This window comes from Papilio machaon, chromosome 2 (genome assembly GCF_912999745.1).
Source record: "Papilio machaon chromosome 2, ilPapMach1.1, whole genome shotgun sequence".
Classification (NCBI taxonomy): Eukaryota; Metazoa; Arthropoda; class Insecta; order Lepidoptera; family Papilionidae; genus Papilio; species Papilio machaon.
The window spans coordinates 5,648,449-5,936,806 of record NC_059987.1 but is presented as its reverse complement, the minus strand read 5'-3'; the positions used below and the strand labels follow the sequence as shown (position 1 = coordinate 5,936,806).

The following is a 288,358-nucleotide window of genomic DNA, read 5'->3' as shown; positions in this document are numbered from 1 at the left end:
TTGCATAACTTAATTACGATGTGCTGAAGTTAATATAATCTTCTTAAGACGCAAATTCATAACTTTCTTCGCGCTCTTCAACTTTTGGGTTACCTTTTAGTAAGTATAAATTTCTATTTAGAATATCTACTACTTAGTCATATTACTTGTCAATATCAATATTTTACTTGAAATGTCAATATTTTACATAAATTGAAAAGTATGGCAGAACAGTTAAAACCAAATTATTATTTTTTTCTACATAGTGTGGTACGCGAAAAAATTAAAATACAAGCCGCCAATAACATAAAAACGACTAATTATAAAATGGGATTTGTGATCAAAGAGAAATAAAAGTCCCGCGCAAGACATCTAAAATACATTAAAGTAAATCACTAAAACTATAAAGTATTCTTTTAATTATTGTGTTAGTTTACGAGTGGTCCCATACAATTTGAGCGGGACCACGACGACTCTTTTGAAGCGCGCCATTCGGAGTAAGCACCTATTTGCCCGCCGTGGACATAACGACTCCCTTGCCGATAATAAACTCTATGAGACTACACTTTAAGTGAGAACGTGATTATTTTCACAGATATATTCGATGTTTTTGTTCTATTATAGATATCTCGTTATATTTTTTGTTGATTCATCATTTAAATAATACAATTTGATCGGAACATTTTCGTCTATTGGATTGGCAATTTCAATAAAAATTTGTTGTCTACAGTTAAGTATTGTTTATTGCGAAAGACATGATGATGAAAAAAGTGATGATACGGAGTAACATGTTTTGCTATATTTAAACCTAATTTATTTTTCAATAGTTACTATGAACTCGACTTTCATTTTATTGGCTTTAGAGCCGAAATTAGCATCTAATGGAAATATGACTCACATACATAATAAATAATACTGAATTACCTGAGGTCTGTGCGAAAGGAAATAATTTATTTGTTTGGATGTTGTCCAAAAGACTGCTGATCTGAATACATGAACATAAATATCTTTCTTTATCTTAAAGAAAACATTAGAATTTTACTTTAAATCAGCCCCTACTTAGCTCAATGACATGACAAACCAAAGAAATATAATTCGTTTCTAAATGACACTAGATTTTTTATAAAACTAAGCTTTAACAATATCTGCTGTTATCGTATTAAATAAATATTCTTTGTAAAATAGTAACACAATAGTCTATTTAGATCAAAGCTGGACGCGAGTCTCTATGAAGTGTACAATCGGACAATCGCTAAGACGTCTTTGACCATTGTGTAGGACTTATGTAGAATATCTTTGAACATGTTTTTCTTTATTAAACATGCACATTTTCACAATAACAAAGTTATTTCATTTTTTCAATAAAGAACATGTATAAATTACTTATCAATCGACTGGCAGAAAACAATGTGGACAGGCGGCATTGGCAATATCTCGTGTCGAACGCCAAGATCCACTTTGGGTTTCTGCGCCAGCACAATAAGTAAGTATAAACTACTTATTCTTGAAAAAATACTTTTGCTTTAGTGACTGGAGATATTATAGTAATAGTAATAGTTAGTAAGGCATCACAATAATACTAGAATTTATCATTTTCGAAAGAAATAATTGATGTGTAATATTTATCACGTTGCTAAAGGTATTATAATTATAACTTATTGGTTTAACGACCGCAGAGAGTCGAGCATCAATCAATTTACCACAACAACAGCAATCATGTTCATTAATTTTATTCGTATTACAATTTGTTGTGACTATGTGATTCAGTGGGACGTAAATTAGTACTCATATGTAGGGGATTGTTATAACCGTCTCTTCGTACAGTCGCACAGCCGCGCTGCTACTAATGAAATCGTAAATCAACGCCGCTCAACATACATCGACAGATTTTAAACGTGACAAAATTACTCTTTTCCAGCGAATTTCGCACTTACTAATTAACGCAGCTTACGCGGCTGGCGTTAATCTGTTTAAAATAACAAACTATTGTTTTACAATATAACCAGCATTTCTGTGGCTTTATTTTTTTTATGGTAGACTACAGTTAGTCGCGACTTCGTCAGCACGGAATCAAAATAAAAACTATGTCACCCAGGGATATTGTAACTTCGCAACAGTGAAAGAATTTTTTAAATCGGTTCAGTAGTTTCGAAGCTTATTCAATGCAATTAAACAAACGAACAATCAAATCCTCTTTATAATAATAGTATAGATCACTAATCAGATAAACACCAGACCATTATATGTTTGCCTACTCCAGTATCGCTACAGAAATTGGTTTACTGCTAACACCAAGTGTAGCAGATTGATGCAATCTTCTTTCAAAAATTCTGAGACCTTGATCGCATCAGTCCTTAAAGGAATTTCGATTTACATAAATCATGTGCTCTTCAAGTAAAATCTAAAAGTTGTAAAATTAGTTCATTCCTCTGAACTTAAAAACTAATAATCGTATTTGTATAATTATTTTTTTTCGTTTATTGTATTAAAACGCTTTTATGCTGAGAATAGGGTAGTGAGTGAAACCGTAGGGTTGGTTTTTCAATTAATACAGACGTACGTGTACCTACCAAGTACGTAAAAACCAATAGTTGGTAAGAGTGCGTATAGTTGAAAAACGATTAGTGCATATCGAAAAAAAAACCTTTTAAAATGAATAATACTTAACAGCGTCTGTGCAAGTCGTCGATTTTAGGAAGGGGATTATTTTATATGGGATGTCGGTATCCACGCCCAGCTCCATACCGGCTCTCGATACTACATCAAAAACGGAGCACTCAAACTAATTGCATTTGCCATTGACGCGGCTATATTCGTGGATGAAGTACTCAGAATGTGCAGGTACAATCATACAAATTACGCTGGTTAGATTACTCAACATTAATAGAATATTAACGTACGTCATAATGTAATATAATCCTAAATCTTTAATATTTAAATAAATTCTTAATAATATTTTACCATTATTAATTACTAATGGATTATCAACGAAGCTATACTCACTGGTTTTAGCAGACATCTACATAATAAAGCTTTAAATGTAAAATTTTCTTCAGAGAAGTTAACATTTTAAATTATCAATATAATAATGATACCGAAAATAAACTAAATGAGCAATTAATGTAATAAACTCAAGTGAAGACTTCCTCAAAAGTTAACCCCCGATGTATGTTCAAAGTTTCACGTTTCACTTTAGCAATGAACGCTACAGAATTGGTATCAAGTAATTGTTATAGATAGATTAGAACGTTTCGATTTTAAGATGAAGATGATAAGAAAATGAGAAATATCTTTTAATAGTACTATTAAATAAAACAAAACTGAACTTAGAATTAAATACCGTGTTGTTATATAACTATGTATATGTCTTCACACTCCTATATTATGTTAGCAGCAAAATAGTTGATTAAGACTTTAGTATTCAGTGGCGTATAAAAACAAAGAGTTCGTGCGACGGCGACGGGGAGGGTCGGGTATTCTATTATGTATTAATGTTAGCGACGCCGTTCTGCCGCTAGTTTTGGCAAAGATGCAATTTCATTTGAATATTGTGCAAGTCGACTGTTATCCAGTGTTATCGTCACAGCAATAGCACTTTAAATACAAAGTGTTCATAAAAGTAACACGACTCTTAACTACATTACTCCGCATACCATTAATTGATATTAGAATCAAAATAGTTGGGGTATGAGAAAGGACAAGAAAAATTTCTCTCCGTTTTCACGTAGTTCTTTGATATTTATTTGTAAGAAAAATTAATTTAATACAACTGTAGAATGTAAAATAAAGATTTCAAGGAAGATCCACGGGTTTCTAAAATACAGAGAAGTAGAGGTGCTACAGAAAACATCTACCATTTGCTATTTCTTTTTCTTATCTGTTCAAAAGTTACTTAAACAAAAGAGAGACTCTTTCTTACAATATGATGAAGAATAGTTTACTTTTGGATACATGTTAGTCAATTCTTACCCAGCAGTAGTGACTTAATTTAATTATTTTTATCACTTTAAAAGTGTAATTACGAAGATATGAAAAACTGTTATCAAGGTGTCGCAGCAAGCATCGTATATTTGAAGAAACAATTAAAAGGACATTTCACGGAGCAGTTCCCGCTGGAGATGGAGTATATGTGTCTCATTCGGCACGTAAGTGCGCCTCCGCAGCGCTCGTCACAACCTTCATACGATTTATACTCTCGTATTACAAGTCATTCGACACGTTACCCCTTTACACCGTAGATATATGAAAATGACGAAAAGCCATCATTATTTTTCATTAAAACGATAAAAAAATCTTATTCGTATTATAAAAAGAAATAAAATTTCTTCTTCCTTACTAATATTATAAAGGAAAAATATAGATGGATGTTTGTTACCATTTAACTCCAAAAATACTAAGCACATTTGGTTGAAATTAGGAACAGAGATACATTATAATCTGGAATAGGGCTTTAGCTCACACAGACTTTTGTATCTCCACGCAGATAAAGTCGTAATACTTTATTATAAATTAAACAAAACAGCATTTGATGTCAAAAGTCTTAGTTTAACGTTGTAGGTACCCACATTGATTGAATAGACAAAAGTTCCAAAGGATCGGCAACAGACGGACAGAACTCGGAACTTAAAGGTCGAAACTCTAACTGCCAAATATTGTGGAATACAGGTAACATGTTAATTTAATTAATGTTTTCATACATGTTTAAGTAATCCTCCTTATATTTTATTTTCTGTATCTTATTTAAACAACTTGCCGGCCCGTAATTAGTTTTCTCAACGTTAACATAAAATCAAAAGTTAAAAAAAACATTTAGTTTAATAATATTTGGTATCCATGCGCCATCTAAATTAACGTAGCTTCGGTGTATCTGTACTCGTGTCTAATTGTTTCTTGCAAGGCGGCTATATTAAGCAGTGAGATGCCTCCAACTTTATGACTGCTTGAATGAATTAAATTGTCGAACCGGTTCGTTTTCGGTCTCCAAATTACTGAAACGTAAATGTGATAGGAGACAGGCACCAACACAGTGAATAATATAAACAATATTTTTACAGCTTGTAGGATGGTAGGAATATTTAATTTGAATAAAGAACTTCATAGAAATAATTTTATTCAATAATTATCAAAAAGCTATAACGTAACACAATGTCTTGATGACAATGACCTACGTAACGCATCTCGCGGTTCTTAATTTCGACATATTCTGAGAGAAAATCAGATCAATGCTTTACTCGTGACTATACTCACTAACATAGAAGAAGTACATAAATAAAATAAATATAAAATAGTATGATTTAAGTAGAACTTTAAATAAAAAAGATTTTAGAAATGTTGTATTTAAAATTTCTAACGTTATATTCCTGGCTCGGCTTATTTAATTTCTTCATAGAGTTCTACGTTTCAACGAAGTGGAATTAATAAAAACAAGGCGAGGGAAGTTCATAAAGAAAAATGTCACTGCAATGCAAAGTAATGCTTTCTTGTAGTAAAGGAGCGGCACGACTGGAACGCAAATTCATAAAAGAACTATTTAGAGCTTTGACTATAAAGGAACGGACCAGGCATAGAGCCACCGTTGTACTAAATATATTCTTCCACTTCGCGGCGGTAAGTTAAAGATGACGATACTCAACAAAATTACACACATAACTACAAGCACATAAGCAAGAAAATGTGGAACCTTTCCTTTTTTATTCGATAGTGGGAAATGTTCGGATGACGAATCCTGTCATTAAAAGTCAAAGATTTAAAGCAACGGCTGGGCATGAACTTGACTACGTTTTGCTCGAGCTCAATACAGACGCAGGCGAAACGTTATTTTATACTTCTTATGATAGAATTAGGTAAGCAAGCAGTCTGTATCAATTAAAATATCAATATTGGCGATAAATATATTAGTAACAATTTTAATGAAATTCGTAGTGATAGTAAAGTACATATTAGATAAGTGTATAACGTTTAAAATAAACTTGTAATTTATGAAAACGAGAGCTAACGGTTTCAGTAATTTCTGGCTACCTCTCTGAGATATGGAGGTGTGTATTATTAAATTGTCGAATTTAGGAAATCACGTAAACACAAATGTTTCCTCGTTGTTCATTACTTTAATATGAAGTTATGAAACACGTGCAAAAGATAACAAATATCCTATGCAGGGATATTCAATGTACGTGGTAAATGTATGTTCAAGTCAAATGCTTTAATCAAGGCCCACCTCAAATCTTATCAAACCAATTTTAATTCTATATCGCATAGGAAAGCTTTGCACAACGTTTTACTTATCTTCATATTTAATTTATTAACCGAGGCTAAATTACAACAACTGGTTCGTAAAAAGGAACGTAAAATTAAAAAAAAAACTTTGCGCTTCTACATCATACATTTACTTTATTAAAAATGTTGCTTGAATATCGAAGCTATTGTATCAACATTTGATTCGATATCCAAGCAACCGTAACCTGGGTACTCAAGTTAGTTTCAGTGTCACTATTTGCACAAATGGATAGTTTTATTTAATGGGTGTGCGGTGTTCGTTGTGTATAAGAAGACAGCAGTGTGCGAGCGCCGCGCGTGCCCTATCAGTCATCTAGCAGCGCAAACACGCCGTTTACCTCGGCCCGTTTTATTGGGGGCCCGTGCCCGTCGCGCTAACGCCTGAATCACTAACTCGATATGCTAATAAAATGGACCCTGTATTCTTTTTTATAGCTTCTATAAAGATATAAATAGTTACAGACGATATAAATGCGTCAATAATAATTGACAATCAATCACGACCTTTAACAAAATGGTAGGCGAATATAAAGTATTTCAATTTAGCGAAATCTTGACACCTGAGCCGGTTTTTCTACATGAATGGAAACATTTCCGTTAGATTTAGGCGATGTCGTTCCTTTTTGTCTTACTACAAATATTTAATAGTTTTTTATCATTCGCAAGATTCTGTAACATTTAAATTATTAGAATGTAAAACTAAAATAACGCAGTCAATAAGCCATTTATTAGTATAGCCGGGGTTCATAATAGAGATCCACACTTAGTTACACAAAGGACACTATCTGTCTACTTCTATCATCTCACCATCGCTCCGCGGGTCACATAATTTTTTAACGTATCGCTCCCCAGAGCGTACATATTTTTCTTTGTTCTTTACTCCTTATGAAATAAGGGTTGTCTTTACTTCTGCCTTGCCTACTTTTAATAAAAAATATCAAATTTAAATATTAAGAATTTTATATTGAAAAATTTTAAATTGAAATAATATATAAAATCTATAAAAATCAAAGCAGACAAAACTAATGTCACCAGAAAACTAATCAGCCTCAGGTATGTACAAAATTTACTTATTCAATTTATATTTTGATCTGATTTTCCGTTTATCAATATTAAAAAAAAAAAAACTATTTTTATTTTTTTAGATTCAATGAAGTTTTAATCTCTCAGTTACATTAAGAAATATTATACCATCTTGTATCTGGAACACAACGATGCCATAACGATAATATTAAGTGATTTTAGAAATTACAGGATGACATGCAACCCTGAGTCGCGGTCGCCCGATTGTGATCAAGAGTGGCTCCGTGGAAATGAGAACGGGCGGCCTGGGACCGCGCACAGATAAAAAGTTTCACTTTTTCCGACAACTCTCAGCGGCAACATTCGCCGACGGCAATAACGAAGCTGCGGTCACCCTTATTACGTTATTGTTCGCATAGTTGTTTTTGACGTAACTGCTTCAATTAAAATGCAAAAGCTATAATTTTGAATTCTAATTGCCCTTCTGGAAGATAAGCCGGGATGTTAAAAATTCATTAGCCAATTTAATCGAAATAAAAATGAAATGCTCGAAACATTTTACTGTTTGAAATTGGGAGAAAAATAAAACTCGACCGAGCATTTTGACCAATAAGCGACTCCCGACTATGGAAGAATGCACTGCAAACATTGCAGAAGCAATAAATTTATCTTACAGTGACAAATAGTGGTTCTTTGCGTGCTTGTTTGAAGGCTTTATTTACGAGAGCGGGCAATATCTGGAGACAGCAGCGGCGGGTATACTAATATCGGTGTGTGTACGTCCGATAGCCGTTCGATAGAATAATATGACGTGTGCGCGGCCGTCCCGGTGGCACGTAGGCAATAAGCTGCCGGCAGCGAGCCAACGCCGCTCGGTGGAATAAGATTGCGCGCGGACGCTCCTCGGGCGACCATCTTCCCTCCACGGCCGCACGCAACACATACTCTATTTTGTGGCTTCCCTAAAAAAAACAATTGGCCAAGCAAGATTTTATCATTACTCTCCTTAATTGGATCCAAACTGTTTAGGTAATACGCTAATGAAAATTTTTATTTTCATTCAAAACTACATAGATAGTAGCTAAATATTTTTTTACTGATCATCACCAAGTTGCTTGTATTTTTTTAATCTCCCGGGATATATCAACAGACAAAAACTCTAAAGGCGGAAAAATTAGACATCTGTTTGCTGCATGTTTCATGTTATTTCCTCGAAATAATCCAATCTCCCTCGTTGTCCTAACAGGTTCCCTTTAATTTTGAATTCGACTCTAAATCTTCTAGTAAATCAATATCGTTCATTGTAGTTGTGGTTTTAGTGACTTAGTTTTAAAATTCCGTGTAGATGGTGAAATAGTTGATGCTAGGTGGTCATATCATAATATCATCTTTTTGTTGCAAGTGATATTTCATTTAAAACCTAATAAACAAAATTAAATGACTTTACACTTATTTGCATAACTGTACACATCGATAGAACAGATTTACAAGAGCACTGCAAGTAACCCGCAAATAACAACTGCAGTGTACTTTTTCCAAGAGTTGAAGCGAGAAATTCAATAGTCCGCGAACCGAGCGTTGCCGCTACACGTCCGACACCACCTAATAAGCTTAGACGAGAGAGTAAAGTAAAATTCTTTCCATTGTCATTCTGCTAACGTAGATGTGGTAATGAGCTAAGTTCACCGTAACCTCGCCGCACTTACATACCAATGAAACATTATGACAATTTTTAGATAAAATAAATTGAATATTTGTTTTACTTTCTTATAATTATTTTCTAGGAATTTATCTCCGTGGTTAGTTAAAGCGTTCGATATGACCATGATAATTTTTATAAATGTTACAACGATTTTTTATGAATTACAATGTTATCTTACAATCTTAAGTAAATGATCGATATTATAACCTTATCTTCTTATAGAGGTAATTTACTTTGGTTCTAACAACGCTAGAAAATTTAAATTTGCTTCTGTAATACTTTACTTTTTCATTTAAAATTTTGAATCCGTTGCGTTTTGAATGCGTTGTTAATGCAATAAAAAGAAGAATTAATTTGAATCAAATAAATATTATTAATTAACTGAAGATAAAGCTTTTAAGTATTTTTTCTGTTTTTTTTTTTACCTTATTAGAAAAGTTAATTGGAAAGTTTCCATAGCCACAAACAGTGATATACAAAATCTAATTTTATTTTTATGCAGTATTTTATTTTCTATAAAACTACTTTAAGAATGTTTAAATTTATGTACGTGTTATAAAGGCTGTAGATTATTATACACGCTGTGTAAACTTCACTAACACTTAGTGTGCCTTTACACAGTTCCAGTTAAAGTTGTTGCGAAACAAACAATGATACGACGGAGACGAGATACCTCGACTGCAATACAACGAACTTTGTGGAACCCCCTGTATCATATTATACTTGTACTGTTCGATTATACAACATGAGGTTACACAGTAATTAATGTTACAATATTTATTTATTTGATGTAACCTTTTTTTGTTTCTATTTTTCAATATCAAATATTTTCCAGTAATGTATAAAGATGGTAGTTAAACCTGGCATAAGCTGAAGTAATGCTGCTAAGTAATCAAAATAATATTGTAATGTTAAAACTTGTTTTTGGCGACTTTGGATGGAACATTCTGTCAAAACTTTTTTTAAATCCGTCGATTTATGTAAGATAGACACATCGGGGACAAACATATAAAAATTAATATTTATTCATACCTCATAATTAACATTGCAAAATTTAAAAAAAAAAACTCGACAATACTGATTCTCATCAAATATACAGTTCCTAAACAAGACACGGCCCAATTCGATGTAAGATCGCAATGAGAGCGTTAGTGCGGTAATACGCGATTGCGGTAGCGGGCGCGGTTTTCTTTTGACGCTGCCCCTAGACTTTGTAAATGGAATTTGCAAGTAATTTTCCCGTGTCCGTGTGATCACCCCCTCCCGCCCCCGTCACCCCTGAACCCCCGCGCTCTCTTGTCTCCGCGTGTCGCTTCCATTACAAATTGTGTTGGTATAAAAATATTCCCAGATCTCAATAGAGCTGTCCTGTATGTTATTTTACTTTCAAAGTGTGCCATAACCATTTATAAAATAATATTGTTTTCTGGAAATCCAGTCCAGATGAGTAATCTTCAAGTCATATTTGAATTTTATAATTTTTTTTAAAATTTGGTAAATTGACATTCGGTGACATTTCAAATAAATAATAATAAGCTCAGTCTCATTTTAGTGTCAGTTTTCTCCGACGTTACACATACCGAGAGATACAATAATAAAGAATTCTTAACAAAAAGAACGCAAATATTTTATACGTATTGATTTGCATTAATTAATAAATTCAAATGTTGTAAATTAAGATTAAAATTTATAAATATTTACTTTTTTACGTTGTGCAGCTCTGTAAACTTCCGTTCAGAAGAAGAAGTGGGCGTGTAATAGGAAATGTTCCGCATATTGACTCCGGCGACGCGACGTTCCCGAGATCGCTAAACAATGACACACAGCGCCGCCGACTTTTACACTGAACTACGCCGCAATCTTATTTTGATTTAGGGCCGCTGAACGCATAAACTGACTCAGTTAATCCCTTACAAAGAAGCAAGTGACATTTTTATCTGTTAGATAAATCTGCAGAATGACATTAATTCAGAAGCGGTATTTCTAATTTCAACGATTTGGATAAATCTTATACAAGTGAAATAAATTACAGTAGTACGAGGTCAAACAAAACATAATTTTATTTAATCTCAATAATCACTGCGAAACTTGCAAAATTGCAATTAAGAAATAATAACAACTTTGTTAAAATTATTCTGAAATAACTAAGTTCATATTGAATTTACACATATTTTAATGCGAACTGCTGAAGTTTCGTAAGATCAACTTTGATGAGTCCGTCAAAGCGAAAAGATAATTCCTAAATCGCTGCTAAAGTTAAAATTAGTAACTCCTCTTGACGTTTATAAAGAAATACCTCGCGGCAAAGTTCGAGTTTTCAACCCTTTGAAATTTGAAAAGCTGATCTATACGATTTAGACAGAGTTTCTATTTACTGTTTTACTTTATTGTAATTTCTTTATAACTACAGTCAAAATCTGTTATAACGACATCGAAGGGACTACTCATATTGAGTCGTAAAAACCGATAGTTGTAACAACCGGTGACAGGTATTAATAGGAAAGATATGTAATAACATTCAGCCAGGACCTTTGATTTTGGTCAATTTAACCGGTATGTCGTTCTAAACGATGTCGCTATAAACGGTTTTGACTGTATTTACTGTTTCTGATAAATTTGCTATTAAGCTTACCTAATAAGTGATAAACTAAAATCGGAGTAGTTATTAATGTTAATAAAGCAATGACCTCAAATATAACATTAATATTATAACACCTTACAAAACACTATTATTGAAAGCAGACGTGCTAGGGACAATGTCATAAGGCACTTCTTACACAGGGCGATTTAAATTCGAAAACCGCGGATTTTAGTCGCTAAGCTACAATAGGCATGCGTCCCTGTGTATGAAGCTCTATGATATAGTACAGAATTTGCTGCGATTTTGAACAGGACGGAGAAAGTCTATTCAGTTGACATTTTGTAAATACGCGTCAGCCATGTAGTTGGTGTCTTTACTGACCGAATATACAACTCGCGTCGACGATTTATCGTTGTGTGTACGGCGCGATACAAAGATACAATATTAGTTGCAACGATTTACGTTGCTTTATCTACGAAGGACCTAATAGAAACATAACAGACATTAAAAACAGGCAACATTATTTTACGCATGCATACAGGTTTTCCCACCTATTATTAAAAGGTTGTTACCCAACGCTTTAACTTGTGTGTTTTAACTTTGTGTTAAAACAAAATACAACTTTTTACAACACAAAAAATCAGATCAGTACGAGAAACACTTACGCTTATTTTATCAGTAAATCGAGTCACCGTTACCTTTCCCCATTCTCTAATACATATTCTATTCTGCATTTAAACTGCTTTCGCAAAGGATTTTCTAGGGTAAAAGTTTAAATAAGTTTAGGGCGAAGTTCCCAGATCCTTTTTACGATTTCTAAAGGGCAAAAAGAGTAAATGTTTATTCAAAGGTTTTATAGATCGTGTACTATAAAAAGGGGCGAAAACAAATTTACTTTTCATATCGACATTCGCCATATCCCTGTAAGTGAATATGTAAAGTTTTTAATATTTTATAATCATATCTAATATACCTATACTTTCTACGATCGTATTGAAAAATATCTTATTCACAATTTAAACGACCTGAATCCAATAAAAATAATATACAAATTTTAATGTATCACTAAATGAGTGTAATTTCCATTAAAGAACACATTAGAAGCTTTTGGATATAGTTTACTATATTCTCTAAAATAATCCTTATTTAATTAATTTCTTATTCATTTTTTAACGTTACAAATATGCTTCGAGGTCTGAAAATATCAGTAAGCGATCAATAATAAATACGAACAAAATAAGAAATTATTAAAACATTTCCAGATATTAGGTACTGAAAGTTACTTCAAATGAAATTACAAGTATAAAAGTTGAAAACGTGATAACTGTTGTAGAAAATTTAATACTCCCAAATACGTTACAAGTTTCTTGATAGAAATTACGACGGCGTAATATAATCTCCGCGAACTTTGCTAATTTTATTTTTCCTTTGAATTAATTTAAAAATTCCACCGAGATCTGAGCAGTTATCGAACTCCGGACGTCAGAAACTTTGGATGCTACGCTAATATTCCCCTAGTTACTTTCAAGAAATTCCAATATCTTTTGTGCATTACGTTTGTTTCACTTCAATACAATCTAACTTATACATAAGAAAAATGTTTTCGATTATATGTTTATCCAACGCGGTATGACCTGAGCCGTACACATAATCTCAGTCTTACTAATATTATACAATAAATGCGAATGTTTTGAAGGATGGATAGATGTTTGTTTGACGGTATCTCCAGAACGGCTGCATGAATCTCGCTAAGTTTGGCTGCATTTTTGCCTGAAAATAGCCTGGAAGAACACATAAGTTCTGATTAAGTTTTTTTTTTTAATACCGTGTGGACGGGGTCGCGGGTAACAGCTAGTGACAATAAAGACCGAAACCGCTTCCTTCGGACCCGACGTATATAAAATAACTGGAGATCCAACATACAGCTATCATCCGGCCGTATTCTAACAGATAAATTCTTCAATTCAATTGTGAGTCAGCATCATGAAACTCGTATAGTCTTACTTTACACAGCAATAATTCGAAACAATATCGTAAACGTAGTGTCGTTGAGAATCAATGCCATAAAGTGTACATCGGTAGCAAATCGGTGAACATGTACGAGTGGCATGGCGTTGCCGAGTGCACGAGGGCTTTAGGACAAGCGACGTGCGACAAAGTTTTTATTTCCCTCGGGACACACCGATCGTAGCGTCGCCCAGGTGCTCCCCGCACCAATGTAAACCTATATTATTTGTTTGAACGAAACTTTCTGGTCTCACGTGAGATAAGTAAATTATGTTTGTGCCCCGAACGCCTTGTATTCAATGTATTTGCAACAGCAATAACTTCGAACAGGAACAGAAATTATAATTGTTACTGTTTTATGACTTAAACTAGCTGTCGGCCGCGACTTCGTCCGCGTCGCATAAAAAAAACTTAATAAGTAGCCTATGTGTTCTTCCAGACTACGTTCCATATGTGTTCCAAATTTCATCAAGATCCGTTCAGTAGTTCCGGAGATACCTTCAAACAAACATTCATCCATCTATCCATCCATCTAAACATTCGCATTTATAATATTAGTAAGATAAGAAGTAAGATATATGACAAACATGAGGAAATACAATGTAATATGTTGATACTATAACGTACGTAAGTAACCCTTTAAAAATTAGACGATGTAAAATAAAGGCACGTTCAAACAAAATGAAATACTTGTGTAAACTAGACCACGCCTTATTAAGAAAATCCACAAGTTTGCGATTCCAAGAGAATTTAGCTCGCATAAAAATGAACGAGAAGCATTGCAATATTATTCCTACAATAGAACCGTCGAGTGTTTTATGGTTATTCCTTTAAGTGGGTAATGAAATAATGCGGTGGCGGAATAATTTCCCTATCTATTATAACTTCTATTATCTTTAAACATCTCTCAGGTTTTCTGCACGTTTTACTTTTGTGAACTTTCGGGAACTGGTCGTAGCTGATGCTAACGTTTGTTTAGATAGAATAACGCCAAGTATTGCTTTTTTTTCATGTTATTATTCTTTTTTCCATTTGATAGGATTCCAGAAACGAGAAGAAATACGATAAGAAACGACAGAAGTTAGTCGTATTTACACATTCGTCTTATTGAATCGATTACCACAGCATAAATTAAGGACATTCCCCCAAGCGAGCTGATGAATCTAATTTTTGTGTCAGGCGTACGATGGCGTGTTTCTTATGAAAATTATGCGCCCGTTCGAACGCCGCCGGAGGACTTGAGAACTTGTAATAAACTGTCCTGTCGTGACTCGCACTCCGATCAGCCCCGAGCTAACGTTAAACATTGCGTTGAAGGTCATCCTTGAAATTTTATGTGGTTATTTCAATTTATTAAACCGAATTTACTGCATATCACCATTGGATAAAGATATTAAATATAAAATAAATTTTTACCTTGAAGTGGTCAATGTTAAGATGACATTGAAAAGCTTCTACTTATTAGAAAACAATTAACTTACCGATCTCAAACTTTCATAGCTATTACGTTTTCACTACCTGAATCTACAAGTTTTCGAACAACTGCTACTTGCAGCATTTTTATACTACATAAAAAATTGGATAGTAAACAATTTTCAACATACGTTTTTGGTATAAAACACGTGAAGACTAGATTCCTATTTAGGTTGAGTTATGCGGGGGATTGCGTTTGGCTGAAAGTACGCACACCAAAAACTGTCAACCGAAAAACAGACGCGGTAAAGCTAACGCCGACACCGGCACAAATTTAAAGTTAGATTGTTTCGCCGAACGACGCACTGGTGTAAAAGATTATCTGTTATACAGGACTTTTAAAAAATTAAGCGCCTAAATAAATTTACTAGACATTAATAACCTTATAAAAAAGTGGTTAACAAATATCAAAAACTCTTGTACTGCTACATCAATGACTTTTTATTCCAAAGTTGTTTTGATTCTACTACTACATAGTTTGAATTTCAAGATATATCTCCATAGTGCCATCTAGAGCCCAACGTTTATTTAACCTTGTGCCTACATAAGGAGAACTTGTTTGAACATTCTTAAAAATGATCTGACTTAAGAAAACATTATAAACAATGGAGATTGTTTACGGACAGTACATTTCCACAAGTTCTTAATCTCCAGATGGTATTAGTAACCTCAGCAACTAGGAAACGTTTGTAAATGTTTTTATTGCAGGGTAACAAAAGGGCAATGTCTCCTTCCTTACCAGTAATTGGATGTTCGGTTTTCATTACTTAAGCTTATGGAAGACAACAACGTTACCTACAATCGTATTTTATTTTTGCAAGAAGTGTACTTTGCTAAACTGTAGGGTAAAACAAAGAAGTACCATCCTGTATATTTACCATTTAATTGTCTTCCTTTTACACTAGTCAGAAATATAAAAAAAAATTGTTCCATCTTGAAGGTGATTATTTTTCTTAATCTCTTTAGGTGATAGTTGATAATTATCTGTTTTGTTATCAACTGCATTTATTTAGAATCAAGCGGGTGAAGTGAATGTTGCGCGGCTAACGTGGGAAGAGTACATTTATTATGTCGAGTCACGGTGCTCATTTGGGTATTAGAGATAAAATTAAAATTTACGCTTTGCCCAAAGCAATTTGTATCCGCTCGCTTTACTTCGCGCGGAAAACAGGCTTTGGTTTATCTGCGTGTTACGTTCATTTTCATAAGTGGCTTACATTTAACAAAATGTACGCAACCCTTTATTGTTTTACCGCACTCGATAGTTTAATGGTATTTTATTCTATCTAGTGACACATTTTTTGATCACGAAGATAATTTATGAATAAATACATGCGCCTTCGTACAAACTGAATATTTCAAAGCCTTGAAAAATTGATAAGTTATTACACGCATGGTGTCACTTACTTTTATATTTTCCTTCCGCTACTCAACTATCTTGTCAAATAGCAAGAATGTTAAAAAATAATTGACTCAAAAAAATAATAAAGAGAATCAGCGTCCGCATGACAAAAATTATTTTTCAGCGGTTATTATTCACAAGAAACGAACTGGAATGAGAAATGGCGAGATAATTTGTCAATGAGGATTCATTGTTGTTTGGTTTAGTGTAACCCGCTAGTGAGGCTGATAAATGTCCTTTCAGAGTGCGCCGTCAGTCAAATCGCGGTTGCCTGCCCGCAAGATATATTGTGGACCCAAGACTCGTCCTTGCGGAACGCCTCGCACCCATCACCCCCTCTGCCCCTTTCATTTACATTAACAATTTTAATGATGATTTCATTCAAATTCTCCTTCCTTACCTGCATCTAAACGGCAAATAATTAAACCTTTGTTCCATGTAAATTCTCAGTAAGTATAAATTAAGAATAATCTGATTACTAATTTTGCACGGATCAAGGATACTCTAGTAATTTCTTTGCGATATAGCACATAAACATCACTTTCCTTCTCTCTTTTTATGTCCTTACTTCTTCAATTACTATCTTAAAGCTTTAAAAATAGGGTTTCTATTAAATGTATGTAACAAAACTTTAAAATTCATATTCATTACATTTAAACTACTACATAAAGCTTTAGCTATTTCGTTTCGTTATGAAACTATTCATTTATTTTGACGTGGGTTACATTTAATTTGTGAATGCTAACAGTTTTGGTAGCGTGTTCGACTTAGGGCGACCGCAACAGGCATCACCGCTGAACAAGAACAAACAAAGTAATTAAACACATCAAACGTTTTGAAATTGAAGCCACGACTCAAAGCGCAACGCACTCATTACTATTCCTAGACGTTCGGGAAAACACTAAGGCGTTTACAATATGTTACAATGCAATGAAATTCGAAAATGTAATATTAAATTGGAATTATTCCCGTCCGCGTGGAATTAAAAAAAAAACGTAATAAGTAGCCTATGTGTTCTTCCAGATTATTTTCTATATCTGTGCCACATTTCATCAAGATCTGTTGAGCCGTTCCGTAGACACCTTCAAACAAGCATCCATCCATTCATCCATCTAAACATTCGCATTTATAATTTTAGTAAGATGATTTAAACGTCTTCTATTTCAGGCTATATACGTTAATTTCTAGGACATTTCACCGAATAAAATATGACATGTTTAACACAACACGATGGACGATGAATTAAAAAACAAATGAATTTAAAATGCGAAAGTTAACGTTTGTAGTAGTTTACACAGTTTTTCTTCTAAATTGCAGGCCTCTGAAGTGTCGGGAAGTAATTACAAGTAACGAGCAGCGCGGCACGGCGCGGGAAGCAGGCATTGCCTCGCGTACGTATATATTTTATCGGATTACATGCACGTTATCATCGCTAGCCGTGCACCACGCCCCCTGTCCCGTCCCGGCCGCTTGTCGATGGGTAATTAACTCGCATCATGAAGCCAAATTACTTCCTCACAATATCCTCTATGACAGACATTCAATGGCTGATTCATATTACAATTATTATTTAATATCATTCAAGAAGCGAGCTTACCATTTCCTTAAAGACCAGCAACGCATCTGCAGTTCCTCTGATGTTGCGGATGTCCATGGGTGTCGTTAATAACCTCGGTATTCCCGCAGCTCGTTTTCCACTTTCTCTTAAAAAAAATAATATAATATACTTCAAAGGTTACTTGCAACATGATTAAATGCTAAGGCATATCTTACAATTTACGTTGTTCGGTAATTCTGTTGCCGAAGTAAAACATAAATATAACAAAATACTTCGTGGCAAAAAGAAAAACACTTTTTCTGATTTTGAGAATATGAAAAAAATTTATGAGTCAAAAAATATTGCACATAATGATGTGCTGAGCTGCTAAATGTTTCAGTTCGTTGAATTTAATAATATATTTGAGCGTTGTGAATTTTCACGAGACGTTAGGTCTCTTCTGCGGACATGCGAACAATTAATTACGAGGGTTATTAATGTGAGGCATTAGTTGGGCGCGGGCCGTGTCAGCGGTCTCTCGGACGCCTAACCCTATCCGCAAACTCATCTTAGCATATTTAAATTCCGTGTTTAAGTATCGCCTAAGTGCTACTCTGCGGGTGTACATCCAACTAGATTTTGGGATTTATACGGTCGGTCGGACACAAATGCATCCCCTTGAAATAATGTTATTACCCTATATTCTACACTTATTATATAATTTTGGTACGACCGCAGCGTTTAAATCTATCTTTTTTTAAGTATTTTTTTAAACTAAGTCCCCCTGCACTATTTCGACCTTTTGGCCTGGAACTTTTTGAGATCGATTTTTAAAACCTCTAGACCGAGGAAGTATCTTTTTCCTAAGATGACTAAGATAAAGGAATTAGTTAAGATTGCATGAAAATTGATTAGGCAAACATATACCTTGAATATATACTAAGAATATATATTCTTGTACAAGCAATTTCAAAATGAAATTGTCGAAACACATTAAGTATTTCTTGATGTTTGAACAAAGGCCGTACATAAGAGAGCGATTTGTTCAATTTGATCGCTATGGAGCTACATACTCGATCGCCAATCGACCTCTAAGGTATAATTAGCCCGTACTCGTATTAGCTTATAACATATTGTACATACTATGTGTGCCGTATACGACAGGTTCGGGTCCCTCGGCACAACCTGACTTAGACTACGTCTTGCAAGGGTTGGCGTAATATTGTAAGTATATGAAGTGGCACTTACCAACTCGATGCCCCGTTCACTGCCTGCAGGTGCCTGGTCACTCTGTCGGTGTCAGTCGAGTCAAATAAGTCACTGTCATACAATCTAAAGGCGCCAGCAATGCTGCACTCCTGATGCACCCGATGCACCGCTTCCCGTAAGCGCCCTATAGACGCGTCGTTATCGGACCGAACGCGGAACCGTGAACTTAGCGACTCTGTACGCTAAATAATAGACACGTCCGATGTGTTCTTTTACTAACTCCCGTCCACTTCCGATGTTGACACGATGAACTCTGCCAACTCACTCCTTCCCCGCACAAACCCCCACAGGCCCCGCGCCCGTCAGTAGCTGAGAGAGATTTCTAACTACCCGCTTGTGCGGGAGAATGAAAACAAGTCGACCTACCTACATAAAACCTGTATAGGCGAACCGCGAAATTCAAATATGACGAACTACAGTGCATCTGTACCAAACACTATGATTGTTTTTTTAATTTCTACGAAAACTTGGCTTCAGAAATCAAAAATTAATATATGCGAGTACATATCAAATATAATTCCAAAACGAATAAAAGTTATTTTATAATTTTAATGGTAGTAGTTAAATAAACATATTATGACATGTAAATATTCATGTATTTCGTATTGTTAGGAATACATCTGTTACAAAAGCAAACATTTATTTTGCAACTTTGGGCGTCGAGTTCGGTTAGCCACTGGCCCCAGGCAAGGCTTTATAGAGCCTTAATGGGTAGACAATTCAGAAATTGCTTCAATCATTTTTTATACGTTTATATAAACAATTTAAGACAATTTAGCTCCAACGCAACTTTATTGACAATAACAAATGACAAATGTTTGACTCACTCTTGCGTGAAATGAAAGTAATGGAAAACACGTATATTTGGTATTACAAAATTGTTTACTTGCTTGATGTAAGCCGATTCCGCATAAAGTGGGTGCCGCTGGGCAATTGGTGAATGGGTGTTGGTTAATTCAAGTTGGTGACCTTACCTAGGAAAAAGTCCTATTTAATAAGGGTAAAATATAAACATTTGATAAATGCGTAAATTATACCAAATGTAACCTTTTATAACATTTCAAATTTTTGTAATAAAATTTGCGAAGAAAAATAAGGGCGACCCGCAATTTTAAACAAAGGGCTACTGTTTGTAAAACACGAAAAGGGTAATTCTGTCCACCCGATATGGATGCCCGCCTGTTAAAGTGCCCTCGAGCGGGTTCGTAAAATATACGCCACTTCAATATATACGGGTAAAGGCAGACCGTTTATGTTCACTTAGAAAAAAGTTGGCTTAATTCAGCACGTCGTTAGACCTCCTCCGGCACCCGCTGCCCCGCGATTATGACCCTGTGATTCATCTGATCTCAACACTTAAAAGGTTAAGGACCCTTGAGAAGCAATTTGATTTTATGTGAAAGTTTATTGCAGCATTTAATGTAAAACATCACATCGATCTGTGCAAAGAAAATATGATTCGATGCTACGAAGTAATACAAACCTGCAGTTAATGCGGTAATTTAGGGTACGCTCGATCCCCTTGGCGTGGACGTGTATACACTAAAGACAGAGTAACATATTTTTGTCAAATAATATTATACATATATACGTGATTTTTATATAATAAAAGGCAAAACCACACACATAGTGTTAACAATGAGTGGGTAGAATTCAAAACACGTCATCGATTTCCTATCAGGGCAACAATCTGGACAACAGGGAAGTGTTACTCGGGGGACTCGGGTGCCGCTAGTCGGGAGCTACACAAAAAGGGCACTCTCGTACCTGCATTGAAAACATACTAACACTATGAATACACCGCGGCTATATCGCTTGTAGCCCTTTTTGCAGGTATAGTTTGCAGAATAATGTACATAATAACTTGAACTTTACGAATAAACGTGTATTTGTGTGTTATTTTATGGTCTCTAATAATTGAATTCATTAATAAAATTGATTATAAAAAGTTTTAATTATGTATTTCAAACTCCTCCGTTGAGTATTCGTATTATGTAGCTCAAGAAACAAATAAATAAGCCCCAAGGTTTTTAAAAAATGTAGTTTATTTTTAAAGGTCATCAGAATCTTACATTTTCAGAAATAATCAATATAAACTACGAGATTCTTTAGAAAATGACCATTTTGAAGGCATCTGTTAATTCGATAATCACTGACATTTGGAAAACAATAATACTTATTCAATCCATGACTATTAATTAGAATTATTCTTTATTTATACACAGACTTGTATTTACGTTCATCATTTCACTGGCCCAAAGTCCTGGTATGTTAAATTGTAATAGTTATAAAACAAAAAGTATTTATATGCGCGACTTTTTCCAGACATTCGGTTATCGAGGCGGAAAGTAAAAAGCTCCAGTACAAAGAGCGGCTCACATCCGGTGCGAACTAATGTTGCGCGCGTGAGGCAAGTGCTCGCCACCGAAGTGCCAGCCACTTGTACACAATTGTACACTACCGATATCAGAACATCTTTGAAAGAACAATAAACGCCTTCAGTTTAAACAGCGGTTGTATGATTTTGCGACATTCAATAGTGGTTACCACTACGTCCTACTACGGGGACATAGGACATTAATTTAAGTCATTATTGGTTATCATAAGTTCAATTTAGTTCTGTTCAAAACAGAATGGTCAATACAATTTACCTGTGCATATAAAATTTTAGCATGTTATTCTAAACTTTTCAATCTAAATTCATACATTTAAACAAAAGAAAAACAAATAATCCTAATTAAATAGCCATATGTTCCCAAAACTCAACCTCATAAGTGCTCACGAATTCATTTTGGCGGAATTTCGAAACAACGCTACACCGAGATCCCATTGGTATTTCAACAAAGCCTGCAAGTTGTCGAGGTATTCGAAATTGTTTACAAAATTCAATCCTGAAGCTTCGAGCCAGATTAAATCTAATTTCAACTTGAAGGTAAGTCTGAAATAAGTCTTCATAAAACCGGAACCCTTTGATTTTAACCCTTGCCGAAGTTGGACCTGCTGATTGCTCGAAAGTTACTTTTGCTCGCTTCGTTTCGTCCTTTTTTTCTGCTCATAGAAAAAACAAATCGGAAACAAGCGAATAAGTAATGACTTAAAAGTTATTTCCGCAATCAAAACGTCGAGGAAATACTAATAAATAAAGTGAATAATTAATCTTTTTAATTACAATACCTACTTATTAAAAATAAACATCTTAGATAAATGTAAACTAGTACCATCTGTTATAAAAATCTTCTTTATTACGTTGTTACACACTATTTGCAATAAATTACATAAACTCAATCAATTTCGTTGTTACTTCTTGCGTTTCACATCTCGCACTCTACTTCGCGCCTAAATCTCTCGTTGTTGCTTTTTTAATATCTTTTTTATTTGATTGGGTGAAGGTGTTCTCGGTGGCCAGTTATTACATTAAACATACTAAATACTTATTTTTTTATAAATTATGTTGGTATATATATAAATGAACTATTATTATAAATAAATAATCTAATGAAATAATCTTCTAACTATTGCGCATATTTTATTAGCGCCATCTGTTGGTCATTATTGACTGACTAATCTCGTAAAAAACTTATTTGTATTTGTACCTACTGTTATCATACTTGGATAAAACATTGTATTAAATCGGTTAAATACTAAAGTATGTAACTTATGAAGTTTTTTCAATACGTAGATAAAAAAAGAATAGAATGCTAGCAAAGATGAAATCACGATCCTATTTTTCAATTGAACGTTGCAAGGCAGTAAGCAGAACGTTTACAGTTAGCATAGATAAACTGGAGCCACACTGCGGGTGGTAAGCAACAAGCGGAAGCGGGAGCGATCCAGAGCGGGCCACCCGCGGCGTGGCCACTTCAGCCCGACACATCACTTACCTCTAGACTCTAGACGCTGACAAAGTGAGTTGGTAATATGTTAAAAGAAAAAGTACTTCTGAGCATCACCACTTAAACTTACATATAAGCATCTGACAATAATTTTAAATAAATTTTATTATAAATCTGTCATCTTACCATAATTTAAACTTAAATATATGTAAGTCGCTGTAGATAAATTCAAGGGTGGCATAATTAAAAACAGCAATGGAATTTATATTAACTTACCTACAAATGTGTGTATAATTTCGTTCAATACATTTCATTATATTTGTTAATTAACTTGTTTTTATGCTTCCTTCAAATGATATCAATACAGTGAATAGAAAATAATACTTAGTACATAGATCTACTATAAAATGTCATAGATAAAAGGATCAGTTAATAGTCAAAGAACATGCATCATAAGTATACAGGCGCTCAAGCTCAATACGTCAATGTTTAAGTATTCACTACAGAACGGCTATAAAAAGGGGAGAATGGCAGGAGGCTCGGTAGGTTTTTAGTGATTGCGGTACGTTCTTTACGTCTGGAGGTTTTTGAAAATCGCTTTCGGTTTAATGTCACCGCAAACCGAGACCGCGATCACACAATGAAATAGTCTTGTACACTAAATTCTCCATGTCTTTTTGCATGTATTGATACATTGAGTATGTTTTTTAGTTTATATAATGTAAAAGTTAGTAAATAAAACTCAACTAAAAAAGAATTATTTTTTGCTTGATAAGATATTTATCTAACAAACGAAGTATCGTTGATTAATATAAAATAATCTGTCAGGGAGAACATTTTTGATTTTGTTAATGAGTTGCGATTATTCGCACGTTATTTTATTAGCTGCTCACTCTGGACCGTGTCCGTGCGGATGGAGGATAGATGGAGCAATCAGTCGAACCCTGTCCGGGTCGTTGCTGACGCGGATTTCACAGCAGGCACCCTTGCACGGAAATTTATGGGTAACACGCTGTAAATCCACACGGCCTGTTTACGCATTACATATAACTGCCCGATAAGCCACGCCACTATGGGTTGATTTATACATACTATTCTGCTCCGAGATTTAAAACCAAAGAAGTCTGTGGATGTCATAAAAGATGACTAGTTTATTTATGGAGTCCCTTTTTATATACCACAAATTTGATATTTGATGTTGTAGGTATTCTCGGGGTACAAATAAGAAGGCATAAGTTGGAATCACAATGTTTGGTATAAAGTAATAAAAAAAAGTAATTCGTTATCGCAATTAAAAATATTAATAACATTTATTTTCAAAACTGTTTTTTGGATGTCAATAAATTATTTTTCATTTTTCATTTATTTACAAAAAAAAACAAATTGAAATCCGGATCATTTATGTAATTAGCAATCTAAAACAATCGAAACGATCGGTTGATTTCAATAAACTAGACGTACATGTCCCCAGAGGCTCAATGTGTTAGAGTAAAATACGGTTTGTACGCAAGCGAGGCAAATGAAATGAGAATTATTGTGGGACGTGAAGGTGAAGGGGGTGACGATTGCCCCACCTGTCCCCGCCCCGCTGATTTAAAGCCGCGGCTGCTAATAAAATAAGCTGCCTAATAAGAGTTCGTGATAGCGCCCGCCCGAGCTTTTCACGACCCGCTATTTTGGCCGTTTGAAACAATTAATTTAATTTTTAAACTTTAATAACAAACATTTTTTGCAGCTCTTTCCCGAGTAATGTACTATATTTTAAGAGATTATTTATACTTGTAGTGAAGTACTAAAAATAAATAAGATTTTTTGTTGACCTATAAATACCCGTTCGGCATAAAAGTCAGAAAGATGACATAATGTTGTCTGAAACATGTTGACTTTTAGAGCTCAGCAAAATGTTGTCTTTTCGATAACTTTTTGTCGATGTCATTTTAAAGCAATCTCAATGATAACTAAATGATGACTTTTCGAGGACATATTTTTTTAGCCGACTTCAAAAAGAAGGAGGTTATCAATTCGACTGAATTTTTTTTTTTTATGTGTGTTACCGCGAATCTCCGCCCCTGGTGGTCCGATTTTGATAAAAATTATTTTAATCGAAAGGAAGTGCTTGCAGGTGGGTCCCATTTTTTTGTTTTTTTTTTTAAATAACTAGAAGACTAGTAGATTTTGAATAAGCTTCAAAATTTGTTGCGAAAATTAGGGACATTTTTGCTTTCAGCGTTTACGTAGGATAAACTATAAGACCTACATCAAAATGACGTATGGCGAATTGTAGCTCTTTAAATGTGCTAAATAAAAGTCCGCGATAGCATATATCTATCTTTTATAGTTTTCTCACAATAACCATTTTTTTCTTTACGAAACATTAATTAAATTCTTGCCCTATTTCCGACGCTATTATTCAAGTTCAGTATTAACCCTTATGTAAATAAATATGTTCATTACCAAGAGAATTTAATGTAGATTATATTTGCCCTTGAAATTATATCATTCTGTCTAATAGTTTAGGAGATATCGTAAGAATAAAATTACGCGGAAACGAAAAATGCTACATCGCGTTACAATGAATAGCACAAATTTGCTTTCTGGGCTTATTGTTAATAAAACTTTTAAAAAACAACAGCGGCCATTTTGTTCTATACGGACCTCTCACTCATCCATTAAAGAGTGATTGTTGACAAGCGTGAATTGCATCGTAATTCGTTCGGCATTGCTAAGTGTTTTTATTCAATTATTACAACATAAACGTAATATTTTTGACTTAACATACTGGTTGAAAATATAATTAATAGTATTTGTGATTCTTATTATTCAGTTAGTTATCAAGAATTTAATTGCCGAACAAATGAACTTGTAAGTATGAATATAGGTTATAAACACATTTTTTCATATTTTATAACTAATTAAATTATTTAAAATTGTTGTAAGACGATGCTCGTCGCTATTTTAATTAAATGCAGTTTAAATATTTTACTTTTTAAAATATTTCTAACTTTAAACATTTGTATACAATTTTGTTCATTTAATTCATACATAATAAAAAAAAACTTATCAGCATCGTCTTTGTAAAAGTGTCTGATAAAATTTAGAATGCCCTAAAATTTAATGAATATTTTCAATTTCTGATTTGATATTTTTTTTAGGATTCAACACAAGATGTATTTCGTAGTTTTTTGGGATAAAACGTCTGCAATCGTACCTGCATCATGGGTAGATTCAGAATCTCGAACTTTCAAGTGGCCGAAAACAAAAAATCCTACCTTACTAATTATTCGAGCTGATAACCCTAAAGATAATTGGATCACTTATAATTATGTTCAACTCTGTGGTCCATTTGGTAAAATTATTTATACTATACAGTAAAATATGTAGTTCGTTGATCGGGAATAATTGGTTATAATCTCTTCATGTATTTCTGTACTTTAACTTTCAAATATGGATATGCAAATATTTGCAGTATCTCACCCTTATATCAATAGTGAGATAATAATTAATTAAACTATCATTATTTTTTTATAACAGGCATATGACGAAGCGCGTGAATTCGAATTAGATGCCCTAAATCTGTCTACAAATGATGATGAAGGTTTTGCTGCTATTAAAACAAATAAAAAATTAGAAATTGTAGATAAAGGAAAAAGAAACTGCAATAAACATTTACGCTCTTGTGATACAGAAGATGAATCGACGCCTATACAAAAAAGTAAGGATCATTAGTTTGAATTTAATTGTAAAATTTAAAATTGCATGAAAATTGAAAAGAAAAATGAATAGTATTTGTTTTACCTTTACCTAAAATTTTTTATATAATAATTCTAATATTAATTTTATTTATTTTATAGAAACTAAAAGTAGAAAGAAGATAATATCATCGTCAAGTTCTTCTGATAATGAGGGTATGTAACAAATAAAGTTGTTCAATTATATATAACTAGCTTTTACCCGCGACTCCGTCCGCGCGTAATAAAAAATAGAAAGCGGGGTAAAAACTATCCTATGTCCGTTTCCTGGTTCTACGCTACCTTCCCACCAATTTTCAGTCAAATTGATTCAGCCGTTCTTGAGTTATAAATAGTGTAACTAACACGACTTTCTTTTATATATATAGATTATTTTGTTCCTTATTAATAAAACACTTTATTTACAGATAGCGGAATAAATAATATACCAATGCCACCTGCCACGTACGTGAGCCAAAAGGATCAGCAACCACCACCAACATTTAAAACTCCTATATCATTACTTGAGCCGTAAAAGTATTTGTAATTTTAATAATAAGATTATTTATATTGGTATGTAATATCGTTACTATTCATTGTGTTATCAAATAAACAATAATTAAACCTATTTTCCATGTCAATTTTAATTTTACACTAGCCTCTTAATTTTAACATAAAAACGTTAACTTTATGATCTCTAGAAAATGTTATCTTTCTGATATCTTTTTAATGATCTCTAAAAGATGGCGCTAGATGGCTCATAAGAGAGCTTTATGTTAACTTTATGTTAACTTTATGTTGACTTTTTGGTTATCATTTCTGATATCAGATCTTGAATAATGTTAACATTAAGAGAACTTTATGCTATCTTCTTGCCGAACGGGTAGGTATTGACTTGTTATATTATTTGTTTTTAAGACTAAAGAGTAGAAATAAAGTATTATACTTACACTCGAAGTACATAGGTAATTATTTGGAATAGTATCCAAAGCATAAAATTGTTCGAGAACATTTACTACAAATGAAAAGTTGTTAAGTCGTGACCCTTTGTAGTTCAGTTATCGAAGTTGTCAGAGCGTTTGTTCCACGACAAAGTAATTGTCGGCCGAGATGTCTGGGGATATCCTTTACGACGTAGTCCGACGCGTTGAATCCTTGTTGTGTAACACTATTGCGGAACAGATGTCTCTAAGCAAACTCTGGGTCTTACTCGAACGATCGTGCACTTTCGAACTTAACTTGCAATGCAAGAGTAAGGCCACAGGAATTAGTCACTCTATGTCATTCATGTGAAGAAGATATAAAATGCAAAAACTGCCCTTTTTGCATCATTTCGGTAAATGAGTCTTTTTTTTTTAATATAATGTATTAATCGACTTTTAAAACTTACGGGAAAATGCAGTCGACTTCGTCTGCAGAAGAAAAGGAGCCTATAATATGCCCGCGTTCATCAGCTAGCTTTCCATCGAAATCGGCCCAGCTGTTTCGGAGATTACCCGGAAAAAGGCGAATTTGCGGACAGACAGACAGACTAAAATTTACAAAAATTATCAGCAACGCAAATACGAAACATGATTTTTTTCAATGTTACATATAGGCACTCCAATTTAATTTATATGTTTTGATTTTGTTATTAAAAAACATACAGCCAAAATTATTCTTCGTATCGATAATATGTCGAGTGATTAAACCCATCACTAGGTCTGCGGCTGGGATGAGGCACATGTCGACAGTTTTCACCCCATTTGAGGTGCGTTTTTATGGAATACACTCAACCGCTCGACCCTTCCGCTCCGACAACAAACATGAGATCAGCTCAAGCGAGCTCAATTGCTCACATCCCTTGTATTCAATTCATCGTCTTACGGATTCATTCATATTTTTTTATCAATCCAGTCATTCATTAATTATACATCATTTCTAAAATCCAAACTCTCCAGCTGTATTTATAACTCAAAATGAAAGAAAATCGCACATTGTATCTAACAAAAATGCCGTTAGCCTGCGTTATTTATACGATGCTTTTGAAACGGTGCCTTTTAACGGCACTTTTAAGTGCTACCCATGGCGGTCCAGCTCGTTGATCACTGACAAATTGCTGCAAGCCACAACCTGATAGCTAATACAAGCTAACATAGGGAGAGAGCTAAAAGTACCATCCAAGTCTAAAGTTGAAAGTTTAAGCAAAAATTTTAGTCGAAATTAGGCTATTGTAATCTGATTCAAACAAGTATGAAACAGACATTTGGCTTCCCCGAATAAATCTCATCTACCGAAGGCCTGAAGATTAATCCCATCTCCTGATGGAAAAAATATGGTTGGAATGGGACTAAAGAGGTATTACCGCTTCAATTGCCTTTTAACGCTTTCATTACTTGAAGTCTTTGACCAATTAAACTTGTCACATATTGCTCTGTCATTGTCAAACTACAGAAGCTTACAGACTAAGCAAATATTGGACAATGTTATTGAAATATTTACATTCTACAGTTTACTTATACTTTGTACAGTTTACTTGACACAACATATCTTATTAACTTAAACATTCAATAGACACGTAGTAAAACTACTAGCACTTCTTTCATATTTCGCTGGAAATGAGTAACATATTACGTGCGGGTGGGCCCCCCGGTCGCAGGCACTTCGGCCGCTTCCACTCGCATCCGACAAACTCGTTAAAAGTTGGCGGAACAACGGAAGGATCGTTACTCGAAGACACTCGCAGCGCCGGACGTTAAGTAGAGAACTATATAACGCGACAATCATATGAAACATTTTGTCTCGGCACAAACTTCGAATATAAAATCTTTCAGAGTTGTTTTTATGCTAATTGGAATATACAAACTGGTAGGTACTTATTTACACTTCTAGTTTCAGGTCTCGTGCCGTCAAATTTATAACGTTAATAAAATGATTATACACTTATCATGTCTAAATTTAAAAAGCTACAAAAATAATATATTTCCTGCTAAGCCACAGTATTCCGTTAAGAGGATTCCCAAAGCTGTAAATTGCGTGCGCGAAATATTTACGAGACAGGAGTACGCAACACTACAATGCCTGTATGCATTGGAATAGCGCGTTCGTTGCAAAAACGCTAAAACATACACCCAAACTAAATTGGACGTGTATTTTTTATGATATAAATGCTAACAAGCCAGTACAGCACAGCTGAATAACGAAATAATAGTAATTCTACCAGCAAAAAATACGATATTGGTGTGCCATGAGTATACGTGCTATATCTATATCTATATGTATACAAATAGAAGAATGTTACTCGTAACTAGTAACAAGGTTGCGCCTCATCAGAACATGCTTCTCTATTCATAACACTTATTTAATATTTACATGAATTGTTTATATGATTTTTTATTTTTTTGCTTAGAAATCTCGAGTAAAAGTAAACATTAAACTAAAAAATTCCCATTGCCATTATTATATGCCGTTTACGAATTTTATAATTGGTTACGTGTTTTAATTTGAAAATAGTAGGTATCACATACTATAAAATTTCAGTAAGTAAAAACGAACGGCTTAAAAAATAGCAACGAAACTTTCTATGTTTCCAGTTCTCACGGCGGGAGACCGAGCCATGGAAAAACAGGAAACAAAAATGGTTCGGCTAACCGCCGAGCGTTAATAAATTCTTCGAATTTGCGAGGAGAGGGCAGGCTATGGAAGCGCCCGCGCCCGACCCACGTTCGAATGACCCATCGCATCACCGCATCGAACGAACGCTATGATGCACCCATACTAAATATTACAATAATGTTATATGGTGTTGTCCATATTGAAATTAATATTATAAATATAGTCTGTGATAGTCGCAAATTAAACTGATTTCAAAAATATTTGACGCAAAAATGTGCGTTGCAATTACTTTACTAGTTTTTTTTTTCTTTTTTAATATCGTCATGTAAGCTATAGTGACCGCAATGATGTGACTATTCCAAAATGTTTTCGGTACGATTCTTTGTATTTTCTCTCTCTAATGTATGTTACATTACTATCTCTAATGTAGTTACATTTAAAGTTTCTGAAAGTCGTAAAAAATTAAGCCTAAACAAAAAATCAGTATTGAACCAGAAACTCTTTTCTTTCGCTTCTATAAAAATAATATTAAGACAGACATCATTCTTATGTAAGGAAGTAATTTTAAAAAAAAAAAGTTAATTTGAAATTGAGTTAAGTCGAACAATCTCCATTTTAAATCTTTTTACTTTGCAATTAGAAACTTAAATGAGACCTGTCAATTTTGTACTTTCTCAGGCGTTAAAAGATTCACAGATTAACGCAGAAAATTGTCGCACTCATTTATCATCCGATTCTCGATTACGAGACTGCTTTAAAACAGTCATACCAAAAAAACTGCTAACCTTTAAAATATAAAATCTATGTCATACGTTTAAGATAAGGAGCACGCAATCGCGATCTTGGAACTGGTAAAATGGAAAAGGTATTTAAAAAAATAAAAAATCGTGATAAAACAGAATTTATTATTTAAAATATCAATCACAGGTCTAAGAACTATACAAAAATACATTATAGGCTTAAGGCAGTAAAATACACTTCGTTGTCGTTCATGTTGTAAACGTGGTCACCACAATATGGTTCATTTCTGTCATTTAATACAATATTTAACTAGAATCGAATAAATTATATATATCTTGATCTTTTTGATTAGTTAATATAAGAATTTAAGGTTAAATAGAATTTAAAAACCGTCAAAATGTCAATCAACTATTTCATATTGCTATTTAAAGTTACAATATTTAATAAAACCTTTAAGGTTCTCGTAAAATAATTAGTACATAAAGATAAATGATTGTTAGAGTTACTTTATGTAACAAAATTATTATCATTCTTTAAAATTATTTGAACCATTATTGTAAAGTTATTGAACGTACCACGTGATTACATTTCGACTACGTTACAAAATAATATTATTTGAATTATACATAAATAATTAAAAATTACACATCAATCATTAAAACCTTTCAGTTTAATGTCATAACAATACTGCTAAATACATCTAAAAATCTTCAAAATCAAACAGGTACTAAATCAAACCCACATACAAAAACTCAGTCAGTCAGAAAAATATAAAGCTAATTACAAAACAATAACCAATTAAAAAAAACTACACGTCCACATGTCACAAATCACAAGTCATGAATTACAAATATACAAAATCTAATGCACTTAGCTACTTGAAACTTCCGCCAATGTATAAATAGATTCACTCCGCAGCTGTGGTAATGTCGATACTTTGCCTAATTCCGCTGATGAATATATTTTGAACACAGATTTAAACTTATTTTTCTCCACATCGACAACAATTTGTGCTAATTTCTTAATTATTGGATTGATATGTTCGAAAGAGTAGCCAGAATAATATGACAATGTGGGTGTCCATACATCTTTGAGGCTTTTGCTTGATAGAAGATGAAGAGAGAGACAAATGGCCGCCGCAGCGACCTCCGACGGACGGTAGTGAGCAGTTGTATACTCAACAAGGCCCAAGTCAACCAAATATTTAGCTAGGTGGTGATTTTTCGATGTCCCGTGAGCTGCTTTTACAAACCTAGAAAAGATAAAACGGATTTTAAATGTAATTTATAACACTAGGTCTAATCTTAAAGGAACAAAAATTTATATAAATATATAAAGTATTATGCAATAATTTAATACTTTATTAGTAAAATCTAAAGATTAAAATAAATAACATGGATATTAATATTTGTAATTATTTCCAGTGGCCAGGATTAAGATTTTACGAATTTATTTAGTTTATTAAACCGCCATCTAGTAAAAACAATTTGAAAACTCAAAAGAAAAAGCTTTATTTTTATTATATATAACTCAAGTAGAGCTTTGCTTTTACAAAACCATACAGTATGTTACAAACAAAAAAAAAACTAATTAAAATGAATACCTTCTTAAGAAACTGAGTGGTATGGGGCGAGCGAGGCAGTATCCTATTTTCACAATGATGTCTCTCTCACACTGGAACAACTCTTCCTTGGTATAAGCACAGTCCGTCACATAAATGAAATCGTTAACATTGGGTGCATAAATATCTTCGTATTTGCTTGCAATGAACAGAGCAGTCACACCAACCAACTGCAATTTATTCTTCGGAATATTTGGGACAATCTGTAAAAATAAAAATATACAAAATCTATTTACAAAAAAATAAAACAATTGATGGCTTCTGTTATTTAATATTGAAGTTATCTACGGAATCACATTATCGTTCCCTTCCTCACTTAAGCAATGGGAAGGGTATAAAAAAAGGAAGAGTTATGGGAAGAGAATATAAGTCAAAGATATATTGTTTGTATTTACCTAAATAATTAAAGTATAGCAACAGAACAGTCAAACAGTAAAATAAATTAATGCCAAAAAAAAAAAAAAGTTCACACCTGTAAATATCTGTCAACAACTCCAACTGTTATTTGAAATGTCTCCAATGACAATGAGAACTGATGTTGTACTTCTGCCAACCATTCAAGGAGTGTTGCCCTCATTTTACCAGTTATATGAGTCTGGAATATTTAAAATTGATTTGTTAAAAATTTCTAAGAAAATTCATAAGACATAAGGTTATACACTACACTAGTGATTGTCAAATCCCCCCCCCATCCCCTTTGAAAATCAATTATATGTATTTCAGAGCCCCCTAATTTTTATTCAGCCCTAAAGCTTAAAAACCACAATTCCTTTACTTTAATTAATTTCAATGCACCCCATTTTTAGGCCCCTTATCGCCCCCTCCTAGGTTTCAAACGCCCCCAAGGGGGCGTTATCGCCCACTTTGGGAAACACTGCACTACACCATTACATCAATTTAATTTCAAGAGAATGGTGTCTTCAATATGAATTACTAGCTGTCGCCCCTGAATCCGTCCGTGCGCAATTAAAAAAAAAAAACTTAATCAGTAGCCTGTATTCTTCCAGACAATGTTCTTTAATAATATTAGAATAGGTAATTATGAAGAAAATCATAAGATGGAATTCCTCAGGCCATAAGGTAACCCCACAGGGAAATGTTGATTTTAGAAAAAACTTTACCTGATTTTGTAAGTGATCCTTTTCAATGGGATATTTTTCTTCTAATTCTGTCAAATATCTATAAATATCTTTAATGTAAATTGACATAAGCAAGGGACTATTACGGTCCCTGGCATCAATGTCTTCAATATCATTTGGTAGAGGTAATGGCTTTACAAAATAACCCGCATCAGCATTGTCTTTCTTCTGTCTCTCCGAACTTGCTTCAGACAATTTTAGTTTTCCTAGTGAATCCGTTGGGTCTTTTAGAATTGGTTTGATAGCCTTAGTAGTCTTTACTTCCTTCACAGCGTGCAGACCATTTATTTTCTCATTCTTCTTTGCTTGACTTTCTTTAGCTTCCTTTGTCTTTTGTGCTTCTTTTATCAGTAGCTAGAAAACAATTAAAGTTATGTTTCCTCCATACTAATATTATTAGATTTTATTGTTCTTGTTTAGTTCTATAGCAAACTTATTATAAATATTTTCAACTATTAAATGAGAAGTGAATACATCAAAAAATACTAAATTTATCTAATTTAAAAAACATATACCTTAGTCCGAGCAGCTGCCTTTGCAGCAAGACTAGCTGTACTCTCCTCACGCCTTAAAGCTGGTTTTGAAGGCAATACAGGCTTAGTAGCTAGTCCAGAATCTACTTTCGATTGTACATGATTGTAATTGCTGAAAAAAAAACCGTTAGTACTTTACATGCAATCAGGTACGATCAATTGGGTCAGTTCTTATTTTAAAATATAAGTGAGGGTAGTGGGTATTAAAAAAAATAAGTTTTTACAATATCTAATTGAAAATGTTTAAATTTTTTATCCAGCTGTAGGATAAAGTAAAATAACAAATATTCTTTAAGGTATTTAAAGGTAAGCCAGTGTTGAAGAAAATATGATATTAATATTAAGTACCTTCGAAGAGCAGCACGATTTGGTTTCTTGTCAATCTCGGATACGGTAACAGTGATTTTTCCTTTATTGACATCGCGTTGAACTTGCAAATTACCATTTATTTCGCCGAGAACCCCACGAACAGTTAAGCCATCACGTTTTGTAGGGAACGCTGCGTGGGTTTTAGTTTTCCCATAAATATTTTCTTGGTCATGTAACTGCACCTAAATAGATGATTAATTAAATGCACAATATAAAAACCGTAACTGTAATAATAACAATTAAAAAAATAACTCATTACCGTTCGGAGTTTTCGAGTTTGAACCTCCATTATAGTGATTTGTGGATCTTGCAGCTGTACGAACCGAAATATTTAATGTATTTCGGCCGCCTCTAAAGACTAAACTTTTGCGCAATTATATCAACTTTCCAGAAGATAACGCACTAGGAAAAAAGCTGATATACGAACGACCACCAAACTCAACAACTTAAAACTCCACTCGAAAGTAACGGATAAAATCAAATTCAGAACGACGTAATGTCTGCTAATGCCTGTGATTGGTTCAGATTATTTTAACGGAAGCAACCTATTGTATCGGAAAGTTACTACTATGTTTCTATTTTTTTTATGTTAATTTCACACAATCTAATATATAAATTTAGTAATTTAAATAATATTTCGATTTTTGTTTTTAATTAGTTCTAGTGTACTTTTTTCTTTTTTTCCAAAAATTTTATTAAGTAATGAAATGATTGGTTCTGCCATAGACAATTATATTTTTTGCACAGCTGACTGATTAAGCATAAATATATGTACTTCAGACTTCGGAGATCTATGAAAAAAATCAATAAATGGCTTTGTATGTTGATAATACCTATTTTAGTCTGTATAACTTAAAAGGATGTAGGGATAGCTTAAATTTTAAAATGTACTTTAAAATTTCGAGATAAAATGTAACTGTAATTTTCCTATTCATTTGGCGATATGGAGTAGCAACACTGTCCCGTTTACCAACATCAATTTTAAAATTAGAAATCTATTTTGACATTTGGAGCCGTTACATGTTTAAGTTTTGTTTGATTTTGTCGTGTTACATTCTCTTTGCGTTTTGACTCCTAGAAATAAAGCTAAAATATTCTTTTGCTTATATTATTATACAAATCTTTACTATGTTTTAGTTCAATGACTTTATATTAGTGCTTTATTTGCAAGAGATTTGTTTCATTATATTTTAACATACAGTGATAATGGGAAGTAACACCAGTAAATCTATCAGCGAGACAGCTGTTCATGAACAAAAAAACGATTTGGACATCGACACTAATCCTGATCCTCGATCGCCGACTCCTGAAATAACTCGGACGCCATTACAGGTATTTATTTTAAATCATGGCTCTGTTTGCAAAACTTGTAATAAAAAAATATTCACAAAGTTTAAATCCTAACGAACAATTTTGATTAAATTTTTACAAATGAGAATATCATAGTCTAGAAATTATTAGGTCTTCAGTGTGTAAAAGTTGTTGAAGACTTCCATTTTTATAAAAGATTAACCAAGGTAGATGGAAATAAAAATAATATTTAGCTGGCGCGCTTTTAGTAATCTCGCGCCGTGACAATTTATTTCATACTGATTTCCAAAAACTTGTGTCTCATTCATTATTTATGCAAAAATATAAGACAGAAAGCAGAGTTGCTAGTTTTTTAATTTATTTTTTTGTTTTGGTTTCAGAACAAGAATAATTCTAAACATAACATAACAAAAAATGTAGACTTAAGAAAGACTTTTGAAAATGGACAAGTAGATGAGAAACTTATTCACAATAATCCCATTCTAACAGCAGTCATCAAAAATCATTTGCAGTCTTATGACCCTCGGTCTCCAACACAAGATTTTGAACGAACTCCAATAGTTTTACCTACAATTGATGAAAATGGAATTAAGAAGAAAACATCAAGACTTCAAAATAACAACAGCTATGCAAGTCCATGTTTGAAAAAAGATCCCAATGATGATTTTGAGACATCAGATAGTACAATAAACTTAAGTCCAGATTTAGTAGTAGCCAAAAATTTATGTGATGGCTTCTATGATCTTTCTCTTAATGAAACGCTTGATGAAAATGAAGAACCTTTGGGATCATCTACCACATCTAATAAGTGCATTGAGGATAAATTAAGTCCTGATAGAACTGATCAGCCCAAAGTATTATTAGAAACAAATTTTGACTATGTAGATTTGAAAAATGATGATATTGAAGATAGTAAGTTATCCTACACTAATGGAGAAATAGAAGAATTCAAGATATTAAAAAATGATCCTAGATCACCATCTGTTGATATCAAGAGAACTCCGATAGTTGTGACAATGACTGAAGGCAATGATAGCCAAGATAATGTTGAAGAGATGTCTGATGACACTCTCATTAAGGTTTTACAAAGTACAAGTGAACAGACACATGTGGGTGCTAACAATGTGGATGGTGTACTGATTTATGAAGATGAATCTGCTGTTATTACTACTCCTAAGAAAACGAGGCCTATTCATAGCTTAGGTTCTCGGACCCCTTTATCTTGTATGAAGAACACTACAGATGCATCTCACACACGGTCAAAATCAGCTAACAATTTGGAAAAAAAGAAAGAATTAACAAAAACTGCATCACATTTGAAATATGTTTCTCACATTCCAAGGCTTAAGTCCTTGTCCAAACAAATTACATCAGGAAGTTTGGTATCATTGAAAAATACTTCTAAAAGTTCATCCGTCAGTGGTGACTGTGAAAATACACCACCACATTCTCATAGAGACAGATGGGATAAGGACAATAGTATTGTACTTTAGTCTCCATCATTATGGCTAATAGGTTTTCATGGTCTCTATTTTCTGTGTTTCCTATTTCTCAAAGGAACGGTTTCTGTAATTTTATCCACTAATCGTAGCTTACTACTAGGATATTTAGTACTTGCCTTTTTAAATTAAAGATTCATGTCTTAAAAATTCAGATAGAATTCTGTATGATCATATATCATTAAAACATTCCATCTATGCAATGGATTGATTTTGAACTACAATTATTTTAAATCTGACCAATTTATAATTGTAAAAAAAGAACTGAAAACATATTATCTCTAATCTAATTTAAGGTTTCAGGGTTTCAGTCATAAATAAAGGCACAGAATAATTTAATAAATTTAATTAACACTAGTAACAATTTATGATTGCAAAATAATAGAATTGCAATTTAAATACAAGACATAGAATGCAATTGTTAAATGAAAAAATAACATTGGAATGATCAGATTTTTATAAGAGATTTTTTTCTTTAAATATAATTATGACAAAAATTTTGTTGTAGCATTACAATACAATAAAAAATATTACGATTTTAATAAAAAAATATGGTCTTTCTTTTCTAAAATAACCTTCAAATTCCTCAAATAGATAAGATGCTATGAATACAAATCTCAAGAATAATTTTAGCAAGACTTACATTTTAACATCAAAAGCATTGTTATTTTCCTAAACAAATTAAGCAAACATCTATAATTTTAATGAGCAAGAAATATTTTCTTATTGAATTTTAAGGAAACTGAAAAATAAGAATTTGTAATTGTTGGGTTTATCTCCATTCATAAGCAAATTTCAAATCAAATTAGCTATTCTTTATTCAATTACAATTCCTGTATTTCACAGCTCCAATAACAGGAAAGCTTTTCAGTACCTATTTTAGTATATTTGTTTTTTAGTGTTTTATGTTTAGATTATTTTATTTTAAACCTCTATTTGCAATCTATCATTTATTGATCATATCTGATGTGTAAAATTACCTATTACACAATAAATATTTCAAAACACTTTTGAGTGCAAAAATCTGAAACAATAAAACAGCGTCAATGTACCATATACATGATTATAATTTCTCTAACCAAGAAATCTTGGATCTTTTTTATTATGCAATATTCGAAGTATTAAAATTCGTATAAAAGTGGTTATCATAAAAATATTTAGTGATTTGGCACACGCAGTATTTTACATTAATCTATAATGAATTTAAGAACAAAATAAATAAATATATTGCAGTAGATTATTGTTAAATTATTTATAAATCCCATAAGGCCTTTTGATTTAAATGGAGTGGCAGAGCTAATGTTTTCGGATTTATTAGACTTAAATTAAATATTTAGATTTCCCTCCATATAACCTTTGAACACTTACTGTCACTGTTTAATATTGAAATACATTTTAATGTGACTTTGCAACGATAAAGTAGTTATGAATAGTGAAAATCGTTATTAGCTTCTGTCATGTGTATTGAAATTGTGAATAATAATAAAACTGTCTCATTTTTCAGATTGGTGAAGAGAAGAGAAAGAATGTAAATCAATCGCATAATTGCTAAACATTAATAAAAACTTGTCTACATACTAGTTGATTTTTTTAGTATTCGAGTTGGGAGATAAAGTTTATTCAAAAACTAAATCGAGGATTACGCATTTGATAAAATAATGAATATATTAAGCTGTTCAGTGTTTACAGTAATACAGGGAATAAAATAACTATTGCACATATTATTCAATTATCTTTTAAAAAACTTCAGGTACGCATTACTTTATTAGTAAACATTGACATGCAGAACAAAATAATACATGCATCTATTTACACTGGATGTTTACATGATCAACTCTAACAGCTAAGAACTTTTTATTTATGTATTCCAGTTCAATTATTGAAAAAATTTATAATTTAATTTTAGTAGAAAAACTTAAAAAATCGTAATATGTTGTTTGGTAGAAAAGAAAAATAACTTCCTGTATGGAATGTTTCAAAGCTGTCAGTGATATACATGTAAAAATTTACCTAATATACAGATATTTTCTTCAAGCTAAGCCACACAGTAAATTCAAGAAGAAAGTGTGTTTTTAGTTTTAACATACACATTTAAAATTATATTACCTACAACTGAAGTATTTATAATCTTTCGCTTAAATTTTGTACACTTATTGTAATAATGTCACAATATTTTTTTATTGACTTGCAAATAGCTTTCAAAATATCTCATAAATTTTATTACAGTAACTATATGAGAATAAATGCATTTAATGGGTTAACTTGACCAATATATCACGGACTATAAGTTGAAACAATTTAATGTTAAATCCGTACATTATAATCATTGGCTTATTTCTTCTTAAATAAGTATCAACGCCGTTAAATTAAAATGAATTTAAACTGTTACATTATTACAATATATATTGATATGACAGTATCAATAATATATAATTTTGTTATATTGTAGTACCCTGCAGAAATTGTTAATGAACATAGACATTTATAAATCTTTTCTCAAGGTCTGCAACATCAAAACTATGAAGCCGGATGAATAAAGCATCAACAACTTTCTAACACATATACACATACATAAAATCTACATCGTTGATGTGACTGGTAGAGGTAGGTTGTCATTTTCCATAAATTGATCCATTTCAATTTTCATTTGAGTTATTAGGTTCTGTAATAAATGTTTAGTTGTGTTAACTTTGTCACACAATTGAAATAAAACATATTATTCACAACAATTTAGCAATAATTATTTATACAAATATGTTATTTGTATAATTTGTATAACATGCTATAGGTATTACAACAAAAGGGTTTATCAAGAGTTAGTAGTTATGAATAAACCAAACGAAATATTAATTATAAATTAATCATGTTAATAATGGGAGGAAATTTTCAATGGCAAGCTAAGGCTTTTTTTTAAATTAAAAGATTCTTATACATTTTCTGTATCTTAGTGATTTGCGAGTTGTGTGTATCATCTGTGTATTAAAAAAATCATCTTTTGGACAGAACAAAAGTGAAACTAAATAAAATTAATAAAAATTAAATAAATCATGATTTTTTTTTCATATTTTAAATAATTCATATCTCTGATCATCCCATTAGGTTCTTATAATTTGCAGCCAAATGAATTGTCCAACTAACATTGGATTAATTTAAGTTTTTAGCATGAGGGCTTTCAAATCATTTGACAAATTGATAAACCAATTTCTTTGTTTTTTTATCTCCTTGTTCCTCTGGGTTTTGTAGTTTATGAAACATTGTATCATTAAAATTGTTATTTATTAATAACTTGATTATTAAATGTTACATTAATTAATCGTAATAAATATTACATTTATTATTAATTATTAACTTGATATAAATTATGAACTAATTTATAAATTACAATTTTCTGTATTTATATATACAATTTACCTTCCACTTTTTCCGGAACATTCTTTGAAATAAATTCACAAAGATCCGAATAGGCTTTATCCAAGTTATCATTGAGAATAATGATGTGGAAGTTTCCAGGCTGTTCTCCTGAAATAATAATAAACAAGCGATTTTAGATAACAGATATGTAAAGAAGGACTAAATATTATAGCTGATCTATTTGTAAGTTTAGTTAAATTAAAGAATCAAATATTTTTCTAAGGTGCTCAAAATTTTGTGAAATTCTATGTTAACAATGTTTATTTAGGTATAGATATGATAAGTGTTACATATTTGTGCTTTGATTACAGTTCAAAAAAATTAGTGTCATAAGGTCAGTGATAAAAGACACAAATATACTGGTTACATAATTTTAAATATCTACAATCACTGGCATGCCCAAATAGCCAAAGCATAAAAATCTCCGAAATACAGATACTAAAATATAATCAATATAGATCCCAAGTAATTAGTTTTGATTGATTGAACTTTGGTAGTAATCACTTTGTGCAGACCCTTAAAAATGCCCGTAAAGAAGTAAAGATAAAATAATTGCTACTGCAATTTTTTGCAGAATTCTTCATAAACAATAGACACCCATTAAAGATAAGTAGCACATCTGTGAAAATTAATAATTTAAAATTTACCAAATTCAATTTCACGTTTCGCTGTCTCCAATCTCTTCTTCAATGCATCTTCTTGTTCTGTATTCCGTGCACGCAGTCGCCTCTCAAGTTCTTCTATAGAGGGTGGCATTACAAACACCAAAAGTGGATCCAGGTCAGTTTTCTTCACTTGTTTTACCCCTTCCATTTCAATGTCTAGTACGCAAATCCTACCAGTACGCCGAACATGTTCCACTGCTTGTTTACTGAAATATTCATGAGTATAGACATTAATAATTTAATTTAAAACATCAACTGTAACGTCGTGGAATAAAGTGCATAGAAGAACTGCAGATCAATGAAAAACCTTTAATGAGCCTAATAAGCTTTGCTAAGTGTACAGATATCTATGCACAATAAAGTATTAGGGTTTATTTTATACCTCTGCCTTGAATTTAATTTATTTAGAAATATTATGTTTTTTTATGTAATGTTTGTATCATAAAATTGAAACAAAGACTAAAAGCATAACACAAAAGATGGAACCATTTTTGTAAACAGCATGTTTACAACAGTAAATCTTTTGGCAAAGTACCAAAAATGTAAAGCCATTGAGCACATGGCAAAATCGCTTTTCACTTACCTAGTTCCATACATATTTCCACTAAAGGTTGCTGTCTCTAGGAATTCACCCTTTTCAATAGCAGCAAGCATGTCATCCTTATTGGTAAAATGATAATGAATTCCATCTTTTTCTCCCGGACGTGGAGCTCTTGTTGTATGTGACACACTAAACCCAAATTTATCCGGGAATTCTTTAAGTAGACGTTTTAAGAGGGTGCTTTTTCCTGACCCTGATGGGCCGCAAAGCACCAATGGTCGAGGTCCTTTTTGAACCATCTTCGAAAAAACTAAAAAATAATTAAATTAAAAAGCCGCATACAGGTTAAAGTTATCTTTCTATTTATTTTTTTACATACATTTAGCGAAAAACGTGGTAACGTTTAAATATTCCAACTTTACACGATAGCTTGTGTTTACAGGATACGCCCGTTTTTTATACTCTTGTATTGATTTTATTTCGCAAACGCGAAGGAAATTGAACACACTACTACTTCGCAAAACGAAATGGGAGGAAACTCGGGACGGGAAGTAGCAAAAAGTGACAACTGACACTGACATCTTCTTGACAAACAAGGTGACAATGAAGACAATGAATGAGAGGAACGAGATACAGATAACGAAAAATTTCACTCAGTATAAGAAATCAGCTGTCATTAGTAAGACCGTGTTTCTACTGTAAATGCGGTAAATGCAAACGCTTAGTATACTCGCTCTTACAACTCTAGACCCCAGATCGCCACTACAATGATACTTGTATCAATAGTTATTGTCATCCTGTGAGACTACAATATGTACAAAAACAAGTAAGTGGCACTACGGTCGAAACCGACGTTCATACTTACAATTTTTGGTATATCAGATTGAAATCTAAGGTTATATTATGCACATATTAGGCGACCGTAGATATCGTATAGAGGTCAGTGCAAGCGACCCAATATTTTGGTTACGACACTGATCATAAAATTCAGTATGCACTGCGAACCATCTGTGGTATTATATGAGGGGTGAACATGAGTGATCCCTACACTGCGGAATGTTCCCAATAATAACAAAGTCAAACTCTGATTTTTTAAGATTTGGCGAAGCAAAGAATTGTGAATATTTGATAAACACAGAGTATTTTTCATTAAATAAATCAACTGTACAACGCGTATATTTTTATTTATTTTCTAAATTCTAGTAACATACTTATACCATTAGGATAATTAATTTTATAATTTTTATTAGGCTTTTTGTTAGGCTTAGACAATTTAGGAGCAAGCAATCTAATTATTTTTACAAAGTTTACTCCCGTGGGCTTCTGAGACCAATCTCTAGATAAAACATGTCGTCACCACTGTCATTATCTTTGACGAAATAGAGATTTAATATGCTTTAAACAAGAATTTTGGTCTCAAAAACCCACAATTAATATACTGCGTATATTATACTTATTACAACAAAAAACAATCAATATCTTAGTATATTATGTCAGTTCATCTAAAAAAGTAAACATTTATTCTTATAAGCATTAGGACTTAGTACTATGAAAGAGACTGATATTTGTATAATTTTTACGCAGATGTCTAGGAAACGGCTTTTGTAAATTTGTATATATGTGCAGTTTGCTTTACAATTTTTCTAGATCGGCAATTGTCTTATTGTAGTAATCACGCTAATTCTCACCAAAAAAATCTTGTAGTTTACGTGCGCCATCTATGTAGTTAGTTATAGATTTCATTTGCATTTGCGTTGTTGCAGATATAATTAAATTATTGTGATATTTAATGTTTTGTTATATAGCGAATTTTTTTCGAAAAACAAAAAATTTAAAAAACCTCAACGTACAATGAACAATGATTTAGTCTTTTACCCATAATAAGACAAAAGTATTCTTTTATTTCCTTATTCGTTTTCAAACTAGTACTTCATCGTAACAGTGACTATCTTGCCCTGAATTCATCTTTGCATTTTGCAATAATACCGATGTTGGATTTCAGTAAAATCAAACAACGGTTATAAAATTGATGAAACCCCATTGCATTATTATTTATCTTTGCGTGCTATTATTTGAATCGCACTCGAGAGCTCGAGTCCAATTTCCTCGGCGACAGAAGGCCACGATTCGTAGGTTCGACTGCCAGCCGCGATCGCAGCGAACGCGACATCTCGATCCCTCAGCTAAACCCTCGTGCGATTTCCCTGCCTGGTGCCCTGTGCAGCTGATGCGACCATGTTCGGGCGGCGTAGGAGTTATACACCAGTTACGAACTGTGAAATAAATTACATTTTCTTATTATAAAAAAAGCAGTGTAAGAGTTACCAACTTCTTCCAATCTTATTTGATGTTACGTGAAGAGTGGTAAGCAGTAACCCTATTTTTTATTACAGTTATAACTGGAACTAAGTAATTTTTGAGCTTTTTCATATTTCACGAATAAATGTCTTTCTTATGTTACCTCTGCATGTAGGAAGTGCGTCATCCCACTGTAAATCATCGCCGCATATGAGGGACGTTGCACCAATTAATTCCATTTTATCGTCACGGCATCTGAAGTTGCAGGGTTGGTTGATTCCATTGCAATTTGTGATTAACGATTCTGGAGTTTTGCATGTTTGAACTACCACGCGGACTTTAAATTTGCACATTTGTAGTTTCTGAATATAAAATTAAAAAAAAATGTTAAATCAAAGAACCAATTTAAATTACCTGACTTTGGATAGCTGCAAGTCAACAAATGGTAACAGGCTTTTAACAAGTTAAAAACTAAATCCATTATCTACTAGTACCTCATTTCTGTTCACGATTCGTCCGACTACGGAATATGAGCCTTCCTCGAGTAATGTACCAAACTTAGGACCGAAGTAATGCTGGAATCGTATGTTTTTAGGTGCCCTACGCCCTGAACATGACAACAAGCGCGGTGCTTGCAGTATGACGCGATCGAAACCCGCTTTAGCAACTACCGTTCTGTCTCGAGGACACTTTATGCAGTGCTTATATTCTGGAACAAAGAAATATTTTTTTCTTACAATCATTTAAAAGCATAGCATCATTAAAACATTATAAGATGTTTAAATTTGGTTATGTTCTTTTTCTAATACATTACTCGATGATCTAAGAAATAGAAAAACATGTTCATAATTATCTCTCTTGCCTTAGCCCACTCACGTGAGGTCGGCGTACAAGATTTTATCAACCTTAATGTTTTGGCTTAATTTTTACGGCCGCCTTCCTTTTGCCAACCCTATTTTGAAAAAAAACATGTATCATTTTTCGTTCCACTAGGCTAATATGGTTAGAATAATATTATAAGCTATATTATACGGATAGGAATTAACCTGCGTAATCTATTCGGTTGTCATGCCTGCTTCTCAAGCGTCGAACTGGCAATGGCCGCACCACATGAGGTTCATTCATTCTCACAACTTCTCTTCCGGGATAAATATTTGTAACTTCAGGGTTTATGTTTTTGCCCAGAACTTCTTTAAGATACTGATCAGACTGATAGTAGAGGCGGGGGTCTTCTCTGGGCTTGTAGACTTTGACCGGCGCTTGCGCATCGGTGTATGGCGGGGCGGGATACCAAAACTGCATCGGTGTGCGCGGTTCGCCGACCCCGCTGCTATAATCATCATAATCATTGTCTCTGTAGATATGATTGGACTTCAACAACGAAGAACGGTTGTAATCTTCCAAGACCGAGGTACGGGATGCCTGTTTCACGCCAATTAGACTGCAAAACATAGAACTTTTTTAGTCTACCAGTTAGGGAGAAATTAGATACCATTTAGTAATGTTTTTGTTAGACATATATTTTCTTTGGCGAAGTATCTATCATATTCAAGTGCAAATGCCTATTTTCTCCAGCCTTCATTTTAGGGAGGCAAATACTGATTGGAAGTAAAATTATGATTTTCCAAGTAATATTTAGAAGCCAAACTACAAATCTGATATGAAAATAACTTAAGTTTATAAAAGCCGAGGACATATAAACGGAAGCGCTTCAATCGTCAATATTTTTTTTTTAGATTATTCGCGAACATCCTCAATATATTCGAGTGAAGTATCGGTTGTTTTATCAATGTAAACATTTGCGGGAGCAGCTGTTAGTGTTTAAGACAAGAAAGCCCATAAATTACCTATACTCAGACTTTGAAATATGCAAATACTATAGGCATAGGAATGACGCAGGATGCTATTTCGGTGGAGTTGTTTGCTATTGTGAACAATATATTTCAATAAATACTTATCGCTCGATAACTCTTCAATGTAATATTTGATGTAGAAACATCGAGAATTTTAGCTAGCGCTATGAGTTATTTTCTAATAGTAATATTCGTGGAATTCTCTTCCTTCAAGAGGCTAGCGTAAAATGTGAAGATATGGGCTTAATATGACCGACACGGGCAATAATCTATAGTAGATGTAATAGTTTCTTTTGGTTTATGATTACTCAGTGACAAACAATTTGGATATACAGAATGCTCTAATGTACATAATAATTGTTAGGTGGCGATAAGATCACGAATCAAGCTATGCGTCACCCACTAACCTGTTGTGATTTGTTTGTAGTGCACCGAGTCTTCCTGTAACAATAAATATGATAGGTTATTGATATTTATTTTATAAACATTATACCGTAATTAACATTGTAATTATTATTGTTTTCATAGTTAATTTCTTAGTGTGTTTATAATCCTAGCAGGAGCATAACCGTCCACTGCCGACATATTGCTACAAGAACATTTTATCATCACTCTCATTAAAATAAGCCAATGTATTTTATACGGATGTTTCGACAGTGGATCATTTTAGTTACATATTAAGGCATCAATCATCATAACTTATTGATTGACAATCGCGTCCATTCAATATCATTTTCAAGCAAAAGTTTCCTTTTTCAGCATTAGAATTTGCTCACACAAAGAATAAAGGAATTGCAGGTATATTTCTGGGTGTTGATTCAGGCAATTGCTTATAAATGGCAGGAAAATTCCTGAGCAAACATTGGTACAAATCGAAGTTCCAGTCCCAGCCTAATGCGTTTATTGTTATTACATCGTAAATTTTCAGTTAGCTAGAAATTAGAGCGAATTTGGCTAAACATGGATATATACTTACTGATGACAAATTATTTGTTATGATTTTGTACCCATATTATACAGGTATTAAATGAAAACAAGAAGAAATCAATTTTTACAAATAAAAAAAAAATTAAAGATGACTTTCGATAAATTTTCATTTTACAATTCAGCGTTGTTTTAAATATACCACAATAATACGTGCCGATTGGTTGGCATTTGTCCAAAATATATTTGCAAAAAAACACCAAACCGATAGCTCGTTTGATTTCCTGAAAGAAGCTCCAACCATTAAAAACTTTCAAGACCTCGTTTTAAAATACTTTTCTTATATAAAGAAGACGCTTTCCTTATTTACTATCTGCCTAAGGCCCTTCGAACACAAGGCTACGTTAATCGTGGAAATTAATATTGTATAGTTGCCACGCGAAAATCGCCTAACCGACAACGTTGAATCGTCGACGCAAGTTGTATATTCAGGCAGTTTGTACAAGTATAGCTACTTAATTTCAACTGTTTAGGTTTGCTCTGTAATCTTCAAAATTGCAGCGACTTTTCTCGCGACGCTCTTGACAAACAGGTTGCGATCGCCTGTCTTTGGCGATGAGACAGAGAAATGTCGGCGAAGCGCGCTTTGTACTAACCTCTATGACATTGTATTGCATAAGTCACTTAGCGACTAAAATCGCCAGATTTCGAAGTTTTACGTTGCCTTGTCTATGAAGGGCCTTAGTGCTCGACTTGAGTCGCGTCGTAATACACGTAATCTCAAGGCAACGTAAATCATCGATACTAATTATATGTGTGGCAGTGTCGCGAGAATCGCGTTGCGCGCGTTCCATACACACCTTGAATCGTCGACGCGAATCGTCTATTTCATGTTGTCTTACAAACAGATACTTGGTAATACATTTTTTCTATTTGAACGCTTTTTTAACGCGCGTAGAAAAGCGCCTGTACAAATGGGGGCACAATTATTTGGATATTTTAAAGATTTATTACATCTTAACGTAGGTTCCCACTGCCGAAAAACTTATACTAAGAATAGGAAATGAAGTTAACACTATCTGTTTCGGCAACGGACACTCACGATTAAAACGCATTTGTGGTGTAATTTTGCTAGTTAATATTATTAGGCGCTGGCCAATGAACATCGTTCAAGAATTGAAAGCAATCGAAGAACAATCTGGAATTGAATTATTTAATGCTTGTACAAAACCCTCAGCTTATTAGATGTAGCAGTTTGTGATGTGAGCATCATGCATATTTACATCGAGTCATAATTTATGATGTGTTATTCAAATCAAACGTGCCGATTTCAAATGTACCAGCTCACAAAGGATTTGCGCGACGCATTAAATGACGTCACTCAATGGGATGCAGAAATGATATCACTGCTTTTAAATAACAGTGATCTTGACTCTTATTACATAGTGCTATTCTTTACAATTTAAGTGCCAACGTCTTTCTAATTTATTTCATAATAACAAGCCTATAACGCATTTGATCTACATACAAATGTGCAAAACGCATACTTATATCACCTCGTGTTATATAGGTACATAGTCAATAAATAGATAACATATATTAATTTAGTAGATCCTAGTAATAAGCAATTTGTTATACTTTTAAGAAATTATATGTAAAAACACCTGGAAAAGGCAAAAATGTTCAAATAAATAAATTACCTACCACTTGATTAAGGTAAAAAGAGTTATGGAATAACGAAGCGTTTAACTACTGAACCAATATGTGGTAGTTTAACAAAATTAAAATAAAAGGTGTTGATTGTCCCGTTTCATTCAATACATATATATTACATACATACACCTACATATAATAACAATATAACTCACGCCGTGACCCAGAGGAGGAGGCAGAGTATTCACCACTCGCCTCTTCTGTATACTGTACATATGCATGCTAGCCGATTGCTTCCTGGTTCTTTTATAGCATATCACCACGGTGAGTTCTGAATGAAGCTTACAATGTAATAATCAAAAATTCAAATTCTGGCGGTACTATCAATTCTATTGCTATGATATTATTTTGCTGGCTGTACGGTTATAGTTCATACACAGATAGTATGCGACAATTGACGGAATATTGGTATTAATTAAAAAAAAAACGATAGATCATGAAGTTATTTGAGCAATTTTACCGATTAGATGATATACTATCGATATTCAGGCGCATTAGCCAAAGGTAAATCAAATAACATTTCTATTTAAGATTGTTAAAAATACAATAACACTTTAAATTAAAGCAAAACTCGAATCATCTAATTTATCAATTAAAAAATACATAACTGAACATATCTCCATCGAAACTCTTCTGAAGAAAAAGACGTTATTAGTTTTATTTTAGTTTAAGAAGAAACAATAATAAATAACATTTGAATAAAAAAACTCACCGAATAAAATCACAAATGTGCAGACAGAGATAATGGACATCTTGCGACAAACATTAGCGTTCGAAAATCGGCCTACGACTGCCGACTGGATTGTTTGAGCAAAACAAATCGACACGGTACCAAGGCACTCTATTCACGATATACAAAAGGGCGTCTAATCTAGTGGCCGAAAGCGTGTGGCCGCATGAATCGAACTGCTGAGAAAAAGCGCGCAAATCCACTCGCGGCAACAGAAGTTTGCGAGCGTAGGCGGAGTGTACACTTGCCAGATCAGACTGTTGATGTACACAACACTAATTACATAACGAGCTTGCACTGTTCAGGTGATTTGAAGGTTAACCATAGCTTTCCTTGATTGGCAATCAAAACAAATAAAAGATTAATTTTGTAATAAATGCATTAAGATCAGTATATTTACTAACACGCTAGTTTTGCTGCACTAAGATAGCTATTCCACCTACTCTATGTAGATGGAAGACTCAAAATCAAAGATAATTCTATTATTTCCTTGACTGTAGGTACGTCAACGAAAGAATTCAGCTTTCTCAATTTTTACAAGCACGTCAATCTATTGAAAACAAAAAATACACTTACACATTTATTGACAAATCAAAAAACAAACCAGAACATTGTACAATTGTTGACATCACTGTTTCAAACGGGAACAAAACGTTATACATGGTTTAATTTTTATGCTTCTAGTGGTTTAGACAAGTTTATTGCAGGTGTATGTGCAGCAGGGATGGTAGGGCGGATTGGGGCAAGTGAAGGCCTGGCACGGAGGAACTCGAGGGCAGCACTCGCCGGGGTACCACACGGTGCGTGCGTATCTACCACTAGGCCTTGTACAAGCCCCGTGGTTGAAACAATGTGCCTTGCAAGGGAAATCATAACAGCATGGTCTGAAAAAAATTAAGCAATAATAATTGTTATAAACGTATCTTACTTCTTTCTATCTTACTAATATTATAAATGTGAATGTTTAGATGGATAGATGGCTGGATGTTTGTTACAAGATATCTCCGGAACGGCTAAACGAATCTCGATGAAACTTAGCACAGACGTAGAACATAGTCTGGAAAAAAACATTGGCTAATTATTAAGTTATTTTTTTTAATTCCGCGTGGACGGCAGCTAATATATGTAATTAAGTTCTCTCCTTAAAATGTACAGTACAAATTTCATAAGAATATGCGTTATAAATTTTACCATCGGATGTTGAGATTTCAGATAAATGGGACGTCTCTATATTTTGTTGCTAGAATAGCTCGCGTTTGTTCAACGTGAGTTGAAACTTAAGTTTATTTTTCGTGCACCAACGGGTTGCAATTTGAGAATATACCAAAACACATTTGGTTAACTATATTTTTAAATCTTAATAAGAATAAAATGAGAGAATAAGAAAGAAAAATAAGAAAATGGTTATTATACTAAGATAGTATATTAGGTTATTTATTTAAACTTTATTAGATTTAATGTGATACATCGTTCACATTTTATTTCTGTTACGGAATGTGGGTGTTAGTCAGTTCTCTAGAAAACGACTCTGCAAATATTGCCTATAAAATTCAAACGGGCAGATACAGACGTTAAAAAAATCGATAGATAAAATTTAACTTTAAACCTATTAACCGAATGAGAGTAAATCAAGTGAATTTTTCTATACATCAAACGCTAAAAAATCGGTTTATTATTATAATAAAAGGTATTTTATTGAGCCATTTAGAATATAATATCGTAATTTTGTATTGACCTATCTAGTTGATTATTTCTACACCAAAACATTAATTCTTTGATCCTTAATGTTTTTTTTTTATTATAGTGATCATGACCTGATTTTTAGGATACTAGTCCTCGTAGTCAAGCAGCTTTTACACATTTTGGCTTTTCGGTTTGATGCCTGGGTTAACCAATATCACATGTCTTTCGTAATTTACATGTTATATATTGAAAAAATAAAAATACAAATTGGTTCTAGTTTAGTATTTATACGTTTAATAAGGATGTTTTATAGTGTGCGCGGAATTAAAAAAAAATTGTTAGTAGTCAATGTGGTCAAATGTAATCGAGATTCGTTGAACCGTTCTGGAGATACCTTCTAACAAACATCCATCCATCCATCTAAACTTTCGGATTTATAATATTAGTAAGATTCTTATATAATAGAAACAAGGAGTACACTGTGCAACCGGTCAATTATTTTACTAAGAGTCCCAAGAGGCTCTAGGTTTTGTTAAAAAAATGGTCTTATAAAACAAATTTTGACAGTTTACCTGTCACGTGGAGCGTTACTCGGCCCCGAGCAATAAGGGGCTACCTCACGCTGATAGGGCTGTGGGCGAGGTTGGCCGCATCGGGGCCTCTTGTAGTAGATCCCGGGCGATCCCTGCACACACCCGTACCTGGGGCAGGGTCGGAAGCTTTCGTATCCCCTGGGTAGTACTGACATACCAGTGATGTAAGATTGTCACCTGTGCAAATTATTGTATTTTAATCTTAAAGTAACGTAGGAACGAAATCATAATTGACTTTTTTTAAGCACATGATTAAACAATAAAATTAAATCTACAAAAAATAGGAAACACATTTGCAAAGAAAATTTATTATTTATTTATTTTCATTTTTAAATATATTTCCTTTGAGTGTACTAATCTACGTTTATTTCAAATAAAATAGTGTTTGGAAACAGTGGCATTGCCTAGAGATAACTGCGAGATGACATTTTTATAACATTCATGTGTGCAGAACTGGACTATTAATAATGCGTATTCGCTTATAACAGACACACTTTGTGAAGAAAGAGAAATCGACAGATATGGATAGTAAATTCATATTTTTATGAAATGAAATGTACATGATACATGGTTATTTTGTACTCAAAATTTTACAATGTATAGAAAAGAGAGAATATTAAATTATTTGTCGCAATCATGTTTAGGTTGACAGTGGAACATCTGTTGCACATATGGACCGAAGGCCTAAATTTAGTCCAATCTCCCTTCCCATCCTTTTCTTATAACGGAAGGATGGGAAGAAGTGGATTTGTCACAGAAAGAGCATATTTCCCTTTCCTATGCTTCCCCCCTCCTTCGTCGATTAAAAGTAGGTAATGCATCGGCAATTTTAGATGTTTATGGACAGCGGTCGATTAGCTATTTCGGCGAATTTAGGTGGCCGATTGCTCGTTTGCCACCGTGTGATAAAAAAAAGACTATTTTGGATCTTGCAAATTACAAAATCGTTTGCATTCCAATCAAAAACATTTAAGAATCTTGAACTAAACTTTTATACATAACCACTGGTTCTATCTCAGTTGTCAAATATTACACACGCAAACATATACAAGACTCATATGTCTTTATAACATGTTATATTTTATCCAAATAATATTATTTCTATGACCTATTAATAACCTTAATTAATAATTAAGTATAAATCATTTAAGGCTTCAATATTATTATGGTTTTTATTTATTGTAAAGAAGCTGTGATTTTTTTCTGATAGGTACTAATAAATAAATATTTAATTTTTCTATTATATTAATTTAACTTAGTAATAATTTTTTTTTTAATATAAAACAATAATGTAAAATGTTTTTCTATAATGACTTCTATCGGCCATTTGTTTAATTACATTGAAACTAATTATTTTGATATGTGGTTTGGTTGATTATCTAATGTTGTCAATATCCTCTCTATAACTAAATAAAATATTTAAATTTCTTTGCTTGTATTACGTTATATAAATAATATACTTACAAGAAATACTTTTATTTTCTACAGTTTTGCAATTTTTATGAATTTTATTTTTATTTGAAGTGTTTTTAATTTATTTTATTATTTTAATTTGTACACATAACTCAAACAAAATTTTGATAATGTCAGAATTTTTCCAGCTGACAAATTAAGAAAAGAAAAAAGCAAATTTAAAGAATCTTTTTTGGCCACTATTAAAAATATTAACAAAAAGACTTCATAATGATTTGAGTTGTGTTAAATGTTAAAATATTAGTAGATTTTTGTTACTTTACAAATATTTCCTGTAATCATTCCGGTAATATTGTGTTAGGATATGGTTCACGTTAAAAGTCGAATGGATGATATTCGAACCCACAACTGTCCAACAACAGTCTGTCCTAAACATTGGCGAAATTATCCATGTAGTTGAATTTTATTAAAGTAACGGAGGTGAATACAAAGATACGCTTAATTTGTAATACCTTCCTTAATGGTCCACAACATCATACTTAGTGTGCGGAGAACTGCTTTAGTTTAATTGAACATTAAAAGTGTCAATAAACACCAAACTGAGACAACCTTCACAGCCATTTATTTTAATTCGTTTCCCTTGTGTTTTAAAATGAATCATAAATTGATTTCATTACGTTTACGACACGTAAATTTATAGGTTAAGATGCAATCATTGGCACGCTGATAAATTGTCACATGCAACGTCGTCAATACATCAATGTTGTATCCAAGGTTCTGCGGGGCTGTTCATTTGTTAAGGCAACTAACTGAACTACGCTGTAAGATTTATTGTTGTCAAATTAATTCATTCGTTGCTTAAATTATTGAATAAATTTAATGAAAAGTGAATTCGATTGTTAAACCATTGATTCTTTATTGAACCATTTAAATTTAGTCATCTTCCCCTTCCCAATCTTTTCTTATAAAGGATGGAAATGGGATGGGATTTTTTGTTTTTAATGGGTTAATTTAGTAAGGAGAAATATTCTTTTTCTTCACCTCCGTTGAATGGTAGGCCTCCAGGTAGGCAAAGCATCTACAATTGCGGATGTCTATGGGATTGTCGTGGTCGCTTACTATATGAAAAAAATAAAGATTGCAAGATTCGATCGAATCTCAGACCACGTGTGTAAATTAAGGTGGAAAATAAAAATTCAACAAGTGATTGGCAAACACTATTTATTGAAACATTGATGGCATTACAAGTAACAAGTTAATTATGGGACTACAAAAGCGGAATGTAGAAGCGGGGTAATTCTACCAAACCGGCATGCAAGGGCCACAGCAGCCATTGCAGACAGGTACGCCGGGGTAGCTACAGCGCTTGGGCGAGCAGATGGCCGGCTCAGTGCAGCAGTAGCAAGGGCATGGCTTGTAGCGGTTGGGCCGGCAGCACGGAATCGCAATCGAATCACACAGCCTGGAAGGTGGCCTCACACAAGTACTCGGCTGGAAAGAGTAAAAACGATATTATATATGTCATAGAAATATTTTAAACCAATACATAGCTTCGTCGCTTGCTACTGAAATAATTTAATTAAATTAACGAGTAAATACCATTCTCAAAATCTGATTTGAACTTCGAAAAGACGTAAATAGTATATTAAGTATTAGCAATAGCAGTCGGTACACAAGCTGTGAATTACCTTATCACAGGGTGGACAGGGCTGTAGACAAGGTAGGATGGGCGTAGGCGGACAGGGCTCGGGGCATGGTCGCACGGGCGCGGGGCAGGGCGAGCAACCGCCGCCGGGACAGGTCGAGCACGCGCTCAAGTTGTTGCAGGACGCCACGCACGGCTTCGTCGTGTACGGGTAGCACGCGCCGCACGGCCGTCCAGTACAGACGCATGGGTCGTGGCTGTAAAATGGTGCACTCATTATTATTAAATTTTACAATTTTTTTTAAGAAATATATTTTTACTACAAATTTATCATCAAAATGTCAAAAAGTGATATATCTTCTTATTTTTTTCGCTGAATTTGTTTCTTACTAGCCATGTATACTAAAAGAAAATGACATAAAATCTTCTTTGATAAAACCGAAAAATTAAAAATTATTTCCGTTATGTCATCTGATATTTGTTAAATAATTAAAATTTTAAAAATACATATTTTTGATATAATTTAAAGAAAATTTACAAGTAAAAATTGCAAAATAAGGAAGAAAATCTAGAATCTACAATAACATTTTGATAATTTCACTTGTTGCATTCTTATAAATAAGTAATGTGCTCATCATGTTGTTTCTGTCCGACGTGCCCCGCCATCATCCCCTGTGGCACGGGATGCTGCCGCTACTCGTGCCCGCCGCCACCGCCGTGCTGCCAGGCGGTGTGCCCGCCGCCCGCCTGCTGCACGCCCTGCCCGCCATGCCGCTGTCGCCCGGTGTACCGACCCTGCCCCGCACCCGTACTCCCCGACATTGTGGCACCCATTGTGCCGGAGTTGCCGCTGTGCAAGCCTCGCAGGGTACCGTCCTGCGAGCCGCCTCCGTACCCGCCACCGAGACCGGTCTGTTGCCCGCCGGTGCTGCCCTGCTGCCCTCCGCCGGAACCCTGTGACCCACCACCAGTAAATTTACTTTTATTGCGTAAATAAGTAAAAAAAAGAAACATAAAATATACAATTATGTATTTTTCAGGTACGTCCTTGTCCGGAGCCCACGCCTTGTTACCAGCCGGTGTTACCTTGTTTCAATCCGCAATGTCCGTCGCCTATAATTCCAAAGCAACGACCGATTTGCCCCCGAGCCCCGCCCTGCCCGTACCCGTGCTTGCCCGTGTCTCGTAGCTGCTGCCCCACTTGTGAACTGGACCCGGTGAACCGAAGGCGACCGCTTATCGTACATGACAGCGTGTTTCAGTGCCGTCCCTCCGGTCTTCCCGCAGAGTGCTATACACGACGAAACCCCAATGTCCGATACTCGGTGGCGAATTACGTCAAACAGGTTTGTATCATCGCCGAGACTGACAAAATGATTTTATTTTCAAATACTAATTTATTTCTTGTATATAATTTAGAAATTTTTTAAAATTATTTTTTTAATTTCCAGGGCGAGCAGGCAGGCTGTGCTTATTCAGTGCCTGTGCCATTGAGGTAATGTCGCCTGATATAGTTTTCGAGTTGTGTGCTGTTTCCTGTGTCGTGCAATGATACTGTTGAATAAAATGACTATTCGTCTTTTTAATTGTTTGATGCTTTTTTATGTTTATTATAATTAAGTAAATCATCCTAAATACAAATGTCTACCGGGATTCTAGAACATTAAATTACTAGAGACTACGTATCATTTGTACTACTTGACAGTTTAGTTCTACAGACAGAAGAGAAATACTACAACTATTCATAATGGTTTTATATAAATTATTTGAAATTACGCTTACCTATTCATAATGTACATGTCTCACAGGTAAGCAGGAGAATAAAACTCAAAATGTTAAATAAGTTCTATATTATCACTGAAATGTATTGGAGTTACAATTTTTGTGGCAAAGCATTCTTTCTTCATTTCCTCTTACTGTTACATGATCTGCGTGTGGCAACTGTAGATGTTGATGCATGGGTTCAGGGTATAGCATCTTTGCGCAGGAGGAACTGTACTCTGACACACATAAGGGCCCTGAGGCCCACAGGTATTTGCGATTGGCAGACACGCCGCTGGTACGTTAGTTATTCCGCAACTTCCCATTTTATCCAGTTTGCTACTAACAATTTAGAAATGAGTAAACTAGTAAAGATACTGTTCAAAACAAATGATACAAGTACGCTCGTGTACTTATATTATATTAAGGACGTGAAGCCTACTTGAATACTATTATTTAATTTTGTTTTATGAATCTAGATTGCTGAAAGTCTAGATTTATAAAACAACAGATGAAATAATCTCGTGTGAAACAAAATATAAGCGATGCCCTTGGCATCAACTGAGTAAGTTGCTTCAAGTAGCTTTTTCCTGTTTGAGTTCTTGGTTTTTTTTTTGCTAACTGTTAAGGTTAGTTTTTATAAATGTAAACTTATTGCTTCTAATTGTGTCAATAAAAGTACCTACTTGTAAGAAAAAAGTTATTCACATTTGTATCGGCGTGATGGCGTTTTGGTCAGTGGAATATTTCTCCTATAAGATTAATAATGCAGCCACAGCCGACGCCTATAAATATCTGATTTATCGGTTTTTACAGAGCTTCAAATATACAGAGAAATGATATCAGCATCATATAATTTCAGGAAACATGCCTATTTTTGATTTAAAATAACTTGCACAAATTTTATTTCGAGTACTTTCTTTTTACCAAATACATTCTTAAGATTGTGCCAGTATAGTAAGACAGTAGTTCTGGCATGCCTGGCATGGACTGTTTGGAACTTTATTTACGTTATACCATTTGTATGACAGTGCTGATTTCAGCGTTACTGTACTGGAATGACGTAAACCAGCATTTTGGGTTAGGTTTATGTTAGTTAAATAATTAAAGACAACATAAGTTTAAAATATTTAATGATTACAAGCCACAAAAACATCACATAAAACTGCACAAGTGAATTTTCACAGATCACAAACAGACAAAAAATTAGTACTCGCTGCTCAGTGATGGCCCACTTCAATGACGGCCTTGTCGAAGGCTGCCACAGGCCGCGGTGGCTGTCCCACTGCTAGCACTGCATCTGTTGATAGTAATGAAATGTTTAAATAATTGTATTGATTGAAATTACAGCGGTAGAGGAGGAGACTGGGACAAAGGCGAGTGTCCTGCTTTGTGCTTTAACTTCTTTCCCATCGCGTTTCATTTCTTTCCTTATTCTTCTTGTAGAGAATGCAACGTTTGCATAGTATTCATTCACTCTTATTGTTACGTCAACTTTGCTCAATGCTTGAACTACATGTAGAGTATCTAAAGTAGAATAACTTGATCCGCGGTTCACTGAATATGTGCTACTTGACTGTAAACTGTCACGAGGGAGCCAGTCGATCCACAGCAGGGCGCTGCGCAAGGTCGGCAACAGCCGCCGTGGCAACCGCCACACCCGCCCCTGAAATTACAATTTATCTTCTATAAAAATTCACGGACCGATTCCGTCCGTCACTTCGTCTCGCAAGAAGCAGTGATGAAGAGACTGGATCACTAGTTGAAGAAGTACTTGGGGAAGAAGACAAATACAATAAAAGCATTCGACAACAATCCCGCCTAAACTATTATTTTGCTAGTACAATCGTATCAATGGTTTTATTTATCAATAGTACCTGCATTAAAGTTGAGAACATAAGATAACCAACCTATCTAATAAAATTAGTAGAATCACTTACTGTATTGCAGACATAATTGTTTGTAATTGACCGATAACGTTCATCCGATCGCACATTTTTGTTTGTTTTTGATTTTTAATTTAATGACCAGCAATTGATTGGGAACGAACTTGTAAATTTATATTTCCAAAATAATTAATTTTTATGATTGATGCTTATATTCACACAAGTGTCAAAAGTTTTTTCTATTAAATTTGACAACTACAGTACGTCTAAAGACTTTATAGAAAAAAGTTTGATATCAAGACTGGTTATGAGTTTCCAAGTGAGGTATAGTTTTTTTCAAATATCTTGCGGCCCAAGTTCACGGCGCGTTAATAATCGGCGCGTTGTGCATTGTCCTAACCCGCATCCCACCGCACCAAAAATTGTGTTCTGCACAGCGACTCGCACGAAGTTATGAGTCGGTAAGATATCTCAAAACCAATATAGTAGAATTTGTATAGCAATAGTACTTACTGTACTTGTGTTTATACATATGCCGGCGAACATGCAGGATAATGCGGCTTAACCTGAAAATAATAAGAATGATCAACTCTCCTCAATCTCAAGTAGAACATGAAGCAGAAGATTTCTTATCCAAGGAATGATATGCACAAGAACAGAGCACAATAAATATTCTTGCTGGAAATCTAAAGAACAGTAATACCAAATAACTAAGACAAGTAACTGAAACGACATCTAATTTACTGTAGTATTTTTAGTATACATACCGGCCGATCGTAATTAATGAGTTGGTACCGCACTTTTTTGTCTTGATTATTAAGTACCATGCCTGGCCAACTGGTGGGTCTATAGTCGAAGGTGCTGTCGTTTACAATCAGTGGACGTCGCAATGTAACTGGATCTATGCCGCATGGTAGACAAGGAGGGCCCTTCAAATGAGAGGGATATTTAGATGTCAGAAAGACTTAACTTAAAACTGAACGGTCCTAGGATGAATGGCCGAAAAGTTCGCTTGAATGGTAGACGCGAATAACCTGAATCCATTCCATAAAAATGGCAAGCGACTGATGTTTGTGGTGGTTAAATATTAACGATTACTACCATTACTACCAGCAAGTATTACTACATTTATTAGATAAACAATATTTGTTACCTTAACGGGAATGCAAGGTATATATTGTGGCGGTTCCTTATAACGTGGCAAATCTAATACCGGACTACACATGGTGAAAATGGTGAAAAGTTTGTAATTTTAAAACTATGATGATTATTTTTGAAGATTTTCAATGAATAAATTTTCTTATTTTTACAATTTTCTCATTTGAAATCTGCCAAACTAATGATTTGTCTTTTTATTATTCGCTCATATTTATGCCGTCTATTTACAGAAATATAACATTACTGTATTCCATTTTTAAAGTTACGACGTTGTTATTGAAATGAACTTGTTGTGATTGTAAGGGTTCTCTACAACAGAGTACCAGTAGTAACACTAGTAGTAACAAGGTTAACTTGCTTCCTCATAACATATCGATGTTTATTTTGCTCAGTAGGCAAAAGAGGAGGGATCCAAGAGTGCGTCACTTGTGGAAGCCCCTCGTGTCTGATTCTGACTGGACGGCAGATGAGCTATGAACTTTACGTAAAATTATGTTTCATAGAATTTAGGTTATCGTAAACTTTCTGCACTTATTTATTCTATAAAACCAAAGTGGCTAGCTCACTGACCTCTATAAAAATCTCTTTATATAGATCAGTCGGCTAAATCGCTGAAAGCTCATTCGCACGGACGCTATTTTATCGTCGCGTGAAAGCTTGGCGTTGGCGACTCTCGAGCGACAAACGCCTCAAACTCTTGTTCCGATCGCTCGAACTGCAGTACTATGCGATAAAAATGCGTCGCGTTATAAAAGTGCTGACGTATGAACAGATACATAGAAATGCATTGGTTCTATATTCCATTTGAATTCTTTTTAACACGCGATAAAAAAGCACCCGTGCGAATGAGGGTTCAGTATTTTACAAGTACAACCCAACAAGTGGTTGGGGTGTGAATGAAATCCAAGCCTCTAAACTTGGCGGTTCATTTTAGAAGACCGGATTTTTTTCGTTCGCCTCGGTTGTACATTTTTTATCAATCCTCGGGTTAGGTTAAGCCAGACCAATTATCAACGATACACTTACGTGACGCGAGAAAATGAAACCTAATGCTGGTATGGTAATAAGGAATGGTTTATTGGTAGACTCCAATCGGGTAACAGACACCGACCATTAAAAAAAAGAAATAAAAAGAAATTTATTGATCCACAAAATTTTACATTTTCTTAGGAATCTGCCTCCTGTGGTAGGTGGGGACCTGTGTTACAGGAGGTAAAAATCAATATCATACTAATTTTGACATAAAAGACAATGACATTACGAAGAAGCTTGTCACAAATATTTGTGCTAGGCCCACTGGTTATGTACTGGTGACCAATTTTAACTACGCTACAGTCTGTACATTTCTGCATAGTCCCCAGTCCCCCGGATTTTCTGATAACCGTATTTATACATACAGAAGACTTTCAGCAAATTCTTGTTATTCTACATCACGCACAAGCTTGGTCATGGTTATTGATACAAACATTCTAAGGGAATTTCCGGAGGGTGAAGATGTGAGCTGCTGGGACACGGCAGCTCTGGAGGGGATTGAGGCAAGAGCGACACCGAGCTTGATTCGATCAATGGTTAAGTTTAACCCTTAATCAGGCCCCATGTGCACTGACATTAAAACATTTTTAAATAAGGCGTGTTCTTAATTTTTGCCTGTACAATATATACCTAAGATCTGTTTCTTAATAAAATTAAGACAAAAAAGTGGTCGTATTATATATTATGCCTGTTAAGGAGCTCTCTGTCGTTTTATAATTTGTTTCCATTATCCCTATTTTTAATTAGGTATTGCGGCAATAAATAACCTGTTTTGCAAAAACTGTGGCGGTCACATTTTTTTAACTAGTAACTAGAATTACCAGAAGAATGTTTTTTTTTAAAAAAACGTAGTGTTATTGTTATAAAAACCTAATAATTTACAATTATATTTTTATTTCAAAATCATCTCTTGTATAATGGAACAGTGTCCATCATACTACCGCCGGACGACACGTAGAGGGCATATAATGACCACTTTCTTTTAATAATGATTATTCCCAAAATGAATTGTTTAGTAAAAAATGTTTAGCTTCATAAGTGATATAAATATTTGTAAGCAAATGAAGGTTGAAAAAAGATGATCACTATAAAACTCCAATTACCTAGGTTGTCGATAAATCGTACTATGCCTGATTAAGGGTTTAATGTGTTGAAGGGATGAAAATTAAGCAACAATTTAAACACATATATTTTATTTTTCATTTTTTCTTAATATTTTAGGACATGTTATAAATTAACAAAGTTTCATCACCACAATAGGCGGCCCCGACGTCGGGTCGTTGCCGCCTGCCGCTCCACTTTTACCCTGAGCGTCATTAGCACAACCTGTTGGGAAAACGCCAATTTAAAAAGTTGTGCCGAATGAATTAAATGTTACTTATTAAATATATGAGCCCTTATTTCTACAATCGTTTAATATGTTAGAAGTTCTTATAAGAATTCAGTAATGTTGATGATACGTACGACAACAACTCTTAGCGCCGCCACCAGTTTCCATTGGCGCGATACTCTTTAGTTCACAAACAATAAATCTCTTGCCCGTAGGGGCAGCCCCGTCCTCCGCCTTGCCAGAGACGGCCGCCAAGTGCTTGGCGAGAGGCGCTGGGTCAGCCAAGCCACGCGCGCGGGCCAACTGGCTGGGCGCACACAGCGGGTCCGGTAGCACCATACACGCCGGCTCGCCGCCGCACCCCGTGCGCCGGCAGTCGTGCTGCAGCCCATTGCGTTTAATGCAGTGGCAACTATAGTACATAATGCCTCCTCTCAATTCTCGACTTTTTATTCTCTTTAATTGGTTTTCTTTCTCAGTTTTTCCCTCGCCGCCCTCCTCGATTTCCGCACCGTTATTGGCCTTCTTTTTCTGAAAACAATACCATGCATATAGAACGTGTAAGCGAGACCGCCGCGTGCGCCGTTGTTGCAAAGCATCATTACCCGTTATCGGCCGGTAGCGGGCGAGCGACTACCACTGCGACAGGAGGTCGAAGTCGCTGAAGCGCGTTACGTAGGTCTTGCCGGGCGGGGGGCGGCGCACGCAGGGCGGGCAGCAGGGTGGGCAGGGTCGTGGGCAGCACGGTCCGTCGCGGCACAAATAGCGGATGGTGCCCTGCTGGAAATACTGCTGGTCCTGCAGTCCATTGCGTTTGAACGCAGACCTCGGCAGGCACTGCAGCTGCGTATACATCATGGCTTTAGTAAGGCGCCAATAGGAGCAACATCTGACATGATCTAAAGATAATACGATGTATAGTTTACCACTATTCGGTTTCAAAAATCGCAGGCGTTTATAAGTAAATATTTTTACAAACGAGTGTTGTACTTTTTCTTTTCCACGTAAAAGACAACCTCAATAAAATTACATTTATCAAAATTAGCCAGGTTGACTTCGCAAAAATGAAAGGACCAACAGAGTAACAAGACAATCGCTGGATACCGAAAATAGGATTCGCATTCGAATTTTTATAAGCTTTTTTAAAACTTTTTATTTTATTTTTAGAACCTAACAAGACATCGCAACGTCCTAAACATCCGTGCTATAGTACAAAGTGGAAATGCCTAAATCCATTACGTTCCTATGAAGGGATATAACTGGTTACGAAAAGAAACGATTTAACCTTAGAAAATACATTTTGCCACCGTACTAGAAGCAGTAGTTACCTACGTATCATGAGCAAAAACGGCCAAGAAAGCGCAACGAAGCCCTTAACAATAGACCAAGTACAAAAATTATGCTGACAAAAGGAACATTACAACAAAAATGTTACAACTCATGTTTTTTACATTATACATAGCATTTCTCGGTTGTGCAAGGAAATACAAAAATTTACTTACTGGTGGACCACAGTCCTCGTATTTGTAGCATACCATAGGACCACAAGGAGAACACCTGAAAGAAAAAAATATATAATGCATAACTAATTGTGCTGAACTAATTTTCTACGCTAGTAAAACTGATATCTTACATTTTTCACTTTTATTGTGCGTAGGCGATTAAAACGACGAGTTTTTTTGTATTTTAGTAAAAAAGATTTTTATATTTTACTTTAAAATTTTGAAAATATTTGATACACTTTAAATTTTTATTTTATAAAAAATACATGTGTTCAAGTTGAAGAAATCATTTCTATTGGCAAGAAGTGTTCTTTTGTTTGTACTATTCTTTTTTCTATTTCTCGTTCTTTCATGCCTGTATCTTGAAAAATTGAAAACAATTTAAACTGCCAGTAATTATTACCAATAGGACAGAAATACACTAAGCGTTTAATTTTATAAATTTTCATCAACAGATATACATTTAAAGGTTTTTTGAGCCCGTAAGATTTATTTTTAGATATTAATATACATTGAAAATTTCAATGCATGGTATTTGTTTTTTTAATGAGCTCTCATTTTGCAAATACAGCTTAGGGCTTCGGCATGTGGATTAGCTATATGTTTAGCACAGGCCATGGTAGCGGGTCCACAAATTGGAGTTGGTAGAATCTGACAATAGGGCGAGGTTTGACATCCACTTCTACGACAGTCGTATTGTAGTCCATTTCTTCGTAAGCAAAAACAATCCGTATATAATATTCCTCCCCGCAATTCTCGACTTTGGCAACTTTTTAAAGGTTTACAAGACGGCATGGTTGATTTTTTTTTCTGTAACAAAATCTAATTTAAATGTATTATCTTCATGATAACTAATTAACAAAAAGAAAATTTTTTATTCACATGAACACTGGAATTTTGTAATGTTTTTAGTAGAAACTACGAATTTTTATTTATGTTGTCATTCCAATAATATACTTCAGTAATTTTAATTATCAAAATAAATCCGGATATAGACCATCTGGATTTATTTTGATAGTTAAAAATTCTATTTATAAAATCACAGAACCCTTTAGATTTTTAGTCAATTTTATGACAGTAACAAAAAAAACTGGAACTATAAAAAAAATTAGAAATTGACTTTGTGACATTGGAACGCATGTCCTAGTTATTTAGTATAAAAAGTCAGGACACAACGGCTATGGCTAGTTTTTCTTGGCTGTATAAAATTCATTTGTAGGACTAACAGCGAGTCTAGAATGTCATGTTAACACATTATGCCTTACCTCTCATTTATGTTAGACTAAGTTGCATTTTTTTTTATTTCCGCGCGGACGAAGTCGCGGGAAAAAGCTAGCTTATAATCTTAAATGTCTGTGTGAACTAGACTTAATATCAGCGATTATTACCCGCTAGCGTTTTTTTACCCGCGTGCCTTTAAACGCTCTAATTATAAAATTCTGGCAGCTATCACTATTCTGAAAAAAGTAAATTTCTTTTGTATTAAGAATACTTTTTATCTTCTCCAATGGTATATAAAGGGAATATTTTGTCAGAGTCATCAGTGCACAATCAAATCCTCTGCGGAAAACGTATATATAAAAAGACAAAAAAATAATTTTCATCAGCAGTTCTTATCCGTCTTCTCAGACGTTTATACTATTTTATTATCTGGTTTATTTATATCCTTTGCTACTCTCAAAATGTAAGTTGATTTATTTTTACCTGTTTTTGTTAGTTATATATATTTTTGTTCTCATATAACCAACCGGTCTTGGCTAATCTGTGTAACTAATAATTGTGTCTATTGTCAGGTGTTGCGGACCTTGCGGTGGATGCTGCGGCGGCTGCGGCTGCGGGCCATGCTGCCCTTGTATCACCATCTACACCTGTTGTACGAAGATCTGCTAACCCGCCGCGGCGAGGGGACGTCGCAAGGCGCTCCACGTCCGCTCGGCTTCGTTATGTACTCAATATACAGTGCCGTTACGTGAAATAAATGTATTAAGAGTAAATTTCTTTTATTCCCCATTGCTACTCAATACCACTTACACAAGTTAAGCACTGCCAAATGCAGACCTCTAGTATGCTCTCATACACAACACGTATCAATAATTGTGTTTGGAAATAAATTTTATTATTATCATTGCACGAACATAAAACATTAGGGTCGCCGGACATGGGCTACCAACCACAACAAAATGCCTGTCCTATTTCCTGCTTTCTGTATACAATATTGTCTGATCTCTGGAAAAACTGAACAAGTTTTGATCGCATTTTGGTATCGAACCGATGAAGTTTACAATACGAAATTATTCCTACAATTCGATACTTTATATGCATCGGTTGTCAAACTAATCATTCTTAAATAGACAGACGATAAATCCTGATATTTTGTGCTTACTTGGTTTTCGCCATTTTGACGCTGACCTTTGCGGTTGGTAGCGGTGATGATTTGATTCGGCTCTGGACAATGTAACATTCGGCTTACGCTATTGCTAGTAGAAACCACAAAATTTCTCAATCTATACGAAAAATACGTGACATGCACGCGACATATCGTAAGTTGTCACTTGCATACATTTTTGACTTCGATTAGCAACTTCGTTTATCGGATGGGGTGCATCCCAGTAGTATAACTAGTTCTATAGAACTGTTGAGACTTCATATTAGTTTAGTATCCCATCAGTACTATATAGTTATAGTAAGTACTAATGGGACAAAAAGATATGTCGATATTTGAATTCAACATCTTGTTAATAAGTCACATAAGTCCTACTTTTTATAAATATACTTTTTATAAATATCCACTTAAAATTGAATGTTATTGTCAATTTGTTTATAGATCTATCATATATCAACTTAGTTTTACTTGATTTCAGTAATCACAAGGACATTTTTGTTAAACAAATATATAATTAAAGTCATGAGCATAAATTATACTACCTTCGTTTATAGAATGATACTTTGTCTAGCTCACAAGCGCCTTTGAATTACTTATTTAATTAATTATGTAATTTAATTTAACTTTACTTTATTTAATTTATCTTTCTTTTAATTTAATTTAATTTTCTAATGTTATTTTCGATCCTTTAGTCAAATTATTTATATAGTTTTGTGGGACTTTGTTCTAATCCCAAAATTAACAATAGGTATTGATAAATAAATAATAAGTCGGAACGAAGGAAAAGCTGTCATGTCCCAGCAATGCCCTATCCAATCCTATCAATTCTATCCTATATATATCAATGGATCAGTGAGTCACTGAATATAATTTGACACTTCTGAAAATTAAAAACATAATGAACATCTGACACTATTAATGACAAAAATATATTGTCGTGAACAAAAAACATGAAAATTTTTAAGATCTGAAAAATCTATTGCACAAAACAAGACCAAAGAAAACATGAGGCTTCTAATGCAACGACAAAATAATATTTCTTAAAATGTCGCTCTTTAAATTAAATGGATTAGTACAACAGTTAGAAAGAAAAACCGCCAAAATGTTATATAGCAGCTCATCTAAGACAGGCGATACCGGTTCAGATGGATGCGATGCAACTAAGGAAAGTGACAAAGACATCAAGGACGGTAGTTCGTCTCGTGATGCCTTAACCTATGCACTTAACACGTTTTACAATGTGAGTCTTCTCTTCTTCTTGACATACCTCTCCGACCTACGGAAGATAGTGGTGATAGACAGCGTAGTAATATATAGTTTAGTTGTGTTGATAATTATTATTTATTAATTTATTTTAGAGTCGAAAATACGGCCATGATTTGCCGGCCAACAACGTGTCGCTGAATTTCGAGCCACTACACGGCATACCTACTGGCGTCTTCAGGGAGACTTGCGGAGAGGTACAAGAAACATATTGTTCACAAAAAGTATTTTTTGAAGTTTTGATAACGATGCGTATAAGTGCATATCGTTTCTCAATATAAAACAAATATAGAAAATCCCATCTATCGCCGTAAAAGTATAATGTAATCAATGCCAAACAGGACAGTTACAATTTTTCTTTAGTCTAATTTGTTGATGTTTGCAGACACTAGGCGCCGGCACCGGTTTCGGAGGCTCGTGTTACCAGAATCCTGAATACTTTTCTTATCATCACATGTCTTACTACGACTTTCATATAGCTTTAAGGGCATTTCGGAAAGTTAGTCCTCAAACGGGACGAAAAAAATAACATTATAAGTATTTATTGAACAGATCATACTACTTATTGTACCTACCACTAAAAAATGAAATTATAATGAATTTAATTTGTTTCAAGTTTTAAGTTTAAATAAAAACTTGCAACACCAAACATCAGAGCCCAATTTATTTTTATATTGATGATCTAGCATTATTATAACATTATTTCACGTAGGCACATTTTTATTGTTAGAATGAGGTCTTTGGAAAAACTTGAGGTATTTAATATAGAAAAAGATATAGAAAATAAGTGGTAGAAAATTATATCTATGTAGGTACCTATCTATCAAGACCTAGTTGGAAAATCCATAGTACTTAAACGAATGAATATTTCTTCACTATGCGCCTAGAATGAATAATTAGCAAATAACTATTTTAGGATGATTTGCAGTGTTAAGAATAAAAAAGTGTTTGATAAAGAACCGATATATATATAACGGTTTACGGACAAATGGTAGAATAGAAATTCACACGATTTATGTGTTGACGTCAAAAGCATTCTAGAAATATAAATCTCCCCATATGCAGGACCTGTGTTAAGGGCTTTAGAAATAATAAGAATTTCTATTAAAAGCTAAACCACAAGGATAAATATGACAATTAAAAAAATACGAGCACTACTACAAAATCGGTGTAATTTGGTTGGCTTGGAAACTGCTTTGTCAGCTCCAACAAGCTCTTCCATCTAATTTTACCACAAAGAATTTCCTTATTTTTACGTCAGACTTATACTTCATACTTGTTTTCTTCTTTAACCAGATCTCTCTAAAAATTTTAATGCTTCACAAAAAGCGAAACGAATTACGGTTAATCGTATGTCCTGTAGTGGGCAGATAAAGGCTGATGATGATGATGATGATGGTGATGATTATGTAAAGTAGAGTTTCGACTAAAACTATCGACATATTACTAGTACCATGTACAACTCTGTACAAGAATATGGTCAATTGCTTGTGGCCTTATATCTGACTATCAATTGCAGTCAATCATGTTTGAGACAGCGGTGGTCGGGTCGACGTTTGGTTTCCATGCAGTCGTTGAGCTTTATGTATTTTAAGTGTCCGTTTGTAATATTGGTAAATACTGGAACAAATAAAAGTCCTTGATCAGTCTGATTATGAAAGAAATATGGTATCGTAGATAATATTAATAAAATAGCTGAAATTATTCAAAGATAAAGCAATAAAAATTATGACGGCACTACCTTTTTAAAAGCAATATTTGAGTCGTAAATATAATCAAATTAAACTATGCAAATATTTTTATGAACAAAGCATCTAACTATTGCTCTTCGTAAAACACTCATTAAACCTATATAATTAATCAAGTTTGAAAAACACCGCCGTTGTAGACTATTGTTGTCGAAAACTGTGACGTGGTAATTATTACATTTTTTTAAGATAATCAGAGGTTTCCAAACTGTAAGTTCGTTGCTTTATTATTCTTGGCTAGTAGGAACTTAAACTAGGTTCAACATTTTCACAGTAAAAAGCAGGTCTTATGATGACAGATTAAGAAAATTGCAATTAAAATTGGTAGCAGATAAGATAGAAACAAAACTGGAATTGGTGATGCCTTCTTCAGCTCGACCTCAAGTTTTAACTTCTAGAATTTTTTGTCTCTTGCTATTATATACTAAAAATTTAACATGGGTTTGAGAATCACTACTACAGACTAGATATATTTACAAAAGAACAAGATAATGGTATCACGCAGTCGTTTCCATTTTCCCACAGCCTTTCGACGGATTACATACACACTAGTACCGTCAGCCGTCAGCCCACTGATACGTTTTAGATTACGGTAAGAATTATTACCTCGCATGCGAAATTTTAATGTTTAGCCCAAAATATTTGGTTAATCTATTCTAAGTATCTCTCATTGTCATATTTTTTTGGAAATTATTGACTCAGTTGCTTTTTATAAAGAATAAACATTTTTGTATTTCAAGTATCGATGCTTACAAAATGTTAAGTTTGATTAATCTATGTAATCTAACTTATCATAAATACAAATGTTTAGATGGATGGATGTTAGAAAGTATTTCCAGAACGGCTTAACGGATCTGAATGAAATTTGTCACAGATACAGAACATCGTCTGAAAAAACATATAGGCTACCTCCAATGCTGGAAATGTGTACGGTTCTCGTGGGATATGTTTGATTCGCATATTTACTCGATAAATCCGACACGGTCCAACACATCTTATTGATATTTGGCAGACATATAGAACATGTGAAAGTATCTCACGTGTTCACTCTTTTTTTTTATTCTGCGCAAACAAAGTTCTAGACAAAAACTAGTTTAGGATAATACTATATTTAAAATACTGCGGGAACTGAATGAAGGTTTTACGTCTTAGTGTTTTACCTTCACGGAGGTTTTATACTTTTAATCATTCATTATATTTCTAGAAATACATATTATTTAATAATAAAAAAGTTTTTATAACTTATATTGGTACATTCACCTTGCAAAGTTTCCTTTTTTGAAAAAAAAAGTTTCCATAAGTAGAATTAAAGACAAAATTTCAAAATGAATATTATTTACATGTATGTAATAAAAAATCAGTACATGTTTTAGAATGAATATTTCGATCATATATTTCAGTTTTTTTTTTTTAAATAATTTATTGAATAACTGAACGATCATCAAATGTGGTTGATATAAAGTGTTATGGATAAAACCTATTAGATAAAATAGTAGTTTATTTTTTTATCGCACTACCAGTAAATTTCGCCAAGTAAGTTGCGATTTAAAAATCCTGGAATTAGACAAAAGTATAATTGTAAATTAGAAGAATGTGTCTTTGATATTTACGCTACATTTGTGCGTAGGTGAGAGGCGACCGAGTCTTCTCTTAAAAAGCTTGTTGTGTTCCGAGGTATTGTTACAATCACAGTGAAAATGGTTCACACTTTACGAGGAGCGACGTGCATGACAAATGACAGTGATTTGCTTTGTGTTCCGCACGGACTGGACGCGGACAACTCTCTATCGTCCAATCACACGTTTATTATTGTATGTTGACTGTTCGTTCTCACTGTAGATACTTGTATAAAAACATATTCTCATCCCTGTCACTCACTATGAAAATATTGCACAATGATAACATGTTCTAATACAAGTGTTGGAATTTCACGGTAACTCTCCATTGTTCCTGTTCCCTTCCTTTCGATCAACAATGTATTGTTCTTTTAATAATTGCTTACTTTATGCAAGGAATTTTTGATATTATATTAATAGTGGAATCTGAAATAAAGCTGTTGACAAAATAATTGAATCTCAAAGCATTCATAACAACTTGAACAGGGATAGACAAGGAAACGTAAAAGGGCAATGCACTAGAGTCACTAGACGGAACGCAACAGAACAAAATTGGCTGGTAATTTATAGGCTTGCAGCGTTGGTGGCTTTACACCCTATTGGCTCCGAAGTATAAATTACACACGCAATGCCACGGCATATATGATTCTAATCATCCGTAACGAAACTAATATTGTGCGGTCACAATGAAAACAAGAACAAGTCCTGCACGATTGATAATCAAGTAGCTGATATTAATAAGACAATGAGGAGTATGAGTTGAGTATTATTTAGTTATTACCGTTGACTGAAAATTTAAAACATATCAAACAGCTATATACCAAACTAGAGAAAGGTTAAATGAAATATATGTACTTCACTTGTGAATTACTTGTAAATTAAACATAAAAAAAGAAGAAATCCGTTTAGTTCTTTTTGAGATAATCGAGTGTAGTATTATGTAGATCGACACAATGTGATAACGACGGTGCAGTCATTTTTGACATAATAATATAGTCGTGGTAAATGTAGTGATTTACTTAAGCACTACCTGCCAAGATTTTCCGCTTTGATTTACCAGTACAGCGTCTCTCTCTCCCCTCATTTATATCACGGACGTTAAACTGTCGTGCAGATAAAAGAAGTTATTTGCGGTGAAAATTGAACACCGCTGTTATAATTTATAAGTGACAACTTCAACGGGCCGATTTCTAATAAATTGTTGCCCCATAATATCGATTTCCCTACCGAGAAAACATGTGCATAACAGCCCTAGCAAGTTGAACTGATCGAGAAATCGAAACTTGTAATATTTTATTAATTACAACAAGCTTATAAAAAATTCAATGTTGTTTAAACATCGCCATAACCATAACAAGAAGACGATGATAAACTGATCACCTTTAAATTAATTTTGAATAACTGACTAGTATTTTTTTACACTAACTGGTTTCACATCAAGTCATCACTTGCACTATTAAGTAAATAACTTTAAATAGTATAAAGCCAACTTAGTGGTTTACATTCTCCAAATAATAATAAAATATTCTTTGTCTTTAAAAATATATTTTGGTGAAGGGCATTTAATATAATAGAACGGGCGAATGAAACAAAATGGCGACTAGTAAAGGTCACGCTGTGTGTCCGCAGTTTTGACTAAAGGTCAAGGTGAGCTGCTTGATAGTGTCTTCTCACAATGCAAGACTGTAAACTAAAGGAACGATTTTGATTATTATTTATACAAAGTGGAATAAAATATACAAAAGACTGTTTTTTTATTTTTTCTCTGTATTTATTCTATATAGGCAATTCACACATTCGTTAGAATATTTCCTCTGATGACACTAATAAACCTTCTTTTCTAATAATAGGAAAAAGGTGGTGGTAGACGCCAGCAATAACAACATGGTGATTCTGTTGCACGAATGTGGCGGCCCGACCTGTGAAATACCACGACCCCACAGAAGACAAGCGTTAAGTGGAAGTAAGTATAAATATATGTGTGTAAGTGTAATATAAGTATAAATATATCTAAGTTCTTTGGCTTGATAATTAAGAAGCCATGAAAGTTTGTCAGGTCATTCAATCTTTAATGCAATTGACATCGTCTTATACATTAAATCCAATTTTTATACAATAAAATTTTATAATAATTAAGCAAAGGACTGTATATTTTGTGTATACGGATACCAAATAATAAAACACCAAAGGTTTTGTTTTTGTCAGTTCCCAATACTCTACTACGACGTATGAGTCATTACTCGAATTTTTCCGTATGATGTAAGTTTATAAGCGAACTGCAAGATTTGAACAAAGAATAATAGCATTTCTATTTCCGTAAGTCTTACAACAAATATAAATAAAATTCAATGTTTGTCTTAAAACTCTCAATATTGTGGATTAAATAAATCTAAAAAATGTTATTCAGTTTTATTTAAATTGCATACAAATTGCATACAAATTGAAATATCAATGGATGCAGGGTTCAGCTTAATATATCGAAGAAAACAAACATCACGTAATAAATCGCAGTTATTTTGATGAACATAATTAATTACTGACATAGGTGCTTTTAGAATGTGACAATAACAATAGAATAAGTACCTAAACAAGGTATTCATTGACATTCCACAAAAGGACACTACGTAATAGAAATGTACATAATCTTATCGTGTATGCCCCATTTCATAGTCAATAGTATAATTTCAACAAGTCATCACGCACAATACTTTCATTTACAGCGTGTCAGAAACTTGTGAAAATTTTCAGATTCTCCAATCTATTTTATATGAGTCCGTAAACAAACAAGGTGTTGAAGTGTTAATCTTATCTGTTTATATCGCTAATACGACCGGAGTGATGTGAGGTGGATTGCGGAGGGGCAGCGGGGAGCGAGGCGAGCGGGGGGAGGCAGTAGGCTCCGTTAGCCGCGCCGGCAGTGGCCCAAGCCACAGCTGATTTCACATCGCCTCCATCCGACTGAGGTGTCGCGCGCGCGTTCGTCACTCCGAGGTCGCAAAACGCCGGCAATGTCACGATCCAAACAGAACAATTATGTTTCAATGAAAAAGTGAATGGTGATAATTATTTATACATATTTTTGGAGATAAATTATTTATCGAGCCCGAAGGACATTGGTCGTTAGTGAACGTAATCGGCGATATCAAATTTATGCGGGTAAGTTCCTTAATGTTTGTAAATATTCAGTGGTATCGGCGGATTTGTTTTTCAAACAAACGCGGTTTTCATGAGCAGACAATCGGCTGATATAGAGGATGTTTTCAATTCTCAAAGATGTTTATTGTTTAGTATTATTAAACGCTTGTAAACAATTTATTACTAATTGGGAAATCTCCTATTAGTAAAGAATTGTTTTCTAATTTATTTATTATTATTCATATCTGAACTTTAAACTAAATATAGTCTAACTAGATACGTTTTCTGTTATTTCCCGTCATGCGATAAAAATTTCGATATAATTGTTAAGAATTTAAAGCGCAAGATTATTTTGTAAGGCTAGTCTAAAATTTCCTAATAAAATTACTAAACTACTTGCAAAATTTGTGCCACCACTGCAAACTGTAATAGCGTAAAAATATCACACATTTAATTATCAAAATAGTAATTGTGCCTAAATAACTTAATAAGAGATGATAATATTTTGCTTTTATTAACAGTGACTAATAAATTCATCGCGTAAACTACTGACATTAAATGCAGTTGCTATATTGTTGACTGTTGCGTAGAATAATTTCCGTTACAGAGAAGTGAGCCGTATCGACTTTGAATATGTATAATATGTGAATTGGTACGTGTTTAATAGATCATCTGAAATAAATCGGTACAATAGGTGTGCGAATAGGGTTGACACCTTCGAGTTTGACATCAATACTATCAGCGCATTCAACAAAAACATAGTAGAGAGTCTTGTGAAATAAGTCATTCAATTGTCGTCTGCTAAACATCTAGAATGGTTTTTTGCAGCCAGTGTTTAGGCTTTTGAAATTTGGCAACCCTACCCGCGAATGGTTCGCGTACAAATGGTACAATATCGCGGCATCCATATGTGTATGTTATGTACAAGGGAGCCCCGATTCATTTGTTTGTATTGTTAACTCTGTTCGCATGATTGCCGATAGGGAATAAACTCTCAGTATTGTTCGTGTAATGACACATAATTACCATTAAAAAAAACCTGTGGCCTCATAGTATGGACAAATAAGGAAATTATGAAACTATTAATGTTCCGCGTTTTATATATTGTTCGTATTTTGTTCTGCTAATTATAATAGTAGACTTTAATATTTTACATATTTTAAAGTAAAGCTTTAAATTATATGTACATATATGCAAATATATTGGAATTTACGAATTTGAGCGTAAAAACTCTTTCTTTATTACGCTTTCTTTTTAATGTTTTGTTTAATATAGTCATAAAATTAATAAAATTGGACTTCACGAAAGGAAAATATAGATATACTTTTACAAAAAGTTTTTAGCATTTACTATTAGGCTATTCGAAAGGAGTTCACTAAATGAGATAAAGATTAGTATGAAAGTATATACAATTTTATTGTACTTTTCGCCATTGTTTAAGATTTAAAATAAAATAATGTTATCCCGTAATGCTTTCTGCATCTAATCGCACATCGTTGCAAGGGTGTTAACATATGTTTACCTAAATTGAGGCGACGGGTAGCTGTCGCAAGGCATTAGAGACGGTTGGCGGGTAATGAACATCCGACGTTCTTCCGGATCTAATTGTAAAGCCGCGACGACGCAGCGGTCGACTGAGTCTTTTGTACGTGCTTACAAATCAACGACTTAATAGAAAACAAGACAATTTGTTTCATATTTCCCTCGGTTTTGATGTTTTCAATTCGCTCATCAGTCTCGGTGGCAAAAGTGGTCCGCCATCGATACGTCACGCTTGTCAATCGGAGCGGCCGAGACGTGGACATGATGGCACAGATTCGACCTCATTGTTATTGCTTGTGATTTCACCGTCCAAGAGTAAAGACCATTGGTAACCAAATCCTGAAAGAACTCAAACAAAAACGCACATTTTTGTTTTAATCATCAATGACAATTGTTATTGCCAGTTAGTGAATGCGTTTTTTTCATAAACCAACCTATTTTACAATTTATATGACAAATACATTTTCACTATGAAAATAAAAACGTAGACAAATATTAGCCATAAAATATGCCGTCTGAACTTTTAATACTTTCAAACTTTCTAGATTCCTTCAGTCAATCATTTTTTTTGCTTTTCGTTCTATATCTTTCTTTGTAAGCGGCAGTTAATTCATACAAATGACGGTTATTTTATTAGATCCGACATGTTTTCATTTTGCTTACAAGATATTCACTGTACTCTGACTGTCTAGGTTTAAGTCTATTGATGTAAATACTGTCTCGTACTGACATTTATGTCTTTTTGAAAGTATTCTTAAACATTGATTAAATTTCAATCAATCTAAGTACTCGCCGGCTTTATCAAATTTTGTTAGTCACGATGCAAATTATTCTGTGATATCTTGACCGTTTTATATTCCTTTTATAATTAAAAATCACTTTATTTATGTTTGTATAAAAGTGTTGTAGAAAAAATATTACCATATATGTTATTTCTGAATGCCCTAATTATGACTGAAAATAGTCCCTGAACAGTTCCAAACCTGACTTCCATTGGAGCAGGAAGTGTAAGGCTCATTGTACAAGGCAACTCCCTTAAACTCCATGCCGCATTTCGAAACCCGGCGATTTTAGTCGCTAAGCTTACGCAAAACAATGTCATAAAGGTTCGCAATTACTCGCAACCTGTTTCTCAAGATCGTTGTGATCGTTACTGACCGAATAGACGACTCGCGTCGTCGATTCAACGTTGTGTGTACGAAGACCAGAGCGATTCACACACAATATTGTTGGTTTACGTTGCCTTGTGTATGAAGGGCCTCAAAATAATGTCAAAAAGTTGTATTAGAAGTTACGTAAAAACCATTTTTCTCATTTTATTTATTTTTTCCTTTAAAAATCCCATCTAAGTTTTACTGCCAACCAGTCCATGGTTTAGGAGCGCATCGAGGAAAAACAAAATTTTTTTATGTGTAGGAAAATTACATAGCGATGTTTATAATATTCATATAATATAGATACCGATAAAATGTATATGTATATCCACAGGTGGGCACAGTTAATTAAAAAATTAACTTCGTTAATCGTTAATGCGTTAAATTCTCGAAAATTTAACGCAAGTTAAAGTTAATCGTTAACAGTTAACCATACCAAAATTATACATACTAATTTCACACTTATAGAGGCGACACTTGTTTAAAATAGTAATTTCACTATACATTCTATAACACATTAATTCGATCTTTTCACACTTGATTATTTTGATTGCAATTGAACCTATAGTCAGTTAGTGGTATTTGTATCTCAAGTATTAGACAAAGCATGAATGCAGTATAGTATCGGTAAAGGTAAGGTAAAGAAAGCACGAGTAAAAAAGTGTTTTTAATTGCTCTAAAAGTGGAGTATTGCAGCGGAGTATAGCGTTCGGGATGAGGGCTATTACATACTCGTGCTTTTTCTCTGGTGCGTTCCCTTTCCCAACCCGTTAAAATAATGTTTATTAAAAAGAAAAAAACAACCACGAAGTTTAAAAAAAATCATAAAAGACTTTATGACTCATGCAGATATTTCTAAAAAGAAGCTACTAATTTGTTTCAATATCTGATTTAATGATTTGATTCAATGAGTTAGGTTAGGTTTCATATCATGTCATCTCATTAAATTTAATTTTCATTTCATATCAATAAAAATTCTACTAAAGACTTGGCTGTATGGCCATAGTTTCTTTTGCCTACCCAGAATTGGTGAAGAAAACAAATAAAAATCTCTGCTTATATTCTTTTACGGTTGGCGCCATTTTCAAAAAAAAAATTGTTAGTTGAGGTTATTATTATTCTATTAAATTGCTTAATTTTTTCGCAACTGTATTAAAAATAGTTGTTCAGTACACGTGCGGAAAGCCTGTCATTGTATCTTGTTCCTACTGTCAACCCTCACCTCCGGCTGCGCCTCGGCTCGGGCAGACATTTGTTGGAACTCTTTGCAATGACAGGCTTTCCGCACTCGTAATGAAATATACTTTTCCATATTTTGATTTTGTCCTATTGTTCACGTCTTGCCCGGACGCTCTGATGCATCACAGTTGCCCGCGAACTTCACATATATCAATTATCAACTCGTTCGTTCACCATTCGAGTCGCCGACAGTCGCCCAACATAACTGAACTTACGAGTGTGGCGTGGCGCGTAATTTAAACAAAATGACAGCACGTCTCCAAGTTTCTCATGTAACGATTAACGGACTTAATTAACGGAAGTTGATTTTAACGGAAGTTAACAAAAGCGTTAACACTTTTTGAAGTTAACTTAAAAGTTAATCCGTTAAGCAAAATGTTAACTTCGTTAATTAACGATTAACGGATTAACGAGTTAATGCCCAGCTCTGTGTATATCTAAAAATAAATTATTTAGGAAACACTTAGACAACAAGCTCACTAATGAAGATGAGATTTTTATGTGGATAGTCACATTAAGACAGAACATGTTAGAAATAATGCCAATCAAAGTGTTACTTAACATTATAATTCTAGACTCATATAAAGTCTAGAATCAAGTTCTAAAGTTAAATTCTACATCCCTATGAAGTATAACGAAACAATTTAACAAGAAGATCCAATCACTATTCGGATCATGTCAAATGAACATTACGTGAAAATCAACATGCGATAATCCTTATTGTGAATTGGAAACTAGCACTTAATGCACAATGAAAACGAATAATTATCGTAATTGTGGCCGACCGGTCGATTGGCCGATGATAAATTGTGGCAATTAGGCTCTGACGTCAGTTTGTCGTGTCAATACCAAAGATGTTACGACGTCTTGATGACTTGAGGCAAAGGCAAACTCATATTCGAATAGCGTTATCGCTCAATGTCAAAAATACGATATGGAAAATAGTTCGTTGCGATTTTATAACCGTTTTCGTAAGAATAAAAATTTTAAGTAGAAAACGATACACAACCGCTGCAGCGTGACAATTTTGTTTTTTGATTTTTGACACTCGTTTAGACTTTTTTCTTTTTCCTACTTTTTACTCGCATTTCTTTAATAAAATATTCATATTCAAGACATTTTTAACATAAATACACAATCCCTCGACCATACGTCCTTCGAGCCGGATTGTTGCCCTAACACAATCTCATATAAGAAAAAAAAAATAAAGGTTATTTGAAAGTTATTTAAATCAATAAAGTCGTTCAAGTTTGGCTTGTTTTTAAAGTTATCATAATTTTTAAAAGTACTTGGCCATTAAAAGTGAAAATGGCAACATTGAGCACAATCATATAAAAAAAAATTACAATGAACACTAAAAAATTTGGGTGTGTTTTACCACTTCTAGCCTATTGATATAAAATGGACATTATTAACTATGCAAACTAGAATACCTTTTAACTAGTAATGTTTTTTATTATAACAAATTTGTTGGAAATTTATCAAGTAGGTACTGTATTATTAAATAGTCGAGCGGCATCCACGCACTATATACTGCGGACGCAGAATATTAATCCACTTGTGCCGTAAGTAATGTGACGATTATGACTCAGTTCCGAAATCAATATATGAACGTGGGTTTCCACTACATAAATACGCATACAAAACAATATGCGTTTTTCGCAGTTAATCGCAGGTTTTTCGCAGTATGCTTACAATAGGGAAGAGAATCCCACATTACTACCGCGCCCCCTATTGTTACACTTACATTCGATTACTAAGTTTTAGAAGACTCATTTTCAAAAATTATGCTCAACCCGCGATAACGTCGAACAACGCCGTGATACTTTTACTTGAACAGAATGTTTTTATGCAAGTATGTTTACAGATACATGCTATAAACGAATTTATTTTTATAATAAATATAAAATAAATATACCGATTTTAAGGAATATTAGAGTCTAAGCCCTATGCAGTTATATATTTATATTGGTGATACTGATCATAATCTGTAACGTTTCTCCGCGAACAATTTTAAAGACGAGAAAGTTTTTATTGACGATTGTTGCACCTTTTGTAGATGTCAAAGACTATTTCTTATGTATTTAATTTAGATCTTTATCTGTTTCTTATTGCTCATTAATTATTAATTATATTTGGACCTGAGTCTCCAACCTGAGCTATAAAAGCGTTGTGTTAGAATGCATTTCATATTTAATGAAATAAATCTCACAAAATTAAACAAATAGAAAGTTTATTTATAAGAATAAGTATCACCAAAGTGTTTATTTCTTACGAATAATTATAATTATATATAATCTTTGTGTTTTATTCCAAAACGTTAAGTATATTTATAACTTGAGAATATAATTTACAATCAAACATTGTTCAAAAGAATAAAACTTTCTTTTATTCTTTATTCAAAAGTAATAGTTGTGGAATCTTGTATCGAAAGTTATCTTTTTAGTTAAATTATTTTATGAAAATATTAGACACTATGAAAGAACCGGTTGCTAAACACTTATGGTTACTTTCAAAAGCAGTCGTTATAGCGAAGCTGCTTAATTATTCACCCCTATTAATACAAATGGCTCACTTACGTAATGCGCCTTTTTATTGCTATTTTATTCAATCTCGAGGCTAAATATCTAAATAATATGTCGTACGTATTCTTAATTGAAAAGGCTTTAGCTTGTTTCGACCTCTGTCATTTGCCACGTGTTTCAAGGTGATGGTCGGGATTATGTCGACTCCTGACATTGACAGTGGAATACACGTGATTATATATTTATAGTTTAACATGAAGCCATTTAAATGCTTGTAGCAGAGTAACATCGCTTTGTCAGATATATATGATACTACAAGACACTAGACACTTTACAGGTGCAAATAATCGTATAATAAATTTAATTGGAACTCTTTGCACGTGTTTCTAGACTAATGTAAACAGATGATTATACAAATTTTGCTAGAATATAACCATAAATGAGAGTTGAACTTTGTAAGAAGCAGTGTTGTGCTCATAAGTGTTGTTATCCGAGGGCTTACCATGAATATTTGCGTCACGCGCCTTCGTAACTTCATCGACAAAATATGTCAAAATGTTTAGGAGATTTGTTGGTTGTACTTCATGCCATCGTTGTTTGCAATATACAAAACATATAACCTAACCTCTACGATGACAATGGATATATATAGTTATTCTAACTTGTAAGTAATTGTACAAAATTCAAATGCATTGTCTGATATTGCATTGCCTATAAATTAGCTCCGCATTTTGGAACGGGGATTTGTGCATCGTCGATTCTCATTGCTTGCTCAACGTTGTTTAAATGTTACACTAAAGGTTGGATACCTTTATAATAGTCATTTCACGCGTCATTAAACACAACTGATTTATTATATTTCAGTAGACAGACAAAGAGAAATGGAAAAAAAAACATTGATCTACTTATAGCAGAGCGTTTTAGATTTAGAATATCGTAGAAAAAAAATCTGTATATTGTAAAAAAAGTGATTTAAGAATCGCCAGAAACTGATTCCTTCGAGCAGTAGGTACTGAAAGCTTCACGCGTTTGGAGTTCAGCAGTTGGCATTCGCTATCCACAAGCTGCAGTTTGCAGGTGTGATTAAAAATGATGTAAATCGAGCGCTTCGAGCTTTAATCTTTTCGATTAGCAATACCAGTTGTTATTACTTATTGAAGTTTAATACCAATTCATTGCGGATCGTTCACGGCAGTATTAACCCGGGTTCGGCAATCAATTTGCTAAAACGGGCCTTCTATGTAGTCATCATGTGTTTTATGTTCTCTTTTTATTTATTTAACTTTAATAAATATGGCTGAACTGTTTATAAGCATAAGAGAAAAATATTTAGGAAACAATACTGTTTATAAAATATTACATTTCTACGAACATTGCTTTCAGTCACACGCCAGTATTTATCAATTTACTATGGCGATAAAGTGGCCCGTTGTTGGTTATTAATAATCGCTTTCATTTATTATACTATCATTTTCTTTGTCTTATTTTATTAAACGTACGTGACTCATATTTAATTGTGCGCAAAAACACGTGTTAAGAAAATGTTTTATATATCTAAAAAAATAAATTAACAAACCTTTTAGTACTTATTTTTAAATGATTTTGCAAAGTGTACGGAACTGTCTGAAAGTTAAGAATCTATAGAAATCAGTGTTTTCTGTTTTGTGCAATCCAAAATAATTTGTAAGTAATAATTGAGTTAGTATTGTGGTTTTATTTCAGCGAAATAACTTCAATGATATATCAAAAAGCTCACCTTATGAGATGTTTTATAACGTAAAGGATACATTAGATAGTTTTTTTTTAGAAAATCATTATATAATTTACCATTAGCCTAAAAAGAAGATAATTTGATAAAAATGACGAATAAGATTTAAATCAAACGATTAATACGTAACCAATAACGTAAATAATAAAATGCACAGTAAATAACAACATAAAATAAATAAAATTAAAATTACTAAAGTTCATAAATACATTTATTAGTAAAAGCCACTTAAAAATCGAGTTGACATGATACCTCATAAAACTAGTCTGATCAAATCACGAACTTCTAGTATTATTGTTATTGGTTTATAATACATTGATTTTTCGTATTCGTTCCCTTTTCGTTTACAATCTAAAATATTATGATTAATGTTGATGATCATTTTAAATTAATTTAGCAGTTGAATTAACTTACATCTTAAGGTGTTGAATAAAGTTAAGTAGACAATTGCATCAAATGCTTGGAAAGGCACGTGAGTGCTTGTGGACTGTAAGAACATTAGTAACGCGATAGCATTGCAAGACATTTAAACCGATTCCTTACAACCGCATACTTAAAATATCCTATTAAATTAAATAAAAGATAAGAGCGGCTTTACACTTTAGTACATTGTTGTTATTATGCAGAATGTTATAAAGTAGCAGTAGTTCTTTGAAATATTGAATAAGGTATTTTAAGAATACCGCAACATATTTTACTTTTACACTTATCTCCTTAATTTACAAGCCTCCGAAGTCTATTAGATCATTAAAATAAACGTTTTTGGCTTAGAAAAGAAATAATTAAAAAATTATCAGAAATATTTTAAATCCAATTGCGTAAAAATTTTACCTATTACTTATATATCAATTCGATTTAAATGAATGATAATTAAGAAACAGTTATACAAATTAGTATGATTTTAATTGGTGTACCTCGTCGCATGCTAACGCACCGGCGTTCATTCGTATTCATAACAGAATCGAAACCGTTACAAGCGATCGATTCTCCGCGGCATCCCATATCAGTACGCATCACTACACGTTTTGGTCCGATAAGCTTATCGCTTTGCAAGCCCACGCATGAATCTATCGATAATACACATTTTAAATGAAATAACTCTCAAAGCACTATCAACTCCAAAACCCTATACAACTATATGTAATTTTTCAAAAATATTATTTTCGATGCAAAAATCAATTTTTAATACAAGTTTTACCATACTTAAACGAGACTGGTTAATTTTTAGTAAGTCTTCGCATTTTTTAATTCGGCTTGTCGCTGCCATAACAAAATTCATCAGCCAAAACAAATTAGTACCTATAAATATAAATATTTCTCCACACTTGAATTCTCCGAGGTCATTGAGCGTTTGTAACATCACACTTAAATTTTTTCCATCTGACATTTCTAACTTCCGTACCAAAATAATTTCATCACTTTTATGACTATACTTTCACGCTTTTCACGCAGATTTAGTTGCAAATATTGAAGACTTCATATTCAATTCGACGCAGTAATCACCATAAAAAATACACAGTACTACATAATGACCATAATGTAATTGTTGTTTGTAGAAATAATTTTCCCACGTGACTAAAACAAAGATGTTGGTTAAGTATTATAAAATGTATGCCGTCGTAATTTTGACAGCCTCTTTACCTCGATTTTGGTTAAACCTTTATATAATTGAGGTTTTATATAATGTGATGAATGTGTTAATTTTGGGAAAATAAAGAAATTAGTATATAAGTGGTTCTTAAAGATAATGTTCATAATTTAGCACATAATTTACGTTGAATTTATTATGTGGAAATGACTATCATTATAGTAATCAGTACAAGTTTGTGGCGCTCAGGTTACTATCTTATATGTCATTTCCTCTCTAAAATCACTTAATGTATACGCTATATGTAGTACTTAATTATTATTTATAAGTAATTTCGTATTTTAGCTTTTTGATAACGATTAGTAAGTAAAAAAAAATCATGTCTGTTATTTAATAACGTACGATAACCACATATAATTTGTATAATGCTTACATAACTACCGTGCATTCGATGGTCGATTTATTCAAATTTTATAAAAGTCGATTATTACGTGACCACAACTCGATCAATAAAGAATTCAATCCGAATTTTTCAAATCGATTCAATCCTGTTCCACCGGAGCTGTTTCGATGTTTTAATTGAAAGCGATTTATTTACCATTGATTCCGTCGTGAAAGTGTTACTTTCTCTCCATGGTGATAACAACAAATCGTACTTCCCGTTTATTTTGGAAGAAGTCACTATCGTATTGGCTTTGTTTGGTTCTACGAAGCGGCACGGTAGGTTACACTTTTTACACGATCCATTGGCAGCGTTCATTTTAATTTCTTTGCTTTACAAAAAAATTAAATCTAGTTTATGAGTACAAACTCTGTCGGTCATTGTGTCAACTTATTGAAGACTGAAAAAATAAATGGGATATCGCACAAATACAGTAATCGAAAAAGTTAAACGTGCATTTTACTAATATTGTAATTGCAATAGTTTAAGTAGATATATGGATGGATGTTTGTTAGAAAGCTTAATGGATTTTGATTAAATTTGGCATTGATGTAGAACATAGTCTGGAAGACGTTGGCCCCTAAAGTTTTTTTCAAATCCGCGCGGACGGAGTCTCGGGCGACAGCTAGTATTTATAAGAAGTTTATTTCATTTGTAAGATAGTAACGAGATTAAACATTATTAATTCTTTATTGCAAAAAGATTTATATTATTGGGAAACTTTTTTCAACGTTTCTGAGGTTCGTCCACTGGTTGCAAATTACTTAATTTTGTTTGTATTGTAAGCATTAAAAATTAATTTGAACGCATTTTAATTATTTAACAATCGTAACGTTTTTGCGTTGGCGTGGAATTATTGCAACTAACCAAATAGTTGCATACATGCGTAACATAGGATTTTGGGTCGCGACACAAGTGCTAATTTTAACAAAACCATGTTATGTTAAAGTAAACATCGTTTGTATGACATCATTTTGTAAGGCTACTTATTTGTAATACATTTGAATTAAAAAGGTTGCATTTGCAATTGATAGTAACTGTTTAAAACGTAATTTTTAACCAATAAATGCAATGATCAATAGTCTAGATTGTTTTGTTTTAGTATTGATAAGAAGAAAATTCACGCCTTAAGAGGAATTAAATAAATCTTTGTGGAAAGTAATGCAGGAGTAATAAACTTTGACAAAAGAAAGTTGTTATTGTTTAAGTCACACCTTAAGGGCTAACTTAAAGTTAGTCAAGTTATATACGATCAGGCATCCGGCCTGAACGTGCCACTTGAACACGTTCGCTTGCGTTTAGCTAAATATAGCCTTCAACGCGCAGCGCCAGTCGAGCTGGCTTGTGTTCGCCGAGCACGAACTTATGTTCCCGTTTTGATAATATTGAATTACCGCGGTGTTAAGTTACTTTCCAAAATAAATTATGCAATTACATTGACACTTAATAATGCATAACTGGGTTAAATAAGACATGTGGTTTGAAAAATTATTACACAATAAATACAGTACATTCATCGATGATTTGACAAATTACGTTTTTAACAAGTTGCAGCCGGTTTTTTTTCTAGCTTATAATAATGTAAGTCAACGTTCAACTTACTTCTAGTATAGTGCGACAAATTTAACTGGGCCGATGAGAGAGGCGTTGGTGCCGTGGTTATTTCTGTCACAAAATGTGTAAAAACTAAGTGGGTATAGAAAATTACATAAAATAAAAAACATAACAAGACATAAAAATACGACAAGGATCTTGTTACAATTTATGAATTTCACAGTGGGGCAATAATGAGCTATGATAATTTAATTCGACTTTTTTTTTCTCACCGGGTCAGATAACTTTATCGTCCTATAATATGATTTAACGCTTGTCGTAAACTTGACACAATTGAATATTAATATTTCATGTCAGTTTGCACTTTATAGGCGTCGTAATGCCATCTGTCTTGCAGACACCGGTACAATGACCCTGTTTACGATCACTTGGAAGGGATTGTACTTTTTGAAAGGCTTCCTTGTTCCCTATAAATTTAACCAGATAAGATAAAGTCGTAAACTATATAAGACGAAGACTTTGAAGTCATGTTCTGAGATCACATGACACTCTAAGCTTAAATAAATAATATTTCGTTAAATTTTACTAGCCTTTTACGTTACCTTAAACAGAGAGAATTAAGTCATATTCCTTTTGAAATTTCTAACATGCATCGAGTTCAACCTCCATAATAACTAACTTCTAGTTAAAAAGCTAAGCAATGTTAATAAATAAGATTTTGTTATCTAAAAGAACTTTGCAATAATAGACAGATCTATGTTTTGTCTAAAGACTCACAATGTTTTTATTGAATTAAGTAATACACTGATGTTCTGTTTCATTAGTAAAATATTCTATGTACGGTAATAAAACAAACATATAGGCGGATATGCTAATGATGAGCCTGAATCCAATCCAATGAATAGGAAATTAGTTACATTACACGCTTTCCGAATACCCTCATTACGTATAATCAGATACATTCCAACAAAACATTGTTCTATTCAACCTTGTAGTATGTTTTTTTTTTATAATTTCCGTAATAAAGATAAGTATTATTTATGCCACAATTCCTTATTCATTAAACTAGAGTATTTGTTTTGAAATACTTTTACGATTCCATGTAAGTCTACCGTACTATTTTGCGGTTTTATACATAATGATCGAATAGTTTCTGTTTACATACTAAGAATTTCCTTCCTATAGTTATCGTAGTAGCATTCTATTGAGTTGTCGAAAACACAGCGATCATGTTGTTTTCAAAATAATTCCTTCGATGTTGGTTAATTAGATAAAAGTTCATGTTGAGTTAATCTCGGCTGTAGCGTTATTTTTGAAATTTTTACTACGCTTGTTTTCTAATTTGAAATTAAAAAAAATGATGATGTCCTATTTTCGAGTATAACAAAGTTTATATGTTGTGTTTCCGATATGTAATCATAACGGTTAAACTTCGTGACAAATATAAGCAGTGAAAGTGTCGTCAACATCTGTCCGTCGCGTCGCATCGCGTCAGCCGTGGAGTCTTTTTGCATGAAAATATTTTAATGCCATCATTACGTGGTATTGTGTGCGCTAATTGTCGGGTACGGTGACTTGAAGGCTTCGGATTAAGATCAGCGCCGCGACCCCCTCTGCTCTTATACTGACAATGTTTCACGTTCGCTTGTGGACTTGCTCAATTTCCTTCATTTTAGTTGCGGTTCCATTCACACTCAAATATTATAATAAATTATTACATGAACGATATTTGTGATTTTTATGAATTGAGAATAATCGTAGTTGCAATGACAAATAGGACTGATTGAAGTTGAATTTTTCGTAAAGTAATTATTAAAATGGTTAATATGGTCAAGTTTACGTACTTTATACTCCTCTTTATAATTTGTATTACTTAGTTAATTTTTTTTGTCCCAGACACAAAAACTTTTACAAAAGAAATTTTTAAAACTTAGTCCAACACCGAAAAAGGTGATTCTATACGATTTTCGGCATTTTTTAAGTCCCACGTGCACTTTCTTTTTCTATATCTACATTGCAAATAATGACGTGACTCGAGTAATAAAATATTCAAAACTCAAACGTTGCAGTAAAAAGTAATTGTATTTGCAATTTCGTGAAACAAAAACACACCTTTCACGTGTATTTGCAATTCGATCACATACTTTTTTGTAGAATAAAAGCTATTGCTTAAACTGTTTCACCAAAGTATCCATCACTGGATTGACATTGATAAATACGTACATGAAACGAGTATATGCTTACATTAGTAGACTACATTAGAGATTTTACAGAGAATGACGCCTCTAGAGAGGCACGAGGACGTCACTTGTCATAACTAAGACTAACATTAATCTGGATTTTCTTATTGTCTTAAGACAGGATAGAAGATAACTTTGAGGATAAAATTCTGGGAACCTTTGATTAATTAAATTGCATTCGTATTTTTTGTTTATCTAACCAGCCCTGGGTGACACTGCATTTATTGTTATAATTCTGCAAATACTGTTAACGGAGAATCTCAGTAAACCTCTTATTATAAAAAAATAATAGTTATTTATATTTAAAGTAAAAAAAATGCACGCATAACTCTAGTACGTCCATATGAAATCATTCAACAATTTTAATTTGACATATTCAAATTGAATAACAGCACAGTCATCGCTCACTACAAATTCACAATCTAAACGGATACAGTTATACGTGCTTGTAACGTAAATATCAATTCATGTCAAGTTACGCGACAAACAAATCATTCATATAAGTGTAGGCTTCCACTACCGTTACATTAGTAGACAAATATGTTGCCATCTCTTTCATTTTCTCTGAAATAGCTGACAACTATGTGTTTTTTATAAGATGTTTCACCAGTGGAAACACGCCTTAAGGTTGGCACTTAATTTACAAAGCTCTCGTGCGCATATTCGAAGTCAGTTACGTCACGAGTGATACCAATAAGAACGTCTCGCAGTTTGATTTCTTGTTCTTATTAAATGAGATTCATAATACAATTGTGTGAATATTTTTCTTAATGTACTATGTAATCTTGTTTCTATTGTTTCTAATATTGGTTAGCGTTACGAAAGTATCACGCGCGATGTTTGTAACTTTGGAATAAACTATATACATTGCGCTAAATGCATTAAATAATATACTATATTTCTGTGATAATTTAATAAAAACATACATAAATAATGCCTTGTATGCCCAATGCCGGATCTTGATGAAATTAGGCATAGATGTAGAACATAGTCTGGAAGGACACATAGACTACTTATTCCTTTTTTTTTAATTCTGCGCCGACGGAGTCGCGGGTGACAGCTAGTTTTACATAAAAGGCAATCTATTTAGAACTGAATCTTTGGTGTACCACCATGTATTGGGGAATCGTTTTGGCGAGGCTGAAAGATGTTAGACCGTATAATTTAAGCACAATTACTATCCGTTCCAAATACTTTCATAAAATTATGAAATCTTTGCAATTTAATCACATTTTTTTAATAAGAGTAAATATTTATTTATTAGTACATACGTCGTACCTTTATTTTATCATTGACATTTACAAAGGGCATGAGTCATCAGTAATACATATCCCGGTGCATTGGAAGCAATAAAAGTTTAACAAGCATCGCCGGGCTCACCTTGACGTTTATTTCTAGTAAATTTCGCCTACGGATTTGTTTGCATACTTTCAAACAACATAACTCTATTTTCATTATACTAATCCATAAGTATATACAGACAAGATTTAAGTGATCAAAATTGCATAATAAATTGCATCTATTGCATTCACAACGTCAAAAAATGCAGCAATATAATGAAAAAAATCTTTTATTTTGCTGTGTAAAGTGAAACGTCGCGGTGTACAAATATGTTATTATTATTGACACAATTTTATGTATCCAGTTAGCCTATAATAAGATACAACGCCGGCTACTTTTGTTTTCCAATTGCGTGCTTATTATTGAACATTCCGTTGTAGTCACCGGCCTATAATTATTATTTATAGTCAATGTTGTTTACGAACGAAATGCGATTCATAACAGACAAGTAATCATTTGACAAATACTAGTATTATGATTTAGTCATCGTTTGTGCGTGCATCGTAAGCCGCAAGCGTCACGACACTATCGCAATTAATGTTTAAAAGTTGTATACTTTTCAACGCAGACATTTTTTGTTGTAATACTAACTGGTAAGTCGATGTATTCAGTAATTATAGGTAGCAGGAAAAACTAATGTTAAAAAACAAGATGCGGTTGTGGAAAGCTTTATATGTACCTAGTTTAATTTTAAGAGAGAAAGCAATCATAGTCTCTGATGAATTGTATTAAAAAAATTATATCATAAGGTGGCAGTTGAGCGAGCGGCCACCTTTATTCGCCGAAATAACGAAGCAACCGTTGCCTGCACAGAAAGAGAATATTACGAAACTCGGAATTGCTGTCTTCTGTGTGGTCATATTCTAGATTCTAGAGTATTTGAATAACTATACAACTAATTATTTACAAATGCAACAGTTAGTGTTTTGAATTAATGTTCGCTGTCATCAAAATAACGTTATAGCGTAATGGTAATGTACTTTTAAATATTTACGTTGCAACTCGACCGTGAATAATTTTACGTCTTTTTGACTACACAACTAAACTAAATAATCTTAACAATAATATTAGAAAAGTTGCGTTATCAAATAAGTCTTTAAAATTTTCGCTTATATTTCTTTTTTTTTTTTTTTTTGAATAATTTACAAACTTCTGGAAGACACTTTAAATCCTTAACTTTTCTTAATCGAACTATTTTATTACTCTATGAACGTATTTCAACGTAAGCAAACCTGAAGTTAAGTAGACATGCAACCGGCGATAAGTAAAGAGCACTTTTTTACTCGTCTGTCGTGACTACGTTTGTATCGTAAAACATGGCCTTAGAGGTAAAAAACAGTACTTAATGTTTTTAGTCCAGTCCAAATAACTCACTGTTATAATGCTATTTATCAAGTTTCTTTTATTCCATATTTGTACTTTTGTATACTGTGGTTTTCCGCAATATAAAACCATCTGTAGATTTTATTCATAAAATGAAGTTTACTTCAGACAATTTTTCTTTAGTAGCTTTTTCTTAAGTAGTAGGAACTCATGGTAGCAAAAGATGTTACGTGATTGATGTGCCCAACCAGGGAAGTATCAAGATCTCACAATACACATTTGAAGTTTAGGTTGATATTGTTGGTATTTCTCCGTTTTGTCAAACATGTAAGATACTCAACAAATCCTTTTATAAAATACACTTACGACAACTTAATTGTAAATGGGGTAGTTTCATCTGAGATTATGTGTACTGTTTGCTTATTGACTGGGAGTCTTAAAAACATAATATGGACGTTGTTTTATGTTTATTCGCAGAAGATATCGATGTGAGTGAGTTGCGATGCGCAGCGACATGGCTTACCGCGGGCTGTCGCGCCACGTGGAGCTGGACCGCGCGGCCGACCCCCGCGACCGCTTCACGCTGCAGGAGCTCATCGGCGAGGGCACCTACGGCGAGGTCTACTGCGCCAAGGACACCAAGTCCGGGCGCCGGGTGGCCGTCAAGGTCTGTAACTTGAGGCCGACCGCACGCCAGTCTTTACACTCGAAAGCGTGCACCACGCTCGGATGATTCTGAGACAAATAAAATCAAATCGCAACAGCATTTAGTTATAACGCTAGGAACTTCTTCTATAGCGGCTGGGCTACTGATATGCAAACATTGTCAGCAGCTCAGAGTAATATTATGTTTTTTTTATATTTTTTTAGAAATTAACAAGATAAATCTGAATTCGCAGTACGTAGGTACTAATGTAGACCATTTCAATGGAAAGTATTATTTGTCAGCAACGAATATTCTGTCGGATAATATCTTTAAACATTTAAATTGGTGTCATGGTTGTGTGACAATACCATAATCATTTCACAACCTTTTATTCTATGACTGACAACACTCGCGGTTACAAGCGGCCTGCAGCTACGCAAAACACTATTGTTATCCATTTGAGCACAATAATTTTCAATTACAATGTTGCCATAATATCTAACTACCTAAAAATTCTGGTAAACCGCACACATGGTCGCATTGGGAATTAATTTAGTTAAATGAAAATAAAATTATCATGTTAATGTCTGACCTAAGTGTTTCATTTATTTTTAAACTTCATGTACCATATGCTACTTAAAATATGTTGCAGATTTTAGAAAATATTGCCGAAAACATTGAAGAAATAGAAGAGGAATTTCTCGTATTCAGAGATCTATCGAGTCATCAAAATATACCGGAATTTTTCGGGTTATTTCTTAAACGTGGTGTGAGCTCGGAAGATGACCAAATTTGGTTTGTTATGGAGGTCAGTTTAATATCACCTTAGATTGTGAGAAAGGAGTTTTAGTTCAATGCCAAAACGATCATGATTGACCTTTTATATTTCAGCTCTGTACCGGCGGTTCGGTTACTGATCTATGTGCCGGCATGCGCTCACGAGGCAGTAACATAACCGAACCTCAACTAGCTTACGTTCTCAGAGGGACCGTGCGCGCTTTGGCACACTTACATGCCCATCGATGTATGCATCGCGACGTAAAAGGTCACAATATACTCCTGACTGAGAATGCTGAAGTAAAGCTAGTAGATTTTGGAGTATCATCACATCTAGCCGCAACGGCAGCAAGAAGAAACACTTCTGTTGGTACTCCGTATTGGATGGCGCCAGAGGTAGTAAATACTGCTTCTATGTTAAACAGAATTACAAGTTAACGTATAGTAATTTATAGTGCTTTTGTTTTTAGGTGATAGCTTGTGAACAACAACTGGATCAATCTTATGATTGTAGATGCGATGTATGGTCAGTCGGAATTACTGCTATAGAATTAGCGGAGGGGGAACCCCCACTTTCTGGGTTGCATCCCATGCGAGCCCTTTTTCAAATTCCTAGAAACCCACCGCCGAGTTTAAGTCGCCCAGAATTATTCTCATCGCAGCTCTCTGACTTTATATCAGAATGTCTGATAAAAGATATGAGCCAACGACCGTTTGCAAGAGAACTCTTAGAACACCCTTTATTGCTTGCTGTAAACAGTTTTGAAGATAAGGTAATAATATTTCTCTACGTGAATAATGTTATATTTTGTTTTGGTATGTAAGTTGCAAATAGTTTTGAATATGTTTATAGATAAGAAATGTATATATTTACAGATAAAAAAAGAACTTCATGCGGAAATAAAGCGGCAAAGAGCTGATGGAAGAAGTTTTCGGGCCACAGAAGCCACCACGAAGCGGGGAAAGTTAAAATCACATCGTAAAGCGCGCCCTGAAAAGATGTACACAGATGACTTAGCGACGCTTGAATCCTTGACGGAGGACGCGATAGTAGAGCAGTTACAAAAGAGATACAACCAAAACCAAATATACACCTACATCGGGGATATACTTGTAGCAGTAAATCCTTTTACAGATATAGGAATCTATACACATAAAGTGAGTTCTGTGACTTAAAACAAATACAATATGGTGGTGTAGACTCGGTGCTTAGAAAAAGTTTGTTTTTTACATAAACTGATTACACTATTTTATTTTTGATTAAGGCAAAGACAAATGTTGATGTTTTTCAGACGCAACAAATGTATCAATGCCGGTGTCGCTCCGACAACCCACCTCACATCTACGCGGTGGCGGACGCGGCCCATCAGGCGTTAATGCATCAAAAACATCATCAGGCCATTGTTATATCCGGAGAGAGCGGCGCCGGAAAAACTGAGTCGGCGAACCTATTACTCAAACAACTCGTATTTTTATCAAAGGTACAATTTATGATACGAAATATCTTACCAGTATTTCATTATGGATGATCGAGAAACACAAAATGCCACGTTGTATGGTTCCTCTCTCGATATAAACATAATAGATCCTTATTTCTAAAAAAATATGACTTGAGAAAAGTCGTGATCTTATTCTTCAGAGGAAAATTTTTATTCTTACTCATATTTTATTTTCTAAACAGACTCAACATGGAAATTTGGAAGAAAAAATATTACAAGTAAATCCAATAATGGAAGCGTTTGGCAACGCGAGAACAGGAATAAACTCTAATAGTTCTAGATTCGGAAAATATTTGGACTTGTCAATGATGAGAGTCGGACGAATATCGGGCGCTCGAATATCTGTTTATCTATTAGAACAATCTAGAGTAGTTCATCAAGCAATGTTAGTATAAATGTTTCAAATTTGAATAGTAGTTATGTATCATACAATGTTATTGAAATTTATTGCTTTTTAGAGGCGAAAGTAATTTTCACATCTTCTATTACTTATACGATGGCTTGGAGAGTGAAGGACGTTGGAGGAAGTTCTATTTGGATGAACAGCTGAAGGCACGACATCGGTACCTGCAGCCACTCTCCGCGGCGCATCGTGAACACAATGTACATCGATGGCGGCAACTTAATCAAGCTTTCAAGGTACTGTTAAAATTAGTCCCTCAATGCCCTTGCATTTATTGACAAATACTCGTAGTTCTAGTATTATCATCGTTAGATTCCATATCATAACATCATTATTTATCATTATGTTTTTGTAATTTCTGAGTTATATCCCTCATTTAGTTTTATGGTAGTTTGCTGGCTCAAATTGACTTACATTTTTTAACTTTTAGGTTGTGGGATTCCATGAAGACGAAGTTATTGTTTTGTACAAAATGCTCTCGGCTATTTTACATTTGGGTGATATTGAATTCGGGGAGATGGCAGGTGAAGATAATACAGACAACCGAGCTACTATTATCGATACCGCCCCACTGCATAGAGGTATTTAGCTCCAAATTAAGTAGGTTTTAAAATTACTTTTCCGACTTAATTGTATTTTCCAGAACTACTGATTCCATAGCAAATATGTAATAAATAACTCTTTCAATTTTTTCAGCTTCTTGCCTTTTGGGTGTTGAAACAGCAGATCTAAGAGAATGTCTGACCAGTAGCAGCATGGTGACCAGGGGAGAGACGATCGCCCGGCACAGTTCACCTGCAGAGGCTGCAGTTGCGAGGGACGCCACTGCACGGGGCTTGTATGCTAGAACATTCGACCGCATAGTAGAAAGGATTAATGCTCTTCTTTCTCAAAATAAACCAAACGGGTAAGTTATATATAGCTTTTTGCTATTACTATTATTAAAATAAATATATGCATAATAAAATACGATAGATAATTTTCTCTCCATTTTATTTTTTCAGTGTAGAACAATTGTCAATAGGAATTTTGGACATATTCGGTTTTGAAAACTTTCAAAACAATTCATTCGAACAGCTTTGTATCAACATCGCAAATGAACAAATACAATATTACTTTAACCAACATATTTTCACGTGGGAGCAGCAGGAATATATGGCGGAAGGTATACCTGTAGATCTAGTGGAATTCTCTGACAACAGACCGGTTTTGGATATGTTGCTATCAAGACCTATGGGGTTGTTGGCCTTACTGGATGAGGAGAGTCGTTTTCCAAGGTCTACTGACAGAAGTCTTATAGGTAAATATTTTAACTGTAATTTCTAAATTACAAATCTCAAAAATCTTGTCACTGTTGGCAATTCAAATCAAGTTAAAAATAAACTTTTAGCGCATTTGATTTATTGAATAATTCACGTCCAACTAATTTATTTCTTTCAGAAAAGTTTCACAACAATATCAAAAGCAAATATTACGTTCGGCCGAAGTCAGATGCCATATGTTTTGCCGTCCATCATTTCGCGGGCAGGGTAGTATATCAAGCGGACGGCTTCTTAGAGAAGAACAGAAACTTTTTGCCTCCCGAAGTTGTTCAACTGATGAGGCAAAGTCAACACGATATAATAAGGTTCTTATTCCAATGCCCTATTACGAAGACGGGCAATTTATATTCAGCTCTACATCCTGAATTAGATTCGAGAAGTTTGGAAAGTACCATGTCGGGTGATATGAGGGTAAGTTTAATTAATATCATAATATTCTTTTGAAAATAATATTTTAAATTAATTATAAATTTAATATAAAATAGGATAGATACAATAGCCGAGGCTTGGCGTCGCAGTCTCGAGCACAGCAGACTGTTTCAACTTACTTCCGTTATTCTCTGATGGAACTGCTACAGAAAATGGTCAGTGGAAGTCCACAGTTCGTTAGATGTCTCAAGCCTAACGACACTCGATCACCAAAGCACTTTGATTCAACGAAAATACTCAAGCAGCTTCGGTACACGGGGGTACTAGAGACAATTAGGATAAGACAAAATGGATTTTCCCACCGACTTACATTTGAAGAATTTATCAAACGGTAATTATTTGCTTAACGTAAATACTGTTTATAATTTTTTTTTATTGAAAGACTATTTTTTGCCCGAAACTCCGTGCGCGCTGAATTAAAGAAAAACTCAGTCTGTAGCCTATGTTCCTTTAGAATACTTTCTACACCTATGCTGAATTTCAGCGAGATCCAGTGAGCCATTCTAGACATTCTATGATTGATAATTTTAGTGACATTGCAAATACCAACTTTTTTTTCAGATACGGTTTCCTAGCTTTTGGTTATGATGAAGAAGTTAAGCCAAATCGTGACTCTTGCCGTCTTCTTTTGCTGAGGCTTAAAATGGACGGATGGGCTCTCGGCAAATCAAAAGTGTTTCTCAAATATTACCACGTTGAAGTTCTGTCGAGGATATACGAAGAGCAGGTATCATTCCATTTAATTTTTTTTTTAAATACCAATGCAAAGTTTTTATTTCAATAAATAATTTCATACTATAGGTTTAAGCTCCTGATAATAAAAATTAGTAGTTGTACAGCATGTATGCGTGGCTATGAACGTAGGAGCAAATAGAGAAATGTGTTGTTTAAAGCAAAAAATCGTTAATCTATGCCTACCACAATTGAGTCCTTATTTTTTCTATTTTACCTGAATATTACTTACTGAAAATAATTATATTAAACAATTTTTCAGATAAGGAAGATAATCCTGGTGCAGGCGTGCGTGCGGACGTGGCTCGCACGGCGTAAATGCGAGCGGCTCCGCCTGCAGATGTCCATCTCCGTGTTGACGCTGCAACGTCACGTTCGCGGCTGGCTCACCCGCAAGCATCTGCGCGAGCGACAGCGTCAGATCGCCAGGGAATTCAAACGGGAACAGATGGAACATGACGATAACAACCGAAAACAGAAACCTGGTAAATATTAAACTCATTGCATCATTTGTTATTTATCATCATCATTGATTTATTGCGTCATCAAATACAGTTATTAATTGCAGAATAATCTGCGGTGATTTATTATTATTGCTGAATTATTCCTAGATAGGTATAAGCTTTTAATATATCAGCTAGTGCATTATTTGAATCGTCAGTGTTCGTTAAGAATGAATTATTGAGTAACGAGTTAATGTTTATTGGCAATGGAGCATCATTTGTTTAGCATAAGTAATTTGTCATGTGGCTTGATTTGTATTCGTAGGTGTACCACATAAGAACAAAGCGTTGGCTAAGCTTATAAGAAAAATGACATCTCAAGCTAACGATAGTCCAGACAACAAATCGAGCAACAAAGAGAACATTGACAACAATCAGGCTGCCGTGGTTATACAGAGTCGTTAGTAATCTGATACATGCACGTGTAGTGAATTGTCTAACGATCTTAATCAGTAGTTAAATGTATATACAAATATGTCTTTAATCACTTAACCTTAATTCTTCAGCCACTGGATATATAGGGTTCTTGTGTAAATTTTCTAATGGTAATTATCGATAGGCAAAACATTTGTACTATTGTTTACACCTAAGTATTTTGTCTATCTCTGGGTAGTTTGGAAGTATTAGTAAATTTTAATCTTTACTGTAATGGAAGATTCTTTTCAAGATCTTTTAATTTTCTATTTTCAACGCTTTTCAAACAGCATGTGTACATATAAAATGTAAATAACAATTTACGTTAGCGCGTTATGTGTGTGTACATAATATTTAGGAATATATATGAATATGTCAGAATTAAAAAATGCCCAGTCCCGATTTTCATAGCTTCATTTGATGAGACTTATAAGCATGTAAAGTTCGATGCTACTTATTGTGAAGTAATTATTTCAACAGTCAATTGCCTACATAAACATTTACAGTTTTTTAATTGACTCGATTTTTTTTTCGCCCGGACAGCCGCGGGCAACTGCAAGTTAATCTACTGAATTAACTGAATTGATTGATTCTAATTGTTTGTTACCTCCTAGATAATGGTAAAAAGTCGCATATGTAGATATGATAATTGTCTTCCAGATTTCCGTGGGTACACAGCTCGGCGTAAGTGGGCGAAGGGTCGCGCGCCCCCGCCGCCCGCGCACTCCCCGCCCCCCGCGCCTCAGAACATTATGCAGAAGTTCTCCGTACAAGAGCGTGCCGCGCAGCTGCAGACATTCGCTGATCAGGTTTTGTATTTCCATTTGAACAAGTACTTTATACTAAAAACATAAATTTATTATTGATATGGCCGAGTTTAAAATGAAATTATCTTCTGTTTAAACAACGAAATTAACTACAACAAACACAAATGTCATAAGTCTAAAAGTACGTAAAAAGTTTTGAACAAGGTTTGACATACAAAAAACATATTGTAAAATGGAGACAAATATGATAATTTTTTTATGGCTCTGAATTTTTTAACGATTACTTATTTCAAACAAAAATCGTACTTTTTCCAGGCGCATTTTAGAAACCAAGATGTTCACAAGAATCTCAGACGTAACAAGCCTGGCATTCGTTTGATAAATATAGAGCGTCCTCCCGATGAGTACCGCGCCCCGCCTGGCTTCAGTCTCATACCCGCCATTGTCAAAGGAAATCCAACACAAGTTGAACGAGATGCCAGCAGACTGTCCAGGTAATTGCGATCAAGATATCTGACTTATTACTGTCTTCTAACAAGTAAAAGCTTACGAAAATAATAACATACTATTTTAAGTAGATTGACGGAATGACAACGATGAATTTCAATTAATAAACCGAAGTTTAGTTACAATATATAATAGTTTTATAAATGAAATCGTGGTCAATAGATTGCATGCTTCAATTTTATCCCTTCTTTTAGTTTCATTTGTTTATTTTTTTTATCTTCTGTATTTTTATTTTCTTCATGCTTTCAATATTGACTGGAATAGTCCTTCGCCGGAGTTTTTTGAAAGTTCCACTAAACTGTGGGACGTTCCATTGCGATCAAATAAATATAATATAGAATCCAGGTATCCGAGGTGTGTCTTTATTTTGACAAAATATGCCTTAATTTCATGAATTCTTGTTGTATATTAAATTTTAAAATTTGGTTATAGGTATCAACAAAATGGTAACGATAAAAGTTACAATGAAGAAAATCGTCTGCAACCAAATCAGAATTGGCAAAATCTGCCTTGCAATAGACAGTGTGGAGGTCTAGTCAGGTACGAAGAAGAATATAATTTTCAAAGATTTTGGCCATAAGCTAATCATGTCTCTCAATGCATGCATATTCTTTTGGATTATTAACAAAGGGTATGAAGAACAATTTATTTTGTATGTGTTATTGTGAATGTTTTACATATCCATACATACATGAATTCATTATCCTTGACAAATCTTATCTAACCTACATAAGCACCATCTAAATCTCAATAGGACTAGTGCACTCTTAATTCCATTTAATGAGGTCCAGTGGTTTCAGCACATCTTAAAGATTTTCATTTAGATTCGACTCCATACATATAGTTTCACCAGCTTTATGCATTTTAGGTATCTCTGTTAAATCATCAAATTAATTATTTTTTTAAAGTATATCGTCAACATTAGGCTCGTATAAACAGAAATCGTATAACAATGATGCAAGCAGATAAAAGTTTTCATTTTTTTTTTCAGCAATAAAATAAATGAGCTTGTTAAGCAAACACAGAAAGCGGGTTCACCTCAGAGGATCACGTACCAGCTCGCGCGCGATCCTGAGTCGAGTCTGCGCAAGATTCTCAGAAATTCGCCGGAAATTCTCGCCACGCCGATGTACAATTCCGATGATGATTATACGGAGGGTCCATTCCGCTTCAAACAGCTTCTTCGGCCGACGTTAGGTCCCACCGAGAGCCTCCGCAAGCGGAAAGTGCGCAACACATCCGGGAAAAGTCCTTGGATGTCTGATAGTTCCCAGGATAGTTCAGGGTCCAACCAAGACCTTTATAACAAACGTCGGCCACAAATCAGTATGGGAGTCTATTACAATTAAACTCATTAATATGTGTATATGATGGATTTGCTATGTGTATAAATTCTTCTGTTTAACAATTTGATACCCCAGGTGGTCGTACCTTCGATAAGTAATCTAGTATAAGTGTTTTCAGATATCTTAGCGGCTCTTTACTTCACGGGAATCGCTGCGCAGGCCTCTATTTAAGGTGTATCGGTGCGTACCGGGGTGCGAGGGAGGGCACTGCGCAGCTTGTCAACGTCCTTGGGCCGCCTAGATATTTGAAAAGTCTAATACCTACTTTTATATGCAACTACCAATTAAAATTAAGCCAATTTGTTTTGCAAATCTTGTGTGCTTTCTTGTGTATGTTTTTAGAATAATTATCTCTTACAAAAGTAGGTGGACTAAAATGTACACATTTAATAATACTTATTCTACCACCTAAAGCTAAATCAATATTGTACATGTCTCACCATATTATTAACAACCAAAGTTTTAATTAAGTATCGTATACTAAATAATATATTAATTAGTAATCGGATGGTTTTGTCTCGCTGCCCAAAACTAACTTTAGAAATAAAATTAAATTTTATATAGAATTGAGGTAAAGTTTGAAAATTGAAAGCGTTATAAATTTTAATTTATTTATTAAAACCAAGCATTTCATTTTCCATTCCAGAATGAAAAAAATAATTAGTAAAATTATCACCACCAGGTGAGCCACCATTTTAATTGCCTTTTTCCTGTACTTTACTTATTAAAACACGACAGATGAATCATTGATGTGTTTTGTGATAATGTGCCAATGATTATTACTTAAGTGATTAGTCGTTAAGTTGTTACAATTAACCCAATAAATCTTCTAGATTCAACGCTCGTTTTATTTCATAAGCTCCAAATGATTTCATTTAAAATATATAGCGACAACACAACAACATAAAACAAAAATAGGTTAAAACGTCCGTGTGTACTTACATAATTGGCGTTCGCAATCAAAACAAAATAAAACACGTAAAGCTGTAGTTTTATATTCCCGCAAGAGTATGCGTTAACACGCAAGCTCGTGTTTACGGCGGGCGGGCGGCGCGGCGGTGAACGGCGCGTGACGCGGCCGCAGCGGCGCACGCGCGCCCCACGCCCGACGCCCGCGCAGTCGCGCCCGCGCCAGCCATGGCGGCCGCCGGCTCGCCCGAACTCGACTTCTCTCAAATAAAGACGCGCACCATCGAGAAAACGCTACTCCCACTCATCAGACAGGTACGCTATACACACTTGCAACCCTCCGCCATCGGCACTGAGCGCAGCGGCGCGAGTCGCTCGCTGCGCCCGTGACGCTCTACATGAAGCTTGCATCGCGTTAATCCACTGACGTCGTCAATGATTCGCTGACTTTTACGCCGTATCCAAAGTCGTATTATTATTTTGGGATTCGTGCAATCGTTGGCTCGCGACGTCGCAGTGGCGTTTTGCGTCACATGACGCTGAAGTTTCCCGCCCGACGACTATCTGTTGCTTATTCATCGCGCAATCGCAGTAAGTACGCTTCGTGATGGCGCATTTTTCAAACGCCGTTAATTTCCCATCCGAGAATTGTTATTTTCCAATATAGAACTGTAAGACATAAGTTCTTATATTAAGTTAGGGCATGTCCGTAGTATTATTAAGTGAGGTCATGGTATAATGAGGTAGAAAAGAGTGATGCTAAGTGCGAGTTTGCGTAAGTTTCGGGACGGCCGACCACGTGTAGTTGATGCGGTGTGTGTGCGGAGCGCGGGCGGGCGGGCGCAGATCGATGGCCGGGTCGGCAGCGGCAGTGCCGCGTCGGACGCGAGCGGGGCGGCGCGGCGCCGCAGCGACACTTGGCCCACTCGGCACGTGCGCGTCCGCGCCCGCGCTACAGCTAGCGCGTCATCCACGCGCGATCACCGCACGCACACTCGACGCGCGCTCGTCCGATATGGACACGCTCTCCGATGACGATGAGTACGCGCGCCGGGAGCCCCAGGTACGTTAGTAGAGAGGATAAACCGCCAATTCGAATATTTTAGGTGAAAGCTCGTCGCTGCACGATCACAATTGAATATAATCAAAATAAAACGCAACAAGTGCCCCAGGTGTGGAAGAAGATCGCGTGATGGTCCAACCTCGATCGGAACACGTGGTGAGCCTCACTGCTGTTAGCTGCGTCTTTCACGATCGACGTCTTACCAAACTGATTTGTAAAACAAACGTCAATCGATAGTTTTGAATTAAAATTAAAAATTACCATTTGGTAGAAAATGCGAAAGAATATTTCTTTACATTAAATATTTAAATACAAAGTACGTAAAAAGTTTAGTAAAAGAATGCAACCTTGATCATAACTTCATAATAGATTAGGTAATTTGTAAATTTATCAATCATAAGTTATGTCGTTAGTAAATAAGTGGAATGGTAAATTTATTTTTATTCACACATTGAATTTACTTAAAAGTTCAAACAATATTTGACAATATTTAATTAATTACAAAATTTAAAGTGATATGTTTTACTTAGATGCAGTCATTAAGTTAACAGGTTTAACTTATGCGATTATACAAGTTAGTAATAAATAAGTTTTACAAATATCTTGTAGTTAAATAGTCAAACTCAGGTGCCATTTATACATAATAATAAAATTAGTAGAGAAAAGAAATAAGTAGCTGATAACGAATTTCTTTTTAAATTTTTAAAATTTTTGGCTGTCCGCAAGGTCTCGTTTGTTCCGGGTCATCTGGAACGGCTGGACCATTTTGGCTTTTAAACGTAACATAAGGCAGCTGATGTACACGGAAATATTGAAGGCTACCTTTTATTATTTTTATTTTAGCCATATTATTGCGTATGCATTAAATAATGGACTAAATTAAAAAAAAAGGGAAGACAACGTTTTTTTTACAAAGCACCGAAACATGAGGGTAGGAAGATCTTTTTGTATTACGTAAAAATCTGATGTTATGTATACTGAGTTGATGCATGTCTAAACTCTAATCCTTAACAATAAAATACTACACAGATAATATTTACCAATGGGTAGTCAAGTGTTCAGATCGATTTTTTAGTGAATGATTGTAGTTTAAAATTTTGCTATTAAAACTTCTGTCGTAGGAAATGGTGTTTATTTAGAGATACGAATATCACATGGAATTGAAGAAAAAGGGAAAGCACGTAGGTACTGCAATCTCGTTTAGGTTGGACGCTCTAAATCCAATTGCCTGTACATTTATTGTTACGGCACGAACGGGGAACGTAGCAGTTATAAATATTTACATGAAATACATTCTACGTAAATCTTTACACATTTCATTATTTTCCATCATAATTTGGGTAGAAAGGACTATTACAATAAGAGATTAATTAATGAGCTTTTGTTAGCATTTTCCATAAAAATCTATTGTCATGTTTCATTAATTTTATTAACACTATTTTTTTGTAATTAGCATAACACGGTTAAAAGTAAAATTACTTAACCAAGACAAGAGTTAATGATAGTTAAACATAACCCGTGCAACGTATATATTTTATTTCAAAACATGATACTGAAGAAGAAGAAAAACAAAAATAAAGTTGCTACTTTATGAACTTATTAGAAACATTTTATAAGGTTGCCTATATGAATAATCATCTAAGAAGTTTTACATAATGCTAATAAATTATTCATAAATAACTTAAAAAGTGCAAAAAATTAAGTATGTCAACACTTACAAGTATGATAAAAGGCTAGTTGACATGCTTCCAAGAATAACTCGGTCTTTGTAATGCGATCAATTGTGAAAGTCGTCGGTCTTTAAATACTGTGGTAATATAAGATTAAATAGAAAAATATTGCGCACGGAGATAGTCTTGTTACAATATTCATAAGTAACCTTTTATGGAAGAAAGTGCAAGCGATTCACCTTAGTCGCTGTGGTTAAACATAGTAACAATTTCTTTCAATTGTTTAAATTCCGCGACATACTCTTTAATTTATAATGAATTTATGGTTAAGTGATAATTTTTTTCCTTACTCGAAGTTATAGTTTAAATATGCGTTTTTATTTTAACTATGTAACATAAAAATTATTTAAATAATATTGTGCAACAGTGGCCCGTAAACTAAATTGTAGAAACAGCTTCTGTGACTGAAGCCCGGTAAAATAAGTCTTGTTTACTAGACCTTAATGCGGCCCGCACTTCTTTATGGAAATTAAATATGTCCCACTTTTAATGCATTCATTCAGGGAATTTATCTCGGAACGTGATCGTATTATTTTGGTGACAAAGTAAGTCGGAATTCTTCTTACCACGGAGGACACGTAGCTATATTTATATGTAAGTTCTTAAAATATTTCAAGAGTAAATTGTATTGGTATTGAAATGATGACAAAGTATGAGCTTATTGGTTATGTCATAATATGTATGTCAATAGAGAACAACAAACAATGGTAAGGAAAAATAATGTTTTGATGAGTTGTAAAATATGAGAACTTGTACATTTTTAATGACTATTTATAACAGAAGTTATTCGCACATTGCCTATCTTCTGCAATATGTAGAGAAAAAAATGGTAAAAATTGACACAAGATGTGCTTCACTTTGAGAATATTTTATATTTAGGCACACTGGCCTTTGCCGACTATTGTGTTTTACCTTTTCAAAAGTTTAAGTTATTGAAAATGATTAGTTTTTTTTTAATAGAAGCAAATGTTGTCTTAGATCAGTAGCCTGGTGGCGACGCGCGGCGAGGCGGCAGGTGGCGCGGCGGTGCAGCGCGTGGGCGCCGCGGTGTGCTGCGCGGTGGAGCGCTTCGTGGCGGTCGGCGAGACCATCGCCGATGACAACCCTGACGTGCGCCACAGCATGGTGCTTGCCTGCAAGGAGGCTCGGGCCGCAGGTCAGTAACAACTGCAAAATGATAAACATAGACAAATATATTTCATTTGTATTGAGGTATTACTACTACCTAAATAGTCTACGTATGCAATAATGAAAATACTTACATGTTATCTCAATTTGAAAATAAAATCGTTTCTTACATCTCCTGGCTAAGTTGGTTTGAACAACACATGTCTCATCTTTTATAACCTAAAAATAATTTTCTTAGTATCTGAACTAGGCAGGGACGGACCTAAAACCAAAATGAATAAAATTATTCTTATACTTAGTTTAATACGTCAGTTTCTAAGTAGATATTTTTGCTACCATTTTCTCAGTACTTCGAATTTTATTACACGTGACGTCATAACATTTAACGAACCGCAATGTAGTTCGAGCGACATTGTAGAGATAGTATAAAGTTTATGCTTTAGATCCAAACTTATTTTCGAATTCAATACGGTTTCGGTGTTAATTTCATAAAATGTAAAATAGAACGAGTTCTCGTAACTTTTTAACTTTATCTACATAAATATTGGACTTAAAACTACCTAAATTTTAAAATTTAGTGTAACGTTTGCACGCCCTTCGCCGGCACAGTATTAAAAAAAAACACGATGGAAAGTAGTTTGTATTATGTGTTATTTGAGACTGTTTTCTATACCTATACCAAATATCAATAAGATGTGTCGAACCTTCGCGGAGTTACCACGTAAATATGTTAATCTAACGTATCCCACGGGAACCATATACATTTCCGGGAGAATACTCGTAGGTAGCGTATGTGTTCTTTCAGACTATGTTCTACATCTTTGCCAAATTTCAAATTTCATTTCCGTTTCCCCGTTCTAAAGATACCTAGAAACAAAAATCATTCATCCATTCAAACATTAGCATTTATAATATTATTAAATAAGAATAACAACTCCGATGACTTTTTTTTATATTATAAGGTGGCAATCGAGCAAGCGGTCTACTGAATTCTCCGAAATCGCGAAGCGACCGCTGACCATAGAAGTCCCCAATTTTTGCATCTCATCCTTTCCTTATAAGAAATCAGTGGGAAGAGAAAGAGGACTAAAATTAGGCCTCCGGAACGCACAATCATCAGACGAAACTTCCACTTCAAGCCTTTTTATTTAGTTATAGGTATGTGAATACAAATTAATCAAAACGTCTATCAACTGTCCATTGTCTAAAATTTTTTATATAACTGTCATAAACAAACATGACAAAATGAAACGTCCTTTCACATTTCAATTTCCTCAATTTATATCCCGAAACGGCAGCGCTATTATTTTGTGAACTTTGCAAATTTGATAATCTTACTAGTCACGAACACCTAATATTTGTGCGTTCAATTGCGAGGCAACGTATCTTTGTTTGATGTTTTGTTTTATATTACTTCACTATATTAAATAAGCTATTAAGCTCTAAGTATAAGATGCTATGGCTAGCAATAACAAGTAGAATATAAAGGGTTTCAGGACAAGATGGGAACAGCGAGTACCACAGATTCCGTAGTCGTCTTACCCCAGCCAAGGATGTGTAGTTTAAGCGCTACAGGTCTTCGAAGTTTACAAATTAATTTAAGTACATTTATTCAAATATATCGAAGAATTTTAAAAAGATTTTGTTATAAAATATGTTAGGGGCTAGAAAAGTCAAATATAAAAAAAACTATTAAATCATATTTCACTAATCTTATCTCATAGTCCCGCAGTTAAGGTTAGAAAATATTCATCAGTGATAAAACCGTTTGCCATTGCCAAAATTTACAAGAGAACATAAATCTTAAATAATTCATCGCTCTATCTGAAAAAAAATGACAGTGACTGTACAGACAGTTGCGAAAATATGATTGAATATGGTTTTGATATTCGCGAATAAAGCTTTGTTCCACCAAAAGATATAGTTTAATTAATAAAAACCATGACTTCAATATGAATAGAATCTATTGTAGGCTTTTCAAGACATTTGAATAAATATAAAGTAGTTGAACTTTGATGATCCTCTAGTGCCTAAACTACGCAACTTTAGATAGAGGTAAGTTGCGTAAGTCATATTTTTGACCAAAGTATCTGTAGTACTCCGTTGTTTATGTCTTTCTCAGACACCTTGTAAAAGAACTTTTTTTATTTGTGAACCCATTTTAACTCGCATTAGTAGTTTTTTATTACTACACTGGAACAATCAAAGGACATTACAATTATTGGTGAGCTATCGGACGCTTCTAAGGTTTCCGTTGTTTGAAATTTAATATTGTAACTACATACGAATAGACAGGGTCAGGATGTAAGTAAAACTATTTGTACCTAGTAAAATGGATCGACTTGATCGATATGAATTTTACAGTACAGATGCAGCGTATTTGCGCCAGATGTACTTGGTTGGGATTATTTTCGAAAAAGGCTGATGAAATGGGACAATCACTGGTTTTCCTACTCCTTTTACTACCGTAAAGAAAAAGTTCAGACAATATCTGTAGCCCAGTACTGTAGAGCAGGATAGTTTTATCTCTGTTTTTATGCCTTTGTATGTATATGTACTAGAAATATATTCGGTTTTCTATTTTCCTTTTCTTATGAATCATTATATACGAAAAATTTTAAAAGTAATCTTGAGCAATATTCTAATAGGTCTATTGGGTATTTTAATATAAACTCTAAATCAAGGCTACTAATTTATAAGGCCCTCATAAATTTGAGTCAACAACCTGACCCGAATTTTAATGCTCGAACGTTATTACCGAACTCAGTGTGACAACAAACAAAGGAAGCCAACAAAGGCCACCCTCGCCTCGCTTCCATGGGATCGCCCCATTTCGTGACTTATATCTGATATTCATCACGATTATTTTGGATTTTGTAATATAAAATAATAAAATATTTAGAAATAGTTCAACCTAGAAACGAATTAATTTTATTTGAGCCGCGCGTAATTGTTCATAATATTGACGCACGCCTTTACGATTACAATCATTTTGACTTGGACATAAATCTTTTTCTTTGTGCTATATTTAAGGCCGTTTTTACGTGTAATAAATTTGTTATACTGCCACAGACTGGATTCAAGAATGTTCCTGGTATGGGTTTTGTGTCAACATTTGAGTGATTGCGTCGTAAAACTGTCTTGCTGATGGGTAGAAGCAACTGTACACATATTAAACATGTTTTCTCCGTAGAAATTAAGAATATGTAGTCAAGAAAATCACGTTATTTTCAGAAAATATCTTAATTATTTTGCAAATATCAAATAAAATGTAAGAAAGAAAATCGTAGACACGGAATGAACGCGAACCTACTTATGTATTGACTAATGAAGCGGTCCGAATGCTAAACGAATTGGCTATTACTAACGTTATTTGTTTACCAAACATTTGTGCGAATAATTGTTTTCGTAATTGTTCGTTAGATTAAAACAAGTTCATGAAATTAATCTTTTTTTTTTCAAAATCTCTTATAAAGTTGGCCGTGTAATGCGAATCTTAGTTATTAATAATAATAATAAACTCATTTTCACATAATAATAAATTAATTTTCTTAATTGTTCGTCAGCGTTCAGAAGTTGCAGAGGTGTGTCAGTATGTGGTACCGGTTGCAATATTCAATGGTTACGGCGTTGAACACGGTCGGCCATAAATTGTGACTTCCGTCAAAACACCTCTGTTGTGGCAGCGCACGGCCGCATATAAACGTACCTTCCCCACTCCCCTTTATAACTCGGAAAAGCTCACCTACGCTAACTCTCCTGCTCTCATTTATTTACGAACATTACAGGTGTCATAAGACGTACTGGCATTTTAGATATTCATTCTTAACGCATAAAGGTATATATACATCTATCCTTAATATCAGCTAGTAATAAAATGCGATAAGAAGACTTAAAATAACGTGGCTTAAGTATATCAATTTGTGAAAGTTTTAATCGTTTTCATACATCGTTGTTTATAACTATAAATAGAGCAAATCGTTTGGATTATATAGGAAATTCTTCCGGATTAGGTTACCGAGTACAGTTATTTGCTATTTCTAAATTATCTATGAAATGGCACTTCGTAATATTTTTTTAATCTAATTCATCATTTTGTTGCTCGTTATAGACATTTTATTTGAATTTTATATTCAAATTGTATTTGAACATTTTGAAACATAAATTTCAATATATGTACCAGATTTCAAAATAAATGACCTCACTAACCAATATTTCGGTAGCCGCCAAATAGCAATTATTTCGGTTGCGCCGTCTGAATACATTTTAAATTGAATTGGCTTCAGGTATAGTAAAATGAAGCAAATACAGATTGTGTAATGAAAATTAAGCGTCTATTGATTTGGTGTAAGTGAGAGGTCAACGAACATTTCTTACAAAGTAGCTTTGAAGGCGTACGATAAAACTTTGTATTTACTGCCGAGTCTTAGGTATTCGGTCCTCGCTTTAATTTTTTGCAAAGAAAATAAATATTTGTGATTTATAATGAAAGGAAATGTCGCGCTAAGAATTGTTTGCAACGAATATAAGTTGTTTCATTATAAAAAAGTTAAGAAGTTTCTCATAGTATTTTGTTATTTCATGTTACCTTAATAAATGAATATATAAAATCAAGTATTAAACTCGTCAGATACTAAATAAACTCTTTTGAAAATAGATTTTTAATATAAAAAATACATTTAGCCTTAAATTTTCCTTTGTATAAAGTGCTGTCGGTCGTTACTTTGTATTACCGGAACGGCGTGCTTAAATTGGAGACGGAGGCAACGAGGCGTAAGTTTAAGATAGTGAGACCCCGGCATCAAATTTAGAAGAGAACTTTAGGCAACGATATCGTATATATTCTATTAAAAATGTTTTGATTTACCCTTAGTTTACCGTTTCAATTTTTTTGTGATTTTGTTTAAGTAATTTAAAGTTTAAAAAAGTTTTTTGGTATGACAAAGTATGAGAGAAAAATGTACTTTAAGAGACGTTTCGACGCTGAAATTACAAAAATATTTTTTTCTTACTATTTTTAAATCCGTGTGAGTTGATATATGATTTGCGTAGAGTCGGTGCCGCAGTGACCTGGTGTGCATAAATTAAGGTCTTTACTAACGCAGGCGGTGCGGCGGTTGCTACCGACATTCCGCGTCGCTTACCCCTGCCTGCACACGACGGATGCCCGCCGGGAATAACATTGCCGTTCCTTTACTGTCCCAATTTTTTTAAAATATTTTTAATACCAACAAATTTTATGTATCAACAACAGAGAGCAACATACATGTTTATTTTAATAAAATGCCAGTTTAAAATTATTTTTAGTGCAGGTGCATTGTCAGTTAAAGTAATTAACTATTACTTTCCGTCGTACTCAGAGTCATGTAAAGATTACTTAGAAGAACCCTTAACAGAGATTTAGAATGAGACCGAACACTGAGGAATGTACTCGTACACCAAGATAAAAGTAATATTATCGTAACGTCGAAAATATGTTTTACGATACTCACCATTTAATCCCAACAATAAATAACACGGTCCATGAGATTAAGCTTAGGTCAAAGTATGTACTTTGGTTAAGAACAATAGCAATCATCTATTCAAATAATTACGCAGCGAAATTAGACGTAACCTGTTAAGTCGTCGTGAGCTAATAGCTTTGGACGAGTTCGCCTCCCTCTTATCGTAATCAAACTATTTTCAGTGCGTTCAAAGTGCTCTGAAATGTTTAGAGAGAAATAGTTAGTATATAGTTATACAATAGTTTTTGATCAGTATTTTTTATCGCACCTTCAATTACTCGTATTAAGATTTAAGAAAACGAAAGCTCTCAAGTGAATTGCTAGTCATCGTCCTAAAAAATATCTGGGTAATTTTACTAACAAATTCTTATTAAATTGTAGTATAAGGCAGATTTACGTATGTATTGGAACTTTTAGCGTCAAAGTCACAAAAGATAATGATGTGAATAGTAATGTTACCAACAAATGACGGACGCATCGTTTTGACAGGCTGTAAATCAGTAGTAACTTATCCGTATAACTACTAGGCAGGGGCAGCACGTATGGGCCCATTAGTCTTTGATCCCTAGTGAGGGAGCAACGGGTAATTGCTTTGCTAGGAAATTGTTCCGCAAATTACTCTGTAACTTTAACCCCGTTTAACTGGAAATGTTTTGCAAAGATCTATACATAAAGCCTTAAATGACTTATTAGAATATGTAGAAATAAGGATATTCGCTTCATTAGAATTTTTGTCGGTGCGAGTCCGACGTAAGTCGCTTTTGACCCCGGAAATCCCAATCTCTCTCGAGTTAGGATTTTGTAGCTGAAAAACGGTTTTATCGCTTCATTTGCATGTTGTTGCAAACATTCTCTCAATCCTTTCAGTGTTTTTGCCTCCAAGCGCTGCAATGTTAGCTAAGTTCCGCGCACAAGTGTACTCATATGCGCCTATTGTTCATAGTGTAATGTAAACTAGAGCCGCTCGCACAGACGATGCCATACAAACACGTACGAGTGGTTCACTCACTTTAAATACTGCCGCCTAAAGCACTAACACTTTTTCCATTTTTTCTTTTTAAGTGCTGCGATGTACTATATTAAGGTTCGCAATAGAGGAAAATGTTGCTAATGCAATATTTTTAACTGCATTTCTATTTTTCTTTACTAAAAGGCTCCAGTTGGACTTCTCTAGAGTACTTTGTTAGAGACTGCGTTACTTTATATAATTAATTTGCGCCCCTCTCACACTTTTTTACACTTACATTTGAGTACATCCCTGGAAAGATAGGTGCTATCCTTATTAACCTACTCATACCAACAATGTACTAATGTGATCGTTCAGAGATTCGAGTACTATCTAAAAAAAAATATAAGAGCAAATATCACATTTTAGGAATGACGCAAATTTAAATTTCTCTTCAAAATTTATTGCTTTTGCACCCATTACTTTTTATGGGAATATTTTAGTGAAGGCGAACGAACGTGGTTTAATGGTTCGGGCAGACATTTCCAAATCCTCACTTTGTTGAAAATTACCTAACTTTGTACCTACACCTATCTACACAGAAATTGAAAATCAATAGATGAATGATACCTATGAATGTAAAATTTATAAAGTAATAATTGGTTATTACTTTATTAATTACACTTATTGGAAGTGTCGTTAAAACAAACTGGTGTGGCGATCCAAAATGACCTTTGGTCTACAAACAACTACAATCAAAGCCACCTCTTCTATCGATCTTCCACCTCAAACCAATCTGACTCAGAGGTCTCTCAGCATTGTAATATGGTATTTAGCCATCGGAATATGACAGATCTGCCTAAACTTGTATGTATTATTTCATAGTACCGACATAATAACACATGACATAACAAAACAAAAGGGAAAAGGAATGCATACATTAGTACGGCAACACGGATTACTTTAGTCGCGTGATATATCTATTTATAAGTGGCGTCAAGCTCATTTGTCGACTTATTCAAACAGCACGCCACGATATCCTCAGCGCAAACTTTCTGATTGGTGTGTCATGTCGTAAATCTGAAGATACGCTTTTTATATCAATTTGTATGTAACATTTTGATTAAATGTTTGCGATGCCGACATTGAATTGTTCGCATGATATAAAAGGGTCGTCCCACACCGGCCGCTTTTTCATTTCCTCCCTCTAGGCGAGACTGCGTAGGCTATTTTTGTAGTATTATTTTGGGCCGCGAAGAAATTCTTGCGTTCATTCAATTTGCAGTGCGAAGCCCCTGAAGGTAATCCTGGACTTAGGTTTGTTACGCCCCGCTTTTGATACTCTACTAGTTAATAGTGCTATCGACACGTTCTTATTACTTTTCTTGTATTTGAATTTGAAGAATTTCCTTCAAAAAATATTAATAAATAAAAAAATAAAATTAACATTGTTGAATTTTGACAAGTGTTAAAAAACTACACTGTCCACAATTTCGCTTCATTCCAACAGCGGTTTTACTTAATTATATTTGTCTTTAACTATAACTCTACTCGCAAGAAAATTGCAGTAGTCCATATTTTTTTTTTAAAAGGAGGATGCAAGCGAGCGTGGGAACACCGAGGTCATCATTGACGCCCATGGACACCCTGAACTCCAAAGGAACTGTAGATGCGTTGCCAACCTTTTAGATAGAGATACGCTCGATATTTGTTTTAAAAAAGCAACTTATTAAAATCATATTAATAAAGTTTCGTTTGCGTAGTAATTCTAAATATTATATTAAATAATAATAATATTGAAGAATGATTAAGTTACGACTATCAGAAGGAAATACTTCTAAATAAGGTAAATTCAGAAATTCACAAAATGCTGGAATATGAGATAACATTTTCTACCGGTCTGTTGGCTGATAAATTCCGATAGCCTTGTTGATAAGATTTTCATATAACCTCCCTCGTATTTATGATACAATTTACAGCGTGGAATAAGCTTTTATTGAATAAACTTTTACCTGCAATACCAACTACAAATTAATTCAATTCATTTAATAATTTAAATCGTATTTTACACACAAAAACCATTTGTTTTCATAAAGCTATAGAAGATCACAATAGACATAACCTTTTTTGCGCACCATACTAAAAAAGTTCACGCACTTTATATTTTAAAATTCAGCAAAACGTACATTTTGGTGTTGTCATAAATCACACCACTACCCCATAAAAGGAAAACTTTTAGACTGGGCTAAAAAAAATCATTTCAAAATCACTAAGCTGCTCAGCTTTAGCAAATAAAATCGCTTCGTTCAAACTGACGTAAATCAAATTGCGTGCCGTAAGTAATTTGCTTGGCGTTTGACTGAAGGAATTTGATAAATTTTTGTTACCTGTTGTATTTTCACAAAGTTCATGTGGCCTTTTTCCCACGAGCAAGGGCAGAATTATGGCGACATATAAAATTGTTTGGCAAAGACTGAAATAGGACACATACTGTAGTGTTTGTGTCTATGGAATAGATACAATTCACTGTCTCATGTACCACACTGGGAGGGACAGCTGTCTCTGGGTAGTTGAGTGACGAACGCGGTACGAAGCGGACGTGCGCCTGCGCTCCAGTGTGGTAGTGGTGAGCCAGTGTCTGTCCTTTATCATCTTTAGGGACCCTATGGTCCTACAAATGGCGACGAGGTGAAAAAAAAAAAAAACAAAATAGAAAATTGGTAACTATGTCCGTATTTTGCGCCCTAAGTAATAAAATACTTGTGTGTAAATTAAAACATTGCAATCAAGATATTTAATTTTATGCTTAAAAGTAGAGTACAATTATTATAGATTTCATAATCGAAGAAAGATGACAATATGATATGGGGAACATTAGTTTACAGTATTATCCGATTTTATAAGTTGTATACGTGTAAAATAGTAATGATGATTTATTGCAAGCATGCAATATCACTTCCGCCGTCGTTATATTTGTCTATTAAAGTTTAGTCCACAAAAATATTAATTGTTAATAATATTTACAAATTATTACAGCTAACTGTAAAAAAAGCGATTGAAATTATTGTAAATTATTATACCTTCGTGTACTTACAATATCAATCTTCATAAGTGTAAGGAACGTCAATAAAAGACGGGGTCAACGGGTGGCCTGATTTATTTGTAAAGATGTTTTAAATCTGTTATATTAATCTACTCACTATTTGGTCATCAAATATTCTCTGTAACGAGACACATCAAATGCTACAATAAGTATCAACTGACATATTTATTTTGTTCAGAAATAATTATATTTCTGGCAAAGGTATTTGTGAATCTTCTTCAACGAATCGTTCTAGGATCTAAGACAGTGTCATACGAAATATGGGTCTATTATCTATTAACTGCAACTAAGTATTTCACGTAAAATGACAGGTACAGGCCGTATTTTGAAAATCGGCTATCATTTTAACTAAAACTAGCTTTTACCCGCGACTTTGTCCGCGCGGAATAAAAAGGGTAGAGAGCGGGGTGAAAATTATCCTATGTCCGTTTCCTGGTTCTGCCTGCCCACCGATTTTCGGTCAGATCGATTCGGCCGTTCTTGAGTTGTGAGTGATGTGACTGATACGGCTTTCTTTTATATACAGATAATACAGATATGTAGTGCTCTGGATTTTCATTAAATTGGAGATATATCTTCGTCTATTTTGGATATCCATTAAATTGGATATATGAATGCGTAAATAGGTAAACCTAATAAGGTACCTTCGGAGTATTGAAAAGTATACATTTATAATTTGGATTTCTATTAAATTAGAGATATTGTAAACTATTTTATTACATTGTACAAAATGAAATTCATTAGATTGAATTTAATGTGTCTCGGACTTCTTTTAAATAAGAAGCATTAGTAAAAACAAAAGAACTTTCATTAAATTGAAGGTATTTTAGATTTAAATCGAACATTTTCAGTAGGAAGCAGCTGAACGACTGCTAAAAAGAGAGGTACATTATTACAATAGCGAAGATAATTTGTTTGTTTACAACAAAAAAAGTATATGCTAAAACGAGAAAAAATGAAGAAAGAGAGAGAATAATTGTGTTAGTGTAATTATGATTTTTGCGTATATCGAAAGATTGTTTTAAAATTCATCGAATGCTGTTGAAAATAAGTCAAAACATATTCTTACTAATTGACTATAACGATTTTATAGGTGATAAGAAAGATAGAAGACATCACCCGCAATCGGTTGTTTTCGTTATGTCGTGGTCGTGTGACGTACACTCTGTACACTGAGAGCAATTTAACTTATTTAACATATAACATTAGATCCGACGATATATCATCAGATGCTAGAAGTTATCGATGGCATCTCAGTTGTATAGTTTGATGTGTTGAGATGTATCACTGGATTGGTTATATAGTTTATTTATCAATGTTACAATAAGTTCCCTCTGATGTTAAGAAGTTTAATTGATAAACCTATGTTAATAAATAAAAAAGTAGTTAATACTAAAGTCTGTTCGTGGGTCCTTAGCAAAAAAAATATATATTACCAAATTATACTTAAAATTAAATGTTCAATTGTGGGAGCATGAGCAAATGAATATACGGGTGCAAATAGTAACAGATACATGTAAATACTGCACAAAAGTTTTGATTATTTTCTTTTGAATATTACCAGGTCTCACAGTTTAATAGAAAATTTGTGTTGTCTAAATTTAGTTAACTCTCTAATTCCGTGACGTCGGAATGTCGAAAAAAAATGACTGGAAAGGTAATTTGTTCATCATTGTCAGTGTAGTATACAAGTGTGTGTAACTAGTGCACGCTGTCATGTGTATTGTACAGGCAGTAGTACATCGGCCCAATCGTCTAAGTTTTATTTGAATTTAAAATATAACTAAACTATAGATAGGTTTAGCGTTCGTCCGTAATTTAGAAAAAATATAGCCTAGGTTCTATTGATAGTCTCGACAAAATCGGTCCATGCGATTCGGAGATTATTCATATGGCCATTTGCCTGATTGTCCCTTATATAATTAACAAAAATTAACTTTAACTGTCAACTTTAACTTGCGTTGAATTTTCATTATTTAAAGGCTTCAACGAATAACGAAGTTACATTTTTATTTAACGAATTAAAGATTAATGAAGTTAACTTTTGATTAACTGTGCCCATCTGTGACCAGGACCATAACAGGTTCACAAATTATTAACATCCTGAAGGAACTCTTTAGTCGACTGGGCTATCCACATTCAATCACTGCAGATAATGGCCAGCAGTTTGTAAATGAAGAGTTTAAAACTTTTTTGTGAAGATTGCAACATTAAACTTTTAGTACTGTTCCATATTGGCCGCAAATGAATGGGGAAGTTGAGCTTCAAAATAAAGATATCTTAAAGTGCCTTAGAATAAGTGCAAGCGAAAAAAAAAAACACGAATATAAGAGAAACATTATATTAGTATTTTATGATGTATAACTGTACTCCTCACTCAGTAACAGGAAAGACCCCTTCAGAACTTTTCTTTAAACGAAAGAATAGGTATAAGATTCGATGCTACATGATATAATTATTATTCGGTTTAGTTTCGACATACAACATTTTTCAATTATTTAATTCAATACTTAATTTTGACATTAAGCTTGAGTGTTGTTGATACGCCGGCTTGATAATACATCATGGCGTCAGCCGGAACGCTGAGTGATTAGTGAATTGATACATACTTAAACCAATGATCTTATGACTTATGATAACATTGATACTTAGTAACAACAACTGCAATTTTTTTAAAAAAAAAAAAAGGGAAATGGATTAGCTCAGTGTGCATTTGAATAACACATAATTATCGTGATTAAATAGTAAATACTTTATTGGCGTAGCCGTTTGGTTTATATGAAATTTATGCATAATAATGCATATTATTATGCAAAATAATGAAAAAAAAATTAGATTTCAACTTAATTTAAGGTTAATCTATATACTTTTCTTCGTACTATTCATGGCGATCATAGTATATCTTCGAGGGGGAGTTCATTGCAGCCACTGATAGTGACAATGACTCACACTTTTGTTGTTTTGTATTTTCTGTTCTACAAAATATATCTAAATTATACGTAAAATGTTTGTTAGCAACAAGACCTACCGTTCTCCTATATCAGTTGTTAATTATTGCAGATATCCATTAAGTTGGTTGTACAGTCACATGCACGGAAATGTAAACATTGTTCTTGTTATGACGACATGACTTCTGATGGCGTTGTTCGATGAGTACATCATTTAATCAGATGATGTAAATTTCTTTTAATTTAATTAATTTTTATGACTACCATTAGGTATAAAGATCTTTATTTATCAAAAAAAAAAAAAAAGGAGTAGATATGTTCGGAACCGTACCGCCGTGCGTAAACAACTTCTGTAAATCCGTGCTCGTAATTTTATTTTAAAAATAGTTATGAGTAATTGCACTTATTTAAAGTAATAGTTATAGTTTTTCTGTGCGTTGTAAGGAAGGTGTAAGTTTAAAGTGTTTGCTATAAACAAATGTTTTGTGAAGTTTTTAAATGTTATTAAACTATGCTGAACAATTATTGATATACCCGAAAAATAAATATGTATATCATACAGGCTTGCGGGTTAATACGTAATATAGATACAGAATACAGGATCAATATAAAGCAAAATAAACCTTAACACAACTATAGAAGAGAATCTAACTTGACAGAAATGACAAAGTTATATATGTAGAAAATATTGAGAGATTATTACAGTTCAGCGATGATATATGATTTAAGTTTATTTTTGAAAACATTAATACTGTTACATTTCTTTATCTCGTCTGACAGTTGTTAAACATTTGAACGCCTTCGAACGAAATAGTTTTATTCCATAGATAGTTCGCGGAGTAATAGATTTTAATTTGTGTTTGTTACGTAAGTTATGTTTGTCATCTCTTTTTTCGAGTTTAATGTTAGACTTAATGTTTTTATTTGTTATGTTCATTATGAGAGTACGAGTCTTAAATTTAAACATTTTAGTGACATTAAGTAATTTTGTTTGTTATAAAGTTCATTAGTTGGAGTTCGGTAATCAAAAATTAAATTGGTGGTAATGATTTTCAGTAGATGTGAATACATTAAATTGGAAACACTTAGATTACCATTAAATTGGAAACACTTAGATTACCATTTAATTAGAAACAGTTAGGTTACCAATAAATTGGAAACACTTAGATTACCATTAAATTGGAAACACTTAGATTACCATTAAATTGGAAACACTTAGATTACCATTAAATTGGAAACACTTAGATTACCATTTAATTAGAAACAGTTTGGTTACCATTAAATTGGAAACACTTAGGTTACCATTAAATTGGAAACACTTAGGTTACCATTAAATTGGAAACACTTAGGTTACCATTAAATTGGAAACACTCGGTTACCATTAAATTGGAAACACTTAGGTTACCATTAAATTGGAAACACTCGGTTACCATTAAATTGGAAACACTCGGTTACCATTAAATTGGAAACACTTAGGTTACCATTAAATTGGAAACACTCGGTTACCATTAAATTGGAAACACTTCTATTGCTAACTACAGAGAATTCCATTCAATTGGAATTGAGGTTGCCCCAAAGGACTCGAAATTTATGTTAAAGAATTAGATAGGACACACAAACTTGCAAGTACATTTATCTCTACGCCTCATGTAGTCGGAAAAACCAAATGTCACGGTAAGGAATGAAGAAACTGGACAAATACTAAGAATGAACGTTACACATCTAAAAAGAGTGGAAGGGGAATGGAAGTCTAATGGAAATTTAAATGAAGATACATCAAACATTAATGAATGAAACAATCTGGTTGGAAATTATTAATTTATAATTACAGTAAAAAATATAAATAGGATGTTGATTGAGTTGAAAATAATAATAAAATAAAACTTGTTAACAAGGAAGGGATGTAGTGTTTGTGTCTATGGAATAGATACAATTCACTGTCTCATGTACCACACTGGGAGGGACAGCTGTCTCTGGGTAGTTGAGTGACGAACGCGGTACGAAGCGGACGTGCGCCTGCGCTCCAGTGTGGTAGTGGTGAGCCAGTGTCTGTCCTTTATCATCTTTAGGGACCCTATGGTCCTACACATACAAACTAGGTAACGGAGCCAAATTACACAATATATTATGCGAAACGACTGTTTAATTCCACAGTGGTCATAATTTAAAATTGAAAAGTTTTATCTTTTATTTTTATTGAACGAAAGTTTAATGGCAGCGGTAGACAGTGGTAGACGCCAGCAACAACAACATTTGTTACACGACTGGACTAGATCAACCGGTGAAATAATAAGGAAGGATATAAAGTTTCTAAATGTACGTTAAGAAAAATATACTTATATACTACTTACGCTTATGTATATTAAGAATCAGAGTGGTAATGCCAACATTTGCATAAAAATACTCGTAAAAAGAATCCTAACTTCATTGAATGAGATATTGGTTTTTATCTCTTTCGGAAACACCCCCTTGTTTCCTGTAAATTTTCAAATCGTGCTACAAATTGCGAGCACCTCCGTTAAATTTCCGGCGCACGAAGCGACATTTCCTGGAAATGACGAACTGTTAAACTGCAGCCAATTGAATTGAATCTCGCACTCGAAACGTTTGTAAACATTCCTCGAACTATTTGACGGCATCGATCATAACTAATTTACATAGAGTTCGTACACTTGAGTTGAGTATATTGTGAAAAAGGCGAGAATTATTATAGTGAATAATGTAATAGGAACGTATCCAAGCAATTTTATTCTAGCCTAATTTGACTAATGTCTAAGATTCCTTAATGTGTTGAGGTTACGTAATCTGACGAAGCGACTTTCCCCATTAGCATAGACAGCCTTATTGTTCTATAATTTAATCATGCTATTTTTTTTATAAAATTGAGTAAACTCTAAAAATGCGCCGATTTTAATAATGAGTTACCATAATAAAGTAACATTTTGCTGAAGTGGTAATAAAAAATAAGCTTTTTCCCAAGTAGGGAACGACGACAAGTGGCGACAGGTAGACGGACGGCCATAAAAATTAAGAGAAAACATTAAAGTTGATAGAACCTTGCGCACCGACCTCACGTGTGTAGGATAAGGCCAAGAAGATGGTGATGGTGTTAAAAAAATTATATAAATATCAGGGACAATGTGGAAATGTAAATGCAAATAAAACAGACATCGTATTAGTAAAGACATTAGAATGGTGTTATAAATTACGGAAGTTAAATATGTATAATGTGTGTTACATAACATTCTCTATTTCCCAGCATTACCGCTCGGTATTTCATTGGATTGACGCTAATACCAGACAGCTTAGACAGGTCGGAGGTGGTTGCAAACACAAATTGTCTGTGTGTGTATTCACATCTGTCAATAACACTTTCATAACTATGAGTACAGAATGAACAAAAAATAGAAATATTTAATAAACAATGAAATAATATAGCTTTTGGTTACATTACTGTACAGTTTGCAGTTAGTTGTTCTTTTGCTATTATATCAAGATTGAGATGTATAATATACATGTAAATTATATGATTACAAAATAACATCACATAAAAATAAAAAGGAAAAGTGCGTGTGAGTTGATGTTAATATATTTGAGTAAGGGACTACTGAGTATGCATAAATAGATTATTCGGGCATCGAGCTTAGGCTATAATCCGCAGCGAGGCGAGGGACAGCGGCGGTGGCGCGGCGCTCTCAAGAATCACATTACCGACACATTATGCTGATACGTGTCTAAGTTGCCGCGTCATCGTTCACTCGGTTTTATCTCTCTGTGCCGTCGGCGAACGGTTACGCGGTAAATAACATTGTTTATTCCATAATCCAGAATCGTTAGGAATACTAATCCCTTAATTTCTCTTTGTCCATAGTTGGAAGTAATTTCGTTTTATCTTATCATAACAGTAAATATGACGGTGTTTACTGATGTGAATCGCAACAATAAAGACCACATGGTTTAGTTCAAACAAAAATAATTTCCAAGACCTAATTTCAAAATATTTTTTGCATTGACCATCATTCTAAGACTTTAATAGAAGCACAGTTCTTAAAAGAAGAAGGGATATGGAAGCACTAAAATTATTTCCTAAATTGTCTTAAATTGCTAAAAGAGATACAATAAAATAGCCCTAAAATCTTCTCTTTTATGACGTTTAAATGAAAATTTTGAGCCATCAAATCCTTAAAATTAAGTGTGTGATTTAGGTGTGCTCATTAGTGGAATGGACGCGCTGAATCGTGTTCGCTCGCATTAAATACACTCGCGGCCGCTGCGCTGTTTCTCTAAGTTTTAATTTAGGCTAAGTGTTTTTTGCCTTTATAGAATACCAAGTTACACGAGAAAATAACCTCATTAGCTACCATTACTCTAAATCTTTTGAAAAATCTCTTAACTAATGAAATTTTTATAATTTAAGGATTATTATGATTAAAAAACTGAAAGAAAAAACATACTTTAACAGGACCTCTCATGACTCAAGCAGGGTACCTCACATAGAAAACGCCGTCAGACAGAAACCGGCAAAACAAAACACCAGTTACATAATGAAGCAGGATAATTCTTTTGGGGTCTCCAAGCAAGATTCTTGTAGATTCCGCCTTGTTATTAAATTAATTCAAAATGAGGCAATGAATAATTCTGTTATAATAACGTTGACCTTGCAGATGGGGATGCGCAATAACCCCGTTGTAAAGGGTTGCAAAAAGCAACATTAATCAGAGTCCGGCGACAAAAGGCAGAGGTTTACAAAAGACTCGCGTACTGACATTGCTGCTTTAATTGATGTGTTCGCTGGGCCCGTGTCACAATTGTGGTAATTTATAATATTACTTAATTAAATTCGATTACACAAACTAACTTGCCCTGGGATTCTTTCTATTTATATCCAGATTTCTTTTTTCTCTTCTTCTAGGTTTCAGTAGCAAGCTTGGACGCCGTGTTTATTCTAGTTTTTGACAAAAAATAGCAGTACTGCGCTGTGTACTGCTCCGACCTACCATTCAGTTCTACTCCGCTGTTATGCCTTCGTGTGTTAGATTTATTAGGGCGTTGGATAATATTAACGTTAAAGTTAAACCATTATTAACAGGTGTTCCGCACATTCTACGACATTCATAAAAAAAAACAGCAACACAATATATAAATAGGTTACATAGAGTAAGCCACAAGTTATTCAGTAGAGCACAACAAACTTATCCGACTGTCGCTCCAGTTTGCGAGAATGTCTTGCTCAGTTGCCAGCCGCGGCGAGCCATGACGCGGCCACCACTGGCCACTTCGATCCGCCTTCTGAACCTCTACGTAATTCTTTTATGAAAAGTCACACCTAAAGGCTCAAATGTACTAGATTTACCACATTCCATCTTCCCTTACATACTGTCGCAATCATAACTCACCCGATTTGCATACATGTCACGAAGTGTAACATGTTTTTTCGGTTCGTGTCAGTTTTTAACAATGTATTTTTTGTGTGGACGCATGTTTCATTTTTGAGAATGATAAAATAAAAAAATATTCTAAGCAGTCTCAATAGTAGATTTTATTTGCTTTATTAAGAGCGATTTTGTTTGCGACGAAATTGTGAAACCTACGATCAAGTAAGGAGACTCATTAAAAATATCACTCAGGGTCCACTTTTATACAAATTAACATTGTGAATATAATAACCAGTTTAATATTTACCGTCGGTAAAAATAAACTGGCCTTAGGCAAAAGTCGTCTGGCTGATTTGGAACAGAGGGCATTGTAATTTGTTGAAATAGAAACGTCAATAATTTCCCCGGAGGTGCCGTAGCCAGCAGCGGCACGCTCGCGATTTATTGCGAAGATTCAACTTAAATTACCGCCCCCAGGTGTACGGGCAAAAGCCCCCAATATAAAAACTTTAACTCCGAGCCAAATGCTGAATAATTTCAAAACTACTGTTCGTTGACTTATTTGAAAATAAAAAGGCGTTTTTGGAATAGTTTGCACCAATGCCTTTTTTACTTACAGCAACAACAATTTAACTAACGCCCGTAACCCAGAGGTAGGTACAGACCACGGACCTCCATTTGACGTGGTCTTGACACAACTCCCTCGCTTTTTCATACAAAATGCACAAAAATTTTATGTAGTCAACTAAACTAAAAAAATAAATTAACGCGATGTTCCACTTTAAATTTTTTAAATTTATTTCATGTATTTTTTTGGCAAAGATTTATTTCTGTCAGCTCTTATTTTACTTGAAGTATTTGTTCAATAAATTAGTGTTATAGCAATTAAACAAAAACTGAAATCAGGAACTTGAAAAGGCAAACGGAACGTTTGGCAAGCAATAGTAATTAAAAAAGGCATTGGAGCAATTAGTTCCTCTCTTCAACGATCTCTTTCAAAGTAAGTGAAAATATTTCTTGATGATTAGAATTTGAGAGAGAACACATTATCTTATTAATATTATAAATGCGAATGTTTAGATGGATGGATGGATGTTTGTTTGAAGGTATCTCCCTAACGGTTCAACGGATCTTGATGAAATTTGGCATAGATGTAAAATATAGCCTGGAAGAAGACATGGGTTACTTAATAAGTATATTTTTAACTCCGCGCGGACGGAGTCGCGGACGACAGCTAGTTATTAAATAATTTCGAAAGCAACACTGATGTTTATGGTATAAAGAATTAAGCACTTCTGCTTTACGCTATAGAACACAGTAAGAGTAAAATGATTATAAGTACGCATTATGAAATAACTACTCTTAGAAAAAAATTGTCATTAAAAAAGTTAGTAGTGTGGTTTCAGAACACATTAAGACAAAACTTTTTATAATGGTAATACCGATAGTAGCTTAGTATAACTATTTTATATTTGTATTCAGTTTTAGAAAAGTAATTGGCTGGAGCTACAGAGATTGTGCTGTTCGCAGAGCAATTAATACCGAGTCATCTTCAGCTGACAACCGGCTGTTATTGATTAATTGTCGAGCGTATAACTCGGACAAACAAATTGTGTTAATCAAATAGCTATTGGATAGACATTTATAAATCACAGTAGACACATAGACTGAATTTATCATTGTAAATCTACCCTGAAAAAGAACTATCTTCAGCTGACCTTTAAAGGATTCTTAGTGTGCTAGAAAATCCATTACCTTAAATGAGGTCGTGTATAAAGTTATGAGAACTTTTGTTTATTTTTAAACTGTTATGTAAATAAGAAAAATGAATCGTACGCAGCCTTGTTTATAGAAATACTATATCTAAAATAGAATTTTTGAGATGGGCAAATTATCAGTGTGTCAATTCTACATTTCTTTGTTGTAGGCCATATTACGTTTGCAAAACACTAAAAAGTAAATATACTATGGGTATAAATATATGGGTACCGACTATGTACACTAAACAAATAATATACAAGAACCTATTTGTTTTTGTCTTATTGTATAACGGAATAGATTAATGACGTTCCAAATTTATATGTAAATCAAGACAGGGGAAAATGACAAATGGTGTCGCAAGTTCACCCGCACTGTGTGGAGGTAAAGCTATTCGAATAATATTCGCGGTGGCCGACGCCCCGGCCTCATCAATTACTATCATACTTTGACTTGAACTCAGATTATTAACGGTTAAATACATTTTATACATGATTTTAGAGTTACAAAATGCACAGTTATTTAAAGTTAAGTAAGATGTAGATAGCCTTATTTAAAATTTCTTTATTTATTTAACGAATTCTTCAGTTTTTCAAAAACAAAAAATGTAATCGGTATATAAATCGCTTATAAGATTGCCCGGCTGGAATAATTTACGCGATCAAATAATTCTGAACATTAATAATACAGTTATAGATACACACAATTAAGACTATAATATTTTACAATCGAGACTCGAGCTTAAAGCCGCTTGATACAAATTGGAAAATTTTATAAGTACCTCTTCTTCTTCTTCTTCTCAGCCACGTAACGCCCAATGCTGGGCATAGGCCTCCCCCAAAGATTGCCACGATGGTCGATCGGTCATGTGCAACCCGCATCCAGAATACTCCCGCAACCTTGACCAGATCATCGGTCATCTTGCGGGAGGCCTACCCACGCTGCGTCGACCTGTCCGTCTACTTATAGGTTATTATGTCTTAAAAAAGAAACGGTATTATTAAGAATTTGCTATACGCAATATGAATTATAGTTTAATTGTGATTAACGCAAAACTACAAGGCACTTATTTGTCTTCACTTAATATGCAGTTCGCTGAGCCCGTCTACTACAATCAGGGCGCACTATGAATGTGTGTAATAACTTTAGAAATGTTGTAATGCGAGTTGAAGGTGACATTGCCAGATGGAGAATGAAGACTAAGGAAAGTAAATTATAATAATACTCGTTCAAATGATCTTATTAAATAAATACCTGCTATAGCTAAGCTGTTGTAAGGTAATACATTATTAAATCTATCGTATTGCTGATTAAAAGATAGGGTTAGATTATGTTAGCACGCGACCAATGACGTCACATCAGAGCATGCGATCATTAATCATGCATTTCCCCAGCTTATGTCGAATCGCATAGTGCAATGTAGATATTTTCTGCGTCTAGAAAGACTATAATAATTACAACCTATAATAGTATTTCTTTTTCGAATCGTAAAATAACTAATGAAGTAAAGTCCATAATCTTTTGCATGTAAAACTATGCTTGCAGAAAAATGGTCTGTCTAAAAATAAGGTTTCTTGCTCTGAAAAGGAAAATATTTTGTCTTAGTTGTTTTTAATTTGCAAGTAATTATTTTATTATTTTTGTTTTACTTAAAAAAATCATAACGCGAAATCTCTATCAAACACCAAGAGCGTTAAAATTTTATTTTTCTAGCACAGGGAAAGGTTTTCGTGCTCGTTCGTATTATCAATACTTAAAGTTTAGGGTCGGCAATTTTGAAATAATTTGATATTGTAACAGAATTTACAGTATATGACGCATGTTTTTCCGAACGCAAACTTTTTTACTTCCCGTGGAAAAGATGACATCAGAGGTTGCGTAGAGCCAAAAAAGTTTAACTGTCTAAGTTTTCTTGGCATTATATCTGCTAAAGACGGTTGCTTTTTCACTTGTATTGTAAAGCTCTTTTTTAACTAGACCGAAATAATCAAACGCCTTCAAGTTCGAAAGTAGTTCATCGATTTTAAGAAAATTTTTCTAAACAAATTTCACGAAAATTTCTGAATAAGACATAATACTTAACTATTCTAAAGATTTGAATTTTTCTCTCGTTTTTCATTCAAATAGCATCTGCTTACCCTATCTTTTCGTTCTAAGATATAATTTTCTTAAATACAATCTTACGAGTAAATTGTACTATCATATGTTTTCCTAATATCTACGTCCTACAGGGAATGGTATAAGGTTCAGTCTATGTTAACCTTCATTTTAAATATGCAGTTCTTTTTTCCTATTAGGCCGATTGATTGGAAAGTCCCAACGCCCCAAATGTATAATCTTACAATAAAGAATACATAAAGGCTAAGATGGAAGGAATTCGAAGACGGATTTTTATAAAAGTTTTAATTTTCTGTTACGCAATCTGTGTCCGTCACAGTACTTAAATAAGGCATCTCGCCCCGGAGGCGGCAGGGGCAGCTAGATGTAGGTAAGATGGGGCTTTGGCAAGGTGCCACGGCGCCTGGATGACTCCGCGCAACCCTTGCAAATACAACTCCCAAAATAACACAATAGCTGATGTTTTAATACATTGGAAGATCATGAATAGGGTATTTATTTTACAACTACTTTAATAAAAAATTACCTAATATTATTAAACAAACATGGAATCGTAGTTTATCCTGTAGCTTAGTGGTGTCAGAGTGGAATCCAAGGTAAATTACTGTATGTTTAAAACTTTACCTACTTAAGTACGCTCAGTCACATAAAACTACTCACGAAAAGCCGATTATTGTTTGTCTATCCTACATTTTGTTGTAAATGAGACCAATTTTCCGTTCATTAGGAAATAATACCATTATCCAATTTTAAGTAAATGTGAAGTTATTATTCCATTTACTTTTGGAAAACAATACAATGCGTTTATATAAGAAGGCATGGAAAGCCAATGGGTACATTTTCCATTTTCAATTTGGATAAAGGAAAGGAAATGAAATTTCTAAACGACCAATGTTGCCGTTCCGAAAAGATGTAAAAGGATAACATTTTCAGCGCGGAAAGGTTATTACAGACTCGACTATTACAGAGGTGTTTGTTTTTTATTACTTTCGTGAACTTTGTACGACACTAGATTGGAGATCATTTACCACAGATCTATGTAGGTACTTCTAACAACTTTTGAATGAACATAAAAACATTTTAATCTTCATACAACATAATATGTTAAGATTTTCTGTTGTTTCAATTTACTTCCATTGCTAAAAATAATTATTGTTTCACACTATATAGTAATACTTATCATAACAGCGTCATAACATAGTTATACGTAAAAAATGACGTTTTTGTAGCAATTGCGGCCTTTTATATTATCAACACACATATAGAGATAAGTATCGCTGTCCACGTCATACCAAACTTATTAGGCTGTTAAGAGGATTAAAGATTGTGCCGTATAACATTTTTTTTATCATTGGACGAAAATGTTTTGTAAATAATAAGAAAAGCTATTGAAATACGCTTTATTTGAGTAATCGTTGCTTTGAAGCTGCAAGAGGAAAGTTAAAAATTAAATAATATTAGGTTCATAACAATCTGATTCTCGTATTTTGTTGTAAACCATTGTAGATGAATACTTAATACATCTCTATATATATAAAAGAAAGTCGTGTTAGTTACATTATTTATAACTCAAGATAGGTCGAACTGATTTAGCTGAAAATTGATGGGAAGGTAGCTTAGAACTAGGAGACGGACATAGGAACTTTTTTATCTTGTGTGCATTTTTTTTATTCCGCGCGGACGGAGTCGCGGGTAAAAGCTAGTAGAAAATAAAAGCAAATTAACAGGGTTATAAATTATTAACTCAACAATAAATATATAGGAACAATATAACAACTGCTTTTGGCGTTGCGCCCTCTGTCAAATTTATTCGTAGGAAGATTTAACGTACCCACTATTTTTTTAATTTTGTAAGTAAAACAAAAGAATATAATCTTTTAAAGGGGAATAAATAAAAATATGTTTATTGTAATACGTTGTTATTGTTACGTTGGCTTAGATAATATTGTGACGCATTCGTCGCCGGCCACGCTTCCAGCCCCTCGCGTCTGCCCAGCTCGGTGACATTGTGTAACACTGCGCACTCTGCAGTATTCGATACTCGTTCTATAGGTTACACTACTTCTCTTCATCTTACTTGCAATCTTAACTAATGTGTTCCGATATTCTCGATGAAGAGAAACAAAAAGGCTTTAATTAATTAATTTACAATGTTAATGTTTTCCATTAGAACCTTAATGCGTTTTTACTCCGACTAAGGGCGCGGGTTGCCGCGAGGCGTCATTACTCGAGCTTGTACCTCGTTAGCATAACACATCTGGCTCCTAACTGAATCTTACCTAAACTATACACACGACTACTAACTGAACCTTACTCCTAAACTATATAGTTTCAGCTACTTACTATAGCTAACAAAATACCGCATCGACTATAATTTATCGCTGACAAGGGTAAGTTACAGCTTTAGGTTACACATTTAATTAACGTTATTGTTGGTAGTCGTTGAGTTCACTGCGTAAAAACGTACAAGTACATATTGTCTCAGTTGTTTTAGGGAGAATGAGAGATGAAGACATGTTGATATTTGTACAAGTGGGGTGAAATATCGTTGTTCAATTGTTTCGGCATTACAATGGTTATGTGTACTGCGTTCGTTGATGTCTTTCTGTTTTAAAATATACGTATACGAAAATCTGGATGTAAAATTTTCAAAATAAAATACACCATGTGTGAAGTATCCTATCGATCTGCGAAACTTCGACAGCATTGAATAAAATATATAAATCCGAATCAAATATTAAATAAAACCGTTCGAGCAAAATGTATGTTGTATTCTAGTGTCGTGTTGAGTAAATTATTTAGAATAAAATTATATTTTAATACTTTCGCCAAGATAACTTGTATGACACACTTACAATGTATCGTATCTATTTCACTCAATCTCTTCCAATAAATTGTTTTCTGCAACTTTTTTTCATACGAAAATGCATCAACATTTCGTAATTCTTACCCTAACCAGTTTATTGATGTTCAGGAATAAAAGAAAGTAAATTGTATATTCTAATATTATTACAATTCTTTAATTATATCTTTTACTAGCTGTCGCCCGCGATTTGGTCCGCGCGAAATTAAACAAAAACTTAATAAGTACCCCATGTGTTCTTTCAGGCTATGTTCTACATCTATGCCAAATTCCACCAAGATCCGTTGAGCCGTTCTGGAGATACCTTCAAACAAACATCCATCCATCCATCTAAACTTTCGCATTTATAATATTAGTAAGATTAAAACTCGTATCAAAATATATAATCATGACTTATTAGAATTTTTTACAGTTATAAATTATTCCGATACTTTTATACCCTACCTCTCAACCTACATATGACACTACTAAAGTATATAACGACACTTTTACGTGTTCACCTTTGCGCGCTGTAAATTCACCAAGCTTATTGAAGTTCCGCTATTCTACGAAGATATCTCTTACATTATTCATCGAGATTGCCTCCAGAATATCTAATAATATGCGAAAAGTGTGACAATCTCGCCTTTATTTTAGTGTTAGACTACAACAATCCCTCAATTTCTTTTTTCTAATTTGACCACAAAGGTTTTTATATACATTTACGTATACCTACCTTATCGTACTCTAGGTAAGGTCGGCCCACCAGGTTCATCTATTCGTCATTTTAGTCGTCATTGTTGTTAATATACCGTTGATTCTTATTAGATAAGGTAACGGCGCAGCAAGTTTCCGTCCTTACTGGGACTCCCATTGTTTATACATTTAGATCCATAGATAGCAGCCCGCGTCTCGCCTTGCTTCTCCTTTCACAAAATCTTCATTACCAGCAACAAGATTAATCCACGCTCATCTTATTTTTAATTAAAGAATCTTAATAACTTGAAATATCTAGATTGAAATATTTTTAATAAAATGTTTATTATCAATATTTAAAAAATATAAACGATAATAAGTAGAAATTCAGTAGTTTTGAATTTCACGTTTGTAGTTAAACGTTCTTCTTACCAATGAATATATTTATAACGAGTCGCGACTCCGTCAACGTGGAGTTAAAAAAGTACATAGAAATATGGCCAAAGTTACTCTCGTATATACATCATTTGCCTTCCAGTAAGAGTCCTGTCGAAATCGGTGCAGCCGTTTCGGATATTAATAACTGTGAGTTTGAACTGTTGAATACCTGTATAGAAATATATTTTCCTTCCTTTCATTCCTTTGGAAAAAAACAAAGAAACAATGTACTGTTCGTAAGAAACGGGATTCTTACCACGATCTTACGAACAGTATATTAGTAAAAACCACGAAAGTTTGAAGTTATATAAAGAAACAATGTATTTTTAACATGTATTTCGGTTGTGGAAATCTCGGCAAATATGAAACGATTCAAATCAATTTCTAATACCTACGTTCGTAATATCCCAACTGTATTGTACAAAAGGTTCTCACGCTTACAATAGCTTTTTAAACATCGCAAAGTTGAAGGTGGCTTTACAAGAATTGATATTATCTGTCTTAGCTGTGACACTGTATTTTTCATTTCGTTTGATAGGTCGATATTGCAGTAGAATAGTCTGCCAATGCTAGGATATTGGATCAAGTAATACATATTCGAACGATAAATTTATGTTAGCATATGAAAAAATAAGAAACACGTAACATTTTTTAGTTTAAGATTTATTTAGTACTAGCTTTTACCCGCGACTCCGTCCGCGCGGAATAAAAAATAGAAAACGGGGTAAAAATTATCCTATGTCCTTTTCCTGGTTCTAAGCTACCTGCCCACCAATTTTCAGTCAAATCGATTCAGCCGTTCTTGAGTTATAAATAGTGTAACTAACACGACTTTCTTTTATATATATAGATTTCTAACTAAACAAATTTCAGTTATTGTACTAAATAAAATTCAATTATTATAGGACATGTGTTTAAAACAATTATAGTCAGTGCCTTTAAATAATAAGTAAGAAGTAATAAATTAAAAGGAATCGAAAACAATAAACTGACAAGGGTATATGATCCGGGGGGAAAAAGACAAACTAAACTATGACAGCTCACTAGCGACACCCTGTCAAAGTCAAAAAACTTTTTTTATGCATCTGCAACTTGCAACTTTTCGTAATGCAGCTGTCATATCATGTTTTTATGCCATTTTCTATGCTCATGTAGTATACATATTTTCTAACAGAACTAACCGTGACTGCAGCGCCTCTCTCACCGGCTCAGATATCCTCGTTCGACTATAGTTTTGCATTTGATGTACAATTTGATCCAAACAATTTGGACTAATTAAATAAGATCTGTATTAGAGAGGGAACAGTAATCTGTTAGAAGTGAAGAGGGTCCGCCTCGTTGGAGCGAGTCTAAGCTGTCACTAAGCCCATCGCAGATGTGACGCCGAGAATAATCACGACGATAACTGACGTAGGGTTAACGCACCTAGGATATGGCCTCGTTCCCATGACGATCTCCTATATTCGACTCGACCTGATTTACAACTGCTTCAATATACTATTTTTAAATCATTATTTTTAGAAACATAAGTGTTCTTTTTTTTTCAATTATAAATTGTTCTTTAAAAATCAAACACTAACAATCTTTAACCTTCATCAAGAACTTTTTGACTAGCCCAATTGATACTTCAGTTCTTTGGACACGATTTTTACTTTTCTTTTCCGTTCAAAACATATTCTGGTCACAAAATTCATCTTGAGATACAACGATACTGCGAATAAAATGGTAATAATTTAATAAATGGCGTCGCCACTCCGTATTTTTCACAGATAAAAAGAAATTCAACAGATTTTTGATGTTTTCGTGAAAGTTCCCGACTCATTGCCAATACGTTCGTCTCGGATGCGATCTATAAATATGTCAGAAGTGATGCGTTATATGTGTTGACATTAATGGATAGTTAATCATCTATCTTTGATGTAGAATATATCTCAAGGTTACGCAGTGAACGCACCGCGCCCACACACCTGTCAAATTTTCTTTATATGATATGCGTAAATTGTCTTTATTTTAACATTTCTTCTTTAAAGTCGAATAGATATTGAATAGGTTTTAGAATTATTCGACGATAATATCTTCATTTCTGTCGATTAATTTCTTTGGTACAGTTTTCATGAACGATATAAAATGTCATTCTTAAGTTTTTCAGTTCTTAACTATTATGAACAAGTTCATAAATTTTTCAAAGTTGCTTAAATTTGTACTATTTAAAAAAAAATTAACCGTACTAGAACCCTTGTCACCTTTTTAAGTTAAGCAATTGTACATAAAGTTCTAATTTCCAAAAATAAATCACATTTTATGTCCGCTGTTACAAGGTTACATTGTTGAATTATGATGTAGTGAATACGATTTGAAATTCAGACTGCGAAATTTCAAAAACATTTTCTTGTTGCGTGTATCGGAAGAGCTTTAAAAGATAAAACGGAAACATGTGGCAAGGAGAGCGTAATAAAAATTTACGCAAAATATTTTGATATTAAATAAATCTATTTACGGTAATCGGTGTTAAATTTTCATATATGTGTAACAATTATTGTTTAACATTGTTATTCTAGTATGACAATACACCGAGTTAGTGCCGACATGAAGTTATTACGTAAGTAATTAGTTCAGCAAATAAGTAAGTCAAACTAAGAGAAACTAGATATCAAATACAATGAAATATACCAACTATATTTCAGATTATTTTCAAATAAATCTTCTTGAGAAATGACTTCGTTTCGGTTATTGTTGATATGAATATTAGAAGAAATCGTTTGTTAAATTTTGATCTTATCGTCTAATAAAACGAATAATTTAATTTCAATTTAAAAAATAAACTAAAACCACATGAAAATTTTATACAAAATTAATGTACTAAATACCTCTGGAAAACTTATTGCACGATTTAAGCCATTAGCGCAAGCCGGCGTCAGGTTTTTTGTTATTTTATTCTTTAAATGGTCACCACTTTTATAGTTGATGCGTGTTCCAGTTCCACGTTGTAATATTATTTTAAGAACGCTGATTTTGACTGAAATAAAATATTTTGTTTAATTTACAGTTTGTGTATATGCTAACTCATTATTAATTGTACAAGGAGAAAAACTTTTCACTTTTTATGCACATTAAAATGTTTGTTAAATGTCCATTAAAAACATTCACTTTACTTAGTATATTATTTTACAGAATGATGTGTGATGAATAATAACACATATTTTATCATTTTGGATACAACAATAGAGTATTACATCTCTCGTCTTCTCTTAAATATATTCTTGGCTATAATTCAACACAGAGTGCGCCTGAAATGAACAATATTTTACTAAAACCACTGTACTGTGCCACACCAATCACTATAATATAAATATTTTCTACCTTCTTTACAACTTGCCTTAGTGTTGACAGCAAAAAAGACTATTTTAAATCGATCTGAGTTTGATATAGGTATGTTTTTTTTTAAATTATAGGTATTGCCGAATATAAAGTATATAAAATCATTTACGCATTAAAAAATAGGCCGTAATTTACGTAGTAATTTAATAAAAATATTGACCTCATTAGTGGTCTTTAGTTTAACCATAATGTATAAAGAAACTATTGAAATGTCAAAATAATTAAACACAGTCGTATTCGTCAGAGGGCGCGGTTGTGCTACGTATTAGCATGCGGAGTGGAGCGGCGCTGTCGCCTGCACTCGACCGTTCTGTGAACAAAAGAATGAATACATATACGGCAGCTCGCGAATGCTCTTTCTTCCTTTTCATAGCCCATACAAAAGTATTCACGACCTCTCAAACTTCAACTCGATGAATGCAACTTCATCTAAAAGCCTCAAGGTTCTCAGGTGTTATAACCCTAATGAAAATATGCTATATGTATCACGTTTACGTATTTACGCTCAAACTAATGTTTACGTTTTTACGTTTTTCCGCTCAAACGAATTCTGAAATCTTGCAATGAATAAGCATTATCATTATACAAAGAAAGTCGAAAAAAATGATTATTAATAAAACACTTGCAGCGAGATTGAACTAACTTACATTTGAAAGTCAAGGAAAAGCAAATCTGTACATTTAACTCTTGCAACTCAACAGTCTGCAGTCGCACTCCTTGAGCTTCTGGCAGTAAAGTTGTTAAGACAATGTAAATCAATCTTATTAGTTTATATACTCGTACTTATAACATCATACTGGTATATTATATATAATTCACGTATATTTTATCTGTGTATGTTATTAACCGTTGGTTTCTGATACCAAAATCTACGTACAAAATAGAGAATTCAATATGTTTTAAATGGTCTCAAAAACCCATGCTAAGTCAACATTTTAACATCATAAACTTACTAATTTAAGAATTTGTTCAGAATCATCGTGTTTGAGTTCGTCATGTGGGACGTACGTCCTTAAATTTCGTTAAAGCTCCTTCCTTCCTATTATAAAATACGATAATTAAACACCGTATGTTTGAGCGTGAGTGCGTAATTACGCCGTATGTCTTGTGACAGGCGCGTCAAGAGTAATCAGAAGGATAACAGGGGTACCTGAGCGAAGACGGCGGGACGTGGCCTTGCCCTACTGACTGGCTATATTTAGCCCGACCTCCCCCCGCCATCCCTCGCGCTTCGCAACAATTCCCCTCTGCCTCGATGCCGCTATTTACAGAAAACTCCTTCACTATTTCTTTTATATCTTTCGCAATTTTATAATAAATACATCCATCATACAATCTCAAACTCGAATTTTATACTGAAACCACGAATGTTTAAAAATTAAACTCATTGGACGATGTTATTTTAATCTAAGAATTCGTAACCGTTACTTTACCGAGATTTTATTGGTGCAAAAAATCGGAACAAAGTTATTAAAGAAAAATAACGCATTCTATGCCTTTCTGATTATATATAACTTAATACTGAATTTAACTTAGAGATAACTCTTTACTTATTGCTACTGGCATTAGAAATTATAATAAGGCTATACTAAGAAATTTTAAATTGAAAAAGAATAAATAAGCACAGCATTACGGCAGAGTCGGGTTTGTGACTTTCCCGACCAATTAAAATAAAGAAAAAGGCGTAGACGCGGTTTTATGCAAAGCCTTCATTGTCTTATAAGTAACAAAGGTAGCGAAATAACGGAAATAATTGCTTGTTTGTAGCGTTACAAAGTGTTTTAGAGAAATAACATTTTAAAAATAATGTTGAACAACTATCGCAAAGTAAAGGTTTTATTATTTGTGAACAATAGCCTTTGTTCTTTGTGGCTTTTCACTTATTCGGTGTAAGAAAGTATTCAAATATCATTCATATTTTTATATACTGTCAATTGTGAGATATTATGTTAATACATAAAATACGTAACGTCAACAGGCGTTGGCATCGTAAAGCACAGACGCCAGATCGTATAAATATCGCGAGCTTTGCCAATATGACCAGACCACTCTAATGGCCCAATAATTCATCGAGTATTTATTGATACACGTTAATATGTACCAAATTATCATGCTTATATATGTGTTGTAATCTTGTTTTGTTTTTATTTAAATATATTGTTAACGAATAACTTACTAATTATTTTTAATGTTATGATCTTACTCTAATTTTTTTTTATACTGTCGCCTCGAGCATTCAAAGGCTTCTTCTAAGAACGTAAATAATATGCCGTAATTGTAAGTAAAAAATAATAATAATAGAAACGTTAAAACAACTCTTTCCATTCTAATTGTTGATTTAAGCCGGCTAAACTCTAAAATATAATTTGTGAATTTTATTCTCTGAATGCTGTTAAAATTAGCATATCTCAGTGGTTAGCCGTGGCGAATCCAGCTTAAATTAACAGAGAGAATTAATTTAATAACGAAGGTAATGCAAATGTATTTAAATTTGAAACAACCGCATCATCCGCACCAACGATTAATGCTAGCGTGACCACAAACCATTTGAGGGATAAAATGTAAACATTTATTCAAACATGTCTTCCAATAAAGAATTATGTGTTAGATTTATCCACGAGTGGGTGAGAACATACACTTTTTGTTAGTGCGAATTCATCGCCCATGAGTTAATCTATATGAAGATATCGATTGTTTTCTGGTAATTAGCGTGGGTTTCTGAGACCAAAATCTCGGTTTAAAACAATATTGTCAGCTCTGTTTTGTTAAAGATAATGACAGGGAAGCATTAATAAAAAAGCACGCTTTATAAAATTCACTCAAACATTATTTGTTGACCGTCTTCAAAAAAGGTCTCAATTTGTCTGTATGTTTTACGTCTGTAACTTCTCTTCTTTTGCACCTATTCTGATTATTCTATTTAGATTTAAAAGCTAATGCATGTCGTGGATTCTATATTTATGAAACCATTATAATCAGTACATCGAACGCATAAACCAACGATGAAAATAAATAGAATGTAATGCATGTTTGGTATTTCGATAATAATTAAACTAATTGAGAACTAATTTGATCACTATGTTTAATCACAGCATTACTAAATGACTAGTGTACCAACAAACTATAAATACAATAGTAAAGTACTCGTAATTAGAGTGACCACGAAGAAATTTCCTCCGGCGTTCGCCGCTCCGTAACTCGTTGTTAACTAATTTACAGCCACTCTAGACCGTATACGTTTCAAAGTGTCCATTACATTTGAATTATATTAAGCATCAACTGCTGTATATATTCGCAACTAGAGACGGTAAATAACAACTTTTTAAAAATATGTTGGCTCAATTCAATACAATCCGCGATAACTATACAATGGATTAATAACAGTAGAGTTTGGAACATGGCAATCCTGATTTAAAGCTCTAGAGCACACTTTTTAAACGAACAAACTTTTTTTATTTACGTGTTGAATTAATTATTCCACGTAGCCTTAAGTTTTCTTAGAGATTTCGCTGTTTAAATAATTAGGTACCGCGAAAAATTTCCCCAGTTTAATTTGTGTTAAGTTTAATAAATGGGTTCTAAAAGATCATAGCAAGTACTTATAAGATTTGAGTTTTAAATGTCACAGCTTAAAATGTAATTTGTTACTTTCCCGACGCTGCTGGTCCCTTTTCTGTTCTCTTTTTACGAAAATTAATTTAAAATAAAACAGCTGTTTGAACACTGCCTACGTACAAAAAAAAAACAAAAATACGATTTTCATTTCCAGTGTAACATTCACAATTTCCTCAAAAACATTTTTAACAAGCGCTTTAAAAGCAATAACTTCGAAACGATTGGTCCGGTCCAGTTTTGTTTTTGTAACGAGCGATTTCATATAGACATAAACATAAACTTCGTTTTAGATTGCAGATTTCATTGGTGCATTTTCCTTGTTTTGCCGCGTAACAGAATTATTACAGTGTTGTAGCAAGTATTGCCCGATACTTATTAATTTAGTAGGATAAGATAATAAAATACTCTTTCATTTTTTTTCTAACTTGCATTAGAACTCACCATAAAATAATATACAGTTATTAAGTAAAAATCATTCTACGGTGGGCATAAAATATGATAGGAATAAAGATAGGCTCGAGTAAAGTTCTTTATAAATATAACTGTAATGTAACTTTATTGTACGCTTGTAACGGAAGAGTGCCGCCGCAAAAAGTTTCAGTTACCAACTTTTTATATTAGAAGCCTGAGCCTTGCACTATTAAAACAAAGTTTGCGTAACTACTTACAGTAGGATTTTAATGTTTATTGCTATTGTTTCAAATGCTTGTTTAAAAGAAAACGTCATAATTTGAAATGTTTCTTTTTAGTTCACACATGCTAGAAAGAAATAAAGAAGCTATTAATCCTTACGTCTCTACTAATATCTTTAATACGGAAGTAGCTCTGTCTGCCTGTCAGTCTGTCTGTCTCACTTTCACGATAAAACTACTGAACCGATTTAAATGAAATTTGGCACACAGTCTAGAGCCTGATAAAGGTCATAGACTATTTATTTTTAACGTGACAAAAGGGTTGTAAGGGGTTGAAAGTGGGGGTAGAAATTTGTATGGAAGTATCGTCATTTTTATAGTTAGAAGCTTGAAACTTATTTTTTAGGCTCTTAATTGATATAAATAAATATGCCATACTAAGTTTGCAAAAGTTTTACCCTTAAGGATTAGGGGATGAAAGTTGGTATAAATGGAATAAGTAAAGTTTATGCAAATGTTTTGTAAGTTTGATATGTTTTGTTTTAACATTTTAATATTTTTAAGTAAAATAATCAGCCTAAATAATTAAAAATGCAACCAGAAGACAGAATGTCACTCGGACGAACACAGCGGGCACAGCTAGTTCAATATAAATTCGAAAACTTTATCCTGAGTCCTTTGAGACTACTTCGTCATTTTTATTTCTTGCCTTTTTCACCTTAAGAAGCTAATAAATGTAATTTACAGTCTCCATCTTCCTGTAGCCTTGAACATAATTTTTAACTGCATTATAGTGCTCTTCAACTTAATTTACATTTCTCTTGGGCTACTTCAAATAAAATATTGTTTCATTCACATCTTAGGTTCAAATTTTTTTTAATTATATTCCTACCTTTTCTTGCCGTAAATAAACCTGTTTTTTACTTGTAATTTTTTTACTTCATTAGTTAACGTCGATAATGTTATTTTTCTAATATTTCGTTTTCCTTTACTCGTTCGCTTCGCTATTGAGTCAGATTGCCTTTGTTTTCTGACTGTCGACGATTTCGGTGACGCTCAACAAAATAAAACTCACACCCAAAAACCAATCCATTGTCTCATCATTGTCATTGTCGTTCAGTATTTTATATTACTCGCCTAAAACATACAAAAACTTTCCATGTTTTAAAAAAAGTTATTTGCCAGTATTAGTTCTATTACATTTCAAAATATTATAACTACTTTATATCAGGAGTTCAATAACTGTAACAGTTACCCTAGCACAAGTCACGTGCCTATAATATGTCAGAGGGCGGTCGGAATCCCCTCGAAGCCTCCGGGAATTATAACGAGGACGTTTAATATTAATACTAATCCCACCGTACTCAAGCAATTATTATCACAGTATAAATTGACAATTTGAAATTGTTTTGATCACTAAGCAATTATTATTCATTTACATTCTACAAATACAACTCAATTTTTGGAATCCATAAATACATTTACCATATAAGAAAACACAATCAATAAAAAGACAGAGTTGAGCCTATTTTTTATCGTTCTGCGTACAACAGTCGTTTTCGAATTTTGAAGAAACTAATGTCTTGAATAAAATATCATTACAATAATTAATTTAAAATACAATCTATCATTCTGAAATAAACGTTATAGAATCTTATTGACTTTAAAGGATCGTTTAATCTTTGTTTAAAGATATCAATTGCTTTAAATGGTTCCATCAAGAAGAAAAATGGAATGAATAACAGCGGGACTAAATGAAATATGTTTTATCATCTTATTTATTTACGCTATAATGGAGATTGGTGTTACGTTACATTTGTGGAAATTCATGATATTTGGACCAATTAAGCTTACGATTGTCAACGAATGAGATGAAAATTGGGAGCTAATTTTAACTGTTATTTCTAGTAGTAGTACTAGAAAACACTACTAGAATCTAGTATAGAAAGTACTTCAGCGCGCCTAATGATTAACATAACTGTGGTGTATCACCTCTTTCATAATTAAGTTACTGGCCGATAAGCCAGTGAGATTATATTCAATAATGTGTCAACTATGTCAATTATGTCATTAATAAAAATAATGTAAATATAGACAGCAATGCATTTTATTTCTTTATGTATATTTAATAATTGGCGACGAGTTTTAAACCCACGATCACGATATTAATGATGGAAAAAGTAAAAAAACAGCGGAGTACCCAAAGAGGGTTACTCACTAGAATAGAAAAATATGTAACATCGAGGGAGTCGATGTCTGACGAGGACATCGATGCTCGCTCTGAGAGCCTTAATACAGCAATTAAGTCTCTGCGAAATCTTCAGCAAACGATCGAAGACCACACCGTTGACCAGCATGACGAGACCGCTTACGAGCAAGAACAGGAGTACAGATACGATTTCGAAGAGCTGTACACAACAATTATCACGAAACTATTAACGAAAAAGAAACTAAACCAACGACAGCAAGAACAACAACAGCGAGCGCAACATCATAATGAACAACAGTTGCATGACCAGCAGCAGATACGTGAGAACATACCTAAAATACAATTTCAACCACTAGGAGCATCAGAAACTTTCAACAACTTTAAGAAAAGACTGGAAGCCTACTTTCGATTGAATAATATTACCAAAGATCAAACTAAAACCAACATTTTACTATCTACGTTATCACCAGAGCTCCATGAAAAGCTCTGTGACTTAGTATGCCCAGAAGAACCAATTAATATGTCATTTGATCTCATCGCCGAAACAATTAATGAATATGTAGATCCAAAACCTAGCAAATGGGCCCTACAACATAAATTCATATCAAGAATACAAAAATCTGATGAAACTATAGCTCAATTCACAGCGGAACTAAAAAAATTAACAACAAACTGCGAATTTAATTGCCAACATTGTGAGAAGAACACATCAGAAAGTTTCCTTTGCCTACAATTCATACGAGGCTTAAAAGATAATGACGTACGAACAAAAATTTTACAAGATCACAATAAATGCACATTTAAAGAACTAGTTAAAATAGCAACATCAATCGAAATGGGAAAAACAGAAAACGACACTATTGCTACAAATATATTACCCAGCACGAGTAACGGCAGTATTGACAAAGTTTCTACAAACACATATCGACCTAAAACTTCAAATTCAAGACAAATCACACGCCGAGATTTATTAGGTAAATGTTTTCGCTGTGGATCTTCTCATGAAATCAGGATATGTAACGCCAGCAATGTCACCTGCAGGAAATGCAATAAAATCGGCCATCTTGCCCGCGTTTGCCTACAACGCAAACCTAATCTGCAGTACAAGTCACCAAGACCCAATTCACACCAACTAGAAGAGCCGAACAATAGCGATAACGATGACTTGAACGATATCAATATGATATCTGGCGAAAGAACTGAGAAATTCATGATATCAGTACAGATCGAGAACGCTAAGCTGAAAATGGAATTTGATACTGGAGCAACATTAACGTCAATGTCAATGCGAGACTATAGAAAACTGAATATTGGAAAAAGACTGTTCCACACAGATATTAAACTTCGTACTTACACAGGAGAAATAATAAAACCAGTCGGCGTCACTTACGTGAAATGCAAATACCAAGAGAAGGAATTTCAAGGTAAACTATATTTAATCAATGGCAATGTAGATCCTATTTTTGGACGCAGTTGGATGAAGGAACTGGAAAACTTGAACTTAGCAGATATAAAAACTATACAACAAACAAAGAACTTAGAACTAGACCAACTTTTAGAACTTTATAAAACCTCAGTCTTTAAGTCCGACCTGGGTAAAATACCTAATTACAAGGGACACTTTAACCTTAAAGAGAACACACAACCAATTTTTATCAAACCTCGAAGAATACCCTACGCTTTAAAAACTAAAGTGGATGAAGAAATAGAGCGACTTTGCAAGCTAGGGGTCATTACGAAAGTTGACCACTCTGAGTGGGGAACACCAGTGGTACCAGTTGTCAAGCCGAACGGGTCAATCCGACTTTGCGCAGACTACAAAGTTACACTAAATAAAGTCATATTGGATGAACAATACCCAATACCGATGATAGAGGATATCTTTGCAGAAATGAACGGCGGCAAGCTATTTTGTACACTTGACATAACTCAAGCATACCTTAATATGGTCATGGACGACGAAAGCGCAATGCTACAAACACTCAGTACACACAAAGGTACATACAAAGTAAACAGACTTATGTTCGGTGTGAAAGTCGCGCCGAGCTTGTGGCAAAGATTTATGGACAGACTCTTGCAGGGGCTGGAAGGAGTCAAATGCTTTTTCGATGATATAATTATTCAAGGAGATTCAAAGGAAAAATTGTTACAAAGACTTAAGCTTGTGCTTGATAAACTGAAAGAAAGCAACCTCAGAGTAAACAAGGATAAGTGCCAATTTTTTAAAACAAGTATAAATTACCTAGGGCACACCATAGATAAAGATGGCCTGCACAAAAACAAGGACAAGATAAATGCTATAATAAAAACAGAACGCCCAGTAAACACTGCAGGATTGAGAACGTTTCTCGGTATGGCAAATTTCTATAATAAATTCATACCCAATCTCGCATCCATCGCGAATCCCTTGAACAATTTATTAAAGAAAGAATCAAGCTTCCAATGGACTACACAGTGCGAAGAAGCCTTCACCAGAATCAAAAAAGAAATATTAAGCGAAAGAGTATTGACACACTTTGATCCAACAAAACCACTAGTATTGGCCACTGATGCTTCACCACTAGGACTTGGTGCAGTCCTATCACACAGACTTACTGACGGATCAGAGAGGCCTGTTGCGTTTGCCTCGAGAACATTATCAGACAGCGAGAAAAGATATAGTCAAATTGACAAAGAAGCTACGGCGATTCACTGGGGATTAAAAAAATTTTTCTACTATATCTACGGCCGAAAATTTACCCTCATAACAGACCACAAACCACTTACAAGTATATTTCATCCACATAAAACCTTACCAGCAATGAGCACTATGAGGTTATTTCATTACGCCCACTTCTTGTCCGGATTTGACTACAATATTGAATATAGAACTTCAGCGAATAACTCCAATGCCGACTACCTATCAAGATTTCCAATAGAGTCTACAAGGATTAATAAAATAGACCAGAACTACAATTTCCAATTAGAGCAAATTAATACTATAGACATCAACCCAAATACGATAGCAACTGAGACTAAAAATGATTCAGAACACAGACCTCTACTACAGGCACTTAATTCAGGCATCTCGCTAAGAACACTCGGTTTCAAGGACAATGAGTTCACATTACATGACGGCTGTATACTAAGAGGAGCGCGCGTTCTTATCCCTAGAACACTTCAAGAACGCGTGCTAAATGAACTACATCTCGGCCATCCAGGAATAGTTAAGATGAAACTATTGGCGCGCAGTTTTGTATATTGGAAGGGGATTGATAACGACATCGAAAAGAAGGTGAAATCGTGCAGAACTTGCAGATTACAACAGAATGAACCTGAAAAAGCACCACTTCACCATTGGGAACGACCTGATGGACCTTGGCAAAGATTGCACATTGATTTTGCGGGACCTTTCCAGGGTCACCAACTTTTTATAATAGTAGATGCATTTTCAAAATGGATTGAGATAATACCTACCAAAACCACAACAACTACTTGGTGCGTCCAAAAACTGAAAGAATTATTTTGCACCTTTGGAATACCACGAATTTTAGTTTCTGACAACGGACGACAATTTATCTCAGAAGAGTTTGAAGCATTCCTCAAAGACAGTATGATCGTTCATAAGACGTCTGCTCCATACCATCCAGCAACGAACGGTCAAGCCGAACGATACGTTCAAACCGTGAAAAGAATACTACGAAGCTTAGAGGGGGAAGGAGGCACAATATATCAAAAGCTCCTCACGACTAAAACACGACTTCGTCGAACGCCGAACGCTAACGGCCAGACCCCCTACGAGCTTATGTTTGGTAGGGAGGTACGCACGTCGCTACATGCCATGTTCTTGAGAGGGGAACTCCGACGACCATCAGTTAAACACCAGCCACATCTTATCAAAGAGTTCAATCCAGGTGACCGCATCCAGGCCCGTGATTATACCGTCGGCTCCACGCAGCGCTGGCGTTTCGGGACCATTCAGGAACGTTTAGGAAGACTACATTATAAAATAATAACTGATGACGGCTCTGTCTGGCGTAGGCACATTGACCAGCTCCTAGCTGCTCCCTTGGTCCAAAGCTAGGGGGGAGAAACTGTGGTGTATCACCTCTTTCATAATTAAGTTACTGGCCGATAAGCCAGTGAGATTATATTCAATAATGTGTCAACTATGTCAATTATGTCATTAATAAAAATAATGTAAATATAGACAGCAATGCATTTTATTTCTTTATGTATATTTAATAATAATGATAATGATATGATAATGATAATGATTTACATAACTAGTGCCTAACACTTTTTATTAACATACAAAGTGTTTTTACTACAGAAATAAATCAAGCAATAAAAGAGTACACATAGCGCTAACTTGTACAGCAAATTTAAATGGCAACAAACAAATGCATAAGGATTTTCCTCTTGCAATTAAATTTATAAAAGCAGTTCATTACAAGTGTTTTAAAACTTGCATTAAAAAGATTAAAAATTAATTTCAAGGTAAGTAATATAAAAAAATTACTACCTTGTAATTAAGATAAAAAATTATGGAGCATTAAATATTTTATGGTTTAAAGTGTTTTGAAATTTGTATGAATTAATTATTATTCACCGTTACTTTACGTATATAAAATTAAATTACAAAATGTAGATGAAGCGGGTTTGAAACAGTGTGAAATAAAAAAGAGAAAAGAACTTAAGGTCTGTTTAATTTTTAATTGAGGTTTTTTTCATATTTTAACTATAATGAACATTTTTTAAATATTGTTTCACGAACTTTGTCACACGATTCATGACTTATTTATTTTATTTCTAGAACAAAGCCAATTGTACTACTTAAACTGAAAGTCATGTGATTTCTTACTTGATAAATATAGAAATTAAACACAACCTTAATTAGGTCTTGTAGCAGCGACGCTACGTCACGCGATGTTCGTTTGAATTAAACAAGATTGCTGCTTTGTTGTGTTAAATAAACTTAAAGCTAACGTTTAATTAATTTTTTAAATATGTTTAACCTTTACGCAAAATCTTGTGGCACTTTTTTTGATTTAATTAATATTCATATTCTATGTAGTAGCGCTTTTATAAAATAGAATTATTTTTAATTAAACCGATTCTTTATCTTAATAGGACTCCTTTCAGCTTAGAAAAATTTGTAAATCATAAAAATGTGTAATAATAATTAAAAAGTGAATACTTCTAAAAATAATAAGTAGAAATAGTAAACTAATAACTAATAATTTACTCCTTTAAATCTTGTGCTTTAAAAGGTTGACTGTGTGAGTGAATGCAATTGAAAGCGAGCACGAACGGACGTCTTGACGTGTTCCTTTTTCTCAATTGACGCTTTGAGCAAGGTACAGTCATTACGTATCAGAAATACCTTTCAGCCTTTTACGTTTTATACGCTTAATTAATTTTTTTATAAAGTATAAATTACGTATAAGTATAATTATACCTGTCGCGTAAATATCACAAGTTATTAAAATTACACCACGTTTAAATAAACTTCGACATGAAATCTTACTGTCATTTTGTAGGTTTTAACTTTCTTTTTAAGCTACATTGTATTTTATCATATCGTAATAAAAAAAACTAATTAATTTTAATTTATTTTCACATTTAACTTTCAGCAATCGTTGCCCAAAGTACTACAACCAGCTATAACCTTAAAAAACCTTAACCTACATTATGATACAAACAACGGTAAAAATAAGATAGTGTATCACGTAAGGCGTATAAGTCGCTAATGGTATTGAAGCGTTATCGGATATCGTGTGAGAAGTACTTACTTCCTATATTCATGAGGGAAGGAAAAAGTTTCCCGTAAGCTCGTAACTCGAATAACAATGTTAGTATTTATACGTAAGTTATTCCGCGCAAGTTCTTCTTGGAATATATATTTTTACAACATTGTTTTTAATGCGTTGCGATTGCTGACAATCAGTCGTTAAAAATGTGGTCTTTGAAAATATTTGTTGTTATAACATAAATATAATCTTATGGCGCTGTCTACTTCTCATATAATATATTTTCTTAAAATCCGCTCATTAAACTAAACACGAATGCCTACCTTTAAAACTCTTCGAAATTCAAGTGAAAATCATATATCAACTAGTTGTTCTTAATATTCTTCTTTAACTTCATGAATGACCAAACAATAACGTATTGTGTTGAAAGCTGAATGCGATTTTTTAATAACATCCGAGTCAGTATATGCATCTTTTAATACGTAGACGCCAGCAATTAAAACTTGAAAAAACTGCCTATTGTTTTCGGTTGAATTTTGAAAGAAATAAACGGTTTTTTTTACTCAGCAACCATATTGTTAAAAATCCACTTAAAATTAATTCAATTCAAGGAGATTTTTTAATGCAAAAATGCGTTAAAAAGCATTTTACACCTGAGTGATGAATACCCACGAGATGGCCAGTTTTTTTAATATTTTAGTAAACGTTTATACGTTTTTTAAAATAGAATATTGGCGCGGTTTACTACGTTGAATCATGGGTTCAATTACTGGTCATAATCCGCATTGTAACATCTCTTTCGAACGAACACTGCATTGTCTAACATCGAACAAAAATAAAAAGACGTCTTTTGTAAGTCGCGATCATTTGACGTACAATGAAATTCCGACAGAATGAAGCATTTTTTACACGAATAACCTCGTCTATTCAGACTTATAAGTCCTCCCTATAGGGAGGAGGAAAAAAAAGTATTCCTTAGAGGATTTTTTTTTAAATCAATATGACCTTTATGATCTTTTTAAGTCCATACTAATTAGTAATTAAACAATAGTAGGAAGTAACTTAAAGCATGGTTGTTTTCAAAGAGAATTATGCACGTTCATTATAAATGAATATAGAGGGACTATCACGAATATTTACGATATGCGTTTTCGTAATGTCATCGACAAAATATGTCAAAATTTGTATGCAATTTACTCTTGTTCTTTACGCCAAATACAAATCTAATACAAATTTTGTTGATAAAGTTACAAAAAAAAATTCACAAATTTTCGAGCTTCGCCCTCAGAATTAAGGTAAAATTATTTAATTCAAAACTTATCGAATAATTCGTAATACATTCGTGTGAAAATGTAATACGGTGAGCAGCTGTGTTTTATTAAATACAACGAAACAAGTCACTTGTGAAGCAATTACGTTGTCCTGAAATGGAAACAAAGCTGAGCTTAATTAACTTATTGAAGCAATAATTAGTTCACATGTAAGCTTTTAACTATTAATTTAATGTTTGATAATTACAAAATGGTGCATAAATTTACTAGGATACACATAAAAAGGTCATACAGATTTGCTTTGCAGACATTTATTAAATAAAAATATACATATTTTTTAATTTACCAACCTCTACACATATGTATTGTTGGAAATGTTGGCATATTAAAAATGTCATACCGAAAAAAAAATTTTGATTAAAGTACGCAGAATGTTAAAAGTTAGCAGTATTTTTTTCAATCCCAGTATTCTTTGGTACACAAATGAGACTATATTTTTTGTTGTTTAATGATTTTTTAAACTGATCTAAACTATAAACATAAGTACGTTGATTTTCTCAAATAACACTTTTTATCTAATAATGACAATTATAATTACTGGAAAAACTTTGACTTTGTAAATGATTGTTTTGGAATTAAAATGCGTATTATGCACGTTCATGATAAATGAATATAGAGGGACTATCACGAATATTTATCAATAATATTATATAACATTTAAATATATTTTATTTATAATTTATATTTATAATAATATTAATATATATATTTAGCCTTTATTTATACATTTTACCATGTGTTATAATTATTGTACCCAAAAAAAAACAAACACAAATTCGAAAAAGTAACGTATTTTTTTAAAATTTAAACTAATAGCTTTTAATCGAATTGCTAAACATCCCGCACAGTTAAAAACCGTTTGCACAAAGAATAAAATTGATAGTCGAATTTGCGTTCCAGTAACAAATAAACTGAATGGCTATTGGACTGACGCGAATGCAGTATAAATTTACTTTTAAAAAGGATTAAGTAAAACAAAATAAACAAGGCAATTATTGTAACAAAAAGTTATACTTATAGAAATACCAGTCCTCTCAATAGTAAATTCTTTTAATACATTTACTTAATAATTTCAAAACATGTTCATGCATAAAATTTGTAAAAAATGTTTAACATACCTTCTCACCTCTATTCTCTTGTAAACACATTTGCAAGATAAGAAAAGTTTCATTTAAAATTTATATATTCGCGCCAATATCCTATCGATATAAAATATAACTAAGCAACTGTTCCCATCTTATAAATTCAAGTACATATATATGAACACGTTGCTTTCGTGTCCTATTATTCAAGAAAACACGTACACAATGCTTTTGTAAAAATTACTGTCTCAATTTAAACCGACGTTGTTGCTCTAAAAGCTATCTATATGGAAATAGGATCTAAGGTTCACACGTTCCTGTTTACATACTTTACACAAATTTATGTATTGCTGCGTAGATGTATTCATGGTACTTTAAAGCATAACAGCGAAAAGAACAAATTTGTAAAGACTGAGACCAGGGACAAATAAGAAATGTTTTTAACAGGAGTTTTAAAGAGTTAGTAGCGTTGACTATATGACTTGTCATTCTTTTCGAAAAGATCATTAGGCTATAGGGAGCTTATTGATTTTTATATTTAATGTTAGTTATAGAAAACTAAATACAATTCGAAACTTGACACTTAAATGAAAAAAAAATACTTAAACATCTGTCTGGAACATTAAACATGCATCGATTTCGACATGCATTTCCTCTTTGACGTGTTAAGTGGGGCCGAGCAATTACTGGCCGGACAGAAATAGCATCCTATTTTCCATAGACAACACGGCAACAGGGCAAAATAACAAGCAAATGTTTTTATTTCTTTACAATTATATCTTTTGTCGTTTTCCTCACATCACTGTCTGTTGATAAAAGTTGCTTTTCATTTATAACGCCGCGAACTCGAAAAAGCATTTAAAAAATCCACTCAAAAGAAAGAAAATTGCAGATTATCCTCCATGAAAATATAATTTTATATTTTGACCAAAACACAAATAGGGTTTTGTCACTTGAAATTGATACCTGAAATAATCTCTACAACACTATCCTTGTAAAATAACGTTAAGTAATCCGCGATTTGAAAAAATGACCAGTGCGAGATCAAATTACCATTTGAATGCATTTGTCGGAGAACGTTCGAACAGAACACAGTCGTTTATGTTAATAGCTGGGATCATGTCAATGCACGGCCTTACGTAATTTTCAGCGTCGCATCGGGCGTAATGGACGCCAATAAACCACCCACAAAGCTTCTGTACGGACCATAGCAGTATGCAATCTTAATACAGCCATAATAAGACTGCATGCATGCATATTGCAGCATGCAGTCTTTATATATGTCAATTAACTAAAAGATATTAAGTCTGCCTCACTTTTAAGAAATTATCCAAGGATCAGTTGGGCAGATATACCAAATTCTGCGAAGTTTGCTCTTCACGTAAGAAAGAAGAATTGAAAACACAAATTTTTCATATTAGAACTAAATGTCTTTGTATAAGTGATGCATTGTCTACTATATGAAAGTGAAAATTTAGGGCACCAGCAACTTGGAAACTGTTCCGTGCGATAGTTTCCCAGTTTGATGAATAGAGGAAGTTTGGTCTTCGAAGTATCTCGGCACGTTGCTTGATGGCCTTGTAATGGAATATTTTGAGCCAAGAATCTTCTACTATATTATTTTAGAGCATCATTACTAACTTAAGAATTTATATTCTTTTGAATTTCTTTAGTGATACAACCCTTAAAGGCGACAGTAGTTCATTAACCTAAATGGTAAGAGAAAAGGATTTCGTTTTTAAAAAAACCGATACAGTTACCGACCGCTGCAATCGTGCGATTGGCTGCAAAGTATTGTAATAGTACTGATTAAATTCGACGTAAAACTCCGCAAGTTATTTATCTAAAAAGTACCAATATTGCTTTCTATTAAATGATGGTTCTTATTTAGTTATTTGCTGGAGTCCGGCTTCTACTGACCGTATTATATGTGGTAAATGTAACACGTGCTTTTGAACAATGTACGAGTGAATTTGAATCATTTATTAAGTTCACGTGTATGGCCGGCGCTAGACTAACTATACTCACATTTATTCATGAATAAACATCTTTTACACCTTCTACTGCTTTATTCGTAATTGTGAGCTAGTTAATATAGTCACTTTCAAAACAAAACTAAGTGACACATTGTTAATTAGAAAAAAGAAACAAAAACAGTCTAACTACTAACTTTTCTTTTGTTTCGATATTCATAAAGATGTCAGAAATTGATGAAATGTAGGCAACGCATCTACAATTGCAGATTACTATGGACAGCGCTCACTTCGCCATTTCGGCTAATTAAGTGTCCGCTTGCTCGTTTACCACCTTATAATATAAAAAAGAACATAATACAATTTTATCCTATTTTTATTTAAATACATAAAATGAAACATTCTATACAAAAGAAACGATTTAATAAGTTTTAAAAGAAACAAGTTGTGAAGACGAACGAAGTTTACACGAGTGAAGTTACAGGCCATTCTTCCTGTGCACCTCGGCTCGGGAAGTTTCTACGCGGAACACTCTATCTTAATCAGCTCTTGAAAGTTGAAAGAAATTCTTTCACCCTCGCATACTAAAACGGTACAAGTTGAAACATTCTTAAAGTTTTAACATTTTATTTTTTTGTTCGGTGCCTTCTGTGTTAAACATCAACACAGTTATATAACTTATTTCTTTTATTCCCGTGATCTGCTTTAATAATTAAGAGTTTCTCAAAATAACACAACATCCTTTTTTTTTCTAACGTTTAAAGTTTCTAATCGTAGGTCTTTTGTTTAAGATATTTTGTGATGATGAATTCTTTACACATTATTTACGCAAGTCGATATCAGTCGCAAAGATTATTGTTATGTAACACAGTTCACTGTTTTATTACAGTGATCCGAATCACAGCCTGACCTGGCTTCGTTTCTCATAAATTGTACATCCGACTCAGAGTATACGTCCCGATCCCAACACGAGAGATTTGAACATATTGGCAAGATATTGAAGGATTTCTTACATGAAATCGAATTTCCTCTTCGCATATTTCCATTCTATAAATAACACGGCTAGTTCAGACTTTAACATTTTTAAAATTATTATTTATCACGTGCGATTTACGTAGCAAGCGTAGCAGCGTAGCACTTGCTTCTAAATTACTAAAGTATAAAATCAAACAGTCATTATATTTTTTCGTAAGGTTGTGAATGTATCCTAATAATTAAGAATCGGTAAAGATGAAATATCAAGGTATTACAGATTGTATAACGTCAAATGAAAACTCTAATATTCTTTATTAAATTTTACAGGATAATTAAAGCTTTAGGTATTTGTGACTTTGACTGTAATGTTAAAAGCTTTGTGCCGCGTAAATTTTAAATTATTTTTATTTTGAAGGGAATAAGTGCTGCTTACAATGAGAGGCTCGCGACGCTAAGCCCATAGTAAGGAGCCTCGCCCACTCTTGTCCTCGTTTTCAATAGATATGAAAGTATTAATTATACATGAAGCTATTTTGAAAATTAGTTCACGTAAAACTCTTTTAAGTTGTGATGATATTATAATAAAATAGGCATTGCTAGCTGTATATTTAATGTACAACAATTTTGTGCACTCAATGTTATTTTACATTGATTTACACTAACTTAAAAAATGTTTTGCTGCGCTACGGTAAGGGGACAATTTCAAGTAATATAAAATCTCCCTATTGGCATTTATTCACAGGAACGCGACCCTTTCTTTACCCTTTCCTGACTATGTATGCTTTAAGGTGTCGCGGACCCTTCATACTTCACCCATTTGGAATCCCCATACACCCTCTACGAGGGTCAAGATAGTAAAGAACCTTAAGGTGCCATCTATATGGAGCACCGAGGGTTTTTATCTATTTGACCGTTGACAAAACTTAAATCAGAAAAGTAGCGAAATGAAATCTGAAATCAACTGTTTTTTATGTAAGCATTAACTGAGGATAAATAATAAATATATCTAAGTAGTTTAAAAACGTTTTAAAAACAATAACGTTCCGGCAAATATATCGATACAGACTTTTTAACTTGATGCAATCGAGTGGGCGTTAAGTCTGAAGTGCCGTTGAAATTGGAAATAAAAAAAAAAAGTTTTTATTTGCAAATAGTAAGGTACCATAGAGATATACGTTTGCATACGTGTAAGGGTATTCCCTAGTCGGGTATTCCCTAGTCGTATATTTCTTATTTATTTCACATTTTTTATAAGTGATAATCGAAGTAAACTATTTTAATTTCTGGCCAGTTTCTTCATCATCATCATCGTTATACACTTTTACATTTTCATGACATACTATCAACTGATAAGGCGCAAAGAACTGCGACTGAAGTTTAGAAAAAAAGAATTCACTTGATGAGCGCCGCCTAACCACAGATAAAATTTTATTACTCTGAATTTTGAAAAGATAGCTTTCTATTTTAAAAATAAACAAAAACTCTGAATATTAATACATTCTAATAAAACAAAAGACATTGAATTTTTAATTTTCCTAAAACATACAAAGAAGAAAAAATAGAAATAACAAAGAATAACAAGAGAGGAGTGACTTGTGTCAACATTGAATAGCCAAGTTAGACAGCGACCTTATGTAAACTTTACCTACGATTGTTCTGTTGCTGTTCCGCTCTTTGTTTCTTATTTGCTTGTTTTTTCATCAACGAACAACTGTTCTCCACAAGAAAATATGTTTGTCGTACATATTAGAGAACAAATAATATGGGTGATTAAAAATACAATGTGAAATAATTAAATGAAATTATTTATATGTTTGAAATACCACATTATTGAAGTGTTATTAATATAAGATAACATTTGATGTTAGTCACGTAACGTGAGAATAGTTTCAAACTTTGAACTATCGAATTCGAAAAACATTGTATCGCATGGTTTAAAATAAATATACAGCCTTACTATATGAATATGTAACATGTACAGTTTATTGGAAAATGCAAGCAAATAAGATTCAAGTCTCCGTCCGTAAATAGCAAGAAAATGTTAGAAACTTACCTTGTGTAAACTTAACCTTTTTTTTTTTTTTTTTTATACAAGGAGGAATGCTTAATGCATACTCCGTGCCTCGGGGAAGACACGCGAGTTATGTGAGATTCTCTCCCCGAATGGGAGCATACCCACTAAACCTCCTTGTTCCCTCATGGCCATAGTGTGGGGCGCCACGGGATCGCGTGAGCTTGCCACCGCGACGCCCCACTGACCGCCCCGGGAAGGGCCCTCTCTGCACCCCCGAAGGGGTGCTGCGCCCTTAGGCGCTCCTCAAGACGACACCGTGCAATGCAGGTTCGGAATCCCCGCCTCCCCCGCTGGTGCCGCCAGGGTTTATAGAGACCCACCTCTTGGCCCCCGTCTTGATCAAGACAGGGGCCCGCGGTCCCAGTGAAGATGTTGAGCCACCGGGATTACGCGTGGGGACGCAGGATCACACACCATCGTATAACAGAGTGTTACCGAGGTCGTGCTCCCACGTCCCGACCGGCGGCCACGCCCCTAATGGGTCGCGCCACCCTCCACATTAGGCTTGCCCTCCCTTTTCGCTGCCCTGAAAAGGGCAGTTACTCGGTTTGGGTTCGCCGCCCTCTCATATGCGGACCCACAAGTGGGCCCGCACCCTAACCTAACTTAGCTAACTTAACTACCTTAAACCTAGCCTACTCTAAGCTAACCTAAGGTCTTCTTTCCGGACGTCGTACGCGCGTTCCCTGTGCTCAGAAAAATAGACCCGGATCAGGTACTCACCCAAGTTTTTACGGGACACGGGGGGTTCTCCTCGTACTTGTGCAGGTTCCGCTGCAAGGAGAGCCCCTCGTGCATTTGCGATCCGGGTACCGAAGAGTCCGTGCTGCATCTTCTCACCGAGTGCCCGGTATCTGGTGCGATGAGGGCCGGCGCTGAAATAGAGATGGAAAGTAAAATAAATTTAGAAACAATAAGAGAATTAATTGCTAATAAAAAAACAAGAGATAGATTTTTAGAATACTGTAAAGCGTCGGCCCTCTTAGCCATAAATAGAAATAAGAATTAATTTATTATGTATCACATTCGTAGTAGTAAGTATTTATTGTTTTAACGGCCTTTTTGCACTAGATTTAGTATTTATTGTTTTTAAAATGTAAATAGATATTTGAATGTATGATTATTTTTATGGAAATTTTAAAATGTATATAGATCTTTAAAATGTATTATTTATTGGTTTTATTGTATTTAAGTTTTAACGAATGTGATATTAATTTAAGATTTATGTAATTGGTTTTTAAATTATTAATAAAGTTAATAAAGATTAATTCGCACCCCAAGTCCCTGACCTAAACTATGTTAGGGGAACGAGAGGGCGGCATAGCGCCGCCCAAAAAAAAAAAAAAAAAAAAAAAAGCTAACCTAAGTCCGGCGGCCGCGACCCTCGACCAAAGAGGTCGGGTCCTAGTGGTCGCGCCGTCTCGGACAAAAAGGCGCTCGCCTTGCGGCGAGACGCCGCCCTCGTTTGCGAGCCCACTCGTTTGCGAGCCGGTGTGGTGAGCCGGCGACCCCGGTCGCCCCATACTTAAGTATGTAATCCAGGCAGAGCGAGGTGGCGGGCCCAGCCACCAACCCCAACCCCTCACCCTAATCTACTTAACCTAGCCCTAACTAACTAATCCTAGCTAACCTAACTAACCTAATAGGCGCTCGCCTTGCGGCAAGACGCCGCCCTCTTGATCTGCGGGCTCACAGGGAGCCCGCAGCCTAACCTAACTAACCTACTTAACCTAGCTTACCCTAACTAACCTACCAGTGTTTGGTTCGCGGGGCCGAAGCCCTACCCCGGCAGAAGGCCGGGGCGTTCCCCTATCCACCACCCGGGGACGCGCCACGTCGGAGTTCACCTCTCCGCCCACTCGGACAACCGAGCAGGTCCGTGGGTGTAAACTTAACCTAAGCCAAGTTTGTCTTAAACCTTTTGTGTCGTAGTACACTATTTATTTAAATCCCAACCCACACAAATTTTGTGACTTTGGAAGAAAACTTTACTAGCAGAGATGGCTCGATCAACTGATAATGGACCGATCGAAAAGCATATATGATTATCATTATTTTGTGCTTTTATGTTTTTTTTTTAATTTTGTCAGGTCGCGCTATTGAGCGTGTGTGCGGCGCGGGAAGCGCGGGGGGCGCAGAGGGCACAGGCATGGTATGCGCGGCGAGAGCGCTACTGGCCGCCGTCACGCGCGTGCTTCTGCTCGCGGACATGGTGGTCGTGCGGCAGCTGTTACTGGCGAAGGACAAGGTACATTTAAGAAATTAAATTCACGATCCATCTAAGATCAAATATAGTACATTGTACATTCAATGATATGACCAACTAACGTGAAATTATGTTTGAAATGGCTTAGACCAAACAATTCGAGTTCCAGCCATCTTCTCAAATGTATGTCAAAACTTTGTTCGCAAACTTTGTCGGGTTGGCTTTACGACACAACTTCACTGTGGCGCTTTATCTAGTGGCATTCGGTTGATTGCGCATCATGTTTAATCTGCTCAGGATAAATAGCGTGGAAGAGTTTTGTAAACACACAGGCCTGCTATAAAACCTTTAGCACCAACACGGAAACATTCGACTAAGTAATAAATTGGCCACCGCCTGCTCTACATATTACAAAAGTAGCATGAATTGGGTCATTGGGTTATTTTCTGATTTAAAACTATTTTTAAAGATGAATAGATTGACTGTAATTTGAATATATCGCAGACGCTTATGTAATTTATGCAACAAACACTGTGTTGTTAACTGTATTAAATTAAAGTTCTTCTTTGTTCGGAGATATTGGAGCCATTATTCTCTCATACGAATGGACACATTTTAAAATTTTAAACCCTAGTCATACTGTTCACGGCGCCGATACAGCAAACGCTAGCCTCTGCCACTAAGCTCTATAGCGGGTATGAGTAAAATGACACCGCGTCTTTCGCCATTTGCCTGCAAAGAGTCCACAAAGCATCCCGCCCTTTCGCGACCTGCTGTGGTCGCACAGGATAACGCTGCCGAAACGTGGTGGGGTCGGGTTCAGCACACATTTTAATTTGTCAAATTATTGTCGGTCTTTTTCAGATTATTACTTTTCTTGTTTGAAGCTTCACGCTTAAAGTCTTCGACCAAAAGTACGTGGACAAGAAATACATAAGCTCTCTTTTGAGACTCTTTCTTACAAGACTTTTCTCCTCGAAGAGTCAAGACAGTGTCTCACGGCTAGCCTAAAAGTAGAAAAATCTTATAAAAATTATTCTTTATGTAAGGTGGCACGTTCACTGGACCGTTTAGAGTCTGTTTCGAACTTCGCGGAGTTCGTGCGTGCATTCACGGAATTCGGTGGTGGAATGGTGGAGCTCGCGCGGCTGACGGCAGAACGGCGCGCGGACCTGCGCGACGAGCGGCGACGTGCCCAGGTCGCCGCCGCTAGGAACGTGCTAGAACGATCCACGCTAATGCTACTCACATCCTCTAAGGTAGGTTCATCTCACTTTATTATCAATTTTATGTGCATTAGGTATGTCCTACCATCAATATTTTTATGAATCCTCAATGGTTAGTAAAAAAGTACGGGAGGTTTTTAAAACCTCTTTGAAAGACATTACGAGAAGTTTATTCGATTTTGTACATCCCGTTCTAATTTTTAATTACAACTGTTTCATTATATGGCAAAGCTTCGAAGAACATTGTTAATTATTTAACATGACTTTGAGCAATAATTTGAAAAACATTAGAAAAACACGGAAAAAGCAAAGGGGATCAAAGCAAAATCTAATCACAGCATGAATGAAACACAGAAAAAAAGTGAAGCGAAGCGCTTGTAGCCACTAAAACAGAATTGTTTTTTTGCGGTAGCACCGACCCGAGTCGAGGAATAATCACGGCTAACCAATATGTCAGCACTTTCGCATTAAACTGACCTCGTAGTTGTTTTTCTTCTAAACGATTTTTATTTACAGCAATATTAAACGTTGCAAACTTCAATAAGGTACAAAAAGAAATTAAACCGATCACTTTATTGTTGGTTGAAAAGAGGAAATAGTAAATAAAATGTAACTTGATGTAAATGTATGATTAGCCGCGTACCCACCTAGCGCACAGGCTCACGCGGCAGCCTCGTGAGCCAATGCCTCGGCTGGTGTGGACGTGCCTCGGCCTGCCTCGGGCGCGCTATTAAATAACTGTTAAATCTAAATAGTATTGAAATACCTAAAAATGTAATCAGTACGGTTCCAAAACAGTGTACACAAATATATTCTTAATATCAACAACTATGTATAGTCCAGTGTACCAAGCCGCAATGCTAAATACATTAACCCGCTCATGATAAGGTTTTGCACACTTAGTTACTCCGTACACGCGACCTAAAAACAAGATTGGAGACTTCGCTTAGCGTACCAAGCGTATCTACTTAATAATAACTTGAGATTGTATTATTCACCTAAAGCTTGAAAAATACAGACATTTTTTCCTGGATCATTTACCCCGACGAGTGTAACTAAGCCCCCATACTTTACCGTAATGGTGGCTTTCAAGCTTTCTAATTTGTTCGTAAACTTTTACGATTTCCTTAAGTTCATTGAATCTTAAAATAATGGAAAATTTTCTTTATATTTTCAAATGAAAGTTATGTTTTTATAATCACTTTCTATAGTTATTAATCACGCATTGTTTATAGCACTTAAATTACTTATAATAGAAATAATTAATGGCAAGATAACTCTGTATCTGAGGTATACCAGTAAAAATTGCCTTCCAATACAAACACAAACATTTATTTAATTGGGACTGCAATTATCAATCATTATAATCAAGTGTAGTTCTGTTTTATGAATATGAATTATAATGTGATATCAATATGAATTATAAAATAACAACATCAATTAGACATTAAAACATAGTCGTATTACGTCGCATAGCATTTTATCGGATTACGTATTCGGACTAGCAAAAAAAGGTATCTTACATGAATATAAAATGAAGTAAGAAAGTGTATTGTACCTTATTTTAGACTTGTATGAGGCACCCGGGTAGCGCCTCAGCGCGGGAGAACCGCGACACGGTGTTCTGTCAGATGCGACGCGCCATGGACCTAATACACTACGTGGTACGCGACGGCCTACCCGGACACGAGGAGCAATCGCACGAGGTTTGATCTCATATTTATATTCTCTAATACATCTCTCATATATTACACATCCGAACTATCCGGCGAAACGAGTTACATATCTAAGAGGTTGAAAAAATCGTCACAAACGTAAAGCCCAAATTAAAAGTTATTATCGTTACATGAAACAAATTATGCTCAATGATAAACAATTAACTTAAAGTTACAGAGAAGTTTGGAATAGAACAGATGTTTGGAAATAGCATAAATTTTCATGTAATCTATAACATAACTGATGTTTGAAAATTAATCAAATGTGAATTATATTAAGTTTAATAGTTTTGTACTAAACAATTCTCTAAAGCTTTGTTAATTTCTGTTGATTATTATATATGTATAAATGATGTAAATTTATTCAATAAGTCACCGAAGTAGGTCAGTAAAAGCCTTGTTTTCTCCATAAACCTTTAAATCCATTATTTATTATTCGTTCACTCTATGTCTATGCCAACTATAGATATATTAAATATGTGCATAAGAATTGAACTCTTCGCCAGTAACATTTTTGGTAAGCACAAAATGTACATAACGTCATTAAGGCATATCGGTTTCGTAAACTGGACACTTATCCGATAGTTTCTAGCGTTAGACTCTGGCTGACGTCCAACATTCAGGCTACCTTCGCCTCTAGTTTATATTTGTCTATTTTCCAGACCACTTAAAGCCTACTGCCATTTTCCAGGCTCGATACTAATGGCAGTTTTACACGACGCCAGTACAATGAGGTTATGAGGCAGAGCAATAAACAATGCAGTACTGCTATTGTATGGACACACACTGTCCAAACAGTCTTGTGCTGCTTCGGCGTTGTGCGTTCCAATAATAGCAATACTGAACTATCTACTGCTCTGCCTCACTATTCTCCCCTCGTGTAAACAACATAAAGGTGTATTGCTGTGAACTCAGCGCTGGCATTCGCCATTTAAGCCCCCGTCGTTCATGTAATTCCAGGCTATTATGCTCGAGACAACGCAAATGGATCGTATCTACGCTCCGGCTGACAATTCCAATAACGACACAATACCAGTTAAGCATTTGGAAACTATACACCTGAATTTATGACTTCATGTCATATATGTAAATGGTTATGTATCAGATACATTTAATAACGATAATATGATAAAAAAAATTTACACTTGTTCACTAAAATATAACTTTTGTAAATAACGGTGGAATTGGTATAAATATTTTTTTACAATTATTTCTTTTGTTTCATTTTTCGAATCGCGTCAAATTTTTTTGCTCAACAATTATCTCTTTGTATCACAATGTCTTCAAAAGGAACAAAACATTAAGGTTGAAGATTCCGTGTATCAGTTCCTGGAAATTCTTTAAAGAAATAAGGAATATACGCAAACTTTCTTAAATAACAGACTAAATTGTAATCTGGTCCCATTTTCCCGCTTCGCACTTAAACGAATGCTGCTCCCATTTGGGCATTATGACGTCATAGCTGTTACAGCCAGCGCTCATTTCTTTTCTTTAGGAATTTATTACATTTAAAAGTTATAGCATCGCATAGCGACCTGTAATTCGATCAATCGATTAGTTTAATTCGTCTCCGTCATCTATTGGATTATGTTTATCCAGGACGGAGCATCAATCAGCGCTGTACAACGTGCCGCTAATGGAATTGCAAATCGCGGGATTGCATACTCTTGTAACTGACGAGACATTTATAAGTCTCTTAGTAACGTAGCTCTACAATATGTAATGTTTTATGGATTTATGTATGACTAGATAAATCAATCAAGTATAATGCTACAAAGTTTGTTTGAACAAAACTCACTTCTAGAGTTATCTATTATAAGTTAAGCAGCGAAAGCAACTTTAAGCTGCATATAGTATTTAAAAGCTTTAATACGACGTATAAAGCTCAATATAGATGATAGTGAACACGTAGCTCGATGTTTAAAAACTTTTTTTTAGTCTGATCTGATAATTTAGCAATTTTATTAAAACTTGATGACTGGAAAAGGCTTTTAGTGAAAGATAAAATATTTTTAATACAAGATAAAAATAGTATACTAAGAAATATTAAATTCAAAATCTAACTAGCCGCATGAGATTTTACTACTATTTGTATGAGTATTTATAAAAATAGTTTTCCGATTTATACAAACTAAATTTTACAGACGATCTCTAACTTCATTGATTATAAAAAAATAAAAAATTCACCCTTCAGTATTTTACAAACCAAAAAAGCGAAATTATAAAGTGTTGGTCAGTTTCTAAAATTTGGAATTTCAGGTAACTGAGACGTATGTAAGTACATATTAGTGAGGAAAGTAGGAAAATTAAGTAGGTAAAATAGGAGCATCTAATTCCCCTGCCTGCTTTAATTTTTTTTTAATTTCTTTTCATACCCACCCTATTGTCTATTTTCATTTCTATATTTCTAAACATAAAATCGGATTTTTTATTTCTCTTGTAGTTGCAACCTTTCTCGGATAGTCATCAGCAGGTACAAAACTTATGTTGGTATTAATTAACATCTAGACGAGTGCCTTTTATAAATCAGTATCGCCGTATGTACAACAGCTACCTTTATACAATTTATTTATTTGCTTTCTTTTTCCTTAATTCAATTTGTTTATTAGCAGTTTACACATTTTACTTCTTTATAACATACAAAATAATCAAGTCCTCAGACTTTGAGTAACTTACCCAATTATTGATAATATAACTTCAATTTTGAAGTATTTATAAGAAAGTAAAATGTCTTATTTTGCACCTTTAAAATGGTTAATGTTATTTTACTGTGTTTCTTTGAAAACAACGAAGCATCTCCGGGATAGGTACGTCCTTTTTCAAGTACCACACTTTGCTATCCGACACGTGCAGTCTTAGGTCTAAGTAGGTTCGTTCCGTAAGTACTAGTGACGCTTCACGCCTAAAACACATATAAAAAGTGCAAACTGACAAAACAAGCGACATAATACGATTTGATACAGTAGGTATACGAGTATGCTAAGCTTCGTTGGCAGCTTAAGCAATTCACGCTAGTATATCTCATAGGCAAATTTTATCTCACACTACACATTCAATCAGGCCTTTAGAATACTATATATAGCTTTTTGTAACAATCGTTCAACCGTAGGCAATAATAAGCAGGTTATTCTTAGACTATTCCTTAATACAAATTAATGAGAAATAGAAAATATTGGAAATGTTTGCATCCTATGTAGCGACATTCGTGTGTTATGAACTCAATAAAAACCTTTTAACAGTTCGCATGCAAATTTTTCAAATATCGATTCTATCAATAACATATTGTTTCAATTATTACATTTTATTAGATGTAGTCTGATTCTTCATGAATGTAGATATATGAGCGTGTACGTTGGGCTCAGGCGGCGCAATGGGAGGCGGGTACCGCTTTGGGCGCGCTGCGCGGGTTGACGGCGCAAGTGCGGACGGCGCGCGCGCGAGGCGGCGCTGACGCAGCCAGGAGGCGGGCTCTCGCCAGCACTTTACGAGCCCTAGTCGAGAGGACACACGACTTCACTGACTCCGCATACACCTCGCATGACCACAGACAAAGGATATTAGCACTCGCCGAGAGGATAGCCTACGAGCTAGAAAGGCTAGTTGCGGTTGCTGTATCTATGGTAAATACAACATTAACGTTCTATTGCTGAACGCAAAGCAAATCCAATTTTTTTGCGTGTAAATATGTCTACTGATGTATGTTTGCATGTTGTTGTCGTAGGAGGAGCAGGGTGTCGGTGTAGGCGGAGGCGCGGCGCTGGAGAGCGCGTGCGCAGGCGCGGCTGGCGCGGCGGGAGATCTGGAGCGCGCACTGGTAGCGGCGGCGCGGGATCAGGCGCGAGACCTGCCCCCTCTGGCCGACGACGCGCGCCGCCTGGCCGCAGACCTCGCCTACATAGGTAACCCCCCGCGCCCCATAGGTACTGTCCCTTTCCCTTGTGGCGAACGCTTACGTGCTTGCTGCGAATCTGGCTTTTGCTTGGCCTTTGTTGTATTATAAATTCTAAAATTTTCGATAGGACTCAGCAAGGGATATTAGTGGGCGATATGTGCAGTACAACGTACATAGTCAGGCAAACCTGTAACTTTTTTAAGTCAATTGTAACTGTGCGTTAATAATTTGATAAATAAATTATGCTTGGAATTTAGTCACATAGTTTCCATAATATTTACCTTTAAAGTTTTCTATCTTACAGAGATTTTCAATCTTAGTCACGTAATTACTGTTTGTAAAATATTATTTTGAAATTAGAGTAATTAGAGTAATGTCGTATCTAAAACAATTACTTTAATATAATGGCAAACAGATAAAATAGCACTTAAATAGCTATTAATTTGAAATGCTAATTTATATGGTCGTAAGTGTATATCCACCGCAGCGCTTAGCGGTCTGTCTCGGAGACCGAGCCAATAATGGTCTTATTTATATGCTGACCATAAGAAATAATGACTGAATTTAGTGTAAGTGGTTTGTGCTTCCCGTTGTTTGTCCATATTTTATTTCAAACTTATTCTACGCTTCAGTTATCGCTAACTATTATGCTTTACTTTTAACTAACGAAATAAGCTAAGTAAACATGTTAACATGTTTAGAACACATTAAAGAAATAATTTACTACATAGCAGCTTTCATCGTCGCTTAGCACGTAAGTGTTCGTCTGTGCTTATAATTGACTAATAATAAGTGATACGGTAGTGTTAGGATAAAAGATGAGGTTTGTTGCAGCGAGCAGCGGCGAATCTGAGAGACTGCACAACATAGCCAGCAGGCTGCACGAGCAATTAGACCATATCATAGAGGTACTATTTAGGGTTTAAAATATACCTATTTAAAACTGGATGCTGTAAAAGTAATATGTATAGAATGTAATGTAATAATGAATAACTCAATAACTAAAATTTATTGTAGTATTTTGGAAATCTACACATCTGTATAATAAATTAAATCACAGATTACAGTAAACCTGTTTTATCTAGTTAACCTGAAGACATTATTATCCGAAGCTCAATAATGCAGCTATGAGGAAAAGATATAAACATTACAAAAAATTTATTAAGTAGGCATAGAACATACTAGTAAATTTGCACAATATTCTTACCAATAAAAACATCAAAACTCATTCCAGGTATGCAAACTCCTCCGGCATATAGCGATGTCGGAAACCCTTCAAGTTAGCGCGAAATTCGCGGAGATCAACCTGAGGATATACGGTCCGCAAGTGGTGACGGCAGCGCGCACGCTCGCAGCGCATCCCGGCAGCGCGGCTGCAAGGGAAAACCTCGACGTGTTCGTCGACATGTGGGCTTGGCTGCTGAGCGATGCCGCACGACTGGCTAAGGAACTCCTCGATCTCACAGATGACAGACCAGACAAACAACAGTACAGCAGTTTACCAAGGCCAGGGGTAGTTTATTGTGTTTGAAATTATCCTATTCCTAATGTGAATCATAAGCTTATTTTTAAAATAGAAATAAATCTTCATAGAGATAGTATTTAAAATCAAAATTATCCTATTTCAGAAACATGGTACAACCAGTAAACCACTGAAAGCTGTGCGGCTAGATTCAGATGAACAAGCTAAAATCGCCAAATCGGGGCTGGAGATGAAAATGATGTCCTCTGAGATGGACGCTGAGACTGAAAAATGGCAGGGAGCTGATGAAAACAATGACATTGTGAAGAGGTACATTAAAACTATCGTTATGATAAAATAAATATAAACTTATTCAGCTGTTTTATATTATATCGGACATTTGATATAGAGTCTTGATCTCAGTTGTGTTTGTCATTACCAGAGCGAAAAATATGTCTTCCATGGCCTTCGCTATGTACCAATTTACGAAAGGCGAGGGCCGACTAAATACGACGCAGGACCTCTTCACGCAAGCGGAGTACTTTGCAGAAGAAGCCAATAGACTGTATAAAATAGTTCGACAATTCTCATACCAGGTAAGTGCCATCAATTTCTTACAAAATTACATTAAGAAAACTGAGGAATTTCTCATAATAGCGTCATGGAATGTGGTTCTATATGGAATGTGGTACGCTTGTCCAGTGTATGAGGTAAAATCAAATAAAGCTTTATGTGATATGTTTGTGCAGGTCCCAGCGGGTACAATGAAGAAGGAATTGTTAGAACACTTGGACAAGGTGCCGACGTACGTGCAGCAGCTACAGTTCACAGTAAAGGAGCCGACGGTGGGGCGCGCCGCTACATTCAGCAAGGTCGACAATGTCATCCAGGAGACCAAGCACCTCATGAACGTCATCAGCAAAGTCGTCACCACCTGTTTCGACTGCGCAAATAAGGTGAACTATTTATTCTTCTACTTCAATCGTTTATATTTTATCGAAAATTTGACCAACACATCGCACATTTTGAAAATTTAGCGAATTTTCTAGAAATATTAAAGATTTTAGTGCATTGGAACGTAATGTTCCTTAGGTACCTTTGCCGTGGGAGGCGAGTGTGGGAGTGATTAAAAGGCACCAGAGTGTTGCACCCGTTAAGTACTTTAAAAATTTTATTTCGTTCATGGCTGTTAGACTATCGGGATACGCGGGGACGAGTGTGGTTACATTACTGAAGGCTTATTCTTGATTTAATGTGCTTCACGATTGTCGTTTATAATATTTAAACCAAATACAATAAACAAGAATAAACCTTTTAGCTATTTAGAAATTAGTTTGACATAGTCATAGTACAATTGAATATTGGGAGTCCCTTTTAGTTATAATGTATGTTTTATTTAAAATTTGTTTCTGTTTTCCTACCGCTATGCACTGGGTGGTTCCCTCCACGCCAGGGTCTTATTCCGTTGGACAAAGCGATTAACAAATCCTCAACCAAAACAAGAGATAAATCGGTCTGTCTCATTGTCTGTTACATTTCATAACATAAAGCCCTATGTTTATGTAATTCTGTGTGTAGTTACGTCTCAGCATGTTTTGTGTAATCCTGTAAAGTATATTTTAATATTTAAATATACGAGTACATAGTAAATATTGTATTGTTGTCATTATTATATTGATGTGTAAAATATCAGCTAGATAGCTAGGCATCGAAAGTTATCTAAACAAGTGCTCATGTTCAGGCACGGCAGGCTACTACGTTTGTTTTTTGCTCTATTTCAATATAATTTTTCAATGTTTTAACAGTTTACATATTTTGTTATTTTTTATTTTCTCCTTTTATTTTTTTAATTTCTTTCCTAATTTCAGTATTCCCTCTGTATGCCCGAGAGAGTACCCATGCATTGGAAACCAAACTTACAAAAAGCTTCTACATTTAAAAGTGAAAATAGTGTATTAAATGGATGAAGTAGGTATACACATGTGTGGGTTAAAGTTTTCGATCACTAAACGGCAACGTGGCAATAACACACTCGTAACTCAGCCTAACATTACTAAACATCGTGGTTTCTTAAGTTTAGCGTAGAATTTTTATATGGTGTATTCAATAGCTAATATCTGGATGTTGTTTATTGTGTGTTGCGATGACCTTGTTATACTTATTTAGCTTAGATATGTGTGTCATTACAAAATAATTGTTGTTTATCCTAAAGTTTATAACGCGGCTTACAAACTTTAGGATGTTCTTCCGCTGCGCTCTCTTTCCATAAAGTAAAACTAGATAAATTTTCTTTAATCGATGTTAAATTAATAATAAAAAGTACAAATGTGGCGAATTAGTTTTTATAAAATTGGTTCGCGTGCATGATGTTTGTTGTCTTTTGGATGGGTGCAGTAGCGATGGGTAGACGTCAATATTTGGTCCCGGTTTCGCCACAACTTTACTTTAATCGAGAATCCTAGATTTTTAAACATTCACAAATAACGATGTTACGCTTGAAGCTTAGCAATTATTTCATAAATATACGATGGCTAGCACAAAGAATATATGACTCGCAGACCGAATCTTAAACATGTGATACTTACCTTGAACGCTTCACAAACCATTTTCATTTTCAGTTTTTGATCTTCAAAAATTTCGTTTAAGTAACTTCAATACTAAAACGTCAATGTAAATTCATAAAAAAAAGTTGTGGCAAGACTGCGCCAAGAAGATTAAAGGTAGCCTCAGATTATAAAGTGTTTTGTGTGGTGCAGTACAAACTGGACTTCACTGGTCTGTCTGCGGGCGGCGCGGGGTCGGGCGCGGGCGGACGGGCGCGGGATGAGGACACGGCGGGCGGCGGCGGCGGCGACGCCAAGCCTGGCGGCAGCTCTTCCGACACGGCCATGTGACAGTACGGCATGGGCCGGCGCGGCAAGGGCGACGCGCGCCGGACCAGGGTCAGCTTCCTCTTGTTCTAAAGGCTTAAACGTCTTGGACTCGTCGCCTTGGGTCGGACGGACAAACGCTGGCGGTTCGCTCACATCGAATCCGTTGCCTATTACCAAAATTGGTACGTGCCTTCATTTTACTATATTTGCAATCTTGCTAGTCAATCATAGTAAAGACTTTGATTTGATACATCGTCGCTAGAATCACATGATAAAATTCAAATGATAAAAGATGGTTTTAGAATGTACATGTAATTCACCAGAAGCGACTGTTAAATACCGTAAAGATCAAAGTAGGTGTGATATCAATGATGAACACATCAAATTGATCGATTATACCTAAAAGTAATAAATACTTCTTTCTTGACGTATGAGATATATTAGACCTACTATAGGGTTACATTTTTCTGAAGCGATTCCTGGCGTTTGTCCTTTTTCGACCGATTTGCTGGTAATCCATTGAACTGTTTGCAAATAAACTGATTTGATGGGTTACAGCAAATTCAATGATTAGTTTTATTATGATGATTAGTGCGATAGACAGATAAAGCTTCGGCAGACCACTTGCGACACACAAAGCATACATATATGTACGTAATGCTGACGCCAATTAAAATAAGGTACTTGTTTATTTCGTTTTTGTATTTACAAGCGTAAAAATACGATGTAATTATCAGTTCACGTATTACCAAATTCAATCTTTTGTACTTCTAGTTTAAGTAGCGATCATGTTAGACGTTAGGACTTACATCACTATGACATGCCTCGTAATAAATTGTGATCATTAATTAATGAGTGAAAACGTACAATAATCAATATTTGTTACATTTTAATGTTACACATTGTTACACGTAAACGACACAGAGGATACTATTTTTTTATGTTTCCCCCTTAGATAATATTTTAAATATCTTCAACATCAACTTTATATGTATAGTATTTAATATATGTATACCCCATCTGCTTTTTCAATAAATTTTATGTTTAAATCCGTCTTCTAAAACGCACACTTGCACCTTTGTGGTCCTGTCGCACTGTTTCTTTTTGTTTGTTGCACGGCACGCTTACTCAGTTTTTTTGGCAGTATAATAGTCCTTTCTAAATGCAGCATTAATACAACATTCTACTTCAATAACACAGTATCACTGTCATTAAATGTATATCGGTGTTAGCCTTTTGTTTTATCTATGTGGTGTATATAGTTCGGATATTGATGTAAGAATCGCGCGGCGGACACTGCATGATTGTAAAACAAAAAGATAGACGTGTGTTGCATGTGTGTATACGTTATGGATGTCGTACTTCATCTGTCCAAGGGGGAAGATGTTAAGCACTAAGATGAGAGTAAATTGACTCTGGTTGCTGCTAGCACCCACGTCGCCTGAGAAACTATGTGTTATATAGACCATTCGCTGCAGTTCCGCAAGGGCAGGCTAAAGACAGGCGTTGCACCCGCATTGCATGCGCCCGTGTGACTTCCGCTGGCCTTGCGACTATACCGCTAGCATGCCCATACATTGTGTCTATCTTAACCACAACGACTAAAGCTATTGATGTTGGCAATAATTAACATATCACGTATTTGTTAGGTGTTTAAATTGTTTATTGTTAATCATGTTATTTAGTGTATAAAATACATTGTAGATTACAAATAAACGTGCCTCGCCTTAGTTATAAATATTAAATTTAATATACATAAAGAAAAATAATCTTGTTAACATCAGTTACCTAGTTAATATTTAGGTTTTTCATATTGGCGTAAACAAAATATATAACTAAGCAATAAAAACTGCTTAGATTCATCGAATTATAGGATTTTAGAATTTAAATAATCAGTTGAGTTTTTGAATGATTTGAGGTTTAATATTTAAAGGCATTAAATGGCTTCAGTTAAATGCTTTTGTAAAGTAACAAATGAGTTCTGTAAATCCAAAAAAACTTTATTTTTACATGATATTTTGTTGGAAATATGTTTAGAATTACATTGCGTTCCAAATAAAAATGTGCAGGAACCCGTACGATATTGTGACGTCATATGTATTTAATCTAAAAAAGGCTAGGATCAGTAAATATCTGAAGTATAAACATATTTAATCCATATATCCGAGTGAAACTCCGATTCTGTAGTTTTCTAGCGATGTTTAACAGATCGGGATCTTCAGTGCGCACATTCTTATTTGAAACGGATGGAAAACTTACCAACGTATCGACTTAAAAAGATGCTGGTTTTGTCTGCGCGACTTGTATTCATAAAAATCCTGTCGGTATCCTGCTCTACAAATAGAATCGGTCTGTATAACACGTGTTTCGGGTTTGCTATAATACCTTGTCAAAAGACCTATTTCGCACTTAACTTATGATAATATTAAACCTTTTCACATATGTATAATATTGTTTATTGCCTTCGTAATCCATTGAAGTATTTAGATTTATTAAATAATTAAGATATTTCCGATTCTCGATCACTATTTATAATTAATGTAAAGAGCTTCATAAAGCTTTATAATGCGTGTTGTGAATCGAAATTATGGCCACGTAAAGTTAGACACAAAATATTAGTGTAATTTGTGCTTCGAGGTAAATTAAAAGATAAAGTTCATAGTGATAATAAATGTAATGTTTAATAATGTTTTTACCGTAATTTTTTATTTAAAATTATCAATTACGTGAATTTTAATATAAAACTATATAATTCCAAACATGTCCAGCACTTTACAGCACTTATGGCCAGTAATAAAAAGTTAATTAATATTAACATTTTAAATTACATTTAAAAAAAACGATTAACTTTATATTTTTTAATGTCGATTGGTAATATTGAATAAATAATTTAGTATCGCTTTATTTTGTACTTGATCTAATGGCCGTAGTCATTTTAAACTTAAATGACAAAATTTTAAATGATTGTAATATTTATTGTATAAAACTTTTTTTTTTTCAAAAACGTTGGAAAATGTGGATAATCCAACTGAAAAATATTATAAGTGTTATAATCCGAACATATGTTTTTTTTCGAATAGTCTATAAGTAAAAAAAAATGCGGGAATATTCACTAATACAATAGCTGTGCCATTGTGCCTCATAAAGTAGATTAACAATGATTATAGGACAATATTAAGTCCATTACACTTATAGCCTGTGTTTAGATTTCCTCCGCTACGGCAGAGTGCGTTGCAATAGCATAGCCGCAATCGCATTTATACCATATTGTAATAATTAAGGATAGTCGCAGTTTTAGTTGACCGAAGTTAGGTTTGAATTTTCACATTTGTGCATGTATCACTAACTAAAATTACAACAAAACTATAGATACACCAAACTAAAAGTCAAGGTTAGGAAAACTTTAGTTTGGTCAACTAAGTCTGCGAGAAATTTAAATAGGTTTTTAGCTATACAGCGATTTGTGATATTACAAAATACTTAATGAGATTTAGTACAACTTTTATGATTTCGAGATATATAAAGGTAGTTTAACTTTAGTGGAACACGAAAAGAACACCAATAAAATAGTGACTATTAATACTAATATAAATATAGTTCGTTATACTGTAGTAATGGCGTAGTTCGGGACAGGGTCCGAAATGAATGTATTGGATATAGTGCCATCCAAACTTTATGACGGCTCGCAATTTCTCATGAGACTTCGCAAAACAAAATTTTTGGTATAAGCGAGACGTAGACGTCCGAGGTAAGTTCCTACGCGTTGTTTCCGCTACCCTCAGCGGCCCAATTGGCACCCACCTGCGTAAACAACAAACATTCGCTCGCATCCAACGATGAGCCGGGATAAAGTTTGAATATTGTAATACCAATGTTATTTTTGGTCAGCTTGTATAAGCTTATTCAATAAAAAACTTCCTATCATTTGCACTTAATTACACAGAACAAAGATAAATATGACTAAGAATGGATCCCGAGTTAGCCAACGAACCAAATAAGTAGCAGTTATATTAAACCTAACATTATAACAAAGGTGCAAATAACCTACGTAGAAAGAAAAATATGTATATTTTTATTGGTGTTATATTAAAATGTAAATGATGGTAACCCTGAAGGATAAAACCCCGTTAAGTAAATATTGTATATATTACGTTTTATAAAACGTTATAATAAGGAGCCTTAGTTTATTCACTTGTATGTTTTAATTCTATTTAATGTTAGTTTTACTAATATTTAATATTATAATATAGAATATATTGTCAAGAAACTGTTGTGATTGTTATAATATATATTCAAAGTTGCATTTTCATTAAAATAATTAGAAGTATATTTTCCATAGTGCTGCCAAAGTTTAATGATATAATTAGGATTAGTCATGTTGTTTACCTAACGAAATATTTTGAGGTTATTCGAGAATTTATGGATTGTATTTTGATGTGCTCGAAGGATGTAAATGTTTGAAGTAGCCGCCGGTGACCATCGCGCGGACTAGGTTATTGAAGCAATTCGTTTGATTGTGTCGGTACTTGTAAAGGATTTGTGGAATCACCAATTAAAAGAGATTCATACGAATATTCGTTTTTTTATTTAAACCCCTTAAGCTGTCCAATAGAGGAAACGATGACAATTCTACTTACACATATAGGTCTATATTGTTTCATCTTCTTATCAAAGAGTTAATCCTGTCTTTTTCTGCTATGAATAAAAACGAATTGAATTGGTAAAATGAAACAAAGATTCCTATATATTACGTATTTATTTATATTTATTCAAAGGTACAATATATTACATCGTCCAAACTTCATTGCGCTCCAACAAATCGTCATATCCTTTGCAATGACTAAGCAAATGAACTGTATGGTAAAACGGGTCAAGACCCTACATAAAATACAAAATTAAGCATATACCTTAATATCTAAATGTCTAATGTTATAGCGGAAGTCAATACTGTAGTGTAGGAAATAATACGAATTTAATTATGGCATGTAGATTAAATAAAGATTATGCATTTCATAAATTACGTCTCATTGAGTAACATGTCAAATAGAAATTCGAGTAATCGTACGATTACAAGAAAATATTTACACATAAAATCTTAATAAAACATGTATACAATAAAGTATATAGTTATAAAACAAACATCATTTAATATATATGTTATTTATTATAGGATATGATATCCGTCCTGCTAATATGTTCGACACAAACACGACACTGAAGCAATAATGCGTCCTTGCAAAGCTCCTCGCTCTCGGGCCCTTACAAATACAATGAAACGCTAACATCTAGCTAGAGCCTATCTCACAACTGACCTATGAGCATACTTTAATATCACTAAGCACGATATATCTAATACAAATTATCGATGTTGCCAAAACATCGATACTAACACAATCGATTTATATCCAATGAAAAATATCGATGTTTCCAAACATCGAATAATCATCACGATACCGAGTTATAAAACGGTTATGAATTTTGATAATCTCTTAGGCATTCATTTGCACCGATCGAGCGGAAAAAACCCGCACCTAAATAGTAAAAAAAGTCGAAACCGCATCAAAATTTAGAATTGTGTATTGCCTAAATGCGAAATTACTCGAAAGACCTACAATGCAATAAATTCTATCATCACGAAATAGACATTTCAAACTCGTATGCATAAAATCGCTAGCGTCAATTAACTTTACCTAGATATCTTATTGAAATTTCAAAAGTGCCTAGTTATTATAAAACTTAGACTTTGAGCTGAGCCGTAAACGACATCGGTGACGTTTTATTTTACGATCAAATAATTCCGTACAATTAAGGCTTGGCCACACCGGCAGCATATTTTCTTTCGAACTTAAACGATACACGATTTCCTCTACCGCAAGTATTTACTCACGAATACGTGTTGCTTACGCACAAATGTGGCCACACCTTTAGTCGCTTAAAGCTGACCAATTACAAGCTACTTTGGCAACATTGTGGACGTTTTTGTTAAGAGAAAGTGCGATTCTGCAATAAAAGTTGTGCTGTACGATTTCTGCTCACACAAACCTTGAATGTTGCTAAAAAATACATTTCATGGAAAAGTCATATAAAATTAGGCCAAACTTATTAAATAAATGCTTTGTCATGGAAAATGTCTTATGTCATACAAAAAAAAAGTTTAAACTTTTATGTCCGAAGTAGTCTTTATTTCCGTAGTCTTTGACGTCGTTGTTCAAGTACATTACAGTTGTGGATAATTTGGAAGATTGTTTTAACTTGTGCAGGTCACTACAACACTATTCCTGTTGCAACACTTTTAAAAGACCAATCTGAAAAAGAAATTCAATAATAATCCCTCGAGACTTTGTATCCCAAAATCGAAGACTCGAATCGGACTAATTAATTTTTATCTAAGCAAATATTTAAACCGAACTTTCATTATACATATGAGTAATAAATACATTTCCGAAAACTTAATTGTTAATGGAATAATAAATAAATATTGGCCCACTCAATTTTGCAAAAAAAAAAAACAATATCAACTTACAGCTACAAATTTTTTTAGAACTCAGTGAACTTTAAAAAATAAATTCACGACAAAATCAAATCGGGACCATAGTATGCGATAGTTTCTTTTTTAACTACTATTTGGTCCAAATGACATAGATTAATTTCGAATGTCATACGAAATATCATCGCGTGTAAAATACCAAATGTTTATCACTTCTTAAATAACTTAAACTAAAAGAATTAGCAAATACTATATACAAAGTATAAAACAGATCCCAATGATTAGTGAACATTTTTCCCATTACAAGCACAATTTCAAAATTAAATGACAAACATGAAACGTTGACGCTCAGATCACATACACAGGGCCGGACTTAACTGTAACTTATAACATCGTGACGTCATCGCGGGGCCGGACTTAGCTGTAACTTATTACATCGTGACGTCATCACGGGGCCGGACTTAGCTGTAAATTATAACATCGTGACGTCATCGCGGGGCCGGACTTAGCTGTAACTTATCACATCGTGACGTCACCACGGGGCCGGACTTAGCTGTAACTTATAACATCGTGACGTCATCGCGGGGCCGGACTTAGCTGTAACTTATAACATCGTGACGTCATCGCGGGGCCGGACTTAGCTGTAACTTATTACATCGTGACGTCATCACGGGGCCGTACTTGATGTCAAATTTCCAATATTTATAAGGATTAATTATTAAATTATTGTCTTTATTTAATAATCCCCGTCAAGTTGACATTTAAATAGGTATTTGTTGTAATAGACAGTACAAATGAAATGTAGAGTTAAATCATGTTGGCACATTGTATATGGTCCGTACGTCGACTATTGTACATAGAGTTGTATACATACTTAGCGAGTAAAACAATTAGTTAACGAATTACAACAATCGTCACAATTCAGACAATGGCACTATGTTTAAGAATTTAAGTTAATAGATAACAATCAAATCTCTTAAAAATCTCAATTGAGCTAACGCGGAAATATTAAAGTTTAAAAAAAAGGTACATTTTATACACGAGTTAGTGGGAAGCGATATGTGAGTTGTGGGAACAACACAATTTGATACAAAATGACAACACCCGGCTCTGACAACTGATGTCATGTCATGTCACATGTCAATTCTATACAAATTGAAGGCATACGATAGTCAAATATTGAGTGTTTTAAAAATAATAAGATTATTACACATATTGGCCTTTGTGTACAACTCAACTATATATTACGAAGATAACAAGAAATTACAAATTCAGATAAATACGGGAAAATAATCTAATTTTGTTCATATGTTGGAAGTTGTAATGTCGGCTATTTTACTTTATCTGCTATCTTTACTAATTTCTTAGTAAGGTCCTATCTATGTATTCAAATCTTTGGTAATGAAAATTAAATAATTTTTTAAAATATGAAAACTACACCGGCACCTTGTCACAATAACCGATGCCAAAGTACATAAGTTAAACAGTGATTAGGAGAAAATATTGTAAGTATCCATTGTAAATTGTCGTTTCGTGTCGTGTGGCACAATGGCGACATGTTAGTCACACGTGTGTTACGTACGGTGGGTGCGAGGCCGATGCCATAAGTCGGAGGCCTAGAACAAACCTTTCTTTTTTTTATCCTTCTTATCCTTTCCATCAACGGTCCTGAAATAAACAGAAATGGAAATTAAATAAAACTCATTTTATAAAATAATAAGTAATGTTGCTATAGATAAATGTCTACTTTTTAACGAATAAACAGGTACGGTTAACTAGTTAACGAGTCCAAATCCATATTAAAAGATAAGATTCTGCAAAAACAATTACATGTAGAAGTCTGACTGTAAGTTATATAGTAGCAGTTCGAGTTGTTACACATGTGTGTGCACGTGTGAGTTCGAGAGAGGGAGGGAGAGTGGGGAGAAAGAGTGGGGAGAGAGAGAGTGGGGGGAGAGAGAGAGAGAGAGAGACTGACTCCTTGCTGTTGGCCTCGAGCGAGCGACGGCGCAGGTCGTCGAGCGAGAGGCCGGTGTCGCGCTCCCAGGCGGCGCGCTCGGCGTGCAGCGCGCGCTGGCGCTCCTCCAGCTCGTGCGCCTGCGCCTCGAGCGCGCGCCGCGTCGCCTCGTGCCGCCGCGCCAGCTCCGCCTCGGACTCCTTCAGCTTGGCGCGCTTCTCGCGCACCTTCATCTCGAACACCTACAACACAACATTCATATTACAAATCATCTCGATACAAGTATATCATGTGTGCGAGAGACACCCAAGATCATGTAGCGTTTCCGAAACATTCGTAAAAAAAATACCTGTTCCATTTCGCTTTCCATCGTCTTCATTTTAAGATCGTGCTCCCGTTTTTCCTCTTCCATTTGAGCTAAAGGATTCCTGGAAGTAAATTTTATTATTTCAATAAGACTTTAAAATAAATTCCTTTCATAAGTTACATGCAACTGGAATATGGTCTAACAGGTTTGATTTTTTTTTTAAACAAAAACTTGATTTTCTAAAAAAATTTATACTTTTGACTAGTAAATCAGTAGAAAAAAGTTCAATAGGTTAATTTTTTCTCTATTACTGTATTGGTCTAAAAGAAACCATGAAAAATATAAAGTAAATTATAATTAATTTATAGACAATATTTATAATAAAATTCAACCAGTACAAAAATTTATAACAACTGAATACAAAAAATTTAAAATTATTTATTTAAAAAATGCATATGCGACTTACGGGACATAATAATCGCATTTTTTTTGTGATGATAGTAATAAAAAACATGCCTATAATACATAAATATTAGGGAAATTGCTATCTTTCTTTTTCTAAATTTATTACTGAATACCATACAATATTATCATTACCACTTTTACAAAACCTATTTATTTCTTTATCGACGCCCTTGAAGTGATGAATTAAATATTTAATTTGTGAAAGAGTGTTTTCAATTGTTTTTGTGAACTTCTCGACGACGATTTAAAAATGTTGAGGACCCCTGTCTCTCATTATACCACACATAAAAATATAAAAGTGAACATGCGTCACGCTACTTGCTACACAGATATAAATTATTATTGCGTGCTAAATAAAACTGCGTAAATGCAAAAACGTGAATAATATTGAAACATGCAACATATCGCCACGCTAACATTAAAAGCATTTGTTTTGGATAAATAAGAAAAAAAAAACAGTAAAATTGAAAAGCGACCCATCCTACGAAAGGATTCACATCTCTTAAAAAGTCTGATAAGATATCCATCGTCGGATGGGTCGAAATGTTGACCACCCCGTGCTGTTGAATGAAAAGTGTGTAATGAATGTAGTAAACAAACACACAAACACACGCATAGAGTTGTGTGCGGGGATGAGACTTACCAAACGGTCATGAAACTGTTCATCAGTCCTTGCGGGCACAAACTGAACACCAACACAACCATTGTTAACGTACAACAACGTGGAGTGCGCGAACGCAACACGCAACAGTGGCATCAAAACTAATACTAACGTTTGCATCAAATTATGGAAAATAATATATTCACTTATTAATACAGTTTTTAAGATAAAATTTAACACAGTACAATTTTAGATTTAAATGGAGTTTAAACTATATTTCAGTACTACGCTATTTGTTATAGTGCAAACTAAGGTTATTGCTACCGAAAATTGCTATTAATCTAATGTATTTTTTACCAATCTGTATCATATCAGAAATTTATTCCAGCTACTGTAATTATGGGCATGTGTCAAATAGTAGCGATTGTACAAATTATTTATTCAGTCCGCGAGCGTCCGGAACGCGACATTCATTTAATAGCCGACGCCGTAACATCGCGTGTCTATATTGCATATGAAAGCAACATCATTTCTACAGGTCGTATAAATTGTCATACAAATGTATGTAGACATTAATTTGATCAATAACAAAAGATGCGTAGAATTTCCATTACACGTTTTAAAATAATGATTGTATTTTATCAGTATCCGCTGAGAATTTGATAGCAGTAAATTATTTTTAAAAGACAAATAAATCTAATATATAAAATTCTCGTGTCACAGTTTTCGTTGCCATACTCCTCCGAAACGGCTTGACCGATTCTCATGAAATTTTGTGAGCATATTCAGTAGGTCTGAGAATCAGCCAACATCTATTTTTCATTTTTTGTTTAACTGCGCGCGGACGGAGTCGCGGGTGACAGCTAGTTTGTATATAGAAGTTTTTGATGCCACTTGAAGCGCTTTTTATGGTTAATGACACTTTATCATGGATGTTTAAAATATAAAACTAACATATTTTAAAGTTCCATAAAAAATAAACGATATGCAGTAAAATGTATCATTTCTGCATGCCCAAGCACATAACATTCGAATAATAAAGAATGTTGATGCAACTATAGACGTTAAACTAAAATAGACAATTAAAATAAAATCTGGTAGCACTCAATTGCGACATTTAATAAATAAAAATAATTGACCGCGTAAAAGGTGACCAGACATGCAGCAATGAAATAACTACGCGTGCACAATAACATGTGACCCACGAGAAATGGAATGTCAAGTGCGCGTCTCACTCACATCTCACTAATTTAGCTATTCATTAGGCTGAAGCATTTCAATTTAACAAAAGTAAACAACCGTGTTGTGACGTCATGGATTACTCATAACGTTATTGTGCACACATAGTACATTTAACATTTGAGTTATGAAACAATGTTTAGACACACATATATTTATTGTTATTTACGTTACAAGTCTGGCCACCTTAAAAGCGGTGACAGCAGTACAATAAGGTTAATTTGATAGTTAACTTACCAACCCTGTCAGTTAAGGTTGTTACACATGCCTTTTAGAATTATTTAATTGAAAATCTAGTTATCAGAATGTTAGAAAAAATTTATCTATAGTCTGTTTACTTTAGCATGTATTGTTCAAATTAAAATTTCGGGAATTCCATTTGAAGGCTGATTGACAAAAACAAATTCAATACACACCTAGAAATTAAATAAAACAAAAAATATACCAAATTTTTTTGCACATTATTGTTAATTGAATTTAAAATTTACAACACTTAAACATAAAGGTGACAAGAATTAATCTGCAAAATTAAATCGTTAAAATTATCACTTTTTGTTTCTTAATAACTTATTGTACAAAAATAAAAAAAAGGAAATTTTAGGTTATATTTTGCTAAAATAAACAAACTATTAGTTCGTAAGGCATAATTTTAGTATTGCATATTTAACAGTCAAGAGGAACACACATAGATATAGTGGTATTCAAACTTTATGGCGGCTCGCAAATTCATAGATTAGAATTTTATGTAACACAGGAATTCGGGGGCAGAGCCAACAGTGCGCAGATGCGAGCCGGTGTAAAGTTTGAATGTTATAATAAATATAGATGTATATCTTACTTGTTGGAGTTGATCCTGTGCGGTTTGCCGTCGTGCGAGAGTCCGGCGAGCTTGCGGCAGCGGTAGTTCTCGTAGTGCACCGAACTGGTAACGTCCTTCAAGTCCTGAAGGTGCGTTCTGATCACCATGTTACGTAACGCTAAGAAATCGCAGTGTTCCAGATTCTCCACTGAAAATACAACATTATCTTCTTATATCGCCTTTAACCATTTGAGCTAAATGAACCTTAGCTAGAATCTCTTCTAAAAAAATTGTTTTAAAAATTCGTGAGCTGTATTTTTGCATAAAATAGCTACAAAGTGCACATTAACAATAGATACAATCATATTCCTTTGTTCATGTCATAGTCATGCTTGTGTACAATACAATGACTAGATTGTGGTTTTGCTATTTATTAACATGCCTATTGTTAACAACACTAGTGATTATAAACAAATTATATTTGCACAGAAACACAATGGTTGGCATAGTCAATAGATTTTCCCGCACTTAGTTTACCGTAGAAGAGTTATCAATGTAATAATTTTTTTTTAATTAAAGTCTTAATATAAATGAATGCTAGTTTCAAACATTCAAAAGTATTTGGCTGCAAAAAAATTGGTAATAACTACCATTACTAGCTTCATAATCTATACATCTATACATATTAATAAAATTGGAGTGTCTGAACGTAATATAAAAGAAAAAACAATTTGTCAGTCTTTATGTCTGTCTGTTCGCGTTTGTTCCGAGTAATCTCCGGAACGGGTGGACCGATTTTGACGGGACTCGGACGTGAAGGTAGCTGATGTTATAGGCTATTTTTTTGCGCTCACGATATCGCCACCATTAGTGAGAAATACAATAAGCGAGTGTATTATTTTATAACTTGTGAGTGCGATAGCTGATGTTACAATACCTTCAGCGATGCCCCAGGGGTACTTGCGGCCGCGGATCCGCCGGCCCTCGGTCTCTATGACGGTGTTGGCGCCCACGACGGCGAAAGGCACGCGCGCCCTCAGCGCCCGCGTCGCGTCCGCGCCCTCGCCCTCCTCGCCCGCGCCCGCGCCGCCCCCGCACTCCGGGAACTCGTAGATCTTGATCTTGTGCTGCGCTATCTCCTTCATTATCTGTTCACATTTACGAGTCGTTGGTTACTTTCTTTTAATAATTACTGCTTCCCAATTTATTAATGGAGTAGTTGGTTATACAAAATTAAAAATAAGCGATTTAAAATAGCGATATAAATTCAACCTTGTCCTGATGTATGTAACTATGTGGAAGGTGCATCTCCTACAAAACTCACCTGTTCCTTAAAGTCCTTGCACTCTTCTGGCGTCATGGTGTCAGCTTTGGCGATGACGGGTATGATGTTGACCTTGTCGCCGAGCCGCTGCATGAACTCTACGTCGAGCGGCTTGAGGCCGTGACCGCTGGGCGCGATGAAGTACAGACAGCAGTGCACGCGGGTGTCGGGCGGCGCCGCCTTGCGCGTCACTCGGGACTCCGCATTTAAAAACTCCTCGTATTTCGATTCCACAAAGTCGATTATCGGTTGCCAACTAGAATTAACAATGTATACAATTTTTCTTTTGTATTTCTATACCATACGAACATTGTAAGGAAACAAGTACCCATCATACCTCTACATCCTCTACTTTTATTTAACTCATAATCTGATTTTTTATCAATAGTAACAATAGTTAATACCAGAAAGAAATTGTAATAACAAGAAATTCAATGTATGCATTCAAGTTTGAAATGGTATGTAAGCATGTTAAGCTAAAAGTGAGTTAAAAAACGTTTTAAATTTTAAATTCATATGACAACGTTGATTAATGAAATAATGTTTAGACACGCATAAACATGACCTTGATGTAGCGAAAACAGCTTATTTAACACAATTTTAAAATGGATAAGTGTTACATATTGCGATCATTTTATTTACAGACTAAGTAAAAATTTATGTTACCGTAAACAAAATTACTCATTATGCATGCCATACTTTTTTAGCTTAAGGAATTGTGCTCGAGTGTCTAGAGACAATCGACGTGGAACCCTAACTTTGCATTAAAGCATTTCAGGAATAAAAACATTATGGACTGTTTGGGGGTCAGGCTGGTGCCAACAACCAAGTTCAAATATATCGTACATTTATTTGCCATTATATTGCGTCTAGGTATGAAAAGATGTCTTCCTCGTCCTTCTCTTATCTTATTTCTAGGTTATAATTGACATAACAATGTCTTGATTAAGATTTACTACGATTTTAATAAATACTTTCACTTTAACTCTGCGTATGCCCAGAAGGTATATGCTAAATATTCTAAATGTTCCTGTAAAACTTGTTTCATTCAAACCGGATTGGATGTAATTTCATAAACGAAGCTTGCTAATATGTAAGTAACTGTTACCTATCCTTTTAAAGCAATCATTTCTACAAAGTACACTGCCTCATTTTAGGTGAATATTGACCAAAATATAAAGAATAGTGTGATCTTGTGCAGTATAAGTCGACAGATTATAAACTGACCAATTGCTATTGTCGACGGCGTCACCGAATCCGGGCGTATCGACGATCGTAAGTGTTAAGTTGACTCCGTTTTCTTTGAGTAAAACGACACTGGTCTCCACTCCCACTGTCTTCTTGACCCGCAACGACGGCCCGGGATGTTTGTCTCTGTCGTATACCTCCGTCAGGAACAACGAATTTATTAACGTCGATTTGCCGAGACCCGTCTCACCTGAAAATTTAGACAAATAATCTTACTGACAACGTTAATTATTTGCATGATCGTTGTAATATTAATTCAGAAGTAAAGTCATGTCTTAAACTATATTCTACTGGTAAAAGGCTGCCCACGATGGTCTGTCACCTGACCTGTGCACTGGGCACACTGACAATCTTGACCATCAAACGATCTTACCGGGAAATCAAAATGTACCTGTAGCTACTTCAATTGTTGATTACTCTAGTTCTGCTGTAGTTCTCATTATTTGTGATTCAAATAAACCTATATAAACTTACCATTCCCATCTATAGGATATCTGGTAAGATTTTAAGAAAAGAATATGGTCTATATTTCTTGTGCAGTCGTCATCGTCATCACTTTATGTATTTTTAATACTAATGAGATATTTGTGCTTACCAACAACCATAAGTGTGAACTCGAACCCTTTTTTCACAGCCTTCCTGTACACTTGGTTGGGGAGATTCGCGAAGCCCACGTAGCCATCTAGTTCTTTGGTCTTTGGTTTCTCTATCTTAGGTAATTCGGGTTTTGGAGCAACTGGAGGATGCTCGGGTTTCTAAAATCAAAGAGAAGAACTATTGCAATACCAATTGTGAAAACAAATTTAAGCTAACTTTCCATATTTATAAATCATAAACCACATTTAACCGCACTCTTGAATATCTTGCAAGCAACGTCAAAATTTTTACTTCAATGCTTTAACTAATGATCATTTACTTTATGCTGGTCGCCAATTAAGGCAATTGATGTTTGTTTAAACTGCATTCATACGCATCAGACGTTGCGTTTCGTTAAGAAAGGGCAATAATGACAAATAATCATTTACTGTGTCTTACTCACTGTTATCATTGGCTCTCATGTTGATGATGAACTTATATGATATAAGTTATATAATAAATTCGATTCAAAGCCAATTTATTGTGATATCACACAGATTGGTGCAATCTCTTTGATGCTATGCAAATTAAATATCGTAAACAAAACTATAATTGATTAGAAAAAGGCAGTACAGACCTTAATATTGTCTGTGTTCCTGAGAGATGCGGGCGGTGCTGTAGTGGGTGGCGGCGGGGCGGGCATCTGCGGCGGCGCAGACTTGCCGGTGTCCGGCATGCTGTTGATCTTGATGCCATTAGGCTCGTGGTGGTTGTTTTCGAGGGCGTCGGGCAGCGTCGCGGACCGCTTCGCCAGCGCATCCTTGAGCGCGGAAGGTGCGACGGGTGGCGCGGGGGGCGCGCCGCTCGGTAGACCCGTGCTGCCGCTCACCGACTCCGACTTGAAGAACAGCTCGCGTTTACTTTGTAACTGCAATCAATAATTATTTCATTAGTGTTTTATGTTTAAATACTTTTTACTAGCAGCTTCTCTCGCAAATTCTTTTGTTAAGAACACTGCTAACCGAGTTGTAAAGGTTACTATCGTACTTAATTATAGGTTGAATAATGGAGTACCGTCGCCGAGAGAAGCCGTAAATCGTACAAAGAATCTTGTAGCGGCGAGAGGCAAGAGCGAGTAGTTAATGTTATAGGTAGGTAGTGGCGCTTGTTGGTAGTTCGCGCCGCGGTCGGTCTAGTCGGCTCCGCGCGGTCGTCGACTGACTCATCGACACCAAGGCGACCGTGTAATACTATACCTATTTGTGTCAACATTCGAGAGGTTTGATGATTAAGCTACTCATAAAGTACTCACTAAGTACGCATAATTACCGTAAAACATTGACTAATACGGTTCAAATTTTTGTAAAAAATGTTGCAATAACCGTGTTTTATAGATTTTTCGCACGTTAACACAATAACAAATTATGAGCAGTTGTAGTAACGTCCGTTAAAAGTATTGCAAATCGAATGTTGCTGTAATTGTGAGGCACGTAAAAGCGAAAGCGCCTTATAATAGCTCTCGCGTATAGCTACTTGATAATAGGAGCAAGAATCGCGAAAGCGGTGATTCACGCGGAACCCATAATTGTACACGTGAATCATATTCGATGTATTTGTCTGCTAGAGATGCAACTCAAGATTAAATAAATATCGATGTTGTTTTGTAATAAATTTGACAAAATGTTAGCCTTCACAAATTTTGTCATCAGCAATATTACTTAAGCATACTTATTTAATTATACTGATTAAAATGGGTTTAGAAAACTAAATTCGTCTATACCTTTATACTGTATACGATTAACGTAAATCGCTGCTCGTCCCTTTTTGTTATCATAAAACTGGTTCGCCAAGATTAATGCGTGGAACTTTTGTGTTCCACCAACCACTATTCTTCAGTCATCGATATTAACCGATGTCGCTATCGATGCAATATCGATTTCCCACAGCAAGCTTAAACTGTGGGCTCTGTGTACTCACCGATATAAACATTGCTCACGAGCAGATGGTAATTAAACGATTTTGAAGTAGGCGCATTCACTGGGCGTATTCGAGCGGCTCATTTGTGGAGCCAACGGACGTGCATTAATATTTACACAAGAAATTTCTCTTTGTTCATTCACATGTCAACAAAGTTATAAAAGCTCAAACAGATTAATATGAAATAAAGGCAATTGAACGAATTTCAACTGTATATATATGTGTATTACAAATGAGCCAAGTGGGCATTTCAAAATCACAAAGGAAAAATTGTCAGTACTGTACTAAGAGTATAAGATGATCTCTTATCTATTAGAGCTCATGTAAGGTAAGGCTCAGTGCGAACTGTAATTTGGTTCACTTATGTATTAGAATGTACCCCGATTCGTCAATATAAAAAACATCCTCGTACATCGTTCACATACAGAGCATGTTCTATAATGACGCAGTTGCAGAAATAACATAAACTTGTGCAGTTTAGATAAGTACGACGACCGTACCGAGATCGCGGCGTTCCATTCTAATAATATCTTGGAGCAATCATCCAATACAATGACATCAAGACTGTCTCTCTAGAAGCTGTCAATTAAATTGCTTTATAGCATTAGAACAATTGTAAAAGCTTAAAACCATAATTGAGTATTCGTATCATTTGAAAGTAGAGGTGCCAGGTGCCAGATATACAGAATTGCAATAAACATTGACCGAAGCGTCTATTAGAGCATGTGATCTAAAACAATTAAAGATATTCGAATATGTCGCAACTACGTCTAGAATCACACGCGCGACTTAATCGTCTATTTAATAATGCAATTATATTTTTATATCGACAAAGCGTTGGTGAAAATTTTAACAAAAAAAAAATTAAGCCAGTAGTAAAACACGTAAGACCAAGAAAATTAAACGCTTTTACAAAAAACGAACGAAGCAGTAAAGGAAAGAATATAATTCTGTTCACAAGTGTAAACCGTGCGATGAGTAACGGCATTATAAAGAATGACACATTAATGGACAGTTACTCATCGATGCAAACATCAAAAACTCGGCCGAATATAAATTACCATTTCTTTTTCTATGAGCCAAGTGAAGTACGCACGAGAGGATTCACTCAAGTGACAGCTGTAGACACGCAGAAGACGCAGCACGGACTCGCGGCGCAGCAGGCATGCGCCACACTTCATGTTATTAACTAGTAACCTTTCACAAATATCTATTTATCATCGAGTACCTCGCTTAAATTATTTAATAGTAACGTGCAAACTGTAACGGCGAGACTCCTGCATGAAAATCGTCATTGCACTGATCACTACAGTCATCTGGCCCTCCTTCATCCGGTGTTTACCATAGCACGCGCATTGTACCAGCATAAACAAATTCGACACGCTTACGATATCGTTAAGGTATTTGTTTGTTTTCATATTATGATAAAAGTTTTATTTCATTTGTTTATATGTACGTTATGTATTCATTTAATGAAATCCGAGCGGAAAATCTCACATTAACATTTAATTTATATAAACATCTTTCATAAATAAACAGCAAAACTTACCGTAGTATCTGAAGCGACTTTTTTCTTTTCACGCCTCTTAGTACTAAACCTTTTTTTAATAAGTTGTAACATTTTAGCACTATTCACGACAAAATTATTTAAAACGATTTCAGTCACTCGCTAACGAATAAAGGAAAACTGCGATCAGTCATTTCGACGTTCAGGAGGAAACTGAGCGAAATCGTCATTGTAACCTTGAGGGTAATTGTTTATTATAATACAGCGGTCATAGTTTTGTCCAATTTATATATTAAATATTGGTACGGAGTGCGGACAGTAAACGCGCGCCCGACCACACTCGACATCTGACTAACGCATCTATTCTCTTAGGTAACACACGATAAGCCCTCACCAATGACAGAACGCTTACCTCTTTAATCGCGTTTAACAACATACTACAACTTAAAAGGTATACTGTTTCTATCTTATCGCAAAACGCCGGATCTTATCAGCGGGATTTCATTCACACACAAATAAGGTTTTTCATTTAATTAGCAAATTCAATGAGTAATCAACGCCGTTGCTTAGAAAATTGACAAAAAAATCCTTATTACTTACTAAGTACCTAAACAAAGCACCAAACACAAAATGAAAAGGTCGCAAGTTTTACACCCAAAGCGAAGTGAATCCCGTTTATGGTGACACAAATTATGACGATGTGTAATTGACTGCAAATATATTAATGTGGTGAGTAAATTAAAGAGTACCTAAATTAAGATATTTGAGCCTGCTTATCTTCGTAAGCATTACGTAAATTTGTGGCAGTAGGTTGTTACAAATCTCTACGGTTTGCAACGAGTCCATACATTAAAATACCCAATGATACAGACAGTGAGTAGTCTAATAAAAACTAAAATCGTAATGATCTTAATATCCGGGTGGCCACTCCCTGATGAAGATCAATAGCGTTTACACGTTTGATTGGGTTTGTTATTATGACCCGAACCGAGCTATTGCTGCTGATGCTGAATGCTGATGGTTACCGATGTAGAACTGTGTGGAGTTAATGAATCGGTACTGGTCTACTAAATTTATATAGGTGAGCAACATTTTGAGGCATATACTAATTATAACGTCGAATCCTCGACAGGGTCAGGTTTTAAATTTTATTCTTGCAAAGATTTTTTAATAAACCGCGACAAGTTGAGAAATAAAAAAAATGCGTGCTTATTTATATCAACCACAGTGTTTATGTTTCAAAAGAACTTTACATTGTTCTGAGTGTTCCTTTTGTGTGTTGAGGGGTTTGGGCGTATGTGTACCCGGCCTAATTTATGAAGGCTTGCTTGTACGAGGCGCATTGTATGCATGCGTGACATATTCCTTTTTGCGTTGATGGCACGCGAAGTTGTTATTGTATGCCAGTTTTAAAATGAATCACAATGTGACAATTAAAATTGTTTATACATTCATTTAACAGCCGATTTACTACGCTCACTGCTACTATATTATGCTTGCACGAATAATAATAATTTGGTTTCGAATGTGTTATGTCTGTTCCACGTGTACATTAAGTTAAGAAACAGAGATAAGGACAGTAACTTTTTCAAAAACACGTATACTTATAAGAGACATCATTTTTGCCCAAAAATATTACTGTCCATAAAAAGAAGTTTCAATACCCGCCCTTTGGGATATAGCCCTAGTTTATCGTTATCGAAGCCAAGCGAGGCGAGAAGTATTTATGGGAATTAAAGTAACATAACTTAAATATTTCAAGTACTTAGTTAATAGGATCGTAATGTTTATATACGTTGTTACAAAACAACGTAGTTGTAGCTATGATGACTGTAAACAAAGGATGTGAATAATTTTTCCTGCCGGCGCATCCTCTATTAAAGGTGCATACCGTGATAGGTTATATAACTTTATATTACCTTTTCCACCCGCAGTTCCGCTTACATAGTGCAACTTGTTGACATAGACTAGTAACAGTACAACAAAAATAATGAAACTATTGTAAAGTAAAACATAGATTTCTGGTTTATTGCTCGTGATTTGAATCATAGAAGACTTGAAACAAAATATCCTAATACTTAACTGTTTTCTTCAATACATCAGTCATTGATTGACAAATTTCCGTAATATCTATTTTTTTATTATTAACTACAAGTATGAAGTCAGATTATAACAATGATATATTTAGTAAAACATTGTTGTAACGTTAGTATCACCGCAAAACCAAGCCCTTTGCATCGTATGTCAATTGGATCTTTTGAAATAATCTGCAAGTAGAGCTAATATTGGAAGAGGTGGAACAAAGACAACATAGTTACTACCGTGACTACTAAAGTGACTTTAACTTGATCATGATCCACCTGTTTCTGAGACCAAAATCTTTGTACAAACATATCGTCGTCCTTCTCATTATCTTTGACAAAACAGGGAGAGCAACATGTTTTAAACGGGAATTTTGGTCTCAGAAACCCACGGTAAATGGACAAATTAAATCAAACAGCTTACCTGAAATATCTAATACTTTTAACACTGCTTCAGGCCTATTCACTAGGATAATACCATGATTTATAAGTAGATATATTTTAGATTAGAAAGTCCCCTTAAAAGGCGTAAACTTTTACCGGACTGCGTTATCGTCAAGTTTAGATGTCTGAATTGTTAACGGCGTCTTTAATAGTCCTATAAATAATACTCTAACGTTCCTTTAGCCCCTTAAATACGTTATTTCTATTTTTAATGTATTCTCTGTCAAACTGCTTGTTTACGTTTGCGCTACTGAGCTACTAGTTTTTCTAAGTCATATATAGAAAAGTAAAAGTATATTTTATAATCAAAATAAAGAGCACAATAATGTTGTTGATAAATTGCAGCAAATTGCTTAGTTGGCAATTGAAAAATGATAGCTGAACTCATAATAATTCTATCTAGACACTTTAATTACATTCCTAAATAGACGTAAAATTTTCTTAGCTATAATTTTGTCTATAACTACAGTTTTACAGAAAACTCCCAACCAATTAACTCTTCGTTAGTATAGTTGTAAGTTTCAATAATGGAAGTCTTTAATAAAAGTGTGTTGAAAAGAATTGAAACCAAATAATTAAAAAAAAACACAGTCGTAGTAGACTTTTATTTAAGCAGAAAGTCAATTAGAAGTAACGGGACATCTCGCATTAGTCCTCAATAACAACACACGTACATCTGATTTCCTTAACCGGATGTATAGATGTCTGTAGAACTAAAGGGCCACTAATTTCCTAGTTAGGCTTAACCAGTCTTTCTTCCCATACTAACTTTAAAATACTATATGTTTGAACTCAACGTTTGCATCGATCAGTTAACTGGGAACGCATGGGAATATGTAGATTATTTATTTTATAAAAAATATCTCAATCATGATAAGATTTAAATTTATTTCTCGTCCGTGCACTAAACCACAAGGCAAAGAAAGGCCTGAGTATAAATTTTCATTAACTTGAAATGTTTGCTCGCTAAAATTATGATTCATATCAGACAATAAAACAAGAGAAGAAAACATTACAATTTCGCAAAGCTTAATATTAAATTATTTGTAACTTTAGAAATAGATTTACCAAGTGTAATTTTAAATAGAAAATTCTTGAATACAAGCTATTGCACATTTTTACATCACATTTTTACGATTTTAATCGAATCATCTCGTGTTATAAACAGAAGAAAATGTTTTAAGTAAACAAATAAAAATATTCTTCAATAAATTGTAATATCCGTTCAGGCATGAAGCTCAAAATCATGTTGCAAATAATCACGTAAAAGAAAAAAGTATTTAATACATTTTGTCACAGCAAGACGCGGATGATAAAATTACTTTTATTCTTCCTAATTCAATTACTCGTTATATAAAACACGTGTTTTCGCTTAACTCAATAATGGAATTACAATAGCTACAGGATGCTAAATGACGTTGAGACTGCTGTTGTTTTGCAGTCGTGTGATTGAAATTCATAAAGAATATGTGAGTAATGTCAGTGCAAGGGCGTTTATAGCAGCGGTCACAGCATGTAAACAAGATGGAGGTGTCACTTGAAAATGAGATGCAGGTAAAGCTTGCGTCTGGGTAGTGGTCTTCTGAATTTTAATCTTATCTTTAATTATCATATTTTAATATCGTTTTATCAATTTTTATGTTTCTGTTACGAGCGATGCATTTAATCAAGAAATACGCTTGGTTTAGATTACTTTAAAAGACAAAAATTAGTTCAAAACCGAAAAATTGTGAACAGCAGGTGACTACTAAAACCGAAAAAATGCCAACGTGCTACGAATTATGACTCATCACAAAACCATGCATCAGTCAAAAACGAAAAATTTAAAGGGGATGTCATAAATCAACAAATATTTTTTTTGTAAAATAAAGTACATTTTATTTATTATTTAATATCAAAGTACATAGAGGTATTTCAAAGATCTCTGTCTATGTGTCAATTACACCTTTCAGTCGGACACGATTACCATTACGAGGACACGGAGACAAGCGTGTAACCACAATGTTTTTAAATACATTATTTCTCGACGCTAAAACACTACACGTAATTGTGGCATAACGTATTTTGCATACATCGCTAGCGAAGGAATCGAAAGCGTTGGTACTTCAACTTTAACAACGCCAATGCATTAGCACATTCATGAAAGTATCCGTTACTCGGCAACCTAATAGCTGAGTTTCCTAACTAAACAAACGTTTCTACGGGAAGTAAACATTAACGGGCAACACTGCACGTGCACTCCTCAAGTGAACCGAACATTTCTAGAACTTGGAATGTTTTAAGTAGACATAATAAATAGCATTCAGTACAAGTACAAGTTTCTTGAAAAAATTGTTTTCCAGTCCATAAGTCCATTGGTTTCTATTGGATAAGATGCGGAGGAATTTGAATGTAAAAGCTTATATGCGAATACTTTTCTACTACTACTACTATGTTTAAGTCAATCTCCGTATTTGCCTACTATCCCCCTCCTTTAAGATGAAATACGATGATTACGGGTCATAATATACCCCTACTGGTGGCGAAGCGTTATCATAGAGGTAGGTAGGTATGTTATGCTGTGCTAGGTTGCGCTCGATCAATTTACTTTGAAAGTTATTAACCATAGTGTATACTACGCGTTTCAACGCCTCGATGTGGGATATTTTTAACCTTACACGGCAAGGGGACTCGGACTGAAGCGAATGACACACGTTTATTGCCGTATCTTCGCCGGCTTGATCAATGATGAAAGCAAGCTCGTTGTGTTCGTTAAACACACATTGTTTTAATGACGACGGACATGTTTAAAAAAGGACTACTCTGTAACTTTATAAATATACCGAGCAAAATATAACTGTAGGAAAAGAATTAATATCTAATGATGATGATGTGTATATTGAAATATACGTAGCATTAATACATAAACACTATTTTGTGAGTTATACGAATGGTTATCATAGTGCACTCAACTGTCTAAATATAATTGAGCTACATATTATAAATATTCAAAGATAAAATTATTTTGTCACCACAAATAACATTTAATCGTTAAATATTTTATACAAGTACTACTGCCTAACTGTACAATCTGCATGACTACATTCGGTTTCAAAAATACATTTGCATGTATTCGTCAACGACATATTTTCATAGTCGGAATTACACAGACGGATAAGTACATTCATGTTTTTGAAACCCTTGATAAATCCGAATTTCTGAAGCTTTGTAAATGCATATTTATATAGCTCACTGTACTGATTGTCCAAAATAATTAATAGCTTAACCAGTACCTAATACGCTTCTAAATATAAAAAAGTAATACGAACTGATAATATGCTATAAACAGTAGGTACCACATTATCGATGTCTTGATTTCACTCGATATCCAAAGATAATGAATCTCAATCCAGGTCGACGGTTCATTTAACTTTCTACATACACATGCTTATTCACACACTGTATTTTTCTTACACAACTCATTGTTTTATGTGACGTTTACTTTACAAATACGTTTCTACATGTAAACTTAGTATTTTCTAATCTTTATTAAACATTCAATTCCCATAAACTTGCATTTATTATAGCTGTAGAGGTACTGTCATCATTACACTTGCTAGTTTTGAATTTTTAAATAAATTTGCAATATTTTTCAATTGCGACTACGAGCAGTGGCTCGCCTGGTTTTGTAACAGACTGCTTGTGATAGTAAATGAATCTTTATCGTGAGATTTAAAAATAGACCTTGTATAAACCAGAACAGATTAAAGACCATACAGACCGACAATTCTATCCTTATAGTATGGGTAAATACCTCTTTCTATCCGTCATCGATTCCGCGAACTACCTAACCGGTCCCATGCCATTTAACCCATTTTATCTTTTGAGTTACATTGGTTAATTTAATTCTGCAAATGTCTTTTCTTTTAATTCTCGATTGAATAACTCTATCTAATACAACATACTAAAGACTTATAAAATTACATTTATTTACTCACTTGGTTATAAAAGCTATAAAATTATTCATTAGAGCTCGGACTTTAAATAGCTGCTTGATTAAGAGATAATTTTTTTTGAAGAATTTGTTTTTAAATGACTGTATACGGAATTGAGAGTTCCTCTTTCGACACGTATTTATCCCATTTGAGTACAAGAGCTGTGGGCGTTTGATCCTCGCGTAGGCAAAACCGGATCTGATGCTAATGGAACGAGTTTATTCAGATACGTCTCTGGAGATGATGCATAGTAATGAAAACCAGACTTATTGCCGGCATTAATTAATTATGTAATTTAATGATACAAATAAAATAAAACAAGTTCTCGCAGCTCTACTTTTTTAACCACTTTTTGCTGTATCCAACTTATTTTGGTAATAAGTTGTTACAATTATTAAATACATAATAAGTTATCTTTACACTTCCTTACTTCTTCTTTACATTTTATGAGGAAAGCAATGTGTAAAAGGCGAAAATGACATCAACGGTATGAGAACATATTACGTGAATTGTTCTATGTGACAAACATATCTTACAGACATGTTGAAGAGTGATATTTTTACTTGTATATCTTTTTGAAATGTAGTAAATTAGAAACTGCTATAAATCTTACTTTTAATTTTCCTTCTGAACGCAACACGTACGGTCTAGATTTATTAAAAACCTAAGCTGTTAGCTGGTTAATCTCGAATGCACCACAATGCACAAGAGGACGGCGTTACATTATTCATGTAGTGTGGTGCGAAGGCAGGCCGTGTGCGTTTTTATATGTACTACATCACTTTGCTATTTTCCTACTTTGAGTAATGAAGTACCCTCGCCTATGGAATTAAAATTAAACTAGCAATTCTTCTTTTAAACCATAAATAAGTCTGCTGCGTCCTTATGGAGTAGCCAGACAATAAATAATTTAGGTCTCTGTTGTGAGCTAATCGGCTAACGTAACATTTTGTATGGACAATGTTAAGTAATCGTTCGACCGATAAATCGACAATTTAATCGACTATAATCGACTATTATAGATTCTATCGGAACCAATAAAGCTATATATTTATATTTCGTTTTATTCATAACTCGTCATAACTTCATTATTACAGTCCAGTTTTCTTATAATTTGTAAGTACATTCATAGTACCTAAAATACGGGTTTGTATCTTAATTTAGTAAAAAAATTATGTTACATAAGAACAAAACCGTTAAAATTACAACAAACAAATCATTTTTATTTTCTTTAGCGGCCCCAATACTTCATAAGGAAGTTGAACATTAACTTAAGACGTGTAAGCGAATAACACAAATATAATTGTTTAACTTGTGCAAACATTCTTTGTCTCGTTCCGTATCAGTTATCACAAACACACATAATAAAATTAACGACTAATTACATATAACGTCACCCGTGAACCTTTTTTAAATTGAGGTTAAACTAATTGTCGCTCGTTTTGTATACGCGATCCCCACATTAGCAGCACCTACATATATTAGACAGGGAAACATAACGCGTAGTAAATCATTATAATGTAAGCCTTGTCTAGCGGTTACAGATAGTACTTCCTATTTTGCGTGAGATCCATTCGCAAAATCTTGGCGATGTTTCTCAACATTGCAAAATCAGAAAAGAAAATAAAATTTGAAAAATTGCTTCAGATTTTTATCTCATCTCATAATTTTAATTTGCTAACAACATTAAATTTGCTATTGTTTCAAATTGTCACCATTAAAAATTGAATGAAGTTTAAAACAGGTTAATAAGGGGTGTAAGCGAATTTCTATTTGTAATAAGTTTGACTTAGCGTGTTTAACGTATCTCTAAATAAGCTCGCTTGCGTAACAATTTGTGGTGTTTCCTAAAATAAAAACCTTTAAAACCACGTTATAAATAGAGTGAAAGAAACGCTAATTATGTGACAAGCTGTAGCGCATCGCCTCCGCAACATTTGGAAATGTCCAACAGTTAGGGAACGTCAACGAAACAAAATTTCTTGTTGACAGACACGTGTCTCAAAACGTTTCTAACTATTTTACAATTCTTATCATCATTGACAAAAAAAAATACTTTACCTAACATTACAAACAAAAGGAGGCTTACTTTAACGTTATAGTTTTACAGAATACTAGCTGTGGCCCGCGATTCCGTCCGCACGGAATAAAAAAAGCGTGAAAAGTAGCATATGTGTCCTTCTAGACTATGTTCAACATCTAAGCCAAATTTCATCGAGATCCGTTGTGTCGTTTCGGAGATACCTTCAAACAGACATCCATCCATCTAAACATTCGCACTTATATTTGTAAGATCTCAGGCTCTATAAAAAAAACGCTGTCAAGACATGACAGATGAAGTTGTCCGACAGACAAAAGCCAAGAAGGATGAATAAAATACAACGGTTTATCTGAAGAGATAATTTTAGCTATGGAGATTATAGTAATATTGAAAATAGCGCTATTAAAGTGTCGCTTTGTACTTAAAGTAACTGTATATTCAATTGATAGTAATGATTAACTGTATTATTTACATCAACTATTCATAAAACTGTCTGTTCAGTAAAGTATAAAAATACATATTCAGTTAAATCACAGTATTACTATAAGATTGTCTATAAACAAGAATATGTTAAAACTTGAAACCAAAAGAAATTTAGAGTTTGTATGATAGCTATAAATAAACCGCATTTGGAACCACGATCACTTTATCTCTAAAAAGCATAGTTAAATCGGAGAATAAAATAAACGAAATACCGAGCTGCACAAGTAAATATACAAAACCTACTTTCATTAACCCCTTAGATTTAGCTAGTAATTTTAATATTTCGCTCCTTTATATTTATTATACGCCACACAAGATGAAGTGCATATCAGAAGTGGCACATACACGTCCGTACTGTTAAATTATTTATAGTCGAAGAGTTTGTGGGCGAGACGTAGACACATTCGCCATTTACAGATAATGTGCAACAGGCTGAGGCGCCAAATGCAGTCGCGACTTGTCGTTATATAGATCGAGTCAACGACCCAACACCAAGGATATCGAAATGGATATACGTAGAATATGCAAGCGAGATTTATCAGGAAACCGATCGAACACATCAATGCTACATTGAATGCAAATTAACATAGACATGTTTAACTACGCCTATTGTACTTTCGCACTAGACAGAAATACGACCGGATATATAGTTAAATGCATAAATAGTCACGCATTTCACCCTAAGTGGGAGCACAACCTGGACTCGTATTTAATAGATCCCTCCACATTAATCCGGCTATGTGCTTTATGCATGAGTCTTCCCTAATAAATAGCCGTTCCTTAATATGAGACCTCAGTTTTGGACTTAACTCCATATCAGAATAAAAATCTACTTCAATTCCCGGACGATGTTTATTTACCTTCCACGTAAACTGTTTGATTAAATAATTTTTTTTCTTTCTAATCTGGCGCTTGAAATTACAGCATCCGTTTTAGAACAAATATAGAAATTTATTATCTGTTATTTATCTGCAAGCGTCAATACAGTCTTGACGTGCATTCTAACGTATCGTAGTGTCGCCGCGCCCGATAGCAGTGGCTATAAATCAATACAACTCTACCATAATTTAGAACGTCTAAACAATGTTCAATTTACTACTCGCCGCTAATCGATACCAAACTAAATATTCACCTCAGCCTTTCTTCTCAAGGACAGATTCCTCCATATGTCGCGCGGGCTCGACCAGCCTGCCTTTGTTTTGTCCGAGGCACTATCGCCGACGCTACTGGCGCATCGAGTCAGCTTCGTATTCCCAGCACCGTTGCTTAAAGGCCTGCTTTCCATTCTGCGCCCATCCGAATACGGCGAATAAACAAAAACAAGTTCGGCTCCAGATCACACACGTTCGGATAAAGTCATTCGCACACAAACACAGGCACAAGTAACAAATTCGCGAATACAATCACTCGCAATTCACTTAGCGAGTCTCGTTCGTCTTACGTGTACGCACGGTCGTTACAAAATTTTTTGTAACCGCCTCTTGAATTTGTTGTCTGCCTTGTCTTTTATTTTTCACCGTTACGCTGACTCGTTATATTGAATCATAAATCTTGCGTAACATAAATTCACGACACAATAAAATTGCATATATACGATGATACACTAAAGTTCAGATGGATAGAAACCGGACAGCCGCTTTAATATGAAGCACACTCGCGTCTGTATCGGTTTGAGGTTAAGTTACCGGTGACTCGGGGCCGGCTGCCGGCTTGCTCACGAGCGCCCCGGCGACGCGGCTGCCGCCAACCGCACGGCCCGGAAACACATCGCCATATTATAAAACAACTCTACAACACCTGCACTGACTTATCTTTAGAAAGCAAAAAAAAATATGAAACTTATCAAATATAAAAGACACTATCTTTTCTTGAAAAAAAAAATGAACGTGCTACTAAATATTATAAAAGCCACCATCACAAGCAGATTATTTTCAAAAATAAATTTAACGTATTTAGTTTGAAACTAAAAGCCCCAGTTTCAGAACGCGTCCACGTTAACTCAGGTATAAGTTAATTATGTCTATAACTTCGTATAGACGCAAAAGGATCCCGGGCCGTCACACTTATGCCCACCAGACGCACAAAAGCGGGGTTTCATTGTTGAAAATAAAATAAGTAGTCGATTAATAGAAAGCAAAATAAACCTTAATCCACTCGAAAGAAAGACGAAAATAATTTATTAGCGGTGTGTGTTTACATCGTTATGTCTTAAGTTAAATAATGCAAGAGGAGAACGTGCCCTAACCGCTTTTGCTGGTTCGTATAAACTAAAAAATCAGTACTGTGTAACTCCACTGTACGTATAACTTTGGAAGGAGTTGAAATGTATTACACAAATAAATACAAAGTCTGTTTCCTGCGTTATCTGGCCAGCTTTCTCAACGCATCCACCGCGATAACGTCTTACTGATAACAGAAATTCCTAGAATTCAGTAAACAGAATAATAAAGAGCCTCTCTTGTAAATAATCGACGGATTATTGTGACTCTTTTGTTCGTTATACACAGTAAAAGCTTTAATTTTCTTTCAAACAAAGAAGGCTTAAAAGTATACAATTACACGAACACGTATGCATGCAAACATATGCTTTCACATAAGTTATAAATGCCTACATTGGACAATTCACAATAAAAAAGGATGAAATCAAAGAAAATTAACGTACTTTTTTGCTGCCTTTTATTAGCGTTCTGAGAAATTTCAGGTCAGGGCGCGACCGTGAAACAGTTAATGTCTGTTTAGTGAATTCGACACATGCGAGCAGAATGGCCGCCGCTGCACGGGTTATTTTTAACCCTGTGTGACTTGGGGTCAGTCACCCGCAGTCCTCCCTGCGAGGACCAGTCCTATCACAGGAGGAACTCGCGTGGGAATGCACCAGCCAAGTCCTTACGAAGGGAAATAAGAAACAGAGCAAAAACAAAACCTAGAGATTACTCACGACTAATGACTCATAATCGTGTTTAAAAAAATCTTAAATATAATAAGTTGTGGTTGTTTTATTAACAGAAATTTTTCGAAAAATCTAAACAGTCATTAGAGTTTTTCTTTACAAACTTAAATAACAAACAGGCATAAAACCTAGTACAGGCCCCAAAAATTTATGAACTCATTTCACAGAATGGATATATCATAATTTTACTAATGCGAATGTTTCGATGATGGGATAGATGGATAACTGTTTATTAGAAGATATCTCCCGAACCACTAAACGCTTCTCACTGAAATTTGGCATAGATATCGAACCCTGTCTACTACTTTTTCAATTTCTAAGTTTTTTTTAACTAAAACGAACAGAGAGCAAATTATAAAAAAGTTACAACTCTATAATATATATATAGAGAGCAGAACTAATAATATGTTATTAGTTCTGCTCTCTATTATTTCTGCACTAAACAAAAATGCGTAGTGTACGTGCAATTGTAACAGAGTGAAAATTGAAGTCTCATAAGTATTTAACTCCATATTGCAACAATTATGAATAATTTTTATCGTGAACAATGTAATCTTTACCAATATGAGGTACAGTAATTAGGCCGTATAACTGTCGACTGGTCCTTTTTTATACGTCACGAGTCGAAATGTAGCGAGGGTCCCGTTACGAACGTAAACACTTTAAAAAATTTAACTTTTAACATGTACATGAAATGTTTTTACTGTATGGTCTTGAGAGACGGACAGAACTGTGATTCGTTTTAAGCTGGCTTTTTCTTTCCTCTTTAGCCAGCCAAATACAGGAAAGAATACAGGTAGAGATTAAGTTAAGTCCATGATATGTTAGAAGTCAAAAGGTACAACTTCGCCTACAACATTCTAAACAAAATCAAAAGAATCGATCGGTTAAAGTTTAAGTTACATACTTAGAATAGAATGTGAATTTCATTTATTCAGAAGTGCATTATTAATACCTATGATTCTTCTTAAGATTTATGCGCTCTACACTTTCATATACAATGCATACGTAAAATAAAACGAACACAAGTGTTCCAAACTCGAATCCAATCGTTAGTACAAGAGGGTTGCACTAAAATAACAAAACTTCCCTTTGGGGTGCGTGCGTTAACGGAGCGATTGGGGGACCATCGAGAGGGGTGCGGGACTCACCGTGGCCGTGTCAGTGAGGGTGGCGGTGGCCGCGGTAGGTCCATTGCTCGTCGTCGCAGTCGTATTGAGGGAGGTCGCGCTCGCCACCTGATTGTTGGCGCTCTGCTCGATGATGCGCTGCCGCAGGGCGAGTCGCTCGAGGCTGGCAAGGCGGTGCGAACCGCCGGCACCCTCCCGGTCGCGCTCGCGTAGCCCTGTGGCGCTAAGTGTGCTGCCGGCGCTGAAGGAGCCGCTGTATTTCGGCAACGTAGGCGGAGGCACCGGGCGCGCCGAGCCTCCGCGCCCCAGCAGTGACCCGCTGGACGTGTACGCGTATCCGCCAGGAGTGCCAAGTGTGGCAGTGCGCGGCGCCGCTGCGAGCCCGTTGAGAGCACCGGCGGTACCATTGACGGCGCCGCCGTTCACCGTCGTCGTGGTGCCGTTCATCTCTCTCCAATGTTTACCGTCATGCGAGTCGTATAGCGCGAGCACACACTGTCACCGCGAACGACGAGACTTGTAAGTTCGTCGAGATACGTACGCGCCGACCGCCGTTCGGACTCGGTTTGACAGGTCGGCGCGGCGGGACGGGGCCGGGCGGCGCGCGGGGGAGGTATGATACCCCGCGCGCTCCGCCCGCAGTGTCTCAGTCAGGACTATTACCAGAGGGCACAGCTACCTCACCCGACTGGAGGGTTGAAAATGCATTGTTCCTTATTCTCAGTCAAGGTCAACACGAAAATTTAATTCTATCATTTTCATCTTTGCTCAACAAAATACTTTATAAATGAAGTAATTTATGTTCATAAAAATTATTGATACTCAGAAAATCAGAATAGCATAGTAATAAGTCAAACCAAAGTATTCAATTTAAAGTCAATTTTATTATTTAATTTTAGGCAAAGAGAAATTTTGTATGCGATATGTGCATAAAAAACTCACTAAAGTTTAGTAAAAATTTTAAATGTCAATATATAGATCGTTTAATAACTAGCAAAATTCGAGTCGAATATAAACAAGAAATTTACTTCAAAAACAGATTTCACCCTTGTGTGTTCATTAAAGGATATTTAAATCAAAGCAGCCCTAAGCAACGCCGGTCTAATTGCAGTCGTTTGAAGAGTACTTTAACCCTGAAGCGTCATCAAACGCATTAATAAACACCTCTTAGAATAAAAAGTCAATTTTAACTATTAAAGCCTCACTTTATACAGTAATACCGATAGTAATACTATCGGTATTACTGTCGGTATTAATTAATTCAAAATACAAATAATTAATAATTTCAGTTGGTCAAAACATTACATATGAACATAGAAGGAAATGACGTTTTTGGTTCATTGGCCCGCGTCAGCCAAGACGCGAAGTAAACCTCGGTGCGGGTCATTAGCGGAAGTACTCAAGTCGTAGAGAATAGACATCCGCAATCACGCATGCACAAAATTATACAGTTCAATCTATCATTATATCCAATATGTAACGAGGCAAAAATCAAAAACAGTTTATTTCACATATCTAAATAGGCTTAAATCGAACAAAATGCCTTTATCAGTCACAGAAAAATATTCTTATAAGAAATGCATATTAATATTTTTAATAATGAATCTTTTTATTCTCTCCTTCATTTACAAAACAATATAATTCTTTTCCTGTTACATTTAAAAAAAATGATTTCGCATAAAATCTTCAAATAGATCAAAAAGGGAGTGGCAGTGTACAAGTATCTATATAGTTCGGATGTTAACAAAAAAAAACTGTCGTATAGAAGAAAGGCAGAGCACGTGGCGGTCGCATGGGTGGCCGTGATCGACCGAAGCACGGCGCATGCGTGGCGCTGCCCCATACCCCCGACACAACCCTTCGGTGCATCGCCGCCCCACGGCATCAATGGTAATTGGGAAGTATAATGAACTGCAACCGACGCAAATGCCCATCTTCACAACTTTACTACGTATGCACAACACCGCAATTTACCATTTTTTTTGTTAAAAGAGGGCACTAGATTTCCTATTAATGTAAAAATGTAAGTACGGAAGTATATTTCTTTTGAGTAATTAGGAATCCAACACGAAATATCGTATATAAACATTTCGATGACGCCAATTTTGGAGTAACCAGGATTTTCGTTCGTAATCACGAAAAAATCTTTTAAAAATAGGTGTAAGTGTAAAACTAAAGACGAAAGTATGAGAAACCACTCTTTCAGAATTTGACGGTGAATTGGTACCAGGCACTAGTTTATAAGCTTAATTAACCCCGGTACAAATACAACGGTAATCAAAAAGGCGATTTAATTTTGTTAACACGTATGTGTCAACACATTAATTAGTGTACCGCTAAACTTTCTCGCATAAAACATTGTATACAAAATACGTGTTATAATGTTGCTTTATTATAGGATGTCTTTGAATGACTTATATTCATACATGCGATTTTGAACGAGAGTGTTAAATCAACTGTACTGTGACAACATCATTATTAAAAATGTTTTAACATCATGTGATGATATGTGACGTGATGCAAAACGGTATGAAAATAAAAACATTCACTTTCGATGTATATTGACATTACTCAGAAACACTGCCAATACCAAAATATAGTTTTATTATGTAAATATATATCAGGGATGAATATAAAAAAAAGTTGATATTTTACCTTTTAATAAATAATTATTTCAACTGTTATTGTGTACAAAAATAATACAAATAAAAATTAATTCTATTAATGAGTAGAACGAAATCAAATTAAACGAACGGAACCTGTTGAACCTGAACCAAGAGATATACAGGATATTAACTCATTCAAGGAATTATACGACACTTTTGCTATACAAAATAATAACTATACGTATATAGCAGGATTTATTTTATTGTTAGACATAAAACTAAGATACGAAATATGGAGGAAAAAGATCATTGTTCTGTTGAAACAATATTAAGAAATTTAATACATGTGTTGAACATCATTTTAACCATTACAGCGAACTTTCCAACAATACAAGTTATGTTAAAGTGTTATAATAATTGATAAAGAGAAAAAAATAAAAAATCTGTATCAATTTCAAGCTATGGGTATAAAATCTGAACTCATCTTCCAGTGAGTTAAGTCTAAGATTAAGTCTCTTTAGGAAATGATTTAATAAAAGCAACTAATAATACAACCAAATTTAAATAGTCAAGAGGCAGCTAGCTGGTATCGACCGCAAAAAAAAGAAAAGACACGACCAGCATGAATATATTATACGTGTAGCGCCATCTACTGCCAACCTTAATACACGAAAATATTTAACACTGCTGACTACATTCATGTGCTTCTACAAAACACGTAATGTCATTATTTGTCGTTAGATGGCGTTGACTGTGTTTTATCGCTAGAAACAGAAAAAGGCTTGCTAAAAATTAAAAAAAATATCTTTATTGATAAGTTGCAGTAGTTAAAGAAAGAGAGGTATAAATATGCAAAGTAAAGCATAAACAAATACTAAAGCTTTTTTTAATACAACGTCCTAATTTTTAGATGCTTTAGCTACTAATCCGTAACTAACTATAAGTAGCTGAAGAGAGCTTTTTCCTGACTGTTAGGGAAGTTTGTTTTTTCAAGGCATTCATGTATACGTTCCTCTGTAACCGCCTATACAATAACAGCATGATTTTGAAATGTGAAGTTACATTCGATCGAAACACTTAAAGCCAGTGTTTTTTTTATTAATTACAACTTAATTCTACAGTCGTAAAATAGGCGTATACCAACAGTAGTAATAAAATGATAATCGAGCATTCGACCTGCTCCCCACTGAGGTCAACACTATCTGGTGCACGTGCAAATTGAAGAGTCTTGGCGAGGTCAAGCCACCTCAATCCCACTTCATATACCAGCCAGTATGTGTTTAAAAGTGAACTACTTTTATAAACACGGTTTCAAACATTTAACGTGTGAAAGAAAAATATAACATTTACTATTACTTATGTTAGTTAACATTACAACACATAGTAAGCTTTACTGTGGATTTACTTACTTTACTGATCTGGTGCTTATCATCCCTCTCATTCTAGTTAAAAAAAACAGAGATAACTATATGTTTTTGTACTAGTATGTTTAGTACTAGTGATAGTGGAGATTCATTCATAACGTCTTAGTCTAAAATTCCGTTGCTTGTAATATGCAGTTTTTTTTGTTAACTCGTATTAAACGTTTTTTTTCCTCTCGACATTCACGGTAAATACCAAGTTAGAATCTTTCAAAAATGTTATACATTGATGAGTTTTAATAACATTTATTGCTCAATTTTAGTTACTCGTTAAAGATTTTTTTAGATTTGTTCTCCGCTTTCAACTCAACTTACACTTGGGTGAACAATAAAATGTTACACTTTATTTCGTACCGCCACATCAAAAATTCAAAAAATATTAAACGAAATTGCTCCAGCAAACTGTTAAGACCTTGACACGAAACATCGTTTCGCAATATGAGACGAGTGCTCAGAATAAAAAATAAGCAAAGAAGTTCTAGACAACAAAGACTCGAGAAATACAGAATACTTTGCAACTTTTTAAACGTTAAGTTGGGACATGCTTTATCTCTATACATATCGATTTTATTCCTTAAAAATGAATACAGACCAGACGGTAAGTTACGTAAAAAACATGTACACGTAATAAATTTAGACAAAGAAATATTATACGTTTAAAAGTAATGAACATTTGTTTTTGATAAGCAGGTCGTATTTACAATAATTATCTCATTTTTCTTCCGCATGATTGCATAACTCATAATTGTATTGTACTACGATTAGTGTAATAAGAATATAAGTAGTTCTGTGAACTAAGACTGACGTCACTACGGGAAATGGATAAAAAAAATATCTGTTCCCTACGAGCCACGTGTAATGAATGGTCGCTATATAAGTTTGTTGAACTTACACATGCTGAAAGATACAAAAAAGATGTGGACCTGCTCATGCCTACATAACTGAACCTCGCAACTAATCCTATACTGTAATCAAACACGTAGTTATTTATATCTCTTGTTTACTTCAACATGAAACTTAAATTATTCTTATAGGTATACTTATGTTTAAAAAGTTAAAAAGCTTTTGAAGGGGCCACGTGCGAAGCCATGTATCACGCGCCATGTTTACTAGTTAACGTAACAAATGACAATCGGCACGCAGTCAGCTCAGTCGGCACGCCTCATCAAGTAAATTACGGTCTCAATACATCGGAGACAAGGATTTCTTACACACAATGTGCCTACTATGCCACACTAGTGGCATATTCTGTAAGCGTGTTAAACTGCACTTATTTAAGCAAAGAAAATTTTTGCAGTTAAATGCCTAGATAATATTGACATCCAGTGGAACATTATATAAGTTGCTTAGAGTATTCCAATAGATAAGGCAAATAATAACAAAAGTACTTAACATACAGATAAATCTATTTTAGTCGGATAATTAACTAACAAATGTGCTTCCCCATAATTACTAACGGCGGTCTTAAAACTTACGTCAATACACACGAGGACTATGAGGAAATATTGCATGTAAACCGTTGAAAACTTTTGCAATTGTGTGGCCTTTAGTATGATCCAACTCTAATTCATTCTAATTTTGAGCAGTAACTATTATACTATTTCGATTTAACTTGTCTCTACATTTAATATCAAAAGAACTGTTACTATTTCGTGACGCGAACTCGATCTACCATCAAATATATGACTGCCAAGTTGACTAAAGTTTTTAATTTTTTTTATTACAGCATATTTCTTGTTCATGCATATTACACACAGGTGTCGAACATGTATTAATATGAGTAAGGCACTAAATGCATGATTTAACACAACGCCAATATTGGTACACGGTTGGAGTTAAACTCGGTGTTTAGGCGAAGAAGCACGCGCCCAGCGGCAACAAGCCGTGTTTCTAAAACAATTCACAAAACACGCTACAACTTCCGTTTATAAACTGGGCCGGTCATTGAACACACAAACATATTTGTGTGTTATCAAATTAGCTGTATGTACTAGTACAGGAATAAGCTAGTTCCATTTAATTACCTACCGCCAAATGCTAGCGAGTAATTTGGGTGGCATCAACGGGACAAAAATCCTTATTATAGTCCCGTCTTATTAGTATCTCAAAAAGGAAGGTTGAAAAAACAGGAGGGGGATGACATTCAAAAAGTGAGATATTGTTATATGATATCTTCATAACATAATCGTATAAAGTCTTTAAAAGGACATATTAACAGAGACTGCTCTATGATAGAGCGAGATGATCTATCGCTCTATTGTAGAGTAGTGGGTCCGTTAAAAACATATGGTTATCTCCTTTTTGTTCAAGATAATGACAGGGATGACGATACAGAGATTTTGGTCATAGAAATCTTCGGTAAATCGCCATAGAAGCTCCAAGAGAATCCGCCCGAGCGAGATTGTGCTTTATTTAATTCATTGCCCCGGATAAAAATAATGTCTTGATTGATGTTTAGGACCAACGCTGCAAATTTACCCTGCCAAACCCTCGTACATAAATATATTCGTTTCTCTCATTCATCTTGAAAAAACTCAAATAACAATATTATGTTTTTACGGGTCTTGTCAAATGCAAAAGGGTTAGGTTAGTTTAGGGGTTATGATCGCTCTGTTGAGGTAGTCATAGGAAAGACAATGCGCTTTATCTAAACACTATTGCGAACATAAAATAGAGTATTAACGTTTTTTCCTGGTTTATTATGGTTGTCTTAAGACTATAATGGATAAAATTGATGGATAAAATTATAGCTAAAATTAACATTTTAAATAAGTAAATCGGATCCATTAATATCGGTTTTTATTACGGAAAATACGAAATTATATGTAAGTAAATTAATAGGAAATTAGTTGATCAATACATTGTATACTTTTCCTGTTTTGAACCAGGACTTTAAACATAATACAATAACCTCGAGTGGTTAACATTTATATCACGAACTATATCGAATAGTCATTGGACGGAACTTCTAATCTATAGTCAATAATTAAAGTAAAATTAGTCATTATTTGTCAACAGCGACTTACCACAAATATTTGTACTGTAAATAAATTCCATATGCGGTATCGAAATGACTAAAACAATGGATAACTAAAATAAACACTAACGAGCCCATTTGTTGGCGCTACGATAAGATTACAGATGCCTACTTAGTACAAATCGAATTGTACTTGTAAGACTTCGGATAGACGATTTATGTATTTAGAGAATGATGCTCACCTGGTCGTTATTGCCCATTGGCTTGTACCGGGCCAAGACAGGCCTGGCGCGCTGTCGCAACACCGGCGAATCGGTTACCGAAGCCATCCTTGGGTAACGATAGTCACTAACACTATTGTTATTATTGTTACAGAATTACGCACAGTACTGAACTCGGTCACCCGTTAACTAAACAAGATGGAAACATACTGCAACATTTAGAGCGACGCACTGACGAGATACAACATTTTCCGTCGACAAATCACATCCGGACGGGTGTGCTGTAGTGGAGTGTAGTACTGGGCGCACGGCTGAATCAACCGATTACGCCAACACTTCGCTTAAAACTAACTGATAACAAATTAACACTGGTAACGCATACTTAAAGTGATTCATAGGAAATAAAACACACCTTTGAAATTATTGTCGCGCTTAGTTTAATCGCGTAGAAAACTGATATTGTTTTTTGCGTTCTTAAGATTGCACCCCTTTATAAAAATTACAAGATTCCGATTATAGGGATACAGTTCATTAGGGTTGCCGGTATACTTCACAATAATAATACCGAAACTACTAGAGAAACGGTTGACTTTTTTTGGTCACAAGTATTTTTTGTTCTAAGCGGCTCGCTCAACAATGAAAACGACCACTCCGCGATTACGTTTTCGCTCACTGGAATGGAACAATGGCAAGGGCGCGTCGTGGATAGTAGACATGGTTCGTCACTACGAGCGCCGGCCGATGTGTAAGTGTCGCTTAAAAACATGCACATACGGAGGATGAACGCCCTTATGGGAGCGATATCGGTGTCACGGTGACTCCGGACCGGGCCGGGCGATGCGCCGCCGCGGCGAGGGCCGAATAGCGGGCGCGAATTCCTGCTCGTAATGAAAACGACGCGACGCACGCATTGTGTTCGTACGTGAGCTACCGAACCAACTGTACTATCGACCTAATAACTCCTATTTTGTTATAATAAATACAACAATAAACTGTCACTATTTTTATATTACAATTGACCCAGTAATTTCTATCGCACTCGATAAAAAGGTTTCTCGTACTTACCGCTACGCGACCACCGGGAAATCAGCACATGGAACAAAAATAAATGATTATTAGCACTTTGATATTTTGATAACACCTGTTTTTACTTTAAACCAAAATTGAATGTTTCACCAGCTTATAAATACACACCTAAACAAGGAAGACAACATGTACCTACGTCTTCCAGACTATCCGCACTATCCAAGTGGGCGACATCCATGAACAATGTTTTCTGTCCGCATCCACATATAAAGTGAAGCGGCACTAAACTAGCAAAAGTCCGCGGCTATGAGGCATAAGCGGCACATTGTGATAAAAAATCTACACACGGTTCCATGAATCAATACACTTGAATGCTATTGTTTTTAAATCTATATTGTTTTGGATGCGGTGTGCGCTATGTTATAACAAATCAAACAATTGTCGAAGAAATAATTGTTACTGACAAGAATGCACACATTCATGAAAGCGATTTCACTCAAACCACTATTAATACGTATTAAACATAAACAATATTATAACAACACCAGATAGAGACTTTAATAAACATCTTTCTTACGTGATGAATGTGAGTCCATTATTGTTGAAAGTCTCTCGGCAACTTCGTGACAAATATGGCGTTAAAATTAACGACTCGTAACTAATTACAAATGGCATCACAGCACTACGACAAACATCACTTAAATCTTTAATCCTTGTTTGGCTTTAATCATGTTACAAACGAGAACGGTAATCTACCACAAATATTTACGCGATGACAAATAGCGGTACCCAGCAGTACGCCACTAGTGTTGTCGAACGGACGGACGTATAAAAATATGTTAATGTGCAAGATAAACGTGTGTTTAGCGGCGACGGAGAGCGCGCGGTATGCCACTGTCCACGGCAACTGAGCGCTGCACAGTTCGCGCTGCGGTATTATGCTATTTCAATTCGCGCAGGGAATTCGCAACTTGGCAAATACCTACGCGTCAAGGGTGGCCGTTCCTGAAACTATGTAACTCGAACCAGAAGGAACAACATCGCTTTGCTTGTATAACCTAGATAAAGAAGTAATCTGTTTTGTTAGAACAACCGAATAATAACTGCCTAGCTTAATGCATCATTCACTTTTAAATTAGTCTTAATATGAAGTACATTATTTAAGTAGCGTAACAAAATATTGTAGAATAGAGTAGTATGCACGATAACATTAAGATGCGAAAATAATACGATTCTAGTATCACACATTTCCATAATTACTTTTAAATAAAATAAGTACAACATGATATGCGCACAATGTTTTAAATGATGAATTGATTTAAATTGACAATCGGACCAATGGTGTTCTCAGAACGCTTGCAAAAGATTATTGTTCTGCTGTGTGGTATTTAATTACTGGTGCATTTTTATGCATTATCGCAGTTATGTTACTTTAAAGCGGTTGTCGAACGTGGAATAAAATAAATATTTTCTAAGTATAGGTACTCATGTGTTTAATCAGCCTATAAACTTAACGGTCAAGATAAGTGAGTGTTACGATGTAATACCTAGATTTTAAAAGTAAACAGAACATCTTTGCTATTAATATTTGTATTTGACTATAGTAATAAGCTAGATTTCCCAAACTATTCTAAATGCAAGAAAAATAAGATGGAAAATTTATTCTAATGTAAACTCAGCTTTACAGCTAAGAGATGCTGTTGTATGAACGGTGTGGATTTCAGCGGTAGGACGATATTATGACGTCACAGCCGTCAGGTTCCGCTCGAGGGCCTGGCTTCTACCGAGTTACACGGTCCGTGCACACAGGACAATGTGGCCCTTCTCAATGCAAACATAGATTAAAACTTTAACTTTTACGCAACATAAATTAAGTAATTACTAAACTTAAATTAACATAAACATTCAAGATTTTCTTTACTTCTATAAAGCATAAAAAGGAATAAATCTAGGACACAAAGTTTCGTCTCTAGTTCCCAAGAATTAAAAAAAGCATGAAAGTTTTGTATTATATAGGTCACATTGGCTTTCATAGTGAAGTGCCGCTTTGAAAATAATGCTGACACGCTAGAGAAAATTTGAAAATTTTAAGTGTTCATATATAGGTTAATCTTAAACCCCAATCAAAAAATAGCTTATTGTTTTTAGCTCGTTTTCTAAACATTACTCACCAATTTTGAACGAATATTTTATCACCTGCTTCGGAACATTAAAAAGTTGCTATCTTACTTATATGTTAAATCTAAATGCTTATTGATATTAAGTACTATCGTCAGTGATTTTAATTTAAGATTTGATAAAAAAAATTACGTAATCCATGCTCTGGTATAGCGAAAAAAATTCCCAGGTCACTGCGCTTCTTATTTACGTTGGTCTCATTTTACGATCTCTACAGAGCTACAGTAAGGCAAGTAAGCTAGACTAAAATTACATCGGTATTCATGAAAATCGTAAAACTCCTCGGAAATATATCATCGGACTTGCAAAAGTTCAGAATAGGGCTCTTTTAAGGTAAAGTGGTGATACCAGGAAGATCTATTTTAGGATAGAAGATGACACACGAATAACCGGTTCTTCGACTTTAAGTTAATCTTAAGATGCTGCCTATACACACAACAGATGCTTTGCCACTTGTCAGGAAGGAACGTCTTAAAAAATAGGATGGATGCCTGGAAGGAGATTAGCTGTTGAGACATAAAATATGATTATTATTAGAGTTTATGCTGGTTATAGATGGGTGTACTGTTGTTACTGTGCTACCACCTAAGCAACGTGTTGCAAAGTAAAGAAAGAAAGTATAAAAATGATAATTACGTTTCCATTCCCCATTTTGTAACGAGACAATTCTAATCATAACTGTAGCACAAGAAATATTTTTCACTTAATTGCAAGGGTACACAAATGACTTCAAAAAAATATTCACCACCGTCGTCTTGATGAATGGACACATTAACAGTTGAATTAGAAAGCTATTACTCAATACATGTTTTAAATAGAAAAATTTAACAATATTTTAACGAAAAACGCGTTCACCGTTCATCACGAAAAGTTTTAAAATACAGTTAAGTGTGCTTCGAAGAATAGAATAATTATAATTACGTCCTTTGCATAGACAATGAGGTATATATCAAAAACGATGAGAGTATTAGTAAATATATGATGTCACTATCGCCGCGTGATATTTCAATAAATCTATGAACATAACATTCTAATTTATTTGTTGCCTCCTTAATAAAGTCGTCAGGTAATTGCGGCAGGACGGGCTGACGCGGAGCCAGGATTTCGCGCGTCGGCAGGAAATTTACAATCGGTATAGTACGACGTCCGTCAGGAAGCCGCCATTGGGTTTGGCCTCGATCTATATTTTTACTTGATAAACTTTTATTGTTACAGAATTTCGAAAATGTTGTAAATTGTTAAAAAAAAATTTATCTTAGTCATATTGAATAATTCAAAATGTAGCTACATTTGATCTTTGGAAAATATTCTTGTTCAAAGTTTGAATATCCTCATGTTCTTCAAGATGGTGAACATCATCTGATTTTAAGTAATAATGGATATTATGTTATTCAGATGGAAGTAACAAAATTTCAAACATATGATATTTGTAAACTTACATATAATATATCTAATATATCAAAAAGGAACAAGCCACTGCTTCTCAACAATGAGCTTAATTTCTTGCCAATCATCAATGTAATGGTAACTGGATTTGGTTTTATATCAACAAGACTTTTTGTAACTTTAACTCCATAATTCTTACTTCTTCTAAATATGCTTTATATAGTTGTTTGCATTTGGTTTTAAATTGTAAGAACATCATCACATTTTAATACGAGAGATCAAATAAACTGTTAATCACTGGTTATGGATATGTAATGGACAGCTTTAAACTACAAATCATGGATTGAGTTCAAATTTAAAAAGTGCTTTTTCTCACTAGACTTCAACATGGTGTATTCACATTTTTTGTCATCATTTGTTTCTGATTGGCTGAAAAAATATCTTCCAATTTATTAGCAAATGACATTGAAATCTGAATACCACCATAAATTAGAAATAGTATTGGAACAAACATAAATATATCAATTCCAAATAAAGCCATTCTTTCATTCTGGTTGGAATTGTAGTGGTGAAGTAGATAATGTTAAACAAAAACGCAAAAAAACATGTGACTTAGTTTTTGAATGCAATATCAAAAACAAGGTTCTATGTTGCATTCGTTAAAGTAACAGAATTAGAAAAATTGATTTAATTACCAATATCTATACATTGTCTTTTCCTGCATTTAACATTGAACAGAACAATAGGCTTAAATTTTAGCATTTGTATGTGAATTTAACATCTATACTAACAGTTACCTTAGATATTCGTTAAAACACTAAACGTTTTCTTCATTCTAAATAAAGTAATTACATTTTATCCTTTAATTTATGTAACACTAGCTATCACACGACTCCGTCGGCGTGAAATTACAAAAATAAACTTAATAAGTAGTAACAATGTTCTACATCTGTGCCAAATTTCGTCAAGATCCCTAGAGCTGTTCTGGATACCTTCTAACAAACATCCATCCATCATATCACATTCTCATTTATAATATTAGTAAGATTTTTATGTAAAATATAGACCTAAATATGATAATATAGTGGATTTTAAGGTAAATTATGTCAAATGCCTAAGGAAAGCATAACCGAAGCATCCGTTACATAAAAAACAATTTAAAAAGTAAAAACATGCATCGAATTATTTGAACTACTATGCGCAAAATTTAGTTGGCGCGAAGTTGTAAGTAAATGTATAGGACTGTTACATAAGCGGAAGGATAATATCGAATATTACCTGATCTCTGCATTATGATAATACTATAAAACAATAATTCACAGCGAAAACATATCGAATTCACTAGCTTAGAACACAACACTTAACCGAACTGTCAACAGTTACACCCGCCCTTGCGACGGGAAGAAATTGATTTTTGAAAATCCTTGCCAATGTTAAAATTAAGTCAAAATGTAACCCAACTTATAAACTCTGGTATAAATTCGTAGTCCGTTAAAGTTTTGATTAAAGTTAGAATAGTCGAATATATCTTGGTTGTATCCAACCAGTTCTTAATTCATAAACTTTAAAGAAATTCTTTTTTTTTCTCTTCGATCAATCAACCGTTTTCAAAATTTTAATCGTAAACAAAGATTTAAGAGTTTTTTTTAATATTTTGAACCTTTTGCACAGTTTTAATACATTGTTGTTACAGTTGTAAGAAACGGGATTCTTACCACTAGCTGTTTTAGCTCCTGATATTTCGGGATCGTAGTAACCGTCATTTTTTTTATCTATGATTTAAAAAATAAATATGTCAAATTTGACTTGTACTGTCAAAGTGTGTGATTCTTTGAATGTTTTGTATACAATGCAAACGATTACATTTAAATTGAAATCTGAAATTATAATGAAGCCTTCTTAAACTTCCTTACCATTTTTATTCATAATTAGAATGCAAAGTACCAGGATTTTTTTAGTACGTTCAGTCTTGATGAGGCTAGTTTTGACACAGACATATCGTAAAAAGTTAATTGTATGTAGAGTAAGTATCATATCATACATTCGTATTATTCACTCATACTGTTTCTTTACGTTGATAATATTATTTTAAGACCTGAGTAATCTGATTATATAGGTGGTGTGGTCAAATCTTCTTTTATATTTAATTACTAGATACTTAGGTAATTTTGAACAAAATCATTGACTAATTGTTTTTTTAGGATAACAGTAAGAAAAATCAATTCCCTCTTATAGGGATAGCGGCCTTAGGTTTCTTGTGGTCAAGATCTGAAGAGAAAACTGAAAAAAAAGAAAATGTTAATACAGTCTTAGAAAAATCTGATGAGGAGTTTGAGAATGGTCGTTATGAAGATTGTTACCAAACTTTAATGTTAAGTAAGGTGAGTCAATATCCTGAATGAACATATAAATAGGTATCATATTCTTTCTAGTGATTGTATGTATCATAATGCAATGTAAAATAATATTATTATGTTAACATTATTAACATTTATGAATAACATTTATATTTTAATTTACAGTTTCATGATAATGTTGAAGTTAGGTGGCGTATTTGTCGAGCACTTTACAATTTGTCAAGAGATTTAAAATTTGACGAAAATTATAGAAAAGGTCTTATTAAACAAGCATATGAAATAATAGAGAAGGAAGTCACTATATCTCCAAACCATTACGCTGTCCACAAATGGTTTGCTCTCATTTTAGAAGCCAAAACTAGTTATGAAGGGTATAAAGAGAGAATTAAAAACCTTGAAAACATAAAACAACATATGGATGTAAGTTAAATTGAGTAAAATAGTGCATGTATTATCTCTAAAGGTATTTCAATATTTTTTTTAATAATTCACATAGTATAAATTTATATACTCTTTTGTACTGTTTCAGCTAGCAGTTATATTAAATCCAAATGATGCTACAACTTTTCATATGCTTGGGGAATGGTGTTTTCAAATTACTGAAATGCCTTGGCATCATAGAAGAACAGCTGAAGTTCTTTTTGCCTCTCTTCCTACATCAAATTATGAAGACGCTCTTGAATATTTTTTGAAAGCAGAGACAGTACAACCTAGATTTTACAGTATGAATTTATTAAGGATCGGTATTTGTTATTTAAAACTGAACAGACCGGACCAGGCTAAATACTATTTACAACTGGCGGCCATTTATCCTGCTAAATCAAATGAAGATCATCAAGCTAATAAGGAAGCTACAGAATTATTGAAAAAGATTAAATGAATTTATTCTATCTCTGTTTAAAATCACCTATAAAGGTTTTGGGCTCTTGAAAAAGATAATTAGTTCACTAAGATTAAGGTGGATGTATTTAATAGTTAATTATGACCTAGTCACCCCTTTTTTTTTTTTTTTTCCAAGGAGGAATGCTTAATGCATACTCCGTGCCTCGGGGAAGACACGCGAGATGTGAGATTCTCTCCCCGAATGGGAGCATACCCACTAAACCTCCTTGTTCCCTCATGGCCATAATGTGGGGCGCCACGGGATCGCGTGAGCTTGCCACCGCGACGCCCCACTGACCGCGTCACCCCTAACTTAGGATAGTCCCGAGCCCCTCAGTGGGAATGTATAGTGAGCTGATGATGATGATGATTGATATATAGCTATAGGTTTACTGATAGGCTTATAAGATAGATTAATGTATGTACTGTGCCATATCTGCTTCAAAAGACAAGATCGACCTCAACTATTTTAGAGAAAAAAATCCTGAAAGACTAAGTGAAGAATGTAGAGTTGAAAAGAGTAACAATGTTACTGAATTGAGTGTATAAAATTATCACTACCAAGTGAAAAGAGCTTGAAGTGTTTTTGTACTGATTATGTTTTATTACTCATGTTAATTTTTATTTATTGTTAATGTAGTTTTAGAAGTATGTTTATTTAATATATTTTAACAGCAGTAGATTCTGCAACAATATTTGTTGGGTACACAAATGGGCCGTGTTGACAGCGGTCACTTCGCTATTTCGGCGAATTCAGGTGATCGTTTAATTGTTTGCCACCTCTTAATATAAAAAAAGTATTTAGCTAAAATTGTTCAGTTTATGATTACATATCTATTTTTTAATTTATTTTAAAATTAATTAATTTAATTATCTCCAAGTAGGGTTGTCGACTGGGTGTACAGCCGTAAAAATTAAGCCAAAACAAATAAGGTTAAAATACCTTGCCTGACAACCCTGTTAGTGGAATACGATCGGACAGATAAAATGCTTGATATCTACATATAATATAGCACCAATGGCTAGAGCTATGACGTAGAGCATATTATGACAGTAAATATTTTTTTTTACTTTACATATTTTATAGCAATGTTCACACCTGTAATGTACTGATCAAACCTTTAATAAATGAGATGTGGTTCTTTTTTCCTAATGAATAAGAATGTTTAAATTAGGTGACATGGCTTTAGTTTTATGTTAATAAAAAAACTGGTGTAGATATAGTTTTTCTTTTTATTTTTCTAAATAACTCAATGTATAAAAGGTTTACAATCATTAATAACTTACTCTAGAGGATTACATATTCGCTTTCGAATAGTTATAAATATAAATTATCTTACTTCATACGATTCATAACATTAGATTAAATTTCCTTGATTTTGACTTCAAATTATTGCAATATTAAAAGCTTTGCTTTACAATTTAAATTATTGGTATTTCATAAGTCCAAAATAATTAAATATCAAAGAGAATAAAATACACCAAGGAACATTACAAAGTAAAATATAATATCAAAATGTCTGAGTCATTTCTATTTATTATAACATCGCATTGCAGCCTCATTGTTAAAATGCAAATATTACCAAAATTAATAATTAATGTGCTCACAACCATACTATGGTTACTTTAATTTACACATAATTAGTGTAAAATTTACACATATTATGTGTAAATTTTCCATTACTAAAAGCATTAAATTAAATTCCATGTCACATACAGTATTAAGAGTACATAACAAGAGTACAAATAAGTAAGAAAATGTAAAATTGAAAATTGCAATCTCCAATATTATTATATAATAGTATGTTAATAATAATGTATGAATTATGACTCTGAGTAGCAGCAATTTTGTCAATCATAATACTCAAATTTTGATACAACTAAATTTTAAAGTAAAAACTTTATAGAATACATATAACATTTAATTAAAAATTTATAACAAAATAAAAAAATGGCAAACAAAGACATTTAATAAATCTACAAGATAGTTAACTATAGATATATTTATGAGACGGTTTAATTAAAGAAGCCATTAAAATAATACAATAGCAGAGCACCGAGAAGTTTCACTTACATCTAACTGTGAGTTTTCACTGCCAATAAACCTCTAACTGTGGGTTTCTCAGACCATAATCTCCGTTAAAAATATATTGTTATCTCTGTTTTGTCAAAGATAATGACAGCGATAACTATATGTTTTAAACATAGATTTTTGTCTCAGAAACCAATAGTTAGAAAAATAGCAATATACATTTGGTATCGGTTTTTCGATCAAAATTGTTCAATCCACTGTTTCATTTAAAGATATGATACACGATGTATTTTTTTTTACCTTGGCAATGAAAATTGGGATGAAAACAAAATGAGAAAAAAAATTGTGAAGCCTAAATATTTTCAAAAAAATATCAGCAAATATTTTGCCAGTCTAATAAATAGGTTAGAACACCTTTAGTTTAGGATGTTTAGAACTACATACATTTTTATATTGTATATTTTTAAATGCAAATTGATATAAGCCAAACGTATTTGAGTCATGGATAACTGATTAAAAAAATGGGTAAAATGGTAATTAAATTACCATTGTTTGGCAATTTCCATATATTATAATTTTTATCAATAAATATAGTGTCAGTTTAATGTACACGATCTAGTTCTACATATCGTTTAGCTTAAAATACAGTATACTTAAAAATATTTTTAGTCGCAAAAAGTTAACAATCCATTTAGAAAATGTTAGTTATATTTTTTTTATAAAAATGTATGTTTTAGTAAATTGTAAAACTATTAATAATAAGCGAAAGCATTTTTAAATACTAAAGCTTTATGTTTATGCTTTCCTACTTGTCTTAATTAATAATATAACGATGTAAACAGATCGAAAAAGTTACGAGATCCAATACAAGATTACAATATGCCTTTATAAAGCTAATAAACTCAATATATCTAATATTATCAGACGAATTGTATAAATGCTGATTATAGTTATGATGTTACTCATTGTGGTTCCTTGTCTTCTCAAAAAACATGAAATCCTGTTAAATAAATAAATTCATATTAATATAAATAAAATGATTCCGCTACTACTGAGTACTTTCAAATCAATTTCTTCAACTTAATTGAAAAACTGATAATGTGTTTCAAATAACAAAGTCCATGTCAATAACCTCAAACAAAAATCATAAATATTTATAACATAGAACTTCTAAAAATATATAATAAACTAGCTTTTACCCACGACTCCGTCCGCGCGGATTAAAAAATAGAAAACGGAGTAAATGTAAATATCCTATGTCCTTTTCCTGGTTCTAAGCTACCTCCCCACCAATTTTCAGCTAAATCCGTTCGACCGATCTTGAGTTATAAATGGTGTAACGAACACGACTTTCTTTTATATATATAGATTAAATATGTCATGTAAATTCTTTCAATTTCGAAAACCAGGTCAATCGTAACATAGCTTTGAAGCTATGATTATGATTGATCATAATAGTCTTATTTGAAACGCACTGTACCGGTTTTTTTAAAGTTAACTAAAATACTTACAATCAAGAAACATGCACCTAACAGGACCGCCTTTATCCTCACATCTAGGTCCATAGGAAATGTTATACCGAAGTAGTCAGAGTCTGTGAACATTTCGCGCGCGAGTCCTGACCACTGCTTCGTTATCTTTCCCACTTTTGTATCACCATCTCTGGAGTACACCTGCCAATTTAAATTTAAATCTTAGTAAATTTAAATGTTTGGATGTATGGTTGAATGTTTGTTAAAAAGCATCTCTAGAACGGCTCTTCAATCTCGATCAAAATTGGTATAGATGTAGAAACCAGTCTAGAAGAATACATAGGCTACCTATGATCCTGGAAATGTGTGCTGTTTTGGTGGCATACATTTGATACATATATTTACTCTCTTTAGAAATTCAGCACAGACATGGAACATAGTCTTGATTAACATATTAAAGATACTTTATTAAAATTCTGCACAGACGAAAAATGTATCTTAAGAAACCTATCTAGACAACAATATTCCGAACATGTGGTATTTTTCAGATAGGTATTCAAGTAAATTTGTACTTACATTGAATTCAACTTCTCCACAAATGGAAAAAGTACAACAGGGTCCTTTGATTCTCAGAACGACATCACCCGATGCATTTTTTATTACATAGCATGGTTTACAGATGGACCACTCCTGTTCAATAGAGCCGATGACTGTCCCTGGCGGCGCTGTCACTTCCATGCTCTGCAGCCAGCATGGACAGAAGCAAGAGTCACATGCTAAAGGACGATGCAGATGAATAACCTGAAATTGAAAATTACATTTTTATGAATATTGAAATATACATGATAATTTTATTGTTTCCAACTTCAATATAACATGCATTATAATATTTTACTTTGATCTCCATTTTTCAGGTTGTTTATCAACATACCTCATTGCTGAAGTTATCCATGATTTTCATTTCAAACGGTCTCATTGGGCCGCAGCAGTTACGAGTGCAGCAATCATTGTCTTCAATTGCGTAATACACTTTTTGTCCGACATTGTTCTTAACTGTGTATTTGTTATTGGTTTCAAATCCAACAAAAGCTTCCATCAGTTCAATCTTCTGATGCACAAGCAACTGATCAATCATAGACAGGTATTCCAAACCTGGCGGACAATTGCTCAGCCCGCGAGGAATAGTCATCCAACCACCTGCAAACATACATAAAATTACTGTATATTAATATTTAAGTGTTCATAATATAATTTAAACACTAAATACTCACATCAATGCAATATAAATACATAAAATACATACAGTCTTATCAGTAAATTACAGTGAGCACAAACAAATAGGGCAGAACATAAACTAGAATTATACCTATACCAACATTAAATTAGTTGTATAAGACGGATTTCAAATAAACACATATATACACTATAGTTAACAGATCAGTCACTTTGTTTCATGTTAGTATTTAATATCCTCCACCAATTCCCGATTTGTCTTAAGAATAATAAACCTCTTTTCCTCGTCAGATAAAAATTTTTCATAACCAGTGCGATGAGAATTGAAAAGATTATTAAAAATTCTAGCCAGTGTCCTTTTAGCACTCGACGCACTCAAGGTTTGAAAGTAAATTATATTTCGATTTTTAATATCTTCAAAGTTGCACTTTTTTGAAAAATATTTCTTACATTTACACCATTTAACAGAATTAGATTTTGTTTCTTTTTTAGGCAAATCTTCATACAATATATCAAAAGGATGATTAGAATGATCAACAACCATTTTTTTTAAATACACAATTTAAACAAAGTGGTAGTAAAAATGGTTAATAATTAAATGAAGAGTGGTGTCGACACTTTATGGACGAATATTGCTACAATGTGAATATAACTTGTACCTATCACAAAAGAGTAAACAGCTTTATCTATGTAAGGAGTCATTAACTTATTTGTACCCAATGATAGGTTTAAGACAAGGGCAAATAAATGCCAATGAAATTAATGAAATGTTACTTAGAATTGTTTAAAAAAATTACATACACGGAAAAAATCACAACTTTATCTTATCAAAACGGGTTTAAGACAAACATAAAATATAATGATTATATAATAACATGAAATGTGAAATGTTGTTTAAGTAAATAAAAATAATGTGTTGTATATCAATCTGCAATGTACATACATTAAACCATTTATCCAAATGTGACTTCTATTTTATTAGCAGACTTCAAAAAGAAGAAGGTTATATACTATAGCAACCAAAACCAATTTGTGACTAGACTTAATAATGAATAAAAAATCTGAATTACCTGGAGGACCTTGTGGTGCTGGCTGCTGCATAACTGGTGCAGGATATCCTGACTGAGGATGAGGATATCCAGGTGCAAAGCCAGTTTGAAAGCCTGGTTGAAATCCAGGTTGGAATCCTGGTTGGAAACCATGATGCATTCCTGGTAAAGGCTGGGCACCTGGAGGCAATGTGGGGCCAGGGTGTGGCATCTGATGATGGGGAGGTCCTGGATAATCTCCATGGGGGTTCATAGGATAACTTTCATTATGTTTGCCACCTTCTGCAGGGGGTTCATAGCCTTGCCCAGGTGGAAAGTTTGGGCTGTATGGTGTGGGTTTGTGTGACATTGTGCTTGTTGACCTGAAATCATCTACATATCTTTGGTTTGATCCCCACAATGTAGCAATGTATTTTTAAGTTTCAAATGAACATCATCAGCATACTATACATCCCAACTAAGAGGCTCGGAGCCTACCCCAAGTCGGGGGTGACCATAGGCTGGTCAACCATGCTGGCCAAGTGCGGGTTTGACTTCACACATATCATTGAATTTCTTCTCAGATATGTGCAGGTTGAATCACAATGTATTCCTTCACCATAAGAAGGTCGGATAAATGTACATTTGTAAATTTAAAATCAAAAAACACATTGGTACATGGCCGGATTCAAACCCAGGACCTGCAGATTGCAAGTCAACTTCTTAACCCCTGAGCAACCGACACTCTCATATTTATCAGAATTTCTTAGGGAGATGCAACCTACACATAATATTTGCAAAAAAGTCTAAGTAATGTGGAATGACAACCATTTTGCCAGCACTGGGGCACTAAGGTTTTTTTATAAGAGAAGGGATTAAACGATTTTATTTTGTCAAGTTAGTCCAATCCAAATTAATTTGGTGAAATATGTGTTGCGAGAACTTCATAATTGATCGATTCTTACACATGAATACGGCCTTGACATCTATTTATTTATAGCCATATTGTGAACTTTTTTTTTGAGAAGATGGAAAAAATAAGGAAATATTATAACCACTTATCGCACAGCAGTAATGCTAAGTATTTCATAGCTGTTCATGTTTACTAAAGTGGAGCGTTTGTTTAGAAATAGTTAACCGGAAAATTAAAAAAGTATATATATAAATAAACTTGTTAATCATAAAGTATATTACTATTAAATATTTTAATAATATTAAATTTGTTATCTTTGTATTTCTTAATATACTTACTCAAAGATATAGGATATTCTGTTTATTTTGTGGGTCACCCGGTTTATCCTCTCATGGAAATCGACAGAAAACAGAAATCGAAACGAAAACTTGAAAATCAAAACACCTAAGGAATACAGATAATAAATCTATATTAACAAACTGGAATGAACTACATCTGCCTTATAATCACATGTAATCTTGCTGTATATACTTCGTAAAATAATTTAGGAAAGCTTTAATAGTTTTTTTGACAAAAGAATATTATTTCATACTTAAAAATATGGAAAGCGAATATTCATAAATAATTTTTGAACGAAGTCCAATGTTGCCATGCTTTTTCAAATCCATATTTCCGGTATAATGTTGCCTAGTAATCAATTTTCCACAAATAAAAGTTTTAATTAAATTATTCAACTACTTTTGTTAAATTTTTTTCTTAGCACTATGACAATCCATACGTTAGGGCATGTTTAATTTTTATTTAAAAAAAAATAAAAATATCTTTTCATAAGAAAAACTCGATGACAACTGCTACGAAAATATAAACATTTTGCTTTGTACTAAAGGAATCTTCGTGTTCTTATGTAAATTATAAAAAATATGTATTCATCTCGTTTAACGATGAAGTTTCGAAATTTTCTTTTGAATTTCACGAAATTTGTGTGTTATTTTTAAAACGATAAATGGCAACATTGGTATCCGGTTTGTATTAATTCCATTCACCAATCAAACCATAGCAATAGAGTGCATTGACCAACCTGCTGTTGCTGCGAATTCTATCGAGGAGCAAGTCAGTTGGATAGATGTTTGCTTCCGTGTTTGTACTTTCAAGTGTGAAGTGACTAGGCAGCGCCGGGATGCAATCAAAGTTGTTTTGCTACCCATCCAACTAAAATGGCGTCGCTGTTTATCATTTAGTTATCTTATTTCATGTGAACGTTCTACAAAGATCGCATCCGTGTGAGTCATAAACCAACATAGCAATGACAGTTTTATAGCACACAGTGAGAATACGTTTCCAAAACGTTGTATAGAAGACTGGCTAGTGTGATTTAGATACCACAATAATGCGCGAATTCAAAGTAGTTGTACTGGGATCGGGTGGGGTCGGCAAGAGTGCTTTGACGGTGCAATTTGTGTCTGGATGTTTTATGGAAAAATACGACCCCACCATAGAGGACTTTTATAGGAAAGAAATAGAAGTGGACAATTCTCCGTGTGTTTTAGAAATATTGGATACAGCGGGCACGGAACAATTTGCATCTATGAGAGATTTGTATATAAAAAATGGCCAAGGCTTTGTTGTAGTGTATTCTTTAACCAATCACCAGACGTTCCAAGACATAAAGCCAATGAAAGAGTTAATTACGCGCGTCAAAGGTTCAGAGCGTGTGCCGATACTGCTAGTGGGCAACAAAGCAGACTTGGAGCACCAGCGGGAGGTCTCACAAGCTGAGGGCTCTAGCCTCGCGCAAATGTGGGGCTGCCCGTTCTTCGAGGGCTCTGCCAAGAGTCGCATCAATGTGAATGAAATGTTTGCAGAGATTGTGCGCGAAATGAACGTTAGTCCAGAGAAGGACAAGAAACCTTATTGTTGTTGTACAGTGCTTTAATATTTAGAGTGTAATGTGGCATTTATTTCTCGTAAGACTGCAAGAGGAGGCAGGAAGGCAGCCGCCTCGGCCCGACGGCCGCCTGCCTCCGGTGGGCGCGCGGAGGTCCCGGGGCGTGCCCTGCCGGTCCCCGTCGTTGGACCTTTGGCGGCCGCGGAGCGCGTCATATCACGTTGTTAATATCTTTGATACATACCATTGTCCAATCGAGGTGCTTTATCTTATATTTTCATACTTTAGTACTGGTAGATACTCCCGCAATAATCATTGTCAAAACAAACATAATGAACATGTGGATTCTGATTGGAACATTATATTTAGCATTAAAAAATTGTAATAATTTTAATATTGTCCTCGGCTAACTGGGACATTGTCTGATTTTTATATGACACTATATATGTATTGTAAAATAATGTTAGTGAACTTTGTATATAATTTCATGAGATTAATAATGTGGAAGGACAAAGACGGTTTTAGAGAATTAAAAGGCCATCCAAATATGCAATAAACATATATGAATGTGTAGTGTGAAGTGCTCTGGGCAAAAGTTGTACCTAAGTCAACTTGCAGATTGTGTTTTATTGTGTAAATTATGTTTATATGAGAAATCAGTAATCAAAGGAAACACAGACTTGAGAATTGTCAGTTGCGTGATTGTGTTTTAAAAAGTCTACCAGGATTTGTGATAATACATATAACAAAATATCTATAATAAAAGTTTTAAGTGGGAGATTAACAAGTGAAGTTTTATTCTGCAGATTCCAGGTAAACACTAATCTTTTATACATTATTTGCTGAACCTATACATATCATATTTTGGTTTTCCAGTACAGTTATTGCCCTACAACAGATTGCATACAAAGCTTTTATGTTCTTTTAGTGAGATTTTTAGCCAAATCATTACATGGATTGTCTTAAGTCTATAGTAGATTAATTTTTACTACTGTCAATGATACCCATATGTTTTTGTTTACAGAATTACTATTTTATTTCAAATAAACAATAAACCAGGTTTATTTTTATGGTCCTTATTATTCCATTAAAGCATAAGTTTTATTTTTTGAGGAAGTTGTTTCTTATAAATTTGTTGAGACTTAAATGAGAGTAAGACTGATGATATTTTTGAATGATAGTGCTTTTCCATAATAATAATAAAATGGAATAAAAAATAATAATTGCTTATAATCATTAATTTAAAAGGATAAGAGTCTGATTAACTTACTATATAAAACAGTACACATTCAAGTACCAATATGTTGGCAGTTAGTAATCAAAGTAAAAGATTGATTACCAACTACCATTATGCAATAAACAATGAGTGTTCTGAATGTTTATATTACTTTATTTTGATGGGGGAATAGACTCATAAGAATCTTTAGTTATCAAAATCTTCTTATTGATTGAAGGAAGGTGATTTTTAAAGTACCTTCTATTCTTTTTTTTTTTTCATCATTTCTGTATAGCAATAAAACTATGCCTCTTCATCTACATGTTATACAACTATGCAACACTAAATACATTGATAGTTTAAAATAATATTTTGTGTGTAACATGTTGTATACATCTGTCTTTGATTTAATGAATACTGCATTTTCAACAACAAAATCATAAAGATCAAACACAAAAGTTAACACTTTTTTTGAAAATATTGTGAACTAATTTTTGTAGTCAGTAGAAATGTAGTTAAAATCATTATTTACACATTTCTTTAAACAAATTAATATGATGACACTTATATAATTTTCTTTTGGTGAGACCAACTAGTTTCGGACCTATCAGGGATCAATCTTCAGAGCACTTGCCTTGCCATTTAATTGACTTTCTTCAGAAGAAAAGGGTTCGAAATAAGTCAGTTCTGAAACCGGAAAATTGGAGGTGTGTTAGCCTTATATTAATTATTCTAATATTCTAAAATAATACTTCACTAAAGTTTAAATAATTTAACTAACTAATTACTTTATATATAGTTTGGTATATAAGTGTTGAAATCAATTATTGTATGCATGTTTGTTAATGTAGGCAACTATTGGACTGTATCACTTTGCAGCCATTCATTACCATTTTACAGTTTTCCTCTTAACTTTCATATTTCTTGATTAGTGTTTATTATTCTAGTATGAAATAGTTCACTCTTTTATGAAAAAAAAAAAAATTATCAATTTACATTTTATATATTTGTAAATAACATTTTAGCATTCAGATTTCAATTTTAACTTTTAGAAATCATTGAAATATTTATTTGAAGTAATTACACCCTTTATTAACTGATGATAATTACAGTTAATATTTACATTAGATAATTAGCACCATATCAAGGTATAGATAAAATGATAATTTGCCCTCTAACAATGAATTATAATGATTGACCCTTTTTAATGACAAATTAATGAGTAATTGTTTTGTAAGGTAAATAAAAACCAATTCTGATATGTAAACACACTGGAGTAGATTATGTCTAAACAATTAGATGAGCATTCATAAAGTAAAAGTGATAATTTCATTTTCAAATGAAAACATTAACTCTGCCTTGTTTTAAGGACACAAAGCAACTATTATGGTTTTATTTGTAGCTCAACTGGAATAATACAAAGAAGGAAAATGGCATTTATGAGGATAATGTTGCTTAAATATAAATACTTATTGCAAATTATGAAATTAATATATTTTTAGTAAAGAATATAAATCAGGACACAGGATACTAAATGTTTTTATTTTGGTATAAAATACTTATAATTTGGTATTTGGGACATACATTTATTTAAATTTAAAATAGGTTAATTCTTTAATAGATGTTGTTAATAAGGTGTATTTTATAATAGTATTTTAATTTGAATTATCTTTAAATGTTTAACGTAATGATTGGTTAATAATGTAACAAATGGACCTTTAGGATACGTTGTTAAACTGAAAAGAATAATTTATATTATTTTATATTGCTTATACAATTTTATCAGAGAGAGAGATGTATACAATGTGGAAGGGATCCTATTAAAAAGACATTGTTAAAACTCTGAACAGACGAAACAGGTAAAGGGCTCGGGGCCAACAATGAATTCATGCACAAATTAATTTCAATAGCGAGACGTGTTTTGGCCGCGTCCCCACCGCTACGTCAGTCTGAAGTGCAGCGACCGTCGTCGTCGGTCGCGGTCTTATATGCATCACAATACGGTGCACTTGAGCTTGTCACTCGTTCTGTTCATTCAGATGTAATCAAGTCGCATTGTAGCAGTATTCTTATGCAGGCGACCCTCCACTCCTTCAAACACAAAACCTCTTTGTCGTACATAAAATATAGGAATACATTTTTGGTGACTTAATAATGTATTTTAGATTAAGCTTCAACAATAGTACATTCTGTAAGTAGTCATAATCAATTGATATGGGTATGCAAGTTTACGATTTTTTTTTTAACTCAGTCGTCCTAAATAGCCTTGGCAGCTAAACAACGAAACAATTGATATACCAGTACCATTATTAATCGGAAGTCTTCAGGTTTGTAAGTGCACAATTCTACGAATAATCTATAGTCGTGTCACAAGAAAATAGTTTCTTAACTCTGCTACTCAATGACCAGTGTATGACGAGATGGAAGAAAATTATGACTACGAAGAAACCAATTATGCGTCGTCGCAAGGTCTTGCGGCAGTCGACGTAAACGGTAAGTATTAAGTGAACACGTACAGCCGCCAGTGATTAATGCATACGGACAAGTCTTGACTCAGCTGTGCACACTGCCTGTTATAAAACATGTAACTTAGTCATAAATACCGACGTGCTACATGTTTAGAGTATATTATAAACATTAGCTGATCTTGAGTATGATTGACAATGATAATTTATTTTTCGCAGTTGTCAGCATTTCTAGTTAAAAGTTTGACTTATATTAAGTTGGCATTTAATATAATAAATTGATATATCAAGTGGCGCAGAATGAAACGTAAGTAGATTTTATGCAAGGTCTTGCCTGGAATAGAAGCATGGCGTTGATGTTCTCCCGCGCACGCCCGCGCTGGCCACTCGCCGTCGCCGCGGCTGCGTGTGGGGCGGCGCGCTATAAATACTCGACGCAGCGTACTGTGGCTGCCCGCTCCATATTTTGCCTATCTCCTCACTTGTGTAATTAAAAAAGGGAAAAATAAACAATTAAAACACACTCGACTCTACTTCCCTAGCTCGAAGTACTCAAAACGAATTTATTGTCCCATTTAAACAATGTTATGCCTCATCGCACTGAACAAATATTAAATAATATATATTATTACACATTTAAAGCAATTTATAAGTTGCATATAATAAGGGGCAATAGAAATGTATTGTTATTTACTAAATAAGGCATAAATCGTCGGGTGCCCTCAGTTCTCATGCTTTGAATGTTCTCATGGAAACAATCGATGCGGGTATTTCTGTGTTGTTTAATTTGTACAGTTATAAAGGGTCATTAAATTATGTTATTCTTGCGCAGTATTTACCCTTGGTAACATCTTATTACCTAATGAATGGAGCTTTGTTGAGAATTCTTTTAAACTTATAATGTAATACTTGCCTATGTTGAAAATAACTGTTCCAATAAAAAGCCTTCTTTAGTCACTTTAAAAGTTAATTTATCTTTATAGTTTTCTAAAATTTAAAATTGTTGAAAATGTGATTATAGCAAGAGCTAATTTTACTTTACCCTTTTTAGCGACAAGGATTGTAAACACATTTACTTAAAAAGATTTCCAAAGCATTTCTCACACTCCAGTATTTATTATCATTCTAAATTAAAATTAATTATGTTTACTTACGTGCTGCGTTTTACCAATTAGTCAGTTATTCACAATGATGAAGGCTAATTGCCGTAATGACCACGCCTTGCGGACATAAATGCAAAGTGATTATTATTGTACAAGAAGTAGCATTTTGCTTATGTATCTGTAGAAATTAAAATTCATCTCCATGAATGTTAGGACAGTGTATTGTAGCAGGTATATTCACTGTGCTGGTATATTTTGCACAGCTATGTAATCGCAATGTTTTTGTTTTATTTCTTGGTTAGTATACAGACCAACACCGTTTATAATCTGTTGTAAACAAAGGTAAATATATAAGCACTCATACATGAAATATTTATAGCATTCGTGACGTAGACGAAGCGTAGATAAAGGCGAAGTTGTTTGCCACACAAACAACTTCGTCGACTAGTCAAAGAATTAAATTTGCTTCTCACTTAGGATAGAATATCTTACAGCAAACTGTTACTAAAAGTCCTATAATTTAGTACAAACAATACAGTCCAGTAATAACAAAGATAGACAGCTAGTCGCCCTCGACTCTGTCCGAGAAGAAGAAAAAAATACATAATTAGTTACCTATGTGATATTGCAGGCCGTGTTCTACAGCTATGCCAAATTTCTTCGAGATCCGTTGAGCCGTTTTGGAGATACCTTCAAACAAACATCCATCCATGTAAACAATCGCATTTATAATATAAGTATGATATGATGCTTTGACAAGTTTTTAACCGAATTGCATTGTGAGTATCGATATTTCAACCAAAATGGGTAGGAATTAAACGTCCTCGATTTACTCGAGCGCGGTGTTGTTATGTAAAGTGCGCACTGGGAGCCGTGAAGCCCGGTGTCCTCGCCCGTGTTGTGCAAGGCGTAGGCCGAACAGCCTTTGCTATGTTTCGAGAGCATGAATTGAACGTGTTTTAATTCCAGGCCCAATAGACCGCCACTGTCTAGAAAACTAGCCGCCTACTCTAAGACTGGAAAATTTATATAATAATTTAGTGTTATAATATTCCCAAACATCAAATATCTTGCGTAATATAATAATTTATGTTATTTCTGAAGTCAAAATCCGTGTACCGACCCATCTTCTATGTATGGTGATATTCTCGAATTTTACGTATCTGGCTAATATAATAAATGCGAATGTTTACATGGATGGATGGATGTTTGATTGAAGGTATCTCCGGAACCTCTCAACGAATCATGATGAAATTTGGTACAAATAGAACACAGTCTGGAAGAACATATAGGCTACTTATTACGTTTTTTATGCCGCGAAGACGGAGTCGCAGGCGACAGCTAGTAATTAAATATTTATCAATTGGTAGCTTCTAGCTTTTAATATTTTGTAAGATTACCAATTAAAAAGTTTCTAATACTCTTGTAATGAAACTTCTCATTTGTATGTGTCATGTCTAGGAATTTCAATTACTTCAAGTCCTCAGTTCCTCTAGTGTAGTCATTAGGCTGGGATATTTTACGATCAAAGAGACGGTCGCCGTTCCACGCAAATGCACTGCCGGCAAAGGGACACAGTGGTGAGGAATCAAGATATCTAAGATATATCTAAGATCTAGAATTACTATGGTATTTGACAGCGACGAAACAAGTGAAAAATATAATACAGAGTTAATTGATCGGTATTTATAAGTAATACTTTATTGCTGGTGTAAGTTCTTGTAAATATTGCGCAATAAAATACAAATTATTTTAAATTCTGACCTAACCTAGCATTACAAGAGCATATGTATATTCTTGTAGTGTTCCAAAAACAATTTCGTTTTTGCGCAGTATCCTTACAATAAACTAGTTGTGCTGCAATAGGATGTCGTGTTAAACTGGTACTGTGGCGTGGCGGCTGCGTAGTCCTTGTAGAGTTGCGCAAACGCCCACCTTGACTTGCATTACTTGCACCCAACAAGGCGCGCCCGCTTTAGCCTGTGAGATATCGCCATATCTTCTCAAAACGATGACACGTATTGCTCACGTATCGGTTTTTATTTATTTTCCTTTCTTTATTTAGTTTTAATACCGAGCTACTGTTATTTAGGTGCACTAGAACTTTCAGTGTTACTTAAGACAAGCAATCCCATGTCCTTTTATGTAAACGTTCTACTTTGTAAATCCGAAGATACGCTTGTAATATATATTATAAGATTTGGTGAAAAGTGGCTTACCAGAAAGTCATCACGATAGAATATTAACAAAAACCAACATTATCTGTTGCCTTTTGCCAAAATAAATAGAGTAACATATAAAAGAAAAACAAAGAGGAAGATGATAGGGACGGCAACAAGCTACTCTTCAAACAAAATTAAATTCCATTTGAATGTAATTTCACAACAACAATTATTTTTTCAGACAAAAGGTCAAATCAGATCATTTCCATAATGATTTTAAAAAGGCTTAATTAGCTAACAGGAAGAGTAAGTTTCGCTAATTATAATAATCTATCAACATAATGTTTCATAGTACAAATGATTTTCCTCGTAAAACGCCAATTTGCCGACCTGATTTGGTGGAGTGTATGATAATGGTTCACACAATGGAGGACTTTGCTCCTTTGGTGATTCTCGGTATAGCGTTCCTCTACAATGGCCGCATATTATGCTTCATTAGTGTTGTTCTCAAAGTAAAAAGAACTTTCTATGTTGGAATATAAGTATGAGATATCTGTTACATTTTTGTCAACGATGAAATTTACGACTGCGAAAATAAATCTTAAACAGATTTCAATAAGATATGATTTTGTTTAAATGAGATGAGACGGCGTGTGGGATGAGCCACACGTGCTCGGTGCGAGCTGCGAGCGACAGTCAACATAATAACAAAGTGAGAGAAGTGTATTGTGCTCGCCTCAGCTCGGAGAAGCGCCGTAAAATGCAGCCACGTGTTGAGCAGGTTTCCTTTTAGTCAGCTTCCGTTCAATAATTTTACATTTTTAGGAATATTTAATAAAAAGAAGCATTACAAATGACTGACACTTGCTATTTCGGCGCGGCGTAGGAGCCATCTGGGCCTGTTTACGCTTAAAGACATTAAACAAACACGCAACTTATACTTAGTTTTGTCTTGATGTAAAATATCTTCAGGTACATGTTCGGTTATGAGTGATCGTGCGCCTTTACCTATGTGGTGAAATGCAGGACATTTATTTCTTTCCGATTACTTTTCTCGCACCTATTCCTACTGTAACTGGCGGAAGGTATAGAAGTATAATTTAGAAGCTTGAATGTCTTCTGTATATTATATTAGCAACATGAAAATTTAAAATAATGCAATAAGTAATATAATAAATGTGAGAAAAGAGATATTTTAAGGTATCTATAGTTGGCACCAAACATAATGCTTGTTAAGACAATGGATTTAATCAAAGGTGGGCATTAACTCGTTAATCCGTTAATCGTTAATTAACGAAGTTAACATTTTCCTTAACGGATTAACTTTTAAGTTAAATTCATAAAGTGTTAACGCTCTTGTTAACTTCCGTTAAATTCTACTTCCGTTAATTTGGTCCGTTAATTGTTACAATAGACACTTATTGACGTGTCATTTTATTTAAATTGCATCATGCATCAGGCTACATTCGTAATTTCGGCTATGTTCGGCGACCGTCGGCGAGTCGAATGGTGAACGAGAACGAGAGAACGAGAACGAGCGAGTGTGATGCATGTTATACAATACACCGAGCGGCCGGGATAGACGTGATCAAAAGAGTGCCATAGAATCCTTGTTAGAAAATAGTGACGATTTAAACAAACTTACCTCTATCAAATATTGCGAAGTTTAGGCGCTAGACACCTTCAAAGTTTATTAATTATTTCATATTTACACAAATGTCTCGAAAAGTCTTTATTACATTTTATTCACATTAAAACTGGTTTTCATTCATTTAACATCACTTTTTTTAGAACAAGACTTTGGTATAAAATCAACATAAGGTTCGAAAACACTTTACTCTTAATACAATAATTGTTATACGTGAGACGCAAAATCTATTAAAAAAGATAAACTCTGCATTGAATTGCAATCAAAATAATCGAGAGTGCATTACTCTTCAACGTCGTACCTAAAATACAACTAAACTTTGTTGCCGACAAAATGTTTATTTTAATTTTGGAGTTTAAAGACAACAAAAAATATTTTAAAAAATAGTTTATGGTTCATTTGAAAAAGCGTCCAAATAGGATTTTTTTGTCATTGCGTAGATGAGAAACAAACAATGAAAAATAAATTTTAAAAATTCGAAAGACGAAATGTGCACGCAATAAACGTTCCTCAAAAACAAAAGGGATTTAGGTGTTTATTACCGTCGTTTGTTTTTTTGGGGCTTCTTCATAGTCAACGAAAAATAATTTTACATTTTAAAAATATGAACAAAGGATCAAATGGACAGCCGCACAGAGAATACGATAACGAACTCGATGGATTTATGGCCCCAACCCTTCTAATTGTCGGGGATGCACGTGCGCTGCGCAAAGACAATAGCGAAGATAATTTGTTTGTTTACAAAAAAAAAAGTATACGACAAAACGAGAAAGAATGAGGAAAAAGATAAAATAATTATGTTAGTGAAATAATGTTATACTGTGTTATACTAAAAGTGATTTTTTTACGTATATCTAAAGTTTATTTTAAAATTAATCGAACGTCGTTGAAAATAATTCAAAACATATTCTTACTAATTAATTATAACGATTATATAGGTGATAAGAAAGAGAGAAGACATCACCCGCGATCGGTTGTTTTCGTTATGTCGTGTAACTTATGCTCTATACACTGAGAGTAATTTAACTTGATTTAACATATAACAATAGATCGGACGATAGATCATTAGATGATAGAAGTTATCGAAGGCATCTCAGTTTATTGGTTTATGTGTTGAGATGTATCACTGGATTGGTTATATAGTTTATTTATCAATGTTATAATAAGTTTCCTCTGATGTTAGAAGTTTTATTAATAAATCTATATTAATAAATAAAAAGTACTTAAAAAATTATAAGTCTGTTCGTGGGTCCTTAGCTAAAATAAAAAATATTACCAAATTATACATAAAATTAAATGTTCAGTTGTTGGAGTATGAGCAAATGAATATCCGGGTGCAAATAGTAACAGATAAATGTAAATACTGCACAAAAGTTTTTTTTTTTTTTTTTTTTTATATTATCACATGTCTTAATAGAAATGCTGTAATAAACTGTTTAATAGAAAATTTGTGTTGTCTAAATTTAGTTAGCTCTCTAATTCCGTGACATCGGATTGTCCATAAAAAATTGACTGAAAAAGTCAATTGTCCATCATTGTCAGTGTAGTATATAAGTGTGTGTAACTAGTGCATGCTATGTCATTATTATGGTACAGGCATTAGTACATCGCTCCTATTGTCTAAATTATCTTTTAGTATATTATATAACTAAACTATAGATAGGATTAGCGATCGCCCGAAATTTCGTAAGCGCAGTAAAAAAATAGCCTAAGTTCTATTGAAAGTCTCGACAAAATCGGTCCATACGATTCGGAGATTATTCGTATGGCCATTTCCCGCTTGCGCCTTATACTCGTAATATAAACAAAAATTAACTTTAACTGTTAACTTTAACTTGCGTTAAATTTTCGTAAATTAAACGCTTTAACGATTAACGAAGTTAAATTTTTATTTAACGAATTAACGATTAACGAAGTTAACTTTTTGATTAACTGTGCCCACCTATGGATTTAATTCAACATGAATTACGTCTAATATACGTAGTGTAATGTATACATCCTCGGCCGCAAAGTTAAACACTACACGTAATATATGTGCATATGTGTCTGGCCAGTTAGGTATCATAAACATTTATATTTATGGAGGCGGGCGCATCCATCGACAGTTGACTTCCGCTCGAGAATGCGTTGCTCTTTGACCGCAACTGATTTATACACTGTTGCACTCTATCATTTGTATACTGAATTAGATTTTTTTGATGTTTGAACCTTACGCTTATAAAACGGATGCACTATAAAGGATAGAATACATTAAAAAAATATAGCTTCATGATTGACTAATGAATGAGTTGACCATACACGGTGTTGGTCAGATCAGTCGTTAGTCACTTTCTACTACATAATGATTTCTTCTTTCTTAACATTTCCCTCCACGCTATATACAAATTATACGTGTGCTTTAAAAGTGCCTTTACAGGAATGACTTACCTACATAATCTTTATCGCTATTATATGATATCTTCCTTCTACTGAAACCGACTGTTTGTCACGTTTGTACCAGAATTGGAGCATGATTCAGTAAATAAAAGTTTTAATACATAGATGGGGATTAACAGAAACATGTTATTGTACATCGTCAGAAGTGAAACTATAGCGAATTGTATATCACGGTACATGTTTGGTTCGACTCGTTAATATAAACGTATATAGTTTTGCGTGCGTGTGGCGCGCACCGAATACTGCGACATGCGATGCCGGCTGCCGGCCGACTCTGCGCTCGCGACGTGCCTGAAAGTGAAATTATACAACAATTTCAACTGTTAATTCACAATGTTTTGCAATTTTATAGTCAACGCTTGAACGATACTTACAACCAATTAAATTTTTATCTCGTTACTTTTTTTATGATATTAAACGAGGAGACAATTAAGACGTTCACCTGATGGTTAGTGAAACGCTTACGCGTCATACGGTTCTACCGAATAATAATACCATTTTAATGAGTATAAAATGTTGGTAACACCGCATTGCTACGCGTCATTTTAGCGCATAATTTTTCTATCCAGTAATTTTAATTTAGCCCTGACTTAAAAAGTTTTCTTCAATTTAGGATAACAGTGATATTAGTAAATCATTGCTTAGTATATAATTGCTAAATGTATCCTAGGGCAGCCAACTTCACGACAGATGCTAGAGGTTAGACAGCTAAAGCTATGACTATAATATGTTTCAATATTATATTACTTGTATGCATGCCCAGCAACTCTCTAATGCCCCGAGCCAAATAATTTAACCAATAATCGATATCGAAAATTTCAAAATTCGTTCAGTTTTTGGAATTAAATGATGCAATCAAGCTTGCTTAAATTTGTTTCTGTAATAAGCATAAAAACGTTCTAACTAGATACAATGCTTATTTACACACTTTTATGTTAAAATTCTTTGGTTTCTTATAAAAAGTTTCTTTTTGTTTGTCAAACTTGCCTAATTCGTCAAATTGCAACTTTACATGAGATAATCTATTGTTCTTGCAGTACAATTGTGTTGAGTCACGTTCATGAATACGTCACTACGCTATTCTTAAGTACAAACTTACTTTTTAAGGACAAAGATTTTATTTGTCTTGTATTTATTATTTGTATACTATTAACATTTTTGAAATTCCCTTTAGTACTATTTTTGTTAAATAGTAAGAAGTTATTTTTACTCTGTATACTTTGATTTGGATTAGCTTTGTATATTATATCATTAAACCTATTTACGTAATCGAACCTTTATCTTTTGTTATATTGCATAACGTAAACAAATATTGAAGTTATTTGTATCAACTTGGCCATAGTATTTTTAGGTAATACATATTTCTATTTTAGTAATGTGATGGCGGAACCTCGCAATATTCTCATTCATAAAACATGATAAACACGTGTCCCGTTTAGGGGCGACGAAACCCTCATTGTAATACTTCCCGAAATTTCGCTTAGAAATTCAGCCGCCATATTTATAGGCGTGCGAACTTCAGCCGAGCTTTGTGTCGAGTCGATTGAGCTTAGTGAAGTTGGTGATTTGCCAAATGTATGTCAGCGTGGATGTTTCGGGCGCAAAGTTCAATGCCGATATGAATGTGCGTACCAGTTCTTGACTTGCACCACGCTTATTTACAAATGCAAAAAAAAAAAACTTGAATGAAAAAACACGCAGTGTGCGACATTAGTCGTTTATAAATAATATTTGTTGAATGAATTCAAGGCATTGTTGAATGATTTTTGAGGTGTAAAAATAAATATGGCGACTTCGTGTTTCTTTTTAAAAAATTAACTTTGTTTAAAAATCTTAATATAGATTTCATCAACACCATTTATAACATTAGGTATTTGTCAATAAATTCAAAACTATTTCACCGATTCTTCTAGTCAGCAGATAGTATGCTAGCGGATTTATAGTTATTTTTCACATTACATACATAATTGTACAAAAAAATCTTGCATTAAGTATTTAAGATAAAAATTGGTTTACGAAAGATCTGTGAGTAATATGCTATCAGCTTGTCAGAATTCATAGAATACAAATTGTAGACAGTTATGATGAATATATTCGATCAAACTACAAGCTACCAGAAGAAAATGTTCTCGCAAATCAACGTATAACAAAGGTCATGTCGAGAAGTGGTACAACTTTATGCTGTTATGCGTGTAGTGCCGGAAAGAGCGAAAGGCGCCGCCTCGCCGCTGTTTCCCGGTGAAATCGTATTCTCACAAGTTAGCGCAAAAAGAGCTGGTATAGTTCTACAAGACGTTAAGTCGCGTGCGCACGTACGATCAATAATTTTGATGCGTTGCACGACACGCAACGATTACCACTAACAACATAGACTGATTGTCAAACATATCCATCCATCAAAACACTTAAAAACGTTAATCAATGACTCTGTCAAACTTGTATAGGTAGGAGGTAAATATTCATGTTCATGTACTCTGCTTTACTGGTTGCGTGTTTGTGCGTGCGCGTACGCGTGCGCCTCCAGCCGTGCCCGCCGGAGCCGCTCGTTCGCATCACAGTTACTGCGATGGCAAACAGCCAATGCTCCCAATATGTTTCAATGTTTATAACCAACCGTCGGTAAGGCATACACTCGCCTATTTACCAATACACTAAAATCTGCGGGCAAATTAAATAAACCGAGTCAAAAGGAATACTTTGTTTGTTTTAGCCGTGGCTTTTCTCAAAAGTAAAACATCTGTTGCGCTGTGTGTAAAACATCTTACGTCTTTTTTCGTTTTGGGGGTGTTAATGTACAGTCGGGTACAATGAGGCTCGTTGACGGGTCTCCGGTTACACTCAAATTAATAATAACTTCAGTCAAAACTGAGTTAACACATGTGAACATTTCAAATACCATAGGTCGTTGGTGTCACTAAAATTATTTTATATTTAAAGTAAATATAATTAGCGTAGTAAATGTAATAGGCGAGACAATAAGCACTATGCCGGAGTTATTAACATTCTTTTTGCTAATTTTCTCAGTGTATTTCTATTGAGATTATAATGGTGCTTGATCGCCCGATGTTAAGGGGCGTTATAAGGAAAAGTTTCTGCTTACTTACTAAGTTAGCCGTTAAAATCTTTTTTGGTACTAACCAAATTAAATACATTAAACGGCTGAGGAAACTAAGCTCTAAAAGCTTTTTGCTTGTTTTTAAAAGTTATATCCAAGGAAATATATTAGTTATAAGTATAAACTGCGTGCGATTGGATAAAATATCAGCGGTGAGGTAAATTGTAGCGAACAATTTATGTAAGATAAGGTGCGCTTATCGAAGTATGGACGTGCAACGTGACATGACGTAGAAAGCGACGCAAAAGAAATACGACGCAACGTCAGCCATCCATGATATATGTTTGAACATCAATAAGTTTATTCGTTGTCAATCACGTTGATTGCCAAGACAAGAGATGTGGTGTGAGTCCAGGAGATTTACACAGACAGTTTGCATAACATACATTATTTTTTTCGCATCTGCCCTTAAGTTTCTAGAATAGAGAACCAATACTTTCTGAAATAACTACATGTTTTGATGTGTATTTCGGCATTGCAAACATACTGTAAGTAAAGGAAACAAAAGTGTTTGTTCTGTGGAAGTAAACAGTAATTTAAAAAGAATCGTCGTATTTATTACAAAGAGGTTGATATAACTGACTTACGAATTCTATAAGAAGTATTAATAACCTGCATTATTCCAAAAACACTAATCAACCTATTCCGAAGCAAACTCACACTAAACCAAGGGGAAACAGTATTTAAAAAGCTCTCAAAGGATCCTTGTCGTTTAATACTAATTTCTCTTTCGTTTTATATTAATGTACAACATTTCTGGACACATTTGTTGTGACGCGTATTTTCTTCTAATACACAAACGTCCTTTAAATCAGTAGTAACTATTTGACCCAAATGCTTAAACTGCTCTATTGTCTCAGGAGGACACGCATATAATACAATAGGCAGCATGTTTGTAAGTTACTGAGAGTGTAGTAGAGTATTACCTAACAAGAACATTTATCGTCTTGACACATGTGAAACCTTTAAAAGAGTCAAGTCACATTTAAGTTAATGGGGTTCAACCTCAAGTTGATAATGAGAGAGCATTTATTTACTATCTGATTATTATGAGCTTTAATTTATAATTTCTCTAATCAGTTTTATAAAGATAAGTTTAATATTTCGTAGCCTTTCTTTTTCAAAAAATTCAACTAAGATATTCACTGCCTTCATTAAAATACATTTCATATATTCCGTATTAGATCAATTATTATTGTAAGTCGTACTACTTACATAGTGAAAAGGAAATCTGGCCTCCATGTGCACATCTTTAGAACACATAAAGATATCTAGTGAGTAGTGACTTTACCGTTTCTCGTTAGTTTGTGTTTCTGTCAAAATATATGTTCTGTGATGTCTTTTATTATGTTTATTAGAGCTTGAAACACTTATGACTACTTCAAAGGTAATTCAAACGAAACCCTAATTGGTTTTCAGTCAATTAATTTGAAAATTTAAATGATTTGTTCCTATGAAGGTTTAATAACCGATTTCCAATTAATGTAGCAAACGAATTAATTAGCAATGCCGTTCTTTAATTACTTCTATTTTATTTTAATCGAATTCTATTAACATTATTTGAAAAATAAAATTGACTGTGACTTGAATGTATATAAAATCATATTAATCGAAATATTGACCGAAAATAAATTGAGGATTAATACAATAAGAAACTTAGATACCTTACTAGGAGTTTAAATAACTAACATATCCTCAACATGTTCATGTTTTTAAAACAAAAGAAAATCAAGGACATATGCATTTGTAGTCATGTTTTTAATATTTTACTGCCATTGCAATATATAAGTATAAAGTGAAATACTTTACAAGGCACGGCATTACAAGGTTAATATGTACATGAACGTATATGTATCTGATTTGATCAGTTGCTGAAATGAATTTATGTTTTTTAATTAATTGCATACGAGCAACTACTTACCAGTACGTTTGATACTAACATATATGATAAATAAGAGTAATTAATCTTATCAATCATACATAAATAATGATAACATGTATATAAGTCATAAAGAATAGCTATAAATTATTTATATCGTAGAAAACTTCCTTAGTATTTTAATGCGAAATAGTAAGGGTCTACAAACATACATAGTTCACTGCGTACAACGTTACAGAGAGTTTATTTATTGAAGATTATTCTCGCTGCAACCCAGTGGCACCATCACATTTAATACATATCTAACGAGTCGAGGTATGACGTAGGCCATCGTTTATTCTCCGTTTTATCGTTCTCTTTCACTCGACAGCACAAAGTGGCTAATGTTGTAAGTGCGAATGAGAGATCGTAACGTCCATAATGGGTAAACATCCACATTATAGAATAGGGGCTCAATTATAGGCCGGGACGCGCGTGGACTCCGCGCGCCGCACCGTGCCGGCCGCCGCCTATGTGTGTGACTCACTCTGTACTGATTGCCTCATCCGGCACTCTCTGCAGACAACACAACTCTTCTACTACTCGAATACATTTCTAAATTACATTTTATGGATTGATCGTTGTCATCAGAACTCTCATTATTCTTGCTACAATCAGTAATGTTACATTAGACTGATGTATGTCCAATGTTTATGACATGCACATGTTTAACCGAATCCATTCGTTTTCTAAGTCAACACTCTGTGAGTTCGCGTCTGTACATCTCCGGCTGACGGACAGGCGACTTTTTATTTATTTTTATGTTTTTGCTGTCCGTTGCCCCGCTAAGTGCAAATGCAAATGGGTCTCGTCTCGTTTACAGAGACGTTTTTATCCACACGATGCCGTCTATTTGTTGACGTGCATGCTTACTGTTGCTTTTCAATACAAACATGTCGAACGCAAATAAGTTTGCAACATCTCGTTCTCATATGATCTTAGTAAAGACCGATCGTCTTACAAAGGAAAAACGGTGAATAAGTGGGCTCATAATTTGAATAAATATATTTCTGTACAAATTATCTTTACGTAACACGAGTTACAATATGACCATGATTAAAAAATATGAATTGGCATACATATAGTTGATAATCATTTCGATACCTAAAGTTATTTTCCTTGTAATAGGAAGGTTTAGAACATATTCTATTGTACTAGTTTTAGAAATAGTTCATAGAATTCTGCGTAATCGCTACGATGTTAATTGATCTAAGCAAGAACCGAACGGCGCCGGCGACGGGATCCTGGCTGATAGGTGTTGTTTGTATCAGTGAGGTGAGGAGAGGAGAGTTGTTGACCTGCAATCGCTCCCGTCAAACCCGTTCCCCGGGGACCCGTACTCGGCTGCACTAGTGCCGTGCCGCGCGTTCACTTACACTACGCCACTCTGCAATCAAAAATTGATACACTGCTTCTTATTTTATTTTCTGTACCTAAAAATATATATCTGATTAAACTGGCTACAAGTTCTTTTCATTTAACCCAAGAAAAAGACGGCAGTCACTGTTTACCTACTTTTCAACAATTTTATTTGGGAAAATGAAGAATTTGTATGTCGACTAAATATAATAATCTATCTATCTATCTAATAATGATCTAGCACTGGTTATGAGTGACACAGAGGGTTTCAATTTAAGTAAAAATTCACATGTGATGGAACATACTTAACTACTTTGGTTTCGCGACATTAATAAACGATCTAAACGTCAAATACAAAGCACCAATCTTCGCACGTGAAATGTAAAAATTTAAGATGAAAACTTTGCTTTTACCCCACGTAATTAAAGGTGATTCTATAAAGTTAAGGAGGATTATAGACAAGTTAGTGTCCCCCGTTAATGAGAGATAATATCGTTAAGTCCCGTTAGTGCCGTATATATGACGTTTAAAATGTCCAGGAGCGAGGACGGCCGCGCCGGCGCACGCAGCCGCATCATACACGACACGAATAATAAACCGAGCCACTTCCTGCCGAGCGATAAGCGCTACAACATACACATAATACAACACCACACACGCACACACATACACACACTCCTAACGCGATGTGTAACAATGTCTCAACACTATCTATATAAAACGTATATCAGGGTGTCGGTCTCGGTCGCATACGTTACATTTATTTGACGTTTGGATATCCACTGGTTTTTACGTACATATTGATCGATCGAATGAGTCAGAGATTTTACATTCTCATACCATTGACATAATTTAAAAATGTCTTACGTTACACAAGAAGTTGCTCGTTTGGAGGTTTGTAGGAATTGTAGAGATAAGATAAAGTTATTGTGTTGACTCATAAAGAATTGGAGTTCATTATAATGAATGAATCATAAATGAAAGCAAACAAAAGAGAGTTTTATTAAAAAAATTAATGTATAATATATTTCAATACAAGCATTAGGTTACGTGTCATCAGCCTGAGACGTATTTTCCCTAGTAAAATGTAATAATTCACTGACGAATAAAACCTAAATTAAAGATATTTTATCACAAAATTATCAAATAAAAAGTGAGTGATATGTACATGTAATCGGTACCTACTTTTCTTTGGATATAGAAATGAGAAGGGCTTTTCAGGATCGCGTGGTAAAAGTCAAGACATCGTTCATGCCTACTCCTTTGTTTTATGGACTGAACGAATAAAAATAAATTATAAACAATTACAATAAGACCAATTAATTTTCCACTTAGAACAAATCGATATCACAGTTTAATTTAAGACATGTTTACAAAATCTTATAACAACAATCTTCACTTTTCGGTATCGTCCTGATAGAGCAAGTTGATTCAGGTGCAGTTTGTGATCATAAGGACGTCGCGAGGTGTGCGAGGTGGGAGCCACCATGTTTCAACTATCACACAAATATAATCCCAACTCTGATATCAGTGTTTGTATTAAAATGTGTAAATAATATTTAACAAACACAATTCGTCCTTGTAATGAACTTTTTGAAATAAACCCGCACCTATATTACATTTTTTAGTTAAAAAATTGGTTTACTGACAATAAGATAGTACATATGAATAAATATTATACTCGTCTGTGTTTGCTGCGTTTTATAATCTAATATTTAATATGAAACATTCTCAGTTTAAAATTACTAGGCTCCTTAACAAGATATAATTATACACCAATTGAGAAAAAAATAATTCAGCTATTTAACTACTAGTATTCTTTTTAGAGTAGGTAATGAAGAAGAAAGTGGAAGACACAAATGAAATTATTAAAATTGCGATTTGTCGCCCAAGGTTTTTTTATTACTTCATTAAAAGAAACTTGGGTTTTTTCCTTTCACCAATCTGTAATGTATACGCATACTTTTCCGGTTTGAAATGTAGCATGCGATAGTAAACTTGTAGTGTTAAATAGAGCTAAGGTGCTTGTCACGCGAAGACGAGAACTATACAGGATGTAATGTAACGCTTAACGCTCTTGTGATGGTAATAATACATATTTGATCATGTTCTAATTCAAAAAATTTCAACCACAGACAAATGTTTAATTTTGAATAACCATAAATTCTAAAATATTAAAAACGAAGTTACCTATGCCTCCCCATCCAGAATGTGATCTATCTCTGTTTCGAATTACTTGGTAATAAATAGCCATACATCCTAATTTTCACATTTATAATATTAGTAAGAGCACGGATAGAATTATTTGATGTTCTTATCGTTTTTTTTTTTTTTTATTAAACCATTACAGATATATAGCAGCAGCATCTGCGCTACCGCACTCTGATCCCTATACACACACGACAGACGTAGGTAGCGGTTCCTATTAACTGCTTAGATAATTCAATACCAAACTTGTACAAAACTATTTTAATAAATAGATACAAAATGGGCGTAAATTTATAGTCACATAGTAAAAAAATCTGTCGTGTTATGGTTTAAGGTGCAAAATATTTCGTATTAGTATTAATTTTAACATATTGGCGGCTCATATTGTGTTGTAACGGTTACTAGTACTAACTCGGTCACAGTTATTACACTAATATCCGGCGAAACATTTACTAATGTCCGCAATAAATTTTGTACGATTATGTAAATTTCTTATGGAAAATTATGGGAAAGAATCGTTGCAATCGTACGTCTATACGAGTATTGGGATTAGATAACAATTACTAAAGCTAAAGTGGGGCGTTAAGCTCATAAACTAGGTATGAAATACTGTACTAAGATCTTAAATTAGGATTCAGATATCCTCACAATCAAATCAAATCATTTAGTACTTGATTGGATTTATTAGCTAGCTTTGTGTCTGATTTTATTTTTGCAACATTGTGTATTTTACGTCTATTATTTTAAGATATATTAAGTCACTCAAACACATTAACTATCGAGTTCATGCTATAAATATTAGGTCCTTACATATGAAATTGGCGTTTTGTATGGGAGGAACAAAAAGTCGAATATTTTTTAATATAATATATTTAATTAATCAAAGTATGAACCATTATTTTCTATGCACTTTTGCCATCTCATAGGTAGTTCATTGATCCCTTTACTAAAAAAATCAGTCGGACGGGAATCAATAAAATCTTTGAAGGCGATTTGGACTGCCCCATCGGAGTTGAATTTTTTCCCTTGCAAGAAGTTATCCAAATTTCGAAAAAAATGGTAATCTGTTGGAGTAAGGTCTGGGGAGTACGGAGGATGTCTTAGACTTTCCAATTGAAGCTCTTCTAATTTAGTAGCCGTCTGTTGCGCAGTGTGTGGTCTAGCGTTGTCGTGAAGCAGCAGTGGCGTGGAGCGATTGACCAGCCTAGGTTGTTTAGCCGCTAGCTTTTCCATCATGGTTTGCAATTGCTGACAATAGACATCAGCCGTAATAGTCTGGCCAGATTTGAGAAAACTGTAATGAACAATACCGGCACTTGTCCACCAAACGCTTACAAGTAACTTTTTTGGGGTTACTTTTCGCTTGGGCAGGATTTGGCTGGCTGGCCAGGATCCAACCATTGCGCTGAGCGCTTCCGATTATCGTAAAGAACCCATTTTTCATCACAGGTAATGATTCGGTTTAAAATACTTTCATTATTGTGCCGGTTTAGTAATGTAACGCAACAGTCGACGCGCGTTTGCCTGTTTGCTTCAGTCAATTCGTGAGGTACCCACCTTTAAGCTTTTTAATCTTCCCAATTTGCTTCAAGTGAATTAAAACAGTTTTATCACTAACATCGCAGCCTGCAGCTAACTCGGACGTGGTTTGCGATGGATCCGCTTCCACAATAGCCTTCAACTCTTCATTATCAACTTGAGTCTCAGGCCGTCCACGGGGCTTGTTCTGCAGATCGAAATTTCCAGAAAGAAAACGTTGGAACCAAAAACGAACTGTGTTTTCTTTTGCAACACGACCGCCATACACATCATTCACCCTTCGAGTCGTTTCCGCAGCACTAGTGCCACGGCGGAACTCGTAAACGTAAATAATGCGATATTTTAAGTTTTCCATTTTGTAAAATGAGTGACGCAAACAGAAAAAAACAGAAGAAAAAAAACAAATGAATGACGGTCATCGAACCACAAATACATGAGTCTATAGCTGTACAAATTTGAATTTGGAATTCCTTACCAAAGAGGAGAAATTCGTGATTAAAGTGGCCAGTACGAAAAACGCCAATTTCATATGTAAGGACCTAATATTTTATAATAAGATTATCCATCGATCCGTAAAAAAAGTGTTTAAATGACTATTAAATTTTCACATGATTTTATTTATTAGAGTTGTTATTGAATTTGTTATACAATTGTGTGGTAGGTTTTATTTAATCATGTTCACGTATTAGATGATATTAGTGACAGACAATATATAACGATCAATGGCTATTTCACCTTGGGAATGTATTACGTCCCGTCATTAGCGTTGAATCACCGTCTACCAGTCTGTTTGTGTATTCGTTTGTATTAACAGACGTAATTCCACTGAAATAACAGTGACTAAAATATTTGGAATTCATTGCATTTCAAACGTCAATCTTACAATGAATGTTTTTAAATGTAGGTATAACCTTGACTTCAATAGATACTTCGAACGTGATTAGATAGCTTCCGCAATGCTTGTGTTTTTTTTACATATTTATAAGGAAATTAATCTTTTTGTTGTACTTATTTAAACTATAAAATTTTTATTGAATTTAAACTATACTTTCCTGGTGAATGAGTGATACAATACAGATGCAATAATATTTTTTAAAATTATAAATCACAAGTAAAATCCCGCGTAAATGTTAACTACGGCAAGTAGAGAAGTTATGTAGTCAGTCTATGAGCAAAGATTATGTTATTTTTTGGAAAGATCCTAAGTCGAATTGATATGGAAATAAAATCGTCGATCGTCAGTTGATTCCGCAAGGTTGGGGCAGGAAGTTGCGCGAGGAGCTTACAATCGTGGAATGCAAAATACTAATAGGATGCTATGTTTTTACGTCCTATTATATTGAAATTTTAAACTGGTCGGTTAGAAGTCCAGCAATTTTCCCTCTATGATTCCAAGTAGCAAATTAAGTTTCAATAGTATGCAATAAAAGTACTATAAAAAAACAAAGAAATTTAAATTACATACTTCATTAGTATTACAAAGGATTTCTTTTACTTTTTGTAGTTTACAAAGATAAGCAAACTGATAAGCTTATCGCTTTTAAATGTTGATAACGATTTTCACTAAAATATTTTAGAAAAAATGGTTTATCGATAAGTGACAGCATTGCAATGTTCCAGTCCTTTGCCGATCGACACAACATTTATTTAAATCACAATATTTAAGTTTTTAGAAATCATAGATAAAAATCCTTGTCAAATGTAATTAAAAAACTGGTTATAAACTATAAATAAGTTACGTAACTAATTAATAAGTATTTATTTATTTGTACTATTTATTTAATCTTTATAGCATGCAATTTAAGAGTAGTTTAAAAGCATGGATGGAAACTGTTTAGTACAATTTTATTCTGATTTTTTCTGATCGAATAACGATTCTGATTCTTTCATAAAATATGAATAGACCACTTTTATTTGCGCACCACAATTTATGTTATTCATAAAACTAATATTCTTATAATTCCAATCCCAGTTCCGGCACTAATGAAACAGTTGACACCAATTTTAATCGCTGATTCACCGTTTGTTCGACGGCAAAGGAAAACATAGCAGGGAAACTTGTCTATCTGAGAATTATAACGAAGAGCTGCGAAAACGAAGACGCGATGTAGAATATGCCCTAATAAACACAATTTTGTTATAATTAATAGGTTTTATTAAACTCTTTCTCACAACCTTCGATAAGTAATACCATCTTTTGTTATTCCTAATCGAAGCATATAACAGACAAAACTTGTACCAGCTTAGATTTGGCCAACAGATCATATTAGAAATCTATCATATAAATTATTGTGTTAGTTGCTTAGTCTAAGTCAGATAAAAATTACGGTAGGCGCAAGACTCTTGAAATTGTGAGATAGCTACTTGAACTATATTGTATTGGTTCTATATCGCCACTTAACATAGATATAAATATAGTCACATCTCCAAATATTTACACAAAAAGTAATTCACGATGTCTTTACATTATCTTTCTGAATATTATCTTAAAAGGCGTATATAGTTATGTCTATGGCGTATCGTTAGCAATGCATCCGACCTTTTCTCTTATCTTATCTCAAAGCTGATTATTCTATTATAAAGTATGTTTTCTCCGTCTGCTGGATACAAATAAAAGTTAAGAAATGAATAAATAGACACCATGTACGAATCTCAATAATCATCAATACTTCAATCTCATTTGGCAAAGCCGTGGAACAACTCTCTCGTCACATACAGACTAGTCCATCCGTTCCCGGTATTATTACTAGTGTCTTTCGTATGTAAACATAAACGACAGAATTAATATCTGAATTAAGTTAATTACTTTTTATTAACTACAGATATATTATTTTGGGAACGAGAAGAGATTATTAGCATTTATGAACATTCTAAGATACATAAAATGCATTATATCAAGTGGCAACTTTATTTATTTAGAATTTGTTTCTTTGGCCAGGAAATCACATTAAATTATAATATTATACTTTACATATATGAATAATATGTAAAATGTAATTACAAAAATAACAAATCGTTCTTCTTCCTGGTTGCCATGCCATACTAAAGTATTTAACAGGAAATACGGAGACCTAAGTTAGATCGATGGCAAGGTGACTCTGTATAGGTGCTTCATCAGAAAACTCATTATAGAATGCAACAACATAAAATAATACGTATTTTTATGAATGTATTACAATATTTTCTTAAACGAAATAGTAGTGAATAGATTTGCAGTAAATTGGCACATCACGGGCACATCTGCGTTATGTCGGGCTCTCCACAGACAGATGGGGGATATCTGTCAAGGAAATAGTGTTCCAGTGTTACACTATCTATAATTGAAGATGATTCTAAAAGTAAAGCTTATTCAATGCCAGCGACATGCATCGTTAAAATTAAGATTAATTGTAATCGCGTGTAATAATTTTTAACACACCATTACCAGTCTAGGAACGATTCCTGATTTAGAAACTAATAAACACATTTCTACTGATGTTCTTGGATCAAATATACTTTAATTGTATGAAGTATAAAAGTTCATATTTCAATCTAAGTACTTTAGACAAATTTAGTAAGAGCTTTGTACTTGATACACGCATAATTGTCGAACATTATGTACCTTAGACAATAAAAATAAAGTTTTGGAAAACTAATGAGCCTTAGTAATGCCGTATTTTTAATTCCGCCTGTGCGGAATAAAAAAAACTTAATTGGTAACCTATATGTTCTTCCAGACTATGTTCTACATCTAATCGAAATCGCCAAATTTCATCGAGATACGTTGAGCCGTTCTGGAGATACCTTCTACCAAGCATCCATCCATACATCCACACTTCCCCGTTTATAATATTAGTAAGATTATATTATTTCGCTTGCGAGGAACATAGAGGTATAACATTTTGTAACCCTTTGATACAAAATATTGTATCGCGTAATGTTATGAAATATTGTTTTTATTAAATTGTTTAAACTTTCATGAGACATAATAATAAATTATTGTTTAAAACTAGATATCGCCCGGGACGCCGTCCGCGCGGAATTAAAAAAAAAACATAAAAAGTAGCCTATATGCTCTTAAAGACTATGTTCTACATCTGTGCCAAATTTCATCAGGATCCGTTGAGCAGATCCGGAGATACCTTCAAACAAACCCTCCATCCAACCATCCATCCATGCATGTCAATTTATAATATTAGTAAGAAGTAAGATTGATGCAATATGAAAAACATTAAATTAGATAATCAATATGCCTAAAAAATTTGGTGTTATACTGAGACAGTCATTGTGTTGCTTGTAAGTTTTGCGCTGATAATTTAGAAGTAGCATAAAAAAATCGATATTTAAATCACGTAATTAGTCTTTACGAGTCAGAAAATTCGACGAAATGAAATATAGTTGAAGAGGGCATATGAAGAAACAAGTTTTGTCGGAGAACCGCGGGCCGCGGTAACTAGGCCGCAGTGACACACGTCTAACGGTAATTCGATTTTTACGCAGCCCGACGCCAGCAGGTGATGCGCGAAAGGAAAACCGAAGCAAGTACTCGAAAGTGATGTTTTCCTTGTTCTTCGTTTCCAAAAATACCTGTTAATCAATACACTTAAGTTATTAGTAAACAACCTGCTTATTATTATTAATATTAACAAAACTGTTTTAAATATGCAGTCGTAAATCAGAACTATTATATAATACATCCAGTAATATTATGCTGTTATGCAAATTAGTTAATAGATAAAAACCTGTATCTGATCAACCTGATTAAGTAGCATCGGAAATTGAACAACGAAAGTTCATACGTCCACTTTCTCTGTGGGACGTGGGTGTTGCGAATTCGAGAAGGCTGATGTGATAAATAAATGTGCCCTTTGGTTATGAGGACGTCCCATATTGTGTGGCGCTGGTTAAGGTGCAGTCGGTGCGGCGGCGGCTGGCGGCCGGTGTCGCAAGCTGAGACGCGGGGCCGCACAATAATATTAAACATGCGAGCGGCCAACTGCGAGTGCTTTCAATTGATATATTTTCGAAACCGGTCTCGGTTTTCATAACACGCGCTGTACGATGATAGCCAGTCATGCTCAGCTGTTTGTCTGGCAGCGCCCATGTTCTATGATCGCAATAATCAGTTTGTGCAACGAACCTGTTGCGGATCGGATTCGACAGGGAATCTCATTCTTGATAAATACATGTATGCTGACCAGACAGCCGTCGTGCTAGCGAGTCACCGGCACATTTTCTATTATGTACCATCATTTGTTGATAACAAAAGCATTCATAAGCTGCTGAGCGGAACGGATGGCCCACTTCTATGTACGAAGGCCAGAAGTCACTTCTGGGCGAAGTCGGAGGCTGTGCACGATTCGCTCCCCAACAGCAAATGTCACGCGCTCTGTCCATTTCGCATTACATAACATTTTCGCAGAAATTAAGCAATAAATGGCCTCTTTATTTAAATGTTAATAGCAGATTTTAAGTGAAAAAGTTTTTACAGAATTATGAAATTTAAAACGACACTACATTATTCAATGTGTGTGAGTCTTGCAAGCGATTTTTATTGTCAATTATAAAGTAGGTTTTATTAGGTAGGCTGTCGCGGTGTGAAGGTTAATATTATAAGTGAGCATTGGTTACGTAGGCCGCCGCCGTCACCCCGCTAACCTAATGTTAATCGATTGACATGCTTTTTAATCGACCTAAAGTTTGCGTGTCGGTTATTTTCGGCGCTTGGCTGCATTGACGTAAACCGAATCCACGGTCATAGGAAACTTCTCTAAATCCTTCTGATTGTTTTAGTTTTGTGTATTTACATCGAAAGCTATAATTATTAGTTTTTTTTTTCTTTTCAGAGTACTATAGAAAATCATACAAAACAAAGGGTAAATTTAAGTCCTAAATAATATAAATTGTAGGTACTTTTACTATTTGAAAGTATTAATAAATTATCCGAAAAAGGTCTTAAGTTACGGAACTTTTAAAACATTATTGAAAACGAAAACAAAATAATATAGTTGCAAAACGTATGACTCAAAAATCTCACGTTACATGATTTCTTTCATTATAGTCGAGATATTGTTTATTATCAACAAAGGTCGTCTGAACGAAAACAAAAAGAATGCAGAGGCTCATTGTATTTGAACAAAGCGTGTGAACACAAAGTTGAAAGTGTGCGGCTGACGACGATAGGAGAACGCGCGTTTGCAGCTCCACGTCTGGTGATAGCGCGGCAACAGATGTCGCGCAATTAAACATTACACGCATGTAACTGCAACATGTATAGCTACTGATCTGTACAGACGCGTTTTAAGGACCGTTTCCACGGGGCGTAATTCTGCTAACGAACGTAGACTGTGGCAACAAATTTCGCCTGGCACAAATGAAACCCGTCTTTATATGGGTATGTATGAAAAACATTAACTGCATTTAACCGATGATGTATTCATATGAATATAGAAGAAGCCAAAGATGATGAAGATAAAAAATGGCTAAAATCGCGACACCTCGAAAGACTTGACATTGCTTTGTACAGTAAAAATAACAATTAAGAAGTACAGTCTTTTACTTGTTCGGGGCTCGCGCTTGTCACTCTGATCAGGGCCATTGTATCTAAAAATCCGTAGGCGTGCAAACATGCTGCAATGTACTCCGAGAAATAATACAAATGTAGACATCTCCTCCATTATTTATGTAGTATTAAGTTTATTGATATAAAATAGTAATAGTAACAACTTTTAATAATATTATTATTTCTGGAAAATCGTTGAAAGATGTTTCCTATTTTGTTTACGACATTAAGTAATACTGGTGGGGCATAACGAGGTGGCGAGACAAATGCTTTGTTTGGACACGTCGATCATCATACGCATTAAGGGATCCTAAAAAATCTTCGGCCGGTTTAGATACAAGCTCGGCAATAAAATATATTTAATAAAAATATACGGTCATTTACATTTATGCCAACAATGCTGCACAGAATAGTACCAATTCAATTACGTATAGGAACGTAAGCTATTCCCAAACATTGGGGGCACTTTATATTGACTTTGTTGCACGTTACTTACACGAACTCTCCATTTAAAAATTCAATTAGATTTTCTCTGTGTGAGTTGTCTGTCGGGGTGTAATTATTTATTTTGCGCAAAAGCGGCAGTATTAGGTCATGTGAAAGTCCAAATGTACGGCGCGGTGGTCGTCGATAGAGAACAAGCGAGGCGATACGAGCGGGATCGGCTCGCCATCTCGGGCCTGAACTGGAGTAGTAGGACGGATTAGGATAAACCGAGTCAATGGCCGGGTCACGTGGCTATTTGCGTTCAGCTCAGCACTCCCTCTGCTCCCCACCGCCGCTTCACCTTTCGTCCCTGCCCAAACTACCCGCGCCCCGCGTCGTGAATTTATTTTGGTACAAAATCTGTTGATGTTTATTGCCACATAAAAGCCCTTTAAAACGGTTACCGGTGCGTTAAGTGCTAACTATATTCTTGCTTTTATAACCTAAAATATCTGTTAGTTTGTAATCGGTTGTGCTTAACAAATACGTTACTTTTTCTCGTTTCGAAGGAAAATATTTTGCTATTAGCTAATATATGGAACAATCGTTTATATTTAATGTAATTAATCGCGTTCCATTCCTAACTTTTTAACAATGCTTAATTAACGAATTTATTAAGGTGTGTTTTATATTTAAATGAATTCTGTAATTATTATGCCTTGGCCTCGTTTACCAAATTATGAAGTGCTAGTTTTAGTTAAGGCTGTTATAGTTTGATGAGCGGTTAAATAAAAGACCAGAAAAATGAAATAGAAGAAATTCTGGTGAACGACGCGACGTTGATGAGTTTATTTTCCTGCTTCTAAATAATCATGAAGTACTAGCTACTAATATATGTGTTATTTTCAATCTTTACGAATGATAACAATGTTTGCGAATATGATAAATGCATTACAAATTGTATTATCTAATATTTCACTAAGTGGCGCGATTAGTAAATAGTCTAATAGGGCACCTGTAGATAAAGAAGTCGTCGACCCGAGGAACAAAGACCTTAAGTATCCGGTACGCCGTCTACCGCGATAGAGAGCTCAATGTAAAGATATAAAACCTTTTTTTTTTTTTAGAAAGGCGAAGTAAGTCAGTTCGATGTGAGGAAGAAAGATTCCGTTGTTCATTCACAAAGTGAGCTGACACGCTTGTTTAATTGTTAGGATAACTGTTGGATTCCGATTTCGAAGTGTAATACTTTCACTGTTCGTTTCTACTAATACATAGCAAAATTTAATAATTACATTTTCGTCAATATTTTCAAGCACTAAGCTAAAAATTACGCCAATTGGATTACTAACAATAAGGGATTTATCCAGAGTGTTTGCTTTCGAATTAAGTTTCTTACAAGCTCGAACGACAACACTTTGTTTTTGAATTTCATCATCAGTTCCCCACTACCCTAAGTCAAGGGTGACTAGGCTATAATCAACCACACAGGCCCAATGCGTCACTATCCATACAAATACAAACAAAAGATATCCATCAATTTACACATGAAATGGAAAAACAACTAAGTACTTATATCAACAAAGATAATAATTTAAAGAGGTACGTGAAATGTTAGATTTGTACACAGTTGCTACAATTTAATTCGTTGCTTGATCATTGGTTTGCATTTGAGTGTAATGGAATTTAGTAATTTATGGTCTGGTTTGTTGAATCTAGTGTACCGGTCCTCATTCTGTGTCTAGGTATCAGTTAGCTTTCACTAATACGAGCGTCGTAATTACCGTGTGCAGTTTGCGTTGAGATCGCGGGAACCCGCGGACTCGGGAAACGTAATGACGCATTGTTGTGTGAACACAATCCGTCTTCTAATGAGCTGGAGGACTGCGTATATCACGTATCATATACGATTATAAGCTAATGTTTGCTGTAATCATAGAACCCTCATCATGTACGCAAGTAAACGCAAATTTACCTACAATAGGAATCCTGTTTGGAGCTTTTATCGAACTTTGTAGTAATGTATTTGTTCAGACATAAATATCTAAATATAAAGACATGAATTATGTATAATTTTAAGTGTAATATTTATGTTCGTAACGCAACGGTGTCATTAATGAACGAAGTTGTAGGTCGGGCACGTGTCGCTGGTTACCGCGCGCTCGATGGCGTAAGGAGATTCCTATCATTGTTCAGTTCAAGCACAAGTTTGAAGAAAGTCGGACGATTGTTTGTCAATTAGCAGGTTGCTTCACAGTGTATGTCATATAAAATATGAATATTATCATTACGTTTGAGTCGTATGCTTTATATGGGCTTAAGCGTCGAGTGGGTGGCGGACGGCCGTGAGCCGACTAGCACGATTGGCCGCGCCTCGCCGCATTTGTTGCCACATTGTGCCTAAATAATAACCTATTAGAATTTTCATATTACGCTTAATTAAGTTAGGTGAGTACCATCAGGTACGAATCGAAACGCCAATTGTCTAGCGGCTAGCGGCATTGATTCAATCTTTTACGTGATTTCATTCAGTATTTTTGATAGGTCGGTTGCGATCTTGACACATGCGTACCGCGACCCCCGGGGTGAATGATCTGGCGCGAGTCGTCGACACAGCCACGATAATTACTGTCGCTGCGGCGGCGGCGGCGTCTACCTACGACTCGGCCGCCCTCCGACCGCCGCTGTCCCGACGCATCCCGTCCCGTCCTGTCCCGACCCAGCTCCCGGCTGCCGCGTTCCTCCCTACAAGCTGTTAATTGCCATTCAAGCGTCACTCTCTAGTGTTAACAAAGACGTAAAAGGTAAAAGTGAAAGTTACGAATTTTAAGCGTGTAATCCTTTACATGGTCGCGTGTTACTTGCCGACCGAGTCTCAAATTAATTGAAACGAATAATTAACGAACGGATTCCGAATCGAGTATTCATATTGAATCTACTTGGTTGACTTAAGTGTTCGTACACCTGAGCTTTCTTATTTACGAGGTAGGATACAAAAGTAATTTAAAATTTACAAAGTAACATCGTTCACTTCTTTTTGCATTTAATTGCCTGTTATTATAACTACAGCTGCAAGTGCTTGCGGCTTGGTGATGGAAGAAGACACTACCAACTTTAAAGAGGTATGGATCTCGTTCATCCATTTTCAGTCAAATGGCATAAATGCAAAATGCCTGATGTTAATTTAGTGTAAGTTTTTTACAGATCACATTACAGATAACATATTTTAAGACGAGTTCAGAAACAAGTACCGACATCTTGCTGTATTTAGGTTTCGGAACATCGGGGGGACGAGTGAAAGTATTCGTCGAAATTCAACTTACTTATTCGTCGGTAAACAAGCACACGTTTAAAAATTAACGTGCATCCAGGCCACGGACTGGACTCGAGCTAAGAAGGTGAAGCATCAAATATTTACTCGAATCGTCCCTGGGCAGTGTTTGTGACACGAAAGAGGATACATACGAGGGGTAAATTTACGATCCTGCCTAAGGATAGTATTTGCGGTGAAAAAAGTTCTTGAAGGGATAGGAAAAAAACATTTTCTTTACGTTTAAAAATATCTTATCTATGTTTGAATCTATTCATAAACCTATTCCATTCATGAAATTCACTGAGAAATGGATACTGCAGGTAAGAGCATTATTGAATTAACTACAAAGGAGTGGGCATAAAAATAATGTACGTAAATGGAATCAACGTAAACTTGTAATCTAATATGAAAACGTAATCTACCAAAACCTACATAGATGCTAAAAGTACCATTGTACATTGCCACATTAGTAAATATTTCAAAGACTATCGTTTGAAATGGTTAATTAACTATAACATAGATGGAATACTATATATGAAAATAAACATAGTAGGTTTTTAAAAAAAAAAAAATTGCAAGGAAAATTTGTTTTCAAGTAAATGCCACCCATATTTTCAATTTACTTTATTTCGATAAAAATAAAAATCTAGAAAATTCCTAGCTGGAAATTGTTAATGAAGGCACGCGATTGCGAATGGCCGTCGTCCGTAAACCGATTAATTGCTGTTGCCTCATCAAACAACGCCTCCGCAATCGATTTGTCACTCGATTCTGCTACCAATTTTTTGTCCGTTAAACGTGCGTTTTGCGGGTAGTATTAGGTAACTTATATTTAGTTAGAAAACAATCTGTTAGGAAATTAAGTGTTATATTTTATTAATATTGATAAGAAATATTTTGTTATGGAGCTATTTCTATAAAATATTCCAGGAACAAAACAGGACGGATAGCATAAAAATACAGACTAATATTTTTTTCGGCTGAGCAAATGGATGTAACTGTTATAATCTTTATTGTTTATTTTATCTGCAGATAAAAGAGCGCTTATGTTTACTTAGTTGGTACGATCTAATGAAATGATACAACTGTTATCCATATCGTACTTGTTGTTTGAATATAAAAAAATATTTGTTGCCGAAAAAATCTCAATAGTTGTGATATTCTTTTAGTGCGACGGATTAACGATCCCTTGTTCGACAAATCGGATTCAAATTCCGTCCTATTTAAACATCTGAGAACTGTAGAGAAAATCTGTAATTTTACTACTGTTATTAAACGTACATTAAAACTAATATTTAAAAATAATTCGATGTTGTAGAATACCTATATAATAATCAATATTCTTGATCTTTTCGTAATGAGGTTTCGGATTGGTTCCATTACATTACAGTGACAGCTGTCAAAACGTATTTCTCGGGGAGACGATTCGACGACGATTTTATGACAAAATGTGTTTTACGAGAATTGAGCTACTGTATCGTTATGAGGATCTCCCGCGTTGACAAGCTCGCCTGTGTGCTCGTAAAAAACGCGGGAGAAAAATTGTAATGAGATGCAAAGAAATTATTTTGCAATAAAATCTCATTACTCTCATTCAGTTCTCACGACACTCTCACAAATCCACCACAGAATTCATACAAATTCTATTTTTAAGCCCTAAGTATACATTATGTACTCTATTTACATTATTTGGAACTTCGTTAACGGCAAACATCTGCAGGTATACCATGAATGGAGTAGATTATGTGCCTATTTGTTTTCGTTTCTTTTATCTGAGATGAACAGAATTTACTTTGAATCGCAATTAACAATTTTTTGCTTATTCCGGTCACAATAGTGTAACAGGCCATATTTAGCTATATTAACTGAGCTGGTATACATTTTATACTTTTTGCTCAAGACCCAACACTTAAGTTGGAACAACTGCATGTTATTCTGTTGCATGCAACCGAGAGAATTATAATAGTCTGGACCAATTAGTCCAGAAATAAACACTGCTTCAATGCGACTGTAATAACTCGATGCTAAAAGTATATTTGTCATTTATTGTAAACTCTACATCTTTTATGTCCATATAAGTTTTGTTTACAGATTAACTACAGTCTTGTTTGAATTTCATTAGAGAAAACCAGTTTATAGTTAAACGATTTATGGTTTCATAATTTAATGTTAATTCCATTTTCAAATCGGTATTAAACTGTACGCGATTAGATTAAATAGTCTATTACATGGCACATTAATGTATACATGTTAAATTCATTTATCCTAAAATGAATATAGCAAATTAACAGGCTATACGTACGCAAATTGTTGTTGCAACGGACTGAACACAAAAGTATCAAAGTATCGACGACTAACCGTGGCTTTCCGAGACCAATATTCCCGTTTAAAACATTTTGTTATATCTGATTTGTCAAAGATAATGACAGGGATGACGACATGATTTATAAAGTGATTTAGGCTTAGAAATCAACGTTTAGTAAGAAAAGCACAGATATCTGTAAGACCGCAGATCGAAAAATACTCTCGAAAATATCCATGAATGTGGTCACTTACGATTGGCGGATTTTAATTTCCCCGTACTATAAAGTAAAGTGCTACAAACCAAAACAAAAGTGAGAACAGTATCAGAGTTTCGCCGTAGACAAATTATCAACCTTTTCGTAATAATATTTAATTAGATGTTTAAGTATGCTTTTTTAGAGCTGTAATTCGAACGCATTAACGTATCTTTTTACTAAGATTTTTTTTAATTTCAGATATAAAAATGGAATAAAAAATCAAGTCTGAAAGGGTTAAAATTGTAGATAATTGAGTTTTTATCCGTGAAAGCTTTGAATGATATTTGATTTTTATTCTTTTCAGGTTCACTTTTGATGTAGGCATTGGCGACAGGTCGGGCGCACTCACACGAGTGCGTGTGCACCGAGCGCGAGGGATAATGTGCCTAGTGTCCGAGGGGATTTAAATAATAGGACCTGAAGCTTGCAGCCCCTTCTGGCGGTCAGCTACAACGTAAACTGACGTATCCAGCCGGCAGTGAGTAGGCAGACTAATGCACTATACGATTCATGGAAGATAAATATACTCTAAGTAAACAACCGACCAACGAATCGGACGCTGAAATATTCAGGCGTGCAGAATTTATATGAATAATATTTACGTGCCAATGTCTGGAGCATTGTATAAATCTTTTATTTGTTAGTATCTTAAATTAGTATCGACAATGGTTGCGATAGCAGATAAATGGTGTGTTAGAACTGTTATCGAAATTATTGACGTAGATAAATACATATGTATAACCATAATGTAATACTATTTTTCACTATTGTGATTGTTATCGTCTTTATGTATTAGAATCCTTATTCTTACTATTCCTAGAATATTATTAATATTAAAGTAATGTAATTACAAATTAAAAGATGGACTAATATAAATCTACCTGTATGACTTCTACTTTATCTAAATTAAAAGTGGTCCAGAAAGTAAAATCGATAGAGATATTACCTACTCATGTATGCGTGTACCCGTGCATCATCTCCCTGGCCTAATCCCAGTCGAACGTGGACGTGGGGTCGGCGCACAATGTTTTTTTAACCCTAATGTTTTGGCTTAATTTTACGGCGTGCCGCCTTCCTTTCACCAACGCTACTTGAGAGAAATCTTACTGAGATTATAAATGCGAATGTTTAGATGGAAGGATGGATGGATGGATAATTCCGCACGGACGGAGTCGCGGGTGACAGCTACTAAAATAGAATTAAATACTTAATTGTTAAAAAAATAAATGTTTTATTATTACTTACTTATTTACATTATTTTATGTATAACGTATGCTCCATTAAATTATACAATTAGAAAATCTATTTTTACACTTTAATTTTGCTAGGTTACTGACGAAAGAAAAGATGGTTTTCACTGGTTAATTTTGCTTAAATTACCATTACTGAAACAAGTATTATATTCAAAATTATAATCATAAGCAAAACGACTGACTTTATGTGCTAAACATTTAGATAATGTTTTTTTTAATATTGTCTACTGTCTATATATATATATATATATATATATATATATATATATATATATATATATATATATATATATATATATATATACATATATATATATATTGTATATATATATATATATATATATATATATATATATATATATATATATATTGTTTACACTCCTACGAAACGTGTGTCCGGAATTTGGACGACTCAACAACCAACAGCGGAACGAACGAATACTACAGAACTCAAACGACCTCAAGAACGCAAAGAAAACCAACCAAACATATACCAAAGTATCAGCAATACGCGGGAAGTATATTACTAGCAAGACAAATTTTTAACAATCGCGATTTAACAGACATACAGCGCCATCTATTGTGCTGTAGCGGAAACGGCGCCAACATTCCGCCCACCAAGAACCTTGTTCTTTCCGCCCACCATGAGGTATTCGTGAGCGTCTTCGTGTAATTTAATATCTCTAGGTAACAAAATAATTTTGTTGATAGGCCTTGTTAAGATAGATGATTTACATTTCAATTTAACCACCCTAACAGCCTTGTCAGGTCCGGGAATCAGTTCTAGTATACGCGCCAACAACCATTTGGCTGGAGGTAAGTCGTTTTCTTTTATAATTACCAATTGACCGACATCTGGAGACATTGAAGATTTTTGCCACTTTTGTCTTCTCTGTAGTCCTTGCAGATACTCTGTTGACCAGCGTTTCCAAAAGTGTTGCGTCATTTTTTGTACTAAGGTCCATCTATCTAATGCGCTTAATCTTGTATTCTCATGGTCTGGTTCAGGAATTATCATAGTTGCCTCACCAATGAGGAAATGAGCTGGCGTTAGTGGAAACAAATCATCTGGATTATCATTTAGTTGACAGATGGGTCTAGAATTTAAACACGCTTCGACCTGTGATAGCAGAGTTGTCATCTCTTCAAATGTCAACGTTGAGTTTCCAACGACCTTAACAAGATGAGTTTTGGCACTTTTGACCGCAGCCTCCCAAAGGCCACCAAAATTGGGGGCTCTCGGTGGAATAAAGTGCCAGATAGTGCCTTCATTCGCTAATAACTCAACTATATCTTTCATACCACTAGAACAGCGAATGTTAGCGTTATCCTTTAACTCCTTTGCGGCCCCTACGAAGTTTAATCCATTGTCACTCCAAACATCTGAACAATGTCCTCTTCTGGATATGAATCTCTTGAAAGCTGCAATAAAGCCTTTACTGGTAAGATCACTTACAACTTCAAGATGTACTGCTTTTGTTTTCATACAAATGAAAAGACAAATGTATCCCTTAAATGCTTTATGGCCTCTACCCTTAGATGTACGCAACTGTATTGGACCAGCGAAGTCGACGCCTGAAGTCTTGAACGGTCTGCCAGGTGTGATACGAACAGAAGGAAGTTCACCCATTTTTGGCTGTAGAACCATTCCTTTATGTCTCACACATACTACGCATTCTCTTACACACTTCTTCACTAACGGTTTTAATCCTATAATCCAATATTGGTTTTGCAAGAAATTTGTCATTAATCTATTTCCACCATGAAGCAATTTAATGTGAGCATCTCTGACAACCAGTGTAGTAAGGTGGTTGTGTTTGGGTAAAAGTATAGGATGTTTTATTTCTGAACCTATAGTAGCGCCTTGTAATCGTCCTCCGACTCTAAGTATCTGATTTTCGTCTAAATAAGGAGATAATGTCTTTAGTTTACTTCTTTTCTTCACCATACCGCTCTTTTTTAAGTCCCTTATTTCTTCCATAAAATCTTGTCTTTGACATAGTTTTATACACATTTGCATTGTTTCGTTTAATTCTTTAGTACTAAGGTAATCTGTGTATTGTTTTTCAGGTTTCAAAAGAAGGAATCGCCGACAATAGGTAAGTACTCTCTTCATTCTATTCAAAGTTGAAAATCGTTCATAAATGGGTTTTTCTTCTAGTTCGCACAGAAATGTTTTTACTCTTTGTTTTCTTTCTTCTAAAGTTGTAGTGTATGAGGCATTTCTTTGTTTATATTTATGTGTTTCTTTTAGCCAGGTTGGGCCTTGCCACCACAGTGATGAAGCAACAAGATCATCAGCTTGTATACCCCTCGAAGCTTGGTCTGCAGGATTGTCCCTTGAAGAAACAAACCGCCAAGCAGAATTGTCCAATAAGGTTTGTATTTCCGTGACTCGATTGGCCACAAAAGTTTGCCATTTAATAGGTTGTCCTTCTATCCAAGCTAATGTAACCGTAGAATCAGTGTATGCAAAAACCTGCCCCAATGGAATTTTCAAATGGATTGCGGCTTGATAAAGCATTTTAGCCAAAAGAAGAGCCCCACATAACTCCAAACGAGCAACAGAAATTTGTTTAAGAGGTGCAACTTTAGTTTTACTTTCTAAAAGCGTTATTTTAGGATTTCCATCATCATCTAACGCCTTGACGTAGACAACAGCTGCATAGGCGGCCGTGGAAGCATCGGCAAATCCATGAAGTTCGACGTTAGTTCTGATTTGGTAAGTATTAATCCAACGATCTATTTTAATACCTTGTAGCTTAATCAAATCATTTCTATAAATGCTCCATTCAGTAATTACATTAATAGGTAAAGGATCATCCCATTCAATTGACATCAGCCATAACCTTTGTAAAAATATCTTCGCAGTTACTATTACCGGAGCAAGCCACCCAAATGGATCGAACAAGCGTGCAATATCTGATAGTATTTTTCGTTTAGTTACTCGATCTTCAATGGGTGGTAAATTAACGGAAAATGTAAATACATCTAAATTTCTATCCCACACTAATCCTAATATTTTTATAATTTCATCAAACTTAATTTCATATGTTTCCTTCAAGTCCGGTTTGTTTTCACTAATTTTTGTCAATAACTCGTTTGAATTACTGCACCATTTTCTTAATTCGAATCCTCCAGTTTTTAGTAATGCATTCATTTCATTGTAAATCTCCATACCTTCCTCAACACTATAACAACCCGTAAGTAAGTCATCCATGTAAAAAGATGTTTTTGTGATTTCAGCAGCTAACGGAAATTCATTAATTCCATCTTCGGCCGTCTGTAAAAGCGTGCGTACTGCAAGATAAGGAGCAGCGGCCGTTCCAAATGTAACAGTAAGTAGTTTATATGATTTTAACTCTTCATCTGGACTATCTCGCCAGATTATTCTTTGATAATCCGTATGTTCTTCGGTAACGCGAATTTGTCTGTACATCTTAATTAAATCGCTGGCTAAAACGATTGCGTACTGTCTCCATTGCAATATCAATGTACGCAAATCTTTTTGCAATGTAGGACCAATAAGTAAGGTATCATTCAACGAACATCCCTTTGATCCCTTTGCCGAAGCGTCGAAGACTATTCTAGTTTTAGTTGTGTCCTTATCATTTCGAATAACGGCATGATGAGGTAAGTAAATTGATTGTTTTGTATCAGTATTGGCTAGCTCCATATGACCCAAGTGTAAATATTCATGAATGACCTTAGTGTATTCTTGTTTCAAATTGTCATCACGTCTAAACCTCCTTTCCAGCTGTAAAAATCGAGATATTGCTATTTCCTTTGTCTCCCCGCACATTTTGACAGGATTCTCACAACCTGCTTTAAAAGGAAGATAAACCTTATATTTGTTATCTTTTGTTTTCACTGTTGTATTTTTGTAAATGTTCTCACATTGTATTTCTTCCTTAGTGTGCTTTCGCTCTGAAACATTAGTATCACTTTCTATTTCCCAAAATCTTCGTAGTAGTTTATTATCACAATCACATACATGCATATTTATAACTATTTTAGGTAGTGTTTCAGATAATTTTCCTGACAAAATCCAACCGAGCCTTGTCTTTTGAGCAATAGCCCCTGTTGAGTTTCTCAGTAACCCGTCATCAATTATTTTGGCATAAGCCTCGGCCCCCAGTAAAATATCAATGTTGTTCGGCACATTGAATTCGGGATCAGCTAGAGCGATTGACTCGAGTTCAGGCCAGTTGCTCACTGTACTTTTATGGGTTGGTAAATAATTTGTTATTTTCTTTAAAACGTAGGCCCTTACGAATAAAGTGAATTGTGGTTCAATCCGAGAGCGTAATTCCAAATCAACTACGTACTTGGTACGCAATTTGCTCCCGTTACTAAGTCCGGAAACCTCACCGTTGACCTTTACTCTCTTAAGACCTGCTGACTGAACGAGGTCCTCAGTTACGAATGAGGCTTGAGACCCCTGGTCAAGTAGAGCACGGTAAATGTGTGTGTAACCATTCTTCCAAGAAACATCCACCAGTGCTGTCGCTAGCAGTACCTGACCAGATTGACTTACAAAGTGGGTAGCGATGTCTTTGTTTTCAAGGTTGTCTATATTCTCCTTAGATGGTTGTTCTTCCGTTCTAGATTCACCCTTACCCGGATGTAGTAAAGAGTGATGTTTCCTTTTACATATATTACAACTTGTGCTTCTCAAGCACATTTTGGCACAATGATTAGGAATTAAGCAATTGAAACATAAGTTATTGGACTTTACAAACTCAATTCTTTGTTCTAGGCCTTGTCTCACAAAATCTTTACATTGAAAAATGTAATGATCGCCACTACAAAAGGTACATTTGAGCGAAGATACAGACGCTGTCGCGAGAAAAGATTTGGACTTATGTGACTTTGTTTGGTCTTCTATCATTTCCAATGATTTAAATCGAACTTCAAGAAATTGTGACAACTGATGGAAAGTCGGCATTTTGTCATTTTCGGAGGAAATATGCTGCTCCCACAACCGGTGACTGGTAGGATCTAGTTTTGTAACTGTAATGTATACTATTATGTCGTCCCAAGTGTCTGTTTGTATACCAATGTTTTTTAAAGAACTAAGACACTCAGACGTAGTATCCAGCAACTGTTTCAGAAAGTGACCAGATTCGTGGGTAAGTGGTTTTAGTCCAAATAATCTTTTAAATACGTAATTCGCAATGTATCTTTTGTTATTAAACCTTTTAAACAGTGTATCCCATGCTTGAGTGTAATTTTCGTTTGTAACATTAATGCTCCGCAATAATTGCGCAGCCTCTCCGCTTACTAGGGACTTCAGGTAATGCAATTTCTGCACGTCGTCTAAACTTGTATTTTTGTGAATTACTGAAGTAAACAAATCCCTGAATGACGGCCAATCCGTGTAATTCCCCGAGAATGTCGGAATTTGAATCGTAGGCAGCCTAATATCTGTATTAGCACTAGTTCGACTCGGAGTAAGTGTATCACTTGCTGTAGTTTCTTTAACCAACTCATGTAATTTTTCTTTTAAAGATGATTTATAGTTGGTATAAAGTTCCTCTAATTGTTCACTTTTGTCTTGACTAAAATAATCTAATGTACTTCTCTGACCACGAAGAATCAAACCCAATAATTCTTCATGACCCTTAATAAATGAACAATATATTTTTTCTAATGTTTCAAGTCGCGTTTCTATGTAACTTGGTGTCACTCGAGACTTAGGTGATTTTAGGTAATTACTTTGGGCTTTCTGGATTTGTTCAATCCTGTCTTCTTGCAAATTGATTAACTTTTTAGCTTGCTCCATGACAAGCACTCAAATTAGACCCAACAAACAAAATTATAAAACTAATGGGCTGTTGTTCACTTGCTGAACCAGCTTAAAGTGAGTATAATTCACTGTACGCAAACCGAATTATTCATCTACGAGTGACAACGCGCTAAGTCTTATACAACCCACGATTGTTTGTAAACTTGTTTGCGAACACGAGATTGTTAACATACAAAACCGACTTGAAACCTTAAAAGTCCAAATATGACTTAATACTCTTAGTCCGAGAATTCGGCATACGAAGGACCACTTGTTTACACTCCTACGAAACGTGTGTCCGGAATTTGGACGACTCAACAACCAACAGCGGAACGAACGAATACTACAGAACTCAAACGACCTCAAGAACGCAAAGAAAACCAACCAAACATATACCAAAGTATCAGCAATACGCGGGAAGTATATTACTAGCAAGACAAATTTTTAACAATCGCGATTTAACAGACATACATCGCCATCTATTGTGCTGTAGCGGAAACGGCGCCAACATATATATATATACAAAATTGTATGTATTGTCTGTATGTTGTATTGTCCACAATTTGGTAGAGAATCGGAAATTTGATTATTATTCCCTCGCTAGATATAAACGGATACGATAGACTTTAAAGACGTTTGCTCAGCAAGTCTTTAACAGCGTCAGGATAGCTTACACCTGCGTAGTCAAGTATTGGGAGCAACAAAGCTGTGTCAGCTTTATTTTAGTATCGATGAACAGGGAAACTGAAGTCGTTTATGTTAATAAATTTTTACTCTTATTTTCTCATAACGTTCGTTCAAAAAATAAGATGCCTTAGAAAATTCAGTATTTTATTAAACCTTATATTAAAGTATTCAAAGAATCATAATTTGGTAAAATGATTAATTTATTTTGAGACATCTCTTAATTTTGTTGATACACAGTTTAAAAAATGTACCTTTTATATTTTAAACAAATTATGTTCATAGTCAATGTTCATATGACCTTTCCTGACCGATAAGTGATCGGATTTAACACAGAAGTCGTCAACAATTTGTAAAGGAATATAAGAAATTAATGACCATAACAAAAAAATGAGTCTGGTAACTCAATTCATTACAGTTAGTTAAAAAAAAGTGGCACTTATAACCTGATTACGGTGGTCTGTGGCCTGTCAGGCAGTGGAGCGCTAAGGTCGTGTATACACCGCACACCGCGACCGCTCACTGCGTACTTTGACTTTTAAATGACAGGAACTGTCAAGCTCACGCATTCCCTTCTATGAAATAAAACCAAAAAATAAGTTATTAACTTGCTGGCTTTTGCGCTCGTTTTGTTTGTGTATATTTTTGAGGCAGTATACGTAAATAAAAAAGTAAGTGTAAGCATGATATGCTTATAAAAGATTTTTACCTTCCCCTCTCGCAAAGTTGGAAGAATTTATTTAGTACATCGATGGCGGCTTTTTGCCGAGTCCTTTTGTACATGGTCAAAAACTGCATATTCCGCACCGTCGAGTGACCGCTGTGACGCAAGCAGTGACCGTGACACCGGAGCTGTTCGGCGCCAAAGCGTGACACCTATGACAGATCACTTGTACGAAGTTCTTCTCGTTTACTGTCACTACAAGATTAATGTATGAGATAAATGTAAACAGTTCAGAAATAACAGGATTTATTACAAAATATGGACGTTTATGTTTATTAATAAATGTTATTGAAATGTACATATGTATAGGTCGAATAAACATTTTATAATTTTACTGAAAGAATAGAACCAGTGACTCTATGGGTGAGCAAAAAATCTTAATTTTGTTTTAAACTTGTATCAAGTTCACTGACGAAAGATTTATTCTAACATTTACCGTGTCTTGTGAATATAAACTGATCGCACATAAAGTGGGAAATACCAGGAAGTTATGCAGAAGTGCCAATCAAAATAAATTGGTGAATGAGCTGGGTTCACATTCTATGAAGTAAAGTTGCATGTAAACTTCGACAATCTAGCGCTATTGTATCCTCAGTGCATGTGCGTTTCCGTCCTTATAAATTTGGCTTTAAAAATGTTACTTTTTATTTATAGTAGGCCGCGACAGTAGCTCTGTTTAAATATTGTTATCAAACATAAAGTCAACAAACGATCAAGGCAATTGACCCTAATATCAGATCACGACGAATTATCACTTATCGACATTTGCCTGCTTGCCCCGAGATAGGGCACTTAATAAATTCATGTTATCATATCGTACATATAATCACGTCCGAGTTCTCGTTTGACGTAAACGAAGTAGGTACCAGAAAGTATAACAAATATTAGATCAAACGTTCCACTTTTTGAGTTTTTATTAAGTAAATATTTTTTTGTATTTAATAATAATTATAAGTACATGCTGCAGGCAACTGTAAGATTAGAAAATAAAAAAGTGAAAAAGTGAATAAGATGATATAGATTAAAAATTGACAACTTGTGGGTTTCATTGGATGGAACGTCCTAGATATTTAGGGAGAAATATTGAAGCAGGTAAATAATTCCTATCCTCCGCGATAAGCACAATTCGAGGATTTTCAAATAGTATTTTTTATCTTTATCGATTCGGTGTAGATCAATCTCGATCATCTTAATATCAGATGAAATAATGTAGTAATAAATTCTTGTAGTTCTTGCTTAAGTTACGCGTTACATTCTTGAAAAAAAAAATATAATTTTTAAGCAATATTTGTAAAAAATTTACTATGAGTAAGATATGTAGATGGGACGGAAGTGAGGCTATGTTTATCGAGCGACCACGGCGGGTCGCCAGCGCTATCACAGGAAGCAGCACCCAACAGCCGCATCAGCTCTCCACCAAGATATGAATGCTACTCTTAATAATTCACTGTCAGTGTATTTAATGTTTTATGAGTTACACGTTATTCATTTGTTTGTACTAAAAAAGCGTACAAACAGCGCTCTTTTTTGTTGTATATAAATTATCCTACCACTAACTAGTGGCTTCTGTACTATTGCTCCTATGTATTAACTGTCTGGTTGTCGCTAGTTTTTTATTTTAATCAGTAGCGGTGGTCATATAATTTCAGGTAATCCACTTGTTTACTCCCTGTACTAATTACAAAATATATTCTTTCAATAACTTATTTCGACTAAATGCAATACCGATAGGGCCACGTCAGTCATGTAATATAAATATATCTATGTTCTTTTATAATGTTATACTATAAAGTGTATGACCACACACATATTCTTATTTCAGTAATAATTCTTAAAATTGAAATGATTGATAAATGCAATAAAAAGTGAAATACGACTGTTACATTTAACATTTAGCCGTGAAAAGGTTTTACAAGTGCGTCTATATTTGAAGCGCACCCATTGAAGCGGCCTACATCATCATTTATGATCATGCTCGCAGCTCTAACGTTAGCCAGTCAACCGTTGCGTTGATCCACTGACCTCAATTATAACGTTGAATTGTGAAACTTCAGGATCGGTTCCCTGTTTTAATTGATTCGAGAGCGATTCGCTCTATTTATACTTTGTGGGTAGCTGTGGGTACCTTGGCTACATCAAAGATTACCAAACTTTATCCTTATATAACCCCTGACAAAACTTTTTCTGATTTTGGTTACATTTCTTGTTCAACTTGTGAAACTCTTTTTTATTCTTCGAACTCCCTTTACTCATTTCATTTTTATCTCTTCTATTTCTTCTAAGTAATTTTCCGTGAACCCCAAGGCGTCCGCGTGTACCACTTTGGGAATCACTGAGCTAGAAGCTGAGAAAGAGCATCGTGTAGCGATAGGTCAGAAGCTGTCACGTTTATGTGATGATTTATATCGTTCAGAGTATATGCGCTTATCGCCCGACCCGTCGGTTCTTCACCCCGACACGCTCTACTCGTGTCCTGTGAGTAACTACAAAGGAAACAATTTGTACGTAAAACAAATTAATATATAGAACGTAGTTTCCTTTAAGCGCTAAAATAATTTTGTGTGCCCAAATGATAAACTGTGTGATAAGCGGTGGTACTTTTGTGAAAGCGGTGGAACATTTTCGTTAGTATATTTAAATTTAGATCAGAGCAGGTCCACGCTCACTTGCGGCTGTAGCGCCTATCATGATGTTTGAGATTGTGTACAAGGTTTTATCATTCTACATTTAAATTTGTAATTGTTTACTTTCTTAATAACTTTGTCAGCGGCAAAAGTTTTAGAAAATAGAAAACGTTAATTAAGTACTTCTTTAAAAACATAAGAAGAACAAATTACGTAATTGTTAATTTAAAAGAAATCAATAAGCCCGACTGTCAGTATCTCATAATTATGAACATCAGAGGAAGAATATGAATCAAATTACAACTAACTCATCAAAATCATGTAGGCCATAGATCACGATAGATTGGACGAACATAAAAACCCAAAACTGACCATCCGTATATGGTATTTTCGATTTTAATCATGTATAGTTCTCGTGGTATGGCGATAAAACACTTTGACTACATATATTAAGAAGTTATAAGTGGTTATAACAATTGTTCGGTATCATATATTGCAGGGAAACGTGATTGACATGTCGCCCGGTCGGCGAAACTGACAATAGCAAAACAGTGATTTACGATAGTAACATTAACACGAACCAGCAATCTTATCAGTTCATTGATTGATGCCTCACTGGCATGTGCGATACTTAGTTGAATGAAATACGACCGAACAAAATACACAAAAACAAAGTAATTTCAAGATAGTTTTAACACATTTAATGGCAGAGACGTTTGCAACTTAATTTTAATGCATGAAAATTGTAGTTCCATTGAATGTGTTAAATTAGAAATTATAGTAATGAATGATCGAATTCGTTCTTTGCATTGATTGGATATGAAGTCTTCAATGCTGTTCGTTAGACGTTGTTTACAAATACTGGTCCATTCAAATCTGAAGCGTGTCGCGGCTAGTAAGAGGAATTGCATGAGTGCATTATTACATCGTGCCGTGATGACGAATGCAAATGCAGTACAACTCACAGTGGCCTGGTATGCTCGTGTTACCAACTCCGGATTCCACTAATTGATAATAATTAACACGTGACAGATACTCCGCCAAGTTGTTCGTTGTCTATGCCTTCAAGTTGATTTCTCCGTAAAAGTTTGACATTGGTAAAAGATTTATGATTATTATATGGAACTTTCTTATTTTCAAGTTGGTACGTCTCCATCTAACTTTGGACATTGCGTGAAAGGCGGCATATCTTTTTTAGCGAGTCTATGAGTAAATTATTTTATTTTATAAAAAAAAACCTTAGGTATGAAACGATAAGATTACGCAGAGTAATTTTCGCGAAGGCGTATTAATGTTGTCTGTGCCCACGATTTCTTATGACGCAGAACACTGAAATATCAATGCCGTAATGCATTTCTTAATAACATACATTTTGCATATCTTTTGACCTTTTGTTTCGCAGGTGCTAAACTTTAATATAAATGTTACCTTAAATTACGGTATTTATTACGTAAACTAATTTTTTACATTTTTTTGAACTGTCATGTCATTAACTACTTAGTTTACGCTATAATAACAAGCTGAAGAATGGCTAAGCTTACTTCCTTACTATCTGACACTAATCGTTGGTTTGTGAGACCAAAAATGTATAAAACAAAAGTCATCTCTGTTTTGTCCAAGATAATGAGAGGGATGACGATGTGTTTAATTCAGGCATTTTGGTCTCAGAAACCAACTATAAGCTAGCTTTTTCCCTGTCATATAATCGTAACGAAAATAGAGATTTGTGAGATCACTATTGCAATATTATACAGGAGATTGAAGAAACAGCCTTGAAAATAGCTATAGTCGAAGGATTTGATTGTATAGATGTGCGGGTTGGCTACCGACGGACGCTCGCCTGTGCGCGACGTGCGCTGCTTTGTTAATTTGACCATATTATTGTTAGGTATCAATTCAGACCTCCATACCATGCGACGTTCGTAGCATACGATTAAAGCCCTTCGTACACAAGGCAACGTAAATTTTTGAAATCCGACGATTTTAGACTTACGCTATACAGTTACATGGAGGCTTGGATACAGGTGCTCGTCGTTGATATTTTGTCCTTTTGTCGCCAAAGCCAGTGAGTGACTCGCAGCTCGTTTGTCAAGATCGTCTTGAGTAAAGTCGCTGCAATTTTCAAGATGGCGAAGCAAATCTATACAGTTGACATGTAGTCGCTCTGTCTATACTGTACGTACGACGCGCGTCGACGATTCAACGTTGTGGATACGATGCGCGCGCTGCTCCATTTTCTCGATGCAACTATACATGATTAGTTTTGACGATTTCCGTTGCCTTGTGTACGAAGGGGCTAATAGTTAACGTGACTTGCTATATAGTTCCAATTAACTTATAACTGGCGACAATGTTATAGGTAAATTTGAATGTGATTTCTCTCACATTTTTTATTGTTTATTTATAATAAGCCATTTAACATTGCATCTAGTCGTAAATATTACGTCATCTAAATGCAATAAGCTTAGCAATCAAAACTGACTATTTTGAATTGTCATATACTGTACTGCCTCGTTGCGTCCCTCTAGTATCTAATTTGTAATTTAGTCGAGTGCGTTTTATTAAATTTGAATGAGGATATCGTTATATTGTAACGACGTATTTGGCATATAAACAAGAGGTTTATTTTGACGGTTTAGTAGCATTGTGTGAGGTACCTACATAGTGAACGAGACGTGCCTTATGCGTAAGCGCATCGGCGACACCCGCATACGCGGCGCAGTAGCGCAGCGGACAAGTGATTCACCGTTGTGACGTCATCGCCGAGGCGCGTCCGTCTCCTTCCACGATGTTCCATTCCATCACATTACATCGAAACTCAATAAATGCGAAAACTAATGCCTGTTGATGCACCCGCCTTCATTCTTATGTTAAAAGTATTCAAGTCTCTCCATCTGGCCTCGAGAATTGCGCGTTCTTAATGCATTAACACCAGTACAATGATTCAATGCGTGCGTATCGCAATAACTATAGTGAGAAGTGAGATTTCCTAAAACCAACCTTGCTTTTGAATTAATGAAATTATAACGCTGTTAATGACGACTGACCTTTCAACATCCGACCTAGATGTTGATTATCTTCCTTGTGGTTTTAAGTTTTACATTACGTATCGGTACTTAAACTCTATTATAGACGTTGGACGATTTGATATTTTTAAACAGATAATCGGTTGACTATATATATAGAGTCGTACTAAAATTCGAAGTCTTAGTAAAGAGATGAAAATATACAATGAAATCCGAACGCATAATAATTTTGATTATGATATAATGATGGTTGTGGAAATATGCAGGAACTTAATTTCAGTGTCCACTTTACAATGTATGTGTAACTCGCGCAGTATGTTTCGTAACTGAACAACTGTAGACATTAGTAGATCATGGTGTGTTTAAAAAGCGTATACTATCGCCATCTATGGATAATATTATGCTTTACGAAACAATCCGCGACAAATGTTATTGAAATTTTACTTTATAAAAGTTACTTAAAGAAATACATGTTCATAATTTTGTTATATAACGTATGGTAAATTATTATGTCATGTCATCAAAATTTAAATATAATATGTTACAACTAAAGGAGGATAATGGATAAGTAGGTATATGTCTTAGTAAGACTTGTTAGGTATAAACATTGTTGTTTATAATCAACTACTGTGCTCAATTAACAGAAAAGGTATGACATTTAGCTTGCACTTGTAGTGAATCAAAATAAACCTTTATTTCTTTTTGTTTTCGTGTGTTAAAGTAACAACAATTTAAAATAACTTTGGTATATCGACAACATGTTATGATTGATTTTATTTACAAATTTTAATATCAAATATCAATTAATTCTGTATGTTCGTATCAGTATGTAGCTATAGAGAGCTGTGTAACCTCACTCTGCTGTAAATGACGCACGGCACTCAACTCACCGGCAGCTGAAGATGTTTAAAGTTGTCATTTAATCTTTCCGGTGATAATAAGACTATAATTACTCATGCATATGAAAGATATACGTTGAACTGAATTAAACATCAACTATATATACATCCAACATACTTACAACGCGTTAAAAGCATAAACATAATAATATAAAAATGTAATTATCATGTCGAGCGATTTTTTTTGGTAAATATTCGTATTATTATTATAAACTAGCTTTTGCTCGCGACTCTGTATGCGTGGAATTTAAAAAAAAAAACTTAAATAGTTGCGTATGTGTTCTTCCAGACTATATTCTACACCTATGGCAAATTTCATCGAGATTCGTTAAGCCGTTCTGGAGATACCATCTAACAAACATCCATCCATCTAAACATTCGCATTTATAATATTAGTTAGATAACCAAGGTTTGTATTTCATAGAGGCTGTAACTGTAAAGAAGTATCCGTTTCAAGTTTTCCTCATATTGATTTTCTTATTTGTCTGGATAATGAATGGTTGTTCTTGTTGCAGTTATGAAATATAGTAATTTGCCAAACGGGACTGTCGATAGGAGAGGTATCAAATTGCCGCTTTTATGCTGTAAACTCATTACTTGTCTGGCTGCACGTGGCCGGCTGGCACGCGTCACTGGGCGTGCTGCCAAGTGGACGGCCGCGGTCGGAGCATGTTGCTGCCGTGCTAACGCGACATTCTCGTCCCTTTTCTACTTATAGATTTAGACAAGAAGGGAGAACGCGTTTGTGTAAAACTAGAGTTATTATAACCTTCATAGTACATTGCGGCGACACGAAGACTGCTCGGGTGCGGGACTCGGTTCTCGGCGTCTGCGGGGGCTGCGGGCTGCGGGTTTCGGGCTCACCAGGGCTCACCCTCCTTTAACAAAAGGGAGTAAAAGTTTTTTGTTTTAGATCGCAATGAAATTTTGTTATGGAGCATTCTAAGAATTTTAGTTCAAATAAACTTCTTTGTGAATAACACGAGTTACACTTTAGTCAAGATTTTTCTATTCTTCCCTATATTAGGCATGGGAAACAAGATGACCAAGTGACTGACCAAAAAGAACCGAATGTGTGACCATTGTTTAAATTCAACGACATGAAATTTATAGATATTGAGGCAAATTAATAGTTTTGTATTATTTTGATATAAATGGTTTTTTATTTAGCGCTTCAAACACATGCATGTACTCGTATATTATAGGAAAATAAAGAGACATGTCGTGACCTTGCGGTGGCGGCACGTTAGCGGACAGATGAAGTGCCCACTGCCCGCTGTCCGTTGGTCGGTGCGATGGACGCAAACACCATCATTTACATAACAATGTTAAAATCATTGGCCTTGCCGCGCTTCGTGATCCTATAATCTCCAATGTAATGTACATACACATTTAATATTACTTTATTTACTTAGAAAATAAAAAAAACATTCTAAGCTTCACATTGTTAAACTAGAGTTAACAAAAATTATACCAGCAGGTACTATAGTATACATGTTATGTTTACAATACAATTAACATAATAACTTATAGGTTAATTAGCAAAATATACTCTTAATACTTATTTTAATTAAGTTATATATCAGAGTAGTTTAATACATAATACAACGAGCTTCACGTACATAACACGAGCGAAGCAGAGTTGCGGTTATGTGGTCTGAAGTACATATCTAATAACTGTTTTGTCGGTTACAAACAAAATGCTCGCTTCAGCTTATCGGTAATAAAAATACTTAAAGATACTTACACAATAAAAAAGATCCTTGATAGTTGATACTAAAATGTATATACAAATATACAATCTTATTACTTAACACAACTCAGTAAAATTCAAAACAGCAGAATGGATATGGATGGATGGATATTTGTTAGAATTTATCTCCAGAACGGCTGCATTGATCTCGATGAAATTTTATATAGATGTAGGACGCAATCTGGAAGAATACAAAGGCTACCTGTGGTTCTGGAAATCAGTACGCTTCGCGTGGTATACGTTTGATTCACATATTTACTTGATAACTCCGCAACGATCCCACAGATCTTATTGAAATTTGGCTCTGATATACCTATAGAACATAGTCTCAAGTAACATATGAGATCATTTTCACCGTTTGCAAGTTGCGAGCAAAAGCTAGTATATAATATGATTCTTTTGCTTCGCGACAATATTTTTTAGGTGGTCATGTTATTTCTACTATGGAGTCGTTACTGAATTGAAGTTTTAGAAAAAGTTGAAGTGCAGATTATAAGGCAATAAGGCTTAATTAATTATTATATTATGAATAAAGCTATCCCCAGCTATATTACAACCATAGATATATGTATAACCTATAGATGGAGTGTTTCATACAGGTTTGACGTGTAATCTAGAGACTATTTTCGAAATGGCATTTAGTACTGTAAATGATAACACTAAAGGAATTTACCTTAACAGAAGGTATTCGGAGACCATTTTTTCGCCTTGTTATCTCAACTCAACTTTAGAAAACAAAATATAACATGTATAGGTATTCAATTATAGTCCAAAGTACCTTTTATATATACGTTGATACATAGTTCATCTAGTAGGTAAACACGTATAGTTTTTGCGGTGGCCGGTTCGAATTTCTACCGGGTTGTCAAGGTGTCCGGCCGACGTGACTAATGAGCCGTCACATCGGGGCTCACTGCATCGGACACAACAAAAACTTCGTGTTTCCTACAAATTATATTAATTATATTTTCCTCGTCGTTATTTCCTTAACATCAATCATGAGTTTCTCGAAGTAATTAGCAACTATTGTTTAAATATACAAATACAATTAATGAAAACAAAGGACTTACGAGTAGATAAGTAAGTTTGAATGGTATCTGTATGGCAGTGAGTAACCAACGCCATTTCAGTAGGCCATAGCACTTACATATATTAGGTCCTTACATATGAAATTGGCGTTTTGTATGGGAGGAACAAAAAGTCGAATATTTTTTAATATAATATATTTAATTAATCAAAGTATGAACCATTATTTTCTATGCACTTTTGCCATCTCATAGTTAGTTCATTGATCCCTTTACTAAAAAACCAGTCGGACGGGAATCAATAAAATCTTTGAAGGCGATTTGGACTGCCCCATCGGAGTTGAATTTTTTCCCTTGCAAGAAGTTATCCAAATTTCGAAAAAAATGGTAATCTGTTGGAGCAAGGTCCGGGGAGTACGGAGGATGTCTTAGACTTTCCAATTTTCTAATTTAGTAGCCGCAGTGTGTGGTCTAGCGTTGTCGTGAAGCAGCAGTGGCGTGGAGCGATTGACCAGCCTAGGTTGTTTAGCCGCTAGCTTTTCCATCATGGTTTGCAATTGCTGACAATGCCAGTGCTCTGACAGAACTCGTACTCGTAAATAATGCGATATTTTAAGTTTTCCATTTTGTAAAATGAGTGACGCAAACAGAAAAAAACAGAAGAAAAAAAACAAATGAATGACGGTCATCGAACTACAAATACATGAGTCTATAGCTGTACTAATTTCAATTTGGAATTCCTTACCAAAGAGGAGAAATTCGTGATTAAAGTGGCCAGTACGAAAAACGCCAATTTCATATGTAAGGACCTAATATTTGCGACAATCGACATCGTATCGTCATCGACACAATTTTTACTAAAATATGTCCAACTACCGGGCGTAAAGTACACCAAAAATGTTATATTAATTTTGACATTGTTGACGATGGTGATACGATTGTTACAAATATTCGTGCTAAGTCCACAGAACTGTTTATATAATAGTATCCCACAAAATATTAGTTGTAGTTCAGTGAACTAGAATGGAAATCTTGTCGGCAGTGATGTTTCAGTACAATATATTCATAGCGGCTTCGTGTTCTTACGTGTTATTTATGCGTCGCTTGTCTGTTACATATTTTAACGATACGATAACAGATAAAATATTACATTAGTGTATATTTTATTAAGGAAAAATGTTGTTAATTTATTTACATACTCTTTTTAGTTATTGATTTGATCTATGGGTTAAAATAAAACAAACTAGGTAAATTTGATGCTGGATTTTTGCGATCTGTAAATGCACCGCTGCCCCTGAGAAATAAACCTGAGCATGTGGGAGAGGGTGACGCCCTCCGTTATTCAAGCATCCTTAGCTTGAACCCTAAATATTTAGCCCTAAGTTCATTCATCGGATTGAAAGAAATGATTATGACTTGTATTACATTAAATAGTGTTCTATAAAGTTGTAATGAATTAATACAGAGGTTGTTTTACCTTTAATCTAAATTCCAATTAAATTTCCTATCGTTTAGAAGATTTCTACAATATGTCTATTCACAATATGACTTACTTTACTATTATTTATCTCATTAAATTAAGCAATTATAATAAAACAGTAAGAAAGTACTCAAGTTCACTAAAGGCCAGTTAGCGATTAGATTCCTCTAATAAGAATAATTGCGATATATTTAATGCTAGTACTATTTCTTTTCATATTTTAATTAATATACGACTATCAAAGCCCGTATAAAAATACTAATGTATCCGCATGGAATAGTGCTAACCGCGGAAACGCATACAGAAGGTATGCAACTATGATGCACTTTCTATGAAAATAATGTATGCTTGGAGTTGAATAAAAAACGCGGAGCACTCACTACGACGGTTCGGGAAATACTGCTGCTTTTTATTCTTTAATTAATCATATTTTACACTAGCTAATGATAATTTAACAAACTGTGGTTTTACACTTACTATTAGCGTTGCCAGGCGTCCGGATAAAGCCGGACATAGTTAGGCTTTTTGATTGCGTGTCCGGCCAAAATAAACGGTTTTCGTTAGGCTTTTTACATTTCCCAAACGAGAGTGTACCTATTAGTACTGAGACAAAATCCTAAATAATATTTGGTGTCCGACCTTACTACCCAAATGTCCAGCCAAACTGGCTGGTCTGTCCAGCTAGTAGGTTTGACGACCTGGCAACCCTACTTACGATTGTAAATGTGACGTGCCAAACTGGCAGGAGACGATGTGTAATCATTTCCAATTTACCAACATGAAAGATTGTTTCTTAGGCTTTTTGTTGGTGTTAATATATATTTTGACTAACAAGCCTACGGCTCTCAATATTGAAAAATATACAAACCTTATAAATATACCTTAACCTATGAGTAAACTGAGATTTTGACGTCAAACACCATTTATTTTAGTTAAGTATGCAAGTGTGGTTGGAATTTTTTTTCCTTATTGTTTGTGTCTGTGCCATTTCTTACTTATTTCTTTACTAAATTGTATTTAATTATTTTGTTGTCTTACAATCATAACACATAGTCAAAACAGTGAAATTGCACTCATATTAAAATGCCGTAAAATTTAACTGCCGGCTGTCCGGTGTGCCTGTGTAATTGTAAAAATGGTGTTTAAAGTTGTTAGCGTCCGCCTCGCTAAGACTGTAGTTCGAATAATTGGCCCTTTGAGTATTTGTAACATTGTTCGAACTATGTCAGAGAATTAATTACTTTGATTCCAGACGGAGCCAGCAAAACTTAACAATTCAACAGAAGTTAACAGTCTAGTCTGTACCTCACAATATCTGAATAGCAATTATCATACATATTTGTGTTATTATTAACTTATCGATATCTGTTTATATTACACGTGGTATGGTTGAAGCATTTGAATTTTCAATAATTGCTTTAAAACAAGCGCGTTGTTTATTATTCAACACTATGAAGTCCACTTTAAAAGAATAGGTCCATTATTGTAAGTTTCCAGGTATACTAACGCGCGCCTCGTAGCAGTGGCCTTTAAAAATTTATTGTTACTTCTTTAAAACAGTCGTAATAATTTACGAGTATGAACGCACTGGTCTCTTAGTCATAAGAAATGAATATTTGAAATGTTTACAAAATGAATCACTATAACGTGTTCCGTTTTCATTCTGTTCATATTAATCTTGAAATTTCTTTAGATGTTGCAATAAAATTGCATTTTGTGTATTAAAGGAAACGAGCGTATTAAGTTTTAAATTTATCCCAAGGCATATGTATTTAAAATAGAACTAAAAGAGATGACTTTTTAATGTTATTTCGATGAAGACCCTGTTAATAATATAGCTGCAATTATTTGCAATTGAAATTATGCAAATATAGTTGTTGCCGGAGATTCATTACTCACGCAATTAAAAAAAACATTTAATAAGTAGCCTATGTGTTCTTCCAAGCTACCTATATTTTTTACATCTTTGCAAAATTTCAGCGAAGTCCGTTTAGCCGTTCTGGAGATACCTTCAAACAAATATCCATCCATCTAAACTTTCGCATTTATAATATTAGTGAGATGGAGACATATTGACAGACAAAGCAAAACCTGCATCCAAAAAAAAACTTATTTTTGTTGGATTATTTCGGCAATGCGTGTTCGCTGTTAATTGATATTAAAAATGGGTAAACTGTGTTCTGTAAGATTTATTCGTATCTATGTCAAATATGGAAATCGAAACTTCCATTCTGACAAATTGTAGAAAGGGTTTTTTTTAATAGAGAGCTACAAATTAAAAGAAACAGCATGGCTTGCAAGCATGCAACTACCGAGATAAAGCGCCTGGTTCACAAATGCTTTTATGTCTACCCCATCTTGTGAACGTGTCTATAAATTTGCAGGCGCATAAGTAGCAATGCTTTTATCTCATTGGATTTATATCCATCATAACATCACGAATCGAATTATTACAAACAAAAACAATGTACTTAAGTTTATTTTATGTAATATTGTATGCTTGTTATATGCGACACTGTTGTACTGTAACTTTGAATGTTTTAGATTAGGCAATTCTTTTACGGCGAGTCTCGAGTGTCGTAACACTTGTTATACAACTATAATCACTTTTATACATTTTAAAACAAACATAGATAAAAATAATGATCTTATATGTACATTACGACAGTTGAAATTCACGATTTGAATATTTTACACTCGGTTGGAGGTGTTTTAAGGATAGCACAAATGTCACCTATCAAATTGGTACCATTACTTCGTACTCCATTGATCAGGATATGTGGTACGTATGAAAATTTCGTCATCCTCGTCCGCTGTCCGTAATAATTGTGCAAGAAAGTCCCTGTGTTGTTGCTCGCACATTGTTTGATTGTTTTGACGTTTAAAGCTAATGCTCTGCCGCACTGCAAACATCGTTCAAATTATTTATCATTCTAACAGTTGATTTCTGAGACCAAAATCTCTGTTTGAAACATATCGTCATCCTTGTCATTATCTTTGACAAAACAGAGATTACAATATGTTTTAAACGAGGATTTTTGTCTCAAAAACCCACGGTAAGTTATACAATATACTCGTTAAAAACTATTGTAACAATGCCTTAATTAACTAAAAGACTAACAGTGGCCTTAAATAAGAAAAACATTTAAATGTTGAAAAATGGAACAATTAAGTCTTTAGAGAGGGTTGAGTACTTCTAGAAATAGAAGTTAGAAGAAAACATTGAAAATGGTGAAAATACGACGTTATTTACGTTTTGATTTAAATAATTATGTTGTAAATAATCAAAAACTACGGGATTACAGTTGTTTTACCTTATCCGCAGCTGTATCGTCTGAGCCTCGGCCCGAATGGTCGTAATCCATTAGACATGCGTTAAACACATGTGCATTTTTCTCAGATGGAAAAATATTCAATGCACACGCATGCAACTTGTTGCCGTAGCATTCTAAGGGGCCATGTTGACAACGAAATGCATAATATTCGGGCTGAAACACAAATAAAAACATTTTTTAAAATCTTTTTTAACTATCTCATTTATGCGATATCACGTTACTTCTGGTCAATAATTTTGGTCTATACTTACAGTGTCTACAACTTTCGTAGTGGCCTTCCCGTATGGTATTAAACGCACGTCTAAATACTCTTCAAACAATTCGTACGCGGCGGTCAGTTGTGTGGTGAAGAAGTCTCTAGAATCTTCGCATAAGCTCTCGTAATATACCATCACGTAAACTGTTTCTAAAGGCTGTGACGTAAGCTGGAAAACTCATACTTTTGATGTCAAATATAAAGGTGTTTTATAATATTACAATAACAGTGCGTACGCAATTATAAGGAAATTGTCATTGATAGATTATTATTGGAAACTTTATTTTTTTAAATAAAATAAGACATTTTACGACTTACACTACTTCTTCTAAATGACTTCAAATGCAACAATTTATTGTATTGTAACAAACGTTCCGAAGATAGAATTTTTTAAAGTAATAAAATTATATAAATTAATTAAATTACAATGTTATTCTTACCTAAACTTCCACCTATTTGTTGTCCGAGAAATAATAAAATTATAAAAATAAACATCGCATTAACATTAATAAAAGTAGAAAAGATAAATATTTTTAATCACGCAATGCATGCTTGAGCTATAAGAGCGACATCACTGCTAAATGCAGTTCGAAGCTTTTATAAAACGTTCTGCAGTTGATAAGGGACCGTGACTGAATGAATTTTATTTAATTCTTCACCGCATACGGCATAATTAAATTCTCTCTATCGCTTGACATGCGCGTAAAGGCATAACCAATATGAAATTGTTTTTAAAATAATAAATTGCATGTAATGCGATGTAAAACAATAAATATTGTTAATACACATTCACGGCAGTTATTGTTTAAATAAGTACCTTACTATTGGTTTTTAAGTTTATCGTTAAAAAAAATCCATTTCATATTAAAAACACTCTATTTAAATTATCCAGAGAAAACTCAAGTTAGGGTTAAATGATTCTTAATCACAGCTGTCTAGTTTAAAATAATGTAATAATACGTATATTCATATTTAGTAATTATTTGTACATATAACTCGTTCGTTCAGTGCAGCTTGAGGCAGGCGGCAGGAGGCTTGCTGAAGGCGGCGCATACGTTGCGCATTAAATTATCACCTTTGCACGGGCGCCCGTTGATTAAGACGTACGGCACGTTTTTATAATTCACCTTTGTACTTTCGTCACCGAAGAATTTAAAAAGTTCATCACCTGTACTTGATTTAGCACACTCTTTTATCGATTCAGTATCCACTTTGTATGTTTTGCCACACTGAAACATAATTTTTAACAGAGATATACTTTTATTGCTTTTTTTAAATACTTTGCGACATCCTTGTAGCGTTTAATCTAGCGATGGTTAGCGGTGAGCAATGAACACACTGGAGACTATGAGAGATAATGTGAATAGAAATTAATTTTAAAATAAGCCTCACTGAATGTATTCCTACAACACTCCTGGAAAGAACGACACCTCATACTTTGAAATCAGTTAAGTAATTTAAAACGTCGTGTAATGATGACTTACTACATCAGCGGAATGGTCGTCGGAGCCATGACTGCCACCTTTAAGGCTCATCATACAAGTGTTAAATACCAAAGCTTGAGTCCTGTTGCCCATCAGAGCAAGGGTGCAGGCGTGCAGCTTGTTGCCGTAACACTCCTCGGGACCGTGCTGGCATTTGAACTCCGTATGCCCTTGATTATTTACTACCTAGTAGTTAAAATATATTGTAACTATATCAAATTAAAGTTCTACAAATTTATCTGGCCCGGTGAGAGAGGCGTTGTTAACGCGGTAAATTCTGGCAGAAAATATGGAAACCCTACTTACACATAGTAAATTAGACACGAAGAAAAACCTAACAACTAAGTAAGACAACTACCGACAAGGATCCCGTGGCACTTTTTGACGTTGACAGGGGGCGCTAATGAACTGTTGTAATTTGTTCATTTATGCATACGGGGTCAAATAAGTCTGTCCGACTGTATACTTAAAATAACAGTAACTTTAGATACTTTACTTGCGCGTTTCCGAATGGATAAGTCATAACCCTTATATTTTTATTTAATATTTGTACAACAGGCATTAAAATGTGCTTGTGAAAATTTTTACATTCTGGACTTAAAGATTCGTAGAACACTTGGATCACTACTCTCTCCTTGGACCGGAACGTCTAGAAATGTACATAGTTATAAGATCTTATTAACTTTGAATTAGTGTTCAGTGTGATTCGTAAATTGTTTTAGACTACCTGTTCCACGGGACTTAAGGCATCGCCGTCTAAAAATTTTAATGCTTCTTCAGTTTCATTGAATTTATTTGATGTATCAAAATCTGCAAGCGATACTGTAGTTAGATTACGGATGTTTATTTTACTTATATAGATTCATTCCTGAATTTAATAAAAGCCGCCTAGATATATGGATGACCCTTGATTAATGCTTACAATGCTTATGTCGCCTAGCGTATATTAAATTGAATAAAAAATATATAATTAAACATCGGAAAAATATAGGAATCATATTGACATATTTATCGCGTCACTTTGACTTTGAAAACGATGTTTTGGCATTATTTTGAGTGTTGTTTGGTGTTGTCATTACTGTGAAATTAATAAGTAGGTTTTATTGACACAATGTTTAGTCAGTTTGTAGCTTACATATATATTATCTTACTTAATTATAAATATATTATATATTTATATTATAATTATAATCTTACTATCTTATTAATATTATAAATGCGAATGTTTAGAATTTAGATGGACGGATGGATGGATGTTTGTTTGAAGGTATCTCCAGAAAGGCTCAACGGATCTCGATGAAATTTGGCATAGATGTAGATCATAGTCTGAAAGAACACATACGCTATTATGTTTTTTTTTTCTAATTCCGTGCGGACGGAGTCGCGGTCGACACATAGTATATATATATATATGTCGCAATCAGAAGAAGAAATCAACTTTGATAAATCGAAATTAGAACACGAGCTGTGTTCGAAGAGACTTCTTGTACGATGCGCATCTGACATTAGTCATTCTGGAAATATGGTTCGTAGCTAAAGCATTGTTCGTTGTACATGAGCCTGTGAATCAATTATAACGAGTTGAGAAGTGATAAGCAGTCTATTCCTTGAATCCGATATTACCCATAGCCGCCCACAAGTGATCTCAATCAACAATAATTCTGATAGCGAGCCACCCCGGCCGTTATCAGAAGTGGGATCAGTATCGGTTCAAGTCGTAATTGAGAAAATGGAGATGAGCGCAATTTTTTTCAGTTGGTATTTGTGAAATTCTCCGTGAAATATGACATTGAGAAAAGAAAAGAAATAACATGACGTTTCCGTCCGTCATTAAAGAAAATTATTCCGACTACGCAATTAATTTGGTAGAACGTAAGTAAGAAACATTGATGTGGAAGATTATGAGAATATTATTTGATTTTGTGTACGATCTAGAGGTTTCAGCAACTAAATACGTAAACGAAGTATGCATGGGTCGCTACGCAGCAGTACGAGGTATACGCAGACCGATACAAGTGAGCCGCTAACGTAATTTGGGAATCCTATGGTACACAATAATTTGAAGAAAACTATTTCGAAGATAAATTACGAGAAAAGAAAGAAAAATCCAACGCGCATGCGTGGATTCATGACATTATGCTTCGAGAAACCAAATGTCAAAAGAAAATAATTGAAAAATTATAACGTTGATATTGCAGAACGATTACGTAAAAATGTATTGCTACATTAATAATAACAAGCCACTTTAGACATTGGTTCGGCATGGGCATTGAATCACTATTTGGAGCAGAGGTGAATAAAACCGGATAGCCGAAATCCACCTCAACCAATCTTAAGGACAAAATAATTCAATGCGGGTTAATACGGAAGTCCAAAATGATCATCAACAATTAAGAAACGATATTCTAGATCAGAATGAAACGAATTGAAATTGAAAAGAAAGAATGATGGCTTTAAGAGCAAGATGACGCAAGGGGTTAGAGGTCTCCCAAAAGTAGTTGGGTCGTGCAACCTATTGAATGCTTTGAATGCATTCTGCGTGAATGTGTGTTCTTTCATATCAACAGTTCATAATCATCCTACATGTGGTGTCTTCACTTAATCATCCGGTGAGTTCGTTTCTGTACTATTTTGTGTGTTTTAGCTGTTATGCTATTGGGCACTAGTCGTAACGTATTCTAGTAAAGTTAGATAATTTAAAACTATTGGTTTAATGTGTGGCACCAAAATAATAGTTCAATTAGTATTTCGGTTATTTGTGCAATGCAGTTATGTTCGGAGTTATTTGGTGAGTCGGTTATTTTACATTTCGGGGTTTTTATTTGTCATTAATCAATAATGTCATGTCAATTTTGTAATTAAAGGATGTTGTTCTCAATGATTGACGATTCAGAAAAATGAAACTGATTGTCAAAATTTTAAAAATATAGCGAGTTCTTTGAATGTCAACTGACATGACCCTGACAGTTTTAATGAAAATTATTTAAACAGAAATGAATTAAATCTTGTAGCTGTTTCTTAAAAGCGAAAATGTGTTTAGACGTGATTAGATTTGACAGATAGTAAACTCTTCTCGGTCTGAAGTTCAATTAAATTCATTTTCTTGTTTGTGGCTTTCCCTTAGCGGATTGGCCCTTCGGTCTTTAGTTACTATTGCAAGTAAACAAATTGTTTGTTGACATTAACTAGTTCAAACGGTTCCGTGTCTAGGTGTTAATGTGGGTGTCGTAAAGATGTTAGTAAGAATTAACAAGTGCAATTCAGTAAAATCGATAAAAACGGGTTGGCATTGATATTAAATCTTTGGGTTTTAATGTAATCACAATATGCTTACGAGAATTTGAATCTGGTGCCTAGGAGCTATGCTTGCTAAGAAAAAAGAGCTTTTAGAGTTTGCTACTAACTGAATGAAAATATGGCATGTAATTACAGGATGTTTTCATTACGAATATTTTGTTTCTTTACCGATTATTTTTCCTTTACTTAACGTCAAAACTTTAAAATCTGTAAATTGTGAATAAGGAAGTTTGACTTCTACTAAATTTATGAAGTAAATCTTTGAAATGATGTTGTCGACGTTATCGTACGAAATGACATTTGGTGCAGATGGTTTGATTGTTTGAGCCATGTTGCCATGAGTTAGTAACGGAGAGAATTTTGTATTGGAGATATTAATGTCCTTATGGTCAAACATTCTTACAGTTATTGTGTGACTATTCGACTATTGTTAACTATTCGTAAATCGCAATGATGCGTATGATGTCAAAATAAGACGAGCGGTGTGACACAGTAATCTCTGCGGTTTCGTTTTGTTTTTGCAGATGTACAATATGAAGGAAGTCTGTTATGAGGATAGCACGGGGACGTGCTAATGTCAGTATGGCCGAGACTGGCGGGTTTAAGCCACTGCAGCAGCGTCTGCGTGGCAGCGGTTGGTGGATACCAGCGACGTTTGCAGGATTGCAAAGCTTGATGCAAGATAAGTGGAGTTGATAATGAATTTTGGTGATATTTAGTAAAGCTAATTTGTAACAGAAACTCGGGTAAAGATCTCTATCGGCCGTATTGTGTTCGACCGTACCAGTAGTTATTACGTCGTAACCGTAGCCCTGTGTAAATCGGTATCTCTTGGGGCAGCTCAAGTAGTCCGTGGGTGAGCGGTGCGCGTTCTACTCTGGCGGAGGCCGGGGTCAGGAGGACCGGTTTGTGTAACTGTCATGTCACGGGGTGACAGGCAGGGGTCTCAAGGACCGTGGTGTGGAGCTGTCACATCACAGGGTGACGGGCAGAGGTCTCGAGGACCGTGATGTGGAACTGCCACGTCACAGGGTGACGGGCAGAGATCGAGGTCTGGAGGACCGCAGTGTGTGTGATGCACTGACCTCTATAAATGTACAGGCTGAAAGACGTGGTGTTTTGTGTATTTGATTTTTGATTTTCGCTATTTTGGCGTTGACTGTATTTTTGGTTGGTAGCGGTGGTGACGATTCAAACTAATAATAGAAATAGAATTAACTGTTACTACTGCGCTTTTAGGGCAGAACTAAGCAAAAGCTGTCATTTCCAAGCAAATAGCCTATCCATTTGTACAGATCGGTGGTGTGATATCACGGTAACACACGTGTTTGGTCGGCCGGAGAGCCGTGGAGAGAGATTCGGCGGGAGAGCCGTGGTGAAAGATTCGGCTAGAGAGCCGTTGAGTGAAATTCGGTCGAGAGGCCGTGGCGTTAGAGATCTCACTCGGTGGGTTTCTGGGAGATTGGGAGTAACTAACGTTGTAGAGTATTTAAGTTGATTTTAACGGCGGTGTCCCGTTAGATAACAGAAATTGGGCCAGGAGTGGCCGAGCGTAACAAAATATTTCCTTGAGTTAATGTTCACATGCTAAGAGCACACTGAGACCGGTGTTCGCAATCTAACATCACCCGAGGACGGGTGTTCGCAGGACGGCCGTGTCGCAATCAGAAGAAGAAATCAACTTTGATAAATCGAAATTAGAACACGAGCTGTGTTCGAAGAGACTTCTTGTACGATGCGCATCTGACATTAGTCATTCTGGAAATATGGTTCGTAGCTAAAGCATTGTTCGTTGTACATGAGCCTGTGAATCCATTATAACGAGTTGAGAAGTGATAAGCAGTCTATTCCTTGAATCCGATATTACCCATAGCCGCCCACAAGTGATCTCAATCAACAATAATTCTGATAGCGAGCCACCCCGGCCGTTATATATAAATCAAAGATTTCATTTTATTTTCACCACTGCTTTATATGTTAAGTGTAACTTACCATACCTAGTATTAAATTAACTTGGAAAAAGTATTTGTTGTATTTATTTGTTTCATTTATTTTAAACGTTGTACACACATAATTTTTGTGAAATTACATTTGAAATGCAGCGAGAATGCAAGAACTTAACTCTTTTAGAGTTAATTTCTCCAGTACATCATCAGTATTGTAGTATGTATTGTATTGATTGTTCCGAATAAGTAAACAAGTTCACAAAAGGACATAAATAAAGAGTTTTTGTTTACTTAAAACTTATTTATTTTTCATCCTCGTCGCTCTTAAGAACCTCCACACATGGAGGAGGTGGTACAGTAAAGATCTTACAGACTTTATGCATGAAGTTAGCCCTTGCCCTATGTTTTCCGTTGATTTTGAGGTAAGGAACGTACCTATAGTGTCCCTTGGCACTTTCATCGCCGTAATATTTGAGAAGTAATGTGCCTTTATCGCCTTTCGCGCACTCTTTTATAGAATCTGCATCCACGTTCTGTTCTTTGCCACACTGAAATGATTTCAAATCAAAAATGAATAATGTAGTACCATTTTTCTATTAAATGCATTTTGATTATTAAATTGCCAACGCGGAACTTGTGCGTCGACTTCAACGAACGCTTTTAAAATTATAATTTTGCGTTTAAAATATATGTGCTCTAAACGGCGTATTCTGTATTCTAACTCCTAAATAATATACGGTTTGATCAACATTGTTGATTGTCATGAGTTTCGACATCAATGTTATCTGCTGTTTAAGTTAAGGGACCCTATAGACTAACCTGATCTGCATCGCTATCCTCTGAATTACCGACCATCAAACACGAGTTGAAGACTAGGGCTTGAGTCTTGTTCTGCAGTAAGTCTAAGGCGCACGCGTGCAGTTTGTTGCCGTAGCACTCTGCCCTACCATGCTGGCAGTCGAATACGTAAGATCCATTGCGTTCACTTGTCTGAAATGTATTATTGTAGTTGTTGAAAGTTTACATCATTGACGTTCAAACAATTGAAAAACATATTGTTGTCTATGTATTTTAAAGAGAATGGATGAAAATATGTTACAATAATCACAACATGTAATTCACACAACTTTACCCAAGCGTTGCCGTAGGGATATGTCCGAACGTCCAAGTATTCACCAAGTTCTCTTATCGTAGGTATAAAAACTTCAGTGTAGAATTGTTTGCAGAAACGACACAAGCATTCGTAATACAATTGTATCGATACTTTTTCTTGAACATTGTCGGCCTGAAAGTTATAGTATGGTTTATCAACAATCCATCAAAAGATTCATATCTACACGAATGTACCATTACCTTCTCTGTGATAGTAGTGTTCAAATCTTGCCTTATCGATGTACTATTAATGCTTTGATCCAAATCTACACCAATATCTGTTACAAAATAAATTACAATGTTTGTTACAATCTAAATTAGTCAACTTCCTAATTAATAAATTAAGAATTATTTATTGCTATAAAGATGTAAAAATACGGTATCTGTTATGTCGTGGACATACTCCGAATATTTAGGACTAAGAAGAAACCGATAGACTTTTTGAAAGAAGTCAAGGTGGAAAAGAGTGACGACTAAAATACCAAATGATCGATCTGGAAGACAAAAACCTGGTATGCCAACTCTTCATAAAGTGGGATAAAGACATGAGATGTTGATGATATCCCTTTGTAGATTTCCTAAGTATCACTTCCCTCATATATCATTACATTACAGCACTGAAAATTATAATATTTATATTACAAAACTACATAACTTACTCAGTTGATTTTTACTTGATAATGCACTACATTCACTGCTGAGATAAATAAAACATAACAAGTATATATAAATAGACATATTTGAAATATGAAATGTGATAAAAAAAACTTGCAATAATTAAATATATTTAGTGCGAGATGTTTGCTCATCCACGGATAGTTGTAGACTGTAGTATCGTGTTATCCCAACTGCTTTATATTAAACTATAAATATTGTTGCTATCACATTGTCGGAATTACCAATATTGCAACGATTGTTTATAGTTTTGTATTTGATAACAAAATTCATTTGATAAAAGATTCTTCCTCGTGGTTTTGCGGTGAAAGTCATTCAGGAAAATAAAACGTTGGTAACTTTCCACCATGCCGTAGGGCTTAAGATTGCACCGGTGCGTTCCACCGGAGATCCCGGTGCCCTGCCAGTGGCACTAGAGGATGGCCACCGAGTGGGTTTTAGTGGTAAAACCTCACATAATCCTTTTTCCCTTCAGAAGCAGTGTACCTTTAAGATTTCACCCCCTTGCCCGATACCAAAAAAAGGGCTGAAGAAGAAGGAATTTTCATGGAGGTCCGACTACAATATAAGAACAGCGAGAGGTGAGTTTGCTCTAAAAGCACTTATTAAGACAGTGTTTGTCCACAGCGAAATTGTTTTGGGATGTCGTGTAAATGTCTCGTCCAGAATTATCAGTAAATTTGTGAAAAACCCCACACAGAAATACAATCATGCTGTACCTTGGATGAAGAGTAGATCTGAACTTTATGGTCTAAATGGCAGGTTTGTGCTACTAATTACAGATTATGGTCTTGAGTTGGTCTGTAGAGGCCATGTTTATTTTCCTTTCATTTCCTTCTCATTTCTTTC

At 34.4% G+C, this 288,358-nt stretch overlaps 20 protein-coding genes and 2 long non-coding RNA genes across 37 annotated transcripts; 9 read left to right on the top strand and 13 right to left on the bottom strand.

The window, feature by feature from the left end:
• Positions 1-26,173: 26,173 nt before the first annotated feature.
• LOC123722490 lies at positions 26,174-27,467 on the top strand. The gene is made up of 4 exons (XM_045684358.1): positions 26,174-26,425; positions 26,611-26,791; positions 26,931-26,984; positions 27,236-27,467. Exons 1-4 carry the CDS (start codon positions 26,402-26,404, stop codon positions 27,340-27,342), a joined length of 366 nt encoding a protein of 121 aa, XP_045540314.1. The 5' UTR covers positions 26,174-26,401; the 3' UTR covers positions 27,343-27,467.
• A 4,384-nt stretch (positions 27,468-31,851) lies between these two features.
• LOC106709007 (G2/mitotic-specific cyclin-B) lies at positions 31,852-35,291 on the bottom strand. Its single transcript, XM_014500648.2, has 7 exons — positions 35,064-35,291; positions 34,784-34,986; positions 34,418-34,547; positions 33,885-34,256; positions 33,236-33,358; positions 32,746-32,966; positions 31,852-32,394 (listed from the first exon to the last, which is right to left on the bottom strand). The coding sequence occupies exons 1-7, from the start codon at positions 35,091-35,093 to the stop codon at positions 32,013-32,015; spliced, it is 1,461 nt and encodes a 486-aa protein (XP_014356134.1). The 5' UTR covers positions 35,094-35,291; the 3' UTR covers positions 31,852-32,012.
• A 559-nt stretch (positions 35,292-35,850) lies between these two features.
• On the top strand, positions 35,851-37,727 carry LOC106709011. Its single transcript, XM_014500651.2, has 2 exons — positions 35,851-36,136; positions 36,496-37,727. Exons 1-2 carry the CDS (start codon positions 36,011-36,013, stop codon positions 37,606-37,608), a joined length of 1,239 nt encoding a protein of 412 aa, XP_014356137.2. The 5' UTR covers positions 35,851-36,010; the 3' UTR covers positions 37,609-37,727.
• A 2,326-nt stretch (positions 37,728-40,053) lies between these two features.
• Positions 40,054-42,773, bottom strand: LOC106708957 (guanylate kinase). The gene is made up of 5 exons (XM_045683620.1): positions 42,611-42,773; positions 42,274-42,541; positions 41,673-41,896; positions 41,026-41,133; positions 40,054-40,276 (listed from the first exon to the last, which is right to left on the bottom strand). The coding sequence occupies exons 2-5, from the start codon at positions 42,528-42,530 to the stop codon at positions 40,251-40,253; spliced, it is 615 nt and encodes a 204-aa protein (XP_045539576.1). The 5' UTR covers positions 42,531-42,541; positions 42,611-42,773; the 3' UTR covers positions 40,054-40,250.
• Positions 42,774-44,054: 1,281 nt separating this feature from the next.
• On the bottom strand, positions 44,055-45,981 carry LOC106709000. Its single transcript, XM_014500636.2, has 4 exons — positions 45,576-45,981; positions 45,024-45,238; positions 44,693-44,891; positions 44,055-44,504 (listed from the first exon to the last, which is right to left on the bottom strand). Exons 1-4 carry the CDS (start codon positions 45,979-45,981, stop codon positions 44,284-44,286), a joined length of 1,041 nt encoding a protein of 346 aa, XP_014356122.2. The 3' UTR covers positions 44,055-44,283.
• Positions 45,982-50,393: 4,412 nt separating this feature from the next.
• LOC123722512 lies at positions 50,394-53,521 on the bottom strand. Its single transcript, XM_045684507.1, has 3 exons — positions 53,490-53,521; positions 52,005-52,202; positions 50,394-50,633 (listed from the first exon to the last, which is right to left on the bottom strand). The coding sequence occupies exons 2-3, from the start codon at positions 52,178-52,180 to the stop codon at positions 50,438-50,440; spliced, it is 372 nt and encodes a 123-aa protein (XP_045540463.1). The 5' UTR covers positions 52,181-52,202; positions 53,490-53,521; the 3' UTR covers positions 50,394-50,437.
• A 1,121-nt stretch (positions 53,522-54,642) lies between these two features.
• LOC106709030 (small proline-rich protein 2D) lies at positions 54,643-55,407 on the bottom strand. The gene is made up of 2 exons (XM_014500675.2): positions 55,127-55,407; positions 54,643-54,929 (listed from the first exon to the last, which is right to left on the bottom strand). Exons 1-2 carry the CDS (start codon positions 55,358-55,360, stop codon positions 54,738-54,740), a joined length of 426 nt encoding a protein of 141 aa, XP_014356161.1. The 5' UTR covers positions 55,361-55,407; the 3' UTR covers positions 54,643-54,737.
• Positions 55,408-55,684: 277 nt separating this feature from the next.
• On the top strand, positions 55,685-56,633 carry LOC106709029 (DBF4-type zinc finger-containing protein 2 homolog). The gene is made up of 3 exons (XM_014500674.2): positions 55,685-56,053; positions 56,124-56,429; positions 56,535-56,633. Exons 1-3 carry the CDS (start codon positions 55,709-55,711, stop codon positions 56,580-56,582), a joined length of 699 nt encoding a protein of 232 aa, XP_014356160.1. The 5' UTR covers positions 55,685-55,708; the 3' UTR covers positions 56,583-56,633.
• A 1,429-nt stretch (positions 56,634-58,062) lies between these two features.
• LOC106709041 lies at positions 58,063-59,999 on the bottom strand. Of its 2 annotated transcripts, none has more exons than XR_001356925.2 (5): positions 59,884-59,999; positions 59,498-59,659; positions 59,244-59,296; positions 58,361-58,510; positions 58,063-58,144 (listed from the first exon to the last, which is right to left on the bottom strand). It is a non-coding gene; the product is annotated as an uncharacterized LOC106709041 (long non-coding RNA). The 2 variants fall into 2 exon arrangements; XR_001356924.2 differs by having other exon boundaries at positions 58,387-58,510.
• Positions 60,000-62,154: 2,155 nt separating this feature from the next.
• Positions 62,155-64,001, bottom strand: LOC106708958. Its single transcript, XM_014500577.2, has 4 exons — positions 63,884-64,001; positions 63,753-63,807; positions 62,385-62,781; positions 62,155-62,246 (listed from the first exon to the last, which is right to left on the bottom strand). Coding segments are annotated over exons 1-4 (546 nt in total). The 5' UTR covers positions 63,886-64,001.
• Positions 64,002-67,041: 3,040 nt separating this feature from the next.
• Positions 67,042-67,927, top strand: LOC106709042. Its single transcript, XM_014500689.2, has 3 exons — positions 67,042-67,375; positions 67,494-67,595; positions 67,784-67,927. Exons 1-3 carry the CDS (start codon positions 67,181-67,183, stop codon positions 67,925-67,927), a joined length of 441 nt encoding a protein of 146 aa, XP_014356175.1. The 5' UTR covers positions 67,042-67,180.
• Positions 67,928-73,577: 5,650 nt separating this feature from the next.
• LOC106709063 (myosin-IIIb) lies at positions 73,578-100,506 on the top strand. Of its 4 annotated transcripts, XM_014500740.2 has the most exons (22): positions 73,578-73,918; positions 91,091-91,280; positions 91,912-92,067; positions 92,151-92,432; positions 92,507-92,809; positions 92,913-93,194; positions 93,329-93,517; positions 93,718-93,920; positions 93,994-94,174; positions 94,369-94,519; positions 94,635-94,845; positions 94,943-95,238; positions 95,379-95,671; positions 95,746-96,020; positions 96,251-96,416; positions 96,684-96,906; positions 97,190-97,324; positions 97,999-98,147; positions 98,421-98,599; positions 98,877-98,966; positions 99,045-99,152; positions 99,604-100,506. In XM_014500740.2, exons 2-22 carry the CDS (start codon positions 91,116-91,118, stop codon positions 99,959-99,961), a joined length of 4,395 nt encoding a protein of 1,464 aa, XP_014356226.2. In that variant the 5' UTR covers positions 73,578-73,918; positions 91,091-91,115; the 3' UTR covers positions 99,962-100,506. The 4 variants fall into 4 exon arrangements, with proteins under 4 accessions (XP_014356226.2, XP_014356229.2, XP_014356227.2 ...); XM_014500743.2 differs by lacking the exon at positions 97,190-97,324 and having other exon boundaries at positions 99,604-100,505; XM_014500741.2 differs by lacking the exon at positions 98,877-98,966 and having other exon boundaries at positions 73,579-73,918; positions 99,604-100,505.
• Positions 100,507-101,095: 589 nt separating this feature from the next.
• Positions 101,096-167,795, top strand: LOC106709080 (alpha-catulin). Of its 4 annotated transcripts, none has more exons than XM_014500770.2 (14): positions 101,096-101,182; positions 104,639-104,816; positions 155,608-155,765; positions 156,773-156,982; positions 158,518-158,655; positions 162,027-162,284; positions 162,386-162,584; positions 163,391-163,464; positions 163,791-164,069; positions 164,185-164,348; positions 164,461-164,614; positions 164,768-164,974; positions 165,887-165,986; positions 166,775-166,853. In XM_014500770.2, the coding sequence occupies exons 1-13, from the start codon at positions 101,096-101,098 to the stop codon at positions 165,983-165,985; spliced, it is 2,205 nt and encodes a 734-aa protein (XP_014356256.1). In that variant the 3' UTR covers position 165,986; positions 166,775-166,853. The 4 variants fall into 4 exon arrangements, with proteins under 4 accessions (XP_014356256.1, XP_045536455.1, XP_014356255.1 ...); XM_045680499.1 differs by having other exon boundaries at positions 165,887-165,990; positions 166,775-166,840; XM_014500769.2 differs by lacking the exon at positions 165,887-165,986 and having other exon boundaries at positions 166,775-167,795.
• Positions 167,796-173,448: 5,653 nt separating this feature from the next.
• LOC106709054 (septin-7) lies at positions 173,449-211,694 on the bottom strand. Of its 7 annotated transcripts, none has more exons than XM_014500722.2 (12): positions 211,575-211,694; positions 206,772-206,773; positions 182,532-182,822; positions 181,914-182,073; positions 181,298-181,508; positions 180,071-180,326; positions 179,684-179,894; positions 178,786-178,954; positions 176,751-176,792; positions 175,685-175,763; positions 175,357-175,577; positions 173,449-175,046 (listed from the first exon to the last, which is right to left on the bottom strand). In XM_014500722.2, the coding sequence occupies exons 1-12, from the start codon at positions 211,585-211,587 to the stop codon at positions 174,995-174,997; spliced, it is 1,707 nt and encodes a 568-aa protein (XP_014356208.2). In that variant the 5' UTR covers positions 211,588-211,694; the 3' UTR covers positions 173,449-174,994. The 7 variants fall into 7 exon arrangements, with proteins under 7 accessions (XP_014356208.2, XP_014356205.2, XP_014356206.2 ...); XM_014500719.2 differs by lacking the exon at positions 211,575-211,694 and adding an exon at positions 207,310-207,639; XM_014500720.2 differs by lacking the exons at positions 206,772-206,773; positions 211,575-211,694 and adding an exon at positions 205,728-206,430.
• Positions 211,695-212,128: 434 nt separating this feature from the next.
• Positions 212,129-213,645, top strand: LOC106709033 (regulator of microtubule dynamics protein 1). Its single transcript, XM_014500678.2, has 4 exons — positions 212,129-212,319; positions 212,498-212,677; positions 212,819-213,073; positions 213,183-213,645. Exons 1-4 carry the CDS (start codon positions 212,230-212,232, stop codon positions 213,531-213,533), a joined length of 876 nt encoding a protein of 291 aa, XP_014356164.2. The 5' UTR covers positions 212,129-212,229; the 3' UTR covers positions 213,534-213,645.
• Positions 213,646-216,359: 2,714 nt separating this feature from the next.
• Positions 216,360-220,646, bottom strand: LOC106708998 (phospholipid scramblase 2). 2 transcript variants are annotated; one of them, XM_014500633.2, is made up of 6 exons: positions 220,552-220,646; positions 219,343-219,683; positions 217,971-218,236; positions 217,616-217,840; positions 217,079-217,240; positions 216,360-216,567 (listed from the first exon to the last, which is right to left on the bottom strand). In XM_014500633.2, the coding sequence occupies exons 2-6, from the start codon at positions 219,668-219,670 to the stop codon at positions 216,526-216,528; spliced, it is 1,023 nt and encodes a 340-aa protein (XP_014356119.2). In that variant the 5' UTR covers positions 219,671-219,683; positions 220,552-220,646; the 3' UTR covers positions 216,360-216,525. The 2 variants fall into 2 exon arrangements, with proteins under 2 accessions (XP_014356119.2, XP_014356120.2); XM_014500634.2 differs by having other exon boundaries at positions 219,343-219,693; positions 220,552-220,637.
• Positions 220,647-221,273: 627 nt separating this feature from the next.
• Positions 221,274-222,629, top strand: LOC106709079 (ras-related protein Rap-2a). The gene has a single exon (XM_014500768.2). The coding sequence runs from the start codon at positions 221,601-221,603 to the stop codon at positions 222,144-222,146; it is 546 nt and encodes a 181-aa protein (XP_014356254.1). The 5' UTR covers positions 221,274-221,600; the 3' UTR covers positions 222,147-222,629.
• A 35,309-nt stretch (positions 222,630-257,938) lies between these two features.
• On the bottom strand, positions 257,939-258,661 carry LOC123721726. Its single transcript, XM_045681337.1, has one exon. It carries the CDS (start codon positions 258,659-258,661, stop codon positions 257,939-257,941), a length of 723 nt encoding a protein of 240 aa, XP_045537293.1.
• A 1,026-nt stretch (positions 258,662-259,687) lies between these two features.
• LOC123722754 lies at positions 259,688-262,281 on the top strand. Of its 2 annotated transcripts, none has more exons than XR_006756560.1 (4): positions 259,688-259,739; positions 259,984-260,083; positions 260,611-260,699; positions 262,121-262,281. It is a non-coding gene; the product is annotated as an uncharacterized LOC123722754 (long non-coding RNA). The 2 variants fall into 2 exon arrangements; XR_006756559.1 differs by having other exon boundaries at positions 260,608-260,699.
• Positions 262,282-277,867: 15,586 nt separating this feature from the next.
• On the bottom strand, positions 277,868-279,336 carry LOC106709034 (GILT-like protein 1; the record flags this gene model as incomplete). The annotated part of the gene is made up of 4 exons (XM_014500679.2): positions 277,868-278,267; positions 278,679-278,852; positions 278,951-279,124; positions 279,274-279,336. Coding segments are annotated over 4 exons (639 nt in total), but the record flags the coding sequence as incomplete, so codon positions are not given.
• Positions 279,337-279,891: 555 nt separating this feature from the next.
• On the bottom strand, positions 279,892-281,431 carry LOC106708959 (gamma-interferon-inducible-lysosomal thiol reductase-like). The gene is made up of 5 exons (XM_045684540.1): positions 281,362-281,431; positions 281,167-281,249; positions 280,936-281,088; positions 280,440-280,625; positions 279,892-280,184 (listed from the first exon to the last, which is right to left on the bottom strand). The coding sequence occupies exons 3-5, from the start codon at positions 280,999-281,001 to the stop codon at positions 279,960-279,962; spliced, it is 477 nt and encodes a 158-aa protein (XP_045540496.1). The 5' UTR covers positions 281,002-281,088; positions 281,167-281,249; positions 281,362-281,431; the 3' UTR covers positions 279,892-279,959.
• Positions 281,432-285,969: 4,538 nt separating this feature from the next.
• LOC106709028 (gamma-interferon-inducible lysosomal thiol reductase-like) lies at positions 285,970-287,654 on the bottom strand. The gene is made up of 5 exons (XM_014500673.2): positions 287,494-287,654; positions 287,036-287,112; positions 286,815-286,967; positions 286,502-286,672; positions 285,970-286,230 (listed from the first exon to the last, which is right to left on the bottom strand). Exons 1-5 carry the CDS (start codon positions 287,570-287,572, stop codon positions 285,985-285,987), a joined length of 726 nt encoding a protein of 241 aa, XP_014356159.2. The 5' UTR covers positions 287,573-287,654; the 3' UTR covers positions 285,970-285,984.
• Between the last annotated feature and the right edge of the window lie 704 nt (positions 287,655-288,358).

Excerpts from the sequence above, each read along its gene's own strand:
- LOC123722490 (XM_045684358.1), top strand. The coding sequence starts at position 26,402 with ATGTTCAACTCTGTGGTCCATTTG. Across the intron at positions 26,426-26,610 it reads TCAACTCTGTGGTCCATTTG|GCATATGACGAAGCGCGTGA; the intron begins GTAAAATTATTT and ends TTTTTATAACAG. Across the intron at positions 26,792-26,930 it reads ATCGACGCCTATACAAAAAA|AAACTAAAAGTAGAAAGAAG; the intron begins GTAAGGATCATT and ends TTTATTTTATAG.
- LOC106709007 (XM_014500648.2), bottom strand. The coding sequence starts at position 35,093 with ATGGAGGTTCAAACTCGAAAACTCCGAACG. Across the intron at positions 34,257-34,417 it reads AGGCAGCTGCTCGGACTAAG|CTACTGATAAAAGAAGCACA; the intron begins GTATATGTTTTT and ends ATTGTTTTCTAG. Across the intron at positions 32,395-32,745 it reads CCACTCAGTTTCTTAAGAAG|GTTTGTAAAAGCAGCTCACG; the intron begins GTATTCATTTTA and ends TATCTTTTCTAG.
- LOC106709011 (XM_014500651.2), top strand. The coding sequence starts at position 36,011 with ATGGGAAGTAACACCAGTAAATCTATCAGCGAGACAGCTGTTCATGAA. Across the intron at positions 36,137-36,495 it reads TAACTCGGACGCCATTACAG|AACAAGAATAATTCTAAACA; the intron begins GTATTTATTTTA and ends TTTTGGTTTCAG.
- LOC106708957 (XM_045683620.1), bottom strand. The coding sequence starts at position 42,530 with ATGGTTCAAAAAGGACCTCGACCATTGGTGCTTTGCGGCCCATCAGGG. Across the intron at positions 41,897-42,273 it reads GGAAATATGTATGGAACTAG|TAAACAAGCAGTGGAACATG; the intron begins GTAAGTGAAAAG and ends TGAATATTTCAG. Across the intron at positions 40,277-41,025 it reads TGTTCCGGAAAAAGTGGAAG|AACCTAATAACTCAAATGAA; the intron begins GTAAATTGTATA and ends CATTTATTACAG.
- LOC106709000 (XM_014500636.2), bottom strand. The coding sequence starts at position 45,981 with ATGTTTTGCAGTCTAATTGGCGTGAAACAGGCATCCCGTACCTCGGTC. Across the intron at positions 45,239-45,575 it reads CAACCGAATAGATTACGCAG|AATATAAGCACTGCATAAAG; the intron begins GTTAATTCCTAT and ends TCTTTGTTCCAG. Across the intron at positions 44,892-45,023 it reads GAATCGTGAACAGAAATGAG|AAACTACAAATGTGCAAATT; the intron begins GTACTAGTAGAT and ends TTTTATATTCAG.
- LOC123722512 (XM_045684507.1), bottom strand. The coding sequence starts at position 52,180 with ATGTCAGTACTACCCAGGGGATACGAAAGCTTCCGACCCTGCCCCAGG. Across the intron at positions 50,634-52,004 it reads AGTAACGCTCCACGTGACAG|ACCATGCTGTTATGATTTCC; the intron begins GTAAACTGTCAA and ends AATTTTTTTCAG.
- LOC106709030 (XM_014500675.2), bottom strand. The coding sequence starts at position 55,360 with ATGAGTGCACCATTTTACAGCCACGACCCATGCGTCTGTACTGGACGG. Across the intron at positions 54,930-55,126 it reads CCTGTCCACCCTGTGATAAG|CCGAGTACTTGTGTGAGGCC; the intron begins GTAATTCACAGC and ends TACTCTTTCCAG.
- LOC106709029 (XM_014500674.2), top strand. The coding sequence starts at position 55,709 with ATGTGCTCATCATGTTGTTTCTGTCCGACGTGCCCCGCCATCATCCCC. Across the intron at positions 56,054-56,123 it reads AACCCTGTGACCCACCACCA|GTACGTCCTTGTCCGGAGCC; the intron begins GTAAATTTACTT and ends TGTATTTTTCAG. Across the intron at positions 56,430-56,534 it reads TGGCGAATTACGTCAAACAG|GGCGAGCAGGCAGGCTGTGC; the intron begins GTTTGTATCATC and ends TTTAATTTCCAG.
- LOC106708958 (XM_014500577.2), bottom strand. Across the intron at positions 62,782-63,752 it reads ACGAGGACTGTGGTCCACCA|AAAAAGAAGGCCAATAACGG; the intron begins GTAAGTAAATTT and ends TATTGTTTTCAG. Across the intron at positions 62,247-62,384 it reads CGGCGCTAAGAGTTGTTGTC|GTTGTGCTAATGACGCTCAG; the intron begins GTACGTATCATC and ends TTTTCCCAACAG.
- LOC106709042 (XM_014500689.2), top strand. The coding sequence starts at position 67,181 with ATGTCGCTCTTTAAATTAAATGGATTAGTACAACAGTTAGAAAGAAAA. Across the intron at positions 67,376-67,493 it reads CACTTAACACGTTTTACAAT|AGTCGAAAATACGGCCATGA; the intron begins GTGAGTCTTCTC and ends AATTTATTTTAG. Across the intron at positions 67,596-67,783 it reads TCAGGGAGACTTGCGGAGAG|ACACTAGGCGCCGGCACCGG; the intron begins GTACAAGAAACA and ends TGATGTTTGCAG.
- LOC106709063 (XM_014500740.2), top strand. The coding sequence starts at position 91,116 with ATGCGCAGCGACATGGCTTACCGCGGGCTGTCGCGCCACGTGGAGCTG. Across the intron at positions 94,520-94,634 it reads TACCGCCCCACTGCATAGAG|CTTCTTGCCTTTTGGGTGTT; the intron begins GTATTTAGCTCC and ends CAATTTTTTCAG. Across the intron at positions 98,600-98,876 it reads GATGCCAGCAGACTGTCCAG|TCCTTCGCCGGAGTTTTTTG; the intron begins GTAATTGCGATC and ends TGACTGGAATAG.
- LOC106709080 (XM_014500769.2), top strand. The coding sequence starts at position 101,096 with ATGGCGGCCGCCGGCTCGCCCGAACTCGACTTCTCTCAAATAAAGACG. Across the intron at positions 158,656-162,026 it reads ACGAGGAGCAATCGCACGAG|GCGGCGCAATGGGAGGCGGG; the intron begins GTTTGATCTCAT and ends CGTTGGGCTCAG. Across the intron at positions 164,615-164,767 it reads TTCGACAATTCTCATACCAG|GTCCCAGCGGGTACAATGAA; the intron begins GTAAGTGCCATC and ends ATGTTTGTGCAG.
- LOC106709054 (XM_014500714.2), bottom strand. The coding sequence starts at position 198,928 with ATGAACGGCACCACGACGACGGTGAACGGCGGCGCCGTCAATGGTACC. Across the intron at positions 180,327-181,297 it reads GCCGTCGACAATAGCAATTG|TTGGCAACCGATAATCGACT; the intron begins GTCAGTTTATAA and ends TGTTAATTCTAG. Across the intron at positions 178,955-179,683 it reads CCCCTGGGGCATCGCTGAAG|TGGAGAATCTGGAACACTGC; the intron begins GTATTGTAACAT and ends TTGTATTTTCAG.
- LOC106709033 (XM_014500678.2), top strand. The coding sequence starts at position 212,230 with ATGCAAAGTACCAGGATTTTTTTAGTACGTTCAGTCTTGATGAGGCTA. Across the intron at positions 212,320-212,497 it reads AAAAGTTAATTGTATGTAGA|GATAACAGTAAGAAAAATCA; the intron begins GTAAGTATCATA and ends TTGTTTTTTTAG. Across the intron at positions 212,678-212,818 it reads AAACTTTAATGTTAAGTAAG|TTTCATGATAATGTTGAAGT; the intron begins GTGAGTCAATAT and ends TTTAATTTACAG.
- LOC106708998 (XM_014500633.2), bottom strand. The coding sequence starts at position 219,670 with ATGTCACACAAACCCACACCATACAGCCCAAACTTTCCACCTGGGCAA. Across the intron at positions 218,237-219,342 it reads AGCACCACAAGGTCCTCCAG|GTGGTTGGATGACTATTCCT; the intron begins GTAATTCAGATT and ends GTATGTTTGCAG. Across the intron at positions 216,568-217,078 it reads TAGGTGCATGTTTCTTGATT|GATTTCATGTTTTTTGAGAA; the intron begins GTAAGTATTTTA and ends TTTATTTAACAG.
- LOC106709079 (XM_014500768.2), top strand. The coding sequence starts at position 221,601 with ATGCGCGAATTCAAAGTAGTTGTACTGGGATCGGGTGGGGTCGGCAAG.
- LOC123721726 (XM_045681337.1), bottom strand. The coding sequence starts at position 258,661 with ATGAAAGATATAGTTGAGTTATTAGCGAATGAAGGCACTATCTGGCAC.
- LOC106708959 (XM_045684540.1), bottom strand. The coding sequence starts at position 281,001 with ATGCCTGTTGTACAAATATTAAATAAAAATATAAGGGTTATGACTTAT. Across the intron at positions 280,626-280,935 it reads ATCCATTCGGAAACGCGCAA|GTAGTAAATAATCAAGGGCA; the intron begins GTAAAGTATCTA and ends TTTAACTACTAG. Across the intron at positions 280,185-280,439 it reads ACGACCATTCCGCTGATGTA|TGTGGCAAAACATACAAAGT; the intron begins GTAAGTCATCAT and ends ATTATGTTTCAG.
- LOC106709028 (XM_014500673.2), bottom strand. The coding sequence starts at position 287,572 with ATGTCTATTTATATATACTTGTTATGTTTTATTTATCTCAGCAGTGAA. Across the intron at positions 286,968-287,035 it reads ACACTACTATCACAGAGAAG|GCCGACAATGTTCAAGAAAA; the intron begins GTAATGGTACAT and ends TATAACTTTCAG. Across the intron at positions 286,673-286,814 it reads ATCCCTACGGCAACGCTTGG|ACAAGTGAACGCAATGGATC; the intron begins GTAAAGTTGTGT and ends AATACATTTCAG.